General features: G+C 41.8%; 2 protein-coding genes and 1 pseudogene across 8 annotated transcripts; 2 read left to right on the top strand and 1 right to left on the bottom strand.

Annotated features, from left to right (window-relative positions):
- Nucleotides 1-47,598: 47,598 nt before the first annotated feature.
- On the top strand, nt 47,599-48,127 carry LOC129067257 (60S ribosomal protein L32-like). The gene has a single exon (XM_054568985.1). The coding sequence runs from the start codon at nt 47,653-47,655 to the stop codon at nt 48,058-48,060; it is 408 nt and encodes a 135-aa protein (XP_054424960.1). The 5' UTR covers nt 47,599-47,652; the 3' UTR covers nt 48,061-48,127.
- A 31,006-nt stretch (nt 48,128-79,133) lies between these two features.
- Nucleotides 79,134-232,828, top strand: SCAF8 (SR-related CTD associated factor 8). 7 transcript variants are annotated; one of them, XM_054570144.1, is made up of 21 exons: nt 79,134-79,318; nt 79,543-79,696; nt 108,690-108,773; nt 113,045-113,089; nt 118,590-118,751; nt 120,887-121,040; nt 121,919-122,049; nt 124,921-125,097; nt 126,394-126,473; nt 128,141-128,258; nt 130,251-130,382; nt 130,657-130,769; nt 132,405-132,598; nt 136,122-136,222; nt 139,464-139,577; nt 140,511-140,667; nt 142,505-142,638; nt 144,160-144,304; nt 146,061-146,129; nt 148,887-149,105; nt 150,099-152,182. In XM_054570144.1, the coding sequence occupies exons 1-21, from the start codon at nt 79,191-79,193 to the stop codon at nt 151,547-151,549; spliced, it is 4,062 nt and encodes a 1,353-aa protein (XP_054426119.1). In that variant the 5' UTR covers nt 79,134-79,190; the 3' UTR covers nt 151,550-152,182. The 7 variants fall into 7 exon arrangements, with proteins under 7 accessions (XP_054426119.1, XP_054426117.1, XP_054426114.1 ...); XM_054570139.1 differs by adding an exon at nt 232,743-232,828 and having other exon boundaries at nt 79,138-79,696; nt 150,099-151,563; XM_054570141.1 differs by adding an exon at nt 232,748-232,758 and having other exon boundaries at nt 79,138-79,696; nt 150,099-151,563.
- LOC129067892 (TIP41-like protein) lies at nt 99,585-100,502 on the bottom strand (annotated as a pseudogene).
- Nucleotides 232,829-254,368: the final 21,540 nt, after the last annotated feature.

Below are 254,368 nucleotides of genomic sequence, written 5' to 3' on the forward strand. Positions count from 1 at the left end.
AACAAACAAAATGTTTAAGAAGTGATTCCTTTCCAATACTTTTTAGTTGCTTAATTTAAACCTTCTGAAGCCGGAAAATTTCTTGCTAATCCATGTGAAACATACACAGCAATCTGCTTATTTGTCTGGCACATTCTGCCCATTAAAAAAAATAAATAAATAAAATACCAGAAAATTCCAAGAGTGCAAAGAACATAGTTGGCTTGTTTAACAGGCATAAGGGAAATAAGTGTTTGCTTTAGCGTAAAGCCATGAAAAGCATTCTCTCCCTATGGAAAAGCGGATGCCAGGAACAGCCCGACCCTGCAGTGGTCCAGGCTTCGCTTCAGAGGGCGAGACGGCAGAGCTCGAGGACACGCCCGCTCCTGTGACAGAAATAAGCCATGTTTCACCTGAGTGGAATGTCTTCTGTGTCCAAGGATGCATTTGTTATTGAGCAACTTCTCCATCGGTACTTAGATCCAAGAAACTAACTGGAAACTTGAACTTTGAAAAAAAAATGCTCAATGTTTATTCTTGGTTCGTATGGTGCTTCCTTTGAAGAAAAAAAAAAGTTCCTTTTCTTTCAATGATGGCAAATTGGGGGAAGTACAGCCCTGAATGTCTAGAGATTCCTCCAGGAACTAGCTAGGTGAGGGTACAAGTCATTTCACTTCTGCTTCTTGTTGGTATAATGAGAGGACTGAACTGGAAGAACCTTCAAAGTCCCTTCAGGTTCTAAACTGTATAGTGTGTGACCTTTTCAGGAATGTCTTCATCCAACAGAGGGCTCGGCTGCTTCAGAGTCACCCTGAAATGGGAAGAAGAGAGCTGTTGGCTCTAATAACCACCTTCCCTCCTACAGCGCTTCTCTGCTGGAGCTGTGGCTGTGTAGCTACTCTGTAACTCTGACTGATTTAAGCAGAAAATACACGTATTAAAATTTAAAATATTAATAGTCAAGGGGATGTAAAGTACGGCACTAGAAACATTTAATCAATAACATTGTGATAACTGTATGGTGCTAGTGAGTACTATCAATACTGGGAGAATCCCTTTGTGAAGTGTATGATTGTCTGGAACCAACACAAAATAATATTGCATGTAAAAAGAAATTTAAATATGAACAGAACGTCAGAGAACTATATATCACAGAAGTGGTCCTGTGAGAAAACACACAGCCCAGGGCCGCCCGTGACATGACCTGTTTGGCCACCACCGTTGTGCCAGAGAGAGAGCCTTCCAAGGGCTCTGCAGCTGTGCCACCAGCTCCCAGCTCAGTGCTTGCCAGCCTTTTTCATGGCACAGCACTGTAGGAAGTTATAGTTTTACAGTACATTTGGGTAAATAAGGACGCTTCTGGTCAGAGGTGACATACCCAAGAGCCTTGACCACCCCACTCCCTCCCCTTGAAGAATGCCATATTCTTCACATTCCGGTCACATAGTCATGGGCTACCACGTTGCCGTCGCACACTGGCTAAGAAGCTTTACCCCAGGTGGTTGTGTCTTCTTGGTTGAGTCTAGGTCATATTTCCTAACTGCAAAGGAGGCTGGGAAATTAAGTATCAATTTTCACCTTTTACCTTTACATATAGTAAGGAGTAGGTTTCCCTAAATTAAGGAATCCCTCCCCCCGCCAAACAGATACAAGCAAGGGGTGGGGAGTTGGGAAGAGTTGCCCCATATCTACTTCTGAACGTGTATTTATTCCAACGGACCTTGCCCATGCCGATCATGGCACACGACAGAAGGAACTCTACTTGGGCTTAGAGACATGACTTCAAGAGGGCCTGGGACCTCATGATTGTAAGATCTGCCTGCCTGTCTGGAGCTACTCAAAGTAGCAACACTACATCTGGCGAGCCCGTTCTCTGAGGTTGTGATTCCATGCTGCCTACGCTGCCAAGTGCCGTAAACGGACTTGCCCATAGACCCCGAGACAGGAGCCCCTGCCTTAGAGGGTCCTACTCCAGCCCTTCTCCAGCCACACCTCTCCTGTTTAGAAGAGACAACAGGGGACTCTTCTGATCTTCATCTGATGCCCTCACTTAGATCGCATATCACTCACCCTTTCTAGGCTATGCTCTGGGCATTGGGGACCCAGAATTTCCTGCCCAAATGATATTGAGCCCACTTCCAGGGCTGATGCAAGCCTTTTCCTAAAGGAGCAAGCAATGCAATATTGGTGACTATTGTTGAAGAAAGACACATGATCTGGAGGGTGTGCACTCATGTGAGGAGCTCTTGGGGTGAAGGACAGAGCCAGGGCCTCTGTCTGGTCCCAGACCTTGCATCTTCTCTACCTGCTCAAAAGTCAAGACTTCCAGGCCATATTCTGCGCTCTAAATCTGACTGTCTACCTCATGTGGCCTCTCGAAGCTTCCTCTATACTGAACTTGGAGTTCATTAGCCCCATTCATATCTGAAAAACCATGAAGAGATTGAGTCACCCCCTGCCTCAGTTAACTGGGGTAGGGCGCAAGCTTCCGATGGCAGGGAGACCAGCTTGTCTCCTGGCAGGCAAGGGCACACTGCTCGGAGGACTGTCTACAACACTGGAGTACACTTCAAAGAACAATGAGATGAGAAGGACACACGCCTGGACGAAAGGCAAACTGGGATGTCATGAGGGTCAACAGTGTTGCTCTTGCCTGGGATGCTTCAGCTACAGACTTCCCCATGAGCCCCTTCCTCGCTCCACAGTAATGACACCGCACTCTCCTTAGATGGCTCGGCCGTGCTGGCACCAGCCTCTGTTACTCTGCTTCGTAGAGAGACGGTCAGACTCCACAGCCAAACCCTCCACAGCATATCAAACAGAGGCCTTCAGGAACTGCGCAGTTTCATCATTTATTCCAACCTCTGGCGGGGCAGTGCTATATCTCCAGCGATGGGTGATTGGATCAGGGATGGGCACCTGGTTCCAGGCCGGCCCAGCCATTGGCTTCCCAGCACCCAAGCGACTTCTCCCTCAGAAAACATGAACTAGTAGACAGCCCCAGCCAGTGATGGTCTGATTTATCATGGGGCTGGCAGCCAAGCTGGCCTCCGTGCAAGATGAAAAAGCAGAGAAAGTCTCCTGATGGAAAGAATGCATCTGATGCACAGAGAGAATCAGAGGCAACAGGCATGTGTCCCCGGAGAAACACGGGGAGAAGTTTCAGGTTCCAGATGGCTTTTCAGGCTTCAGTCTCATTGAAATAACTGCAGTTTCAATGAAACTTTCTGTTTGGAGTCAATAGGATTTCTATGATCTTACACACATACACACAGAGACAAACACAAACAAAAAGACGTGATTTCACTTGAGCCTTCCTGAATGTATCAATCTAGAAGCCAAGAGAAACTTAACCCCCAAAAAGTTGTTTTTCAAGATTCTAGTCACACACGTCAACATGTCCAGTGTCTGTCATTCAGGTTCCACAACCACGTGGGATGCATTGACCACATCCATCTGAAAACTTCTGGCCCCGTGCCCTCTGTTCACAGGTGGCTGAGTCACCTCCCTGGCAATGTTGACCTCCTTGAAACACCATCGAGGCCTCTGCCCTGAGATCCTGACACAGAGCTCGCTTTCTCGCCCACACAAGACCACCCTGAAAAAAGATGGAGTCCAGTTGTAGCGTGTTGGTTCTTTTGGGCCCAGCAACTTCACACACCAGGCCCCAGGCCCCAGGCCCCATCCCTTAGCCCCCAGCCCATTCTTTAAGAACTGCCTGTAACAACCATTTCTCACACGACACCCTGCCCTGCTCTCAACCTTCGAATTTCTAACTCTCCAAAATATGTCCTTTTTCTGCACTTAAGCTTACCAACAAGTACTATGCTTCTGGATACATCCTTGGCTTCTCAATTTCTGTAACTGGGATTCACTTCAGCTACTCTCTTCTGCGTACCCTTTGCAGACCCCCATCTCAGTAGTGATGCTTTCCAATCCCACCACGATGGAAGTGTGTGTTCCCATGATTTGACCCAGACCAGCAAGTAGGCAGCAACCACCAGACTTCACAATTCCACTGGCGCAAGACCGGAAATCATTCAGCCAACATAGTCAGTTCCTCCCTGCAAAACCATAGAGAATCAAAACCCTGTGAGTCACAGCTGTGCTGAATACATTTCACACTAAACTTAAAATCCCATCAGACACATAGTTTACACAAATTCACCTTTTAAATATAAGCTGTCACAATGGAGTTCACAGAAGCAACAGTCCAGGGAAAATGTCATTATCTGCAGTCGAAGGTCTTCCTCAGAGTGAGCAGTGAGTGGAATTATACACAAAGAGCAATTCTCCAGGGAAAGTCTTTAATTGTTCTCCCTGGTGGAGAAGCTAAACAGAAAAGTCCAATCACTAATGGAGGGCATACCTCTCCTTAGCTATATAAAAAGTGGTTAAAGTTTTATACAGTTAAACAGTCTCTCAGAACCATTTTTTTTCTTTCTCTTTTTCAATTTAGGTCTTCACAATGCTGCCAATCTTTCTAATCTGGGAACTCAAAGTTTACTGTAACACAACGACCCCCTGAGAGCCATGGAGGCTTTGCCAAATCTGTAAAACTAAAGCTCTTTGATGTGATCCAGACGCAGGTACCTCTTCACTGCGCTGGCTTTGTTCACACCACCCACCCTGCCTTGTGCCTTCCTCTCTCCTCTATTCCCATTGAAATCCTACCTCCTCTTCGAGGCCAGCTCGGATTCCACCCCGTGCGGCAGTAATCTTTCTCACAGCTCTGGGTTCCAAAAGTGCTTACTACCCAGGTCACTAATTTGGTTTCTTTTATGTATTATGTTATGTTTTGGATTGCCTACAAAGTCCCTTTCTCACTCTTTTGAACCTCCTTGGAACTCAGCATCCAAAGGTCTTAGATCAGTGACATGTACATAATTAGTGTTCAGTAAACTCACTTTGATTGATTGGATTAGAATATTAATACATGAGTGTTTTACTAAAGTGTAGGGTAGTTTCTAAATGTCACTAACTTTTTGTGTGGTTTTATTATCATGCGTAAGGACAAATGTTTAAACTGATGAACTGCAAATTAATACAAGACTTAAATACTAAAGAAAGATTCAGTTCTATACATTGCATACAAATATAAGGTTTAAATGGGTACAGACTTTTGAGAAAAATTCTGAGAATCAAGATATGAAATACACTGGGTTTGTTCAAATCCTGCTATTAAATTTGGAGTAGTCTCATAAAATGGCTGCCGGCTGGGACATGCGCCAACCTAGGCCTGGCTGAACCGGGGCAGGCGTCAAACCAAAGCAGCCTGAACAAGGGTAGGTGATGAAAAACTGACTGTGGCCCAGAAGAACCCAGGTCTGAACACCAAGTTCAAGGTTAACCTAGAAAATGGAGAACCAGAAGGAAGAAAGAATGCAATGTGTGGAATAGTTCAAGGCAACTGTTTCAAAGTGAAAGCTGCAAACAGCCGGAAAATTCTGCAGAAACTCTTTTATGTGGTGCCTAAGGCATGACTGAGGGATGTCTGTCACTTTCTCACTCTATTGAACCTCCTTGGAACTCCAGTATCTCTCAGCACCTGAATAGAGGTGGATGAACACTCAAGAGACCAGAAGATACGCTTCTGTAGATACACGCATTCCCTGGACCTGATGTTGTATCACTCAGGCATTCCCTGCGCAGCCAGAACACTCCTGTTTTTTCTGGGTCTATCTCTAGAGTGCAGCACAGTGCCTAGAACCTAGCAGGTTCTAAGTAATAATATATTTAAACTCCAAACTTAGCTACCTTGTTCGCAGTTACATGCTCAGTACCTAAAACAGCACTGGACACATAGTAGTCTCAATAAAAATTTACTGAATAAACAGGAATGAATGAATGAAGTGAATGGATACTTGTCAATGTGTCAGACTCTCTCTAGGTGTTAGTGAGCATGAGTGTCCCCTCTCATAGGTTAAAGAAATGAAATATTGTCATATATTTTAGTCATTATCAAGTTTCTACAAGCATTGAATATGGAACGGATGGGGTACATCACTAAAAAGAGGTGAATATGAAATAACCATTGAGTCACCTGAGACCAACTACCCCCACACAATCTAGGTCTAGTTCTGTAAACAATTACATAAAAGACTATTCATGTCAAACATTAACAGTCTAAGGCGTTCCTACTTAATATACCTGGGCAATCAAATTTTAGTCATAGAAAGGCTAGGCTCATTGTCATAGCTCAACCCCTCCCCTGATATCTGTGGGAACCAAACACCTCTCTCAATAAAAAACACATGCCCTAAGAACCGGACTGATAACCACCACCCCCAAGCACCACCAACCTAATCATAAAAACACATGTGCCTCTCTTTACATCTGTACCATTGGTGAAAGTTAACTGCCCAACCCATGACATAGGCAATAGCCTTTCACCTCATCTTCTGAAGGTTTGGTCTTTGGCACACATGTATGTACAGGTGTGCATTTACACACCCATGGGCATGCGTGCATGCACCCATACACATACACACTCTAATGTGGTTTCTGAAGGCAAAAGCTTAATACTTCTCTGATATAACAGCTTAAAGACTACAGAAGTAGGGGATACCAGTTAAATTACTCACTGATTAATTTACCCACTTACTCTTTCTTCATCCGTTAGCTATTTATGGAGTCCTTGCTCCTGCCAAGTATGTTTCTAGTACAGAAGATTCAAAGATGAAAATAAGACATTTTCTTATTTTCCAGGAGATTACAATCAGTTAGGGGAGAGAAACAATAAAAAATTACCATGGATCGGGGTCTCCACAGCAACAGAGACCAGACCTACTGTGCCCACCCTGAGGACAGGGACACTCTACTAAGCGCCTGCTCCGTGCAAGGTACCTTTCAGAGGCTGTCTCCTGGAGTCTTACAACAGTCTTAGGAAATCGGTATTATTATATGTGTTTTCAAGTCTCAAAAAGGAAAGTTGAGGAGTTTAAGTATTTTTTCCAAGCTCCCAAGTAGCAAACCGAGGATTTTAATCCACTTGCATTGACTTGCGGTTTGGTTACCTGGAGTATTCAGGCATGGCGTCACCGAGGAGATGGAACTTTAATTAAATATTAAGAGATTAGAAGTCATTTACCATGTTGAGCTGGTGACCGAGAGAGAGGGAGCCAGGGAAGCAGGACCGGTGTATCCGAGGCTCCTTGGAGGAGGAGGACTGAAGAAACGGCGCGCAGTGTAGGTGACCCCGGGTAAGGTAAAAGATGGCGTTTCATCTAGACCGCTTCCCTATGCTTCTTGGTTTCTTTTGGAAGTTATTATTCCGTTTTCTTCCTTGTAATTGAATTGACTGGGGTGACACTGGTTAACAAAGCTATAGAGGTCTCAAGTGCACAATGTTACAACACATCATCTGTACATTGTATTGCCCGTTCGCCACCCCGCGTCAAGTCTCCGTCCATCACCATTTATCCCCCCTAAACCCACCTTTACCTGCCCCCTCCCCTGGGCAATTACCACACTATTGTCTGTGTCCTTGGTTTTTTCTCTTTTTCTCCCTCAATCCCTCCGCCTCTCCAACATCCCCCACCGACAGCTGTGAGCCTGCTCTCTATGTAGGAGTCTGTCTCTATTTTGCTTATTAGTTCACTCTGTTCATTAGGGTCCACATATTTGAAATCATTACTCCGGACCAAATATGCCATCTCGTCCTCCGTGTCCAGCCTGAGCTTGCAAACGCGTGCCTACTGGCAGCCCAAGGAGCTGTGCCCTCCAGTTGCTGTCAGCAGGGCTGTGTTTACTTTTCATCGTTGCCTCTAACTCACTAACCTCGCTGTGAGGAATTCAGGCTCATCAAAGCGGCATTACCCATATCAACGTCAGTTTTCAAACTTAATTTCTCGGTGTGGAGGAGAGAGAATGTAACTGTGGAATGTTTTCATTTCATGAGCCCAGATTTTCTATAATGGCTTTTCATTTTGGCTGAGGTCAAAGATATCTCCCTGATTTTTCAGCTAAACAGTAAACACTTCCTTTCACTTCCTGGACTTCCTGAATAAGAAGATAAATAATAACGGCTCTTACAAATTTCATTATAGTGGACTATAATGTTAAGCTCCTTGGAAACAGTGTAATACATCCCAAGTGAAATAAGATGTGATGAAGAGAACGATTATTTGCTTGGCACTTCGGTGCCATCTCCAGTCCCGTCCCAGAGGTTGGACATTTCCAGCCGTTTCCAGGGGTACACGCTGGGTGTGGGCGGAGCCTGGTGTAGGCCAAGTCATCCCCGCATCTCTCCTCGGCTCCCTCTTCGCATGGGCTCTAAGCCCCTGAGGCAGCCTCCACCACTGTGTGCCCAGCATCTGCCCCTGTTCCTGGTATCTACTAGGATCCTGATTATGTTTTGTGTTGGTGTTAATGACTCAGTATATTATCCCCAAATGACTCTTCAGCCATCTGTTATGTTTGCCAAAAAGTTATCTGTTACTAACACATTGAAGGAACCCAATAGGTTAATTAATTGAGGGCAGCCTCCTGCAGGAAGAAGGGCAGATTTGATCAAGGGAGGATGAAAGGGAATTGTGCTCGGACAAAATCACAATACACAACTACTTCCGCTCCTCACCTCCCTCTACGGTGCGGCAATTCTTCGCTCTTCCATCAGTGTCTGTGCAGCTCGAGGCAGAGCTGATGCCTACACCCCCGCCCCCCGCCTGGAGGGGCCTGACCTTCCTGAGTGGCCCTCTCCTTTTTAGCTTCCCCATCAGTGCTCTGTGTGGACCCACCGCCTCAATCACAGGACCTGACAGCGTTGACTTGCTAGAAGAAGAGGACAAGGGCCTCATGGGCTAGATTCAGGGACGTTAGGAGACCCACGGTAGGCGAGTGAGGGAGTAGGGGTTCTGTTACCTGCAAGCTAAGGCGGCTGAGTGCTGAGAAGCAGGATGGAAACCAGCCGGCCAAACAGCCGGAAGGCCATACCCTCCCTCTCCTCCAGGCAGATAGAGGAGGAGATGTTATCCTATCAATGAAGCAGCGCAGCCTGTGGCTGAAAGGCAATGTGGTTATGGCTGCTAAGTCAAGGAGTCCCCAACACTGGGAAAAAAAAAACAATGAGAAACTTACTATTCACGATAGAGCTTTGAGTGAACCAAAAATGTTGGGATCTTGTTTTTAGGAGCCAAAAGCAGGTGGCTGCTCAAAACTGGAAGCGGAGGCACAACCTTGCCAAATAGAGGAGAGCTAGCCAGGCTCCTGTGCCCAGTCCCTTCCACAGCCCCACACGGCAACAACAAGGATGGGGGTGGCATCCCTTGGAGGCCAGAAGCATGAAGGACGATGGCAACGTACACAGGAAAAACAGAGCCTGTAGGTCCAGGCACCTATCGAATACCAGTGCTCAGGCCCTGACCCTGGAGCAAAGAGTCATGGGAGAAAAAAAAGCCACTCCACCAGGTCCACAGGCTGGTCTTCCCTCCACCCTGCACACCTTGTCCTCCCAAGGGGAGATGGAAGTAATCCCCTGGCTGCTGCTGCGGCTGCTGTGGCCCCCAATTCACACACATAGACTGTTGTCCATGTTCTTGTAGGGGGAAACTGTGCCCGATTTCAGCTAGTGGGGTTTGGACTAGTGCACAGAAGTGAAATTAAAGTCACTCTGTGGGTGAGGGCCCCCAGTCAATTGATGATGTATTGTTGTGGCTTCCACATTTGAAAGGATCTGGAGTTGATGTAGGACTCACTTGGATTTCCCTACTCCTGCGCGGCAGAAGGATTCTTCTACACGGGGTCTGTGGCATTTAAAAAGGTGCTCATGGAACATCACATATAAACCCACTACCATCACCTGCCTCCCTGCCCCTCCCAGGTGGTCCAGTAGGAACACCATGGAATCTGATGAGAAGGGAAAAGGAAGTCGCAGCTCCCTCATGTACTTCCCAATGCAACGTCCCCATGTGGCTGAGGCGGCCACCTAGTACACCCATTTTAAAAATAAGAAGGCCACTCTTCTGATAGTCCTGTTTGGAGCTGGGTCAACCAGACAGAATGACTAACAAGATGGGAAGGGCCCAACGAACCTCACTTACTATGTGGAAATGGTATAATTGAGAGCACAGCTGCCCTGGCTGCAGTGGCAACTTGGGCTTATGTGACAAGTGGCTATCCCTTGAGGAAAACTTCATCCCCTACTCTGCCACTTGAAGTAAAGCCACTGGCTCAAAGGAACCCTCAGTTTATAGAAGTTCCCCATAATACCTTGTTTCCTAGGCTGATGGTTTGGCTAAACTGAAACCCAGTGGGGTCCACTGGGCTGTTGTGACTCATCCAACCCACTGCCAGGGATGCAGAACTGAAACTAGAATGAGGTTACTCCACTCACTGGACAGAACTCACCCAAGCAGTCCTCACAGCCCGGCACAGCAGCGCTCTTGATGAAACGTGCAGTATTTTTGTTAATGCTTGGCTGTTGCCAATGGTCTAGCTGCCCAGTGTGCCGTTAGAAGACTACAGACTCTCAGAGTAAAGACACTTCTCTTTGGGGCTCTGAACTGTGCAAATGAGTCATAGGTGTCACTCATATAGATTTCCACAATAAGGGCCCCTTTTCTGATGAAGGTAAGCAAGACTGCACTATTCAGCCCTGGCTGGTGTGGCTCCGTGGATTGTGTGCCAGCCTGTGAACCAAAGAGTTGCCAGTTCCATTCCAAGTCAGGACACATGTCTGGGTTGCAGACCAGGTCCCCAGTAAGGGATGCATGAGAGGCAACCTCACACTGATGTTTCTCTCCCTCTTTTTCTCTCTCCCCTCCCCTATCTCTAAAAATAAGTAAATAAAATCTTAAAAAAAAAAAAAAAAAAGACTGCACTATTCAGGTTGCCGCCATCATCTGTCAGCTGGGCCACAATAAAATGATAGTGTAGAGGCTACCACCGTGCCTTGTGACTCCTGCCAGAAGTTAGTTCATTTGTCTTTTGGTGAAAGAAGCCATAATGCAGTGGTATTAACCTCATCTGCTCCTTGCAAATTGATTCTATCAGACCTTTACCTCCTCCCGAGAGTCCATTTGGTATCTGGCTACTGTTCATACTTTTTCAGGGTACAGCGTTGCTGTTCTAGTCCAGTCAGTCAACAATGATGATATCTTATGGCTCTTCAATTGTGTCATGTTTTTCTGCTTTCTGGATCATTTACAGTCAGAAAATGGTACACCTTTGGTTGCAAAGACTCAACAAAAGCCAATAGTCAAGATATTTTATGGCTCCTCCATGCTCCTTCCAAACCCAGGAATCAGGGATTGTTGAACTCTGTATTACCTTTCTCAAAAATCACTTCTAAAAGATTCTGACTTGAACAGATTTCCTTTATACCTCCTGGTCCACACAATGTAGTAAGACAGTTTGGCCTGACTGTGCCTTCACACACAATGAATGCAGCTGTCTCCAGAAAGGGTTCACCCTGGGGAGTGATCAGACTAAAAAGAGTGAACGGCTGCATATACCGATTTTGAAAATCCACTATTCCCCCCTATTTCTGGACACTCCTTTCCTCTCAACAGCAACCCCAGGCCAGCCTACCGGTACACCCTCAGGATGGCAACCAAGCCAAAAGGGGACCTACTGTACCCCAAAAAGTCTGGTTCACCCACCTGATTTCTCTTGTTGAATTGACATGGTCATAGATCAAGAAGACAATGACCATTGGGTTGGTTACACTGTTTACTGAGTTCCCATGCCGACAGGTAGACGATATAATTGGTCTCTGCACATTTATTAAAAACCACTGCCCTTCCCCCTTCCAGCCAGAGCAGAACAGCTGGGCCTGCTGGGGAGGAGGCACAGCCCTGGCTCCCCAGTGTCTGTCCTCCCCCTGCAGGCGGCTTTGAATTATAGTTGTTTTTCATTCATCTGTTTCCCTGGGGACTCAACAGGGCTTGCATCTTCTCAACAATGCTTAGTAAGACACTTAGCATGTCTTAAGCTTCCTATAAAAATATCCCTCAAGAGGCCATCTGGGTCCTTTGGGAATGGGCAGAGAAAATAAATGCCCCTCGCATTCCGGCAGAAGGAGCTAGAGCCTGGGGAGGGTGGCTGACAGGCCCGAGGTGGCGCAGCTGGCACTGGGGAGGGAGCAAGGGGCAGGGCCTGCAGGGCCGCTCTGTCCTGTGAATTGTATGAAATTACAATTTGCCTCGACAACCAGCAAGTTTACAGGAATAGATCTTCCCAGAAAACACTGGAAAGAACATGCATAATAGCATTTGCAAAAAGTACATTAAAAGGCATCCATAACTAAGAAGAGCGTCACCAGCTGCCCAGCGAAGGCTGCTAAAGTCTGCAAATGGCAAGGGTACGCAGAAGTTACCTTGCCTTTTCCCCCCAGAATGAGGCCGAGAACCAGCTGGCCCCCCACAGAGGCCTCCTCCTTCCCTCGACCATCGATGGGCATCGTGGAAAGCAAGTAATGAGTATCTAAATGTTTTTCCCTTAAATCTAAACAGTGCTTCTAATCCTCAGGTTTCATCCACTCTTCTCACTTTTTCGTGTATTTCTTTTCCCAATAAAAAGAATAGTGAGAAAGGGTCCACGTGAGTCTTCCCGACCACATCAGTCTGGTATTAGAATAGATTCCAAATTCCTTTGCTTTGTTCTTATTCCATGTTACTTTTTCCATAGGTAGCAGGGACTATTAAGTCCCTAAATCAGTCATTTGCACATAGTCAGGCATTTTTTTGTCTTAAGATGTATACTACCAACAACTACTCACTTCATTCACTTACTATTTTCATTGGGTATATATACTTTAGCTCTGCGTGGAAAAAAAAAAACAATAATATAGCAAACAAAAGAGACACAGATCTCATTGAGTGGGGCCAGTCCAATACAGATGGTAATAATTCCCTTTTGTAGATGATGAATCCTATTTCTGTGATGTATAATATATCATATAATCTTACAATTTTATATTATATAATATGAAAAAATATGTTAGAATTCATCCGCTTCCACCATCTAATTCTCCAAAAGAGGACCCTGAGGCTTGGGTGATGGTACCTGCCTCATAGCAAAGTAACAGCAGAGATGGCAGGAATCATTTCTTCACTTCTCGGTAAGTCGTTTCTGAGGAAACGAAAATATTGTTCAGTAAACGTGTGTTACTAATGCTGTGCACACAGTAGGCCTTCAATAAATATGTTTACTGAGTACATGATTCATAGTAATTATAAAACATCTCTGGTGATCATAAATAAATGGAGGAGAGGAGACAATCTCCCCTGCAAGATTTCCACTCTCCAGGAAGTGGAGAGGAACACCCTCCTCCTTAAGTATGGGGTGCTCACGGTGACTTTCTTCCCAACAAGATGAGGAGGTAAAGGTAAAGGGGGAAGAATAACTTTACTGTGGAGAAACTGACCACCACTGCCTCAGCCAGGTGATCAAGGCCAACATCAGCAGCGGTAAGTCGCGTTGGTAGCATGGGCCCTCAATACGATGTCATGAGAATGGTAGCTGCTGTCTATGGCCCTTCTTCCAAAAATCTATACCCCCAGTCTAATCATGAGAAAAACATAAAGTAAACCCAAACTGAAGGACATTCTACAAAACTCTTTACTAGTACTCCTCAAAACTCCCCGAACTAGGAAAGTCTGAGAAACTGCCATAGCGAAGAGGAGCCTACGAGATTTGACAGCTAAATGCAGCAGGGTATGGTGGACGCCTGGAACAGAGCAAAAGGCAGTGAGTAAAAATTAATGCGCTCTGAATGAAGAACTCTAGTTAATAAAAATAGTATTGATATTGGTTCATTAATTGTAGCCAGCATACTATATTAATAATGTAAGATGTTAATAATAGGGGAAACCCTCATAGGAGTATATGAGAACTCTATACTGCCTCCTCAATTTTTGTGTAAATCTCAAAGTGTTCCAAAAAATAAGATGACTTTTAAAAGCATTGGGGAAGGGATCAGGATTTCCGTTGCAGCCCATACTGGCGGGTCACACTGTATCTGTTTCATCCATCACATTCATCTAAAATCCCCCTCTCAGGATGGCGTTTCATTAGAGGAAAAAGGAGAAGAGAAGTTACTGTGCTTAAACTTCATCAGAGGCCCCTTCCCACCCAAATGTTCACGTTGCTTGTTCATACAAACCCTCCAAAAGAGGCTATAGACTAAGAAAACTAGAATAAACAGTTCATGAAGCCAGGGGTCTTCTGCTCTGTTCACTGAGGTTTCCCAAGTTTGTAGAAGAGTGTCTCACACACAGTAAGTTCAACAAATATTTGTAAAATAAATGAAAGTCTTAGGGTAAGAAATTACTCTTTTAAAAAACATCTCTTATATGAAACAAGATCTAAAATGTTGCAGCTGACTTTTCAAAAATAAATGTACCAAAACTTAAATATTCAGGTGAATGTGGTCTCTTCAAAGGAGGGCCTTTGGCAGGCGCATGCTTAGTTCCATGCTGTTGTGATTGACAAAAAATTTTAGGATCCTTCACTTGGGATCTTTGGCATTAATAGGATCAAGTCCCAAAAAAGAGGAGAACTTCATGGTCTGGGCCTGCAAAGCTCTAGAAACTCATTGCTATTCATCCCCCTCCAACCCACTTCTTCCAAACCACTTCCTGTGAGACAAGTGTCTCCCTGCCTGAAAGCTCCTCCCACCACCCTGTCCATTGAAAAATTCCAATTCCTCCTTCAAACCCTAGCTTAAAGGTTTATTGTCCCTAACTTAAGGGACACATTCTCTGAAAAGCTCTTCCTTACCTCATACCACCACCATCCCAGGGGTCAATTAATCATTTTTTGGTCCTACCTCTGTCCCCTATCATTACCCTTATCATGATGACCGGTGTTTCTGTGTTTATCTTTGTTTTCCTTGTTAGCCAGGTGAGCTTCTCAAAGGCAGGAGGTGTGCGTCACTCAACTCCATGCCGGCAGCTGCCTACAGGTCTGCTAGCTCAGCGGGTGCCTGTTGAGTGGAGCAGAATGGAACAGAACTGTAATTAAGTCCAAAATCATAGGACATATTCCTTTTGATAACCTCAGTGGTGGCAAATTTTTTTATTGTATTTTTTCCGATTACCATTTAACCTCCTTATACTGCCCTCCCTGCTACAATCCCCACACTGTTGTCCATGCTGAAGAGTCTTTTTTCCTTTTTGCTCAATCTCTCCACCCTCTACTCCCTCCCCAATAGCTGTCATCCTGCTCTCTATCTATGAGTCTATCTCTATGTTGCTTGTTAGTTCAGTTTGCTTTTGTTCATTAAATTCCACATGTAAGTGAAATCATATGGTATTTGTCTTTCTCTGACTGGCTAATCTTAATGCTTTGAGGATGAATATATGATTGGGAAAAGATCAAAGCCATTTAGTAACTATTGAGCAATGCTATTTTATGCAATCCAGAAATGTCTACAACTAATGGGATTAATGTTTTCATATGTCTCATAAGATAAATAGGTTCAAAACTAGTCTTCATATCTTATAACTAAATCTCTACCTACTACAAAATGCTTACATAGGCAGAAAATATAATCTAGTTGTTGCAAGACTTATTCATTCATTTATTCAATAAAGTACTTTTTAAAAAATGTAATAAGCATAACACTGTCTAGATCTGTGGTATTGCAAGAATGAATAAGACCAGGTCTCTGTGCCTACCAAACTCATATTAAAGGAGGAAAGATAGATCTACTTTGTTATCACATAAGCCAGACTGTGATAAATGACAAATACAGGTGTAAGCACTCCACTTTAGGAACATATATTCTGAAGTAGGTCTTATTTAGCAATAATTTAAGATTTGATTTGATTTAATTTGGTTGTGGTAAGAACATAAAACATGACGCCTACCCTCTTAACAAAATTTTAAGTGTAAGACACAGTTTTGTTGACTACACAACATTATATAGCAGATCCCTAGAACTTATTCATCCTGCTTAACTGAAACTGTATGCCTGCCAATTAGTCATTCGCCATTTTCCTCTCCCACCAACCCCTGCCAACCATCATCCCACACTTTAAGTCTATAAATTTGATTCTTTTAGATTCCTTATATAATTGGAATCACGCAGTATTTGTCTTTCCGTGACTGGCTCATTTCAATGTCCTCAAGGTTCGTCCACATTGTCACAGATTGCAGAATTTCTCTCTTTTTTAAGGCTGAATAATATTCCATTATATTTATGCCACATTTTCTCTTTTTTCCCTTTTTCTTAAATTTATTGGGGTGATACTGGTTAACAAAATTATACACGTTTCAGGTGCACAGTTCCACAATACATCATCTGTACACTTACTGTGTATTCACCACCACAAGTCAGCCTCCTTCCATTATCGTTAACCCTCCTCCCCTTCCCCCGACCTACCCGTCCAGCAGTCTCCACACTGTTGTCTGTGTCTATAAGTTTTTCTCTCTCTTTTTTCTTTTTTCTCAATCTCTCTACCCACCCCCAGCCCCCCAACAACCCCCCACAGAGTTGTCAGCCTGCCTCTCTAATGAGCATTTAGATTGTTTCCACTTGGCTATTGTGAACAGTGCTGCAATGAACATGGGAGCCTTCGTTCTGACTAGAAATGTATTAAGAAAGCATTAAGACATGCATTGACTCATTGTCTTCAGCCATCTTCAGCTCTGGATGCCTAGGGAGTGCTGAAAAGGAAGATTTGGGCCAGTCTGTGATAACCTTTCAATGCTAGCCTATGCTATCATTCCTTTAAAAAAAAAAAAAAAAAGTGAAGCCATTGGAAGTTTCTAAGCTCAAGGCAACTACTAGAGCTATGTTTCAGAAAGATGACTCTGTTGCCTGCACTGAGGTCAAACAGAGGGTGCTCAGGGTGAGGGGCGAGACTGGAGAAACGGGAGAACAAGGAAGACCAGCCAGCCAAGGCATCCGTGCAGGCAGAGGTCCGTGTGCTCTTGGCCTCCACACCCTTTTATCCTCTTAGAAATTTTGAGGGGTGCCAAAGGGCTTTTGTTTCTGTGGAGCGTATCAATCTATATTTACTGTATAATAAATTTAAATTGAGAAAATTCTACAACAGAAGAATATGTGAGCACACATTCTGTTAGCCAACAGAGATGTGACACTATCACAGTTTCTGTAGCTTCTGAAAAGCTCCACTTTGTACTCTTTAAAGAATGAGAGTGAAAGAAGAAAATATTCTTTGTTATTACTATAAAATGTTTGATCTCACAGATCCCATAAAATGATTTCAAAATCCCAGGATCTTTAGAACATACTTTGAAAACCACTGACCTAGGAAATAGGCACAGGGCAGAGAGCAGGGAGGAAAAGAGCAGAGGGATATGCTTCAGAGGTAGACTCAGTAGGACTTGGTGACATTGAATGGTGGGGCTGAGTCGGGTGGTTTGGGAGCAAATGAAGGAGAGGAAAAAGCTAGAATAACTCATAGTTTTATCTTGGAATACTGCATGAATGGTGATTCTTTCCCCCAACCCTTCCCACGCTTATGTATGTGATTAATAAAACAATCTGAATATACTCACATAATACTTGCTTGCATACTTTAAAAGTGTCCTTTAATTTTTTTTTATCTTCCTATTGAGATTCTTAAGCAAACCCATGACATACTACTCATGGAGATTCTATGAAGCTCTTTCTCCTATCAACATAGTACCAACTATAGTTAAAGACTCAGTATAAGCTCTTGATGAATGAATGGACATCAACTAAAGTAATTGAGTTTAGTAAATAATTTTCAGAGCCCTCAGATGGAAAACATAAAAGTGCAAACATTCCATGCTTTAACAATGAATCATCTTTTAAATATTTATTGAAATTATTTTCATAAGGAGATGCCTTCAACCCTGCTACCAAGAACAATAGTACTATCCTGGCCTTACTCTAAAAACACACATCACTCAACTGGCCTTTCTTTAAATAGAGCTGTTCTTCTAGTTCGTTTTAATTTAAAATCCAATAAACGAGGTTTCAACATAGAACAACAAGATAAAAGTCAACTTTTTATTTCCTGAACTACTGAACCAGTCTCTGATGATTCTGACTGAACCTGAACTTGTTTTTCCAAAAGACAGCATTCAGTTCCTCTTCCCCACTCTGTTCCACACCCTTCTGGGTTTTAGTCCATTAACCTCAATAAACATGCTCTGTTTACCATTTGACTTTAATCAGCCACTTCATTCCATTATTTCTGTCCTGTAACAAACCCGGATACACTCCCAGAATATAATGCTATAGAGCGGGACACAGTATAGAATTAATGTGTTTTTAAAATTCAGAAACATTTTTGCTCAGGCAGGCAGGGCCATTACAAGACCTCAGCTCACATTCAGTTTGTCCTTCTCTAACCTCCATGGACTGTCCCCGCCAGGTCCGACGGGTCTTGTCATCTCCTGGTCAGCTTGTGCTCATCATGTTTCCGCGCTTTTTCCCATGCTGTTCCCTTCATCTAGTTTGCTTTCCCCTTTTGCTTCCTTTGCTTTAAGGTACAGTTCAATGGGCTCTTCCATAGTAAGCCTTTTCCGGTCCCTCTGGCTCTCCTCCAGTAGTTTCAGAGCCCTTCACTCTGTGACTCATTAGGCTGTGGGCTGCTTTCACTCCTAACGTCATGTACATAATCAGTTCTTCATAACTGTTGCTTGAGTGAGATCGAACACCCAACCAGAACAGTAGGTGATAACCTCCTAACTCAGCACATGGGTGGGAGTTTCCCCAAATTCCTCATTCAGACTTTATCTCTTTCCCTGTCCTCTCTGAAGCATTTAGCGAGTATTTCTAAATATGTTGTTATATCTTAAGAATCATTGAATTTCCAAATCACCACCTCAGCCTAGATAATCAAGAACCTTTTAACTGAAGGAAAAATAGAAGAGATGAAATCCAGAATGATGCATGTGCTAAGCATGGGTCTCCAAATACTTTCTGTGTTGACATTTCGCTCACCCTCTGTCTAAGCACTATGTCCCTTGCTTTATGAATGAACTTCTGAGATCTGTTACTGTCCCCCAGAATACGGTCTGTCTGAACTCTTCTCTAGGCTTGAGTTACTCCCCTAAAATCTGAACTTTCTTTCCACCATTCCTTCACATCTTTCAAAACCAAATTCATATGGTTCTAACCTTCCTTGACCAGAATCAGAAAATATCAACACTAGAATTTCTATTGTCCACACCCTCAATTAACACGTGGGGCACGTAGGCCAGTTAGGTCAGGTGACTTGTCTAAGACCACAAAGCTTCCCTGAAACCCAGGTCTCTTGGATGTGTAACCCTACCCCCTTTCACTATCCCCACTTTAATCTTTACTCACCTTGCTCTTCTCTCAGCCACTATTTATTATCTGGTAAGAAATTTTTCATGAGGGATAGAGACTTGTGATTCCCAGTAGATGGTAAAATCATGGAATAGGATAGTGGGAGTCAGTGTAATGAAATGGGAAGATCCATGGCATTTGGAGCTAAACAAACTGTGTGGCCGTGGGCAAATGATATAACTCTCTAAGCCTAAGTTTCCTCATCAGTAAAACAGGGCTAAGCATGAATTGGGCCCCAGAGACGCCAGGAGGTTGGACCGGCCACCAGAAATGGACACCTACCACAGACTGCTGTTTACATGAGGGCCGATCCCTTCCACTGGATGGCTTAGAAGGGGTAAACCGCGTCGGTGGCCTCTCTTTCCCTTCTAAACAGTTTCTGGACTCTGGGATCCACGGCAGTGTCTATCAAAGTAAAACACTGGCTTGTTCTCAAGAAAGGAAATGTTTATGCTGCCTCTGCATAGAGTCATTAAAAGAGATAACCTTCCAAAGATATAGTCCAAAACATGAAGGAAAAAAACTAGCTCTCTGCCAAAATGACTTCAAAATATTTTTCAAGAATTCAAAACTCTAAAACTTGACCTAATGGTCGAGGGCATCAACCTCCCAGTGCAGCTATTTTGGTCTCCTTACCCTGACCAAGGGCCATGTTTCCTCCTTGACCAGATACGATATCTTGTAACCCTTACCTCTGGGTTGATCACTTTTTTATTATTTCAAAGCAGAACTAAGCACAAAGCCTGCTCACCAAACCCTGGGCCAAAATATGTCATCTATCAACTTTAAAAAAAAACATATTTCCTTTTATTAAAAAACAGAAATATGCTGTATGTTTTAGGTGTTCAAGTTGGATTCAATAATGAAAAGGGGTGAAATGAGAGTCTCTTTAAATACATCTCATACTTTGAACTGTAGCATTGAGCATGTAGGTGTTTGGGCATTTTATAATAAAGTAATTAGGGTTTTTTTTTTATAAGATTTTATTTATTTATTTGTAGAGAGAGGGGAAGGGAGGGAGAAAAAGAAAGAGAGAAACATCAATGTGTGGGTTGCCTCTTGCGCACCTCCAACTGGGGACCTGGCCTGCAACCCAGTCATGTGCCCCGACTGGGAATCGAAACTTTCAGTTCACAGTCGGGCACTCAGTGCACTGATCCACACCAGCCAGGGAGAAAACAATTAGTTTTTAGAGGCACCTTTTTAAACAAAATAAGTGTTGGTTGTTGTTATTTTTACCCCCCAACTAGCCTCTACTTCCCTGAAAGCACCAAAAAACAGTTTAGGAGATGTGGGCAATTTGATCTCAAGTTTACTAGATTAACCAGAAACTTCAACTTTGTCTGAGGTCCACCAGCAAGACTATTCAGCCCTCCTTTTTCTTTTGCTGTATAGACATGGCTGTGTGCAGATTCACTTTCCCTAGTGAATAGTCAATGAATGATTAAGTTTGGAAAGAACTCCATGTCTCAAAGGACAACCAAATCAGTTTCTCATTTCTTTGTGATTACTGTTTTGTGTGTGTGATTACTGCTCATTGTCCCCTACCCAGCTTCCTCAGGGCCTGCAGTGGACACTTTTAGTGCCCTGTCCTGTCCCTTTTCCTGGCGGGTGGCCCCACCACCTGGCTGCACAGGCTGGCTGCTGGTGGCTCACCGTTGGCCTCTCAGAAGAACTATTCTCCCTAAGAACTACCCAGGAGGTTGTGCCTCCCACCCCTCCCCACTGGGTCAGTACAGAGCCATTGGCTGAGTGAAAAGGCACAGTCCATTGCCTCAGGTCCAGAGCTACCCTTGGACTTCATCAAAATCCATGCCTTTCCTTATTTCCCTGCCACTTCCTCACTTCTTACAGGTTCTCTCTCAACAAATCCCTGTAACTTCAGGGCCAAGACAGAGCCTTTGGAGGCACCAGTGAGAAACATTTATATAATTATATATACGTTTATAGTTGATCTCAAATTTAGGTAATTGTATAATTGCATATAAATTTCATACAATTCATAGCTGATGAACACCTAAAATTTTTTTAAAAAAGTATGAATTATTAAAAAGAAACAACTGGCCCACTAATGTCCATATTCAGGTATGATGAAATCCAAAACGTTGCTCAGATTAACAGCAATAGTCAATGCTCTTGAGTAGAGAAACCAAGATAAAATACAGTTACTATGCCTAGCACACATTAGGCGGTAGGGCATTTAACACACATTTAACAAATGGAGAATTTTTTTGAATAAATTTACTTGATTGGAAAAACACCTAATTCAAGAATGGAAGTGACTAATAACTGAATGTTTATACAAATTTTCTTGCAAATTTTATGTACTTTCTTGGGTGTACAGATGGCTGCTACTTATGCTGGGCCTAGAGGTGCCCAGGCAAAGCCACGCTGCCCACCAAGGCCAGCTGCTGCTGGTGCTGGGCCTGGGCCACTGAGCGAGAGGTAATGGCCATGCTGAGGCCAGATGCTGCTTTGTAGAGAAGTTTTAGGAACGTATGAAGCATGAGCCAAGGCAGTCCATTGAAAAGCCACTGGAAATAGCTCACAAGTGGCATGGGGCAGGGTCACAGGGAATCACCAGGGCAGGGTGAACAGCGCGAGTCAAGTTGGTGGAGACTCCAACACGGTGCCCACCTGCCGGCTCGGGGGTAACAACGGCCTCTGCCAGCCCTTTTGTCTGATAGAAAGCTGCCCCACCCCCAGGGACTTGCCCTGATGCCACGTAATTCAGCTCCTCCCTGGATGTCCCTGAAGCCTTTTGAGCTGCTGCCTCAGTGCTGCAGCTCAGGGGCAGTGATTCAGAGTAAGTCCACGTGCAGGCCGTTTAAGAAGAGCTGCCTGGGACTCCGTAAGCCCGCGATCTCACTCAGCCCCCATGCCACTGGTTTTTACAGACAGAAGTTACGGGGTCTTCTCTTTCTGGCACTGGAACCCGAGGCTGGGGGGCCTGGTGTGGGGCTAGGAAGAGCCCATTTCACCTCTCCACCCCTCCTGCCAGTTTTGACATGGCTTCTTCAAATCGCTAGCTGTAGAACTTCTAGATTTCAGCTGGATTTCGGGTGGTTCTGAATGATGGTTGTTCTGTAGTTGAGTTGTAACTTTGCTGTGATTGTGGGACAGCACAAGTCCCACATTTACCTACGCCGTCATCCTGACCTAAAGTCTCTACAGCATATGCCTTTAAAAATTTTCAGTGGTGAGCCCTGGCTGGTATGGATTGAGCGCTGGCCTGTGAACCAAAGGGTCACCGGTTCAATTCCCAGTGTAGGGCACATGCCTGGGTTGCAGGCCAGGTCCCCAGAAGGGGTGTGCGAGATGCAACCACACATTGACATTTCTCTCTCTCTCTCTCTTTCTCCATCTCCTCCCCTCCCTAAAAATGAATCAATAAAATCTAAAATAAATAAATGAATAAATAAAACTTTTCCGTGGTGAAAAGTCCTTGTACTTTGAGGTTGGATCTGGCTTTCAAAAAGAGCCAAAACCTATTTTCAAACAAGCCTAAGGAAACTTGAATAACAGTTAAGAATAACAGTTGTTGGGTAGTTAAGACAATTACAGGTGTGTGGTAACTTACAAAACACTCAGGCACAGGAGAAGTTAAAGCAAAGGTGGTTGCCATGTTCTGCCTTCCCTCATCCAGGCCCAGGTGCCTATCCTTGGGTGGCTCTTTAGTGGGTTCATTTTTTTCAGCTGGACACTAAAATCTGTCGAGCTTTGTTCATAGCCTTGAAGTTTTGATCTCAGGACATAAATTGAATCATATAATAGGACACTAATACTCTCAGCGGCAATCTCTCAATGATATCAGCTTGAAGTTTGACTCCTTTAGGTCTGTGTGCTTATCAATTATATGACCATAAATCTTTATGTGGAAATGACACCTGATAAGAGCATGGACCCTGGAGCCAGGCTATTTGGGTCCAAATTCCTGGCCTAATGTATAATAAAATGGCCAGTTACTTAACCTTCTGAGCTTCAGCTCTGTCATCTATTAAATGAAGGTAATAATTGTTCCCCTCCCATGTTGTTCTATAGATTAAGTGACTTAATATATTTCCAGTGCTTCGAACAGCACCTTCTGCACAGTCAATACTAAGTATTAGCTAGAATAGTTACTTTGTATGGTAGCTGCAACAGGCAAACAATGAGATGCTAGCCTTCAAAAACAAAAACAAAACAACCAACCCTTAATTAATTCAAATGCTATATTCTCCTAGAGGACCTTAAAAGGATCAAAAGCCACAGAGTGTTCACAGGGCTCTGAATACATAAGACACAGAGAGCTGTTGAGAGGCACTTTACAGCATAACTGTAGGTCCCAATATAATTTTAGGAACCACCAAAGATATGGCATTATTGCTGTTGTCACAAAGTGTTGGCTGTTATACTCTAGTTTATTGTATATAAGATACCACAGATTGAAACAAGTGTCTCTGTTTCAGAGACACGAGTGTGAAAAAATGCGTGCCTCATAATCAATGAAATAAGGCAAGAGAAGTTGCTGAGAGGACCTCTAGCCGGCGGGCGAGCATTCCACGCGGGGCCCCAGGCCTGAAAGGGGAAGGCTCCCCAGAGGCAGTTCCAAAGGTGATAACTGAGCTTGGAGTTTAGCACAGTGAGAAGGGGAAAGCCCCCAGGGAAGACGATGTTTTATACGAGGTGAAGAAAATTCAGAAGAACGTGGAAAATTTTGAGCAAGCATAAACGGTTCCTAAGGCAGGTGTTAAAAAAATGACCCAAGTGAATTCTGAAATTCAGAACTGTTTTTCCATCTGTGGAAAGAGCACATTGTTCCCGTCCAAAGTGAAACAACCACTCAAGAGGGGACAACTCCCAAGCTTCTCTTTCCACGCTGCCCTTTGGGTTTCTGTCAGCTCCAGGCTTGGGCTGAGACCATGATTACTGTCACCTGGGCTGGCTGGTCTTAAGGTACCAGAGCCAAGACATCCTGCAATTAGCATTAATGATGCGAATGGGGCTGTGGGCCCCAAAGGCCCAGATCCCATTTGTAACCATTTATTTTTATATTCCAATTCAACAAATATTTGTTGAAGAGCCTGGACTAGGTACAGGATATTGTTTTTTTTTTAAATGGGACCAGGTACAAAGTTTTGCCCTAAGGGGTGAGAAAAAGCCTCAAATTTGGCATCCACCTGGAACTCCATTCTGTGCAGGGGATGAAGGGAATATGACTGAGAAGGAGCTAAAGGAGAAAGGGGTGGGGGGGGGGAGGGAAAGGGAGAAGGAGGTTACTTACTTCTGAAAAAAATCCGGTTTTCTTCCTGTTTTGGACTGCCCTAAAAAGAACTTCACACAGTGTAGGAAAGCTTGCCTTCTGGTAATCCACTGTAATTGCAATCCACCAATCATAAATTTGAAAGCACTGACAAAGTGGTTCTAGATTTCTTTGAACCTCACTCTCCCCACCTCACCAGCTATGATGGTTTAATTTGTAAATGTGTACTGTACTTCCTATATAAGAATGTGACTTTTGGATCCATCTCAGCTGGTATAGAAGCATTTTTGCATAAAGCTGAATGTTTTGAGCAAGCCCCTGAGTAAATCTACTGCTTTTATTTTTTTGCCAATAAAAGGAGTGTCATTCAAGAGTGATTAATTTTTAGTATAAAACCTGGAAAAAAAATCAGCATAACTTACTATTTTTAAAATTGTGGTAGGAAAAAAGTATCTCACTTTTATCCACCAAAAAAATAACTTCTGTTTAGAACAGTTAACAATTATGTTTCAGTACTTTCATAATTATTTAATAATAATATTGCTCATACCCTATTGCAAGTAATTCTAAATTGTTTAATGTCTTCCACGTATGATTTGGATCAAATGTTACTTGAATTAGGTCATTAAACATCTGGGTCCTGAAAAATCGTGTGTGTACACAAGGATTTTGAAAAATAAGGTTGGTGTTTATTGTGGAAGAACTGGCAGTGATCTATCGGGAGACTACATCAAAACATCACCCAGCTAACTCAAATTCTCCTTGTGTTTTCATCTTATATATTTTTAAAAGGTGACTTCAACAGTATGGAAATGAGTATGTGTGGTTATCTAGTCTTTGATAACTAAGCCATCACTGTTGTTGTTAAAGGCTTTGTATTGCATTTTTGTCATTGGCTGACTGAGTTGGTAACATAGCCAAAGCCTGTCAGCTCTAATTTATTGATTATCTTTCAAACTTGACGATCTCATGGCAAAAAATTTGAAGTTTTCCTGGTATTTTTCTGAAAAACCAGAGTTCTGTGCCATTCTGTCTGAGTCCTTAAAGGAGGGCAGTGATAAAGCACATGACATCATATAAACTACATTATTCTGACTTCTAAGTTGTCCTTAAATATAAATTCTGGCTAAGGCTGCCTAGAGGTTTAGCAAAGGTCAGCCCAGTTTTATTCTAAGTGGGTAAAACCAGAATTCCTTGGCCTTACAAATTCTTGTGGTCTCCACAAGCAGCCTCTCCTTTCTAACATCAAGTTCACCTTCAGTATTTACTTGAATGTGTTTGGCTAATACTTCTTTTAATGAGAATTCAGTTCTCTGCCAGAAGTCCCATTTGGATCGTTTACTTTTTCTTTGTTGATCATATCAAGCAAATCATGACAAATAATAATACTATAATAACATAGTTCTTTCCAGGAAATGTCATCTTGCTGATGGCATCTAAGCCTGGATATTATTAAAATTTGAGTGGCTTTTTTTTCATTCTGACTGCAGTGCAACTTAACATCCCATGAAGAGAGACAACGTGGAGAGATTTCCTGGCTCGGGAACCACATTGCAGGTTGGTGGTCGGGTGAAAGCTCTGACAGAACTCTTTCCAAGTGTCTGCTGCGCACTCTCAGATTCCTCGTTCTGCGGCGACACCAGCTGCTCCTTAACGTGCCTCTCTGAAAGCAGGCCATCAAGGCAGTTCGGACTTAAATAGAAAAAATAATAATTTCATTTGTTTTTCATTTTCTGTACATGTGTAATCCAAGTAAGTTGATTACCCCTTAATGACAAATGAATGCAAAAATGCCCAACTTAATGCAAAAGCATTAGGAAAAGTTTAATTCTGAAATAAGAGCTTTTGCCTCCAACTTGCATTTTGTCAATTCTTATCCCATATGTTCTGACTCTCCACCAACCACACAGAAAGGGTTTCTCCTGAATTAACGAAGGAAACAGTGCTGGTTTGGATGAAGTATACAAAATCTTTCTAAAGTAACATTCGCTTCCAACAGAGCTTTGCAGAGCGCTCTTAGTAAATCCCTTGTCCAAAAAAATGGCAAGAAGTACTTCCTGGCAGTTGATGGATAACAAGAGCAAAAGGGTAGAGTCGAGGGGAAAAATGCTTAATCTTAATGTCAGGATGTATTTGGCTTCCATTACAGAATACCCAATCAAAAATAACAAATAATATAAGAATGTCTGTTTCATTTAAGCAGAACCCTGATAAAGGATTGATAGCACAGCTCAACAATGTCAGAGCTCTGAGTTAATAATCTCTATCAGATACACCATTCATTCATCCCTTCATTCAACATGCCTTCAAATATTCCCTGGGCCTCCTTTGTGCCAGCCCGTGTGCTGGGGGAAGGTGTGCATGCTCGCCCTGGGCTCAGTACCATGCAAGGTGCTACGGCGGCTACAAACAGAAGTTTAGGTCTTTGTTGTTACAAAGCTCACTCCCTCCTTATCAGGAAAAGCTTCATATTAATGAAACCAGAGTAATGAAGTCTGACACAACAGTCAGACAGTCATTTCATTGTTGCAGACTATATCCATTTGGGTATTGATTCTGGCAAATTTAAAGCTGAAGAATTTTCTAAAGGGTTATTGAGTGACTCATAGTATTGACTGGAAGGCTGGAGAAGTAAGTTTAGAAAACAAGGACTCCACAAGCAGGGTCACATAAAAGGAACTGCCTGGTCAGGAAGCCACTACCAGACTCCATGTATAAGACAGGGCCACTGCCAGATGGATCCTAAGTTACTCGTTTCACTGAGCTTCTGGCCCCTTCACAGTAAGAGTTTACGTCTCTGAACTTACTACACATCAAGCCCTAAGCAAGTTAACTTCATCTCACTTAGTCCTCATGATAACACCCCGAAGAAAGTGATCATCCCACAGTATACGTGAGGGTACTGAGGCCCACGGGGACTGAGCCCCGGGCACGGGGTCAGAGAGCTGGGAAGTGAGGGATCAGGCCCTCACACCCCGGCAGCCTGGCTCCCCCACCGCCACGGCCTCGCAAAGCCTCCGCGCAGCCTCCGAATTCCTGAGCTGATGGCCTATATCTCAACTGCCAAGAACCAAGAAAGGCGCATATGTGACCTTTTGCCTTCCAAAGTTTATACATGGCCAATTCTACAACATGGAGAGATCTAATGCTGTCAGAAAAAAATGTACAAATATCACTCCAAAGACAACAAAGAAAGACAGGTAAGAAGTAAAATAAGTGCGCGAGCCAAGGGAAAACATCTTAATTATTCTTGGGGTATAATTTCCTATATTCAGCTGTATTCTGAATGCTTGTTTGAGCCTTGGAAAACCCCAAAATTTGTAATAGTTTATGGGAAGACAAATTAAGGTCAATCATTATATTTTTCATTTCCACTCCCTTTCAATTGTGCTCAGACAACTCTAATAAAAGAGAGCTGTCTTATTTCAATCTTCACATCAGTGAAGACAAAAACGTTCTTGCTTCATCCTACTTCTGAATCTAAATGATTTTCAAGAAATCATATACTCAGGCATAAACTCAGAGAGCATTTTATTAAACACAAAAGAAGGAAAATCAAACCAAAACAAAACAAAAGGACTGTGGGTGTTTTTATCTCCCTCTTTAGTGGGAGAAAAGAATGACGATTTGTGGATGCAAAGTTAAGCCAGCCAAGTGTAGGTCATCTTCGCTTTCGAAGAGTTATAGGTATAAATAGTATAAATAGTTGTGGCCAGATCCCTGTCTTTGTCTCTTCCCTTAGCACTTTGCCCTGAATCTACGCACTGTTTTAGTTTATACTCCAATAGTAGCACAGAGAAGACCTTATTGTTAATGTTCACATTGATCAAGCCTAAGGAATAACAACTAGAATTTCTTATTTTGTTCCCAAATACAGAGAAAAAGAAATTGTGTTATTCCAAATTCCTTGGATTTATGTATCCAGTATCCAATCCCCAATACAATATGTACACTGTGGTGCATATAGTATTTATTTTGATAATGGCGTGAGAATACAGGAGAGATCAAGAGAATTTTAAACTGCTTAGAAATGAAACCATATCCCATTGACTATGGACCTCAAGTCATAGGAACAAGAATTTGAAGGAAATGCTAATGACTTTTTTGATGAAAGTATATAACTAGGTATCTAAAGTATATAAATGTGCAATATTTTTCCTATAGAAGGACGTCTGGCTTGGTAAAATCTAGAATGTGAATGTAAAAGGCCACAGGCCACAGGAGTTGGCTCAGCTAAGTCAGGAATAGGAGGAAAAAAACTAGGAACACACCTCAGAGCGGAGTTCTGCCCTCAGATCTCCTTCTTCACATTTTGCACACAGTCTCTCCTTATTTCCCTGAGATGCCATCACCCTCCGTTGAATAAACCGATGATAAAGGAAGCTCAGGTCATAAAAGCAGTGTCACAACAGTCTTTATTGGAGTTTTTAAACCACACAGTTAGCTCTAAAGGTCAGTTCGACTTAAAGCCTAGATCCAATGACTCTTTGAGGGGCTTCCTGCTCTCTCTTCAGAAGAAAGAGAGCCCGGATAAATGGTAAGATTTTGTGCCGAATTCCAAACATAAAGGCTTTTTGCATTTAAACACATATTTTCACCTGTTTTGGTTCTCACCAGGGGAACTCTGGCTCTCAAATTTTCATTTCTTTTATAATTCCACAAATACAAATTTCCCCGGACTTGCTCTTTGACAGCTTTCCAATAGCCAAAATGGGCGATTGACCTTATTATTGTTCTAATAACATGGACACTTAGGGCAAAGGAATCTCACTCACTTCTGACTGTTCATGATACCTGTTTTTCATTTTTAAAGGTAAATACTCTGAAAGGAAGTTTTGGTGACTGGAAGAGGCAATGTTATTTCTATTTAAACTGGCGTTCATTAAGAAAACGTCATAATGAGCTAAACCAGCCACTGACCCAATCCCTGACAGGATTGGATTCTGGAAAGCCCTGGTTGCCTTCCATGAGGTGAAACTCAAAAGATCAAATATACCCTCATAAAAATTCTAGTTTTTCTTAATCATTATAATCCTCCATTAATTTAATCTCTTTGTAGTTTAACAGGGAGCATTTTCTGAGGAACTATGCTTCATATATTGGGTGGGCCAAAAAGTTCATTTGGTTTTTTTCCATACAATGGCTCTAGAAACGCTTAGTTGTCTTTAACCTCATTCAAAACAATTTTGTTAGATTCTCTTGTGAGAGCTGTCATATCCACGTACATTTATTTATTTATTTATTTATTTAAAAGCCCAGTAAACAAGAGTGAGGTTGGTTCTTTTTTCCTTAAGGTTTTATTTATTTATTTTTAGAGAGGGGAAGAGAAGAAGAGAGGGAAACATCACTGAGTGGTTGCATTTCACACACTCCCTGCTGGGCACCTGGCCTGCCACCCAGACATGTGCCCTGACTGGGAATTGAACCAGTGACCCTTTGGTTCATAGGCTGGCACTCAATCCACTGAGCCACACCAGCCAGGGCTCCACATACATTTAAAAAATCTTAACAAAATTGGTGAATTTTTGTGTAGCCATTGTAATACTGAAGATGGAAGAAAATAAGTGACATCTTCAGCGTATTATGCTTTATTACTTCAAGAAAGGTAAAAATGCAACTGAAACACAGAAAAAAGATTTGTGCAGTGTATGGAGAAGGTTCTGTGACTGATCAAACATATTAAAAATGGTTTGAAAAGTTTCTTGGTACTCTTGACATTTTGGCAAAATAATTCTGTGCTGTGGGGTGTCTTATGCATTGGAAGATGTTTAGCAGCACCCCTGGCCTCTCCCCACTAGAAGCCAATAGTGGGAGATAACCAACACACTCAAAATACCCAAATCAATAGTTACTGGTGAAAATAAAAAATGCGTCTCTTAGTTTATGGGAAAAAAAACAACAACAACAACAACACACAAAGTCTTTGTCCAACCCACTACTTAGTCTTCACCTAGCAAAATGAATTTTTTTTTTTTGTCCCAAAGTGACTTAGTTGAGCCCTCATGGCTACCTCTAAATCTCTTCCTGGTCTTGAAACTTATTTCAAACACTTTTTTTACGAGGTAGCATATTGTACCTTCACTTAGGACGAATGAAGAATTAAATGATTTTTACTTTCTCCCCTTTCTGTAATTTTATAATCCCTCTAACTACTTTCTTTTAAAGATATTTGCTAAGGATGTCAAGTCTGTAGACACATTACCTGGTCTAATTGACCTTTGGTTTCTTACTCAGCAAAATGAAGAGATTAGATGGAGATAATCTCTAAATCAATTTTCTACAGTTAAACTGGGTTTCTGACGGGTGCTCGAGCGCATTCGCAATCTGTGCCCCACTTCTGTCTGACTCTGCGCCATCCACACAGCCGAAGTCAAGGTCGCTGGTAACTGGACATAAATCCAAAATGTTTTACTCAGTTGAATTATCTATTCTTTCTTTAAATTCCTTACTTGGGTTCACTAAAAGTTACCAAAACAATAAAGTTAACAGATTTCCTTCTGCCTTTGGTCCTGTCTTTCCTCTCTGTCCTTCTTTCAATGGTCCCATGTTGGTGAGGTTAAAAGTTACAAAAAGCTTCCCTATGGTCTGATCTTACAAAATGACCTCTTTCACATGGGAAAATCATCCTAAAATACATCCATAAGAATTACTTTCACCCAGTATGTTAAACACTGAGTCTTTTGCAAGAAGTGTTGATTTTTGAGAGGTGTGATTAAGTTCAGCCTCAAATTATGCAAAATAAATATTTAGCATGTTTCAAGTGAAAATATTAAGGTTTCTTTTAATGCTGTAATGGAGAGCTTGGACTATGTAAAACAACATTTAGACTGTTAACACTCTACTAGGTAGTGTTTTAAATGTTTCATGACCTTCCTGGGCTCACAGATTTATTTCTATTATTATATTTACATTTCTTTTTCTCCAAGGAGCTATTGTTGGTTAACCATTGATATGCCGTGAAGTTAGTTACCACATGTTTATACTAAACATGAATATTCTCCAAAGAGTAAGTTCCTTATGTTCAGATGTGCCAAAAAAAAAAAAAAAAATCAAGATACATGTTTAGGTGAAGAAAAGAACAAAATTCAGAATATAATTTAAGTAAAAATGAAAGAAAGCCAATATATAAAATTACTTGAATATATAGAGATTATCTTTAGAAGGACTTCCAAGAAGCTGGTAATCATTGCCTCTGAGGAGAAAACTGAGTAGCCACAGAGCAACACAAATATGATGGAACGTCTCAGGACTTGTGAATCAACTGAGCGCTTCTTACTTACATAGCTTGGCCAGGCTCTATAACGCACAGAGAGGATTCCTGCCCTTATGGAGGTACAGTCTACTAGAAAGAGAAAGCTAGCAGACATGATATATTGTATTAGAAAACATTATATATTAAATTGCTTGATTCTAACTGTAAACGCAACTGACACACAGAGGAACAAGAGTCGGAATAAGATAGCTCTGAGAAAACATCTGAGGTGGCTTTGAAATCAGTATTCCAGGCAGAGAGGAGATAACAGCACAAAGTGGGCGGTGGGGGTAGTCAGCCTGACTGTGCCAGAATTCGATCAGCAGAAGTTAATGTTTTCCTTCTTTCCTTCTTCTCTTCCTCCCTTTCTCCCTTCCTTCCTTCCTTCCCTCCCCCTTCTTCTTCTGCTACTGCTTCCTCCTCCTTTTTCTCCTTCACTTCCCCCTCCTCCTTTATTCATCCTCCTCCTCCTTCTCCTTCTTCTTGCAAATGGAGTTCTTACCATTCAGATTATGCTCATGCATCTTTCAAGCAAGGACACTCAACCTTCAATGATTTTGTCAGTACATCCCTGGGAACAGAGTGAGGTCTTTATATTTTTTTTTTATTTTGGTGTTGTATCCAATGGTCATGAGCTCATTCTCACATGCTTACACACTGGATATGGCCAACTGCTCGCTTGCTCTCTCTCTGATAAACTATTGTGAACAAAAAAAGAAATTAATTAAAATGCATGTGTTTTATTTGTGAAACACAAAATAACATAGTTAACACTTGGTTAGAATAGTAGATTTCAGGGTTTTACTTGCTTCTTTCATCACGAGATTTCTCCTATCATCCCATATCAGCCCTAAACTGAAAATTCCCAATAACTGTCTAAGTCTGCGACAGAGACACGCACACAGCTTGCTTCCCATTCTGGAAGTCTTCTCAGTGATTTTTGGCTGGAAAGAACACAGGGAAATCAAAGCATTTCCTTAAACAATGAAAGCCAAGATAAATCTACTTATTCTAAGGAACAATAGAAATGAAATTTCCACTGGGATCAAACTCAACACAGCTGATTAACATTTCTTTCATGCTAAGCTTTGGCTTCTATATCAGAGTAGGGGTTAGTAGAGATGAGTCCATGAGCCATTACACTAAATATGAACATTCGCCAAAGGGTAATTAACTTGTGTTTTACTTCTTCAACTGCCCTTTCTCATTTTTAATCATCAATATTAAGTATCCTATCTTGGACCAAGATTTTTGTTTGCTTTTCACATTTTTCCAGTTTGACAGTAAGAGGCTTATTCTAGAACAAACCAGACCACCCACCAACTGCCAAATGGTTGTATTTTGTTGTATTTTATGTTGTGTGTTTAATCCATCTTCAGTAAGTAGCATTTATATTCTGTTAATGAAAGACTCTCAAGTTTCTTGTAGTTGTTTCTGTTTAACATGTAACCTAAGTAGACAAGAGTGGGGACCTAAGAAAGTTCTAGAAGACATAATATGTCCTTTGGAAGGGATGACTAACCTTATTTGTGCATCCAGTACCAGGCAATTAGAACTTTTTATCTTCTTCAGTACAGCTAAGCATAACCACAGGTTCTAGTTCCCGCCAGAGTTACAGCACATTTACTGTACATGTGATGTCTCCCTCTTGGGTATCTATTCTCTCTCTTCTTCTCCTGGCCATTTATCCCAAAGTGCCCACCTTTAATACCTAACCTCAGATGCCAGCAGTTACCTGTGCTGCATTTTACTCCCTTCATGACTTCAATACTCCCAACTCCAGGTTCACTTCTTTTTATGACCCAGGTCTCAAATTTCTGACTTCAAAGCTTGGCTTTATTGTCTTCCACTGGCTTGTTTCCCCCAAGAGCAACCTCCAAATGCCTCTCGGGTTGTTAGACCTCTGCTTTCCTTTATGCTTTCGAACTGGACACATTTCCTTTATTTTTAGCGTCCAGCACTGTCTTCAGTGAGATTACCCTCAGGCAGCTTTCATTCTTGGGAATCAGGAAATATTCATCTGAGGAATTTCTTTCAAAAGGGACTTCCTATGTTCCACTTTACTCTGGATTCTGTGCTCACTGAGGTCTAGTGCAAGTGTCATATCCATTATTTTATCCCCAGCTGCCAACACAATGTCCCGCATCTTAGATTCTCAATCAATAAATGTTCACTGAGTGAATTTCTAAGACAATAACAAAAGGTACTTCTGCCATTTTTCCATATAAAACAAATAATTTAGCTTTGTTGGCAACATACAGGTTACCTTCTCTAATGTCTGTTTTCCTGCTTTGTGGGCATAGCTACATAAAGCAGTACATGACGCACACACAGTGAACTCCATGGATTCCCTAGACCTCATTAAATGACCTTTCAGTGACAAAACTGTCTTAGGAAAATCATGAAGCTCCTCTCTGACATTATGATGGAAGTCTAAAATCCTCAAATTAATAGCAAGAATATTCAAGAATGCTCAGAAGATTGGCTTAAAGGTAATCAAGAAATTAAAAAGGTAAATACAGTTGTTCTGGAATGTAGTGAGAAAGTATATTATAATCTTTCCCTAAAATCTCTATTTTCTAAAACCAGCTTTCACAAGACTCTAAACCTTGCCACTGAACACTCTAAGACAAAGATGCATCAGTAAGTGTATTGCTATGAAAAGAGTTTATAATAAAATATATGATAATTTGATAAGACTTATCAAAACAGCATGAGTAATGAAGATTCTGTTTCTGTAAAATTGTACATAGAGAGAAATAATTGATACATAAAACCCATAAATTGCAATGAACTTTTACTTTGTATACACCTGCTGACTACCAAGCCCACAGAAATGAAGGGCATTTCCGGGGCTCCACGAGGCTCCCCCTCACTCCTCACGTTTCTCAAACATGTAGTGTCCTGTTGGAGGGATGTCAGGTGATTTTTAACTTTCTCTCTGTACTGTTCTTTTGCTAGAGTGTCTATATTAGTATCACCTGTATAAACAGGAAAACAGTGACATCATTTTCATTGCAGACTTTCTGAGCAACAGAAATACTAATAAGCCAATCTCAAGGAAAGGGACTTGAGGCGTCTGAAGTCCTGATTCCAGCCTTTACCTAGCTTTCAATGTTTAACTCTTTTATTCTTTTTATTTTTATTCTCCTTTACTTTTTGCTCCTTAAAACTGAGTAAAACCTTCTATTCTTTCTAACAGTCTCATCTACTCAAGTGCACATGGCAACATGGTTGTGCTTTCTGACATGGTTGTGCTTTCTGAGCCTACCAGACATTGTGTGGCGCTGTAGAGACTGAACGTTGGAGTCCCTCCAAAATTCGTAGGTTAAGTCCTAGTGCTCAATGAGATGGTGCTTAGAGGGGGGACTTTGGGGTGATTAGGTCATGAGGGCAGAGCCCTTATGAATGGGATCAGTGTCCTTATAACAGAGACCTCAAAAAGCTGCTGTGTCCTCTCCGCCATGTGAAAAGATAACTCTTACCAGACACTGAATCTGCCGGAAACTTGACCTTTGACATCCCAGCAACTGCGAGCAATAAATTTTTGTTGTTTATAAGCCACCCAGTCGGTGGTATTTTATTATAGCACCCTGGACAGACTAAGATACATGGCCATCTAAAAGCAAAGTGGAATGCGCTCAGTGAGGAAAGAGACACTGAGTCAAAGAGAAAAGAGATCAAAATATAAGAGTTATGACTGCGAAAGGCGTAGTGAAGAAGGCAGCTCGAACCTGCAGCTTCCATCAACCTCTTAGTACCTATGGGCATGAGTTCAGCTCACGCAGCCACAAGCCCCGCTCAGCGCAGAGACAGCACCCTCTCCAGGAGGTGCTCCACGGGAGATAAAGGCACCCAGCTTCAGGACCCACTGGGCCTAGGGAGATGGGGACCCGGGTGCTCAGTACTTCCTACCAAGCTCATCAAGCAGAGGCGTCACCCAGGGGAGGTGGGTGGGAGAAGAACCGAAGTTACCTTCTACAGTTCCCTCTCGGGACTGGACGGGACGTTTTCTTTTACAGAAACATGAGGATTCAGAAATATGAGCCCTCCAACACTCTGGGTACATGGCTGACTGAATGAGCTTTAAGGGCCCCATAAATCCAGATTCTGCGATTCCAAAGGAAAGGAAATGGTCTTCCTTTTCTTTTCTGTCTTGCACGATAGCCTTTCTTAAAGCAAGTTGATAAATAAATAAGCAAACAAATAAGTTCGATGAGATAAAAAGAAACTCCAAAGAATTATACGGAATCTTATACCTCTTTAGTCACGAACCGGGTTGACGTCCTCTGAGAATATCTGCATTATGGCAAAGACAAAACAAAGAAAACTGGCTTACTAGTAACTGACCCCTTTTGTGCCTCAACACCTTAATCTCATTGTCACAACGTGAGATGACGAGTCACTGGAGTTTCTATGCCAAGTTCAGTTGGCAGTCGATGAAATGCTGAAGCTGAAATTCCCACCATGCCTGTTTTTGTAACCTGTGAGACACATTCCAACAATTCAGGACCCATTTCCTGAAAGGATATTCTCAACTTTCCAGTGACTCTGCTGACTTAAAATTGGCCTCAGCTTTCAGCTGGAGAGTGTGAGGATTCTGAAAAGGAAGCAATTTTTTTCTTCAAGTAAAAAACTCCAGGGTGGAGTGGGAAGGGGAAAAGTTTACAAGATAACGACTTACTTGCTTCCCTTTCAAAGAATTCTCAAAAAGAGATCATGCCTCTTTATTTACTTATTTTGTATTGTGTATGTTAAATTCTCTTTACTGCTGTAAAAGTTGGACAGTGAAGAAGGCTGGCAGGAAAGAAACAGATCTATTTCAAATGCGCTGTCGGAGGGGAGTTGTATAGATACCGTGGACCACCAGAGAGATGCACAAGTGATTCCTAGAGCAAATTAAACCTGAGATGTTGCTGGAAGCAAAAATAACCAAACTAAAACTGTCCTCCTTCAGGACATCATGAAAAGACAGGGTTCTTTGGAAAATATAATAATACTGGAGAAAATAGAAGGCAACAGAAAAAGAGGAAGACCAAAGACGAGATGGGTTGACTCCACCAAAAGAGCCATAGGCCTGAGTCTACAGGAGCTGAGCAGCGCTATGAAGGACAGAACACTGTGGATGTCAGTTCTTAGGCGTATTACCAGGCATTTGATAGTTTCGATGGTAACGCAAATCATTTTTTTTCTATTTTCTGATTGTTTTTTGCTGTTTATAGGAACATAAGTGATTTTATGTATTGACCTTATATACAGCCACGTAATAACTTCACTTATTACTTCTAACAGTTACAGAGCTTTTAAATCTGCTATGTCAATAATCATGTCACCCGTGGACAGGGAGAATTTTGTTTCTTCCCTTTTGATCATTGTTATGGGCTAAATTATGTCCTTCCAAAATTCATACATTTAAGTCCTAACCCCCAACACCTCAGGATGTAGCCATTTGGAGAAAGGTCTGTTAAAGAGATAATTAAGTTAAAATGAAGGCATTAAGGAGGACACTTAACCCAATATGACTGCTGGAAAGAACAGGAGACCAGGGCACAAACACACAGGCGGGAAGCCATGTGGAGTCACAGGGAGAAGATGGCCGTCTGCAAGCCGAGAAGCAAAACCAAGGCTGCCGATGCCTTGATCCCACAATCCTTCTAACTTCCAGCAGTTTGAGGAAATTAAGACCTGTTGTTTAAGCTGCCCAGTCCGTGTTACTGTGTAAGGCAGCCCCAGGAAACGAATACAATCATCATGCTTCCGAACTCACAGTTATTCAGTCCCACACTATGCCAGGCACCGGGCGAAAGAGTTTCCATACACCACTTCTTTTATTTCTCACAATGTTTATAAATATATGTAGTGTGGCCTCAGTTTTACAAACAATAAAATAGACCCTGCGAGGTTAAGAAATGTGCCTAAGTCACAAAGAACTAAACATCAAATCCAAATCTATGTGACTATCAAAGAAAACAACGTAATAGGAGCTTCCAACCTGCGGTCCAACAAGGAAGAAGGCAGGGAAATGAACACCCTTAACTTGTTCTCTTTTTCTCTATATCAGTTCAGGTTCTCCAAGAAGCCGATACCAAGATGGAATAAAACATGCAATAAATTCATTGGGAAAAAATGCCTGTTGGAAAACAATAGGGAAAGAGCCAAAGGAGGCCGGGAACGTTGTCAGACAACCATCTAATATCTTTTCTACCTTCCCGAGTTGTGAAACGTCATTTCTGTGCCTTCAGTTGCTTGCCCTTCATTGAATTGAAAGAAATTAATTCTTTTTCTCGATATGGAATATATACACCATAATATGCTACAGAGACCTACCTCTGCTCCAGTCCTATCACCCGGAGCTGTATCAAGATTTAACCAATACCCCAGAGCTGAACAAGATGCACATTTTCAAAGGATCTGACAAAGAAAACAATAGGCATATAACTCTTGAACCCCTCAGCTCACCAAGGACATAAAAGGGTAAGAAGGGAACAGATGGAGAGGTTTTAGATGTTGGTGCTGGGTGTGCCCCCCCCCCGCCCTCCCCCCTCACACCACCACCGTTGGAGATGTCTGTTCTTCTCCTCCTTGAGCCTCCGAAGAGGGCCCACTGGAATCTCTCAGGTGGGGGTGACAGTGGATTGTTTGTTCTCTGGGTCTCAGCTGAGATATCCAAGGTGAGAAAGAAGAGATAGCTAGCTGTGGACGGGCAAGCCAAAGGACTGTAAACAAAAATATGAAGGGAGCCACTTTAGAACAGGCCGGAGCTGCCATCCCAGAGGGTCTGTCTTGCACGTCTGGGGCTCGAATCTTTGGAATGTCGAAACAGGGCCAGACGGCCTTTGGGCTGGACCGAAGGCAAAGCTGTGTCCCCCAAAAAAACTGTTTGCAAAGATAACAAGAAAACAGGAATTACGACTACTGGTGTGATGACTACTAGACTGAAAATTGAAATCAGTGTTTAAAATTAGTGTCTCTGTGTTGTTATCTGCACCACTGAAAATGCCTTCCTCCTATTGAATTGTTCCCTTTTTCTTCCTCATAAATGCCCATTGTTTTTGTCTCCTAATCAGACCATTATTTGGGCTTCTGCCTGAATTAGTGATCTCAAATAAATACCTCTTCTTATTGATCTCAAATAAATTCTTGTCACCTCTCACTCTGAAAGGCCTCTTGTTTTCAGGTGAGCGGCAGCAGCGGCACTGCTGGGCCATCCGCAGACGCGACACTTGCAGGAGCGGAGATGAGTTCGTGTTTCCTAAGGACCGTGTAAGAGGAGGTTCTTTTAGGTTCTAACCCAAAGGGCAAACTGCAGAGGCAAAAAGAGCTCAGCAGAGAAAAGTAGAAGATCATTCAAGTTCTAGCTGCTGAGGGGAGAAGCAACCAGCTAGACTGAAAATGTATTCTCTGTGTGTGGGAGGAGAGAGAGAAGGAGGGGCACAGCCCTTGCCCAAAAGGTCGATAGTCAGCCTTAAATTAAACACCTGCAGACCCAGGAAATGCTAGGCCACCTCACGGCAGCACCAGAAAAGAGAGGACTTTCCTGGTCCGGACTTTCCCTTATCCCTGTTCCACAGCAAGAAAAACAAAACAAAACAAAACAAAAAACAAAACTGGGGGTCGGGGAGACAAAAGCATCTTTTATTTTAGGCTCCCCCCACACTTCTTCAGAGCTTAGCTAGGGCACGGAAGTAAATGCCTCAAGTTTAAATCAGTTTGGATATTTTGACTAAATCACGATTCTTTGTAATGCCCCAAAACAACTGGTAAAGTAATCTGGGCAGAGGAGGGATTAATCCCATTCAATAAATTTAACAGGTTTAGAAGATAATTAGAAACTTCAGTGAGAAACTACTAAGCATCCATTACAAAAGCCATCATAAAAAAAGATAATACCAAGTGTTGCAGAGATGCAGAGAAACAGAATCCTCACATTCCTGTTGGGAATAAAAATCGTAGAGCCATATGTAGAACAGTGAAACAGATTCTTAAACAGATAAATATAAACTTAACCCAGCAATTTCATCGCTAGGTACCTACCCAAGAAAGATGAAAACATGTTCACACAAAGACTGTTACATGAATGTTCATAGCAGCATTATACATAATAGCCAAAAACTAGACACAATCTTAATGGTGATCCACGGATGAATGGATAATTAAAATGTTCTATATACATACAATGGAATACAATTCAGCAATAAAAAGCAATAAATTACTGTTACCTGCTGTAGCGTTGATAAACATTATATTGAAAACATTATACTAATTTTAAAAAGTGAGATGTAAAAGACTACATGTCGTGTGCTTCCATTTGTATGAAATGCCCAGAAAGAAGAAATCTATAGGCTTGCAGATGTGTGATTAGCTAGAGCTGAGCAGGGGCTGGGGGCTGACTGCAAACAACCACAGGGAAGCTTGTTGGGGTGATGGAAATATTCTGAAACTAAGGTTTCACAATTCTGAAAACTTTAAATCATTGAATTACAGCTCAATGTAAGTGTATATTTGCTTACAATGAGTGACTTTTATGGTACATAGTTATATCTCAATAAAATGGTAAAAAAACCATATGAGATCACAAGTGTGGATGTATACATAAAGCAAGTTTGGCAATATATTGATAATTATTGAAGCTGGACCACGGGTAATGGGGTTTTATTGTACTTTTCCTTCTACCTGTATGTATGTTTTAAATTTTTCAAATATATATAAACTAAATTAAAATTGCTTTATAAAGACAAACTCTATGACATATTCAGTGTAACTCAATTATCACACTTACATTTAATTTTCAAGACATTCCTTCAAATGTGACAGTATTTAACAGAAAACTGGCCAAGGAGATACAAATGACTGATGTGTTGGCTGGGTTTATATTTGTATGTCGCATCCAACAACTTTAATAGGCCACATGCAACTCAAGAATCATGGTGTCAAGAAATCATAAGGCTCAGAGAGCCTTAGAAAGGTCACCAGATGACCTCTGCTTCTGAAAAGGTCTCACACAATAAAGCCACCTTTTTCTTTTAAAATATTTCGTATTGTACACAAGAGAGACTCAAAATCCTTCTGGTGTTTTAGGTACACACAATGTGGATGTGTTAATGAATATCTTCTTGTAATCTGCTAACAGCCAAGTTAAACAAAGAACACTAAGAAGCCAGACGTAAGATATGCATCCATTATGTCTGGCTTCTAATATAGACAACAGGCTAATGAAGGAAAAATTACTGAGGAATTAAACACATGTATTTTTGGAGAGTTTTTAAGAGGCTTTATTTTTAAGGTATTATGATACCCAGTTGGCTTATGGGAGAGATGTCCCTGCTTGAACCAGTGGTTGATATCTGGAGGGTTTGCCATGGAATAGTTGGCAGGAAGACAGTACCATCTGTTGATATATAACAAAAATGTTTAAGTCTTTCCAAACACTTGCTAAAGAGTCTTGCTAGAATTCAGAAGCCACACGTTCAGTGGAACAATTACCAAATTGTGTTTATACAACACGTCTCCCATGGAAACAGTCTGTTTGTACAGGCTAGGCTGTTAAGTGCACACACACACAACATCTATATTGTTTTATACATAATATACATAATTATGTAATATATTAAATCTACATTAATGTCTGCAGCCTTGTAGATATCTTTGAAATGTCTCTACCTTTACTTTTTTTCACTACTTTAAACTCTGAAACAATTACATGTAGCCACTCCAAATCTGTTCCTCTGACTTCATAGAAGTGTCTAATCTTGATAATTATTATATTCATATGGAGTACTGCCAGGTTGGAAGAGATTGCTGGTGAATTTTGTATAGTATGTTAAAACTCTCTTTCCAAAACAAATTAAACATAAAATAATAGACATTCCCATTGCAATATCAATCCTTGCAAAAGATGATGTGTTTATTTTGCATTTTGAATAAAATCCCTGGCCTATCACTATGCATAAACATCTAAACACCAGAATATCTGGTCCTCTTACTTGAGGTCAATAAGTATAAGGAGGAAAGAAAATGCATTCTCATTGTTCACAATGACCTAGAACTCAATCTTTTAAATCCATATTCTTTTCTCAGCGTTTCAAGGGTCCCAAAAACTCAGTGCTCCTAAAATAATTTTCTGGCTAAAAAATAGATAAAACATGGGTAGTTCCATCCGTGAGCACAAAAAGTTCTCTAGTTCTTTCCTGGAAAATACTAGCTCTTACACAAAAAAAGATATTTTTAAAAGCCTGTCTAGCACATAGTCTTTTTAAAGCTAATAATTCCTGTCCTTCAAATTTATGAGCCCTAAATTTTAAATTAGTTTTGAAAGGAAATGTTATAAAAGAGTCAGAGTACATATACTACCAGAAAGTTCACACATCTTTCATATTAAAGAAACTTACCATATAAAATCCTACCATGATCCTGTCTATAGCTTTTGGAGCCAACTTGTTAACCATTGTCTAATTGCTTGCAATTGTGAACTTTCAGATGCATTGATTCTTCTGTTCAATTAACTACTTAATTCAGCTTAGGAAGAACCCATTTGATTCCACGGAAGAGCTGTCAGAGCGTGTAATTTTTCATGAACTAGAAAGAGAGACCTGGGGTAGGATGTCTTGTGACAACAGCCAAGAAGCAAAAAATAGATGTAGAAGAGTCAGCCCTGGTGAGAAAATCCTCCCTTCTATTTGCAGACACTGCTGCTCAGGAAAAGCTGAGCCGTGATCTGTCCTGAAAATCTCGTTCAGCAGGAGCTCAATGACGTTCACGTCCAAAGTGGGCAGGTAAGACTGTCCTTTGAGGGATAAGAAGAAAATATGCTTATTTCTAGTTTGAATTTCTATTTTTGTAAATGTTGTCCAGTATATGCAATAAATAGCAGTGATTTACAATAAAATACATATTTATAAATAGAGGTGAAAGTAAATAAGTTGTATGCTTTACCATCAGAAGTGAGAATCAAAGCTGCTATACTAAGAAGCCATAGCCAATAAATTGGAATTGTTATGGAAGAAAATCTAATTGCCATCACTACTCTGGAATCTCTCAATACACTGCAGCATCGTTCATTCAAAAAGCAAACAAACCAAAACTTGATTTACTACTTTACTTCCTGGTCAAAAAGAAGAGCTTCCCTCCCCTTATGCTCATGACTAATGACTAATACTGTGCTACAATTCTGTTTTTATCCCAACCTTGAATCATACTTCTCATTTAGTGACAGGCACCTTGGAATACTTCTCTCTTTAGATAATTACATCATTAAAATCACTAGGAAAAAAGATCTGATTGACAGAATTTTATGCATCAGGGTCTCATCCATTTATGCATGGACTGGGGTAGCCATTAGGCCTGGGCACCAAATATTTTGCTCTCTGACTTCTAGGCACAAAGTAGGGCTGTATGTCCTGTTCCCATCCCATGTGGGGCTGGTAGATGATGAGCAATGTCACTTCTATTCTGGAGCATGTGATTGGCAACACGAGAATTTCGGGGGTCCTTGCTTTTCTCCCTCTCTCACGGTGACTGTCCCCATCTGCCTTTGTGAAGGACCACTATGAGCAACACCGCTCTGCCTACTGCTAGGATATGCAGCACAAGTGAGAAATAAACCTTTGTTGTTTTAAGCCGCTCAGATTTGAGGGTTGGTTGTCCCCAGAACATGATCTGGTCTGCCCCAATGATGCAATGACACCTTGAGGAAGACCCAAAAATCCCTCAAAACCCAGCACACCATAACTCAAAGCTTTGGATAATGAGGTAGTGTATATTGCGAGAGATCCAGACTTAATGTAAAATGACAGGAAGTTCTCTATTAATAAACTCCCCAAAGAGACCTACCTATTCCTGTAGACGTGGAAGAGGAATTTCACCCTTTGAAGTGGGAATTTCACCCGCTGGAATCAGAGCCAGGTTGGTCTGCTTAGAGTGTAAACAATAGGAAACTCTTCCATTTGACTCTGACTTGAAATTTTCAACCTTGAGACCTCGCTTCTCCAGGTGAGAGCTGATGAGATTTGTAGAACTAGTTACTCTTCCAATGTTTCCTTAATCTCTAAGTGAAAGGAGAATTAATCTCACATAATCAATCCACCCCCAAAAATGTCTGTCTATCTATATTCCACAGAGGATGTGTCCAAATACAGGGCGGGGCAAAAGTAGGTTTACAGTAGTTGCGAGTACACAAAACACAGCTCATTCGTGTATTATTATTTATTAATTATTGTATTATTTTCCATATGAACAATTATAAACCCGCTTTTGCTCCACCTTGTACATTCTCATGTTGTTTTATTTTTCTCCTTTGTGGCTCTACTTTTTCAGCCCAGTAGAATATGAAAGAAGGGACCTGTGCTAGGCTGTTCCCAAAAGCCTCATATACACACAGAAGGTGTGCTGCCGTGGGCAAGAAATGAACTTAGACCCTCTCTGTTCAAGGCACAGTCACTAACCAGCTCTGTGATGGCACAAGTCCCTTAACCTCCCTCAGCCTGTTTCCTCACCAATAAAATGTTAATTATAGTGGCTTTGCCTCACTCTGAGATTATCAAGTCTCTAAAGAGACATTTGATCTGAAAACGACTGAAGAGTTGAGTCACATTACTAGAAAGATCATCTGCTTGTGGATATTTATTAAGCATCAACACAGATTTATTGTCTTCTCATAACATTCTTAGCCAAACTGTTTCTGACACTGCTGTATGCTTTCCAGTTTTTTATTTCTTCTTTCTAATTTTCCTCAAGTCCGTTCACAGAACCAGAAACTCCAGTTTCTGTCACAAAATAGGAGAGGCGAAGTCAGGGCAAAATGGTAAGCTCTGTCCTCTCTCCCTCTTCCTCTGGGTGCCATTCTTTTCCTTGAATCAAACTCAGGTGCCTGCGGTCACCTGAAGTGTTTTGTTCCTTCCGCTACTGTGCATTATATCTTTACATCTCAGGATGTGAATGTCCATATTGAGCAACTTTCCAGGCAACTGGCCTGACAACATCAGGAGGGCTCGTAAAGGCCTCTCCGACCCCCAGGTGACCTCCTGTCCCCAGCCGCATGGTTAACCAGAAAAAAAAGCATATAGTTTAGGTTTTAGAACTGAAAAAAGGGAGGGCAGTGTTTTGAGAAAAGGGAACTTGAACCACAGCCTGGAAATGGGGCCCTGGGGCAGTGGCCGAAGATGCTGGCCAGGCCAGTGTGAGACAGGAGGTGGAACCAGGAACCAGAGCCGGGGTCAGGGGTCGGGGTCAGGGGTCGGGGTCAGGGGTCAGGTTCAGCACCCATTGCTGGCGGAAACAAAAAGACTAATCCCAGTAACTGAGTAAAGAAAAAGAAAAATCATGTTTCTTGTCTGTTTTTCCCCCCTCTATAAATGTTGAAAAATATATGTGCGGTATCTGCCTGCCAGAGAAAACTTTCGGAATTTCTGTTGCTTGTCTTGAGCTCTAAAGTGTTGAAGGAAATTCAGGGAACGCTATCCATGGCGCATGCCTGTATGTTTGATTTTTTTAAGTGATTTTTGACTGTAGGCTAGTTGAGAATTTCTAGTTTCTAGGACATGTTGTCCTGTTGTCATTTCTTTTTGTTTTGCTTTGCTTTTAACTATACGGAAAAAGTGACGTTTTTAGGGAGAAGAGGCTGGATGGGACGGAGATTCGGGGAAGAGGAATCAAAACAACATTGGAAACTCCCCTAACGTGGAAGCATCTCAAAACACGTAGCTATGGACACAGCAGCCGCTGAGCGAAGGGACAGGCTTTCCCGTGAATCATCAAGACATTATCTCTTTGTGATCGCAACAGCGCTTCCTGTCAAGAGTGGACAGTACATTCAGGGTGGAGTTCATGAGAAAACCTGTCCTAGTCATGAAATACCATTTCCCAACCTTTTCATCCAGCCAAGCAGCATTCTGGAAGAATGTTGTGTCCAGAGTTTGCCCAGAGATGTTTGAGGAAGTTTCAAATCTCGATATTCAAACGATTCTCACCTCTGTTGCAAGAAAGTCACTTGTTAATCTCCTGTACAATAGATCTATTACACAAATACTGTTATGTCAGACACAAAAGGGGGCACAAAGTTAACACAATGCATGTCTGCTGCCCTGAAGGAGTTTTTAGGTCTGTCTCAGCCCCAATCAGTGAATCCATGTCAAGAGGAATCTGCACAGGGGGAAAAGATGGCATTGTGGAATGAAAAGAAGTAAACTATGGCCTTAACATTTTCACTTAAAGACTGTTAATTTATGTAACTCACTCTATTTCTCTGAGCCTCCATTTCCTCATCTGTAAAACAATAATTAAAAAGTGCCTGCTTTTTTCATAGGGTTGTTATGAGGAAAAAATGAAAATCTGAAGGTGCTTTGGGGTTTAAAACTATTTATTACTATTTAGTCTGTTATCCAACAAATGCAATTCACCTTCCAATCTGTGTTTAACATCATGGACACAGCTCTACGCCTGAGGTAAATAAAATCAATGTAAGTGTGTTTCTCAGGTTTGTTTCTTTATTTTTAAGGAGCTTTGAGGAATAGACCTTCTCTCTAGCAAATCCTTCCCAAGCTCTTGAAGGACTGCCGAAGGACTGCCAGATGTCGTTTCAAAGAATTACCCGGACACATCAGCTTGCTTGTTCTTCTTCCTCTCCTACTGCCCCCTTTTCCTCCTGAAAAATGTGGAATTGTGTGTAGAAGGATGGATGTGAAACCCCTTGAGACTATTCAGCTGTGTGGAGCATATGTCCCTGGGGAAGAGAGTCCATGATCAGAAGCAGGGTATGCCGTGGGTGAGAAATAAACTCTTGTTGCTCTGAAGTTCCCAGACTCCAGAGTTTACTTGATTTCACAGGATAGTCTGTCCAGTCTTGTCTCGCAGCAGTTGAGTTTTATAAGTGAAGTGATAGCCAGAAAGAGGAATTAGAGTTCTTCAAGATCTTGCACGTCAAGCAGATCCATGAGATGGCCTAAAGTAGGGCCACATCCACAGATTGCCGGTGTGGAGTAGGAATACAGATAATTTTGATAACAGGAGATAAGCTTTATGGGGTTTTCTATAAATAAACAAGGCCTTCATTAAAGGTCTATGTAAACATTTTTCTGTAAAAATGTTCATTATCACATAAGGGATAGAATTAGAACGGGTAACTAGGGAGAAGGCAGATTAGCAATGGGTGAGTGACCATATTTGTGACTTGATGTATAACATCTTTTTTTGGAAGATTGTCTATTGCCAATGCATTACATATGGACATGGCATACAATGAATGTGAATTTCAGCCCACACTTGCCACACTCAAGACTGCGTGCGCCTACCTCTCAGAAGATGGAATGGAACTCTGCACCACACCTCATAGAGTTCAAGGGCCATTAACAATACCTTTATTTATAATAAGGAATAGTGGAAATATTGACGGAAATGATGGAATGCAGGATTTCCTGTAAAGTGCATGAACAGAGCAATAATGCGCAAGGTGCCTTTATCAACAGCCCTGGTCAATTCCACGTAAATGCCTGACATGACCTTTTGTGCTTGTGAGCTACTTCAGTTACAGTAACATCAGAGAAGATAGCCAAAAGCATTTCCTATAAATTCAAATGTTTTCCTATTAATGTGAATCAATACATGAAAATCAATGCCTACCTCATATTCAGACACACTCAGAATGCTATGTACAGGCACACACATACACACACACAGAAAAAGAATATATATATACCTTTATCTCACTTTCTTAAATGTTACCTTAAGAGAGCACCAGCAAGCATATGTAGTCTAGGGAAGGAAGCACCAAGTTCCATTAAGCAATTATGAAATTCCAGTAACTGAATTAGCCTTCCTAAGTCACAGGAATCTGAATGACTTCAGCAAGATTTGTCCTAAATAATTAACAAGTCAGCCTCTCTCTTCCTCAGCGCTGTCTACGGAGGTGGCAGCCGTCTCTTACTTGGCACCATGGCTGCCCTCAGACCCCTCGTGAAACCCAAGATTGTCAAAAAGAGGACCAAGAAGTTCATTCGGCACCAGTCAGACCGATATGTCAAAATTAAGCGGAACTGGCGGAAACCCAGAGGTATTGACAATAGGGTGCGCAGAAGATTCAAGGGCCAGATCTTGATGCCAAACATTGGTTATGGGAGCAACAAGAAAACAAAGCATATGCTGCCCAGTGGTTTTCGAAAATTCCTGGTCCACAATGTCAAGGAGCTTGAAGTGCTGCTGATGTGCAACAAATCTTACTGTGCTGAGATTGCTCACAACGTCTCCTCGAAGAACCGCAGAGCCATTGTGGAAAGAGCAGCCCAGCTGGCCATCAGAGTCACCAATCCCAATGCCAGGCTGCGCAGTGAAGAAAATGAATAGACAGATTGTGTACACATTGTATTTGTGTTAATAAAACCTTAAAATTCTGCAAAAAAAAAAAAAAAAAGTCAAATACTTTTTCCTTAAGAGTTAAAAACTTTGCAAGTTTAAAGGATCTTTTCATACTTGGCTACTAAAATCCATGGACCTCTCAATTATACGTATTTCAAAACTTTTGGATTTAGATTATTTAATGTTTGAGATGGGGGAAATAATATTATTGTATCCCATATTCTCTAAACCTTTTTTCCTTCATATGACTTTAGTCCCCTGATGGCTATAAAAGAAAGTAATTTCCTAGAACATTTTATTCTACTGCAAAATGTTTCTTCTGTATTTATCTAGCACACGTATCGTGATGTTGCCTCAAAAGCAGCATTGGAATGACTGGCAAGCAAGACGCTGATGAGGGAGACTAGAAGAGAACAAGAAAGTGTAAGCTCTAGGAGCTTGGGTCTTAATGAGGAACACACATCAGGAGAACATGTAAAGCCATTTAAAAATATATGTCTGGGCTGAGTAGTGTTCCATTGTAGATATTGATCACATTTTCTTTGTGTATCATATTTACTTGGCTGTCATGAATCATGCTGCAATGAACACAAGAGTACAACCCGGGTGGGCAAAGGTACTTTTACAGTTGTTTGCATGGAAAATAATATAATAATAAATTATAGTATAAGAATAAACTCTGTGCTTTGTGCACTCACAACTGTAAACCTGCTTTTGTCCCACCTTGTATATCTTTACAAGATGGATCTGGAGAGCATCATGCTAAGCCAAGTAAGTCAGGCAGAAAAAGGACAAGAACTATATGACTTGAGTCATATTTGGGATATAAAACATAAAGCAACAAACAAACAATACAAAAAAAATTCATAGACATAGACAACAGTACAGTGGTTACTAGAGAGAAAGGTGGGCTGGGAGAAGAATAAAATAGTTAAAGAGGTCAACTCTATGGTGATGTGTAAAATCCGAAGTATTAGCTCTGACATCAATTTCAGAGACCAGGAAACGAAAGCAAGGGAAGGGAGTAGTCGTGGACAGAAACGGGCCTTCTCAGTGCTCCAGAAACTATACCACCCACTTGGCGTTATTTCTGCTCCGGACATTTTAAAGGAAAGCGTTAAGGTTTAAGTAATGATTTTAATGTATTGCTTTATTGACAGGCTTGTGTGAGTCATGTGAAGAGCCAAATTAATAAAGATGCTGAAAAGAGAATAAGAGATGACTGTGTGGAAACTGAAAGACACCCAGAAGGAGTTAAATAGCTGCTGACTGTCCACTGAGGCGGAAGAGACACAGAAGAGAGCCAAAGGATTAAAGAAGAGAAGGTTTGATGAAAGTAAAGTGATTGTCGACAGTCTGAGATGAGAATTTGCGGGTGGACTTGAAATCGCAAGACCGTGCGTTTAGCAGAGGCTGCGAAGGCACTGAGTGCTCCCTCCGCAGTTTGGAGAGAATTTTGTTCTTTTTGTTCAGACTCCTCTGTGTGGACTCAGAATATCAGTGACCCGACTATGGATTGAATTGTGTCCTCAGAAGAAATATATTGAACCCCAGTACCTGTGAATGCAACCTTATTTAGAAACAGGGTCATGAGGTTCTCCTGGATGCAGATGAGCCAGTCTCCAGGCTTCTGGCTTATGATTAATGCTAATAATTATTTACAGGGCATACATCTATACATACATAAAATATACATGGATTGAATACTTGAATACCATTAAATTACTGTTGTATGGTTTAAACTCCTCTTCAATTTAGTTTTTCTCCTTTGCAGATGCACTTTTTTAGTTGATTCAGACTGTATTTAAATGAACTTTGGTAAGAGGTAGGAGTGGAAGCAATGATTTGCCAAATGTCGATAGAAAAGAGAGAGAGAGAGGACACTTATGAATTTGCCAAAAATGAAAATGAAATTTTGGAAATATGCTGTTTCTGGTTTAAAAAAATCCAGGATTCTTTTAAATGAGGGCATTGTTCACAGGAATATTAAAATGATCATTCTATTATACTTCAAAAGAAGTTAAGACCTAATGGAACAGTGCATCTTTCATCTCAGCTGTAAAAAAATCCAAACAAGAAGTACACCAAACCTAAATTTCTCATACAACACATTCCTGGCCTGAACGTGCTCCCAAACTCCCACACCTTCAGCTATTTCCTGCCTGCAGGGGTGGGGAGGGCGGGGTGGGGTGGCAGAGATCTACTGGCGGCGGCCACCTCCCAAAAGATTTAACATTTCACAGATAACATGATTTTTGCGCCTAAAAGTTGGGAATTAAAACCAAATTCTCATTTAAAAAAAGCAGGAGGTAAAATAAGAGGAAATGGAATGGGCGACAAGGCCACTTGGAAGTCCTGCGGTACTGATGGCATCCTGGCTCTCCCCTAGAATAAACGCTACGTCCCTTGGCGAGGCTTGAACCAGGACTTGGCATCAAACATTTCTCCTCGGTATCCAGGGGTCCAGGCCCCCATGAGGTCACACGGGACCTGGTGGTGAGAGTGTAGGTTCTCAAAGAAACGTGGATTTTGAAGTTAAATTAATCTGGGTTCACATCCTATTTCATTTATTCACCTAATAATGATCTGGCAAGCACCTTTGATATGCCAAATGCTAAAAATAAAAAATAAGTAGAGCACGTCTTTCCCTTTCAGAGCTTAATTACACACCACGCGCCCTCAGGCAACACCAAACCTCTGCCTGCCCCACCTATAAAATGGGTATTTTTAAGAAACTCCTCTCACAGGTAGATCCTGGCGAAGGTGATAGGTTTCCCTTCAATATTCACCTTCCTCCCCCATGTAGCAGGGTGATTTGGTTTATCTTTTCAGACCCCAAAAACTCCTGTGTCCACCTCCTCCTGCTTGTGCATTTAATAATGGATTCAGATTGTTGTGGATAAGAAAGCCTAGATCTTAGAAGTATGTTGAAATATAAATATTAGGAAAAGGACAATGGCCTCTGCTCCCCTTGATGCCAGACACTTCAGTCTCTCCCTGTGCACCACTGGTGCCTTTCAAGCTGCTACCCCGGTGCTGGAGCTCAGAGGGAGGGAGAGCAGCAGGTGAGTCCGTGTGTGGGCTGTTAAGAGGAACTGTTTGGGGCTCCGGTTGTTTTTCTTTTTTTTTCACTGACTCAATCCTCACTAGTTTTTGCAGCCACAAGTTGTGGGGACTTATCTTCCTGTCACTGAAACCCTGGCCTGGGGCCTGGTGTGGGGCCAGGACTCCTCATTCCCAAGATCTCCCTCCTGAATTTGTATCCACCACACTTAGTGTAGGACCAGCCCATTCTGTCTCTTCACCCTACCTATCAGTCTGGATGGATGTAGTTTCTTTAATTCCATAGTTGTCAGACTTCCATTCAATTTGATTTCCGATGGTTCTAAGTGCTGGTTGTGCTATATTTTAGCTATAATTTTGATGTGGTTGTGGGAGGAGGTGAGCCACGTCTGCCTATGCTGCCATCTTGACCAGAAGTCCTACCAATCAATCAGAACAAGAAGGAAAAAGAATCCAAAAAATTGAGGACAGTACAAGCAACCTCAGGGACAACTTCAAACATTCCAACATTCACATCATAGGGGTGTCAGAAGGAGAAAATAAAAAGCAAGATATTGGAACTCTACTTGAAAAAATAATGAAAGAAAACTTCTCTAATTTGGTGAAGGAAATAGACATGCAAATCCAGGAAGCACAGAGAGTCCCAAACAAGATGGATGCAAAGAGGCCCACACCAAGACACATCAGAATTAAAATGCCAAAGGTTAAAATAAAGAGAGAATCTTAAAAGCAGCAAGAGAAAAAAAGTTAGCTACCTACAGGGGAGTTCCCATAAGACTGTCAGCCGATTTCTCAAAAGAAATTTTGCAAGCTATAAGGGATTGGTAAGAAATATTCAAAGTCATGAAAAGCAGAAACCTACAGCCAAGATTGCTTTACCCAACAAAGGCATCATCAAAGGGCAGCTAAAGAGTTTCCCAGACAAGAAAAAACTAAAGGAGTTCATCATCACCAAACTATTATTATATGAAATGCTAAAGGGACTTATTTAAGAAAAACAAGATCAAAACTATGAAAAATAAAATGACAATAAATTATATATATATCAACAACTGCATCTACAAAATAAACTAAGCAACCAAGAATAACAGAGACAGAATCATGGATTTGGATAACGTTTTGATGGGAGAGGGGTAGAGGTGAAGGGATTAATAAGTACAAATAGATAGTTACAGAATAGCCATGAGGATGTAAAGTTCAGTATAGGAAATGGAGTAGCTGAAGTAGTTACACGCATGGTCCATGGACATGAACAAGGGTGGGGGCACTGCCTGAGGGAGTGGGGGGTGTTGGGCGGAGGGGGGCAAACAGGTAAAAACCAGGACAGCTATAATAGCATAATTTACAAAATGTACTTTAAAAAAGAAATATAAACATTATAGCACAGTGAGATCTTATATTCATTTACTCTCTATTAAACGATTTACTAACTTATTTTTCATTTTTTTCCATTCCTGTTACTATCCCGTCCTTCACTCAAAATTCTCTGTCCTTTTTTTAAAAAATTGTGTTTAAATATACATAACGTAAAAATTGACTATTTTAACCACGTTTAGTGCTTAAATCACAAACACCAAGGACACTCACGCTCTCGGGACAGCAGCGTCCCGTCCACCTGCGGGCCCTCGCCGTCCTCTCCACTGCGGCTCCGCCCGCCGGGCCCAGCCCCCCGCCCCTCCTCCAGCCCCCGGACCGCACCCCCCGGCTTTCTCGGCCTGCAGACCTGACCCCTTGAGGGACCAGGCCCACCATTTTCACACACAAATGCAAATCCAGGGTCAATATTTGATGATTTCTCAAGAGAAGCAGGAACATCTATATGTTTATGTTCATTCTTGATCCTTTACCATTTGGCTCAAATTTCTTTTCAAAGTCATGAAAAGAAATCTTCTCAAACTTCTTTTCAAAGTGGCACTGGCCAGTCTATACCCCCTGCAAGGCAGACCCTAAATAGAAGCCAAAACCTCCAGTATCAGAGCAGAAAGTCGGTCAATATTTTCTTAAATGGTTATATTTACAAATAATCACTTAGACCTGTGAAGGTAACCAAGGGAATAAAACGCTTAACAGGTTAAACACGGATGTTTTTAAGGACAGCGTAAGAAGGACTATAGTTGTTTATTAGTCTAAACTACTTGAGTTTTTTACATTTTTGCTTGTATGACTTTGATCAATTAAATATGAAAAGCAATGAAGAAAAAAAAAATCCCTCCACTAATCGCTCGGACGCTCCCGGCTGGGCCGGTTTCCCGGCTGAGACCAGGAACCGCGTGTCCTGCCGCCGCAAGGCCGTGGGCGCAGCCCCGCCGGCCCGCAGAGGAGCGGGTAGGCCGCCGGGGTCCCTGCGCGCTCGCGGGGGTCCCGCGCTGCACACCCCTGCCCGCACTGGCTTTCCCCAGCTCTTTCTCTGCCCACACCCCACGGACAGTCCCTGCTGGCTGCTCCGGGAGGACGGCCACGGTATCCGAGGACGCGGCCGAGCCGCCCTCCCGAGCCCTGTTCAGTATCCAACGACCGCGCGGCACCGGCCACTGAGCTCACCACCACGGGCCGCGAACCCTCTGCCTCTTCGGGATGACGCAAAACTGGCCTTTTCTGCAGTGCCCACAACCCCCTCCGTTCACTCCGCCGGGATGTCTTTGGCCCGGGGGTGGGGGGACCTTCGTCCAGGTCACACGAGGCCATGAGCACACGTTTCTGTCCTCCTTTCTGTAGACTTCCCGTCCCCAGCCCGGGGGACACGGGTCACCTGTCCTCAGCTTACCCCCAGCCCCGAAAAAAAAAAAAAGATGGCAGGAGACTGATCTGAGAATGAGAGTAACTGCAGGGGTTTTACTTATTGTACTTTGATAAAACCAGTTGACGGCTGTTGAATGTTTTACTTTGTGTCAGACGCTATTGCAAGCTCTGTGCTCTGTGATGTAAGCGCAATTAGCCCCGTTTTAAACCACGGAAACGGAGGCCCAGGAAAGCTGTTACCTGCTCAGGGCAAAAGTTTAGTAAGCGGCAAAGCCTGACTCCCAGCTCTGCCTCCAGAGCCTGTGCTCTAAACGGCTGCAATACAGAGCCTTTCGGGATGAAGCAACACGCGAGTGCAAAAACGATCAATCCGTACCGCAGGCTGGAATCAGCAAAGCGTTCAGCCTGTTACGTCTCGGAGATCCCTCTTCCCAGGGAAAGGAATAGGACATCGTTGATGAGTCAATACTTAGACTCTTACCTCTCTTCCCCCGAAGTATAAATCGTCGAAATGGCATTCTGAGCTTTATAAACTCAATGAAAAAGAATATTTCCAAGGCTTATTCACTAGAGGTCACTCTCCTAACGGTGGCGTCTGGTTTTTCCTTGTTTCCGAGAAAGACGCAGTTAGCCCGCAAACGCTGGTGGCTGCTCGCGGTGCCCAGCAGATGGCGCTAAGATCCCACGGAACAACTACACTTCGCTGACTTCAGCATCTCAAGCGTCAAGGCAGGTTCACTATTTTGGTACGTTTTCAAATATAACACTGTTTGGTTGTTAAGATACTCTACCCAAATCACACATAACTCATCATCTGGGAAAGCAAAACAAAACAAGATATCACCCTTGAAATAACAAAATAACCGACGCGTGGGGTAGGAAGTCAAGGATGGGAGAGTTAATTGGCAAGAAGGACAACTCAGATTGGGTTCCAGGTTGGTTTTTCAATGGCTTTCACCAGAACCATGCTACACCTAAGATCAGGGACACAGATGAATGCATATGTGCCCCACTGTGCCCTTTCCAGTTGTCCAAATCAGGCTGGGCTGCCACAACCAAGTACCATAACTGAGCAGGGTTAAAGAACAGGAATTTATTTCTCACATTTCTGGAAGCTGGCCCGTCCAGGCCAAGGGGCCAGCCAACGTGGCTCCCTGACGAGGACACTTCCTGGCTTGCAGGTGGCCCCCTTCTCACGGTGTTTGCACATGGCAGGGGACAGAGAGCAAACTCTGGTGTCTCTTCTTCAGAGGGCACTGATCCCCTTATGACAGCCCACCCTCATGGCCTCATCTAACCCTAAGCATGTCCCCAAAACCCTAAACACCATGACATTGCGGGGTGAGGTCTTCAACATATGATTTGAAGGGGACACGATTCAGTCCACCAAGGGATCCTCGTGAGTGCATCTAATGACCATGCATGAACTGAGTCAAAGATTATTCCTAATAAACTGAAGTAGAGCCATCACATGATTATGGCTATTGTCTTCAATGAAACAAAGGCCCAAGGTTTTCAGCCCTTAACCTCCTGTGTGTGGTTTCCTACAAATTTGTTCGTTCTCACTTCATGATCTCTACCCAAGGCAGAAGCTGAGGGTTCCCTTTTTGATACTGAGAAGTAGCAAGCAAAACTCTCGACACTTTCACTCTACAATGTCTTTCTGCTTTCCTCCTCTGTGTAAGCTACCGGAATCTGTAAGGAACAATTTCTTTTTCATTATTATGGGGAGAAATTTCAGAGCAAGGAGTAAAGAGTATATAATATAATTACTCCCCAATGAATCATTTTATTCAAGCCTAAACCTTCCTCTTTGTTATCCTTGCCCTCACTTCCTTTAGTAAATTACAACTTGGGGAAGCACCCTGTGGTCTCTTCTAGGGATCTATGGGCTCTTTGCTCAGCCTCAAGTTTCAATTGTACTGAAATGACGGCCACACACCTCACGAGTCTTGAGATCTGGGAGCATTCGAACTTGGTAAATGCTTCCTGTGGCCGTGACCATATATTCTCCTTTTTAATTTTTTGAGAAGGAATCTATGGAAGCTTTGACGTACCTTCCTTATTGCTGGAATCACTTATGTAAGTGTTCCCGCCTCCTCCATTTCCCATTTCCTTAACCCTAGCTGCCTCTTCTTTTTTCTTGGCTTCTCTCATGAGATATGACTCACTTGCAATTTACAAATAAGCCTTTAAATGTATTTGCAGCTACTTGTGACTGCTTACAATGATCAAGTCACAGAGCATCTCATGAGAAAACATTTCCACTTACAAATAATCTTTAAACATAAATACATACACGCAGAGGCAGCAGTGGAGAAAACTCAGTCTTTTCAATAAACCGTGCTAGGTGAGTTATGTAACCATAGGGGAAAAATTAAACTTCCCATACTTCGCATTATTTATGAAAGTTAATTCCGGGTGGATTATAGATCTAACTATAAAAAAAACAATAAAGCTACTAGAAGATAACATAAGAAAAGATTCATGACTTTGGGATAGGGAAATCTTTCTTAAACAGGATACAGAAAACACACTCCAAAGAGGAAGTGATAAAAAATTAAACTTTATTAATTTTCTGCTTTGCAAAAAAAAACAAACAAACCCATCATTAAAGCTGTGAAAAGGCAGACCAAAAAGGAAAATTATCTGTACCTGATATAATTGACTTAAAACTTCTGTACATAATACATAAAGTCTTGCAAACTAGTAAAAACAGACAACCTAATAGGAAAGTAGACAAGAGACTTCAACAGACACTATATAAGAAGATAACTTAATGGTCAGTAAACATTTGAAAAGGGCAGTCACCAGCACAGTGCAAATTATAATGGCAATGAGCTAATACGATATGAAGACATATTTTTGGTGAGGCTAAAAACAAATGATAGATCTACACTGTCAATGACTATGAACCAGTACAACTATGTTTGAAAACATTAGCATCATCTACTGAAGTTGAATGTGTGTGTGTGTGTGTGTGTGTGTTTGTATGTATGTGTGTGTGTTTGTATGTATGTGTATGTGTGTGTGTAGTTTGTTGGTTTCTTTGTTTTTCTATGACCCAATGGTTTAGCTTCCACATCTATATCCAGCAGAAATGCATGCTCACATACCTCAAAAGACATAGACAAGAATGTTCAGAGCATCATTCCTCACAAGATCCAAAATCTGGGGGAGGCAATATCCATCATTAGTAGATCAGGTACATAAATCACAGTATATTTGTTCAGTGGAATTCTATGCACCAATAACAAAGAATGAAAGACTGTGACATATAACAACTTGGTTGGCCCTCCCAAACAATATCTCTGGAGAATAAGCCAGTCGTGAGAGAATATACACCATATGACTTTCTGGGCATAAAGTTCAAACACAGTCATTAGAAGACAGGCTAGTGTAGACCGTGGGCAGAAGGGAGTGTGTAGTGATTGGCAGGAAATGCAGAGAGGGCTTTTGAAGTGCTGCCAATGTGCTGTTTCTTAACCAGGGGGTGGTAATTGAATGTGCTCACTTTGAGATAATCGAGCACATATTAGTTGTGCACTCTTCTCTATACATGTTATATTATGTGTGTTATAGAAGAAAAGCCTCAGAAAAGATTAATGGTTAAATATTAAAATGAGATAAGGTCAAAGCTAGCTCATTGGCATCAGTAAGGAAGGTTCCACTGAATTCTAGATAGTTAGACTGTCTAACAGGCTTGAACATATTCTACCTAAGGACAGGAACTGTCTCAAAGGTAGAGCTATGGGCTTGTAAAGAAGGCTCAGGGGGTCATGGCTATGGCCACACGAGGGTTACCGAGCAGAGGGTACACACGTAGGATGACAGCACTACTCTAGACCCTCCTGCTGGATCAGTAGCCCGATACAGAAATTTGACTGTAAGAACAACCTTCCAAAAAATGTTAACCAAAGGCACTCATGAGGCACAGGCTTACCAAAAATAATTTGAAGTGCTGTGACTTAATGTTTTGCATTAGAATTAAGCAGAATTCTATTTTACAATTTTATTTTCTAGTCCTTTTGGATAATAATAAGAATAATAAATTATTAAGGATTAATTTATATAATATTGAGCACAAGTTATGCTTAATAAATTCAAGTTGTAGATTTATAGCAACCTATACATTTCTAGGTGTCATTTGAAATAGCTTTATTTTCTTCTCAGGAAAAGAGCTAAAGTTTGACTTAAACTCCCACCTTGTTCGTGTGACTTTATCTTTCCTAACTAGATTCAGATCGTGAAATTCTCTTTTTAAATAATCCCATTTTAATTGCCAAATAATATGACAACATCTTGAGTAACCGATTTATAAGCAATCGCTATATTTTCGCCCCAGGTTACCAATGAGAGCAATGTCGAAGAGGGTGCAAGTTTCATGAAATCGCTGTGATTTATCAAGTTGAAAAGCAAGGCTTTCCTATGTCTTGTATGACTGCCCGTTGGATGGATTGCACAGTCTCAGGAGCACCTCGGCGCGTGCACAGAGAAGCTGATGGTACAAACCTGGTGATTAAGGGAACCTGAACAAGTCAGGGGAGCAGCTGTGGTTCAGTTTGTCAAAAGTCAACTGGGAAATGATAGAGTACACAGGGAAGCGCAGTGACCAGTCCGTTGACTGCTCCCCCAGGCTTTCCCCAGCGAGCTTTGGTGTCCTGAGCCAACCAGTCCTCCCCTTGTGCTTCAATAAAATGCTGACTTTGTCCCCAACGGCCTTTGTGGAATCGAATTAACAATGATGAAATGTTTACAGGGCACATCAGAGAAGGTCCAGGTAAAGGCAGCGCCAAGGTTACAGGCGGGACAAATTTCACTGGCAGAGATGTTTAGTTTGGCTCACAGGGCATTGGTTCTACAGTGTCTTAAATTTGATGCTGTCGATCACTTAAAATTTGGAAAATACTGCATAAAAATGCAGATTTCCAGCTTCCATTGATATAACAACAGTGGGCCTGCATGTTGAAAAAGTTGTCCGAAGTTGTCCCAAGTGAACTTGAGAGGCAGCATGCGAATCTCATTCTGCTTGGTGCTCGCGCTTCCTATTGTTGCCTCGATGGGAAACTGAGTGACAGTTTCTCCCAACGGAGTCCCACTGCCGCCCCTGGCCTGCTGTGGGAAACAGCTACAGGTGGACAGATGCGAACCGCAAGAGCTGTGTTCCCAGGAAGGCATAACGTGGGGAGCCCAAAGCTACCAGCGGGCGGAGGGGTGCCTCTGGCTAAGAATCTTGGGAGAGAGCTGTCTACCACCTGCCTCGCCAACACACAATGGAAAGAAGCGTTGCCGTACTTGGGGGAGGAGGGAAGACGCGTGTGCTTCTTGCTGTGAAGAGAGACCGTCGGTAGATGAGCCCACGGAATCAGGACTGCTTCCTTCAGTTTCGTTGTGGGCTGAATTGCGTCCCCCACTCCCACCCCAAGAGTCCTACGTTGCAGTGCCACCCCTAGGTACCTCGTAATGTGCCTGTATTTGGAGACGGAGCCTTTCAAGAGGTGATCTAGGTAAAATAAAGGCCTATGCATGGGTCCCAATCCAATATGACTGGTGTCCTTGTGAGACGAGATTAGCACATAGACTCTCACAGACCGTCAGCAGGTCGGGGGTGGGGGCTCTCAAAGGAAGCCCACTCTGCGCGCACCTCTATCTCTCACCGCCAGAGCTTCTCACCTCCAAGGCTGGGAGAAAGTCCATTTCTGTCCTCTGAGCCACTCAGCCTGTGGTACCACATTATAATAGCCCTCGCAAACGAATGCAAGTTTGTTTTTTCTTCCCTTTATAGCATAAAGCTCCATTCTGCCAACAAAAGCACAGATAAATCTATAAATCCCTCTTGAGACTCCCGCCGCTTCTGCTCCCGCCCAGACGGCTTGCTCTGCCAACTGGACCCACAGCTGTGGTCCTGGGGCTGAATCTCGTCCTCACCTCGCTCCACTCTTTTGAGATCACATTTCTTCTTCTTTCTTGGTTCCCTCTCATTTCATAGTAGGAAACCCTAAAGTGACTTCCTAAGAAATGGTGTCCTGGAAGTAAATTTTCTAAATCCTCGCATGTCAGGAGAAAAGGCCCTCTGTCGGCTCTCTTCCCTGATTAATAGTTTGGGCTAAGATTAGAATTTTAGGTTCAAAAACCATACAGCCAATCTGCATTTGTTTGCTAGGGCTGCGGTGACAAAATACCGTACACGCAGTGGCTTCAATGACAGACATTTATTGTCTCACGGGCCTGGAGACCAGAAGTCCGAGATCAAGGAGTGAGCAGGTTGGCTCCCCCTGAGGTCGGGGAGGGAGAGCCTGGCCCCTGCCTCTCACCCCGCCTCCGGGGTGCGGGCAGGGGGTGGCTGGCAATCTTTGTGTTCCTCGGCTTGTAGAAGCATCACTCCGGCCTTTTGCCTTCCCCCTCACATGGCCTTCTCCCTGTGTGCACGTCTGTGTCCACATTTCCTTTGCATAAGGACACCCGGTGCATTGAATCAAGGGTTCACCCGACTCCAGTGTGGGCTCATCTTCACTAACTGCATCTGCAATGACCCTATTTCAAATACAGTCATGTTCTGAGGAGCTGGGAGCTGGGAGCTGGGGCCGAGACGCGTGGATTGGAGCGGGGGTGCACGTAACCCATGACACTCTCCTTCTAACAAATGGTGCTGGCATGATTGCCAGGCCCCCCAAATTCAGATGCTCAGAAGAATACACAGGAGAAAATCTTTCTGCCTTGGGGTAGACAAAGCGTTCTTAAATATAACAGCAAAAATACGATCTCTAAAATGAAAAAATGGACAAATCGAACTTCTGTGAAATTAAAATCTTTTGTGCTTCTAGAGATACTTTGAAGGAAAAAGAAAAGACAAACCACTAACCGGAAGAAAATATTTAAATCACTTTTCTTCTAAATCACTAGTGTCCACAATATGTAAAAAAGACACCACTTAAAACTACTAAGAAAACAAAAAATTCCAATTATAAATGGACCGATCATTTTATTAGCTATTTTATCAAAGTAACTATATGAGTGACTAATAAACACATGAAGATATTCCACCTCTTTTGTCATTAGGGAAGTGCAAGTAAAACCACAATGAGACATCTCTCCACATAACTACCCTCAAAAAGATACAAAACCAAGCAGCGGTGAGGGTGTGGAAAAACTGGAACACTTGTATATCGCTGGTAAAAGTGTTAAATGGTACAACTTTGGAAAACAGTTTGGAAGATTCTTAAAAACTTTAACATAATCAAATAAAGGAACATGCTCCTGGTGTATTACCAGGTAAAACCTCAAACACACTGAGCTGGGTGAAATAAACTAGATGGGAAAGATTACTTACTGTATAACTCCATTTATATCTAATGTATGAAAAAGTATATTCACAAAGAGAGAAGCTGATTGGGTGCTGCCTGGAGAGGGGGTGGGAGGGGCTGAGAATTCACTGCCAAGGGTTGTGATGGGTTTGGGGAGTGAGGAAACTGTTCTAGAACAGGGTTGTGGCGACAGTTTTACAACTTTGTGAATTTACTAAAAATCATTGACTTTTTCACTTAAGATGGGTGAGTTTCATGGTATGTAAATCATACCATTAAGTTATTTATAAAATCATGTAACTTCCAATTCTTAACATATCACCCCATATTTTCTAGTATGTTCAGTATCATCTGTGAAGCCTATACCAGTCTGACTCATGTTCTTTCTGAATGACCTGGATTGTTTCTTTGTTTGTTTTTTCCTTAAATCTCTGGAAATTTGTTTTCTACATTCACTGTCAATAAATGTATAAACTATTTTGGGGATTTTAAAATACATATAAAATTTTAATACACCTCTTAATGTATCATTTTGCAACCTGCTCCCTCCCAAGCACATTGTTGTTGAGAGTTCTCCATGTTGATACATCGTAATTTTAACTATTATATAACAACCTGTTTTTCTATTATAAACAATGTTGCAAAGAATAATCTTGTTTATAGTTCCTTAAGGAAAGGTAGCATTTTCTCCTGGGAGTATATCTATAAATGAATTGTTGAGTCCATCTGCCAGCATCTTCAGCTTTACTAGGAATTGACAAAATGTTCTTCAAAGTAATTGTTTCCATTTACACCTACACTGGACAACATGTATTTCCTCACAACAGTTCCCATTTCCTCACACCCTCACTGTCTCTTTTAGATTTTTACATTTGAAAAGAAAAATACATTAGCTGACTGTATAGATATGAAAATAATCTCTTTAGCCTCGAGGTTCGGAAACAATGATGTGTTTAAGTGTTGGTTTTTGCATTCATTTTGTGGGGCCTCTAGTGATCCTTTTAAATCTTAAGATGTATATCTTTCAAGTCTGGAAAATTCTCATTTCCTCTTCTCTGTTGTTTCTAATCTCTCTCTCTCCGCCCCCCTGCCCCATCCATGTTGTGTGGCTGTCCAATTGTGAACTGCACAACCTGAGCAGTGATAAATTCACCTGTCATTGGACCCACTGAAATGATCCTCTCTGATCCTTACCGTATTTTTCTTTTTGCTCAACTTCCTAAGAGTTCTCTTTAACTTCCCCCCGCCATATACTCCATCCAATTTTTGTTAGAAACATATTTCTTCTTCTCTGAGTGTGCTTTTCTCCCAGGATATCCTCTGTGTTACAGATCTAGAATTTTAAACAGGCTACTAATTAGAGAAAAACAAAATTATGTTCTCTTATGCTCCCTGAGTCATCTGCTTCCTCTCAGGTCAATATTCCTGCTTGTTATTTTGTTCTTCCTCATTCATTTCTATGATCTTTGTTTATCACATTGAAGATGGGAGGACTGGAAAATTGGATTGGAAGTTCCAGGTCAACTGGAGTTTGTCGACTGGCTGCTTTAGCATGTGTGGACAGGGAGTAACCTGTCCCCAAATGCCAGAATACAAAGCTTCCCTGATTTTACCTAGAAACCTCATCCTAACTCTCTGGATATGGTCTATTTCATTTAACATATTTGGAAGAAGCGGGGGAAAGCCCTCTATACTCCTCACATCGATCTCTCTGTTTGTAGCATCATCCAGGATTTTGGTGTCTGCCAATTTTGTGTGTCTCCCAGATGGTGCGTAAGAGATCAACTCTTCTTCCCTCTGCACATTGAATAGTGCATACTATTCATCTGCAGAGGGATTCATACAGTATCCCTCTGCACATTGTTTCTAGGTTTTAAGTCATCTACTCTGCTTTATTAGTATTATTTTTTTTATCTATTGTCCTTCCACAAACAAGTTAAAATCCTCACCTATTTTTCCTTTCCTTTGCTGTGATGGTTATATACATTTTTTCATTATAAATTTTCAGAAACTCAAAAGGGAAAAGTAAAAAAGCATGCACTCAGTTCACCAACATGAACCAGAATTCTCAAAACTAAATTGAATATTAAAAGGAACTTTGTACCCCAAATTAATGAATCAGCTTACATTATTTACATAAAATTAAGGTGCCATATTGAAATTTACTAAATTATCATCCATCATGCAACAAGCAAAAATGAATAGTATCTAAACTTTTTCTGATTTTTTAAGAAAATGAAAATGAACAGTGAGTAGTGCCTTCAGGAGGGGAACCAAGAAAGACACCAGGAATTGCTCAGAAAATCAAGGATGGGAAGAAGACGGGCAAACTGTCCAACATCTTCCTTAGATTTGGTCCCACTGGTTTCCAATCCTATAATAATGAGGTCCCACCTAGGAAAAATTAGTTGTATATGATTCTGAAATTTCTTTTTTGATATGGAAAATAGGGCAGTTACTAGAGAACTTATTATTTATTACTGTTGATTGTCTAATCTCTGCTTATTCATACTATATTTATTGATGACTTCTTATGGCATGCCCAGCCAAGTACCACTGCTCTAGGTACTAAAAGTAGTATAAAAAATAAAAGCCCTCACAATCTGAACCTGAAATTGTTTACAGTCTCATGGTGAAATAGGGAGATAAACAGACATATGTACCCCAGGAGGGCAGAGGGAGGGAGCTCTTACACTACAGTAAGGCGGGGTAGAAGTGATCATGTTTTAGCCTCGACTCAGAGGAGCAGGAGCGTGTGATGTGTGAGCTGACCAGGACATCCCAGTCAGCACGTGAGAACCATCCCGTGCTCAGAGAGTGTGAGGAGACCTCCAAGCGGTTTGATATTTCTGGAGCATGAGGTGTAAAAAGAGAAGAATTCCAAGTTGACACCACATAGAGCAAATGCAAATGAGTGTGACCTGGGGCGTTACTGTCACAGAAGTATTTATGAAGAAGGTCGTTATGAAATATGCAAAAGTACTTTGAAAATAGAACTGAAACGTTTGGCATTTCTTTCTAAGTCAGACTCATGTTTCAGCTTATTTAACATCTCATTAGATCATCTCTTAGCTTCTAACAAATTACTTTGGCCAGGTTTTCTTTGTCTAGAAATGGACTTTACTCCTTCCCTTAAGCTCAGACAATGTGTTGAAATGAAAACTAACTTTCCCTATACCCTTCAGAGAGTCATGGATGCATTTCTGTAAAACTCTGAATAGTCATTTATTTTATCATTTTGGATCTGATCAATGGAACACAGAGTAGTTAAACAGAAAACTTTACTTTTTCTATTTCAGGTTGGAAAATAGGAGTTATTCACTTCTTTCATATTTACACAAGGGGACATATGGATTCTGAAGGTTAATGAACTCACTGAAAGACACCAGTAGGAAAGTCTCTTGGAATGAAATGAATTACTGGAAGAACTCAAGTGGAAGAAGACATATTAGCATTAAATCAACGTCCTATCCACTAAACATTTTGTTTTTTAAACAAAATTGATCATGAAATTTAAGATGTTTGGCTCTTATTTCATAAGCCTCATTTTACATTTCTAGTTTACTTAAATATTTATGAAGAATTTTTTATTCTTGATTTTGTTCCAACATCATTGCCTAAATATAGACTCTCTGATGAGTAAGCACTTAACCCAAGTTTACTCCTAAACAATTCAATGTCCCTTTTTGACTCTTAACATTGAAGTTGCATATTTCTATTCCTTTCCTAACCAAACAGAAACATCTTTAAACTAGAAAGTGTTTGTTCTTCATAAATACTCTTATGAGGGACCAATGTCCCTAATGCTGTGAATCACATTAAAAAAAAATAAAAAGGTTTGCCTAGGCAAATTTTTTTACCAGCTCATCCATTTATGTAGTGGGAATTTGTAAAGCGTATACTATCAGCATAACATTAGGCATGGAGTAGCAAAGAGAATAAATAAGAATATAGCCCCTATACAGCAGGAGCACCATCTTACTGAGGAGAAATACAAAGGAAACAGGTAACAGTAAGAAAGCTATCGATGATTATATAAGCAAAGAGAGTGCACTGTGTTTGTTTCCTACACTTTCTGAGCAGAAGTATTTCGTGGAGATTAGATCTGGGAAGGAATCAAGGAAGTTGAACTTACAAGAGCTGGGTGTTGATTATTATTAAGATAAAAACAAAAGCAAAGTGAGCTGGTGTGCTCAAGGACTATTTCATTAAGGAAATGAGCAACCAACTGAACCTAACAGGATGGAGAGGATTTATTTTGATTTGAAAAGGGGAAGAGGAGGTTATGTGTGTATGTGTGTGTGTTTTATGAAGTATGCTAAATGTTGTGTTTGGCTGGGGCCAGAGAATTCATTTTAGAAATAGCAAGAATTAACCCTGACTGGAGTGGCTCAATTGGTTGGGTGTTGTCCCACAAAGCAAAAGGTTGCCAGTTCGATTCCTAGTCAGGGCACATGCCTAGGTTGTGGGTTCAGTTCCTGGTTGGGGTGCACATCAGAAGCAACTGGTGTTTCTTTCCCTGTCTTTCTCCCTCCCTTCCCCTCTCTCTAAAAAATAAATATTAAAGAAAAGAAGTAGCAATAATTAAAAGTAATTCAGGATTTTATTCAGGCCAAGAAAATCCTCACTTTGGAGACAATGCAAAGTATTAGAGCTGAGGAATGACACAATCAAACCAGCTTTTTAGCAAATTTTATCCAGCAGAGGCCTTTGGGATAAATGCAGGGGAAAGCCAGGAGACCTAGCCTACTCATTTATTCATTCACTCAGCAGGCATGCACTGAACACCCAAATTACGTAAATGCCCTATGTGAAGCAGGGGGAACACACAGCTGGAAGCACCAACAGCCACAGGGACGAGTCATCAATTAGGGGAGGTATCTATGTTTAATCTGTTTTGGTCACTTACATTTTTTTCTTGTAACCTCCTTTAATTTAGGGTTACCTTACAGCTTTCACTGCTGTATTTATGCTAATTTGCCTAGCTATTTGGAGTTACTGCATTTGCAATTAAATTCTTCTATGGAGTAGTTAGAAAACTACTCTGTAACTGAGATGAAACACAGTTTTATTCCATCCAAAATATACTTAAAAGGCAGAGAGAGAAAAATAATTATTAAAGCCATATCAGTGCATAGCTCGATCTTGAAACACGGAAAACAGTTTAGGCAACTGGTTTAATGTTTACATGTTTGCCACATCAGAGAGGAATCAATCTGTATAGATAATAATGAGCACTGAGGAAGATTAGCAGTTAGAAGTGTGGCTAATCACATCCTGACCGGGGGCTTGGTCTCTGGGGAGGTGCTTGAGGTATTCATATATTTCACTGTGGAACTTTTAGTAACAAGAAGCACAGCAAGATACCAAAAACGATTATTTGTGGTATGAGTTATTGTATCACACATTCCAACTTGAAGAACTAGCAAAGTTATCCATTTTCTTTAAATCAACTTAAATTGCTTTCTGAGAACCCCATCCCATCAAACGATGAAAAATTTAATCCAAACTGTCATGCCTATTTAATGGCAGAAGATACTAAAGCCATGTGTATAACAAAGATCAAAAACGGGTGCCTATCAGCTTGTTGATATAAGCATATTTTATTGGCCTACAAAGTATACATTGTAAATAAATATGCTTTGTAATGACTAAAAAGCTATACCAACCAAGTCCCTTTGATCTTAGCCTGCAGTCCCTACCTTCCCTTGCAGTTTGAGAAGGTTTAAAGTGGTTTTGTGCTTCATGTCCAGAGAAGACAGTCTTCAGGGCTCAAAAATGAGCAGTGAGAATGGAAACAAGTTAAAATACACAAAAACACATATCTCGAGTTTATTAGTTTTAAAGGTTATTCTCAAAATGTGATTGCAAACATTAAAAATAATTTAAAATCTATCTGAATTAATTTAAGATTATATTAAATAAGAAACAAGGGGGAAGGGAGGGGAGAGAAGATTGAACAATTTGTGCTAAAATTGCTTGCCAAAAATGAGAGGGATTAAAAAGGTTTTGTGGCCCTGGTTCATGTGGCTCAGTGGATTGAATGCCGGCCTGAAGGTTCTCAGGTTTAGTCCCGGTCAGGGCACATGCCCCAGGTGCAGACCAGGTTCCCAGTAGGAGATGCTCAAGAGGCAACCACACACTGTGTTCCTCTCCCTCTCTGTCTCCCTCCCTTCCTCTCTCTAAAAATAAATAAAGAAAATCTTTTTAAAAGGTAAAAAGAGATTTTGTCTCATTATTGATGTTGACCATTATAGAAGTATAGATTAAAAACTGCCTTTAAAAAATTAATTACCAACATTAAATGGAGTTCAAAATATGATAGTCATATATTCCAATAATAAATGCTAAGAAAGTTGATTGAGAACTTTTTGCCAAGCACTGTACAAAGTTCCTGACATGCCTCATTTCTCTCTAGTCTCCATAATTGCTTTATGAAGCAGGACTATGATCATCCCATTTTTTCATATGAGAAAACTGCAGCTCAACGAGCATATTGCACATATACAAACTGATATAGCAAATCATTTGTAGGACAGGAATTAAAAGACAGATCTGCCTGATTCCAGAGCATGACCTCATTATTATTCAAATCATATCCTACTCCCTTCCAGAATGTTAGAGAAGCTACAGCAGAGACAACTTAGGTCATATGCAAAATCACAGGCAACAGAACAGAAAATAAAAGGAAGATAGAGTAAATTACTTCTTTTCATAAGTATATTTGGGTAAAATTTCCACATTAAAAAAGTCAGTAGGCCTAAAGCAGATTCTAAGGACATGTTACTTATTGATAAACACATAAAACAAAATGACACGAAATTATTAAAAGGCAAAAGTTATGGAAAAAATATTAGTCAAGTGCAAACATAAATTTTGTTACCCCTGTGTTAATATCAAATGATGTACTCTTAAAACAGGGGCATTAAAAATGAGAATTGTTTCCTAAATTGCTATATTATTAAATTATATTGTTTAATAAATCATATTATGAAATGTAGACTTTAAGAAAAGATAAAGAGTTTATACAAATGAATGTATATTTTGTAGTAAATTATAACTGCCATGAAGTTTTACTAAGTAGCATTGAACCAGTGTACATAGCGTCCATCTACATGCATAGCAAAATGGGTAGAAACACCAGAAAAACTTAGCACATGCAATAGTGGTAGGAAAATTTAACACACCTTCCTCCCTACATGTGATGCGTGAAAAGTAACAAAGGGAGTAAATTTTTTTTAAAAAGACACCTGAAAAAATTATATAGATGAATTTAAAAGAACAAGTGTCCTACAACAGCAAGTTTTATGTACCTTTGAAATCTTTATACAGGGTTATATATTAGGCCATGAGGGGACTCTCATCGTGTGGGCAAAGCTTCCAGTTCCAGAAAAGATGATATGGTAGCTCACACTACTTGCTCAACTCTAAGAGAAAATGTAATATTAAAACAAACAATATAATGAAGACACAACTTGAATGCCTTAAGAAATACAGGGGTGGGCAAACGAAGGTTTTCAGTTGTAAGTCAGTGAAACAGAGTTTATTGTTGTATTATTATTTATTAATTATTATATTATTTATTTGTATTACAACTTTAAGCCTATTTTGCCCACCCTGGTAGATATAAATAGTTGGTAGAATTATTGGGGACGATTAGATAAATTGACAAATGTAACTGACTATTTTAACAGACTCTCTCAGAAATATATTACTAATGCATGTTAAAAATAAGGGAAGATACAGATGCTTTAAGTAATGTGATAAATAAACTCACATAAATAGCTATACAACCAACCAAGCAAGCAAAAAACAAAACTTTTGCAGCATACATGAAATACTCTCCGCAGACTTCTGCCTATGTCTCACTGTGACTAATCACCCCTCCTGGCTGTATAAAGCTCGTAAACAAGCATTGGGATTCACTGGCCTCTATTAGAGAGGCAGCAAGGGAGGACGGTATTGGGATTGAAAATGAGTCAGGCAAACTTGACTGTCTGGCACACTTTGGCTATGTCATTGTTCTGTCCTAACTTGAAGGATGAATTTAAATATTCAAGTCCTAAGTTTTTAAATTCAAAATTTCAAAGACATTGCCTACACCCAATGCATTGAAGAGAAGTTTCATATCTGTCTCTTTCAAGTTCCATTGTAGTTGTCCTAATGTTTATTTACTCTGTGAAAGTTTTTAGCATCTTTATATTTATTTGCATTGTTATATTCTGAAATTCAGTGTGACTGTGCCTGCAAGTGGGCCTTTTAAAAAGATGTATCCTATTTAGCCTCAGTGAGCCCTTTTAATCTGAAGACTTGAAATAATTCTAGAAGTTTTCTTCTATTGTTTCTTTCACAATATTTTCTCCATTTTCTTGAGACTTCAATTGGTGGCATAAGTTAACTCTCTTGGGTTGTCTTTCTCTCATACTTTCTGCTCTATAATTTTGAGTTATCTTTTTTCCCTTCTATAGCTATAGCTTTTCTATTCACAGTTTGTTTGTGGCCTGTAGTGCTGGCCTCACTTGGGAGCTTGTTAGAAATGTAGAACTTCATGCCTCACCTCAAAACTACTGAATTAGAATTTTCATTAATAAGATCCCCTGGTGATTCTTGTCACACTAAAGTTTGAAAGGTATTATGGGATTTCCCCAACTGTATCTCTCAGTTCTATTGAAATATTTTTGTTGTGGCATTTATATTACCAGTTTATAGTAGCCCTTTTTTGTACTGTTCCTTTTTTAAGGTTTTTTTTGGTAAGGTATATAGTATTTTCTTGAGATAAATGTTATTTTAAACCCTCTCCTGTTTCTTAAATCATCTGTTGACTCTGGGATTTGTTTTCTTGTGTATCTTAGTCTAGCTCTTTCATGTTGCTTCCCTCTACCTCAAATATCTGTTGATCTTTGATAGTTCCTTTCTATTTAAGAATAAATGTCCTAGCTGGTGTGGCTCAGTGGACTGAGTGCTGGCCTGTGAACCAAATGTCGCCTGTTGGATTCCCAGTCAGGGCACATGCCTGGGTTGCAGGCCAGGTCCTCAGGGGGGTACATGCAAGAGGCAACTGCACATTTATGTTTCTCTCCCTCTCTCCCTCCCTTCTCTCTCTAAAAATATATACATAAAAAATCTTTAAAAAAATAAAGAAATGATTAATTTTTTTCATGTCATTGGAATGAATTTCTCCTACTCCCTCTTGATACCCTTTTTTCCTAAATGGAGGGTTGTTATATGTTACATGGACATGTTGGTGATGATGTATTTCATCGCCAGCAGCCAAAGAATCAAACCCAGCATTCACCTCAGAACACTGAGACCTTCAAACCAGTAAATTTTCCTAGGAATCAGCCTTTCCTCTCTGTTGTGAGACAGTCTCGGGGGCAGGGCGGGGGGAAGGAAGTTGGGAGCGGACTAACACAGTTCTTCTATTTTTCAGCCCCACTTTGTCCCCCGACTCTCTTTGATTTGTGGGTTCTGGCTGGTCTTCCAGCGATGCTGCTACCCCTTTGGACTACAGTTTGAGTTCTATCTTATCCATCAACACGCAACACCCACTTTGTCTCCCAGAATATGTTTGAAATATCTTACCTACTGATATATCCCCTCATGATCTACCCTAGTGCAGAGTTTCTGTTCCTTTTTCTATTCCCATAGTGCCTTCTCTGGGGAGTCAGAGAAGTGAAGTGAAGCAAATGCTTGTGCTCGGTTTGGTTTGTGATCTTGAGCCAGAGGCCTCTGAAGCATTTTTGTGGTGCCATGTTTAAATCATAAAAGTGTGGTCCTTAACTGTAGGCTTAGAGCTATGACACCCACCATGGAGTTCTACTTAAAGTGGATTTATGAAAGGAATACTATAGCATTTAGAAGGAAAATAACTACACTACAGGATGTTTTTGTGGACGAGAGGATGTAACACGGGTAGTCTTGTATTCAATGGAGTAATCAGAAAAGACTTAAACTGCTCTTTGATGTCAGGTTGGGAAAGGACTTTAAAGCTGAAGAGTAGACTCCTTAATAATAAGATTTTTTAAATAGCTATTGATATTATGACTTTAAGAAGGTGCTGATTAAATCTTCAGATGAGCTATAGAAAACTAATAGATTGGATAGAATCAGGATCAAAAAACAGTAGTAAATTGGAATGATGGGCTTAATCTAAGAGAATAAAGTTTAATATAGAAAGTGTAATGCTTGGTCCAAGAAACCAACCAGGAGTACAGCTTAAGGGCAGCAAATGTGATGTGATATAGGAACTAAAATAGCAAATGGAATTTTAAGTTATCCAAATAGAAATACAATAGAGGCCTTAATAGGTCTGGTCCTCCCTGAGCTGGGCAGTCTTTACTTGTAGCACAGTGTTCAGTTGGGAGAGCAAATACTTAGGAAGAAAATCACACTCAGGTGCAGATCTGAAGACTAGTGAGATGATCGTACAATGAATGATTAAAAGGAGTGGGAGAAATTGTAGTTGCTTATGTCAAGTAGAAAATGTGATCGCTTTTAAAAATGTTTTCTGAAAGATTATACTGGGGGGAGGAGTCAGCGTTACATAGAGCTGCGCTGGGATATGGGCTGGAGACAAGGGAGTGAGACAGAATTTACTCCTTTGTTCTCTTAGATTAAGCACGTTGTTCCAATCTACTGCCTTTTTTTGATCCTGATTCAGTCTAATCTATTAGTTTTCTATTTTTACCTCATCTGAAGATTTAATTAGCACATTCTCTATGTCATGATATCAATAGCTATTTTTTTTAAAGTCTGATTATTAAGGAGTCTACTTTTCAGGTTTGAAGCCCTTTCCTCAACTGACATCAAAGAGCACCTTCAGTCTTTTCTGATTACGCCACAAAAGCAGAAAATGCATGACCACTTGGTAAAAATTCATGTAAGGACTAAGCATTGGTGTATGCTTACCTTCTTTTCAATGCTGAGATTGTATAAAATATGAGTGAGGAGGAAGGAAATATAAGTTTGATGTTTTATTAAGCTAGAAATGAAAAAAAATCAACTTAGCTATTTCTGAGCAATTAATCAGTGCTCTACAAATCATGGCCTTGTTTTCAGCACAACCTGGATATGTCGTATAGCCTTATAATAGTTTTTTGTATCTATTATGTAGCTATATATCTGCATATTTGATATATAACTATATAATGGATATGCTTTATATTTTTAAATTATCTTCTGCCTTATAACTTAATTATTCATTACTTTTTTGATAGAATTTGATGTGTTTCTACTACTATAAATAATGCATTGGTGAGCAAATATAAAGATGATACTTTAAGTTATAGATTATATTCTATTTCAACAGATGTGAATGTATATATAATATCATATACACACATACACATGATGGAATACACAGGTGTCAACATGCATGAATCTTATAAGCATTATATTAGTGAAAAATTAAAAAATACACTACCCTGCTTAAATGAAGTTCAAAACATTGTAAAAACCAAAAGTAAATTGTATAGGAATACATACATATAATCAATATGTAGGGAAAAAGCAAGAGCATAATAAATACTCACTTACAGTGGCTACTTGGTGAGTATAAGGGAAATGCTTACGCTGCAGAGACAGGATTTGGGATGAGCCTAAACAAAAAGCGGGTGGCAGAATAGAGCAACATCAGGCCTGAGGCTGCTATCCTTAGAAAGACCTCCAAGTTTAGACCTTGGCTGGTGTCTGGGAGCTTGGATTTCATCTTGGGAGAGTTCCCACCATTGCCTGATAAGGGTGACTCACTGTGTCTGCAATGTTTGTACAAACATTGTGGTTTGTGCCAAACACCTGCTATCCTTCCGGAAGTCTTGACTTTTTGTGCGCACCAGACAGAGGGAGCCTATGTGCCCAGCCCCAGTAAAAACCCTGGGCACTGTGTCTCCAATGAGCTTCCCTGATAGGCATCATTTCATACGTGTTGCCACAACTCATTGCTGGAAGAATTAAACTCATCCTGTGTGACTCTTGAGAGAGAGGCTCTTGGAAGCTTGCACCTGGTTTCCTTGTGCTTTTTCCCTTTGCTGACTTTGCTTTGTGTCATTTCACAGCAATAAATCATACTGCAAATATGACTATGTTCTGAGTCTGTGCGTCCTCCTAGCTCACATCGAACCTGGAATTGTTCTTATGAATCCTTCTCAGAGAGGGTTACACAGGTATTCATTTTTAAATTCCCATGTCATTCATACATTATAAATATTGTCTATATTTATCAGTTAATCAAAAGGAAAACAAACAGAAAAATGAATACAAGTTACCCAAATAAAAATGAGATGCAATTGTGTAGAAAGCATTCCAGCAAAATGAAATAGCAAGGCAATGTCTAGAATCAAACCACAGAATACTGCATTCAAGGAAGTCAAATTATGAACAGGGGAATCAGAGGAAATGGTGACACTGAAGAAATAATCAGAAGTTGCTATGGTTGTGACCTTCATGAGATGGTCTTCTCCATTACTTCCAACCCCATCCGCTCTCCATGTACGCTCCTCCTCCTAACTGTTCTCTGTGGTGTGCCGAAAGGGCGAAGGCATACCTCCCTCCCCCCCGCCAAATATTGAATTCCCACTTTGTTCTACTGTCGTTACTGAAAAGAGTATGAATTACTTTGGCACCTGTGCTGAAAATGAATAAACAATATATGTGTGGGAATATGTATATCTATTTCCCTGGGTTTTCTGTTGATACATAGGTTTATTTATATCCCAATACCACATTGTCTTGTAGCTGTATCTTTACAACAATTTTTTAGATAAGGTAGTACAAGTCTTTCCAATTTTGTTCAAAATCGGTTTAGGTATTCGAGAGCCTTTTAATCTTCATATAAAGTTTGGAATCAGCCTGTTGTTTTCTACAGGGAAAGAAACACTGCTTATAAAAATATTTCATTGAACCTTTCAATGAAATTGACTATTTTGAGAATTGACATCTTAACAATATTGTTTTCACTCTATCAATGTGGTTATCATTCTTGTTTGGGTTGTAATTCAATACAAAAATATACCATATAATATCTCTAATTTATGAAATTAAAAACAAACAAGCAAACAAAGAACAAGTTCATAGATACAGAGAACAGTTTCCTGGTTGTCAGCGGTGAGGATTGGGGGTTGGGAGAAATGGGTGAAGGGGGTCAAACGATCAAAAGAAAAAAACCAAATAATACAGAGTTGTTTGAACCCAGGAAAAAAATTAACCATTACTATAGGCAACAGTGTTACAAATAGTGCACAAAGAGTAATTCGTTTTAGTATCCATCTGGTTCATTATTTAGGGTTCTTACAAAGTTGTTTACCTTCTTTGAGACTCATTTTCATCATCTTTTTTTTAAATTTATTTTTTAAATACATTTGTCTCTGCCTCCCTCATTATCTTTTAAAGGGATGATAAAAAGCATTTAATTTTGTTGGTCACTTGCTGTATGCTAGAAATATATATATATATATACATATATATATATATATTTACATATGTAACAGGTAGATATTGGCACCATACTTACATTGTTACATTTCTTTAGTTTTCTTTCTTTTTTTGATGAAAGACTATTCGGTTCTTCAAGAATCTGAAAATAGACCAAACACTGGTGAGGACCAAGTGAGGTGGGGATCTGGGTTTAAAGGGAGAAAAAAAATCAGTAAGGTTTGGGAGGGTCAAGAATGCCAGACTTTGGACATTCTGGGGAGGGCCACCTTCTCCCCATCAAGGAGCACTGAGGTCCGGACGGGGGTCCGCAGGGGCTTGTCTGCTTTCTCGTCCCCCACCGCCCCCGCCCCAGGACAGTTTTTTTGCTGAAGGGTCACATCTACTTCCCAGTCGCTCCCTTCCCTCTGACCTGAGTTTAGTTTTCTAAATCCAATCCAATCTAGCTCAATCCCCACAGGTCAGATTTGGAAGGAAAAAAGTTTCTTCGTATCTCAATAATTTTTTTCATGCTCGGTCCCCTAGGACAAAATAAATACTTCACAGTCCCATTTTTACATGGTTTGGGCCAAACAATCTAACAAGTACTTATGTTCTAACACCTTAGTGTCAGTTTGAAAAAAAGAATGCATTAATATCTTGAAGGAAGATTTTCTTTTCCCTCTTAAATGGCATAACAACTTACCAACCGGGTGTGTAGGACTGGGGCGCTGGGCAGTTTCTCAATTCTAAGAAATCCGACTGGGCATGTCCACCCTTGTTTCCCGTCCCACATTGATTTTTCACATAGTTGCTCCCTTTTCCTGCCAACAACTTCAAAACCCGGCTTCACAAAGGCATGAGCTGGTCGAAAGGAACGCAGCACTGTCCAAGTCGGACACCGTGAATTCCGCAAGCGAGCGGGCCCTCTGCTGTGCCACGTGTCCACGCGCTTCCCTGGGTGCTTCCTACGTCCATCCTACGACAGTCCCCGAGCTGCCGCTGTGCTCCGGGGCAAAGTGCTGCCTCCGTGCGCCCGGGGGCCACGGCCCTGATCCCTTGTCCTCTTGAACTCACTTTATATTTCTCTTCTCTCTATGCTGAGCCTCTTGAAACAAGGTGTTTGTAAATCACTTCCCAGCGCACTGAACTCTGAATTTTGCCCCTGTCACGACAGTGGAGCCGTAGTGTTCCCACCAAAGTCACCAAAGGAACCTATTTGCTAAATCTAATAGAAACACCTAGACTTCTAACTACCTAATTTTAAGGCAAGAGTTAATACTTTTGACTGCCATCTCCTTCACATGCTTTCCTCGTAAAAATTTCACTCTTGGCCTTTCTCTGTTGTTACGTTTCCTTTTAAAATCACCATTGTCATGTCTTATTCACCTTCCTCCCCCCTTTTGAATTGAATTTAACCAGTGACACTGGTTAAAAAAATTGTACAGGTTTCAAGTGCACAATCCCACATACATCACCTGCACACTGATTTGTGTGTTCGGTACCCAGAATCAAGTCTCCTTCACCATTTATCCCTATACCCCCTGCCCCGAACCCTCCTCCACCTCCTGAGACCTCTCCCCCTCCCAGTCATCACCTTTGCATGTCCAATAGTCAAAATACAAAGGTAAGAAGGCAGGAAAAATTGGGCATTTTGTAGGGGCCAAAGGAAAATCCTAGAAAAGTCATCGAAACATTGAATCTCCTCTTATAAGGACAGTAGTCATACTGGATTAGATTCCATCCAAATGAATTCATTTTTAACAGACTATCTCCTTAAAGACTTCATCTCTGAATGAGAAGCTTGCAATCCTGACTTTGGATTATAGGAGAAAAACCTGTATTGTAATAGTTAATTCTTTTCTGCTTACACAAATGGGCTATGCTGGGAATAGAAATCCTAACTAATGTGTACATACATATACTATAGCATTGACATTGTTATATTATGGTCTCTAGCTGTCCATAAACTATTTTGTCTTTGCTCTGGGCCACCCGCCTCCCTTTAGCTTCCTCTAATCTTTCTCTACTTTTCTTCTTGCTTTACTTCCTTCTCACCTTAAGGGTGTGCATGGGCTGTCCTCTTTTTTTTTCTTTTCCCCTTTCCCTGATGAAAGTATGCCCTCTGCCCTTTCTGGGTGTGGAAGCTTTGCTAAATCAAGTCACATAACCTGTTAACACCTGATTTTATTTTTTAGCTTGAATTGCATTTGAATCTCCCAGGCTTAAGTAATTCAGTCAACCTTTATTAATGAATGACTGAATAAACAACCCCTCATCTGTCAGGAGCAGAGAATGTTGAGAATCTGGCAGGAGTAGAACTGAGTCGGGGACTTGTGTCAGCCCTAGCCTGCTCCTTCGTGCAGACTGACTTCTTGCAGGGGGTGCAAAGGATGAGGAGTCAGCTAAGGAAAACAACTGAGCAATGGCACCCCACTGAAGGAAGAGGCACATGCAAGCATCCTTCTAGGGAGGAAAATAATGTTGTCAAGGAACCTAGGAGGTCACGTGGCCAGAATGAGCAAGGGGGAAGACAGTGTGGGCTGAGCTGGCCAGGCCCGTGGCGAGAGGTCATGATCATATCTGAAATGCTATGGGGAAGTTTTGAGGGATTTAAGCAAGAGAGTAACCTGCTCTGACTTGTGTCTAAAAACAAAACAAAACAAAAAATCCAAAAACAAAAACCTCAAATCCCTCTGGCTATAGTCTGGAGAATGAATTACAGTCACAAGCCACTTGTTGATGGGATCCATTCTGAGAAGTGTGTTAGGTTATTTTGTTGGCGTGGGAACATCATGGAGTGTACTCACACAAACCTAGGTGGTCTGGCCTATTACACCCCTGGGTCTAGCCTGTTGCTCCCAGGCTGCAACCTGTGGATCATGAGATTGTGTAAAAAAACGTGAGCCTAATCAAGCACGAGAAATGATTCACCGAAGAGGTGCAATAAACATGAGATGTATGAGGCTGCTGCTGGCAGAACCCAGTACACTGTTTTATAAGTAGAAAGAGTACACACTAAAATGATAAAAAGTACAGTGAATACATAAGCCAGAACATAGGCATTTATCAAGTATTATGTACTATACATAATTGTAGATGCTATAGTTTTATATGACTGGCAGGAGGTTTGTTTACACTAGCATCACCACACACACACAAACAAGCAACTCAATTGTACTATAGTGTTAATTAAGTCTGGCTATGATGTCACTAGGCAACAGGAATTTTTCAATCTTATTACTGTTACATGTGGTCCTTCGTTGACCAAATCGTCCTCATATGGGTTGTGTTTGTATAGGCAGAGGAGGAGACCAGTTAGGAAGCTACCCCAATTTTTCCCAAAAGATCACCATGGCTTAATCTGTGAGGGTTGGGGGCAAATGGCAGTGGGGAACTTTGTGAAGGCATTTGAGATTTGCAGGTAGAATTATGAGCTCTTCACGGATGAAGCAATTATTTCTTGTACCTTCTCAGTAGCCAGTCCCCATCTTAAAGCTGTCAGTGAAGTAGACTCAAAGACCTCAACAAGTGAAGGCCTGTCTTTTAGTTCCATAGGGCTCTGGGATTCAGCTCTTAGTATCTTGGTTCCAGCAATCCTCCACGGGAAGGTTCTACCCTCATTTTCCTCTTCCTTTGAGTGAACTAGGGAGAAATGACTGCTGAAAACCACTCGGAGCAAGAGGCCAGTGGTGTTTGCGGCTCAACGATACCTCTCAACTTTTAATTTTCAATAAGTTAAAAGTTCACTTTTAACTTGATACTGGTTATTTTACATTGCACAAAGTGAGGGGGCATTTTGCCAGCAGCATCTCCTGTCCCATCTAGGAATTGTGTATTCACCCTCTTACTTCAAATAGTCTAGGGCAAAATTCCTTTAGGATAATTCATTTTGCCACAAAAATGGGCTCCTTTTCACCTATCCAAATCTTGTGCATATGGGGCCCCGCTTTCTGGCGCACAGACAAATGCACCCATTGTCTGTGCCACTCGAGTCCCCGGGATTTTACGAGCGTGCATTTCCTGCACCGAGCTGCTTGCGGGCTGCAAGCGTGCTTCCCGTCCCTCTGCCCCTACCCGGCTACGAAGCTTTTGTTTCTAACGTTTCTTCCCCACGCAATTAAAATGCTTGGGCACATCATTACCAAATAAATGAATGACTAGGAACTTTTCTTTCGTCTGCCAATCTCTAAGCTACTGTCCTGTCAAGTTCTCAATAGCAACGAAACCCAGACGCTCTTGCAGGGGCAAATCCATATGGAAACAACAAAAACGTGGACAATGTTATTTCCCAAACTTGAGATTTTGTGGGAGCTTTTGTTTTTTGTTTCGAACAACGCTTTGTAGGGTCCTCCAGGGGCCGGCCGAGGCGCTCCACGGGGTTGCAGCGCTCGCTCTCGCACCGGTCGGGCGCGGGAAAGGGGCCAAAAGCGGGCGGTCCCAGGGCCCGAGGAGCCGGGCCTCAGGGCGGCGACGCTCTGGCCCCGTACTTCTCTATGGTTTCTGTGCGGCCGCCCGAGCCACGCGGTCCAGCCGCCAGGGGGCGCGCTGGCCGGCGCCGCGGAACTCGGAGCTACGCGGCCCGACTCGGTTCCGCCATATTGGATGCCGCAGCCGCTGCTGCCAGCGCTTCCTCCTCCGTCTTCGCCGTGCGCTGCTGGTTCCTGCGGCCCGAGCGGCGGGGAGGTGAAACAGGAGCCTGTCGGAGGGAGAGGAGAAAGGGGGTGGAGAGTGTAGGGGACGGGGCTCCAGGGTGGAAGATCGAGACGGAGCGGGGCCGAGAAGGAAGGCGCCACGGCCCAGCCCCTCCCCCGCCGCTGCCGACCCGCCCAGGCAGCGCTTGTGTTCCCCATCCCGGCGCTCCGCCCGCCCTAGCGGCCATGCCCGCGTCTCGCTGCCCCTGAGGGAGCCCTTCCCCGCCAGCGCTTGCCCTTCCACGCCTGACCCGGGGTCGCAGCGGCCCGGTCTCCCGCCGGTGCCCCTTCTCGCGGCTGCGCTGCCGCCTCCGTCTCGCTCTCCCCACCCAGTGCTGTGGCCGCCGCCTCTTCCGCCGCCGGGCTCGGGGCCTCCGCACCGACAACATGGAGGCTGTGAAAATCTTCAACAGCGAGGTTGGTATTGCAGCCTAACCTCCCCTTTTGCTCACTCTCCTCCCCAACCTGGAGCCAGGCCCGCAGGAGGAGGGTGGGCACCGGCCTGCAGGGCTTTTTAGGATGGGGCGATTGGCGGCCTAGCTGGGTCGCCGATGGGGGGAGGGGTGTCTCTCTGCCCCGGCGCCCCTCCCCCGAATCCGGGGCGGGGGAGGGCGGTCCCGGGGCGGAGGGAGGTTCCGGTGTCTCCAGCGCCCTACTGAATGGCTGCGGGGTTGGAGGAAAGGCCCCGTTGGGCCCCTCCCCCAGAGGCCCCTGGCAGGTCTCTCGGGGTCAGTTCCTCTGAGGCCCGGCCCGCCCATCTCTTTCCTGGGCCTGTGGGATTTGAACTGCATGCTGGACATCACTGTCCAGCCCTCCCGCGGTCTTCAATGAGTCAGGTGCCGATCGCGGGTGGTGCGGGAAGAGCACTTGCAGGGGTGCTGATCTCTGGTCACGGTGCACGTAGTGTGCATACTCGAGATACTGTTGGCTAGATAACCTGCCAACTAGGGACTTAGGCTAAGAGGATGGTTGGTTGAGAAGCGAAGTAATTCTGTGATTTTCTATTCTTAGCCGACCCCCCTGCCGCTCCCCCCCCCCCCCCCCCAATCATCACGATATTAAGACAAATGGTGAGAAGAGGTCCGTGCATGTAGAGAGGGAAGATGCCGGGGAAGGATTTCCCACGGGCTCATTCACACGTCAAATCTAACACTGCATTATTAACAGGCCGTGTCCAATTTTCACTATTTAATTGAATTTACTAGTTTGAAGGGAGCCAGGTTTTGATAAAGTTTATTTTAGAAATGTTAAAACCCCGACTTAAATAGACTTTATTGCATACATTAAATAAATGTAACAAGTACGTGCTTACACAACCAGAATTATCCTTTACCTGTATGCCTTAGAAGAAAGTATTTTAATATCATACTAACTAAATTCACATAAATTCTTTGAACCTTCGATGTGGAGGTGCTAATACCCTATTCAGGGATGTGATTCACAAAATCTTACCTCTTAAAGTACCAGGCCTATCTTGGTAATTTCAAGAGGACAATACTTTTAAAAGTTGCTTTACACTTCTGTTTCTTTCCTTTCATATTCATCCCCCCCCCCCCCCCCCCCCCCCCCAAGAATTGGCATTTGGGAAGCTTATTGGCAAGGAGGCTAAAAGTTAGGTAACATTCCTGTGACTGGGACGCTATGTTAGAGCAGTAATACAGTGGTATGAGAACAAGCGTTTTTTTTTTTTTTTTTTGGGGGGGAAAGGACTTTTTTTTTTTTTTTAATTCCTCCTTTATAAATAGCAATAGACTTAAGAACCTTTTTCATTTTATTAACTTACAGCTGATAATTTGGGGCAAATTATAAAATTTGGTTCTACCCTCACAATACTCTATAGTGCTTAAAATGTGGAATAGAAAGTATTTAATGACACCATGTTCTAATTTGTTAATAGTTTCACACCTGTGCAAGAACCACCTCCCCCAGCTCTATGAAGAGTTTTAATGTGCTACAGCATTAATAGTGTTTTTTATTATTAAAAAGTCCTTTCTCTTTTACTGAAATTATTTGATTACCCCACCCCATCACTTTTTGATGGGGTCTCTCATCTGTTGGTCTAGAAGATTCTTAATGTGTATCCTCTACGAGGTGTTAAACGGGATCCCTTATGTGGTAGATTAAAAACAAGCACACTGGTTGGTTACTGCAGAGCACAGTGGAGCAGAAATGTTACAGTTGGTTTTTCATAGTTACCAGGGGCCTAATAGCACTTAACCTCTTACTTCATCTTTACAGGCACAAGTAGTAGTATTGCCATTTTACTGTAGGGAGCATTCATTCCTCCCCCCCATTTCAAATAACTTCAAGATTATTTTAACTCCCTTTTTTCCTAATATGCTCAAATTTTACCACGTTTGAAAGCAGGGTCAGCTAGCCAGCAGGTTGATGAAAGGAAATACATTTGAAGAAGATTCATAAGAAAAATATGCTTAAGTTTTTGGGGAGGAGAGTTTAAACACAAAACAATCTTGTTAGGTTTTTTTCTGAATTTGAATGTAGTTTCTGTGAATGTCTATAGTGCTTGCTGATGTGAAGATTTTGTTGCAAGCAAGCATATACTGGGAAATAGTTCAGTAATAAGTATTTTCCATTAAATTGTGTAGCAAAATGCAAAAATAAAAAAGTCTGAGTTACAGGATTAGGAGAAAAAGATATCTTAGGTTTACTTACAGTGAATTTGGTTTTTAAAAGCATTTATCCTTGGGCCCTTTAGCACTTTCTCTGCTACATTAAAAGATATTTTAGAAGCATTGAATTGTGAAGAAATTCCATTTGTTGTCCAGTCCCAGGGGGGCGTGTATGAGAGGCAACTGATCTGTGTTTCTCTCCCTCTCTTGCTCCCATCTCTGTAAAAAAAAAAAAAAAAAAAAAAAAAAAAATCAATGAGCATGTCACTGGGTGAGGATAAAAAAATTTAAAAAAGAAATGCATTTGCTTTATAAGGCACCGAAGTTTAGTCCTAATCATAATCATTAATGTTTGTCAATGAGATATTTTTATATTTAAAAATACATAAAATATGAACTGTTTAACTTTTATGGCTTGCTAATTCTCAGGATTTTCAAGACTGCCCAGTTGGTTTGAAAACAAGGTCATGCCAGAAATTTTAGTTAAGAATGTGGATTTTTAATCTGTAAATAACGGATGAGTTTCAGTCTGAAAATCCATGACCTTGTGCAGGATGTGCATGAACCACGATTGCCATGCCCCTTCCCCATAATTTCTCAGAGGGGTTCTGTGGCCTCCCCAGTTGTGTGTTCAAAATTGCTGTCAGAAAATACTTCCTACTTCCTATGGTAAATTCTCTAAGTTATCATGAGGTGAATGAGATTGAGGCTCGGGAATTGATATTTAGGTGCCTGCCCACCGTGCCAGCTGTGTGGCAAAACCGTAATGTCCACTTACGTGTCCTTGTGATGAAAAAATTAATCCCTCCACCACTATGCTATGTCAGTTTTGAAATGAAAGAATATCTGTCCAAATGGGAATGTGAGACTTCTTAAGAGTCAGCTGGAGAATTGTTATCATGAGGAGATCCTGCTGCTGCTGCTGCTCTAAGAAGGTGGCCTTTCCGTCTCAGCAGTTCGGAGTTCTTGCCTCAGCGAAAAGGGTCTCGTAGGTCGCTTCCATCTGTGGGCTCCTTTAGGGCCGCGGGTGGGTCCCGGCTTGCAGCGGTTTTACGAGTTGCGTGTTTATGCGCTACCCTGCAGAATGCTGCTGTATGGAGGTCATTCTGGTGGGGTTTTTGAAAAGAGGGAAGAGAGGATGGCAATGCATGACTCTTTGTTTAGAAAATTAAAACTTAATTGGAGGGGACACTTTCATTCCATAGGAACTCCTAATATATTGAAAACAGAAGAACGCGTTATGCAGTGGGTGGCTGTGCTTGGATAAGAAAGGGATTGGTGGGGGTGGGTTTTGCTTACGTGTTGGATAGTGTTAATATTACAGGACTTCAAAAAATAACCCCCAAATCATTGCACTTCAAAAAATTAGTAAGTCTCTAACATGCTCAAATACCAGTCAGTGACCCATTTTTTTTTTTAAGGGTCTTTGTATAGCCAGTCGTATTGCTGTGGTTGTTTCCCCCCCGTGATCCATTTCTCTTGCTCCTCTGAATACGCTGCATGGGAAGGTCTGGGACCAAGTGTGTAGGTACGAGATGGGTCAGGAAAATAAGTGCAGTTTGATTTTTGGATTTACCTTGGTTCATCAGTTCTAAGATGATCCTAGTACCTTTTGTCACTTTTAGGGTACCTGAATTTTTAGTGGTTTTTGTCCTTAGGATCATTTGGTTAGTCAGATAACTTACTCTTTAAACTGTTCCAGGATGCAGACTTTCCAGAGTCCTAACACTGTTCTCTGTCATGCCTTACATATTAAAAGTGAAATCCCATCTTCGTTTTACTCCGTTTCCAATTCTGTATAAAGAATGTTCATTTGCTTAACTACAGGACTCCTTATACTCATTCCACCAATACCTAGGAGTAGACATGGGCTGCTAGAAAACAGGGAAAGAAAGAAAAATGTGGAAAAAAATTTAATTTATGCATTTTCCCTTTGCATATTGTTCAGGAAAGGAAATTTATGTGAAGCAGCTATAAAACATCGCATTTTCTTTTATTTTCAGCTACCAGGGAATCTGTTTCTGCTCTTTCTTATTTTAACTTTCCAGTGGGAGTTTGGGTTAATTGTCAGTCAGGCCACCCTTTCTGTTTCTACCTTGTGAAAATTCCTGGAAGATGTAACATACTAAGTGTCACAAAGGAAGGAAGCCTTCACGGACCCTTCTTTGCCCCGCTAGTTTAGACCAGGGTTTCTCTCCCTCAGCGCTATTGATATTTAGGACTGGATAATTTGCTGTGAGGAAATGGTAGGGTCGTTAAGCAGCAACACTGGCTTCCATCCACTACTGTGACAACCAGAGATGTCTTAAGACGTTACTGAATGTCACTAGGAGAGCAGAATGGACCTTGGTTGAGAATCACTGGTTTAGGTCCCCTGTCAGACCATCTTGGAGCACTCTGTACCTTCCTACTGGTTACTGCAATTTTAAGTAATTAGTATTTGCCTTTCCCATCAGACTGTAAATTCCACGAGGACAGTGACCATGTATTGTCATTGCTTTGTATCCTCAGAACATAGTGCAGTGTGTACATGGTGCTTAATATAATACATAGTGTGCACTAAATACAGATTTCTTGACGGATGGATAGAAGACATACTAGGTAGTTGAGTGACCCTGGACCGATGTAGTTAACACTTCTGGACATTTGATTTCCTCCTCTTAAATAAATGACTGATTTGAGATTATATTTAGATTTCCTATTTGAAGATGCTTAGACCAAGTAGAGATTAACTTTTTGAAGGACTTACTGTGTATAAGCACTTTTTTGAAGATCATTTTATGGCACTGTAGGAGTATAGGAGGTTAGATGGGCAATTTTAAATCAACTCTGATGTGTTTATAATTTTCACTTCTTACTAAGGGGACTACTCCATTGAAAGTTCCAGTTACATTAAATCCATCCTAAGTTTTATGTTGTAATTATGCTTTTTGCATTATTTTTGCATTTCAAACAATATATAGTAAAAGTTGTGTTTTTTTAAACCAGTATTTTAAAAAATTAGAATATAAGGATAATTGAGATTATATGATTTGAGAATGTTATAGTCTTAATCATTCAAGATTAAATATAAAAACTTTTTGACATGACTGAAATTTATGTGATATATATAGCTTGCCATTTCTAGGCTCACGCTGAGTTTGTTATAGTAATTTTGATTGCAGTTTAGGGGACATCTGTATTGCCTGGTATCCGAAATAGTCATATTTTATGATCACATGTTCTGTTTTTTACAAGTATACTTGCTTTGAATTGGTGACTATATTACTACTTGTACATGGAATTTCAGATATCTCTTTCTAGGGCCAGTTTTGCTGGTGTGGGACACCTTCTAGCTCATCATAGTATGAGAGAATGTAGTCAACTTTGATCTTGAACACTGGCTGAGCTCCTAAGCTCTTTAAATGAGCCCATGTATTCTGGTTTTGTTTTCTCAACATCTTTCTCTACTCCTCTCTCTCAGGATTGTGCCTCTACTTCCTGCTTGTACAGACTGCTTTTCCAGCAGCATGGACACAAGAAGCATAGTAAGATGATTATAATCCATGTAAGGCAGGCCGTTTAGAAAGTACTAGGTTTAAACTGGTACTGAAATGATGTGTTGATTATATGGGCAGTATTTGGGAAGCAGAATAAAGCCTATCACTTAGAATATATTAGTAATCTCAAAGAGAGCATAAGGGAAAAGATGAATAGGTTCACCAAGAAATAGGTTAAGTGAAAAAAGTTATTTGCTTAATAGTGAGCATAAATCATATATATTCTGGTTGCATTTATTTGCTTTCTGCTACACCCTGTCTTACTGTATATTTTCTAAAAGAAATATAACATTGCCTATTTAATATGAGTAAATTGCAAACCCCTTAATTTGATGGTTGGAAATGAAATACACCTTATATTTTGAGGAAGTTCTTTAAACTATAAGATGACAAATCATTGACAGATAGGCAGTAGGAATGGAGAAACAAAAATGACTAAATCAAGTTTTTGATTTTTTAATTATAGAAGAGTAGATTTTGGTAGAGATACTATTATAAGAAATAAATGTTGATGAGATGTTTCTGTAGCCTGTGATTTCTTATCTGAGTTAATTCTAAAGTTCAGTGGTAAACATGATACACTTGCTCTTTCCGATTTTGATTTTATGCATTTGTCTTTCTAATTCTGCTTTACAAGAGTTTCTGATAATACCATATTTTAAACTCAGGGAAGGGTATGTAAATATGTTACGGTATCTATTACTATGGGCTAAGAAATACATTATGAACTTTGACATCACTCTTTTTAGTCAGAATGGGGAATACAGGTTATTCATGTTTTTTAAAAGACAGTATGGCCATTAAGTTAATGTATGCCAAATTCGTTTTTTAAGTAATTCTGCAACTTAATGTACTTTAAATAGGTTGACATGAAAGACCTGGGATTTCCTTGTTTTGTTCATTTGTTCAACCAGTCCTTAACGAGAGCTAACCAAATACCAGGTATTCTTCTATCTGCTGAATAAGGGATGAACAGTGATGAATGGAAAGCTTACCTTCTTGGAGGTTGTGTTCTTGTAACCCTGTGTGTGCAGCAGCCTTGCTGCAGAGCTAGTGACTTGGGTTGACCCTTTGCTGGAGATCGCTCTGTCTGCCACATTTCCGTCCTGGCTCACGTTTGCCTGGTCTGTTCTCAACATTTTGCCTTACAAAGTCCACATTGCTCATCTACTATTCAAAATAAAGATTGAGCAACAGACTTATTTAAACAACAGTATGATACTATGTTTTCAACAGAGGTCTATCATGTATTAAAAATGCATTTCATATTTTGGAATCTTAACTCATAAAATACAGATACTAGGATATTTTATCAATGAGCTATAAGTTTCCACATGCAAATGATTAAAAAATACTTTTCTTAAGTGGTGACCAAACCTTTATGAATTTAGAAAAATAAAATAATATTTTTTATTTTTAAAACATTTTTCCTTGATTTAAGTAAACGTGAAAAAATTTGGTCTCTCTCTTCTATTTTCTGAATTTGATTCCTCAGGGCTCATTTGAGTAGCTTTTAAGTGAAGGGTGAAACTGTTGGAATCATGTATGTGTAGAGCATGGGAAATGATATAAAGATCTTTTTGTACTGGGTCACAGTATCTAAAAGTTTGACCAGTACAGTGCACTGTACACTGGAACTAATACAGTGTTATAGGTCAGTTATATCTTTTTAAAAAAAGGTTAACCAAGGCCTGGTAAATGGCTTTCTTTAATTTAGTAATGCTCGATATTATAAAGTTTTTGTTTTTTGGGGTTTTTTTGGCAAAAATAGATGCACCTATTTGAATTTACTGAAATATTTGAAGTAATATGGCTAAAAAGAATGTTGTAAAAGTTAAAATTTTCACAAACCAAAACATCTCACATAGCAAACATCTACTTTCTATAACAGCTGCTTGCTGTGCTAAAAAAAGTACCTGGGTTATGTATTTTTGAAAAGTACTTCTTCTTTATCAAACATTGTTAAAGGTGAGCCACTGTAGCCCTGGCCCATGTGGCTCAGTTGGAGCGTTGTCCCATACACCAAAAGGTCGGAGGTTCAATTCCCTGTCAGGGCACATACCTAGGTTTTGGGTTCGATCCCTGGTTGGGGCGCATATGAGAGGCAACCAATCTGTAATTCTCTATCCCCCTTCCTCTCGCTCTAAAATCAATAAGCGTTTACTTTTTTTAAAGTTAGCCACTGAAATACAGAGCTTTATAATGTGCCCCTTTCTCCCCAAACCATCATCATATTTCACTGGCTCTTTAAAATAACCTTGTGAGAGAAGTAGGATAGGTGTAATTGCTTTTTACAGGTGAGGAAATGGAAGCCTATCATTATGGTTTTACTTAGGAAATGCAGCTTTGTGTGTGTTAGAGCTCAGACTAGAGGAACCTAGGTCTCAAACCCTGGTTGAGATGTTTTTCTTATCATTCTTGTGTAAAAGAGGACCATCTCTCGATTTTCCACAATTCCCTTTTTTTAGCATAATGTCCAAATAGAAGTTAACTTTATTTTTTCCAGTTTTTAAATTTTATTTTACAACTGCAGATTTGCAGAGAAGTTGGCAAAATGATAAAGATTTTTGTGTACACTTCATCCTGATTCCTTTATCTAATTATAACCATATTTTCTTTCTCTCTATCTACATATACATGAACACATGCAAACTTTTTTTGGAACATTTTGAGAGTAAATTGCAATTCCTAATACCATTTATTTCTGAATAACTATTTTCTAAAGAGGACATTCTCTTATATAACCATAGTACAATTATCAAAATCAGGAAATTGACACTTAGAGATTCCAATTCTTGCAGACCGTATTCCGATTTCACTCATTGTACCAGTAACGTCCTTAGCAGAAAGAGTGTATTCTACATTGCACCTTGCACTCACTCGTCTTGTCTCTTTAGGCCTTTAGTCTGAAGCAGTTAGTCTTCATTGTGTCTTTGTGTTTTATGACCTTTGATTATATTTGATGAGAATGGGCTAGTTATTTTTAGAGCTTCCTCAATATGAATTTGCCTGCTGTTGCTTCACGATTGGTTTACGTTATGCGTTTCTGGCAGGAGTACTCCAGAATTGATTGTGTTCTCTGGAAGCACATGATGTCCATTTATTCCATTAATGGGGGTGTTAACCTTTTTTTCTGCAAGGTTTCTCCATTGTAAAGTTACTCTTTTCCCCTTGGTAACAAGTATTTTAGGGGGAGATATTTTGGAATTATGTGGATACCTTGTAACTCATCAAACTTGTGTCCATTTATAGTTTTTGCCTGAATTAGTTCATCTTCTATCATTTACGTATCAGTATTAGTTGGCAGTCTGGAAGAGCCTTTCTCCTGTTTGTTTATATATATGTACATGTCAGCATGAACTTAGGGATTCTTTCTTACCCATTGGGGTTTTTGATGCTTACGTTGTCTCAGTTTTGACCAGTAAGAGCTCATTCAAGCTGGCTCCTGTGTTTGTTTGTTTGTTTGTTTGACATGTGTTCATTTTTTGAGTACCCCCTTTCTTGTATAATAAGACATGCCCACCCCCACCCCGGAGTCAGTCATTTCTCCAAGGAACCCTTGTAGTTTCATCTTCTAGTGGATATTTATGAACAGATTGAGCTGGAAGTTGTATGTATGAACATGTATATATGTATATATACCCATATTTTTATGGTTTTAAAAAAAATCTATACGTAAGAAGCCATTGAATTCATCCTTACATCATCAATTCCATTCTAACACCAAAGGGGCCATTCCAGCCTTTCCCCCTTCCAAATCTGTAATTTCTTCCTCTGACTGAGGAAACTGGTTTCTGTTATTCACAATATATTTACTTATTACTATATTTGATCAGTCTTAAGATACACAGAAGTAGTGTCAGAGTTGCTAAACCTTATGGTTGTAAACACGAACCTTTAACTAGAATTTAATACTTGTTTATAGTTCCTTTTTTGTTTAGACTTAGGGTTTATAGTCAAAAGACGGTGTTCAAACATTGTGTGATTAGTTTCTTTTTGTAAATATAGTTCTATTCACTTAAAATATAATTAGGTTTAATTTTTTTCTGTTTGTATTCCATTTTGTTTTTGTCCTTTTTCATCCATTTCTGTTATTTTTTAGTATGCAAAATATTCTTCAGATCAAATAAGCTAAAAATTCAGAGGTTTAGATATGGAGAATTCTGGTCTTAGATTTGTTTCTAGTAGCACAGACTCAGTTCATAGACGGGAGGAAGTATGTATTCAAAGCTTTTATTCTCGTGAATGGAATCTCAGTTATAGGGATCAGTTGACTTTTTCTGTAGAGGATCAGATAGTAAATGTTTTAGGTTTTGTGGGCCACTTAAGGTCTTTTTTGCATATTCTTGTCATTCACAAAACCATTTTTGGCTTGGAGGCCTACAAAAACAGGGTACAGGCCATACCTTGCTGGCCCCTGCTGCAGACTTTGAAACCTGAGAACTTGATTTATAGCAAGCATGGTGTTTATAAATCAGAATTAAAATTGAGCTGGAAGATATATTCCTTATAGGCCTTATTAGGCTTATTTCAACATTAAAAACAAAACAACTTAAAAGGCTGCATTAGTGAAAATATTCAACAGATATTTTGAGCACTTCACCACCACGTGCAGACATTATTCTAGATTCTAAAAATTTAATAGTGTACAAAACATTTAAAAAAACTTGCAAAAAAAAATCTCATGGAGTTTATATTCCGTTTTTGTGGGTGTGTACTGCAAATACATGTTTTCTTGTTTTTTGTTAATTTGGTGATATTTTATCTACTGAAAGTTTTCATGTTAATTGCAGAGTGAGCATTTGTTCTTAAAAACTTGATAAAAACCCACAGCAGAGAGGGTGAACCGAAATGTCTGGCTTACTGCTTTCCACCTCCTTTTCTGTGACGCGACTTTCATTTGAAAATGACCCAGAGTCAGGAAGCTTTCAGCATGCAGCTTCACTAACCCCCTGAAAAGGAGGACAATTAAGTGAAACCTCGCTAATTGGGACAAAGAACCCAGGCTTAATTTGGTGATAAGTACATGTGTATCATAGGATCTTTAAAAAACATTATTCAAATATGTAACAGTAATTCAACTAATCTTTCTTTAAAGTTTTAATGAATAAAAGAGAAAGAGAAAGATTTTTAATGCTATCCATAGTTGAGGACCACTGTGAAAGTAGTTGCTTTGTAGTTCCGTGAAATAGGGAGAAAATCTGATAATGTTAATACTTATTTATTTAATAAAAGCTCAAGAACTATGTGCAGGTTACCTATTTTTTTTCCTGTCTAAATATCAGCACTGCTGGAAAAAAATCATTAAAATGAGTTTTGCCATGTTATGTTTGTTGTTGAAATGACTTCTCTGAGTAGTTTTTCTTTTAGGTGTTTAATAAACCAGTAAGTGCCTTTTAATTTTTTTGTTAAGCTTTATTGAGATGTAATTGCTTTTGTAAGGATTATTAACATCTTTGGCTTTTCTTTTTTTAATGCACTGTTTTCAGTGCAGTAGCAACTAGTGACTGGAAAGAATACTAGAAAGTATTTGCTGGTTGTTTGAGTTTTATTATTTATGCATATTTGCCACCTATCAGGCATTGTATTCTGCAGAGTGGTTGCCCACATCAATTAGATACCTACCTCCTTTTTATCAGACAGTTCGTATTCACATAGGGTTGGGAGAAGAAGGTAATGTGACGAATATTATGATACAAGGAGCAGTGATGCTGCCATTGTATACTCTGCCGTGTGCACACTCTTCTGTGTGTATCGTGATATATACAGTATGAGGGAGGAGGCATTGTGTGAAGCAAAGAATAAAGATCATTTTCAAGGAAATGTCAGCTTTGGGTAGGGTATAGAATTGGGAGAAGTGACGGAGAATTAGGCAAGGATTTTTCTGATGGAGGGTCTTTGTGTACTATTCCCAAGCCCTCATTTTTAATCAAAAGGGAGTGGAGAGTCTGATGGTTTTACATAAAAGCACAAGTTTTAAGTTTGTGTTTTAGGAAAGTGATTAGTATCTTTGTAGTAGCAGGGCAAGGAAACAGAAGGATGAGGTTGTGGGGAGAAGGAAGTTTAAATTAGTAAAGAGAAGACGAGGGGCTCAACGAGAGTAATAGTGAGGAGGAGAGGAAGGGATGAAGCAAGAGGAACTTAGTGATCTAGAGAGGTGGCTGTGGGGAAGAAGAGGGAGTGCCAGGGCTCTGGCTAAGTGACTGACCAGGTAGATGACACGACCAGGTAGATGAAATGGCATAGCACCAGTCACTAAGATGGGCCAATAGGAGGAGCAACAAAATCTTTGAGGAGAAAGAATGTTGGGTTGGATGGGGGATAATTTTTTCCACATGGAATAAACGATCTTAAGTATGGAAGGAGGGTTGAAATTGCCCATGTCTCATCCACCCAAAGACACTTACTGTATGTAGTTTTGTACTTGAAAATTTGGTATCTGTGGGACATTAAGGTGGAGATACTCAGCTGGATATATTGGTCAGGCTAGAGATGAAGATTTAGGAGAGGGTACACTTGTCTATGGAGACGATGTAGAGAAAGAATAAAAGGAAGCTTAGGGCAAGATCTTGTGGGTTAGTAAATGTTCCTCAGTTGCTTCCCCCCACACTCCCCCCGAAGGCTTTGTCCCCTTTTTTCTATCATTGTATTTGTGAATTCAAGGACATTGGAAAAGCAACTCCATGGAATATGCTTGACTTTAAATTTTGCTCATACAGTCAGATTTTCTTATTTGTGAGTAAAATTCCAGTAGTAAATTGAATGACCTGTATTTATTTTTTAACTTATTTTTATTGTTGACACTATCCCAGATGCTGCCATTTTCTCTCCCTTTAAATTTTCTTTCTCTCTCTTTTTTTATTTCTTAGTGATGTGTGTGAGAGAGAGTCAGACAGACATTGATTTCTTGTTCCACTTACTTGGGCATTCATGGGTTGATTCTTGTATGTGCCCCGACCGGAGATCAAACCCATAACCTTGACACATCGGGATGAAGCTCAGACCAACTGAGCAACCCAGCCAGGGCTGAATTTTGTTTAATGAGATTTTAACAGAATCTCTTAACATTACGTCTACTCATATCATTAACATTGTATTAGCTCCTCATAGTAATGCTTTACCCTAAATCTGTCTATAGTAACCAATTTGCGAACATGGAATTGTGAATTTAAAGATTGTATCATTAGAAATAGAACTCATATTTATTCGAGAAATTCCAGCTAATATGGTTTGTGGGGATTTGTTATGTAGAGGACTTATAAATGAATTATTTTTCCTCTTTGGCCATTTGACAGTTACTTGTTTTTTTGAAATTAAAAGGAGATATATTTTACATGTTTTCATTTTAATGTTTATAAAAGACATAGGAAAGAACTGAAATTAAGTGAAGATTGATTGGATCCCAGGGAAAATTTAAACAAGAGTTATTTTTATATATATGTGTGTGTTTGTTTACATGTACATATTTTGTTTTTCATGAAGAGTTATGTCTGTTCTTTTTGGTTTCACAATATGGTGGCTAAAGACCATTCCAGTCACGTTACGCATTGCAGCTATAGGCATATCTTAAGTTTGTAGTTCCATGATTGGGTTCCTTGTTTACTTCCATGCTTAAACTTGCTTTCCAGAAATTACAAATTTTAGACTTGAAAGACTGGTGATAGTATATCATTTAACAGACTCGTTTTTATGGATGAAGAATCAAGTGTCTGATAAAACTTGTTCAGAATCACAGCCTATCAGAGGCATATGCTCAGTGGCCAAATTAGAAGAAAAATCTGCTCTCTGTGTCTCAGTGCTTTCTCGTTTTCATTTTTTCCATATGGATTTTTTGAATGAGATTTTGGTAGTGTTTGTGTGTGTTGGAGGTGGAGGGGGAGTGAGAATTGGTGATTCTCAGTAGATTATCATCATTTCATGCTAACACTGAGCCAGAATAAGGAACAAACTGCTGTACTGCCGCTCTTGTTCATCAAATAGGTTGCCCTAGGACAACATACACTCTTGGCAAAGAGGTGTTATTGTATGTTATTGTACAGTAACATCCACTTAGCCAGCAGTTTTCTAGCAACTTAGTAAAAAACAGCCTTTGAGTACAAAGCTCATGTATCCTGATCTTTTTTGTAGGAGTGCAGTTACTCCATACGCTTGTGTCCTTAGCGTATTTCTAATATTCACATTGTAATAATGGTGGCTGCTTTGTAGTTACATCCTTTAGCTTTCCATAGATTACTATTTAGAATGCTCCTGGTACAGGTATATTAAAGTATGGCAGGGCTACAAAGTTAATGTGGTTGCTGTCAAAGTGAGATGTTATAGATTATAGTCGGAAAGAAGGAGGATTGTTGTTTTATCATTTAAAAATGGGATTAGACTAGATAAGCTTTAGGATCTCTTAAATGTTAACACTAATAATGAACAAGATTTCCAAACGCCTTAGTTTACTCATTTTAAAGATAGAGATAATGATGTCTTCCTTGACTACCTCTCAGACTTGATTTAAATATTTAAAATAGTGGCTGGTTTTAAAATATTCAAAAAAATTGGTTTGAATATATAAAATTGTAATTTCCTGAAATATTTAGAAAGCTAAAGGATACTACTTCTAATATCCTTAGCTTTCTAAAATGTTTTTTTCTAAAATAGTTTTCTTAGAGAAACTAAAGAACATGAAGGATAGGTAATTTAAAAAAGGCCGCAACTGGGAACTTTTAGTGTTGTTGTGAAAATCTGTCACCCTATAAAAGTATCTCCATGTTATAACATACTATATTACTGGATAAAAGTTATGGAGATTATAAGAAAGTGCTAGATTATGTTCAGCATATTTTCCAATTTGGAAAAAGTAGTTGAACAAAACTTTTGAGCAGCAGAAAGTAACAAAATATAGACTGTGATGTATTTTGGACCAGTAATATTCCTGGTTGACATTTATAAGAATTTCATTGTTTTACTAAATTCAGCAAGGCTTTTAAGAAAATTGTTTTTAAACAGTTATGAGGAGGGTAATTTTGCTCAGAATATAGAGTTTAAAGTATCTAGTTCACATATTTACAATATTTATGTGTGTGTGTGTGTGTGCACGCGCGCATATAGCAAAGCTTGAAGGCAGCCTACCAGCCTTTTAACAGTGGTTATTTCTTGAGAGAAAAGTAGGTGGATAGGATGCAATGAATGAGAGATTTTAGTATTTAGAATTCCTTACACTCAGCATTTATTACCATATTACTTTTGTAATATTTCCTTCATACAAAATACAAACATGTCTTAGCTTTTGGGAGAAGGATGAGTTGGCCTATCTTAATATTATTTTAATTAAATTTCTTTAGAGAAAGTGAGTTTCCATGTTAAGGGTAGGAAAACTGAAACCTGGATGAGAATAATTAGAGTTCATATTTAAATGGAATTTATTTAGCTGTTATGATCAGTAGACATACTAAGCTTCATAATCTGATGTTTTTTGCTTACAGTTTTCTTGGTTATTTGTTTGGTTGATGCTATTAAATGGTATGTCTCCACAGTTACCCACCATTTTACTCAGTGACTCAATTGTGTACGTTTATGTTTAGTTGGTTGCTAGCTGGTGGACTTCATTGCCTTGTTTTTGGAAAATGTGTGTCTTGTTAGCCAGAAGAACTGGGTTTTGTAGCTCATTAACAATTTGAATTTAGTTAAGTCCACCTGAGTTTATATAGCCCTAAAATGAGAATAAACAGCAGTCTTTGGGCTGTTCTGAAGATAAAAATGATGTAGCATTTGTGACAGTACTTAATAATTGACAAAGTGCCATAGAGATGAAAAGTAGTATTTATTACTGTCCTTTATTATGCCACTGTGTGTCTCTTTTTAGTCTTTGTTGCTCTTACTTCTGAAATAATTTTACCCTAAGGTGTAGTAAGCTTTTGTTCGACTTAACTCTCTCGCTGGTATTTGGTCTTCAGTACAGTGGAACCTCGGTTCCTGAACTTAAATTGATTCCAAAAAATTGTTTGAGAAGCATTTTGAAAACCAAATCTCCTTTGTCCCTGGAGAGCCACATGACTGATCATGCAGGTATCAGCATGAAAAGGTTGTCAGGCAGAGAATCGAGACGTGAAGTTTTGTTAAGACAGCCAAGACATTTTTTTTTTTCTGTGAACAAATTGGTTGAGAGCTGAATTGTTTGAGAATCAAGACATTCAAGAACCAAGGTTTGACTCTCTTATTCTATGTTTCTTCACCTGTTGTCTCTTCAGCGATGACTTGTATTTTTGCTTTTCTCTTTTGGGATTCAATCTCGTATCTTCCAGGTATTTTGTGTACATGTGCTCATGAAATAGTGTTCTATTCATCTCAAATCTCACCCTGGCTTTCTTCTACAAACTTCTTACTTTTAGGCTTTCTTTTTATGTCAGTAATAAAATCATGATCCCAAACACCTAAGGCTTTAAAACTTGAAGTTTTCATGGGTACTTCTCTTTTGTCTATATATTTTCAGTCATAAAATCCAGTGCATTATTTTTTTAAATGTTTTACTTTTTTCTTTCCTTTTTATTCTTAATATTAAATGATAAAAATAAATATTAATTCATTAGCCTATGTCCTCATCACTTCCCCCTTGGTTTAAATATGCTTATCATACACATTGCATATATGACACTATGAAACACAAAGATTAAAAGTATATGCAAAGCTATGCCCTATATATTCCCATCAGTGTGTCTTGTTTTGGGTACCCTGATTCTTCAGGAGGAAAGCACAGTATTCTGTTGAGATTGCAATGCTCTAACATTAGGAAATGCCACTTCTCCAATCTTTTTTGAAAATTACTGTTTGTAAAGAGAGATTTACTGATGAGTGTGTTACAGATGTAAGTAGTGTGGAGGCAGAATCACAGCTATAATAGGAATGCTTTCTTTTTCCAGTTAGTCCATTTTCCGTTTTCTTTATTAAACCCTTTCTCTCATTTCCAAAGATGCAAATTGTATTGTATTTGTTTGAAAAGCACCCACAGAAGCATTTTTATTTTGGCACTAAATTATGACATATGTTTGTCCTGGCTGGACAGTTGGTTGGAATGTCGTCCTGTACACCAAAAGGCTGCGGGGTTGATTCCCAGTCAGGGCACGTGCCTAGGTTGTGGGTTCAGGCCCCTGTCAGGGCACCTACAGGGAGACAACCGACCAATGTCTCTATCACATTGATGTTTCTCTCTCTCTCTGCCCTTTTCCCCCTTCTTGCTCTCCAAAATTTATGAAAATGTGTCCTTGGATGAGGATTACAAAAAATTAGGATGTGTTCTTGTTTTCATGAAGCCAAGTCTTAAGGTACCCCTGGGTCCCCCATTGTTTAAGTATGAGAGAGAGAGAGAGAATATGAATGAATGAATGTCAACTAAGCTCGGTGTGTGTACTGGACATAGTATTGTAGGACTTTACTGAACCCTCTGAAGAATGTTGACGTTTGTTTTAGCAAGCAGCCAGCTTGGTAAGTAAAGTTCAGGATATAAGTTCTACTTTGCCTTTTTGTGGTGGTTCCAGTGTCACTTAAGTTTTCAAGGCATTTATTTTGGTGCTTAGGTGTGCTCAGCACATGTGCCATTCAGGAATTAGTCTCTAGGCGTTGGCTTTACACAGGTTGTAGTTCTCACAGCCTTTGCTGGGCTTCCTGGGCTCTGTTTCATGACGGCACCATTCCAGAAATGAGCCTGGGGCTTAAGGTAGTTCACGCACGGAATGAGGGGATCTTCTCCAGCTCTTTCTGGGCTTCCCCCACTGTGTCCAGATCCCAGGGTCTCCTTTTTTGTCCTGTTCCTCTGGCCCGAAAATCTGTTTTTCAAGTTTAGCCTTCAGAGAGAAGTGGCAAAAGAGAAGAGAGAAAAAATGCAGTCTCCTTATCATATTCTTTTGGATAATGAGGGCCCCTTTATCTCGTTCCTCTTTCTGGAGATGGTTGTCCCCTTGGGGTCTTAGGTGCTGTGTGGCAGCAGTGGCTGCGCTCCAGCGCTCACAGGAGCTACAGCTGGGGAGACGGGAGAGCAGGAACCCAGGGGGGCCCCTCCCCCACAGCATGAAGGCGTGCCTTTGGCTAGACAACGGGGGTTTCCTCCAGCGGTTTTGCTGCTTGTCTTGGCCAACTGTTCAATTCTGCCAGCTCTGGGATCAAAGCCCAGAGACAAGAGAGGAACACAAAACACTGTGAAATTCACCTCAGCACCCACGCACAGCCTGCCCCATCACTGGTCATTGTTCACGTTTGATTCTGGCTTCCAGGTGGCTTGCTGTTCTGATTTTCAGAGTCCTCAGGTAGTTGCTTTTTGTAGTCTGGTGTTTTAGTTGTAATGGGGGGGGGGCGGGCGGGTGCTATTGTTGGTTTACTCCATCTTGGCTCAGTGTAACTCATAGAACTTTTTAAAAAGAGTATTTCTTAACCCCCTTTATTCCAAGGATTTGGAAAAGACGTAAATTTGTGCATTGAGGTAAAGGACCATGCAAATAAGTTTTTGTGGCTTAAACTTAGTTTTTTAAACGTGGTTTTTTTTTGGGGGGGGTTGATTACAGTTTTTTCTTTGTTATTAACAGTTTTAAACTATAACTTAGATTCTAAAATAATTTCTTTTTTACAATATTAAAAACTGTAATATTAACCGTAGACACCTGCCGTGCTTAAGAAATAGGATATTCTGCTTAATAATAGAAAATGATAATTGTTTATAAGAAAATAAGCTTATAGCTCATAGGAAAGGATAATGAGTTATAAAGCACCTAAATATTTATATTTGTCATACTCTTGTTAGCACTTACATATACCAAATTCTGGCATCATTTCTTTTTCTCTTTTTTTTTTTTAAATTAGAGGATTTCTTTTGCTTCCCTCAAAGCTTGGTATACAGGTTCGCTCTTACTAGACAGATGTTTTATTACTTCAGATTTATAATTTGAAGGAAATAGACATCATTTCCTTGTATGTACTTGTACTTTTAAAAGGCATTCTGGATTTGAGATTCTGAGGAAGATGCACAATTTTGTGTACTCTTCACCAAAAAATATTGTTTATTACTTTCATTGTGTACTTAACTAGAAGCTCTGCAAACTGTATTTGTTTATTAGAACAGTGTCTGTCTCCACAAGCACCCTGTCTGTTCCCTGACGACAGAGGCCTCTCCGTGTTACTGGCTCCATATAGTGCTTGGCGCGAATGATTTGAAATGAACGATGAATTTTTGGGTTATAGATAATTTGCACTTTCAGTTGTTTGTGCTTTGTTGTATTTACCAGTTTTTCTGTACTAAAATATTTTTTATAACTAGAAAAAACAGTATACTGTTTTTTTCAAAAGACACAGTTATTCCTGTGTTCACTCACTGGTTTTCTTGTAGGCATTATAACATTTCAGATTTTATGTGCCTGGGTGTTTGCAATTACATATGGCTATTTTTTTTGTTCACAGATGCATTTGAATCTTTGTTCTGAAGTTTTCATATTAACACAACACTTCAGTTAGTGTAAACTGGGAGCTGTGCCTTTGTTAAAGCCTGATGTCCGGGGGTCCTTGCAGAGTATCTGTAACATATCCTTTCGGCCTTTGCTCTTTAAAAGGTTGTAATTGCTCAAGAATACTGCTATTTCAGTAGATGTTAACCCACACCTGTATTTTTAGAGTTTTATTTCAAACAGTTTTTACAAAGAAACTTCATTTTAAAATCTTAGGGAAAAGTCACTTTTATTGTCTTAGAGCAGTGGTCCCCAACCTTTTTGGCACCAGGACAGATTTCATGGAAGACAGTTTTTCCACGGATTGGGGATCGGGGGGTGGGGCATGGTTTTGGGATGATTCAAGCGCATTACCTTTGTTGTGCACTTTATTCCCATTATTACATTGTAATATATAATTGAATAATTTTACAGCTCACCATAGTGCAGAATCAGTGGGAGCTCAGAGCTTGTTTTCCTGCCACCAGACGGTCCCATCTGGAGGTGATGGGAGACAGTAACACCTGAAGTGTGTTGCTTCTCTACAGCCCAACTCTGTAATCTGGCTTTGGTCGAAAATGGAAGCAGGCTTTTCAGTGCTTTTGTGGTGATCTCAGGATATTTTGCTTTGGCTTTATTTATTTATTTTTGCCTACAACAGTCTTTTACTTTTTTTCCTTTAAGGCTACTGCACATAGACAAGGCAGTTAATTCTGATAATAAAAATACCTCTGTCCGTATAGCCTAGGTCTCCATCAGATTCCACAGTGAGCATGTGGTACCGCACATTCTGTTGCACAGGTGCATTTCCTTGTGGGTCTGTGAGGTCATGATGAATTCTTCTGTTAGCTCCCCACAGACTGCCTTCTTGATTGTTAGGTACTGTGCTGCTTCATTGAGCTCCGTGAAGAAGGAGGGAGGGGCATGCATTAATAAGCAGCTTTGCTCTCTCGTGATGTATGTTCTCCTAACATGTAGGTCTTGTCAACCTTGGGGTGAAGTCTTGTGTCATTCATCCTGATAAGCACTGCATTGGTTCTCAAAAACCGAACAAAGTGCAACAGCAGAAAAAAGCTGAAAGGCATTACTCTAATTTTCACACTTAGACTTGAAACTCCATGATCATGGAGTTCATACTCAAACAGGAGAACTTTTTCAAAAAACTTAACCTGTTCTCTGGCTATCAATTTTTCTGTATCTATATGATCTGTTGTACAAACTTTAACTTGAGTGAGTCTCTAAGTCATGTTCTGTTATAACCTGTTGTATGGGTCCAATCATACGGTTTAGTAACCTCCGTGGAGTGTTCACCCTCTGTCCTGCTTTCCTGCCACTCGTCCTCACAGGCCACTTTGAGCCTTCTTTAGTAGTTGTTTGCACATCCTAAAGCATCTGTAGCATTGAAATCGATCCCAAAGCTGGAGCAGTTTTGGATTCTTCAAACGTTGTCTCCAAACATCATTTCAGGGAGGGATGGCACATGTAGTTCATCAGCTAACTTCTCGATGTGCGTCTTGGTAGCCATCAGCTTCCAGGACCGGAAGGGGAAACCTTGGTGGCTGCTCTGGAAGCTGTGGATCATCGTGGCTGAGGCGGGGCCCATGTGGGCAATACAGGACGGGATGGAGCAGTGGACACTGGTTCCCCTGCTTTGCTGCGGCCCAGCCTTGACCTTAACCCGGTCACCTCCTCCTGTGCGGCCTGCTTCCTAACAGGCCAAGGACTTCTATTGATCCGTGGCCTGGAGGTTGGGGAGACCCCTGTTTTAGAGTGTGCTTTTCTTAATGTTGAATCTGATACAGTTAATTCTAATGGTATTTTCTGGTTACATTTTATGTAAAAGGCATCTGATTTTGTATGTTACTTTGTTACATACTTATATTGTCTAATATTTTATATTGTAATCTCATACCAAAAATAATGTGGAAGATGGTGCTGTATGGGAAAGGAGAATTTGTATATTATGGAGTGAAAAATTTGGATATAGAGAATAGTACCTAGTTTTTGATTTGTTGAAGTACAGCAAGTATGTAATAAGGTGTATTGGGTCTCAGGTATTAAAGTTGGTGAGTAATATGCTTCTTAAAAAAAAAAAAGAAAGTTGGGCTAACATTGGCTAATAACAGTTTTCTGGTGCATAACATTATAGCTTGATACTCCATGCACTGTTGTTTGCTCACCATCTACTTGACCCCTTTACCCTCCCCCCGGCCCCTTCATCTCTGGTAACCACCATTCTGTTGTCTATATGAGTTTTGGTTGGTTTGTTATTTTTTGTTTGCTATTCCACATAAGAGTGAAATCATGTGGTTTTTGTCCTCTTCTGTCTGACATTTCACATAGCTAAATACTCTCAAGAACCATCTGTGTTATTGCAAATGGCAACACTTTATCTTTTTTAGGGCAGGAGCAGTATTCCATTGTGTAGGTATACTATCCAATCATCTGTTGATGGACATGTAGGTTGTTGCATGTCTTGGCTCTTGTAACTAATGTAATGAACATGGGCTGCGTGTATCTTTATGAATAAGTGTTTTTTATATTTTCCAGGTTAATATAATTTGCTCTTTAAAATTCCTTTATCTGTGAACAAGTCTGATTTCTTATTCCTGTATGCAAAATAATGAATTACTATTTCTTTTTAAATTATTTATGAGAGAAATGTTTTATTTTAAAGTTTAATTTTTACTTTGAATTAGAAAAGTAATTTTCACAAAAATACTTACTAAAGTTTAAAAATCTGTATAGTCAGCCCTGGCAGGGCGGCTCAGTTGTTTGGAACATCGTCCCGTACGCCAAAAGGCTGTGGGTTTGATTCCTGGCCAGGGCCCATACCTGGGTTGTGAGTTTGATACTGGGTCGGACTGTGTACGGGAGGGAACCGGTCGATGTTTCTCTCTCACATTGATGTTACTCTTTCCCTCCCCCTCCTTCCTGTGTCTAAAATCAGTAAGCATATCTATCCTTGTGTGAAGATTAAAATGATGATGATGATAATAAAAATCTCTATAGTCAGGTTAGAAAGTGAAAAATCAGTCGCAGCTTTGTTCTACTCTATCCGTTTTGCGTTGCTGTGAAACACATCACCACAAACTTAGTTTGTGGCTTAAAACACCATACATTTACTTCACCATTTCCATGGGTCAGGGTTCAGACACTGGTTAGCTGGGGCCTCTACTGATGGTCTCACCAGGCAGCAAAGTGTAACGCAGTACAGTACTCCCGTTTGAGACACGGGTTCTTCTTCCAGGCTCATTTAGGTTGTTCGCTGAATACAGTTCCTTGCTGTTGCAGGCCTGAGCTCTTTCTTTAGAGTGCGGGCTGTGGCTCGATGTTGCTCTCCGTTCCTCGCAGCCATCCTCAGGTCATTGTAGCCGTGTGGCTCTTCCCAAATGTGTCCTCACATGGCCGCGAGAGAGAGTTTTCTGGTGTCTCTTTATGAGGACTCTAATCCTTTGGGTTCAAGTCTCCAACTCTTATGACCTCACTGAACCTGAATACCTCCATTAAGGCCCTATTCCCAGAATAGTCACTTTAGGGCTTGGGACTTCTAACTTTGGAGTTTCGTCGGGGAGAGAGACAGTATGGAGGGCTATTGTTGGCAAGTGGAGTTAGAACAATATTGTATTAAAATGTAATTATGTTTTTCAGGGTAACAAATGCATGTAGCATATGCATGTAAATTTTTTTTTAAGTACAAAAGATTTTATTGGGCCCTGACCAGTGTGGCTCAATTCCCTGCAAAGGGAACGGTTGGCTGGTTCAATTCCTGCTTGGGCCTCATAGTCAGTGTTTCTCTCTCTCATTGATGTCCCTCTCTTTCTCTTTCTCCCTTCCCTCTTTAAAAAGACAAAAACAAAAACAGATTTTTATTGGAAGCTCTTTCTTCACACCATTTGCTGGACGCCCTAAAGAGAACAGTGTTTTAGTTTTTAACACTTTAGTTCTTCTATGATGACCTTCAATATTATAGTATTAAGCAGTATTTTTATACAAGTTTCTTAAATGGTCAATTTTGGATGTTATTTATTGACTTTTTGTAAGAATAGATGCAGCGTTAGTTCACTTGTGTTGGTCATGTCCTCTGTAATACCTTGATTTGAGTGGTGGCAATCTGGAATTCTGTAGGACCAATTATTTTTCTCTTTGATTATGTCTTCTTTCGTGTATTATATGGCCTGAGGATTCTTTTCTGTTTCATCAGTTACCAATGTTTAATACATTTCCTTTTTCTAGAAATTTGTGACATCTTGTCTGTTGATTCTGGTTTCCTCCCCATTCTGCTCTTCATTGTGAGTTGTTACTCCTTTTAAAATTTTTCTTTAATGTTCTCCCAATAGGAAGGAGAAAAGACAGATGTCTGTAGTTAGTGTGCTGTCTTGAATTTAAAGTTTCAAGATTGTATTGGTTCCAGGAATTTTTGTGATTTCTGATTTTCTGATTTCTTTGGAGATTTGAGGGATCCTAACTAGTACTTTCAAATCGCCAAAGGACCATTGCTGGAAAAATGGGTGGGGGTGATTACTAATTTAGTTATTTTAGGTTCACACTTAAAGTTAATTCCATTGGTCACAGAACCAGCAACTTTGCAGGCATAAGATTAGTCTGTAAATGAACAAGATTTTACCCACATTTAATGGCTCTTTGGGGTATGTCAGAAAATAAGGCTCTTCCCAGACGATAATAGTATTTATTTAATAGTGCTCAAATTGGCAAAGACACTGATTTTTTTAACTGAAGAGTGTGCATGAAATAATAAACAATGGAGTACCTTTTGTTAAGTTTGGGGTAATGAACCTCACTCAGTGTGTGAAAGGGATGAAGGAGGGCATGAGTGTGCTTCCCAGGAGTGTGAAATTGCAGTAATTATCCCCGCCCCGCCCCCCCCAGTAGTGCACATTTGTAGAATTGAGAAATATTGCCCAAATTCAATGATTGCCTGCTTTTGTAAAAAAGTTTGGTTGGAATGCTCCCTGATCATCTGCGGCTGCTTTCCTGCTGTGGGGGTAGAGCTAAGCAGGGTGGTAGAGATCATGTGGCCTCCGGAGTCTGAAGCATTCGCTGATGACCCTTGCCTAGTCAGTGATCAACAGGTTTAAAATCTAAATCAGAAATGAACTGTTGTTGTTGTTGTTGGAGTAGCCACCAGCATCTAGATATTTCAGTGTAGGTAAAGTATTTCTCAAGCCTTGATTTGATTTGAAGAAGTTGTTTCCAGATCTAAAATTGTGCATTTGGTATCTTGCCTACAAGTGATAGTATAGAAATTTAAAATGTTTCCTAGTTCAAAGAGGACTTGTCAGTATCTTTGAGGGAAGTTGAAACATAAAGAATGGATTAATTAGGCTGCAAATCCAGGCTATTGTTTACTGTTTTTCCTTTAAATTGGTAAGTCTTGAGTAGCCAAAGGAATGGGGCCCTAGTGAAGTTAAAATAGTATTAACTGAGGAAATAATTCGATGGAAAAAACTAGTGGGATCAGCAGCCACTTCAGACTCTGGAAAATATGGTTTTCCTGAAGCAGGGATTCAGACCCCAAGAAATACCGGAAGATGGAGGGACTAAAATGCTCCTATGAGAAAAGTGGGTGCGCAGGGGCGCCAGCCTCGAGGGCACTCAGCCATGGCCTGTGACTCAGGCGTAGAGATGAGAATCATCAGGGGCAGGAAAAGAAAGGTCCCCAGATCAACTACTATTCCTCTCCAGCATTTTACAGTGTAAAACCATGGTGTGTTTTCTGTCCCAGGTCAAATTTTAGGAATAAAGAGAATTACATTCCCAATTTTTGGTGGCAGGTTGATATATTTGATTAGCATGAGGGTTGGAATGAAGCTTGGTACTTCCTAATGGCAATGTCATTGCAGTGTTAATAAATTATTAGTTGGATAATAATGGTTTATTATTGAACACTGGCTAATCAGGCATTGTGTCATCTGATTAAATAGAGTGTCTTCATATACATTGAATCCTTTATAATAGTTTTAAAAGCTTGAATGGCTAGAAGCATATTTCATCACTGTAGTCTTTTTCTAAAATACTGAATGTTGTAATGACATTCATAAAAATTCTCAGCAAATAGTCTTTGATGGAGGCCATAGATGTTTGAGTTGGGTGCTGAGGGCTAGCGTTGTGGGACGGAGAGAATGCTGAAATCTGGAGATGGAAGTGGAACAGAGAACACTGGGTGGTGGCAGGCTGCCTTCGTGCCCTGTGCTGGGTTCACACTAGGTCATCAAGTATGTACATTTATACTCCACCCACTTCAAAGAACTTGAAGGCATCTTAGTAAGGTGAATCGTAGTTAACGTACATTTTATTTTTGTATACAGCCGAACTAGTTAAATATATTAGAGAAGTAGATGCTAATAGATATTTGAGATACACATTCATACTAGTAAACATCAGAAATATCCCTAGAAACCAATGCACAAGAAGGGGAAAACATGTTAAAACATTTTTTCAATAAAAAACAAACATGTGGGAATTAGCTTAGTCGTTCTTCTGTTTCCAAATTCAAGGAAAATATATTTTGTAAATTCTTGCATAAGGGACTTTTTGAATAGAGATAATTATTTCTTTAACAGGTTGGTAAAAGACAATGTTTTGTTTTATCACGCTTTATAAGTTTAGAACTTAATAATAAACTTTTAGTTCAGGCATTTGGTGAAGAATTAGATTAAGTCATCTATGCCTGTATCCTGATGATCAAATTTAATAAATGATATTTTAGAGAATCTAGAGAAATAGTTGGAAGCACATGTATTAAGTGATCCTTTGAAAAGTACTAAATTCGTATTTCTCTGAGTAGTACCTTAAGTTTCTACTGTAGATGCATTTTTGAAAGGGATTCTCAGATGAGAGCTGACATTGCAGACTGTTGAAAATGTTTGACAAGTCTAAGTTTTATTTTCCCTACCTCATCATCCCTGACAGCTCTCCCTTCTGTCATCCCCCTCACCCCCGAAAAAATAAAAAAGGAAAGCAAGCAAAGCTCTGGTCTGCTAGAGGGTGGACTAATGCTTAATGGACACTTCAGGATTTACCACAGAAAATGAAAAGTAATGTATTGTCAACCATAGGTAGACCTTGATACATCTTCATTGCCCTAATAATGTAAGTTACTATAGAAAGGACTTTTAGGTAGCTGAGTGAAGAAATGTTTGATCAATCCTTTAATATTATTCATTCAAATGGGGAATAACTACCAAAGGGAAGGATTTTAACTTTAACAATGGCTAGCAGTGCTGAGCTACTTTAGTGTGTTCTATAAAGGTTTATATGCAAGGTTTCTGTGAAATCAGTATTATTTTTATTTTGTAAATGAGAAAACTAAGCTTCAGGATTTTAGCAACTTGTAATAAGATGACTTAGTTGGAATTCAAACCCAGGACTTACTGTGTAAAGCTTGTGTGATGCTGTGTCTTGTATGTATTTGTTCATTTTAATTTACTAATATCTACTCTCTACTGGAAACAGGATAAAGTTTGGAACAAAGGAAAAAATCTAGACAGAGTCAAGGTTTTCTTTTTAGAGCTTTTTCTCTGGTTGAAGAGGGCAGTAGTGGATCTCAGATGGTCAGCAGTTGGAGGCTGCTGACAAATTCTTTGCTTTCCATGACTTACTATAAGCCCTATAGAACCTGTTGGTGCTGTTTTGTCTCTGGTGAGTAGACTGGCACAGAGGCAGGAATTGAGGCTGTAGAGATATTAAAATTCCCTTTGAGTTTGACAGAAGTAGCTTCTTAAAGGATCCGATGAGATCCTAACCCTGGTTGGGCATCATTATCAACAGGTGGGCATCTTCTTGGACACATTTTAAAGGGAAGGACGCTTGTACTTTGACCAGGATTGAATTCAGCTTGGATAGCTCTTGGTGTAGAGTTAACCCCTTATTAACTTAAACTGCGTTGAGGAGCTTACATCATTTGTCTTTTATTAATACTCAGTTATTAAATAATCACAGAAATAAATTACTACGATGAATGCTTTGAAGGTGAGTAACAGTTGAGTGAAAGCGTACGAGGATTTGGTTGGGGAGGCTAGGGAAGGCTTTCCTCACCAGGTGATGCTTTAACTAAGTGGGTGAGTATGCATTAAGTAGTGAGGAGGCCCTGCTGGGTAGTGTTCCAAATAGAGAACAAACCGTGTTAAAGGTTCTGTGTTAGGGAACGGACAGAGATCCTCCTGCCTGGAGCCGAGGGCTGGGGAGGGTCTCCTGGGGTGGGACGACACTGGACAGGCAGGCAGGGGATGAGGTCAGGCAGTGCCTTGTGTGGATAGGTTGGTGTGTTTCTCCAAAGAATGGGAAGTCATTGACCTTTCTAAGGGGTAGAGAGAGTGGGTGCTGTTAACTACTTAATCAGATTAGTTTTTGTAAAGAGAGACCTGCCACATTCATTTGGGTGTTCTCTATGTGAGAGGTGAAGGTAATTTGGGCTGTGGTTGTGGTCATGGTTGGAGCAAGAGAGGAGACAAATATGAAGAAAACTGGGTAAAACTTAATAGAATTCAATGATGGATAGGTTATAAGAGGAACTGGAGCAAAGACTATATAGAAAACTCCCAAATTTCTAGTTGATTAACCAGCAAATTCAGTTTACATTGCTTTTATCATCTGTACCAGTTGTTTTTGCAGTGTTATAATGGCCAAAGCTTAGCTTCTAGACTTGTACATAATATTTTATAGCATTAGTTAAAATTTGAGCATCACTGAGTACAATGAAAATTTTAAGCAATGTTCATTTAAGCTTAGTTAATTGTTTCCTAATTGCCTACCTTGTCTTTGTTTTCTAAGCAGTATTATCCTTTGCTTATAGGAGAAATCTCAAAACAAAATATTTTTTGATGGGGAGATTATTGTTCAATATTATATCCCTTGATTTCTAAAAAGTTTAATTGAGATATAAATCACATACCATATAACTAACCAATTTAAAGTGTCTAATTCATTGGTTTTTAGTATGGTTGTACAACCCTTACCACATTTAATTTTAGACTATTTTTCGTTACCCCAGTAAGACATGCAGTACTCATTAGTACTCACTCCTTATTTCTCCCCAGTCACTGCGGGTGTGCGCTCCCCCCCGCCCCGCCCCTTTCAACAATCACCAGGTGATTTGATTTTTTTTTCTGGACATTTTGTATAAGTGTAATCCTGTAACAACCGTTTTTTGGTTTTTTTTACTGTGGCTTTTTAAGAAATCTGAGCATAGTATTTTTAAGGTTCATCTCTTTTGTAGCATGTAATAGTACTTCATTTGTTTTTCATGACTATTTCATTTAATGGTTATAACACTTTTTGTTCATTTTGGATCAGTTGATGGACATTTGGGTGTTTTTCACTTTTTTAATGAGTTTTTAATGAATAATGTTTCGGTGATCATTTGTGTACACGTTTTTATGTGAACATGTATTTACAGTTCTCTTGGGTATGCCCATACTTCCTAGTGGAATTGCTGGGCCAGTTACTATGTTGCATTTCTTAAGAAACTGCCACACTTTTCCAAAGCTGCTATACCATTTTACATTCTCACTAGCAATGTATAAGGGTTCCAGTTCCTCCGCATTCTTATTAACAGTATTTTTTGACTATAAGCAAGTGTGACATGATACAATGTTGTTTTGATTTGCATCTCCCTGATAGCCAGTAATGTCGAACTTGACTTTTAAAAGAAAGATAGCACTTTGATTTCACTGAGAGTATAAAACTGGAAATGTGTGGTAATTTCATGTAATTGCTTGGAAACAATTAGTATTGCTGACTTTAAAATTTGGGTTTTTCTCCCCATCAGTTATATTCCCTGAATGACTACAAACCACCGATTTCAAAAGCAAAAATGACCCAAATTACTAAGGCAGCCATCAAAGCTATTAAGGTGAGTAATAAATTTTATTCTTGTTTTTAAAAAGTAAATGTTACACTAATATTTTGGAGTTGGGGTGATTTTTACAGATTACATATGTTTTTCCTCTTTACAGAATTAATAATTGTTCATGGGGGGAGACACAAAAATAAAAATCTATTACTACAGACTCTCTCACCTAGAGATAAACATTTAACATTTTGATAAACATTCTTCCATAAACTTTGAAGCAATCATTTTTCTTTACTTTTCTTAGGTAAGATTTTAAATATAGCCACATTCTGGAGAATGTGTTTATTAACACTGCTATTTGGCACACCGACTTTACAGTATCTTGAAATCTTGAATTTATTTATTAAAATTTTTCTACTAGTAATAGTTTTCTATATAAAAGTTTTTAGTGATTTTTTTTTCTTACTGATTGTATTATAGATTTTTAAATGGGCCATGATAGAAAACAACTGAGCCTCGTGTACATAGGATAATTGAACTGTGGGAAGAGGCTACAGACATTTAGCTGTTACTCTGAAACATTGGTTTTGAACATGTGTTGATTCAGGGATACTAGTGAAAATCTAAGGAAAAGGTCAGACTCTCTTTAGAGAAGTATACAAGTGCACAAAGTTTCTTGGCTTTAAATACCTTTTATGCTCAACCATAGGCATCTCTCCAGGAGGTTCTTGTCCCCAAAGCTAGGACTCTCTGGGCTGTAAAAATTGAGAACGAGTACTTATTTTTAATTATGTGCGTTTTAACCTATGGATGTTTGGTGATGTTTTCCTACTCTGAATAAGGACATCAGCCACAACCTGAAGCACCTGTTATTTTTATAAACTGTTTCTGAATAACAGCATTACCTATTAGATTTAACATGTTCCTATTTGCAGATAATTGCCACTAGAGAATGTTTATATAATCTGATGGTTTTGCAGTGTTCTAATGGTTAAATCTTAGTTTTCAGACTAAGGTCTGTAGTTAATATCTTAAGGCACTGTAGTTAATGTTCCTGTATTTATGTGCACAAAGTTAAAGAAGGGACAACAGTCACCAGTGAACACAATTAGGCCAGAGAATTCTTCAGGGAAGTGATTTTTTCAGAGCATCTGATGGGCTTAGTATAGAATGTTTAGTCTCTTTATCTGTGGTATTCTACATTGTTTTTATGATATAATTCTGAGAATGGGCAAACATGTATATGAATACCATTTTTATTCTGTGGAAATTAGCAATTGGTGTATTTTACATAACTGTTTTGTTGAGCAGAATATTTTTAAATTAGAAAACTCTGTAAGGCATAGGTATTAACATTTCCATTTTATAGATACTGGAAGGTCTAAGAGAAATTAAGTCATTTGCAATAGTTAGAACAATACAGCTAGGTTTCTCTCAATCAAGAGTCTAAATAGTATGATATACTATTTTATTTTATTGTTAACTTTTAAAATTTTTTAATTTTGAAAAAACTCAGATTTGTAAAATATTTCTACACACGTACTTTTTTCACCAAATAATTTGAGTTTCATATTTAATTTATAATAGTGCTTAATCTCTAAATACTTAGCTTTGAATTTCCTAAGAACAAAGACATTTTCTAACTAATCACAGCACACTGATCCCATGCAAGAAATTTCACTTTGATGTACTTTTATCTAATATGCAGTCCGCACTTACATTTACGAGTTGTCTCAGTATTGACTTCAGAAGCTGTCCTTGCAACCCTGCTTTTTCAGGATTCAAAGATCATGTTGCATTTATTTGTCCTGTCACCCAGCCTTTTTGCTTTGTTTTTCTTGTCATCAATGTTTTTGAAGAGTTCAGATTGTTTCGCAGTACTGTATTATTTTTTTATTTAAAACACTTTATTTAATTTTTTTACTTTATCCTCATCCAAAGGCATGCTTATTGATTTCAGAGAGGGGGAAGGAAAGGAGAGAGAGGGAGAGGAACAGTGATGTGAGAAAGAAACATTGACCAGTTGCTTCTCTCATACATGTTCCGGCCAGGGACCAAACCCTCAACCTGGGCACGCACGCTGATTGGGAATCAAACCTGTGACCCTTCGGTTTATAGGACGATCACGCTCCAACCAACTGAGCTGACTGCCACAGCTGCAGTACTATATGAAGGGGGACCCCCAAGTTCCTGGAATTGATTTATAAAAATTTGTGTATTTATTCTAACATATTTAAACGTCAGTCACCTTCACATTCTGTATTCTCCACTTGATGCAGTGCTCCTCTATCAAGACATCATTTCCTCTGCTCAAACCAGTTTTTGAGCTCGCTGATTTTGATGCCTCGTAGTGCTTCTGCTGTTGGTTTTAGTTTGTTTGTTTGTTTCACCTCTTCCACATCAGCAAAATGTTTCCCTTGGAGGGCTTTTGTTCACGCAGGAAAACAAACCAACATAAAAGTCCCTTAGGCGAGATTGGGTGAATAGGGAGGGTGAGGCATGGGTGTCACACCATTTTTGGCCAGACTGCTGAACACTTGGCATGGTGTGGGTAGGTACACCCGTCAGTCACCCATCATGAGATGGGCAGATGTGTTGCAAGAGTCTTCAAACAGAGTTCACTGAAGCAGGGCACAGCCTCTCACAACAATGTCACCTGGCACACCGAGACAGATGGGTTCCTAGGGCAACACTCGCCTAGTAGAGGAAGCCTGTGGTCCAAGGGGCCCGCCCTCCAGAAGGCACTTCTGGTGTTTTTGGGTCCCCCCTTGTATTATTTTAAAACTGCATTTAGTACACATATAAATTGAAATTTGAGGTGCTTTTAAATCATACTTAAGACTGCTTCATATTGTGGTAAGGCGCTGGGCTTTTTTAATCAGCGTTTAGAGGATTATTTTCCTGGATACTTGTTAACATTGAACACTGACAACAAAACCTCATGGATAATATGGAAGAAGGCCTATGTGAATTTATAATTTTTGAATTAAGTTTAGTAAACAGTTTTAACTCTGAATTACATATAGTACATAAAGTCACTAGATCCAAGAAGCACTCTCTGTTTACTTGTTTTCCAGAAGATTTATTACGTAATAAATATCAGTTAGTGAGTAATTATTTAATATTAAGTATATTGATTTTAAATTTTTCGTTGCCTGTAAAGGGCCTAATAACCTTTAAGTAGTAGTTTTAGCTTTTTTACTTAAACTGTTGCATAAACTGTTCTAGTAAGGAGACTTTAGCCAAGCTTGAACTTATTGTAGATTTTGATTTGTTGACTATGAGTAATACTCCTTTATTTTTGATTTTGAGCTTATAAATATTGAATAATATGATGCAGTTTATTTGAATGTTCTTGTTTCTTCAGCCTAAGGGGATATCTCTTAAAAACATAATTTGTGACACCAGAAGTATAAATAGAGGCAAAATTCAAATTAGATCTTTAAAAAGAAATACACCAATTATGCAGTTGCCATTAAGGTATTAAAATTTATGAAGTATAAGAGCTGAGGGAGGGAAGGAGGAAGGGGGCAAGGGAAAGTGGTGGGGGGTAGGCAGAGACAAATGTGTTTGAAAAAATAAAATAAAATTTAAAAAAAAAAGAAACCAAAAAAAATTTATTAAGTGCAAATTCTGGGTATTTTTTGTTTAATCTATAATTTCCATTATTTTTAACTTTCAGATTTATTCATAGTGTTGGTATAAAACTTAAATCTAAGTTTTCTCATAATTGATAGTAACCCATTACTAAATTTTAGTCTCTGCTTACTTCACTTCTGATTCATTTGGCTGATTGATTAGAACCTTACACACTGTATATCTAATTATATATACTTGCAGTTCCATTTTCCACGCCAATGTAAACAACTCTCTTGCTTACATTTATTAATTCTATTTGTTTATAGTTATTTGATTTCTCTAGTACTGCACTAATTTAGCTGAAAAAGTGATACTATAGGAAATCTTTTCCTTCCATGAAAAAAGAATATATATCTGCCAGTGTGTTTATCACAGATACCTTGCTGTCATCGTAACTATTTGTGAAAATATGCTTTCATAAAGACTCTGACAATTCTTGTGTGTCTGTGTTAATGCAACATACTTTGGATATACTGACCATATACCTACAGCACTTCAGGACTCCCTTTATTCATTAGGTGTCACAGCCAGTTGCAAAGGTGAGTGACATGAATGGTTGTCTCAAAATTCATGGTTATTTAATACTCATTTTTTTGATAGGGTGTTGAAATGATATTAAATCCTTTGTTTAGCAGGAAAATCCTAATCTAAGCAACCATATTTTAAAACCATGCTTTATTTTTTTCTTTTAGTTCTATAAACATGTGGTACAGAGTGTTGAGAAATTCATTCAGAAGGTAAGTATATCATTTTCCATATATACACTAAATATAGTTATAGTTAATGCCTTGTGCTTTTCTCTTTTAAATTCGATACCCAAGTTGACATTGTTTGATGGACTGTCCAAAAATGATTTTCTAGTTAATAAATAAAATGAAAGTGCTTTTTGGACAATTCTAAAAACAATAGTTTTCAGGTAGATGTTTTTGTTAATTTGCATTGCCATCGTGAGCATCTGTTTCTTGAAAAAATTTCATCAATGTGACTTTTTTTTTGTTTTAAAGCTTCACCTCCAGATGTTTAGAGAGGAACAGAGAGAAAGACCTCTGTGATAGAGAAACATTGATCAATTGCCTTTCGTACATGCCCCAACTGGGGATTGAACCCACAACCTTTTGGTGTATGGGACGATTCTCCAACCATCTAAGCCACCTGAGCCAGGGAAATATGACTGGTTTTTAATGAAATTTTAAATTCATTGTTTTTTATAGCCTTTAAAGCAGTTCTCATTTGTCTTTTCAAACTGAATGCCCAGAGAGCAGCTCCCCTTTTAGATAAAGTGGGATAAAATTGTTGCCTACCAGTCACTTCTCTGCTGGGACAATTTGTCTCATCCATTAGGAAATTATTTATGCATCTCAACATGTTAGTCTGTAGACCAGAAGTTCCATTTTTCTTGGTGAGTAGAGGGAGATGAAGTTGAGAGCTCTAGCTTGCACACATTTGATGATGCCTTTTGTACCCGGGGTTTGAGGTGACAAGATTATAGTTCTTTGCCTCCTTTGTGATCACTGTGCTTTTGGCGTCACAGTTTGGGGCAAGAGTACATAAGCCTTCTACCTTATAAAATGATACCACAGGAAATCTGTACTGTGACTGAATTTAGGTTTTCAGCTCTGCCCATGTTCATGTGCCTAGTTTGAAGCTGAACCAGTTCGCGCATCAGAGGTATCAGCAAGGTTGCAATGTCTTCCTTGAACAACAGTGGTTGCCTGAACAAAGGGTGTGCGGACCAGAGGGAGATTACTGTCACTAAACTAGCTGGGTGACCTTGAGTAAATTGGTTACCCTTTATGTGATTTGGTGTTTTTCTTTTCAAGTTTCTTCAATACTTAAAATATTTGTACAATAAAACATATTTTGAGATGAACAACTAGTGAATTAAGGCTAAGACAAAGGTAAAATAACAGGTATGCTGTGTGTTTTAGGTAAGCCAAAGTATAAAATAAAAATGTTGATGGTTCGAAAATTTCATTGTTCTAGAGCCTTTATAGGTTTTTTGGAAAAGGTTCAAATGTCTAGAGCACTGCTTCCTAAACTTTTTTTGCACAGAGGAATTACGTGGGAATCTTGTTAAAATGCGGATTTTGATTCACCAGAGTGGGGAGGGGCTGACATTGCATTTCTAACTGTCTCAAGATGATGCCTTTACTTTTAGTTCTGAAACCATAGTTCGAGCATAGGGGTGTAAAGAATAAATATGAATTTATGGATTAATATTTATGGATTAATGTGTTTTGACTGATTTGATTTGGAATAAGGGCACTTTTAATTAGGTATTACAGAATTTTAGGAGACCTTAGGTGAGCACAATTATTTTATTGTGAGATAATTGTAGAATCAGTCTGAAGAAGCAAGTCAATGTCTGAAGGAAATAAAAAAATTAAGTGAAGAAAAGGGGTAGAATTTAATTTTGATTTATAGGACACTGCCGATTTCTGTGAACTTCCACATAGAAATAAGGAACCTGTTGAGAGGAGAAGGATTGTATTGTGTAATTTGGAACTGTTCAAGTAAAATTTTGTTGTAAAAAGTACTACAATAAAAAAACATCATATTTAAAAAGTTTTTAGAGAAATGGTAAAGACAAACTGACATAACAAACATAGTACACAGTAAACAACTTTATGCCTCAGCTGTACAGTGTACAAGTTAAAGTCCTAGGAGGGCCACCATGAACTTGTAACATGCAACTTTCAGAGGTAGTTTCTGGCACATTTTGATCTTCCTCTAGCAGGGGTGTCCACCTTTTGGTGTCTCTGGGCCACACTAGAAGAAGAGTTATTTTGGGCTACACATTAAATACACAAACACTAATGAAAACTGATGAGCAAAAAAAGGTTTTAAGTAAATTCATGATTTTATGTCGGGCCGCCCACTGACACATTCTTTAATCATGCTTTTTCCCAGTTTCACCTGGTTTGCCAGCAGCCTGAAAGGCACTGGAAATGACATCCAGAATAATTTTGGTGTCCTTTGCGTTTAAGGGGTTCAGTTTCAGCAGCAGTTTATTATGCCACGGTGAACGAGGTGCACAATCTGTTCAGCCGTTTCACCACTTGTATAGTTGGTTAAGCCCATACAGCTTCCTTTTCTGTCTTAGAGCCTGCTTTAGAGAGAAGGCCAAAGAGGAGTGGCATTGCTTAGTCACTGTCTGGCGAGCAATTTAAATGTTTGTCCCCTCCCTCCCCACTCCTGGTTTAAATCAGCCATTCAACAACGGGTTAATGTAATGGTAAATGAAGTTGTAAATGTATATTTTTAATTAAACTTTATATTTTGAGATAATTGTAGATTCACATGTAATTTAATCAATACTAGATTATAGTACAGAGTCTTAGTTAAAGGTTACTTTAAAAATATGTTATCCTAATATCACCTTTACTCAAGGAGTTAAAATTTGAACCAGCATTAAAACTTGTTTACCAAGATGTTTTTTATATTCTTAAGGACTCATCAGATAGAATTTGTATAGTTAAAGAGCAAAACGTAGTGTATTACCAAAACTAAAAAGTACTAGGTTGCTTTATGACTACTGTTACTTTTTTTCAAATTCAGTATATCACATGTAGTTCAACCCTGGAATTTTACTAAGCTGTGCATTAAAATTGCAATTGTTTAGCTTTGATTAATCAGAAACCTTTTTTTGGGGGGGGGGGCGCTTGTCATCTCCATTCTCCCATGGTGGTTGCGGTACAGAACGTGGTCATCTTCCATCTCTTCCTTCCTTACTCGTGTGATCAAGGTTCTCAGAGTGTGAAGAGGAGAGGAGTTAATGCTCCCTATTACCCTCTTCTCTCTTGAAAATAACAGAAATAGTTGTGTTTCAAAAGAAAATACCACTTTCTCTTTTCACTTATGTTGTAGTTTTAAGTTACGGAGTTTAATGCTGTTTTCTTCAGAAATAGTATGTAGATTGGTTCAAAGTTGGCAGTGAAGAAGATCTTGTAGGCTCAATTAGGAGTATTATACATGTTTAGTTCTTGTTAGACCGCCCTGCCCGATCTGTACACCTTTGACTCATGTGTAATTGCATTCACGAGGATATCCGGTGCAGTGTTGAAGAGCAGTGCCGAGAGGGGGAGGGGCATCCATGCCTTGCTGTCACTCATGCCTGATCTTAGTGAGAGGGGCATTCATTCTCGACTGTCATCCACACCTGACCATAGTGGGAATACTCCTAGTTTGTCACTGTTAGGCACGATTTTAGTTGGGTTTGTTACAGAGGCTATGCCTTTGGACTGTGAACTTTATGTGAGCTTCTCGGCTTTTTAAAAATCCCCCTTCAATGAAGCAGGATGGCTGGAATGGGTAGGAGTTGGACGTTTATTGTCCCCTCACTCTCCTGCCCAGGACCGTTAGGCTCTGGTTGAACTCCAGCTGGTTAGGCTCTGGTTAAATAGTTTGTCCAGAGAGCAGGCCTTGTTAAGAACAGAATGCTGCTGCTGGCTGTCTCAAAATGATTCCTTTTCTCAAAGAGATCCCCCCTCTGAGAAGCATGAGAAGATTTTCCTCCAGCTTTCGCTGTGGGCGCTCCGGAGGGGAGTCAGGGATGACGGCCCTGCGACCGCCCTCTTACCTGCTGCTGTGCCTGTCGTCCAGTGCGTGGCAGGTGCAGCCACATGCTCTGGTTTTCGCTCTTCTAGCTTTGATTTCTTTGATACAAACTTTTAGTAGCTGAACTTGGTGGCACAAATTCTGGTAACAGAATCACTATACAAAGTATGTTTATATATTTTAAAGTATGTGGTCCAGCTCAGAGGATCTTTGTCAGAAAACTGACTTGTGATGGTATTCGGATAACAACATGACTTAGCTTTTTAAAAAAATATTCAAAGAGTAAAAAATACCTCATGGCATCGGAAAGTCTTAAGAATTCTTGTGTTTTTCAGTACTGATAGAACCTGAAGAGAAAATTGAAAAAACGTTTCAGGTTTTTCTTTACTGAGATGTATTTTTTTTTTTTTTTTTTTTTGCCTGACTAGATACGTCTTTGAATTTATGGTAGTCAAGGGAAAATAGCCTTGGCCAGATATTTGAACTGAAGGACAGATATGCTAAATTTGGGGGGAACTTGAGGGAAAACTATTTCAGACTTTCAAAAATGATACCTTTCAACAGAGCAGTTATTTTTAAACCTTTATGTAGGTGAAACCTAAAACTTTTAATATCCAAATGCACAGCCAGAATCTTGCAATAGACGCTTGTGAGTTGGTGCTAAAGGCCTCTTCATTTTCTTGACTTGTAAAGATCTTAGGGAGAAGGTTCTTAAAAAGGATTTGAAGGAACATGTGAAATATCCTTTTTTCCCCCAGAGTGAAATTACTCATTTTATCAGCTAAATTTCCCATTAGAAATGTGTGCTTGTGTGTTGGAGGTGGATTGACTATCCTGTTCTTATTGGTAGGAAATTACAGTACTTTGGGCAAAATACCTAATCACGCCCAAAAGTTGAACCTTCTCTTTGCAGCCATAATTCTGTTTTAATCAACAGTATGTTTGGGAAGCAGGTTTTATTATGCTTCTGGATATGAAGACGAACTAAAGGCAGTGAACTTGTTAGTATAAAACGATTCTTTATTGTGCTTACCTAACTAGATAGGCTAGAAAAGCTTGTGGCAAGGAAGTAGACTTTTATGTTCGGTTTGGGTTATGTATAAGAAGATTGAGAAACGTTTCTCATTGGAGTTGCTAAAAAAAAAATGCTTTTATAGAAGTGTCTTTCTCACAGGTGTGGTATTTGAGAAAAATTTTGAAACTTCGGGATCAGTGTACTTAGAATGTTATAATTTGCCATTTGGTATTTGTTCTTGCATTAGTACGGAAACATTTCTGTTAAGTGTTTCCAATAAAATCTAATGTACCTTAGCAATGGGTATTCTAGAGCTCTTCTTTCCTGGATTTGCTACTTCCTTCCATGTGGCTTTGCAAAATCATTAAGCAGAATTTTTAATTTTAACAGTACCTTATTCTTTTGTTTTTTATTGTTCAAGAGAGTTGTGCAGACTCCTATTTTGGAACTTAGGTTATTGGCAGTTGAACTGAGTGTGTAAAGTAGCCCAAGTAGATACTTTAAATTACCATTCTAGACAAAGATGGTGTGGAATAGTCAATAACTGAATATTCAGTACCTCAATGTGAACAGTGTTTTGTGTTTGCACAGGGTTTATGATGATTTTCTATCATGAATTTTACTTTCTCATTTCCGTCCCTTCTCTTTCGTTTTTTTTTCATCAGTGTAAACCAGAATACAAGGTACCTGGACTTTATGTTATTGACTCCATTGTACGACAATCTCGACATCAGTTTGGTCAAGAAAAGGATGTGTTTGCACCCAGATTTAGTAATAACATCATTAGCACTTTCCAGAATTTATATCGTTGCCCTGGGGATGACAAGGTATGCTTGCTTGCTTGAGGTTTTTTTTTTTTTTTTTAGAGTAGATAACATTACCCTTTTGATCTTAATGAGACTGTTTAGATTATCTTAATTTATGATTTTATGTTACTCTTTTAGTTATTCCAAATTTGAATATTTAGTTACTGCACTATCTGTTTCTTTTTGTCCTTAGAATCTTCTTAAAGAGACTGGAAAGATGTAGTTGATTTTGCCACTTTTTAATTTATTGAAGCAATTGATATTAAAGAAACTTGGTATCCTGAGTTTTTGGAATCATACAAAAAGTTTATTCACACACAGTCAGTTCAGAATTTTGATTACTTAACCTAATTTACCTGTTTAGTGTCTGAAAACCAGATTTGTGATGCAATTAATAGAAAATAACTGTGTGTCAAAATTTTTTTCTTTAATGATTTTTTTGTATTAGTAGTTTTATTACTGCTGGAAACCAGACTACTAGGTTTACTAGATCTGAATGAGTAAATATTCTCTACTACATAAAATAAAAGGCTCTAGACCCTGAGGAAGAAGGGGTCGTTTATCTTCATATGTGCTCAAAGATATTAGAAGGTTACTTTGGGTGTTGATTTGGAAATTTAGTGTGCTTTTCTGACAGAGATGATTGCAATACAGATTATGTAGGAAAATATAAGAATAGGAGTAATGGTGCTTTTAAAGAAGAACCGCTTAACAAAACTTAAAAACCTTATCACAAATCTTTAACCTTGTGTAAAGTACAAGATTAGGTAGTCCTTATTTTTAATAATTATAGTCTTTAATTAGAAAAAATCTTGTTATAATGGATATATATGGAGATATTATTGTATCTTGTTTGATAAACTCTTGGATATGCTTCTTGAGATGATTTTTTTAAAAATTTGCTTTAGTATTTTGATAATTCTCTGCAGGCAAAAAGAATGCTCCTAATTTTAAGTTACCTCTTATAAGTGAGTCTTAAAATAGGATCTCACGTAAAATAACTCATCTAAAATTTTATGTTTTTTTAAGTAAAACATAGATTTAGAAATTTCACCAGTTTGGACTGTTACTGTGAAAAAATCAGTGTTGAATTTGTAGACTTCATAATAATAATGTTCCTCATTTATAATAGAGTTCTTTTTTAACCATAGTAGGAAAGATCACACTGATACTGTAACCTCAGTCATAAACTTGAGGCATTTGTTTGTATGTAGGTAGATACATAGAATACTTGTCAGAGACTGGCTAATTTTGAATTACAGGATGAGTGTCTTGGGAACTGGAAGATTTTTTTCTAAAAAGCAAAAAACTGTAAGGTACTTTTTAAGTGCTCACGTCATAGAAAGGACAGTCAATTCAGAAGGTATGAAGCATTCTTTGTGTAATTTTCTATGCTTCATTTGAAATATGGAAGTTTGCATGTTAATATAGTTGGGACATAGTTTGAAATTCATCAGTATATTATAAGGAATTCAAAGACAAAAACTAGATGTTTATTCTTAAAATCACTTCTTTTACTATTATTAATACATTTAACAGAAGTCTCTTTTTAATACTTAATCTAAGCCTGTCATTTAAATTATTTTCCTAATGGAGTAAGTAATGTTACAGTAATAGCTAATACTTAGTGCTAATGACAGAACTTTTGTATGCTGAACAGTTGGGAAAAAATATAAATTTGGTTCAATTCTTATTTGAGAAATAACCTCCCCTATTTTAAAACGAAAATTTTAAAGTCACATGTAATAAGGACTTTGCCTTGATTTTACATATTTGTTTAAAAGATAAAGTTAAAGTTGACTGTAACTTGAGCACTCAAGTGCATCCTGGCCTGCCTCAGCCACACGCAGCCCGCAGCCAGCCATTACTGCAACCGCCAGGCTTCCCAGGAGGCCAAAGCCCGGCGGCCATCCCCGCCCTCTGCGAACCGTAGCTGTCCTTTCCCGTGTCTGTCTGTCGAAGTGAACCTGTTCTTACCCTCTCCCAAGTGAGCTGAGGTTACCAAATGCAAAATTAGAGAAACAGTTTTAGGGGTGGAAAGTCTGGTAGAACCTATTTTATCCTTGCCACCCACTGCCCAGATAGTCTCTACAAATTGACTATGCTGAGGTTTGAAAGCAAAAAAATCAAAATGTCATTTTTCTTTTTACCTCTAGAGTAAAATAGTAAGAGTGTTAAATTTATGGCAGAAGAATAATGTATTTAAGAGTGAGATTATTCAGCCTCTATTGGATATGGCAGCGGGGATTCCTCCGCCAGTTGTCACCCCGGTTCTGGCCAGTACTACGGCTGCTATGAGCAACACCCCAGGTATGTTGCTTTGATATAGACTTATTTTCCAGATATTCTACGCATGCTTTTTAGGTGATTATTCATATATAAAATAATAACTAGACAGTGCAGGATAATTTGTCTTACCATTAAGCTGTTGAAAGGAAAAGTAATTTGAAGGGAAAATAAATTCAGAAATTATAGTTGGTGTAATTTGTTTCTAAAAATTAGGTAGCTGAATATTTTTGGTCTTTAGAAACATAAATATAAGAAAGTTAGGGAAATTCGTGTGTCAGTTAGGTTTTTACTGATTTAACTGCCTGTAATCTTTAAACTTGCATGCAGATCAACTTGATATTCACAGTTATACTAGAGAAACTTAGTATTATAAAGAACCTGAAAAAATTATTTAATAGAGCCGAGATTGCTTTAGTAATATCTCAAAATTGTCTCCTGAGTTACTTAATTGACATTTATGATATTTTTTACCATCCAAGAACTACATTTGTTAACATTTTGGTATATATTTAGTTTTTGGTGAACGTGTATGTGTACATGCACATTTCTGAACAAAAATAGTTCTGTACATACTATTTTATAGTTTTCATTGAAGATTATATTTTGTATATTTTCTTATGTAATTGAATTTTCTTATGTAGTAAGATTTTTAATGACTACTAAACATTATAGCCCCCTTTAAAGAAGCTAATTGAAGACAAGCATGGATGATCCTTTTGCCACTTTAACCTACCTAATTCTGTAGTGGGTTTTCAAAATGGATACAATAAAATAATAATATATAATTTTGTATAGAGTTTATTACAAAATATGACAGAGCACATATTTCTACCTTTCAAGTGTTACTTATTTACTTATATATATATTTATTGGGGTGGGTGTGATGTCTTTTTAAAAAGGAACTCCTGTGACACCTGTTACTCCAGCCAATGTGGTCCAAGGCTTACCTGATCCATGGGTGTCCCAGATAGCAAATACCGATACGCTTACGGCTGTAGCTCAGATCTTACAAAGTCCTCAGGGCCAGCAGGTGAGCAGCTTTTTTGTTACTTCGACAATGATTTAGAACTCATTTTCCTAATGGATTATTTTATCATGTACCACCTAAAGAGTATGTGTTTTGTATTTTGTAAAAATAATATCACATTATATATTGTACTGTGTAACTTGTTTTATTCATTTAGTAATGCATCATGAACACTTTTGTCCTTAAAGATTGTTTTAGAAAAGATTAATTTTACACCAGCATATTGATTTAATGCACATAATTTGTGTCAGACATTATTAGGAGCTATTGTTACTCCAGTAATGAGACAGGGAGGTCTTCTATCTTGGAGAAGAGGTCTGTTGAATATCTTACAGGGAGACAGACAGTGAAAAAAGTATAGATTTATATTTTAAATCCTCACCCGAGAATATGTTTATTCATTTTAGAGAGAGGGGAAGGTGGGGAGAGAGAGGGAGAGAGAAAAACATTGATGCAAGAGAAACATTGATCAGTTGTCTCTTGTAAGTGCCCCAACCAGGGATCGAACTTGCAAGCCAGGCATGTGCCCTGGCAGGGGATTGAGCTCACAGCGTTTTGGCGTACGGGATCACGCTCCCAACCAACTGAGCCACCTGGCCAGGACAGGGTAAATCTTTAGAGTCACTAGCTAGGTTTGGGGGACAGGGTCAGAATTGAAGAGGGTAGCCAAGGTAATGTGTCTTTGAGGAAGCAGCATTTGAATTGAGACTTGATATGAGGATAGCTCATCTTTAGCATCTCTTTTTTAACTTATCCTTTAAAAACCAAATTAGTTGTGATCTGTACAATAAAACTTCTTGAGCTCTCTTTTCCCACGTACTAATGTGGTATAAGCTTTTGCTTAAGTATCAACTCAATGAGGCCTTCAAAACAGTTTAAAACTTCAGACTCTATCTTTTATTCCTTTAGGCTCCTTTTCACTATCACCTGCCTTATTTTTTCCTTAGTACTTACTACTTTCTGTTATGTTATATTATTTACTTATTTTTGTTTATTCTTTGTCTCTTCCCACTGGAATGTATGCTCTGCAAGGGCAAGGATTTTTATCTTTTTTGTTCATTGCTGTATCTCCAGTTTCTAGGTTATAGCAGGTGTTTAATAATTTTTTTGGAGGATGAATAATGTATGTTGGGTGTGCACAAGACACTTAAAAGTTGAGGTGTCTGGAGGATGAGGTGGCCTGTGTGTGTGAGTTATTAGAGACAAAGTTGAGATTCAAATGGAGGGCCTGGGTTTCACCAGACATAAATGGTGGGATGGGAAGTAAAAGATAAGCTGATATGCTAAGCAGTGGGGAACTGCCAGAGATTTTTACGTAGAATCCACATAATCTGAACAGTGTTTTCATAGATGGAAGAGTGGAGAAGGTCTGACGACAAGGGAGTGTCTTATCTTTCAGAAACAATGATAATGGAAGGGAAGTGATGAATACGGGGAAAATAGTCGAGTTGGGAACTCCAGACGGACATTTAATCTCAAAAAGGGACCATTCTAGACTTCTAAAAATATAAAAACCAATTCAATTGTAGTCATAGATTGGACCCAATTTCTACATTTTTGGGACAGTTGGGAAACTGATAATACATAAAATTATTGAATTATTTTATTGTATAATGCTGATATTTTGAAAATCATAAAGTGAATGTTCCTATTCCTGTTTTTTAAAAAATACCTATGAGAATAAATACTTTTGGCAGGAGAAAGGATTTTCCAGAAGAAATAGAGAGCCAAGAAGACAGTAATTCATAGAATATAAGTTCAGAGTAGAGGGAAAAATAGGGTTCTAAGGTGGTTTGAACCTGGGTGACTGAAAAAACAGCAGTGCTATTGGGGAAAATGGGGATGTCGAAGGGGCAGTTCAGGTTTGTAAAGGAGAGAGATGGTCCTCCCGCACGTCCCCTGGTCTTTCCCCCCTTTCCTCCTTGCCTTTCTTCCTTATTCTCCCTCCTTCCATCTTGTTTTGTAGCTTCCTCAGTGCAATAACTCAACGATTAACTTTTTAAAAATTATTTTCTTTGCTATTACATGAGTAGTTTGTAGTAAATGTTTATTTGATAGCTAAACGACTCCTTTGTGTTTTAATGTTGCTATTTTAGATAGGCATGAAATTATCTTACTGTCATCTTGAGTGGTGTTTGTACCTTCTCCCCCTGTAAGTTGTGCTTTATACTTAAAGAGTACAGATGTCTTGTTTAGCAGTAACTTTTCTAATTTTATTTTACTCTAAACTGATAAAATTTAGATTTATAGCTTGGTTAAGATCTTTATTAGGAAAGTATTAATTACTTCTAGGATGTACTCTGGGTTTACTTAACTACAAAGTATCTTCAGGATCTTACTATTCCTATTTTTTAAGAGGGTGGGTGAATAGAGGGAACAAGGGGCTACTTTCAACTCTTATTGCACTGTATGCCTTTAATTTCTTTAGTTTTGGGTTCTGCTCCAAGGACAGATTTCTTCACTTTCTTACTTTCAGGAAACGTTATCAGATGGCAGGTCTGAAAGACAGCAGTTGTGGTCAGCGCTTGTCCTGTTACATAGATTAAGAAGTTAATTGAAGGAAGGATGAAATTTTAGTGAATAAGTCAGTCTGCTTGCGATGATGCTGTTCTTTTATCTGATTATCATTGAATGAACACTTTGTTTTGTTTAAAATTTTCTGACTTACCAGAAGCAAGACAGATTTATTAAGGAATGTGCTATCTATGGCACATAAAATCTATTTTTTAAAAAATTAACTGTCATTTTGAGTTATATTTTTTGTTGATATCCAAAGACTAGAATGAATTTTATTGACTGAAAGTTTTAGATAGGCATCCTTGTAGATAAAACCCAGTACCTGTTTGTATTAATTCCCCTTTGTTTCCCTTCCAGTTTCAGCAGTTAATACAGACTTTACAGATACAACAGCAGAAGCCACAGCCGTCCATCCTGCAGGCCCTGGATGCCGGCCTTGTAGTTCAGCTGCAGGCTCTGACCGCACAGCTCACAGCGGCAGCGGCAGCCGCCAGCACCCTCAACCCCTTGGAACAGGGAGTGTCTTTTAACAAGGTAGGAATTAAGATGCCAGATCCATACTATGTGAAGTGTGGGATTTTATGTACTATCTTAGTGGTTCTGATTGCGTTCTATCATAGAACTATTTCCATATCCACTGTGCTATATAAGACATTACCAGTTTTACAAAAGACTGAACTCTCTGAAAGTAATTGAGTAGTTTCGTAATTCTGTTTGAAACATTTAGAATATTTTTATTTTCATAAAAATAAAGATTTACAGGCCATTAAAGTTGTGAATTTACCATTGAGGCAAATTACTATTTTCTGAATTTTTAAATTTATTTTTTGGATGTTACAAATATATTGATTATGGTGTCCTATAATTTTAACCTGCTATATTCAAACTGTTGAGCATGTAAGTTGAAAGAACAACTTTCCTACAAGTTGTCACTATTTTACAATACTTTGATAAATTGAGGCCTGATTATACTGTTTTGAAAGTTGAAAACCTTTCATGTGTAGCTGATTGCGTGATATCTTCAGTATTCTTGTTAATTATGGGAATGTTAAATACCTTGGAAGTATTACCCATATTATTTTTATTTTTGCCACTGTTCTTTTCAATGGAGTAGAAAAATACTGATTTATTGAGGTATTAGACTTTTTTTAGCCAGCAGTTTCCAAAGTGTAATTTAGTCTGACTCTAAATAGTTAAATGACATAAAAATCCTCTAAATTGATCATTTAGAAAATAGTAGAGCAAAGGAAACTGTAGTAGGAAAAGATCATTGATTATAGTCCTAGATTTTTTTTTTAACCAAGCTTTATCACCATTAGCGAGCCACTTTAATTCTAATACTCTTCTTCTTCTTTTTCTTCTTCTTTTTTAAAAGATTTTATTTATTTATTTTTAGGGGAAGGGAGGGAGAGAGCATCAATGTGCTGTTGCCTCTTGTGCACCCCCTACTGGGAACCGGGCCTGTAACCCAGGCATGTGCCCTGACTGGGGATGGATCCAGTGACCTTTTGGTTCACAGGCCGGCACTCAGTCCACTGAGCCACACCGGGCAGGGCTCTAATACTCTCTTTTATAGGGTATTATTAGTATTTATACTGTGTCATGATTTATTCTGTTACATAAGGCAATTATGTCACAGTACTATAAAGAAAAGTAAAGATCCACTCAGAGGGTTTTATAATAGTAAAACAAAGTGATATGAAACATTTTCGTATTCAGTGATACAGATAAATTAGTGGGATGTCATTGACCTTTAAATAAAATAGCGTTTGTAACATTTTTAATCTGTCTTTTCTCCTTTCACCCCTTTCTTCCCCCCAACTCCCTTAGAAGTTGATGGATAGATTTGATTTTGGGGAAGATTCTGAACATAGTGAAGAACCCAAAAAAGAAATTCCAACTTCTCAACTGTAAGAATCATTATGTTTTTCTTAATAACCATAATTTTTTTGATACTTTTATAAACATTGGATGGGATGGTGCATTCTGAACTACTAGGTATACTTGGAATAAGTTAGGCTGTGATTTCAGAACAGCCTAACTTGAACGTTTGCCCTAACATTGCAGAATGATTGTAGGGTTGTGGTCTTGTTCTCATTGCATTGCTCTATTATTTTTGACTCTCAGATCTTTGCAAATAGTTGCGCTGTATCAAAAGTCTTTATCGAAATATTGGTAGGTCTAGTTACGATATTTTCTACGCCTGTATTAGGCTTTAAGTTACATAACTCTTTGTAAGAATATTTGAAGTAATAGGAAAGAAGCTTGCTTCTAGTGCCAATGGCCAGTTCTGGGAAGTGTACCAAAGTCTAGGAGCGTATCAGGCTAACCAGACGTAACAGTTGGGGTTGTAGGGATTTTATTTTTTAAAGAAATTGTATGTTTTTATTTAGATCAGTCATTTTCTTTATCAAACAGTTCTCCAGTGCCCCAGGTTTTGTTGAGGGCTTGTGAGAGTAACACCGGGGACAGCTGTCTTGGGGATGGCGTGGGAGGTGGGGAAATGGAAGGGGGTGCCGAATGGGGATAATATACTGAAGGATTTATTGATATAATATGTAATACAAATACATTCTTTTGGTAAAAAATAAAGGTTTAGATTATGAATTGTGAGGTTAGAAGCATTTGAAATTATGTTATCAGTTTCCTGAACGATATAAAAGTCATCTTTAACAGTCCTGACAACAGGGTATTATCCAGTGTGGTAATGCCTTTTATTATGAGATTTTAAGTAATTGGTTATTGTATGTTATTTCGTTATTGAATCCTGTTTTGATTTGCCTTCTACAAACAAATGCATTTTGCTTTTCTAAAGCAAGGAAACAAATTTGCTCCATTATCTTTTGCGACATCACCCTTCAGCTGTTGAAGAGGGGTAGCATTCTCCCCCTCAGGCCTGTTTGTTTCAGATGACAAACTTTTTTCAGCTGTTTCAAGACTTGTCACAATCCTCATTGCCATTTTGGGGGTGACCTCTCTTTTGTTCGTGTTCCCTTGTGGCACACAGAATTCCGGTTGTATTCCAGGTGTGAGTTTCCCAGAGCATAGTTAAATTATTCCTCTTATCTAAACATTGTTTCTGTTAAAATACCTAATAATGTGAATTCTGTTCTAAAGAAAGCAAATTTTACGAAGTTTGTTTGTTGTCAGTTATAATTGTAGATTTTATATATATTAATAGAATATTTCCCCCACTATTTCATAATTAGAGAAGTTAAAGGGAGATAGTATTTAAATACTCTTTTAATTGTTTTTAGGAGTGTTTTATTGAGCTTTTCTTAAAATATTCTATTGTAAAAAGTACTGATTTATATGTATTTAAGAGTATGAAATAGTAATATCAGATCTTCATCAGAGTATCTCTAACATGTTCCCTATTGAAATATTGTTGAGTATATTTCTGTTTTAACATATTGATGTTTTGAGGTATTCCATTTTCTTAATATTCCAGAAGTAAACATTGTAGTATATTTCATTTATTTGGCATTGGGGGGTTTAGGGGTATTTGAATACTGAGTTATTTTTATATTATCTTTACTCGATTCTAAAATATATTCCCACTTGTTTTCCTGTTTAGTTCTCATGTTTCAGAATCTGTGAACAATTCCATTTTTCATCAGATAGCAGAGCAACTACAGCAGCAAAACCTTGAACATCTCAGGCAGCAACTCTTGGAACAGCAACAGCCTCAAAAGGTTTATAACTCCCTCTTGTGGCCTTTAGTGTTACTGCTGTCTGTAGTCTGTAAATTGGTGTTTCTTCAGTATGGTGGTTTTTTCTTCAGCTGTTACTAGGAAGATCAATCTTTTTAGAATTTTTACAGTTTTTTCTATAATCAAAATGTACTCTAGCAACGTATGAATTGGTTGAGAACGTTGTAGAAATTAATTTTGGCGTACTGGCAGTGGAGGACAGAAGAGAGAGATGGTGTTTCAGTGCTACAACTTAGTTCCTCTCCAGTCAGTTCCCTGTCAGCAAGGTAATGCTGGTTTTGCTGTTGTTGATGGTGATGGTGACAGAGTAGATGGTTCCCTTTACTTAGGCTATTACCATGTGGCAGGAACTTTATTAGGTATGATTATATTTAATGCTAATGAGATAGGTCTTTTCGACACCCACTTTACACCATAGGAAATTGAAGTTCAGTGAAATGAAACATCTCATCTTTCTAATACTCAAAACTTTCTGGTGAAAATGAATTTAATGCAACATCACAAACATTTTAAAATAAGCACAAATGATATACACAGAGGTGAACAGAAAAGCAAGACCTCAAATGATAACCTCTTCTTTAATGAGGCGCATACTTCTGTGTGAACCCAGGCAGGATTCTAGTTTCTGCAACAGGTACAAGGGAAGGACAGTGGAAGTGTGGAAGAGAGGAGAGTTACTTTAGGTCAAAAGGGCAGTGAACCGTAGGCACTGCTAGGGTCTGAACTTGTTCTTTTGATGCACATAGTAAAGAGAAAATGAATATTAACGATAGTTTGCTAGCTTGGAGCATGTACCTGGAATTATGAGAATGCAATTCCATTCCTTATTTTGAAGAAAATTCAGATAGAAGCGTTTGGAGTAGGTGCAGTATTTATGTCAAACAAATACAGATCTGCCTGAGAATTCAGGAACTTGAAGATAGAGAAGAACAATTGGATGTTTAAAGAAAAACACATTTAATTCAAGGAAAAGAGGTTGTCAGTGGTACAATTTTTTAAAAAATAGCAGAGCTGTTACAGAGGCAGAGATAGTAGTGATGGAAGAGTTTATCCAAACAATAGGTTTGTTCATCCATGAAAGTGACACTGTTGAATTGCCTTAGTTCCAGTTTTATTTCACAAGGTTTAGTAGAAGCAGTAAAATCAGTAGAACTCTTCACCTCCTCGTAATTAACACCAGATTATTGAAGTGAAAGGTGAAAGTTAATACAGACTTGAGATTAAGAATCTCAATCTGCTCCTCCAAACCTCAGTGCTTTATACATTATCTGTAAAATTTTAGAAGATACAGTAATAACACCCCTTTGGAAGGAAGCGATGTTCTTAAAAGCTTTGCTGTTCAAAAATGAGAAGGGAATGGTGAGGCAAAACAAGTTTTCTAATGCGTAAAGTGGATAGTGTTTAAAACAAATTTAGAACAGGGAAGTGTATCTACAGAGCAACAAATTGAATAAGTTGTATAATTGGCTCTGTCAATCCAAGTGTCTTACTGTATTTAAGATAGGATGAAATAAGCAGAAAAATTAAAGCATTTTTATTTACTACTAAGGTCAGTATGGCTAAGTTTTTATAGTATCTTAGAGAAAAAAATAGTATTATTAGTGTCACTTTAAACATTATAGCCCTGACCACACATGGAGGTTGCCATTATATATCATTGATGGTATAATCCCCTTATTAATTCTTGATAGCTTATGTTTTCCACAATTAAAAATTTATTTGAAGACCTACTTGCTTTCATCATTCTATTCTAAAATTATAGTCTTCTCCGCCTTTGATGATGTTCCATGCTTTTAAGTAAATTTGGATTTAAACAAAAGTGTAGGTTTAGATTGATTATAAAAAATTAAGCATGGAATTTCTTTATGTTTTGGGCTTCTTTTAAAAAATTGTTATTCTTGTATGTTTACATTTTTCTTTGTGATGATTCTCATTATTTCCCAATGTTTGTGTATTTGTTTACGTTCTCAAAAGGCAACCCCTCAGGACAGCCAGGAAGGAACATTCGGGTCAGAGCACTCTGCCTCCCCCTCACAGGGGAGCAGCCAGCAGCACTTCCTTGAGCCGGAAGCAAATTTGGATGATTCCATAGACATCCAGCAACAGGTAAAAAGTAAATGCTTTCCTGGGTCATATATTTATAAATTAATTAGAGGAAAATATTCTAAAAGTTGGTAATTTTTATTTTAGGTAGAATGTTTTATTATTTTTATAAAGTAATGGTAATGTCCTGGGTTTTGTCCGCCCAGCCTAAGCTCTGCACTCTAATCATTTTACTGTTAGATATTAATGCTACTATGGTGAGTATTTTGTAAGGCAGAATTGTCAACATATACTGAATCTCAACCGTTTTGTTTGTTTGCTGCTCTTTGATTTTTAGGACATGGATATAGATGAAGGGCAAGATGGAGTAGAAGAGGAGATCTTTGAACAAGAAGCAAAGAAAGTGGCTGTTCGCTCGAGATCAAGAACACATTCACGCTCTCGTTCAAGGTTCTACATAATATTTAAAAATAGTTGTGTGTAAACTTTTAAAATGTTGGCTTTATTTCTTTGCATCAAGATTAAAGGAAATGTTTTTTTTATAGTGACATGTTTCAAAAAAGTAATTCAGAATTTGAAAAACAGAAAATACTTTGTTGGCCCTGGCCAGATAACTTAGTTGGTTAGAGCATTGTCCCAATACACCAACATTGCAGGTTCAGGCCGTGGTCGGAGCACATACAGGAATCAACCAATAAATGCATAAATAAGTGGAACAGGAAACCTATGTTTTTCCCCTCCCGTCCTCCCTTTCCTCTCTCTCTAAAAACAACAACAAAAAAACAGAAAAAGTTCTGTTTTGAATTAGATATATCTGTGGTGATTTATTTGAATAATATACATGGATCACAGCCTTGTCATGAGACTTTGATTTTGTATTATACCTGATTGTAGTTAATAATATGTTGATGACATCCAGCTTTTAGGACATTAATGCCTCTGAACCACCATTAAGTAAGGCTGTAGAGGAACCAGTGTTAGAAATTACTGTATTTATTGCATCCCATTTCGTCTCATAATAATGCCAAAAATGATCATAAAGATAAAACTACATAAATTATTTTTTTAAAAACAGTAAAGTAAGCATAATATCAAAATGAAAAAACATCCGTTAAATTTTTTTTTGACGGGATTTTCAGCATGGCTAAGGCGCATTAGTGTACATGCTCATTCAAATTTAAGCTCAAGATACCTTCTTAACCCAGTAAAGTTTTGTGTAGCATTTAGACATTGTTTTTACTGCACATGATCTTAAAACTGAAAGCCATCCGTCCTTAACATTTTTTACGCCCTATGTTCTGTACATGGGTACCCTGAAAATCTGAACAGTAAATGCTAGAAGAGGGAGCCGGATCTTAGACCACTTTTTCAGTCATTTCTTATTTGTTTCAAAAGTTACTTGTATTTACCTCTTGTAAAGGAGAGCCTGTCAGTTCAGTTCTCTGGAAGTCCACCTCATGCCACTGAATTACCTGACTAAAGCAGTTACAGTGCCAGTGCTGCAGACCGCTGTGGCACAGCGGCTTCTTTGTCTTGCAGCGCCGCCTTAATAAGCATTTCCGAGGGAGTTAAGTGGCATTTCGTTGACAGGAGAAAAGAAAGAATGTTTCAGTATCACCTTGTATTGTAAAGGCAAGAACCATGAAGTTTAATGGAGGTGGAAAGCTTGTAAGCAGAATTATATAGTGGCCTAACTCTTTGCTGGAAACATTGTTTCTTACTTTTAAGAATGTAATATCTTTGTCACCTCCTAAAGGATATTTTTATTTTCTTGGGTTTTTCATCTGTTTTTGACTCTTTGAAAGACAAGTTGGAAGACACCAAGAGAAAGTGAATCTTTGCTAAGATCTCAGTCTCCTTTTCTTCTTGGTTGTGGATAATAATCCAGACTCAGGAAGAATTATTGAAAACAAATATGTATGGTGACCTGGGCAGCACACAGATTTGAGAAGAATGCATGTGTGATACTTAACTCTTTTTTTGAGGTAGATACATGTAAGGGAACCATTTTACGCCCCCCCCCCTTTGAAGTAAAAATTTGATAGAAAAATAACGTCGTGATTAGTAATAAAATCTTTTTTTTAGGTCACCAAGAAAACGGAGGTCTAGGTCACGATCTGGTTCTCGAAAGCGTAAGCACAGAAAGCGCTCACGCTCACGCTCAAGGGAAAGAAAGAGGAAGTCATCGCGTTCCTACTCCAGCGAAAGACGAGCTAGAGAACGGGAGAAGGAACGGCAGAAGAAGGGGCTGCCTCCAGTGAGGTCTAAAACATTAAGTGGTGAGTGACAGACATGCTTTTAAAAAACTTCGGTATCAACAAATACTAAGAAAATAGTTATCGGCTGCAGTCTCTCTACATCTTATTTTAAGACACAATTTGAGAAGTGGTTTGGTAAATGAGTAGTTTTATCCTTGGTTTTTATAATGTGATAAGGGAGAAAAGAAAAAGGAGTTTCTACTCAAATATTAAGGTCAGTGAGAGTTGATTTTTTTAAAATACAAATTAAAGTATAAAGTATAAAACTTGACTCATGAATATCAAGTGGACTAAGCATGGTGTCTGGTACACAGACATGGTGACTTCTGTGCATAGCGTTCTAACCGGTGAGCCGCCAAGTCTAGGAGTAATTGCTATAGGAAGCATGTAAATTTTAAAGCTAATTATAAACTTACTGAATCAGTATTGAAGGAGTCATCCCTACTGTATAAACTTTTCTTCCTTTATATGTTAATCTATAATAGAGGATTAAAACAAATTTCTAGAAGTAGGAGTTTATTTTAGGAGAGGGCTAGGGGAGAGTTCACGTAGTAGGAATGTGAGGTATAGGAAAGTAAGTTGTAATTAGTACCAAATTCTGCCTAAAGGATACTTGGTGGGTTATATCACTTCTATGGTAAACCAACAGACTACAGATGGGCAAATTACATAAAATAGAGCAAACTTTCCCTTTGCCAAGAGCTGAACACTGATTGGGTTTTCTGATTTCCAGAGATCTCCAAATTCTTTCTGTCATGGAACTAGACAAATAATTGGTATAACTTACAGTAATGCTGAGGCATCTGGGAAATTCAGGCTTCTAATTAAAGGCAGTAAGTAGCCTTTTGCTTACCAAGTTCTGGCACTCTGAGCAAGCTTTGGCCATGTTGCCAGAATTTGACCTGATTGTGAGAGCCAGTGTGAATTTGATAAAATTGCTCTTCCTAACTCTGAAAGTTTCTATTTATCCGCTAGGGGGAGGGGCCCTAAGGGAGCCAAAGGTGTGACCATAAAATCTCTACTCTGTCTTTCCCCATGATTACCATTAAGACATTCAGAATCTCCAGTTTTAGGATTTGGCTTTTACATGGTGTCTCTTTCCTTTAGTTCCTCACCTAATTTGTCATGTTGCTGCCATCATTTACAGTTATTGACCATGGAATTTATTTTCTATGCCTGTTTTATTTTCATAGATAAAACACAATAAAAAAAATCAGAAAGCACATAAAGTATGGTAAAAAGTTTGTCTCGTCTATTACCTCAAAACTCTCCTTACTAAGAAATAACATTAATTTTATGTGGTCCCCAACATTTTAAACACATGCAGTAGTGTTTCTCTACCATTGGTCCTTAGAACAAAGGAGTTTTTATGAATAATTCAGGGGGATATGAAACGTCAGCAAACAGCAGCAGTCTAGGAATCCAGTGTCCACTCTTCATAGGGTGGGGTGGCCTCATTATTGCTTTATGGGAAGAAAAAAGGTTATCCATGGGAATGGTTTGTATAGAGACAACATTGAAAGAGTGTGGGAAACATGGAACAGATTTCGGGGAGATTAAGGCAGCTCTGATGTGTAGAACAGAGCAAGAAGAGGTGGGAACTATTTAGTGAGAGAGGTCCAGAAATTTGCTCAGCGTTTGTGGTGGGTTTGTTAATGGTCCCCCAAAGATGTCCACATCCAATTCACTGGAGCTTGTAAACATGTTAAATTACATGTTAGATTTTTGCAAAGTCAGACTTTGCAGATCTAACAAGGATCTTGATGTGGGGAGATTAACTTTGATTATTCAGGAGGACTCAATGTAATCCATAGGTTTTTATAAGAAGGAAAGGAGAAGATCAGAGAGCAAAGGTGATGTGAAGATGGAGAGAGAAAGACAGATTGATAGGTGCTACACTGTTGACTTTGAAGGTGGAGGTCATAACCCCAGGAACCAGACAGCTTGTAGAAATTAGCAAAGGCAAAGAAACAAACTCTGCCCAGAGCCTCCAGAAAGAATGCAGCCAATTCACCCTATTTAGGAACTTCACAGGTGTAAGAGTATATGCATTTTGGTGTTTTGAACTACTAAGTTTGTGGTGTTCTGTAACAGTAACAAAAGAAAACTTTTTCCCTGGAGACTGTTAATTGTGTGTGCATAGAGAGTGACTACATGAGGCAAAGAAGAAATAGCAGGGAAAGAACAATTACCAGGGTTCTGTTAGCTGAACGATTCCTAAACTTTGCAGTGTGGGAGATGTTTGAGTTCTGACCAGCCAATCAGAGTAGAGACATGATTGAAAACACATTCAATGGACATCTTACAATAGTCGCATTTTGATATTGGTCTCAATTTGCTCTAGAGTAAAACCTGCTCTAGGCCTGCCCTATTATAAATCAAAGGTAATCAGAAAGCTGGAAACTTAGTCTTTCAAAATGACACTTGACGTAAGTCCGAATGCGGTTTGATGCCTGAATCATGTGGGTGGGTGTTAGGAGCACAGACCGCCCCCCACCCTAGGCCGCATAGTTGAAAGTCTGCACGTAACTTTTAACTGACCCAAAACTTAATCCCACTCACCCCTCAGTATCCATGGAAGATGGGCTCTGTAACCCCCTCGAAGATAGTGAACTTCAAGGATACTTAAGCTCCTTATATAAAATGGCTTAGCACAACGCATACAGTTGGCCCTCCATTTCAAGTTACCAGTGGTGGATTGCAAATGCTGTTTTTCATTTGCGATTGGTCAAATTCTCAAATTTAAAACCAGGGGTACGGAGGGCTGACTTTATGTATTGAAAAAAATTCACGTATAAGTGAACCTGTCCAGTTCAAACCCGTGTTGTTCAATGATCAACTGTACATTAAAACTCTGCAACTATGTTAGCTATAAATATTTTTAAAGTAAGTGTCTTCAGGAAAAGGAGATGTTTATGGAGGTGTAAACAGGAATAGCTAAAAGTGGACAAGATGTGTCACGTGTAACATTTGTTTATTAATGGGATGTGGCTTCTACGTCTTTGATTTTAACAATTAAGGAGTTCTAATTCAGTCTTTTACTGTTTGTATCTTCATACAAATTATTTCCTTAAGGATGAGATACTGTTTGGGGATTTAACTGTCAATTAGGGAGAAATATCCACTTAATCTTTCCAGCACAGAAAAATACTTAAAAGGCACACAGGGTTGCAGTGGGAAGTGGCTTTGAAGCTTTGTTGCCCATTAGGATTACCTACGGCATTTTAAAACTCCCAGCTCGCACTCGGTCATGCTCCGTACCACTCGTCATGTTTTACAGTGGGACCCGGCTGCCACAGGTGATTCAGTCGTGCAGCCAGCTTGACACCAGGTGACATGACAGAGGTCGACTTGGCATAGATGTGAATGGATACCTAAGATTTTAGTTGATTGTTACATATAACAGATAAAAATGTCAGCTAACATGTATTTTAAATATGCCGTCTTAAATTTTAATGTTATTGTTAGTAAAGCTTTTCCCTCAGCACCTTGAAAAAGTAACTGTCTATGTGATTTAGGTCATTTGTCTCTTTTGTCTTAACAGTATGCAGTACCACTCTCTGGGTTGGGCAGGTGGACAAGAAGGCGACACAGCAGGATTTAACCAACCTTTTTGAAGAGTTTGGACAAATTGAATCCATTAATGTAAGTATCAGTTGTTGAACAATAAGGTTAAAAAAAAGAATAGGGTTTTCACTTATACAGAGAGTCATTTTGGGTCCTACTTTTACAATAGGTTAAAAAAGAATAGGATTTTCACTTACGCAAAGAGTCATTTTGGTTCCTAATTAGCCCAATTGTATCTGGCTTTACATATGTACATATCCTTTACAAGGGTTGTTCGACTTTCAGCATTTCCGTGTATATTCTGCTGCTGTTTATTGCCTTACCTAATTAATTTTTAAAATGGAATTCTAACAAAAATTCCTAGGCATTTTATAGCAGTGTAGAACTTGATTCCTAAAAACATTGAATGTTTGAGTTAGCAGGAACTAGTGTGAACTAGTTTAATTCTTTTTTTAAAAAAAGAAAATAAGGAAACTGAGTCCCACAGAACTGTACTCACTTGCACATGAGCGCACACGTAGCTTGGAGACAGCCAGACCAGGGGCCGCAGTCTTCTGCCGGCCTCTGCCGCCTCCACCTCCCTGTCTCCCTCTCAGAGCCAGCCTTAGACAAGGAAGCCTGTGTGGCCAGGGCATCTCCAGGCGTAGGAGCTTGGCTTTCTCACTCCTCAGCCTCGTTCTTTCAGTGGTTTTGCCCCACCTAGTGTCCTCCTGTGAGTATTTTCTTTTCCCTGAAAGGCTCTTGTTTTTCCCTGGGACCAAAACTAAGTAATGAAATGTTTTATGTTTGTTTGAGGACACAAACTTAATTAATCTGTGATTTTATTTATTATTGTTATGCTACATCTATTGCAACTTTTATTGTTATTAACTGGGAAATTAGCTGGTTTTCTTTTCTAGCATTAGAGCCCAACATTCCCTATATGCCCAAACTTGTCTTTTCTGTATTAATAATAGCATTCTTTATTTGAATTGAATTTAATCATTTAGTATTTTACTTTCAACTGTGTTTGATTGGAGCCTCACAAGATGCTTGGTTAGTAATTCAAATCTTTTCATTTATCAGTGAGGAAACTAAGTGATTTGCCTGAATTACACGGATAATTTGGTGATTGGCTGAGTGTTTCAACTAGCTATTTCAGGTTTCTCTTTCTACACTCTGAGAGTGCCATAGGTTTTTTAAATTTTACCTGTCAAAACATAACGATCATTCAGAATCCATGATCATATGACCTCTAAATTATTTTCTGATGTTTCCCTACCCTCGAACCAGTGGTTCCCAGCCCTAGCTGCATATCAGAAATGTGCTGGTATGTGAAAAAAGGGGGTGGCCGGGTCTGCACCTTTTGAAGCTTGCCAAAGCGCTGCAGAGCGTGGCGTCGCTGCTCTGAGCAGGTCTGAATCCAGGCTGTGTTTTGGATTTTCACCTGTTTTGTGACGTTTGTAGTCTTTCTTATATCACAGTCATTTGGGCATTAGTTTCCCTTGTCTCCCTTCTCTTCTAAAAGCATAGAAGACCTTTTAAAAGCACGGTATTGAAATCACCGTGTGATGGAGTTTGGGCTCATCCCGTGGAAGACGCAGGCCCGCCTGGGGCTGGGACAAGCTGTGCGGCCGAGGGTCCTTGGCCCTGCCAGCTGCCAGCCAGCCCCGCTGTGGGTGAGGGTGGCAGTGGGCACCAGGGTCAGCCTGCTGGCCCGGGTCAGAAGAAGGGCACCACGGAACCGCAGAATTGTAAATGAAAGGAAGCGGGCCAGGGGGCCAGTGAGGGAAGAGGCTGCTAGGGAGGGGAGATTGTAAACAAGAGCCACATGGAGAAAACCTGTCATGTCCACGTGATGCCGGGGAGGACCCTGGGCCCTCTGCCCTTCCCATAACGAGTCCAGAAGAAAGTCTACTTTCTAGGAAGCCAACCCTGACTACCATGACTGCTGGGGGTGCTTCACCCTCTGAAATCCACTAGATTCATTGTCTCAACACCTCGTTTGGCACGTCAGGTACCAGCTGGGGCTGACCAGGAGCTCTCGGGGTGCCTGTTGCCTTTCCCAGACTGGAGCCTACAGGCACTCAAGGCCTCACCTTCTTTTCTTTGTATTTCCCACGGTGTCAGCAGTAGGACTTTGCACATCATGGAGATAAAACAAATATTTGTGGATCTATTGTATTGTGCGTGTTAATTAATGTATGAAAAAGATAAGAGCATGGTATTTACAAATAACAGGCACTAAGTTATTTTGTGAACTGAAGTATACCAAATGGCTAGTAATAAAATCGGGGATTTGAAAAGTTGATAATAAGATTTAGAAATCTTTCACTTGGTTTTAGTAAAACCAAGTTAGATTTGAGGACTGTTAGTTTTAGCATTTATTAAGTCATTAGAGAAGTTGAAGAAAATATTTTCAATGGGTTGGTAAGGAGGTGGATCTGCATCGTGGGAGCTGAAGGACATAAGGGGTGAGGTAGACTTCTTTTTTGCAAGGTTTGGTATTAAAGTGACAGGAGCTTGAAGTGTTAACCAGACCGAAGGAAAGGTTTTTATTTCTATGTTGACAAATAGAGCTTATGAGATACTGAGTTGTAATAAAGTGATAGAATACCTTTTGAGTTCTTCAAAAGAAACTGAAATGCTCTCTGTATTTTTGTGGATTTATACATTAAGGATAATTTTATGATCTGATAGTCTATTGAATAGGTAACTGCTTTGTTAAAAAAAAACCTCTTAGATCCTTACACTGAGGCTGTTTTGCTATTCATTCTAAAACCCTATTTCCAGAAGTACTTTGACAAAATTAAGTTTTATAAAATTAAAAATTGAAAATTTAGTTTTATCATTTGTTGTAGATTATAGATTTTGTATTAGGGATAAGATATTTACCCAATACAAAAATTCTTCACACATTACTCAATATAACATTTGGGAAAATTGAAATAACACTGTGAATAAACTGTATGCCTTCAAATATATTGGCCATGCAATATTATTTTCCTTTTATCAGGTAGTATTGTGTGCATGTTTTTATACTTTTTAAAAATAGTTTTTACTGTGTATTAGAGAAACTTTTAATTAACTTGATTAAGATTTCATGTACGTCATGCCTTAGAGTAAGATCCAACTAGTTTTTGAATTTTGTGAGTTTTTTTTAAAACTTAAGTGATTAGTTGTACATGAATTGAACCAATAAACAGATAGCTGGAGGAACAAAAGGGAAAACAATTCTGCATTTGTCAGTAGTTAATGTTCTGTTTCATTAAAACCCTAAAGTGCCAGAATGAATTGTTATCTTTACTCCCCTTCTAAAGTAAACATTTTTTTTAAATAGATGATTCCTCCCAGGGGCTGTGCTTATGTCTGCATGGTTCACCGACAAGACGCATTTCGAGCTCTTCAGAAACTTAGTTCTGGCTCATACAAAATTGGTTCCAAGGTCATTAAGGTAAGATTGGGGGAGGAGAGAGACATGCTTTTGTTGTATTGGATTATTAGAATGTTCCTGTATTTAATTCATCTTTTTTTTCCAATGGTATGGGCAGAATATGACAGAAATTTATTATCTCAGTATTGTTCAGTTACAGAAGTAGATACAGATAAAACAATAACCAAATATAGTCATACAGTTCTTTGAAATCACACATGGACAGGTCACCATTTAATGAGCAGATCTTCATTTATACATATTTGTCTTTACTTCTTCTCAGGGCTTCCTAACCACACCCCTTAATCATAGTATTAATTCCTCCTCCTTGTTTTATATAACCCAGGCTCCTGTGGAGGGTTTATTTTTATTTTCCTCAGTTTTTAAACTGAGTATTATATATTTTTCCACTTTCATTTCTTATGACTAATTTACACTTTACTTCTGTTTGGAGATAATTTATTCCATCAGCTTCTGCAACTGAATTAGAAACGTCAACGTAACTGCTTTCAAGGGAGTTGATATGCCCATGCTTTATCATTTTATGGCAGAGTCTCTATGTAAACTAAAGTGTCTGTGACTGGTCTCTTTTCTGTTTTCTGGAGTATGAAGAGTTTAAATTATAACAACTGTTCTAATTATTGGTAATGCAGCTTGGCATTTGGTGAAAAATAGATTTGGATATTGTTTCTGGAAATGTGTTACAGTAAGAAGTGGAAATAAATCTCATAAACACTGTCAGTATCTAGTCAGTATCAGGTTTTATTTTACAAACAAAAACAACATGAAAAATTTTTTCATGGCTACTGTTCTTTCAGCAGTGATGCTATACCTGTCCACTGATTTTTAAAACTAGTTTCATTTGTATTTTCATTGTCTTCATGTTTTTGAATGTTTTACCTTATTTTTACATTATTTATAAGCTTTGTTTTTTCCTCTCCTCATTCCTGATAGATTGCATGGGCTTTAAACAAAGGTGTAAAAACAGAGTACAAACAGTTCTGGGATGTGGATCTCGGAGTTACATATATCCCATGGGAAAAAGTCAAAGTGGATGACCTGGAGGGGTTTGCAGAAGGGGGCATGATTGACCAGGAAACCGTGAACACTGGTAAGGCCCTCGGGCTAGTTTTATTGGTTAAAAAAGTGCACTTAAAGAATTGTAATTGTTAGGAGTTTTTCATGGTAGTGTGAATTGTGATTATTTTAGTTTCTGGGTTCTTGCCCCCAAAAGAGAAAACTGTGCAACACTGCTGTGTTCAGTGTGTATGTTTGATGGGTTCTATTTGGTAAGTGTCAGAGTGTAGGGAGTATCTTAGAAGACTTACACACGGAGCGTTTTTCATGTGTGCCTTTAACAAAATTTTGCTCTGTAAGAGAGCAGAATTTTCCTACAAAATTTGCTCTGTTTATTGTATTTATGGAGGTTTTTTTAAACTAAATATTTCAGTTCCTTGAGTTTAAATGAGATCTGGAGACTTTAGAAGCTTCTTTGAAAAACTTCCTAGGTTATTTTGATCAGTGTCCATGTTGAGAATGGTAGGAACAGACTCTTAGTTTAGGAGCTGTGGTTGTCATTCATGCAGTTTCAGAATGCTTATAACAAATGATCTTCTGTCTTGCTCTTTTTAAAAGTCTGTCTTTTTTATTTTTAAAAATTTAAGTTAAAAATGATTAGAATTATAACCTGTAAAGAAACTTACAGGAATTAAAAAATATGTTATTTCTTCACATCTTTTTAGCATAATTAGCTAAGTTTTAGAATATTTTTCTTCGCAGGCTGATGAATGTATTAATACAGACATGGTTTTGGTTGTTCTTGTCAGTTTCTCCTTTTATTTCTTACGGATGTTTCTCCAGAATTTATTCATTTAATAAACATTTTAGTTCTGTGTGCCAGGCATAATTTTAGGAACTGGGATTACAGCAGTGAACCAGACAGAAATCCTTCCCCTCATGCAGTGCACGTTGCGGTATAGAGGTGGCAGCCTATAGCCTCTGGGCCACGCCTTGCCAGCAGTCTATTGTGTAAATAAAATTTTATAGAAACACAGCCATGCTCACTTACAACAGAAAACATATGGCCTGCAAAGTCTAAACTCACTTAGTGTAGGAAAAGTTTACCAACCCATGTTCTAGTGGAAATAAATAAATCAAGAACAAAAGAGATAAACTACAGTATTTCTATGTTGCTAGGTTTTAAGAAGTATCAGAGAAGGGGGACAGGCAGTTTGGGTGTGGAGCTAATACAGTTTAAGTGATTGAAGAAGGTCCAGTGGGGACGGCGGTATTTGAAGGGGTAAGGTGTGCGGCTATGTGGGGAAAGAGCATTCCATGTAGAGGGACAGCAAGTGCAATGTCTATTTGAAAAATCAGGAGACCAGTATGGCTTGCGTGAAGTAAGTGAGGGGTGTGTAGTAGGAGACACAATAAGAGAGGGAGAAGGATGAAGAAGTCATGGAAAGTCTCATGAGTCATTATAATGACTTTGATCCTTAATCTGAGGGAGATGGAGAACCATTGGAGGAACCGTTAGAGCTGCTTTGTTCTATTTTTGCATAGCTGTGTATTCAGAAAGATTATTCTGCATTGGGTTAGTACTCGTAGCTCTTCCCTTGTTGCAAAATACAGAGTGTAAGGTTGGTTCCTCTTTTGTCAGATAGCCTTTGAGATACGTATCTATTCTATTCCTTCTAAGTGTTTTCTCTAAACCAAATATTTTAGCGTCTTCCATTTTTGTCTTGTGTCAGGCTTCTTTGGACCCCCTGGTATCACAGTCAGATCTATGTGGGCAAAACCTAGGTTGGCACCTGTAGTTGTGAGCACATCTTCAAGATAGATGTGCCAAGGTAGTTGATGGGATTAGACAAGCATGAAATAAATGTAATAGAAATAAGATTAAAAGTTGCACCTATCTAGAGGAAATCAATTTCAAATATTTTGTTTAGAGTGGGAAACTGTGAAAAGCTCAGAACCTGTTAAAGAGACGGTCCAGACAACTCAGAGCCCACCTCCAGTTGAAAAGGAGACAGTGGTCACAACCCAGGCAGAGGTTTTTCCTCCACCTGTTGCTATGTTACAGGTTAGTGCTGGGTGTTTGTGTTGAATGTTTTGTTTTACATTTCTGTTTTTACTCATGTATTTACTTTATAAAACTGGGAGGAAATTGTGCAAAATGGAATAAAAATGAGTTCAATCAAACTTTTTTTGAAAAAAATATTTTAGAGTTAGTCTAATTTATATTTAAGTATTTATTTATTGAACAGATAATTACTAATTGCCTGCTCTGTGACATTTACTGTTTTAGGCACATGAGATTGGGATACATCAGTGAAAAAAATCCAAACTCAAACCCCTGCCCTTGCGGAGCTTTTGTTTTCAAAAAGGGAGACAGAAAATATAAAATGAAGAAGGTTTTGAGATACTGTAGAAGGAAAAAGGAAGTGTAAGGATGATCAGCCTGAGTAGGTGCTACAGTCTTAAACAGCGTGGTCAAGGTAGATAACTGAGAATGAGGCATTTGAGCAACAACTTCAAGTTCCTGAGGGAATTAACCATTTGGCTCTCCAAGGCAAAGGCCCTAGGCCAGGAGCATGCTTCGTGTGTTCCAGGAGTAGCGACTGAGCAGAGTGAAGCGAGTGTGAGAGGCAGCCTGGTAGAAAGGAGACCTAGAGGGACTTTGGTTTTCAATCGGAGATGCGGAGCCTCTGGAGGATTTGAAGGAAGAAGTGGCTTGATCTGACTTAAAAGTTTTAAAGGGTTCTACTGGCTACTCTTTTGATAATAGACTACTGGGCATGGATCAAAGCAAGGAGACTAGCGAAAAGACAGGTGGAGTAATCCAGACAGGAGGTGGCGATGGCGCAGCCCAGACTGGTAGCAGTGGGGGAATGAGAAGCGGTGAGGTACTAGCTGCATTTTGATGGTGTGACCAGCGGGACCTCATGGCGTGATCAGATTGGCGTTGTGAGAAAGAGCAGAGGCAAGGTTTCTGGTCTGAGAAATGGGAATGATGGAGTTACTATTATCTGAGAGCAGGAAAGTCTGTGAGAAGAACAATTGGGAGTCCAGTTTTGTGCATAGGAAATGTCTTTCAGACAGTGAAATTAAGATGTTGAATAGACCATTGATAGAGTAGGAAGTTTAGAAGAGGTACAGCCATAGTGCAGATAAATATTTGGGAACTATAGTACCTAGGATGAGTACAAGGTGTTTATGCTAGGAGTAGAAAATACATTTATGAGAAATTGGAGTCATTTTAAAGCTGGTGTTGATGTGCTTTTGAGTGGTAGGTTGCATAACAGAGCTAATTATAAACTTAGTGGGAGCTGGCAATTTAAAATGAATCTGGTATACACTATTCAAGTAGGTGCCCATTACTTTATAGATTTCACAGTCTCCATGGATACATGTCTGTTGAATAATAATGCCTTTCTTTTACCCCAAGTAGGCTTATTTACAAGTATACAAAAAGGAAAAAACAAAGCAGCTTAATACAGTGGTATTTGTTACCTTCCTAACCAAGAAATAGAAACAATTTACCTTTAGATGTTCCAAGATGGATAAAAATGATTTATGGACTTTTTATTTTCTACCCACAAAGATTCCAGTAGCACCAGCTGTGCCTACAGTTAGTTTAGTCCCACCAGCATTTCCTGTGTCAATGCCGGTCCCTCCTCCTGGATTCAGTCCAATCCCTCCACCTCCTTTTCTACGAGCAAGTTTTAACCCTTCACAACCACCTCCTGGTAAGGGAACTTTGTCTTATTAATGGCGCTTTATTTAGAATATTATTTAAACTGTTCTTTTTCCAGGTTAAAATGCTATAGAGCCGTGATTTTCAAACTTCAACGTACGCTGGAGTCCCTGGGAGGGTGCGTCAGCGCGAAGATTGCTGGGCTGGCCTCTTTTGCTTCAGCAGGACGGGGCAGGCGGGGGGCGGGGTGGGGGGGGAGTGTGCAAGGCACTGCATTTCCGAGTCTCCAGGTGGTGTGAACGGTCGGAGGGCTGTACTTTAAGGAGCACTGACAGAAGAAATGGAATCCTTTAAAGTCAATGAAGTGCGCTTAAAATACTGTAAATTTTATTTTGAAATTTTTAAAATTAATCCTCGTATGAGGATATGTTTATTGGTTTGGGTTTTTTTATTTTTAGAGAGAGTAAGGGAGGGAGAGGGGGAAAGTGAGAACAAAAGAGAAATACATAAATAGAGTGTGTGTGCGCGCGCGCGCCTGCCTGCCTCTCTTACCTGTCAGGACCAGGGATCAAACCTGCACAGCCGTTTGGTGCACTGGACGACGCTCGAACCACCTGAGCCATCTCCTCTGGCCAGGGCTAGAAATAATATCTTAAAATGCTAATTGAATCAGTAATAATTTTTTAAATCTAATTGTTGATATAAATTTCTTGAATCAGTGTTTCTAGGTAAAAACTACAGTTTATGTAAGTAACACCAATTAAATATAAATAATTGCTCATATAGAATTATTTGCCTATTATAAGAAACAAGGTACTATAATTTGATTTTTGTAATTTAAATGTTTAGTCATCAGAGTTCCTAAAAATATTAACAAGGCCAAAAAGTAAATTCATTGTTTGAGAATGGTTGTAATTTATTTATTTGTCTTGTAATATAAAATTTTAAAATTATAGTTTAACATATAATTTGAAATTGATACAGACTTTAATTAGAATGTTATCTCTGTATATTTCACATATTTGAAAATTACTGTTGTGAAATAGTTTCTGTATTTGTGATTTTAAAAAAATTCAGAAGATACCTTTGAACAGTTATTTCAAACACCATACCACATAGACTTTATAAAGTCATTGTCTAACATTCAGTTGTTGAAAAATCACATATTTTTATTTTCTTATTTTCAGCTGCTCTTTCTAATTGAATTTAATGTTAGCTCTTTATTTTAAAAACTCAAGGGAACAGGTTTACAGTTTGATCATTTGATATTTAAACTCATCAAACGGCCAGTATTAAATTGAAGATTGATTTTAATCCTCAAAACAATATAACAACCAAAGTTAATGAAAATATCTGATCTAGTGGGTAAACATATATATCAAAAAATACAATAGCACCTTTTATAGATGACATTATTGCATGTAATATCAGCAATTTGAAGTGCAGCGTCTAACTCCCCAGGTAGTTGATTCACCATTCTAACACATAAACAGGTTGCCTGGCTTGCACTAATCTTTAATTTTATGGCATTAGAGAGAGTGCCACAAGACTTCAACAACTGGGTAAATAAATAGAATTGCTGATGGTGAGGATCTCTGTGTGTTACTTAGTCTACTCTTCTTTATTAAGGATCAAATAAGGTAGTATATATAACAGTAATTTTTAAAATGAAAGATACATTCACAAGTGGTTGTAGTGATGAAAGAGTTTTTTAAGAAAGTAGAATTTCACTTGTAACTATTGAAATCTTTGATTTAAAAGAAGTAACTTTTCTTGTTATTTTCTTTGGGGTCTTTTTTTCAATATAGGTTTCATGCCACCTCCAGTTCCACCACCTGTTGTACCGCCACCTACTATTCCACCAGTAGTACCAACGCGTGAGTTTTCAGTTTTAGAATTTTCTTAATTCATGGTAGTGTTAATGTGTAATTTCTCATTCTTGTCAATTGTTGTTCATTTTTATGATGAAAGTTTTCATTCATGCATTTCTTTTTTTGTTCTTACTCTAAAATATTAACAGCATCGTGTTCAAATTTGCTCTCGTCTCAAAATGTCTTTTTATGATTGGTTGACTTTAGTCAAAATTCAAAGAAGGGTCTCCACATCATCATATCTGTGTGTGGGGGGGGCGGGGGGGGGGGAGAGAGAGAGAGAGAGAGAGAAAGAAATATCTTGATCTAGAGGAGTACTGCTCAAACCGCTCTTCCTTTTTTAATTCTTCATACCTTTGACTTGCCAAAGAAACAGTTCACTTCTATGCAAGACTCCAAATAATGGATTTGGTTTATTGCTTCGTTGTAGAACTGAATTTTTTCCTCTAACTCCTTGAATTTCCTGTAAATAGGAAATTTTTAACACCAAAGGCTTTCTTTGATTTCACTTCTACTTTTTTGGTGAGAATTCTTAAAGGTGGGGTGCTGTAGACCTGATACTGTATCTTATCAGGAGCTATGCAGTGCCTTCTTTATCTTCTTCAAATGATGTTAAGATGTATCAGAGCATTCAGGTAGTGGAACCTGGTGATTAAAATGTTTCCCTTCAAATTTGCATATGATGGTTTCATCCATTGATCATTATTACTTAAATCTACTTTTCATTAGTTTCAAAATGGTGATTTTTTTGATTTTTATAATTCCTTACATATTTCTTAGCTAGAATTTTTCTACAAAGAAAAACTTGCGCTGGCTGGTATGGCTCAGTGTTTTGAGCCAGTGGCCTGTGAACCGAAAGGTCACCGGTTCGATTCCCAGTCAGGGCGCATCCCTGGGTTGCGGGCCAGGTCCTTAGTTTGGGGTTTGTGAGAGGCAACCAATGGATGTTCTTCTCCCTCTCTTTCTCTCTCCCTTCCCCCCTCTCCAAAAGTAAGTACATAAAATCTACAAAACAAGCAAACAACAACTTTCTCTTACCAACCAATAGTATGTAGTTACTTTGAAATACAGTTGTACAGATAAATGCTAAATTCTTTCCTGTAAATGCCATTTTTCAGAGTAATGAGTTCTTTGGTGTTTCCAGTTGTATCCAATGACTGAAGCTGGGAGAGGATTTCTCTTATTTCTCCTCTTTCTCTCCCTTTTCCTTCACTTCTTTTTCCTTATTTTCTTTAATGTTTATGGATTATGGGTTTTTACTTTCACGCATTTTCTCTGCATTTCAGTTTCATCCTTGACAGTGAGAGACCATTCATGTTGCCTCTGTATCTTTTTGAGATGACTTCATCAGTTTATGAAAGCTTCTTAGTTTTTCTGGCCCAATGTTGGCCCAGAGGACTTTATTGTAAAGAGAGAGTATGTAATAGAGAGCTTCCTTTTTTATAATACCCAATTTACCTTATATTTTTAAATTCTTCTCTCTCCTTTAGTGTTTAGACAGCATTAGGATTCTTCTTTTTTGTTATTGTTGGTTAAGTAGGAAGAATTATTTCTTCTGAAAATTAAAAAGCGTTCAGCATTCCCAGAGACTTCATTCTAGAGCCTGCCTCTCAATTATTTTTTTCTTGATTTACTTATTTTGGAAAAATCTGGGATAAATTTAATGGAGAATGAGAAATACCACTGTGTTCCAGATACTCTCCTATTTGCTCACATAGTCTCATTTAATTCTCGTAATTTTTATACATGGTCCCAGGTGGTTTCATCCCTGCTTTACAGCTTTCTTATGTGCTGTTTGTCCAGATAATCTAGAGTTAAATGCGGGGCCAACAGAGTTCCTAAAAACCCCCAAGTAAATGACTTAACAGTGTTATGATAGAAATTGAGCTAAAAAGTCTAATTATTTAATTGTGATTTTATATTCCTCTGGTTCTGTTTTTTAACATATAAATGATATATACATTTAGGGGCATTTCTACCCGGTCTTTTAATTTCTAGTTCACTTTAGCACCTCTCATCTGATGAGTTCTTAACCTTGTTTGACAAACAGCAGTGAATATGAAGACTGTAATCCCTTGTAATTTCAAGGGATTGGGCAGATTTTTATTCTCATACATATTTGCCAGTCTGCACAAATCATTTCTGTATGTTCATATATACATGTACTAGCACCCTTGGAAAACTGATTTTTTTATTGCTGGGATTTTCCTAAGGTATCGGTCCTTATCTTAGTAAACATCTTTGTGCAAATATTTAAAAAAATTTTGCAATTTTTAAAAAATAAAGTTTTCTAAATATAATTTATCCTCTTCATGGTGATATACAATGTGCTAGGTGATACAGAGATGCCATAAAATGAAACAACCAAGCTGGTAAAAGTTAGTTTTCATTATAAGTGAAATAGTGGGATCAGAAGAGAATTCCTATAGAGCAGGTCCTCGAATAATGTTGTTTCATTCAATGTTTGGTTAAAATGTTTCTGAGATGTTGCGGAAACTTAAGTTGTGTTTATATCAATTAGTATATGGTAAATTGGTTTGGTTTTAAAGTCACAGAACCTGTTCACAGCAGCAGATGAGGACTTGTGGTGTGTCATGTTAATTGAGCAGTCTTACCAAACAATTAGGGGAGAGGATAGGAAGTCATTTAAAACTTTGGCAAGGCCATTGTTAGTCATGGATAATATTTTAACTTAGCACATGAATTATTAGATAATAATTCTAATAATAAAAGTCTGAAAATACTCTCTCTCTCTTTAAACAGCGTTAGTGCAGCCGCCATTATCCATGACTCCAGAAACTGTGAAAGAGGTTGGATTTGGCAGCCTTGTTTTACCAGGTGGCCCTGTTGCCAGCAGTCTTGCTGCTTCCACTCTGCCAGCTGGAAATGTTTTTAATCCTCCTCCTAAACAAGCAGAGCCTGAAGAAAAAGTACCTCATCTTATAGACCACCAGATTTCTTCTGGTGAAAACACCAGATCAGGTAAACTAAAATAAAAATCCCCAGAAATAAATAGGTGAATCATAAGCAGTGCTTCTCGATGGTGGTGTTTAATTCTGAGGTGCTATGCATTGGTAACTAGTTTAAGGCACAAATGTTGAAATGCTGAATTTTTTTTTAAACTATCCTCACCGAAGGATATGCTCACTGATGTTAGAGAGGGGGTGGGGAGGGAGAGAGAGAAGGAGAGAGACATCAGTGTGGGAGAAGCGTTGATCAGTTGCCCCTTGTATGTGCCCTGACTGGGAACCAAACCTACAACTTAGGCATGTGCCCTGACTGGGAATTGAACCCATGACCATTCAGTTTACAGGACAATGCTCCAACCAGCTGAGCCACACCAGCCATGGTGAAATGTCTGTTAAAAATAAATTTGGCATTCTCTTTAGGAAAACACAGATTTTGACACCTTTCCATTAAGACCATTTTTGGTTATTACCAAACTTACTCTCCTTTTTTGCTTATTACAACTGCTTTAATGTACTGTTATCAAAATAAGGTTGCACAAACTATGAATACTTACAAAACAATAAAAATAAACAAGTATTAGATATAAATAACTTAACTTCTATCAGGTGTTATCTAGCCAGGTCTAGAGATAAATACGGTGTTTGAAAGCAACAGGTTTTTTATTTTTTGGTTTTTTTTTTTCTATGACACCACTATTAGTATATTGCGAATTGTGGTTAGGCTTTTGTTAAAGGTGGAGAATCTGCATAAATCCTGGCATTTTTGTTAACTTAAAGATCATTTAAAGATTTTAGGCAACAGTGCCACTTATGTTTTAATATTTAAATTTCACTATACATGGTATTAATTTTAGCTTTAATTTTTACTTAGTATTTAGTATACTTTGAATCTTGGGAAACAAGTAGCTGGTTAATTCTAAACTAACTGTTGGAAATTATAGCATTAGTTTTCTTTTCATACCAGAATAATTCTTTCTGTCTCCCCTACCCCCTCTTTCCATCTTAGTGATTCCAAATGATATTCCAAGTAGCCCTGCGATTTTAGGACAGCCACCAAATGTGACAAGCAATTCTGGAATTCTTGGAGTTCAAAGACCAAATGCATCCAATAATCCTGAAATTCTTGGAGTCCGGCCATCTAACGTTTCTAGCAGTTCTGGGATTATTGGAGCCCAGCCACCAAATATTCTGAATAACTCTGGAATTTTGGGAATACAGCCACCAAGTGCTTCGAGTAGTTCTGGACTTTTGGGAGTGCTACCCCCCAGTATCCCTAACAATTCTGGACTTGTAGGAGTGCAGCCACCAAATATTCCAAATACATCGGGACTTTTGGGAACACAGCCACCAGCTGGGCCTCAAAATTTACCCCCTTTAAATCTCTCTAGTCAAAGGTTGCCTGTAATGCCAATGTTAGACCTTCGTCCGGGACTGATACCGCAGACACCTGGACCAAGATTCCCTTTACTGCAGCCTGGAATTCCACCCCAGCGCGGAGTCCCTCCCCCATCCATACTTGATTCAGCTCTTCATCCACCACCCCGTGGCCCTTTTCCTCCAGGAGATATTTTTAGTCAGCCAGAAAGACCTTTTCTAGTTCCTGGAAGGCAAAGTATAGACAATATTACTAATCCAGAAAAAAGGATACCACTTGGAAATGATAACATTCAACAGGAAGGAGATAGAGATTACCGGTTTCCTCCTATAGAAACCAGGGAAAGCATGAGCAGACCTCCCCCCGTGGATGTGAGGGAGGTGGTTGGACGGCCTGTAGACCCACGAGAAGGTCCTGGAAGGCCTCCATTAGATGGTAGGGATCATTTTGGAAGACCTCCTGTAGATATTAGAGAAAATCTTGTGAGGCCAGGTATGGATCATCTTGGTCGAAGAGACCACTTTGGCTTCAATCCAGAGAAGCCGTGGGGCCCTAGAGATTTTGACGAGAGAGAGCATCGAGTTCTACCTGTCTTCGCTGGTCCAAAAGGCATACATGAAGAAAGGGGTAGATTCCGGTCTGGGAACTATCGATTTGACCCTAGAAGTGGTCCTTGGAACAGAGGATTTGGACAAGAAGTTCACAGAGATTTTGATGACCGCAGAAGACACTGGGAGAGGCAGAGGGATAGGGATGACAGAGATTTTGATTTCTGCAGAGAAATTAATGGAAATCGTCTTGGACGAGACAGAATTCAAAACACCTGGGTCCCCCCTCCTCAAGCTCGGGTTTTTGATTTCTTTGAAGGGGCCACTTCTCAACGAAAAGGTGATAATGTGCCTCAGGTTAATGGTGAAAATGCTGAGAGACATGCTCAACCACCACCGTTACCAGTACAGAATGATCCTGAACTTTATGAAAAACTGACATCTTCAAGTGAAATAAACAAGGAGAAGAGTGACACAGTTGCTGATATAGAAAGTGAACCAGTGGTAGAAAGCACAGAAACTGAGGGGACATAATCATCACTCAGTAGGTAAAAGATACCTTTTGTAAAGTTGTCATCTCTCTGTAATAGATTAATGGCTGACTGGACCATAGTTGTTCACTTTTGTCTGCCAGGATTAAGTTAATCTGATGTTCATGTTCACTTTTCTCTTAAAATAATTGTACAACTGACTTGTATAGACATTGTTCTTAATATGAACATGGTAGGTAAACATTTTTTATTTTTCTGATAAAATATAAATGTTGCCCCCCGATTCTTTTAACTTCAAGGAAATGAGTAACAGCTTGTCGGAGACTTCCTATGGAAGAAAGAAATTTTTAGATACTACCATTAGGTTGGATATGGTAATAGATATATTTCAAAATAGCAAGTCGTGGTATATCTTATCCATATCTGTAGGCTGCTGCAGAATTTTAAGGTAATAGACAAAGCTGTGATATTTTATGCAAAGACTGGCTCTAGATATTTGAGGAGCACAATACAGAGATTTTAAAAAGTGATTTTGTAAAATCGACACTATGGTCTCTGTTTCTCCAAAGTAAGTGTTTGTGATCTGTTCCTCATACTGCAGTGAGTAAAAAGAAAAACGAAAACAACAACGTAAATATTAAAGTACGTTTCAATGTTGGGTGAATTTTGTTTTTAGATGCCAATAAAACTTATTTGTTTGATAACAGTGTTCTAGGAATTGTATTTTTTTAACCTACAAGTTCTTAAAACCCTGAATCATTAGCAGCATGTGCTTAGTTGCAAAAGTTTTCTATTACTCTTAATAACAACAATGAAGAACTGTGTGGTGGAAAAAGCATGTACTTTAATATAAAAATCATGCAGTCTCATTAGTTTGTGTGTAATACCTATGTATATTGTATAAGTCATGTAGGTTTTTTTTGTTTCTCTGTATGTCTATTTTCATTCACATACAGAGAGAAAAATAGAAGTTGATAGTTTAGATAATAAAATATTTTTAAAAACTGAACAGAAAGATTAGAGAAATTTGGCTAATTTACATTGCTCATAGTTATAGCTCTTAGCCTTTATGAAGGGAAAATAAGAAATACTGTAAATAAATACATTGGCAGTTTGGCCTTTTTTTTTTTTTTTTTTTTAAATATAGTTAAGCATGAAGCCAGATTGAGTATGGACCCAAATTTCATGTAAATGCCTAAATTGCTTTGTCTTAACACTGCATTTACTGTTCTGCATAGACAGTGCTAGAACTAAACTACTTGGCTGGTCACTTGCCTGAAGTGAATATCTTAATGGCACAAAATGAATAGTGGTGTTGATGGATTTAAAAGCATTAATTTGTATACAGAGTGTCTATCGTGTATTTTGTAGGCCCTGGGTAACACTCTTCAGATTAATTTCCAAGGTAAACTGAGTAGCAGAAATACTTGGTCTTGGTTTCCTGTTAATTCTTTATTTTTAATTTTCATTTATTTGACATTTGTGTCTTCTTTGGGTCTTACATATAGACACGTATCTGTAAAACCATTGGTGTATTTTCATTTCTAATGATGGCTTTCATGTGGTCCTATGAACAGTCACTTAGTTTCCTGTGCATTTCCAACAATTCATCATTTGCTCTATTTATCTAGAATTCTTAAGTTAGGTTTGGCAACCCCTTCTCCCCTCATAAAATTGTACCAGCTATTTAAAATTGGAGGGTTTTGCTTATCTTATGTAATGATCTAGAGAGCTCTAGAACTTTAAGATTCCTGGGTAGAAATAAAGTCTTCATACAGGGACTGATAGAAATAGTACATTATTTTGTTATTTGGAAAAGTGGAAAGGGGGAGTTTCGTGTCTATATTTAAGGTAGTTCAGCCTAGTTTTGCAATTTGAGTTGGTGTCCGATCTTTTCCTTGGGGTGATGGGAAAACGTGCGACAACAGTATAGTTTTAATGTCTGGGACAGATTTACCTTGTCTTCGAGGGAATCATATTGACTGGGATAGCTCTCAAATTCTTCTAGTTGCATTTACCATTATTAAAATTAAGTGACAGTTACTTGGATTAGATAATACGAAAGAATGTGAGACTTTTCAGTGACTCTTAATCCCAGGCTTTGTAATCACTTTTTGGGCCCTTATGTGCAAACTTGAAAACAAAATATGTGCAAGTATTGCACTGATTTAGAGACTGTGGTGGTACAAGTTTCCACGTCAGTTATCAGGACAGAATATGGAAACCCATCTTGGAAGTGAGTAACACTCCTGACATAGCTGAAAAAAAAATTGTGTGTATTTGTTCTCATGCTGTCCTTGTTTTGTTGTATGATATATGAAAGGCTATGTAATCATTCTCCTACTGAATTTTCAGAATTGATATTTATGTTCACCATGTTTAAAAATTATGGACAGAAGAGTTGTCTTTCCTTGATAAGTTTGACATAGGACCTATCACATTTTTGATGCTTTTGATCGGTGTTGTCATGAGAATGCTAGCACTAGAAATATGCAAGGAGTAACCTAACTACTTCGCTCTAATAAAATGATTTAAAGTGCTACAGGCAGTATTGACATTAGACACTACATCACATGGTGTTTTGATTTGTGATTTATTAGAGAGAAATATGACTTTCTGCAGTATCAGTAGACTACAGTATTAATATACATTAATTAACATATAAGTGGGTTTTATGTCTTTAAACATTTCATTAAACATTGGCTTCTGTTCTTAGCATAAATGTATATACTATACCTTGATTATTTATATTGTAGATAAAAGTGTATTTTACAGCAAAGTATTCTTTATCTGCAGCATGTAGGTGGAATGCTCCTTTATTCTAATTTTATATCAATACAGAGGGTGGACAGATACTAAGGAAGCACAGGAACATGGAATAGTATAAAATTATTTGCTTAAAACTCTGGAAGTTTTATATTTAGTTGATAAAATTAGTTATTTATTACATTCTCACCAGAGTTGTTTCTTTTGTCCCAGTAATTTAGTTGCTTCATTAAATTTATTGGCCATTTTTCACTCATATAAAAGGCTGTAGTTTATGGAGCTATACATTTAGGGTTGGTTTGGGGGTGGGGCGATTGTGTTACATTGAAAAGGAAAAAGTTACCTCTTTAATTGGACAAAGTATTTTTTTTACAAACACATAGTTCATCAGATTTAAGGTGCCATTGGTTGTAAGGAACACCATTCAGAATATTAAACATGCTTCCAGTATGACATGCCAGTGATTATAAAACCCATCTCTAATTTAGAAATGTCAAAATATAAAAAGTGTCTTAGAATCATAGAATTACAGTATTCATTATGGAGTTTTATACCTGTATCTTAGATGGGCACAGCCTTTAATGAAAAAGAAATTTTTAATATTCAATTAAAATTTTATTATACTTTATGTGCCTTCATCATTATCACTTTACTGGGTGCTATATTAATAAGATGTTTTAAGGGCTTTTTAACTCTTTCAAAAAAACTAACGTTTTCTTTGTAAATATTTTACATAATATAGAAAAGGAGATCATTATCTTTATATTATTAAGATAGGCAAAATAAAAACTACATTGTGAATAATCATAATTACTGCAGCGTGGCAAAGAATTATGTTTTCTTTAATTGATGCTGTGGTTTTATATGAAACATCTTTTAAAATATAACTTAAGTTGATTTGTATTTTCCACTCCTGAAGCAAAAAATCAGATTACTGTAGTTTATAATAGGAAATTTAAAAGCCAAGTCCCTTGATGCAACAAAACTTTCTGGAACTAGAATTTAAAATTAATGGCCCAGGTTGTTTTCTTTTGGGGACCGTACTTTACATAGGGGCGTGCATATTGGAAGCAGTTTGAAATACATTATTTCTGTGGTTTTAATGGCAGGAAATATGGAGCTCTTTGAAAATTTGGGGGTTTCGGAGGGTCACCACAAACTCTCTAGTACAGAATTTCCTGGGGTGATAACATATTTACACACACACTCCTACCTTCCTGGGTACATGTGTATGTATATGCGTGTGTGTGTGTGTGTGTGTGTGATATATATATTACACTATATTACACACACTCACACACATTCCCACATGCCACCACTTTAGATATATTAAAATATGTAAATATTTCATATTCTATATACTTCAGATTCTTAAAATATTTTAAAAAGTAAAATACTTGAGTGGTACACAATTCTTTAATGTTTCAATAACAGATACTTATTTGTAGCAACTGGTGTTGGAGGATGAATAAAAATTAGCTCAATTATCACATGTTTTGAACTCAAGCATTAATTCAAAAATGAATTATAGCAAGAAAGTGATGGAAGGAAATATATGAGATGGGTTTTTTTTCAGGAATTATTTTGACTCAAGTGAAACTTTGTTTAGGATACGTCAAAGAAAAATTTGCTTGATAGCATGTAATTAGATGCTTTGATTGTAGAAAGAGCCTGTTCGGGACAAAATTGCAAGCATTGACTTTTTCAGGGACAGAAGTAATGTTACTAGTGGGACTACTGAATTGTGGGTTGCACATCAAAAACCAATGCAAATCAATGTATTTTGGCATGAGCTTTGCACATTTTTTTCCCTCTACTTAAGTCTCTCCTCTGCCAGGGGACTCTTCATTCTGTGTGTACAATTAGAGTCAACTCTGCCTTGTTCCAGTCAAGATACAAAACAAATATTCTAAGTAATTTTTAAGATGTATACATAGTGTATCAAGGGGTAGAATTGTGCTAATGGGCTTAACTTTATATTGCATGAGAAACGTCAGGTAGTATGATGACTGTAACGAAGGAAGCTGTGAAAGTGGCTTATGTATGCACCGAGCTCGATAGACGGTAGAGAGTGAACTTGGAACTTGTTTCTTTGAACCTGAGAATTAGATGTGTGCAGTGAGCACGTTACCCCTGCATAGCAATAGCAGATCCATAGCGCTTGGTTGACCTGTGTTGTCCCACTTCCCCTCACCCCAGGCCGGCATCACCCGGTCCCACCCACCTTGATCAGCTGTCCCAGTTTTGTGTTTTCCCTCCCTTCTCAGAACCTTCTCATTCATCTCATCTCAGCACTCTGGCCTCCTTTTTGACCCATCATTCCAGGCAAGGACTATCAATTGGATTTGTGTTGAAAACGGTTTGCTACCCCTTGGCTTGGTGATGTCGAAGGTTATTTCCAGCACTTAAATACCTTGAATCTATGAAATAAATTTTCTCTTCTGTAAAAGACCGGTTGAAGAAGCAGGAGGAACAAAGGGAAAGACTAACTATTGAAACACTTTTTGAAGAGAGGACAGATTTTACTGCCTTTGGGTTTTCAAAACTGCCTTTAACATTTGCTAGATGTAATGTCTTTGAACAAAAGTACTGCACCTCTTAGCTCATTTCTTAATAATCTACAGGGTTACATTTTTAAAATTATTATTGATATTTATATTGAATGGACATGTGCTATGAGAAGAACTAGAATAATTCTACTACCTGCATAATACAGTCTCATGACAGTCCTGTGAGGTAGTTGTTATTTTAATATCTATTTTACTAAAGAGAAACCTAAGTCACAGATTTAAGTGACTTCCCAAGGTCTCATAACTTGTACGTATTTGAGCAAAGATTGAAATCCAGGTCTATTAAATTCAAAAATTAGCTGTACCACCTAATAAAGTGCCAGACACCTACGTCGCAGAGACTCACCAACTTTTTCCTCTTCTCTTTAAAAAGGCAAGTTGGTGCAGGAAAGCGTAAACTTGAAGAGCCCCACCAGGGGCTTATCCTTACGGGGTAAGGCTGCAGTTTAAACAGTAACAGAAGTTGTGTTTTCACGGTTGCAAGTACACTTGGGGCTGTCTTGTGCTGCAGTTAAACAATCACTGCGGCTTCATTTTTCTTAGATTCTATGTTCAGGATTTGTTTTTTTCTTAGGGTTATACCATGATATAATACTGTTAACTTTGGAGGCATATTTCTATTGCATTGATACTAAATAAGATTTCTTTTTGACATTTCCCAAAAATTAAATAAAATTTCAAAACTTTTTATCCTTTGAAATTATTTAATACATCTAAAGCAGAGCCAATGATTCTTTGCAAATTTACATTTTAGATTGCGGCTTTGGCAGCTCCCTTCCAAAATTTGGCATTTATACACTGTATGTCTAAGCCAAAACTTAGTACCTGTTTTTCTTGGGTATAAAACTCCTTTATTCTTTATTAAGAATAAACTCCTTTATTCTTTATTAAGACTATTCCATCCATCACTTAAATGAGATATGTAAAGTTACACATAATAAAAATTCAGTGTTAGTCTTTATTCAGCACTTGAATTCAGAGGGTTTAGAGACTAGCCTTTGGTGGCAGTGGATAGTTTCAGGTGTTTTAGGTTTTCTTTCTTTTCAAGTCTTCTATTCAACTAACTAACTTAGATTTATGGGAGGTTTAATTCACAGCATGTCATGAGTTGGCTTTTGATTACCCTTTGCAGAGTCTTGGGACAGATGACCCTAAACATTGTGTCCATATTACTGCCTAATCCACACATCAGGGGAACATGCTTATCATGTTTGTGAGTTATATTTCTATTTCTACTAATTTTGCCAAAGGTAGTTACATTTTGCTTATGTTGTGATTATTACATTAAATAAAATGTTCCTGCATTTGAACAATCATTTTTTAATAACATGACTCTTGTTTTTATTACTGAACTTGGGTCAGTTTACACTTAGTAAGAATATTAGTAAAATCAGAAGACTTTTATTAAATAAAATAACCGTTGAAAATATAACAGGATAACTCTTGTTTAAAAATTGATCTTTTCTTTCTATGGTGACGGATATTACTTTGAGCCTTTTAATTGGAGAGGGTAGCACTTCCCATCTCAGAAGGTTCTGGAAAAATCACATTTTATATCACTGTGGTCATACCCAGGTTAAGATGGATTTAGAGATTTCTAAGTAGTAAAACCATTAGGACTTCATTTGGGACTGTGGGTTGTTGTTGTTTTTTTTTTTAATGTATTTAATATTTTAATTACAGCCCTCTCTTTGCATCATATTACTTTCTGAATTGTTACTCCAGTCTATGACCACAAGTTAAAAATTGTCATTACAGGGAGAGAGGGTTTGTGGGTGGAGAGACTCAGTATTTTTTAATCTCGTGTTGCAGACATTCTACATAATTTATCAATATCTTCGGATATAGAGTGTTTGGTAGAATTTCTCTCGTTTAAAAATAAGAAGCAACCTCGCAGTCCCTGGTCACACAGCTTTTGATTTGCATAGGTGTTTGAACCCAGGTTTTGCTGACTTCAAAGCTATGCTATACCTAAAAGGTGCTTTTCGGAAAGATAGATTTTACTGTAAGGTTAGTGTAATTAGTTTCCTAGGGCCGCTATAACAACACACCAAAAGTTGGGTTGCTTAAAACAACAAACATTTTCTCGCAGCTCCAGAGGCGGGAAGTCTGAAGTGAGGGTGTCGACAGGACCGTTCTCAGCAGGAGGACTGTTCTCACCCCTCCAAACCGCTAGCAGTTCTCAGCAGGCCAAGGCCTTCTTGGCTTCTAGATGCGGCACTCCAGTCTCTGCCTCTGTCGTCACATGGCCGTCTTCCATCGTGTGTGTTCCCATCATCCTCTCCTCTCTGTCTGTGTCTAAAATTTCCTCCTGTAAGGACGCCTGTTATATTTGATTAGTGGTTCGCCCTACTTCAGTATGACCTCATCTTAACTAATTACGTCTGCAATGACCATATTTCCAAATAAGGTCACATTCTGAGGTCCTGGGAGTTAGGACTTAACATATTTTTGGAAGACACAATTCAAAACAGCCTGTAACTTTAAGTTCTAGAACTATTTAAGATCTAAGTAGGTAGACCTTTTACATTTGAAAACACACAGTGGGAAGGTAGTATATTTCAGAATGACAAAACACATCTTTACAGAATTCCATTTTTTAATTACTTTGGATATTTTAACAAATTTGAAATCCCTAATACAAGTATTGTAAACTGTTACATAAAATAGCACTGCCTAACTCTTTAGATGAAGTAGTAATGTTCATACTCTTATGTCTTTTAGTAATAACTTGAACTAAAGGAATTTTCAAAGACAGCCCAATACTATTAGTATTATATAGCAAAGAATCTAGTGACTGTTAATTTTCCTTGCATTAAAAAAATTCTGACTTTTTAACAAGTGGACCCTACTTGTTATACTTATTACTGCATACAGCTTACCTGAAAATGTGCGATGTGTGTCTTTCCATTTCACTTACATTGTTTGCCCTTTAAAAATAGTATTAGCATTTTCTGTTTTATATACTCATTACAGTTTCCTCTTAGGTAAGTGATACAATGATATCATTTTGCCATTTCAGTGGTTTATTAGAACTAGGTTATTTACCAAATAAATTGCCAGTTCACAATTTACCTACTTAGCATTATTATAACATTAATACATTTCTCTTTTTTATAGAATTAGCCAGCAAAATCTCTTGTTGATCAAGTAAACAACACTTTGTATCTGACTGAAATTCAAGTTACATGGCTCTATAGGTCTTAAATGGGTGCCGGAACAAGGGCCCCTCTAACTTTTATAGAAATTTGCACGGAGAATTCTGATTTTTATTTGAACAGTACCAAAGCACTTAGCATACCACCTGGCGTTTAGTACTACATAGGTGTCACTGTTGTTAATAATTGTCAGTAGTGGGGTCATAAAGACTTTTGGGACAGTCAAATCACTGTTGTATATTAAGTGCAAATAATTAAGGGGTTATTTGTGAAGATTTGACAATTACAACCCAAACTTGGGGGAAGGAAGAGAACGGAGCTATGTGGTTCTTGGAGCTTAATGGGTCTTCTAAAGCTTTTCTGCCTCCAGGGCTTCAACAGCTTGAGCTGCATTTGTGTTTCTGATCCCCAGTACCAACCTTGAAACCCTGTTGGATTCATTGGGCTACTGGCAAGCATCCTGCAGGCCTAAGTTGCTCACCTGTCTTGGAGAAATGGCTGATCTCTTTTCAGGAAGAACAATTAGAATACTTCCTTTGTTAATTGTTCTTGTCTAGATAGTAATGATATGGTTGTTAAAAAATAGTATTGCCAATTTTCTTACACAATGTAGTAGGAACTCAAGTTTTAAGGTTTTCAAGTTTTAGGAAACTATCAAGTTTCAAGTTAGTAGGTTTTTTCCCTATGGGACTTGAGAAAAACTGCGAAGATTTATACTTTACCCATGAATATATTCATGCTAAAAAAAAATTGATCAGAAAAATAACCCACTTTCTTGAATGTGTCTGAGTCAAGCCACTGTATTGGAAAGCACATTTAGGATATGATTAAAATTTTTTTATTAGACCTTCCTATGTGATGCTGAATTTGTAAAACACACTCAGAGCCATTTTATCCCAAAGTACCTAAGGCTGTCAAATAAAATTTGAGATCTCAGGAAATTATCTGTTTGGGGAGAGAAGTGAAGTTCCTTGACTACGGCTGAGTCTTGAAATCTCTGGTCACTCGTAGCCAGCTGAGGAAGACATAGTAGGGATCTCGGTTCCATTGGAAATCACAGAATGCCCAATAACCATAGTTATCTGAAATTTCAAATGTAAAGCAACTTAAAATAATAGCTAGATACTTTAGTGGATAATGTAAAATTTAATTGTTACCTTGATTTAAAAATCTTAATGTAGAAGAGGGCAACTCAAACTGTTACAGCTCTGATCTTTCTTTGCCACATTGGTTATTTTAAATTTGTTGATCTAAAGCTATAGATGTGGGACTTTTTTTGGAGAAGTCTAAGTGCCTAGTATACTTGCCCCCAAACTCACAATTCAAAGAATTGTTTTAATTTAAGCTGTGTGTTCATAGTTTTCTTTATAACATGACTTATATATTCTGGGCAAGTAAAATCTGTGGTCCACACTCAATGGCAGACTAAGGTTGATTTCTAAACTAATAATGAGTCTTCAAAGGATCGAAAAAGGATTCTCCTCATCCCAAAAGTAATCCCACTTAACTGATAGTAAGAGTGGGAATGTGGGGAATGTTCATGGAAGAACAAGTTCTGTTGGAGTGTTCACCTGGGAAACTGGGAATAAGGCCCTGCCCATCCATCTCTTGAGCCTCTGGCTATGTGATGATTATTCTAGCTCCCCCAAAATTGTAGACAATGGTATGGTCTTGATTCTTTTTTAAACCGCTAAACGTTAGATAAAAATGAATTTAAGAAGATACAGGAGTAGTATAACCCCGTATTAAAAAACAGTCGTGCTATATTGGTTCAGCAGATTGAATGAGGCTGACACTGTGGTTAGTCCTTTCAGGTGTGATTTATCTGAAACTTTCCAAAGGAATGCTTTACTACTTTACCCTCTATTCTTAGCAGTTTAGGTGGCTCTCCATTCCTTTCTGTAGGTCCAAGTGGTTGGTGGTCTGGTGGGAAAAGAAGTGGTTATAGAGCACTCCTTTTTTCTGGGTTTCTTGTCAAACACCTACTCAGGCCTCTTAAACAGAGCACCTGCTTGGCTGGGAGCAGTTGAGCCAGGTTGATTTTTCATGTAACTATTTCTTCAGTTATTCAGTAGTGATCTCACTTCACTTTTGTTTCTCTGTTGACTCTTTTCCTTTTTTATTTAACATTTCAAAATAGTTTCTAATCTGATACTCAATTGGAAATATATATGTGTGTGTGTGCATATATGACTATATTGTATCAGATACCTTCTCGAAGAACCTTCAGCAAATCTTAACACATTTTCTTTTGACCTTTTTACAGTAGCACTTGGATATTTCCTCAGGAATAAGACAACTTAAAACCAATTTTTTTCCCTGTATTTGAGTCTGTACCTGCTTACCAAGCTTGTATTTAGGTATCAGATCTGTAAAGCCTGATATTTTTCTCATCAGGGCCGACGCAGTTTTCATTAGTAAAATGACTCCTTTAAATGCTTTAGTGACCAGAAATGAATACAAAACTATACTCAGTACCAAAAGCACTCTCATAGCATGAGAGTGGGCAAGAGAACCGCCTACAATTTTTAAAGTAGTAGTGTTTCTGATAGGTGGCTAAGACCATACTAGCTTTAAGTCATTTTGAGTCATCTCTTCATCTGCCATTTTATTATAGCCTAATGTACTCTTCACAGTGTTTATCCAGTGCTCTTCATAGCATCAGGACCGTGGTTCACTTGTGGGTTTGCTTCTGCTTCTTTCTCTAGACCAGCTGGGCCCAAAGCTGCCTAAAGTCATTTGGGGCTGAACAAGACTTCAGAGAGAAGACAGATGAGAGGCATGGCTGGGAGTGGTGCCGTGGGGTCAGGCACTGCCTCCTGTTGACCTTTGACTGTCTTGCAGTCAGTGTTCAAATGAGAAGAAACCTATTTTTCCTTTCGTGACTTTTTTTTAAGGTTGGTTTTATGAATTGTCAAACTGATGATTTCAAACTAAAGTACTTTATTTCATTGAGCCAGTGTGCATATGATTGAGTCATAGGAATAGAGATAGTATGGTTTCAATATATATTATGAGTACATATTTGAAATGCCAGATCTGGGATGATGATATAAAACAAAAAACTCAGACTTTCATCTGGCTTTGGAATTTTTAGCCCAGGGAAGAAAAATCTCTTGGGCTCTTCTGCTCAGATGTGCACCTTTGGGCTGACCCTCTTTAATATGACGACTGATCCTAGTGAATGAGAAATCAGTAGTGTTCTCAGTGCTCTTGTGACCTTAATTATTGCCACAATCCCCTGCTTTCTAAGCACAATGGCGTATGGAATAAACCCCTGTAATAGAGCTGCTGAGACCCTAGTGCCTGTGCTCCTGACTCTCCCGTGTCTTCCTGATCTTACAGCTTTCATCTGTAATTAAGAATCTTTGAAGCCCTAGGAGAGGGACCCACACATTGCAAGGCTTGCTTTCCCTGTGACTTGCACGAAAGAAAGAACCCCGAGTCTGGGGAAGGTTAGCATTATAATCCCCGCCAGTGTTGGAATTTGTTTTTTTCTTGTGCTCTAAAACTTGAGCAAGGTTTAAAAATGTGGAAGATGCACCATCGTTGCCCTCCCTTCCCCGAGAGAGACAGGCACTGGGCCCCGCAGCTGCGGCCGGCGCCATCATCCACCCCAGACTCCTGCCTGCTGAGCCCCGGTTTTCCACGTTTCCCCAGGCAGCCACTCCTGGTCACCGTTGTTCGCAGTCGATCGGAAACCGCATCTTCATCCTGATCCTGAAGCATTTTATCACTGACCTTTGGGTACCTTTTTTCCGCACTTGTTCCATTGTCCTCTCCCATTTTGCGTGCACGGTTTGTAGCGCTTTGGGGGTGCTGCACAGGCTCTCCTCCGTGGAACGCTGTGCGGATGCTGCCTTTGCCTTCACTTGCCTGGAGGTGCAGCTACACGTCACCTAATGTAGTCAGCCAAGTGCCTGCTCCCAAATTCTCTTATTTTTCAAAAAACGATAGATAAAATGATTTATTAGTTCCTAATTTTATATTTTGACTTTATTTTCAGCTCTTCATAAAGGGGAGAGGAATCCTAATGAAGATGTTAAATGGAATAATTACTTGTTTTGCCATTTGTTTTAGGTTGACTGTAACCTTACCAATAAACTTGTTTTAAATCATTATTAGAAACATGCTAAGGCATAACTACCTTTGAATCCAATTAATTTTTGGTTTCAGTTGATTAAAATAAATTTTTATTTTTAATGTTAAGGGGACAATTATTTGTATTGAATTAAGGAAACAATGGAAAATAACTCAGAAAAAGAGAATGGAATTGGAACTAGTATACTCGTATTACTTACCAAAGAAAATGAAACAAGAGGCCAATACAAAGATTGTGTAAGAAAAGAGCAAGCATTGTTTAGCATCTAAATATACCAAGATTCCTTTTGAAATGAAAAAGTGAAGCTTTATCAACTTTTATGGTTTTGACGCCCAGGTATGTTAGAATACTGCATTCTTAGGTTTTGGGTGATTGTGGAAATCAATGCGTGGCCCGCTGACTTCTTACTACTCAGTGCCCTCAAAGATTGTATCCATTTGTCTCTATCAAGGAAAATAAAAACAGTCTCAGAAGTGTGTCCACTTTGGAACTTGACTGAACTCAGAACTTTGAAATGCCAGTAAAATCTGATTTGCTTAATGTTGGCTTTGAATTAATTTGATTTAGTTCCTTGCAGCAATAGATGCAGAGTTGTTTTCTTATCTGTAGCCTAAGTTGTGAGCCAGGTATTGAAATCCTTAGATTTGCTAACTGTAATTGAATTAGATATGTCTAGACTGTTCTTTAACTGTACTTAGGTTCTTTGTCTCAATTCTATACATTTTCACATGTTTCCAGATCATGTCCAATTTTCATTTCCTTTGGGAGGAAGAGAGACATAATACAACAACCTTAGAGGTAATCTGGGTTGCTGTACGAACATGTTTTCCTTCAGTAGATTTTTTAACTCGCTGGATGTAGGCCTCGGTATTGCTTTATAGTCGGGTTTTGGGTAAAGTGCACAGGCTTTTTCTAATGTACCCATTAACAGAGATCATATCAGAAGCCTCAAGTGTACAGGTCAAGTTGCAGTTAGAGATGCATTTGAATGATGTCATTGTTCACACTGGTCTGTAGAATATGGAATTTCAGCTTATTTTTTCTTTTTTTGGTCTTTTGATCATTGCATACAGCAGATCTGAATCCAACTTGAGTTTTTTTTCTTTGGAAGAGAATTGGTAAGGTATCCGAAGCACTCACCATTCAGTATTCAGAGCACCGTCGGAGGGTTGTAGACCCTACAGGAGTTGTGTTTAGCAAGTGGGACTGACCATGGTGAGATTATAACCAACATCGAGGTTTCTCTTTTGTGGAAAAAAGTCCTATCCTTGAGCATAGGCGTATTCTGAAGTTAATTTAGCACATTGCAAATTTATCATTTTAGCATATTTTAGATATTTGTGTTGAGGTGCATCTGATCGCTTGAAGAGGAAGCTAATGCAAATTCAGCTCTGTTAGCTGCACGTGAAGGTGTTTCAATAAGTTTATGGATCCAGGAGAAAGGAGAAAAACTTCTGGGGCTAAGTTTCATATTTTTATAAGAGATACTTCTATGAGATGTGTTTCTTTGCAGACCGCTTTCCTGGGTAATGACGTTGACAAACACTAAGCGTCTTACTGTGCACCTAGTCTCTTCACTTGTGTGAGGGCCATCGCCTCAGCTGTGCTGTCAGCAAGAACAGTGTGCGCATTTTTAGGAAATCCTACGATTGTTAAAACATACACCAGGTTTTCGGGCTGTCAAGATTGTATTTAGAGTTTAAGCGAGATAGCTTGTTTCCTGAGCAGTCACCCCTGGCAGGGCGCTGTGACTAAGCTGTCGGGGCCCAGGATTAAAGGACGAGGACGGCATAGGAGAGTTAATATGACAGGTTTTCAAAGATGGTGCCTAATTATGAGATTATTTCACTTTTATGTCTTAAAAATCAAATGTTCGTTTTAATGGGTAGGACTTGGGTCAAATAAAATACAGAAACCTTCCTGTTGAAGATGTTACAAAATTAGGATTAAGTTGTATATTTGGGGGGGTGGGCGAGTGATTCAGCTTTTACCCCTACATTTTTGTTCTGGTAAACAAGAACGTGGTTCTTCTAAGGGTAAGAGTGAGAATCCCTTTTTCAGGATGATTCCATTCCTTAAAATGTTAAGAATGTTTGGTAAAGCTCCTTCACCGTGTTCTTCCAGCGCAGGTTCTTAGTGTACGGTTTTCGGGAGAGCCCATGGTGGGAAAGAGACTGCTCTTCCGGCCTAGGAGAAGAGAAACTATTCCTGCTACCCAGGCAGGTTTCTGTCTGCACTTAGGTGCCTCTCCCACTCTCCGGAGTCTTTACAAAACTATGCCACTCGCCACAAAACATACTTTTTTCCTCCCCTCTCAGCAGAGGGTCCTCCTTTCTGGCACAGCCGGTGGATGGAAAGCACTTTGTTTCAGGTGCCTAGCTTACCTCGCATTATCTGGTCTCCGCTTCTAGACTAGTTGTATTCAACCAGCAAGAGGCTGGCCCCCAACTCCCCCAGAAGATATTTGGCAGTGTCATGCCAAGACAGTTGCGGGTGTCCCATCTTGGCTGGGGTTGGCAGTGCTCCTGGTACCCAGTGAGTGTTGGGGCAGGGGTGCTGCTGAGCATCCTACGAGGCGTGGGGCTGCCCCTGTGACAGAGGGTTCCCTGTCCACATGGCGGAGACGCCTCACTCCGGCCTCAGGAAGAGGAGTTTTTCCTTATCTCTTTCCCATGTTTTTAATCTTCCCCTCTTTGCTGACCCCAGGTTTTCCTATCAAGATGCTTAAGTCTTTCACGCTCACAAAAAATAAAACTTGCCCTCGCCCTTTTGTCCTTTTCTAGTTATTGGTCCCTTTATTCCTTTTAGCGCAGGATCTTTGGGCAGAATGTTTTCCTTTGTCTCAATTTCTCCTTTTCCCCCCTCAGTGCACTGTCGTCTGCTTTTGACGTCACCAATCCACTGAAATTGCTCTTTGTAGAATTTCCAGTGACGCACTGGACTCTGTGATCTGTTTACCTTCCCCGTCTCCTAGGCAATATCCACTATAAACATCTTGTGTTCCAGCCATTTGATACAATCTGCAGCTTGGCCGGAGTCCTCTACTGCTTGTCTTACTGGGATGGGATCCTCTTCTCCACAATGCAGACCCATTTGTCTTCAAGACCCTGCGTTGCAAGGGCCCCGTCTGGCGCCTCTCTCTCCCCCGGGGGCGGCCATCCTCTCCTGCCGCCTTTATTCTAGTGCCCTGTGGTTACAGTGCAGTTACTTGCTGACAACGTTTGCTCTTTGGGGGTCCAGACCACCTCTTATTTATGCTCCCAGTGAAGTGCCTGGCTCGTAATGCATATTTAGGAAGCTTTGTTGAAAGAATATGTGAACATTAAAAAAGAAACTAGAACTGTCGAAAATTCACTGAGCTCTGAAAAAACTCCTTGGCCACACAAAGCCTTAGACCAGCAACTTCGTCATCTCTCTTGGAAGTTTGCTAGAAACTCCAGCTCGAAGTTTCTAACACAAAACAGTCAGGATCTGCATGTGAAAAAGACACACAGGTGATTTGGAGAAATGATAACATTTGAGAAATAGGTCTCTAGCTCATTTCTCTTTTCCCCAGCAAATGTAGGTTTTCACATTTTCAAATGGAGTATAGACACATAATATTTTTGATGTTTGTAAAGATTAGAATAAGTGCTTTTATAAATAGGCTTAAAGGCAAGAAGGAAAAAGTAAAATGCAAATTTCAGGGCAAGGGTCAATTTAGTAACTTCTTACGTATCCTTTAAAATTACGTTTCTTGTCATACAACAGCAGCGCCATGTGACTTGGTTCTGATGAGGAAGAGGGATTGTTTTTTAACTAGGGGTGCTGCTTGGCATGTTTAAGATTTGATTTGATATTGCCTCTGCTGATGTTTGTAACGAGAACCTTGAGTGCATTTTCCATATGAATATTCTTATTTTGTGTATAGATTGAAATTTCATTAAGACTTGGGACGGGGACTCTGGGTTTAGATTGAGAGGATAAATTCCTAGACTTATTTGCTCTTTTCTGATGTGGTGGGTGCATGTCCCAAGGTTTATGGAGGCTTCACTTCACCAGGAGATAACTGGCTCTGTGCCCATAAGGACTAAATGTAATTTAATAAAGTGTAAACTGCCAAGCCTTTATTCCTTAAAAGTTACTATAAAGTTATGATTCAGCTGTGTTTTTAAGATGAACGTATAAAGGTGAATGCTATTACATGGCACAACTTTTTTGTAATAATTATAGGGTTTTAATTGTAGCATTGAAGTTTCTATAACATAATTTCCAAAAATATGGAAATCTAATTTTTGATTAATGAGTCTAATAAAATAAAGACAGCTCAAAGTTAAATGTTTTGATCAAACATTTAAGTTCCAGGTTTCTTGTCAGATTCTTTTAAGCAGTTTATAAAACTTTATTTTAAAGGCTTAACTTTAAACTTGATTTTAAAACTCAAAATAGAACTGCCTAGGGGGTTGGGTAAGAATTGGGGAGAGCATGTTAACCACATAGGTTTATCACTGGAATGGACACACTCATTCCTAGTAAATTCAGCGAATACTTATTGAAAGGTACATATAGATCCTTCATATATATTCATATATATATACACATTCATATATATATTTTTAATGTACTTTGAAAGATAAAAATTGGTGGTAGGTGACTGAGAAAGATAGTAAGGAGATGGAAGAACACAGTCCCTGCTTTGAGGAGTTTACCTTTCAAGTGGAAGAGAGCCAGCAAACTGAATGTCAGTAAAACGTGTGTGAATTGCTCTAACAGGAGAATATACTGGAAGCTGCTGGAACACAGAGGAGGGACACGAGTTGCTAGATTTCACTTAGAAGTTGCGTTTTTATTTCAGCAAATTAACTCCCTAAGAGTCAATATCTTTGCCTATGCAATGAAGATATAAATGTATCTACCTGGTAGGGTTGTTTTGAGGGTTCAGTGAAAATGCACATACAGTGCTTAGTAGAAAACCTAAAGCAGACTTGCTTAATAAATGTTAGGCTGCCGCTCCTGAGTGTAACTACAGAGAACTACAGTGCAACTGCTGTGTGACTGGAGAACCCCCCTCTGGCTGTGTGGCTCCTGCCTCCTCCCGCCTTTTTTCTTTGTGCATCCGTGACAGCCCTGACACGCGAGCGGACGTAAGCTTCTCTAAAACCTGGGAGGCCAGATTGAGATTTCTGTGAGTGCTTATTTTCCCGTACTGTCTCCCCTCCTTCCTCAATGCGACTAACTCTCTAAGTTTCCAGAACACAGGTGGTCTGATCTTTTTACAATATGTTGCCTCTCATCCTTCAAGATCTGCTCTATTGTATAAGGAATCCCTTTGTCATGTGTGACTATTTAAATTTGTAAAAAACTAAAAATGTAGTTTCTTAATCATATCATCCTCAATAGGCACAGCTGGCTGGTGGATGCCAAATTGGTCAACATACGTATAGAACATTTCAGAAGTTCTGTTTTGTAGCAATATTCTAGAACAGTGACTGCTGATAACAACATGTAGACCCCAGAAGGTGGGCTGTTTACCTTAGCAGTTCATGATTCAAAATCCTCTCTCTGCCACTTATATTTAATGTTTCTTAAAAAACCTGTCACCTTTGGTTTTTTTCCATTAAAGAGGTATAGCGCGTGAACAATTTTGATCCTTATTTTCACAAATATAAACTCTGGATTTGCCATTTAATTCTCATTTTAAGACTTTTATTAAACTATCTTGGGTTTTCTTTTCAAGTAAACTTTAGCAGTTTCAAAACAACATTTTTAGGCAGCCATCTTTAAAATGTTATTTCTGATTAATGATAACAGTGTCTGATTAGAGTAAACATATTCAACGGAGTACTTTAAATTTTTTCTTCTTCAGTCATATCTTTTACATGCCCATTGTTTTTTCCTGAGTAACTCAGCATGCATTTTCTAAATACAGACAGTCTTCATTTAGGGCATTGCATACTTCAGCTGTCATTTACACCTACATTGTAACTTGTGGCACACGCAAACATCCTAAAAAATGGTTTTGAACAAAAAACAGCAAAAAGAAGACCAGGGTTCTCTAGTGACTAGCAGTGGCGAGTTTACAGTGAGCGGAAGTGTTTGGGCTACAAACATTCCAGATCCGTTCTCCCAGAGCCTACGGCTAATCTATCCCAGAGGGGTCCTTGTGAATGCCTGTCAGAGACCTTTTTAAAAACTCTACAGCCCTAGAATTGTTCCTTATTTTCTGATTTGTTCTACTAAAAACAATTTGGATTTACAGATGTATAAGTAAATGCTAAGTTTTCATAATACGTACTATTACCATGTTGCCCTGTTTGATTCTTGGTATACTTTATGATACGAAGCTGTATTCTCTACATTATGTAGAAACATCTGTTGCAGTAACTATTCTGAAAGATTGGCTGTCAGATCAGAGTTGAAGAGTAAGTGAATAACCCCTTAATGTTTTTATTGTTTTTCATTTATATATATTTTAAATCCTCACCCAAGGACATGCTTGTTGATTTTAGAGAGAGGGTGAGGAACACTGGTGTGAGGACCATCGATTGGTGGGCTGCTGTACGCCTCCCGACAGGGGACTGAGCCCAAAACCTCTCGGATTACGGGACGGACTCTTCAACCTACTGAACCACGTGGGCCAGCGCACCCCTTACTGTTTTTGAGAACAACTTGAATTTACTGTTTGAAAGCACCCTAGATAGATTCTTGGCTGTATTTTAACACAACACAAAGCTTAGAATATGGCTTTTTCATGGTTAAAGACCTAGGGAGCAGTTTAAAAAATATGTATACATATTTATTTCATGTAAGTTTATATATAGCTTACATAGTATTCATAGTTTATACATCTCCTAGACATACAGTGAACCAGTTTGAATTCAAAGGTTTTAGCAGGCAAGCCAAGTGACAACCTTAGGTGGTTGTGTTTTATATTGTTTTTTTTTTTAAACAGGGCTAATTATTGTATCTAACTCAGGTATTTGCTTTGAGGTCTTAAAAGGCAATGCATGGTACTAATACATGCTACAATGTGGGTGAACCTGGAAAATACTATAAGTAAAAGAAGCCAGACACAAAAGACCACATAATGTGTGATTTGTGTATGAGAAATGTCCAGAATAGGCAAATAAGCAGAGGCAGAAAGGAGGCCGGTGGCTGCCAGGGGCTGAGGAGAAACGGGAAAGGAGCGTTACTGCCAACCGTACACATTCTCTTTCCCCTGTGATGAGAATATTCTGGAATTAATAAGTGGGGAGGTTGCACAACTTTGTGAACATGTTTAAAACTACTAAATTGTGCACTGGAAAAGGGTGGATTTTATGGTCTGTGAATTACACCTCAGTAAAAAAAACAAAAATCTGCCATTCATATAAAGCACGTAACAGGTACCCGATATGTAATAAGCTCTCCAATAAGATCATAGACTACCATTACTAGGAATGATTTGTGAATTTTAGGAAAATAATGCAGAAAATCTAGAAAATGTACCATTTAGCATTTTATTTCACTATCTGAAGTTCTCACAAGTTGTTTAACTACTAAATAACATAGTTTAGTTATTTTTCTCAGCACTGTTCATGATGTGAAAAAAATATTTGCTAACACTAGTTTCCAAATTCAGATGTTAGCTCTAGCAATTTTTTTTTTTTTTTTTTTGCAGAAAGGAATCCAGGTTTTAAATTGATACTACTATATCATTTCAACAATTTCTTAACATAAAAATAAATGTCATTAGAATGGTAAATTTTATGATCACATATTTTACCACTATTTAAAAGATAATAATTCCAAATCTAATGGGAGTTGTTCATTCTTAGTCTTTACTTGCCATGTTTATATCTTTTTACCAATTCAGAAAAAGATAGTCATGCAGATCTTTCGTGATGGCAGATTATATGTATTTTCAGTTTGGAGTGTTTACATTCAGAATTATTAACAGCTAACATTTCCTGTTATATATACCAGGTATTGCCTAGGGCATACCTTATATTCACCTCAAAATGTCAGCAAGATAAAGGAAAGATTCAGTGCTTTGGTCTTGAGTGGGGGAAGAGGAGAGAAGCCTCAGGCTTCTCAGTTCAGCTGTGATATCAGTGCCAGTTATCGAATAGAAAATTCTCTAGCTTTCGGAGTCTGTGATAAAATGTACTATAGAGCTTCATGCAATGCTGGTAGCAGGAAAAAAATGGATAGCTTTTAGGGCTTTACATGAGAGAGACTTGAGAATAAAGACAGTTTACTAGGTGTAACCCCAGTGCCTAGGAATCCGTTGGTCTTGATGTATAATGGTTACTCAGATATTTTTTAAATAAATTCCAGGCATTCATTGGGATGCAGTTTGATAATAAATGTATAAATTGTGTTAACCATTATCAAGCTGATTCAATATGACTAGCATTTTGTTTGGAGTGGGGTCTCAGTTGGGATGGAGATACCGAAATTCTCTAAATGTTTTTGTTTTCAGGGAACTTGGAAGGTTATTGGGGGAGGGGAGGGTGCGGAATACTAAAGAACCATGCAGTAAAACAGTTGACTAGGGTCAGGTGCCTCAGTATTGGTGAAGATGCGAAATGCTGCAAGGAGTTGGAAAGACAACACCGTGGTCCCCGGAAGTGACGGTGGAAATGATACTTAGGGCAGAGGCTTGAAGCACTCACTGCCTAAGGTGGAGGCAGAATAATGGGTATTCCAGGCAGAGCGTTGACCCAGCTGATCAAAGGTGTAAGTCTGTGAACCAACCCTTCTGAAGCTGATGAGATGAAAGACCCCTCGGGCTGAGTCTGGCAAGGTCACAGGAAGGCGACACTTGGCGTGATTGCTTAGGTTGAGGCCAGGTTCCACAGAACTGAGAATTCTGGGTTTCATCAGGTAGGCAGCGGGGAGCCACTCGGTATAGGTTCTCAAACTGAAAATGATTTAATGCCCTGCTGTTTAAGGAGCAGTTAACTGGGTAGTTTTATGTAGGAATGAAGATGAGGGTGCAGAGACTAATGGGTTTGCTGCGTAGTACCCTTATGGGGGTAGCGTACACGTTCATGGGACACGAAAACCTGGTTCCTTTTTCTCGCTTTTCCCTCTCCTGTCTCTTTATTGCTTCCGTTCTAATAGGTGCTGGACAGTTACGGTAGCTGTTACTCTTTGGGTTAGTGGTTTTAGAGTCGTCTCTTTTATTTTGATAAGTGATTTTTGTAAACAGAGCGTTCCTTATCAAATTTTTGTTAGAGTTTAACGATGCAGTGGCAGAAAATTCACACATTTTGACAGGGCCCACCACCTAGCAGAATCACAATATGGAAGGGACCACCTATGAGGATATCTCACTTTTTAACACAGTGTTTCGCAAAGTGTGGACCGTGTGTAACCTGAATTAGAATTTCCTGAAAGTTTGTTTAAAATGTCGACAAAGCCCCTCCCCTAACCTAGTGGAGCTAAAAACTTTGGGAGTAGGTGGGAAATTTGCATTTTTAACCAGCAAATCCAGGTCCTTGACTCGTGCATACTAAATTTTGAGAACCACTGATGAAAGACATTTTTTTGTGAAATTATTCTGGCAAGTAGTCTTAGATTTAATTTCCTGTTTATTAGGTTCTTTCCTAGAGGAACATTTTCAAGTAGACCGTCTTACATGTGACATCTTTTTCTCAGGTGGAAGCCAGAAGAACATTAATTTGGTGCTTTTGACCCAGTTTTGCACTTTTGTTGTAGGGCAATCAATTTCTTGTGTGGTAAAACATACAGTTCCCCTTTGAAGGGTTGAATGCTATCAGCATAAGCAACCCATCTGGTGTTGTGTTTTATCTATCAAATCCCATTAGGTCAAATTCCTTTTCTTTAATAAGGTGCTTGGAGTTGAATGATTCCTTCTCTGTCGGACTGCTTACTTCAAATCCCTTGAAATTATTAGGCTCCTCCTTAAAGTGAGATAAAACGACTATTGAACCTGTATTTTTAAATTCTAATAACTATCCAGCCTTTAAAAAAAAAAGTTGAAACAGGAGTTCCAGAATACTATCTTGGGAGGGTGAAAGGAATTTTCGAAGTAGAATCTATCATATTTTGCCATGTGTAATGCACTCCCACGTATAAGGCGCAACCGCATTTCTGTGCCCATTAAACACGGGATTATTATACCCATAGTATAGAATCATTATGCCCATGTATAATGCATATCCTTATCTTTCCTTCAAACATTTGGGCAAAAAAGGTGCACATTTTACATGGCAAAATATGGTGCTTCTTCCTGAGTAAAAGCTCCCTTTCAGTTGCCCCTGGCTCACCCTTAGCTCCATTGATCTTTGGTTAATGTTACCATTTTATTACTTACTTGACTGAGAATTAACAGATAATTGGGTTTCTTTATATTTATTGTAAGTGGATTTAGGAGTGGAACTCAGAAACACTTCCTCCCTACGGCTGCCACAGAGAGCGCGCTCCTTTTCATTCTCGTTCCCCAGTGACGAGGCAACTAAAACGTGTTGTTCTGATGGGTCTAGGCTGATAATCATGCTTAAATAGGATTATCATAAAATAAATTTGTCAAAATTTGTTTTACCAAAAAAAAAAAAAAAAAAGTTAGGTACTCTGTCCTGTTTGTTTTTTTGTTGTTGTTGTGAAAAATCTGTCACACTGATCCCATAATGCCTGTTTTCTTTCTACGTTCCACCGAACAGTTGCCATTTTTTGTCATTCAAAATAGTGTTTATCTCGTGATTGTTTTTCTCTTTTATTTTTAAAATAATATATGTTCATCTAAAAAAATGTATTAAATACCAAAGGAATAAACTAAAATATTGAAAATTAGCCAGCCAGCCAGTTCTCGCAGAGGCAACCACTTACCCAGCGCCACGGGGGCTTCAGGACACTTCCATGCTGCATATACGCCTGTCGATTTTTTCAGTCTTGCATAATTTTCCACGGTTCAGTTAGCCCGTTTTCCTCTTTTATATCCCATCTTGGCAGAGTTTAAATGATATTTTTGCCTTTCAGGGTACATTATTTTAGAGTACTGTAAGGGCTTCAGTATTTATGTAGAATTTCTTGACTTAATGTTTATAATTTTAAAAGTCATACATTTTCCCAGGGAATTAGAGTTAACTTGTATGAAATTCCCGCTGAACTGAGTGAAGCATGATCCTGTCGGCCGAGGGGAGAGAGTGAGGCAGGCAGGCGAGACCACCCTGAACTCGCACTGGGCCCTCACTTAGTCTTCCCTGTGGAGAGCTGGGCGTCCATTCAGCCTGCGACCCCAGCGCGTATTTTACTGACACGGTTTGCTGAATAGGAGTATTTTAACATCTGTTAATGTGGACAGGCCTTGAGACAGAAGCCTAATACTTCCCATCCCATCCCCCCAGATCAGAGTCCTTCAAGTCACTACAGATATTGTTATATGGGGTGAGGGGAGGGAGTTGTACAAAATCTTAGATAGCTTTTTACTGAAAACTCTGTGTTTTAAGGGTAAATTATTTAAAATGTGTCCTTACAATTATTTGTATAGCAGTCCTATTTTCGTTAGCTGCCAATGCCTCAAGAGCAAGGATAGTTAATGCTTTATACAAAACGCTTTTATTCCTGATCATGCCTTACATGTGGTACAATAAATACTGGTCAATAAATTAATAGAAATAATAAAGAGGAAATATATTACAGAAGTATTTAATTCCAGTTATCAATGTTAAATAGAAATATTTTTATTTTTGTTAATCTATTACTTAAGTAATAAATAGTATTTCTTGAAAAGCAAATCTACATTTAATCTGTATATATACAGGGTCTGGCAGAAGTAACCCCTGCTTGAGTGTGGTTGGTAGGGTAATAATATAGGTGCAATAATTTGTAGTTTTAATTTTAACATTTCACTTAACGTCTCATATGGTGTGCTTGAGTGTGATATTGTTATTTTACAGAATTACATGCTTATGATTTTGTAATAAAAGTTTTTGTAATAAAAAAGGGGCGTTATATGTGCTGAACCCTGTATTTTGTGAAAAAACCAACAGACTCGCCAATGTGCAACTAGTTTTTATTATGTATGATTAAAAAGAAAGACTATTATCAGCAAGATTAGAAAGTTGTTACTTCCCCACATGGGAATGAAATTTTGTTTTGAGCATTCATCAGTAAAAAGTATCATTTTGAATTCTTTCCTACTTTGTTTTATGAAGTGGAAAGTTGTGAAAATTAAGTTTCCAGAAAATTATTTCGGCCTACGAGAGTTAAAATTATACCTGTTGGTTTCAGAAAAATTCAGACTTGGAACTCATGTGCAATATGTGCATGCCTGTTAGGTAATGAAGCATATGACGGCTTTGAGGTCAAGTATTATTTTGGCAGTTTTTCCACGTGTAGGTAAAATTTGCAAGTTTTATAAACTTAATAAACCTATCTACAACTAATTTTATTTCTGATAACCTTTGAGATAAAAGGAAAATAAAAACAAATTGTTTGTATTACTTTGAAAACAAGAAAGCAAAATGTAAGAAAGTGGACCGCTTATATTTGACAACTGAAAGTTTCAAAACATTTGAGAATTTTAAATACGTAATTCTTGTTCTGTAATTGGTGCCTTTAGTAACTTTTAGGGTGTATTAGAGGTATTTCCAAAAAGGTTATTTTTTTTATAACAGCTTTCATGCCATGACATGTACTCTGTTCCTGCTGTCACCAGCTGGCTTAAAAGTACTGTTCTTTCCATATTGTGATACTATATATCTGGCCTATTTTTTAAAAGATTTTGTTTATTTGTTTTTAGAGAGAGGGGAAGGGCAGGAGAAAGGGAGGGAGAGAAACATTGATGAACGAGAGAATAAGTTGCCTCTTGTATGTACCCCAACCAGGGAGCCAGGCATGTTCCCTGACCCTAAATAGAACGGGCTGTGGATGCCCAACCAAGTGAGCCGCACTGGTCAGGGCTATCTGGTCTATTTTAATTGGAATGTTTTAATACCGGTAGAGTAGGGATTTTTTTTCATTACATTCTTAAAAAGATTCCAAAAGAATACATGTTCTCTGAATATTCACTTAGAGGGAAAGATTGCATTTTGGGAATTCTGCGTTTATAGCAGCAGGGGGCACTGTGTACCTGTAAAGGAAACCTAGCGCTGCTGTCTTGGTGATGAGCTGGTTACCCTAGAGCTAGCGTTCTTCATTGGTATTTCTAGGGACTTGACCAGGTTCCTCCCCACTGCCACGGTCACTCGCCTGGCATCATCTAAGAGATAGTCACTTGTTTTTACCTGTGACTGGAGTACCTCCTGACGATGCTCAGTGGAGTCGCGGTGCACCTTCCCATATTATATTTAGGTATATGAGTTAACCAAAAATTATACTATCACAAAAAACAAAACAAAACATGGAGTGTCAGGTTTGAAGGAACTTTTAACATTCATTAGATTCAGCATCTAGTAATTTAACATCAATTTGCTAAATTGAAGTAGTCTCAAAGGAATCCTTTCAGAACAGTCATCTGCTCATTAATAGTATGGAATTTACTTATTAAAACTGCTTATAGCTTTACACCATTGTGGTGTTCATATTACATAGTGTTTCATTCTTGAAGTATATCAACAAAATATTTCATAGGGGAATATTGTTTTAGGAGGTTGTCTCCACAGATGTGTCTGCTGAGATCAGCAGCAGAATATTCCAGAACTCAACAAATGCTCATTTCTTACAAAACTGTAATGGTACCCTTACCAGATAGTCAAAGCAAACCTCTAAATCTCAAGCTAGCGTTGTACAATGACCCCAGTTACTTTTGAGGGGGAAGTAAAAGGGGCAACCAGACGGGAATCAGGGGACAATTTTATACACCAGTGTGACTGGGCGTCCATTTGTAGGGGAGAACACTGTGCTGGATGCTGTTACCGGTCCCTCAGGGCTCACGCCCTGGTCTTCAGTGGTCAGCGCACACAGCAGGGCTTAGCAGCCTGGGTCCTGGAGGGAGGTTGTCTGCATTTGAATCCTGGCTCTGCCCCTGGCTGGTCCGTAGGTTGTCTTGTTGTTACTCTCTCTGCACCTCAGTTTCCTCGTCCTTAACATGGGATTGATAAGCACCTGCAGTATGCATAAAGTACTTAGAATAGTGCCTAGATACAGTAAATCTAAATATGTACTCAAGCTGCTGTTATTACGTACTCTCATTTTTTCTTAATAGAACCCATGCTGGGTATGGTAGCTGAATTCTTAGACTTCATTGCATTTTGGACTGCTCTCTGCAGATTAAAATAGAGTTTATTCTGTGTTTCCTCTAAATAATCCTCAGTAATGATCTCTGTGTCAAGGAACAAGATGTATATATAATTTTTAATGATTTATGCTTTTTCTGTTTTTTTCTTTTTCTCTTTAAAGTTGTTCTCACATTAATTCAGTGAGTTTCCTTCTTTTGATCTAATATTTTGCTCTGGAATTTTTCCTGTGGTGTATATAATCACATTTCAGTTGCTGTTTTTAATGACTCACGGTGACACTGTATTTTGCATTTGAATGTTCTACTTTAAATGCAAATCAAAAGAAAAATTTTTAGCAGAATTTCTAACATTCAAATTTATTACAGTGTTTCATATTGAAAATCTATTATGTCATTTATAAGGTATTTGTATTCAGTCCAATTGAAATATTTAAAACAGTTATCTGGCCATTTATATAAAAGGTCTCTCTATTAACTTTCAAATTCTGTATAATAAAAGTTTATTACCTACATACCAATTCTGCGTGAGGGAAACCAATACCTGGCAAATAAAGACACATTTTTAAAGGTATGAATTTGGTCTTGAAAGGTGACACCAGTTAATACTTTAAATTTTTATTTATATACTTTTAAGCCCCATACCCCTCAGCAATTTCCATATAGTCGTGGCTTCTTGGTAGGTGGAATAAACCAATAATGATGAGACATTTTGGTTCCGGTTTGCCACATTCTATTACAGGTATATGAACTGGGGCCGGGTTGGAGGTGATTATTATCCAAATGTGTTTAGTAAACATCTGGCATTTCTCAGGGGAGGGGAGGGAGGGATTCCCTAGAATAGGTGGAGACCGTAAACTAGAATGTCTTCTCCATTGACTTAGGAGCCCTGTGTTTCTTAGGCAAAGGGTTTTAAATAAAATGTTGACTGAGATATTCCCTGGAAAAGTAAACCTTATTAACATCCAGACACCTGCACTCAGACTTTTAAACTAGCCATGCACGTAGATACCTTTCCCCCACCCACCAAATAAAATAACCACGCTGGAGTAGAACATCACGGAGTACTTGTCCCGGCTGTTTCTGACCTGCAGCGGTATCCAGCATGTTTCTCCCAGTTGTTGTAGCAGCTCTTATGGGTGATGGATTCAGAATGTTGAATTAATATATTTTATCCAGATGGTTTAATAACTAAGAGACCGGGAACTTTTACTGGAACATATTACCATCTATTTCATAAGTCTAAGTTACAGGCTCGTTTCTTTTAAAATAAAAATAACCATTATTTTTCAATGTTTTCCATGCATTTTACAAGTTTAATAAATAAGACTTGGAGTTTCTTGAAACATAAGTTTCCATTCTGGAAAACTAAAACAATTTTCCAGAATGACATTGTGTCAAGATATGTTTCTTCAATAATCTTTAATGAAGGCTCAGAAAATGGCCAAGATCACTTTCCAGTACTCTTTTTCCATTATACTCTTGCGTGTGTGTAAAATTTTAGCTCAAGAAATTTAAGTTGGGGCATTAGGATAATGTATGGGTGAAGACCATAACCTTGGGGCCAAACTTCTCTGTGGCATTGGCCAAATTACTCAGTGGCTCTGTTTCTTCATCTGTTTAAGAGGGTTTATGATTGTACCTAACAGGGCGACATGTGTAGAATAGGACTGGTACATGGCAAGCGCTTCTTCATGGTGGCTACTATTGTTTTCATCATTACTTGGATTCTAGAGAAAAGGCCCTGGTTGATGTGGCTCAGTGGATTGAGTGCGGTCCTGCAAACCAAAAGGTCGCCAGGTTGATTCCCAGTCAGGGCACCTGCCTGGTTGCAGGCCAGGTCCCCAGTGGGGGATGTGTGAGAGGCAACCACACATGGATGTTTCTCTCCCTCTCTTTCTCCCTCCCTTTCCCTCTATCTAAAAATAAATAAATAAAATCTTTAAAAAAGAGAGAGAAAGCATTTAAGACTGTACACATTAGCAGTGCCAGGCTCTACTTGTTAGTATTCATTCTTAAGAGAAAGTGTCTTAGAAAATACATGAAAATGGAGTAGAGCATCTTTAGGTGTAAAGTCTCCCTCTCTTTTTAGCAATACTTGACTTTCAGAAAAGCATGCACTTTACAAGGTATGTGTATGATAATGTGCTGGTTATGGGATAAGGCCAACAAAAGCTGTAGCCCCTGCCATCCTCTTTATTCAAAAATAGCATTATTGTGCATAAACATGTAAGAAAATACAGCAAGAAAAAGGGCAGCCGTTCAAGAAGTAACCCAGCAGCAAGGGCCAGATGGGCAGAGCATTAAGAATATTCTTCGAGAGTGTCACCACGCATCGTTCAGGCAGAGGTGGACAAATCTCTGTGGAGGAGCGGGGGAGGGACGCCAACATGACCTCAAAGGACTGGCTCCAGTGAGGTAGTGCCTTGGAAGTAACTGGGCTGAACCAGCTCCCCGCCAGGCGCAGATCATCTGCAGTCTGACACTGGATGCAGTACGGCAGGCGGGTGACAGACAAGCCCTGACAAGCTCCGTGGGACCCCGCATTCCTCTCGTGGAGTAGATGGTCTTGCAGGGAGAAGTGGAAGGGACGGCAGGCTGTGAGGCTGAATCTGGAGGTACAAATTCTGTTGGTGGTGTGTGAACAAATTGGCCTCAGGACTTGGCAGCTTCCATAAAGTTGCAGATCAAAGAAAATTAGAGCCAGAAGGCACGGGAGGAATGATCTAGTCCATGACCGAGAATTTGGTGTGTCAAATTGGGAAGAGGAGGGAGGAATTTGCAAAGCCCCTTTAAAGGGCTTTGTTTCACGATGCCAGTCAGACTTCAGATCCTCTAGGTTGAGAGAGGCGTGTGGATTGTGGCCACCTGCAAAGGGCCGGGGAGGGGCCTTTGCTGGCTGCAGTCCTGGGCGCTGACAGCCTGACTCTCCGCCAGGGCCGCCTCATCTGCAAAGCAGGAGAGCACGCACCAGCTCTTGAGATGTGCGTCATATGACATCACGGTAATGGTGCCTTGGAAGTTTGGGAGAAACTGAAGAACAGTACAGAACTCTTGTAAATGAATGGTGGTGTTTGTTGCACTGCTAGAAACCACATTCTTAGTCTCTGGGAATTGAAGATAAAACAGGATCCCCTCAGGCTCCCTTTAAGTGAATTAAGTGAAGAGAAAAGAGTCAGTAGAAAGAGTTGCTAAGTGCCAGTTTTGCAAATAAAAATACAGGTCACCCAACTGAGTCTGAATTTCAGATACACAATGAAAGATTTTTTTCACAGAGGTACACCTGAAATTCAAACTTAACTAGGCACCCTGTTTTTGCATCTTGCATCCCTAATTAATGAGAAGCCTAGAATCTCAGGAGAGCCAAGACGCTGGATCATGTCTTGATGTCCTGGAATGTGTAGGGGTTTCACCAGTGGCGTTGGTCTCCTTGGAGTTCTCTAGAGACCTAGAAATGGTCTCTCAGTCTCTCCTTTCTCCTTCCTCCTTCCTCCTCATCCCCTGATTAGAGGGGGTGTCAGAACCAGCACTTGGAGGACATTATTGAGCATTCTATGGTTGTCATCGTAAAATACTAGTAATGATTACTCTGTGTTGAGGACCTGATACACTAGGCCCTTTACATTAATTCTTTACTCTGAGATAGTAGGCACTATTACTGCACTCCACAGATTTAATTTAGCCTAGTTACACAAATAATGTGGGCAAAAGAAGGGTTCTATCCCAGGGGCATCTGATGATGAAGTCTGTGTTCTTACCATCCATTCTGGTTTGGATCAAGGTTTGCTGCCAGCTCCATGGCAGAAAGTTGCCGAGAGCTTACCTTCTTATCCTTTGCTGACTCCGATGTGACTCTCTCACTTCAGAACCATATACTGTGTTCACATTCTGTGCTCTGTCACTTTTCAGATTTAGAGATTGTTCAGTTTGTTTGCCCAAGATAATATTTTTATCTTGCTCATTAAAATAGCACAATGCAATCCCTTCAGAAATATTTAGTCTCCTCCATTTGCAGAGCTCAGCGTGAGAATAAGGAATTCATGTCGGGCATTACGTGTATCGGGGCGTGGGGCTAGAATGTCATGCTGGTCTGTGATTAGCATTTATCTGTTCGCTAGGCACAGCTTTTAAAACGAGTTATGGCAAGTTAAAGAATGGAAACGTATCGTTTGAGAATATTTTATTAAACGAATTCTGTTTAAGGTTATTTTGTGATGGCTCTCACACAGCCATCTTCTCTGCCTGGTCCACTGCCGTGGTCTCGGCTGCAAAGACTTCAGGAAGATGCCCGCGGGTTGACTCTGAGATGTAGAATATTTGTATTCAAGATCATCTACTTACGTTTGACAAACAAAAGGGATGTCATGTTCTACTCATTTATATGATCAGTACCTACCCAGTGAGTTTTTGGTCTGGAAAATGTTGTTTTCCTAGTGATTAAAGATAAAGTAGGGAGATTTTAGTGATAGGAATGTAAAACTCCTGTGCTCTGTGACCTGCTCTCGCCGTGGGGGCCCACTTCATCCCAGGCAGTTGTGTGTCTGCAGCTCTGTTCAAGGCCTCATCTTTGTTGTCTTTCTCTCTCTCTTTTTTTTGTCATCTTTCTCATGTTTTAAGTTGTATTTGACAGCTGCATGTGACACTTAGGTAATTGTTATCAGAATTGTATTTGGGTTTTAGTAGCCAATTTAAATATATTTTAAAAAACCACATTTAAAAATATTTAAGCTGGAGGCATATGCATTCAACACCTTTTAAATAAGGGAGAAAGTGGGTCAATAGTGACCATAGTGTCCAGTTTTGTGAAGAATCTTTTGAAGCATTTTGGGCTAAGAGACCTGGGAAATACCCAAGTGTAATTCAGTACAGTACTTGAGTATAAACTCAGAGTATAACCACGAATAGCTATAAACTTGAATTCTAAGAAGTTAAAGTTATGCGCAGTATTTGATAATCATTTTTGCAGAACCTATTTATATGTAAATTGATAAGTAGAATTATGTGAAATAATAATAAATCATTCATGACAGAAATGATCAGGGGAGAGATTTTGCAAATTAATGATAGTAGGGCAAGTGCAGGGATTGCGCCACATGCATTGTCAGTACTTTAGTCGTAGTGCGTATCACGGCCAGAGAGATTTGCTCTTAATTACTTTGCTAGATAATTCCTATCCGTTGATTATTGTAGATGCTTTTATCATTTTGGGAAACTTTTGGAGCTAACTTTTCTCATTTGGGTCATTGATATCCATGAACCAATTTTTAGACGTTACTGGAGTGCAACTTTTGATCTCTGGTGTTCAGCAAAACGCCTTACTGTGCCTACCTCCCAGTAAATATTTGTTGAATTGAAATTAATGGCCTGGTTGGGGTGTTTATATTTATTACATCTAACAGAGAAATAAGAGGGTCTTTTCTCCATTTTACGTTATACATTTCATTATATATTCCCCTTATTGTTAAAGAATGTGGGAATTAAAAATTTGAGGTTCTAAAATATTTCAGTGAACAACCAAGACAGATAACATTTTTAGAAATACTAATAAAATCAGTTGTAAGTAAAGAGTTTTTTTTCCTCAAAAAGCATATGAAACATACCTCTTTGTACAGACAACTATAAAAATAAGAAAACAAGGTAAGAGACACTGGTAACATAAACATAAATGAAGATATGTATTTACTTTTTATTCATAAAGAAATATTTATGTATATTTTTACCAGTGCTGTTTACATCACTTGTCCATTTGGTGTACTGGTTTTCTAAAACAGGTCTGAGAAAATTCTCTAGGTAGTTTTATACCGTATAATGATGACTATTTTCTCCAGAAGCCAGAACTCCCTGTCATAAGGTTTTCCTCTTAAAAGCAAGGGCCGCAGAGTAGCATTGACTCCACGCTCCGCTCTCTTCGGGCGTTACTGTCGGGCAGCACGGCAGCAGCGCCTCTTTCCTGGGGCGGCTCCGTTGCGTCCTAGGCCCCATGACAGGACAGTAACCTGTGTTCATCCAGCGAAATGCGAGATAAAAATCATCTCGGCAGAGCAGTTTACTGAATTCCAGTTGCTCCACTGTATTTTTCCAATAAGAGAAATTCCACTTTTATAACTGAAATCAATTAGGAAAAAATAAATTAAAATTTGACGTATAATGGGTTTTGCTAGAACTCGTTCCCCTACCGTAAGAGTTCGACCTGTAGAGCAGAATGCCCGAAAGGACAGACCCACTGAGGGTGAACAAAAACCGTGTTGGCAAATGCGTTTCTACTCAAGGTTTTTATTCAGTAACTAATAATGTTGAGTCTTAATTCTCCTGACTTTTTATCTTCCTATTCATTTAATTTCAATGACGGGACTCCATGGGGGTATTTTTGGCCAAAAGATTCTGGCCTGGGAACCTTGTCTGCTTACTGAGAAAAGTGTAAAGTTGTGGGGGATAAATCTTGTAGTTTAGTTCTCTAACAAATATTGTACACTTCCTGTCAATGCAAATTGTTTTGTCTGTAAGCGTTCCTGTGCAGTGCCCTTAGGGCCTGCCTGTCTCGCTGCCTGAAGTTAGAGCCTGTGGCGTCTAACCTGAAATGGCACAGGGCACCGCAGGGCCGGTGCCACGCCTGCCTTGCCCTCGGAGTCGCTCCCGGTTTGTCTGAGGTGCATGACCTGTCATTGGAATTCATTTTGGTTAAGTGGAGATTCTTTACCACTTCATGTAAAATCAGTGTATGCCCCAGTTTGCCCCAGAGCCCCAGGTTATGCCTGTTGCCCCAGGGCAGTTACAGTCTTGCTTGTTTTCACTCTTGAAGGCGGACTTCCGTGCGCAGTGAATTACGTGGTCATCAAACTTGTAACTCGTGACATCACGTAATTACAGTACAGTCGTCACAAGTCATACAGCAGCACAGAAAGTGTGAGTGAATTAGAAAGGAGAGTGGGAGCCGGGGAAGTGGGGTGGTTAGCCTACCGTGGAAGGCAGGGGGAGCGCCTCCCTGGTGTGTGGAGGAGGCTGTCGCCCTTGAGGCAGACATTGACCGCAGCAGGCGTTTGCCGAGTGCCTGCAGTGTGCCTGGTGCCATGGGCAGCGGTGGGGGTACAGCGGTGACCAAGAGAGACCTGCCTCTCACAAGCTGCCAGGAATGGACAGATTCGTCTCTCTGTCCACCTTACATAACCAGGCCACTGTAAAACGTCTCTTCCGCTTTATAAACCAAAGACATAAGCTGCGTGTTTGTAGTCAGCAGGCTGTTACATTCTCTCCGGCCTCATCCCTTACTGTGCGCCCCTGTGGGGCTGTACGTTCCGTGGGTGTCGCGCTGCAGGGCCTGCGACTCCCTGGATGGGGTCTGCAGTGAGGCAGACCTGCTTGCTAGCATAGCAGGTCCCTAGGAGAGCCGGGCAGAGTGTCCACTGTGGTCAGCACCTAAGAGCAAAACAGTTGGTGCTTCTCTTCCAAAACCATTCATGTTGTCGGATACTTATGAGTCCTGCCTTATTTAAAGTTACCTACCTAGGACCTTTCGCTGTTCCTAAATACAGCCTAGCATTAACCACGAAGTGAACATCAGAGGCTCTGGAGTAGCCAAAGCAATTGCAACAGGCCTGTTTTGAGGAGCACGTGGGCCAGGGCAGTTGGTCCAGGTGGATGTGGTCATGCAAGCAGGTCCCAGGTTAGGGGCCGTCAGGCCATTGGGGAGTTGGCGGGCGCTCTGTATGTATGTGTAGGCAGATTGAAGGACGGGGTCTGTGGGTCTAAGCTTGAAAGCAGTTGGGTTTCTCACAAAGCCCATGTATTCATCAGAGAATGAACTCAGGTTTGTGTCTCAGACCCACTCGAAGAGTCTTGGTCATCTGGTTTTCTAGTCCCCGGTGATAACAGAGATGATGCTGACAAGGTTTCCTGGTAGAGAGAGAAGTTCCACCATCTGGTCTGGCACCCAGTCTAGCCTCTAGTATGGAGCCGACAGCAGCAAGCAGCAACAGCTGGTAGCTTTACATGGTGAGATAAGACAGAGCTTAATAAAGAGCAAGAATAATGAGCTACAGGCCTTGCATTTTACTGTGTCCAGATGTGCCACTGCGGATGGGATGGGATTTATGGTGTATGTGTCATTGTACTTCTGAAAAATTACATGATGTGGAATATCCCATTTCTCAACACTATAGATAACAGATTTAATGTTTATTGTAGACAACAAGTCATCTGTTTTCTTTCCAAGTCAATACTTACGTGTAAACACAACCAGAAATTCACATTTAACTGTGAAGCCTGATTTTCTTTTTCTGGTAGATTTTCGGGGAACCTTTTCTTTTTCCACTTTTAGGCATACGAGGCATGCGACGGTGGCCTTGACTTTTGTGTGTGTGTAGAACGTTGAGTACCATTCTTTTTCCTCTCAACACCAAATGGCTTTCCCACTGTGCCCTGCTTAATTGTCTTTTTCATTTGAAAAACACTGTAATGTTTTTCCAGTCTAATTAAGAAAGTTTATTTTTGTTGAATAAAAACAACAACAAAGCTACTTGGTTAGTAGCAAGTCTGTTTTACTTGAAACTAAGTGCTAAGATTGTTTCATGTAAAACAAGCATTATTATGTCATGTTAAAACCATGGGCCTTTGAGGTTGACCGGCTTCGAATCCTGTGTCTTCCATGGGTTAATACTGAGATGAGAGGGAGGGCCCTCGTCATCTGAGCCTGACGCCCCTTGTGTGGAGCAGGCGTGCTCCTGACGGCGCATCCCCCAGGTCTCCCTGTGTGGGTGTGCTGGAGGTCGTACAGGTCAAGTCTAGCACAGTGTCTCGGCTGTGCTGGAGTACACCATGTCTGTTACTCTTTTCTTTAGATGTTTTCTTCAAAGTGTCCTATACAGCGTAGACTTAAAAATGTCTTTCGAGAACCCCGGCTGGTGTGGCTCAGTGGATTGAGTGCAGGCCTGTGAATCAACAGGTTGCCGGTTTGGTTCCCAGTCAGGGCACCTGCCTGGGTTGCGGGCCAGGTCTCCCGTCGGGGGTGTGCGAGAGGCAGCCACACATGGATGTTTCTGACTCTCTTTCTCCCTCCCTTCCACTCTCTCTAAAAGTAAATAAATAAAATCTTTAAAATAAATCTCTTTAAATAACAGTTTAGGAGCCTCCCTCCCCAAGTGCCTGCTCACAGGGCGCGCCTACAGGAATCCCCGACGCTGGGGCCCTGCCAGAAGCGGGCCCTGCCTGAGGGAGGACCGGGGAGAATCGCCGTGGGTGTGAGGGGTCTGGCCACAGGGAGAAGCCGTGGAATCTTCGGGAGAGGTCGACGATGACAGGAAAAATGAACGTTTGGCAGTACCTGTTTGAGGAAAGAGCTTGATTTCTACTTTGGAAGATGATAAACATTGTAGCAAACTTTAATTTTCCCTAAAACATTACTTCTGACCTCAAGTAAACCTGTCTGGAAGCGATCACGTTTCCCCCCTTAAGTCTGCATAGCTCTAGACTGCAATTATTTGGGTGTCTGTTTCGTTTTTCATGTATGTCAGCCTTCTCGTGGGGGTGTATATGTTATATTCCTGTCTGAGATCTCTATTCCTGTCTTCAAGAATCTAAATGGCAGTTGGGCGTGGGTTGCATTTTGACTTGCTTCCCTGTGTCCAAGCGCCTGTGACCACCTAGCTGGCTGTTAGTGATTGTCACTACTGTCCAGGGTGGCTCGACCGCACGCCTCAGTGGTAAAACACTTGGCAGCGAGCAGTGTTTAAAAGGCATGTTTTTGGAAAGCTCTGAACATTCCTTGTATTCCCCCAGGAAATTCTATTTTAAATTACCTCTCTTCAGTATATATTCTTAGCTGCAGATATTTGTCACATATCATCATAAGCGCTCAATTAGGTTGAACATTTATGGACATTGGCTGTATTTACGAAGTGTAAGGGAGCGCTGAGTAAATGTGCTCCTCCCTTTACCCGGAAACACGCTCAGCTGCAGAGGGAACTCTGGGAAGACCGTGCACGCCTGTGTTGGGGGTGGGAGATTCTCTCTCTCTCTCCTTCTTTTAAAATGGTGTTGCACTCCCGTGTAGAATGCAAAAACAGGGCCCAGCGGAGCAGGGAGCAAAGCATGCAGCTGGAGGCAATGAGAGTGTAAGGTTAAAGGGCAGGTTAGGGTCACGGCCAGCTGTTAGCTGGCGCTGGGTAGACGCTGCCAGAAGACGCTGAGTGACGCCTAGAGACCCTCGCAGCCGACGAGGGTGGTGGAGTGGCGTGGAGCCCGCAGAGCGGGTGTGTGGGTAGGAGGTCACTGGGAGAAGGTGAGCACGCACTGCAGCAGAGCTTTGATAGTGCGGGGCTGAAGACAGAGCGGGCACAGGCGGCGACGGTTTAATGCTGGTTGGCAGATGGGTACGTGGCAGCAGCATCTCTGTTCTTTCAGACGAAGGGGGCCCCTGGGGAAGCGGGGGTGGCGGCGACGTGCCTGAGAATCCTCACTACTGAGCCTGCTCTCCAAATAATAGTACTTTAGCCATGAGCCCTCTAGTTCGGGCAAACAGGTAGTGTGTAACGTTAATGAAAAGTTTCCTGACGGACCGAGGTGGGGAAGTGGCCTTCTTTGTAACTGATGTCAGACCTGGGTTCTGGCTGTCACAGCAGCTGGGATAGAGCATGAGCACCCGGGGGCTGGGGCTCAGTTCCTGGCGCAGGCCCCTGCCTCCCGCTGCCTGGCCCCAGGCCCGCTTCTCGTACAGAGGGCCGCTGTAACGCCCGCCTGGCAAAATGTGAGGGGACAGGCGGCCTTGTCCTGGAGACCGTGCTGGCGTCTGCTCTGTGATGACCCATCAGTGACATCACCTAGGATGAGACCGTTGCCCCCAGGGTTTTGAAACCTAGCCAGCATGCCAGCATTGAACTTCGGCTTGGCGTCACCGGTGTGACAAGGACGGAGCAGCTTTGGCAGCAGAATGAAGAGTATAACCCTCCATCATGGCAACCTTAAGTAACTGTAGAACATTCTAAGTGTTAAGGACTTAGGAAGAAACCTAGATATTGAGTGCCCACAATGTATTTCAGGCATTTCAGTGGATATTAGTTTTACTGTAATGGTAAAAATACGCATCCCAACCCAGAGTTCAGAAAAAAGTGGAGTTGACCTAATGCCCGCTGGTCCTGGCTTCACTGGGTAGCCGTTCAGCATTCCCGAGAGCTGCGAACGTCTGACTGTTGAGGGTCTTGGTTACCTGCACCGTCTCCCCGCCTAACCTCCCCGAATGCTGCTGCGCTGTCTATGGGGGTGTGTGGGGGGCCTGCCTGGATTGACAGGTAGAAAAGATACATCGCTTCCTATTTTTTCTTTCAAAGAGGTAATGCACACACTATGCTCCTCATTTCCTCTGTATTTCACTGTTTCTCCCTCTGCTAATTTTAGTAATAGTTGTTTGTGTATACACATATCGCTTTAACTCTGCTTTGTTCTCTCTTTTCCATTCAAAGAAAGTCAAGAGCGTCCTGCCCAGCCTTCTAGGCATTCCCTGAAATAATTACTGGGTGTTCGGATGTGACACTACTACGCTGGTTTTATAGTTGATGTGAGGTTGAGTAAGACATTAATTCCATATCCATAAAGCCTATAATTTTATAGAGCCGATGATTTATAAACCAAAAGCTATAGGACGAGGCAGCAAGTGACAGAGTATGAGACTTTCAGTTTTCAAATGAAAAAAGAAAGTATAGCTTTTCAGATTTCTTATTATTATTTGAAAAAGTACAGAAAAGGGGGAAAACAGCTTTAACTATTAAAAAATGAACGTGTATTGGTCATCAGTTTGGCTTTAGGCTTTGTCTATTTATTTGTTCACCCAACAGATGATTGAGTGGCCAGGCACGGTGTTGGGTGCTAGAGCAATTCCATGCTCTCATCCATGTAGAAGCTCCAAGGGTAATAGTAACAGAAGGCAGGAAAGCATGGAATCCCAGTCTGTGCCCTGTGTTGCATGTGACTCCATGGGACGCGGGTCTGACGGCTAAGAGGGAATCATCTGAAAGGCTTCAGAAGGAAGGTTAGTCCCGTGATTTTTGAAGACGGTAGGGGTGTGATTTTACAGAAGGATGGCTGGGTTGGGGGTGGGGCGGGTGGAGAATTGCAAGCCTAAGAAAGCCAAATGGACCTCTTTGGGACAGTGAACCTTTGTAAAGTCCGATTCCAAGTTTGCCAAGGGCAAAACACAAGGGGAATTGCACAATGTTGAGAAAAAGGAATGATGTAAATATAATGTGGTGGTGGTTTTAAGTGTTTTGATGGTGGTTTGAAATGTTTTCATCCATTAGGTTCGGAAAGATTAAAGAGTCTCCGTTAAGCTTTTTTAGAAAGTCAAACAAAACATTTTTTAAAGGCATCTTGCTTATTAATCCTAGATGTGTAAGATTTATAAAAGGCGAAAACTATGATGATGCTTCATATAACTGAATCCCAGAAAATCTTGGCGCTCATTCTAAGATCTTGAAATAAAATGTTCTCTGGAACATTCATTGGAAGACAGCTTGCTATCATCAAATTGTTAGCCTGCAGTAGAAACTGAAAACTGCTAACAGATGCACCCTACAGATTTTTAAATTTATGGAATTACTTTAGCTAGCTGCCAAACCATTGATCTATATACTGGTCACCTTTAAAACTATGGAATATGCGTGTAAATGTACATAACTGAGCAAAAGTGGTCCTGTTTGTACTGTAAACTGTAGTCATCTGATTTCCAAACAGACTTGCCTTGACTAGAATTAAGCTATTTAAATTAAATCAGGAGTTTGTTGTTGTTTTTTTTTTTTAATTTAGATTAGGATCAGTTTTTTAAAAAAAGTTTAGGTTATAGTCCTTGGCTGTGCCATTAACCACCCCGCAACCTTGGACAGGCTTCTTTCCATGCCTGTGAGAGGCCCGGGTTTCTTTCACCCCATGTTTTCAGTTTGTGAACTTGAGATTTGTACAGTGCTCATCTAATCAATATAAGTTGTTAGAATATGTGTAGGAAAGCTCCCCAGGTATTCCCACGAGTAATTGATGAGTACACCGAGGCCTGTGGGCCCAGGTCCTCACTGTACTTTTATACATCAATCACGCTTGTTCCTGTAGAAGTTGGTTAGGTTAGGAGGTAAACCGAAGGCCTCCGGGAGCTCGGTTCCACTCCGGACACACCGGCCCGTCCCCTCAAGATGGGAGCACGAGGGCAGTGTCGGCACAGGCTCCCCGGGCCGTGGCGGTGGCGGGGCGGGGACCTAGGTGTCTGTAGGCCCGCGCACCTCGTCCCAAGGCGGCCGGCTGGGCGCTTCTTTAAACAAGAAGCGAACGCATCTCTCCTATTTTTTTTAGTAAAACTCCCATCATGAATCCTATTTCACAAAACTTCCCTCTTGTAATTTTTTTAAACATTGGCTAAATGTTGTTAGAGAAGAAATAGTGTCTGTCCCATTGTATAGATAAAATAGGGTCTCAAGTATGGAGAGTCTATTTCTATTCTTGTTTCTATTTTAAGAAACCATACAATGAATGCCTACTGTACAAAAAGGTATAAGGTAGAGAGGTAAGTATCACCAATAACCCTTAATCTAGGTGGGTTTTTTTTAAATTTTGAGAAATACAGAATTTTGTTTTCCATATAGAATCAAACACTGCAAAGAGAAAACTCTTTTACTTGAAACTAGAATAATGTTACGCCATATATATATATATATATATATATATATATATATATATATATATAGGGTCCTGCAGAAGTAAGGCTTGCTTGAGTCATTCATAGGGGACGTGAATGCCACGCACAAGATGGACAGCAATTTGAACACTTCACCTAACATGTCGTAGGGTGTGCTTGAGTGTGACATCATTATGTTACAGCATTACATGCTTATGATTTTGTAATAAAAGACTTTGTAATAAAGAGGGGTGTTATTTGTGCCGGACCCTGTATATGGATCAAAATGAAAAATGTATATAGAAAAAGGAATGACTGATTTGTACAAACACCAGGAAAGAAGTAGGTAAATTATTTTATTTAAAAAGAGAGAGAAAGAGCCCTGACCAGTGTGGCTCAGTGGGTTGGAGCGTCGTCCCCTAAACCGAAAGGTTGCGGGTTCAGTCCCCTGTGTTTCTCTCTCCCTCCCTTCTTCTCTCTCTGAGATCAATAAGCATGGCCTTGGGTGGATAAACAATAATAAATCAAAGGAGAGAGAAAGCCCTTTCCAGAGAGGAGGCGGCAGTGGAGGGAGAAGGAAGCCAGTGGGCCTGGCGCACGCGCAGCTGTGCTTTTCCTGGGTTTGCCACGTTTTCACTGGCTTGTTTTGGGCCACAAGCCAGTTACTTCATTTCTCTGAGTTTTTCTGCAAAAACGGAGAAGGCGATGCCTGTTTGTCAGGTGCATGTGGCAATTCATGGCAGAGACACTGTCTGAAGGAACTGGGCAGCTGTTTTCGTGGGCACGTGTGATACTGGCCTTGTCGCATTTGGCCGAGCAACTGTTTGTACTGTCACTTTTTTTGGAAGATAGATCTCAAGGGGTTCAGAGATAAATTCAGTGGCTAGAGTTTCAGAAAGGGAAGCTGACACAAGGGTAAAGTGACACATAGGTCCTTGTGTAAAGCCCTGCTCTGAGAGAGGCCTCAACTGAAGGACCTTTCTGAAAGAGGAGGATGCTTAGCCCAGGAGGACTCTGGAAGCAGAGGACAGCACCCTCACAAAAGGCTAAAGGTCGTTCCTGAAGACGACAGAAGTGTCTTTTTAAGAAAAAGAGGAAAGGAATGGCCTGCTGCATGGGGCCTGCAGCATTCTAGTGGTAGGTGAAGCAAAAACTCGCCCCTGGAGGGAACGAGAGCCAGAGAAGGGTGAGAAGCCTGGGAGAGGGCCTTTGGTGTCCTCAAAGGTGCCTGGCCTTGAAAAATTACGTCCCGGGGAACTAGGAGGACTTACGCACGGACCTCCAAGCCCAGGGACTATGGTGAGCAGGGCGGGGTTCCCGTGCTTGGAACGAGGTGAGGATTTTGATTTTCAATCAAAGAAAAAGGCAGTTTCCTCGAACTAGAGGCCCGCGAACTGGTCATCATCCCCAGCCTGGTGCTGAAAAGAATTCCTTAGAATTCATGAAAGCGGGCCTCTCTGCACCCACAGAGGTGGCACAGGTTCGCGAGGGCCGATTCCGGCCAGAAGTGAGGGACGCAGCTTTTAAAGAGGGTTGTTGCCTTGGTGAATGGAACATGGAGATGCTGTATATCAGGATTTCCGTAAGGTATGCGAGAAAGCAGCTAAAATTTCCTTGATGAGAAGGATGGAGAAAGAGGGCCCGGATGGCTGTGCAGCTGGGATAGTACCAGCTCACGAACCCGTGTCAGCCCGGGGCTGCGAGGGTGGCCTGGGGACCTCGCACATCATGTGGAGCTGGGTGACACACTCCCGAGTGCGTAGCAGAGGTCAGAGGCCACAGCCTACATCAGAGGGAGGAAAAAGGAGCACCAAGGCAAGGCAAGGGACAAGGACGTCCGAGAGCCAGGAGTGGCAGGACTGCCGTGCGGGGGGCACGGACGGGTTGCAGAGGCGGCATCGTTGCCACGGCAGCTCTCTGTTCGTTCTCAGCGAGCTCTTGCTGATTGTCAGGGGCTCATTGACAGGGGCTGAAACGGGAGGACGAGATTTCTGACCTCAGACTTGCCCTCTTCAACTCCCCTCTCACTGATGTGACTGAGGAAACGGATGTCATGCACGCTGAGTAAGCCCTTAGGGGACCCAAAGAAGGAAGAGAGAACTAAAAACGTTGGCTGAGTTGTGTACCGGGGTCCAGAAAACTTAGTTGTTGGGGGTGTGGGGCAAGGACGTGCTACTCAGCGGTAACCCAGGAGGCAGAGGCTTGGTGCCATCCAGAGGCATGTGGCTGTCAGACCCAAGGAAAGCTCGGACCCCGCCCAGAACAGTGTGGGTCAAGCGGAGACAGGTGGCGTCCTCAACAAGGTTATCCTGCCCCCGCAAATCAGGGCACATCCGACATTTCAACTCAGCTTCACTTTCTGTACATGGAGGAACCCATTTTGAACGTGCCCATGTGAGAATGACCTAGATTTTGGGGGGCACTGTATATGTCAGATGAGGATCACTATACTCACGTTGAATGGCCACTGGCTTGAACACGGTGAAGTGCAGTTGAAGGACTGGACTTCGCCTTTGTGACAGCGGAGGGCGTGGACTCAGGCTCCCTAGCGCTTGGGGCTGTCCAAAAAGAAATGGAAGCTTTGCCGGAGAGGCCCAGCCAAGAGAGGCTCCCGGGACAAAGGCCGCTTTCAGGGAAGTTGGACAGCTCAGGGAGCCAAGTGTCAGCCTGCTTGGACTTGAGACTCGGCGGTTCTCATTTTCTCTCCTGCACTCCTGTGTGGCCATGGTTACCCAAAAGGCACCACGTGCACATTCCAAGTCGCTGCTGTACAAGATGTGCCCTTTGAGATTGTCTCCTTGTTAGGAGTAGGACTCAGAACTGGAAAGTTTGGGCTGTCTTTTGTGAAAAGGGCATCAGTTTCAACGTGCCTCGTTCCACAGGACCCGTTACTACCCTTCAGGGAGGACTGGATGGAAATGAGAGGTCGGTGCGCTGAGACAGCGGGCTGCATTTGCGTAGCTACGCTTCTGGGCGCCAAAGGGCAGAGCGGTTCTTACGGGTTAGAGTGAGCAGTGGGTTTTTTCCTTAGTTCTTTTAAAAAAAAAAGTGTTTTCAGATAAGCACTGTGTTAAGAATAGACATTTTAATATATTTTAAATTTTAAAAAATTCAGTTATTTAGTGTTATAAATATAAAAGGAAGTCCTTCCTTAGAACTTCGGGTGCATGCCAAAGGCGTGGTGTCATCAACTAGAACAGGCAGTGATGGCCAGGCTCCTGGTTCTGGTCAGTGTTGCCGTGACCACAGCTGAAAATCAGGTCCTTGTCCTTGTCCCTTTGAACAGGGAAGGGATTCAGGATCCATGGGAACTTCATTTGTAACGTGTTCCCACGTGGAGACAACATCCCACACGCTGCCTTGACCGGGGGTGTTGGTCCCATCAGCATCCACACGTTCCTTCTGGTCACACGTTCCTCCTGCTGCTGGGAAATGAGGGCGTTGCTTTCCTGGTCACGGGTGTACCTTCTTAACACAGTTCACTGTTGATTTCCCCAAAATACACAGTAGATGGCCAGGCATTCCTAAATGGAAGTGCCGTCTTCATTTCTCTGTCTCTCTCTCTCACACTCACACACACTTTTCCACACTCCTCGTACACTCATGCGTTTTCTCCCCATCATAACTTAGAGGAAGCTTTGAAGAGCAGCTGGTCTACAGCCCAAGCCCCTGTGAGCCTTCCCCACTCGTTGCGTTTGGAGCACACTTCCGCCACTTGTTCATGTCACCCTGTCACACTCTTCCACCAGCTTATGTCTCCTCTAAGAGGCAATCCCGTAGTCGCCGCTCTGTCTCCGGCTCCTAGAACAGTCCCAGGCACAGGGTACACTCACAACAATTACGTGATGGAGAAGAGAACTTGTAACGGGCTATTCTTACAGTCAGGAATAAGTAATAAAGGATAGACGCCCTGACAAACACCTGCAGGTCTAGAGTGCCCATCTTGCTGTGGAAACAGGCACAGCCCCTTGAGTCAGCTCAGTGTCTTGGAAGCACCCGCCAGCTGACCCCCTAGAACGGTGCTAGATAAAATACAGGACACCCAGCCAAATTGAATTTCAGACACCCACCCAATAATTTTTAGTGTAAGTATGCCCCATGCAATATTTCAGACATATACTAAAAATTATTTCTTGATTATTTTCATTTGTTAAATTTGCCAACCTTAACCTCCTCCTTTCCTGGTAGATGCTGACTTGCCATGTGTGAGGATGTTGCAGTGTTTTCAGCGTTTTCTCTAAGAAATCAGCTCTCTTTCAGCCCTGCCCCCGTGTAGAGCCCCCCCCCCCGCCCTATCGGGTCAGGGTCTGAGCCAAAGCGCCCCCGCTGAGATGCATGTGATGCGCCATGTTCATGCGTGACCCCCCGCCCCCCACTCCTCTTTCTCCCACTCGAGAAACCACATTCACCAGAAATGGCAGTGGCTGTTAACAGGTGCAACCTGAGTCCTTTCTGATTTATTGTTTAAAACAAATAATTTGCAGATCTGAACTTTATCGTTGTCACTAAACATAAGAAATTACTTGAGACACCTCTGTCAACTGACTGCAAATTGACCTTGAGGTTGAGGATGGGTGGGCTAGAGTTCAGTACTAAGAAATGAGGATTGTGAATTTTATTTTACCTCAGAGAGGTGTTGCTTTCTTTGCGAGAGAAAAAACAACAACAACCTTGGACCCAAGAAGTCCTTTCTAAAGAGGCAGTGCTGGCTGAGTAAAAGCAGTGGAAAAACACCCCAACACTGGAGGTCATTAATGGTGTGCTGACAGCTTTATTTTTATGCGTCACAAAACAAGACAAAATCAAAATCCATCCTAACTCCACTGCCAGGGCTGTTTAAATCATTATATGAAAAGCTTTTTGAAAATACAAAGGACTGTGTAAGCGAGAAATGATTATATCTTTCTTCGTTCGTATTCACCACCACAGTTGCTCTTAACTGTAAAAATTGCTCAGGCAGTTTAAGAAGCATCAGAGATGTAGCAGAGGCCTGAGGCATCGCCGGAGTAAACCCAGACTAAAGCATGTGCCATAGTATTCGCCGAGATAAGTTTTACACTATTACTTTGAAATGTAATTGAGAATCGATATAAATTTTAAAAAGACAAACCCTAGCATGTTACCACATCTAAATTGTAACTTGAGTTTCTTTTTTCTTTTTTTATTAAGAAATAAATGAGTAGATGTAATACTTATTTGGGCCCTTTAGCTGCAAAATAGCTATTGTCAACACCTCTGAGACCCTAAAGGTTATGAGCTGAGTAGAACGCAAACAGAAGAACCGCATCTTCTGCCACCTGGGACCGCCGAGTTTTATCTGTTGAAACTGCTAGCTGTGGGTCGCCCCTGTCCCTGTGTCATGGCTCCGCACCCTCGTGGCTCGTGGACTGTTGGCGGAAGCCCAGCCGCTGCTACGTAAACCCTGGACACTTTCTCCAGAGCGACGCTCCAGTAAGCGTCCCAGGAGATGTGCCAGACAGTGCGCTATAGAGAGTGAAAAGTGTGCGGTGTGTTGTAATTCCAGGGAGCAGGCAAGCCAGCAATGCTGACCACCTTTTTGGCAGTGAGATCCTCTCGAGAGAATTTGCTCACGCGCGCTTCGCTGGCAGCTTGAACCCAGCAGGGCCGCCGGGTCATCGGGTCATTGAGGCAGGAGCAGCGCTGCGTGGGGCTGGGGCCGGCTGGGGCCCCGCAGGCTCTCCCTGTCTCCCGCCCGCACCAGGCCCTCAGCAGCCACTCTGAGCTGGGGGCCCTCGTGGGGGGTGAAATGCGGGAAACGCCACGGAAGCCAGGGTAGGCTGTGGGTTCACATGTGGGCGCAACCTCGCAGTTGGAGCGGAGGCGGTGACCGGCCTCGAGAAGCTGGCGTGCTCACCTGTGAGCCGAGGGCAATGATGCTGCTGGAAGCTCGGGAGGAAGGTTGGGGCCCAGCACGTGCCTCGCACCTGACATCTGGCTCAGGTGAAACGGAACCTCCCTGCTGCCATGATAGGTTTACAATCCCACTCGGTCCCCACGCGGGGATTCAAAGGCCAGCTAAGTCCAAGCATCATTTCAGGAAAAGGATAAGTAGTTAAGGACAAAATTCTTCTACTAGACAGGAGTGTTTTCTTTGAAATTGTGAGTGGACACAGGCTCCTGGATGTGTTGAGTGGCAGGTGGTTGGAAAAGTAAGTAACAGTTTATTTTGAAGGTATAAAAAGACAGCTGAAGCGCAAACTTTTATAAGCTGGCTGTGTCTCAGCGGGGAGCTCATTTTCTTGTTGTGTAGTAATACTTTCTTACGAACCGTTCACAGTCAGGGCCGTGCTCCAGTTGTCCTGGGACCTGGTGGAGTTGTGTTTCTTAGCTCTTCTGTGTCCCAGCCAAGCCACCTCTGCTGGGAACGCCCAGTGCCGGCCCCGCTGATAGGCCTTCGTTGTTGTCAGTGCTGGGCTGCAGGAGTTCGCGCACTTCATCGGTTCACTCATCAGCTTTATACGGATGATAAATATACTTACCACAACTTAGAGGGGGGTTTTGGCCTATTTATTAGTGTATAGATGATTGGGAGAAGGTAGGGAGAGACTTAAAAGAGAAAAAAAAAAGTTACTTAGAATCAACTGTGCTCCTGATGTTTTTCCAGCACCTAACACTGAATGGAAGAGGTTATTCCCTCTGGAATTATTGCTTGTAAAGTGGATCAGACTTTTCTCCAATACACATTATAATTGCAGGGAGGAATTTGTTCCCAGGGAAGCATTTCCATTTCCCAAAATGTGATGCTTGATGTTGGTGAGGATCTGGCCCTTAAAAGGCCGTAAGACAGACACCTTGAAGGGCAATGAAATGCCCATCAAGAAAGAGGCCCCTGAGGTCACAAGAAAAGAGTTTCGCCCCAGGGAATTTTGTGTGGGTCCAGGGGAAGGCTGCGTTTCTGGTGGCCCCTCATTTGACCTGATTCATTAAGAGTGTGTAAAATCCCTTTAGAGCAAGCCTTTCCCCCGCAAAAGTCGCATATGTTAGATCAGGGGCTTTCAAAATGGATCTTCGAGACTGGGGTGGGAGCGAGCAGGGTCCTGTGCGTGACTGTGCACACGGGCCTCTCCCCCAGCCACCCAGCGATCAGGCGCCCTGCACACTGGACTCCCGCGGCTTCCAAATAGGAAACGAGTTACACACTAACGCTCCCATCCCTTGGTGTTCTGGCTCCAGCGTGTATGCTTTCAGCTCTTTCCGGCCGCCTCAAGCATGTCATGATCTGGCCTTTGGCTAAGGCACAGGGGGAAGTAGCCTTGACTGGAAGGCCCATGGGTGGCAGTGTGTCACTTGGCGGGTGAGTCGGCCCCGTTGACCGCTCTCCTTCATGTCTCCACTCGGCCTTTTTCTACTCATCGTCGCGTACCTCTTTTTAGAGGACATTCCATACTGTCATGGCATTTGTAATTTGGGGGTTTGCTCACTTCTGAGACGTGTCCCTCACAAATGCCTGAGGTCTGTGGAAGGGCATGGGACTCCGGGCAGTGGGGTGGAACGCGGGTGTCATGGCCCAGGAGTTCTGGGACGTCCTGTGTCAGCTCGGGAGCGGGAGCGCGCGAGGACGTTGGGGCGGGGCACAGATGGGGTGCACGTCAGTGCTCAGAAACGGCGAGTCAAGAGATTTTCTTACCCCAAAGCCCGGCCAGGGGCTCTGAGGGATGTGATTATAGAAAACAACCTATTACAAAAAAACAAAATCACACCCCATTCTGTCATGTACTTTCAGATCCACCCAAGACGCATGTTCCCGAGGCGGTGCTGTGTTTGTAGACGTATCTATTAGTGGTTCATTAACTTGGGTCATGTTTGGAGTTCTCTGTGACCTTGCTGAAATAAAGCACCATGCCTTCCTGAAAGCTCTGATTCTGTAAAGAGGAAAAAAAAAAAAAAAGACGTGCACTTTAAGTAGAGCGTATGTCCCAGGCATCTGAGGTGGTGTTGGTGCGCTGAGTGACCTCAGTGAAGGCAAGGCGGGTGGCTGTCCGGTGGGCCTCAGCTGGCTGCGTCCCTCCTGAGCCCCCTCTGCTCTGGGGTTTAAGTGTGAACGTGACCCTGGTCATTGCATCTGCCTCGGCTGCACTGGGCCCACTCTTCCTGTCCTAGCCGTTCCCTGGGCCCATGAGGGACTTTGTGAGATGAAGACAAAGGCGCGTAACTCAGGTAACTTGTCAAAACAGGCTGAACGCCCTTGCCAGGCACATCCTGCCAAACTCACGTGAGGAGTCACGGTCTCCCTCTTTTTTCTTCTTTTAATTTCACTCACTCCCCCTCCCGGCTGTTCTTTGAAGCAGCCCATTCGCAGTGTTAACTGCGTACCCCAGGGGAGGAGATGCAGCACGTGCACACGGAGTAAGGCTCTGACGGGGGCCCGCCTGCGCCCCCGGGAGGCCGGGCTTGGGCCTGCGGCTTGCTGGCCGCCTCCCCTCCGACCCCGGGGCCCTGCTCCGTCGGGGGCCCGCCCTCCTGTGGGGCGGGTCTTCCTGTCCCGAGGGCTCCGGTGGTCACCGCTCCAGGGCTCACGTTTTCTGGCACCCGAGACAAGTGAGTGGCTTGTCCTGTCCTTGACCAAGTCACTCCTCTGCTACTAATCCAGTTTGCCCATTTGTTTCTGCAGCTATTAAAAAAAATAGCACGCGCCCCACTGAGTGACCGTGACATCTCTCCAGTTCAGTTATGGAGGCAGCTGAGGACACCAGATTGAATTTGCATTAAGCAAACAGGATCTGTGAAAATTGGAATTAAAAAAATGGGGGATTGTTCAGTTTTCAAAAGAATTTCTTTAAGCACCAACTTCTTTAATACTCTACAAATAAGACATAATTAATGTCCTGGGTTTCTAGAGTAGAATACTTCATGCATGAAGGTGGCATGCTTATAAAAATATTGAAAGTCTTTCAGCGTTGATGTTTAAAATTATTAAAAACGTGTTACCTGATGGGTTCGGTTTTACTACCGAATGAATGTTACATGGTGCCGTGCCTCCTCTTGGAAACTCAGAGGCAAACCTGTGAACTGTCAGGCTCGGCGCGGGGCTGTCCAGAGCAGGCGCTCCTGCAAAATTCCTCAGCCTTGGCGGCCGCCCCACCTCCAGGCCTCCACTGCCAGCGGCGTCCGGTCCCAGGACTGTTTCTCATGCAAATGGTCTAAAATGATTATGGGTGTAGCAGGTACATTTTTATACTTCCAGGATGGCTGCTCAGGGTTCGTTCACTTTCATTCCTTCACTGAACGTCCATGGAGAAACCTCGCACCAGGGAGTGGGGATCTTATACGAGACAGACCTTGGCTTTGCTCTCTTGCAGCCTGGGGTCTGGGCTTCCCATCCCGTTAATGAGGAGGTCTGCCTGCTTCCCTCCTTTCTCTTCTGCTCTCGTCTTCTTTCCCACCGCCCATCCCACAGTTCAGGGTGTCATAGTACAGACTTGCCAGGCCCTGTGTGAGCGGTGAACAGCAATTTTTTCCCCCCTTCTATCTCAAACAAGGGCGTAAGCTTTCACATATAAAACTATACAGAGGTACTGATTCTTAGGTGCTTGCAGGGATTCCCTCCTGTGACTAGGAATGGCCAAGGTTGGGTGGGGGGATGTCGGAGGTGGAGGCGGTGGGAGGAGGCGGCAGTGAGGCTGCTGGGGCCGGGGGCCCGGGGGGAGAAGGGAGGGGCCCTGGCTCCGGGGTGGCCGGAGCGGTGTGGGGTGTGCGGTCGGCACCGCTGTCACCCGGCCCAGAGGGAGGACGAGGGCTGTGCACCACCTTCACTCGCAGCTCACGGGCCAGGGAAGCGGGGAGAGATGATGGGACGGGGCTGTCGTGGAGACTGGATGGAGGCAGGCTGGTGACTGGGCCTCCGCCTCTGAAAAGGCGGCCGTCAAGCAGAGTCTTTCCCGTGGCTGACTAAGCATCCTCCTCTCAGAGCAGAGAGGAGAGGGAGCAGCGTGCCAGGCGGAGGGGATGGCAAACTTCAGCCCTTTTCCCGCAGCCCGGGCATCGACGCATGTCCCTGCCTCCTCTGTGATGGACATGACCCCTCGCTCAGCCCCCAAGGCTGGCCGGGTGGTAGGGGGGTGTTAATTGCCATTTCACAGTTGAGGAAGCTCACAGTAAACTTACCAAGGATTGCACACTTAATAAAGAGCGAAGTCGGAGATGCAGGCCTCAGGGAGTCTGACTGCGGTTGCACAGCTTTAATGGCCGTGCTGGACTGCTGGCTGGAGGGGTGCCGCCGGCCCCTGGGCCCCTGAGACCCTCGGCCGCCCTCCACCCGCCCGCAGGACAACGGGCCTCAGCATCTGTGAAAACGGCTCCACCCATGATGGGCCAGGAGTCTGTTATATTTGGATCATCCAAAAGTCTTTGCTCTATTTGGGTCATTCATGCCAAGTGGCATAATTTTTTCAGGATTTAATATCTGAAATATTTGAATTAAGCGAATTAGGACATTACAGGACACACAGTGTATTGTAGGACAAGATACCAGGTCATGCAGAGTTCCGTCCTTGCTGTGCCCATGGGCAAGTGTGAAAACTCTGAGCTTTCGTTTTCTAATGTTTAAAATGAAAATTTTATGATTTTTTGAAAATCCTGTAATTCTTGAGGTCTGTTTTAGCACTAATAAGATTTGTCTTTCCATTCTTTCGGAATTAAGCAGCTTCTTTGGAGAATCTATAGGATTGCATATACAATCCAGGTGTGGTTAGGAAACAGCACAATCTCAGTTCTACAGAGGAACCCTCAGTATCCCCCATCACAGAAATTAACTTCCCTAATAGGAAATATTTGATTATCCTTACACCTGGTACTTGGAAAGATCTGACTTGTAGTGCTCTAATCTAACAGGACGTTGCTCGACACATCTTAAGTAGGTTTTTAACTATGGAACAATAAATCGTTTAGCAAATGATGTTGGAACATGTGTGCACACACGAGGCCAGGACGCGCTGTGCCAGCCATCCTGCTCCCATACGGGCTGACCGCGCGGACCAGCTGGGCCAGGCAGATTGGGCTCTGGCACCCGCGAGTCACTCTGGCACTTTGCTTTCGAAGTGGCAGGACTGGCTGGCCGAGGCGCGCGTCTGAGCGTGCTCGGAGGCCCTCGTGTTCTTGGCACAGCCCGTCACCTCCGTACCTGGACTGCTGGGGATTACCCCGTAGCCGTCAGGGCTGGAACGCGCTGCCCGGGCAGGTTTTCCGTCCGCTGGCTTTACGATCACACGTGCCCTCCTCCCGTGGCGAATCCCAGCAGGCCGGTTTTGCTGATCACTGGCAGCGCTGATGACAGGGTTACTGGGGGAAGAAATGAAGGAGGTTGATTAATTAAAAAGGGACCTGAGCTTTTGTAATTCTGTCTCTCCAGGGTGTTCTTCCTGCCATTTCTTTCTCACCTGTAATTTAGAAGTGATTCTTCAGGCCGTAGGCAGTTTCTAGCCTGCTAACAGGTCGTTTGGAAATCAGAGCACATCTACTTAAGGAGGAAAAATGCGAAACAAATCACAGAAGCTTTTACGCTGTTAATTTATTTCTTCATGCCGTTGGCCCGACTGGTTCTTCCTCTGAGGAGGCTCTCTCTGCCTGGTCCTCACCCCCGCTTCTTCTGCGACCCATATAACTTGATGTAGAAGCTGGGCCGCTACTTCTGGACCTGGGTGTGTATAAGAAAGGCCATGGCTGCTTTGAAAGCAGTTGGGCCTCCCTTCAGTCCCGGTCACTGCCGGCTCTCAGCAGCAGGGTCACCATTTGGGGTGGCCCTTGCATGTCTGGTAGCTCAGGGATCTGGGGGGAAGCCGTCTGTGACAGGGAAGGCGGAGAATTTGGGGGCTCAGGCACGCTTAGCTTGAAATCCAGTGTTGGCACCTCCTGGCTGCGGCATCTTCTTGGCGAGCTTATTCAACCTCCATGAACCTCCGTTTTCTCATTTGCAATGTGGGATCCATAACTCTGTCCTTCCTGGGGCTCTTTGCGTGGAGCACATGAGATATGCATGTCAGTTTCCTGGAGCCCCGGGCCCCCAGGGAGCTACAGCTGTACAAGGAGTGCCTACCTCCATGTTGCCTTAGTTGTACCCATTTTTAAGAAGAATAACTATAATGGCGTTTCCAAGTTAAGGACACTTGCAGCAAATACATCCTCTGGCAATTTGAGCTGCAGAAAACTAATTCTAGAACTTTCAGTTACCTCCAGGTATTATTTCCAACTCCAGGCACTGCTACGTCTCTGTTTGTTACTAGTTTTTCGAAAATCTTATTCTTTGCGCCATGTTCTCGTTGAAAAGCAGGGTTGTTGGCCTCCTACTTTTCCTTTCTTACGAAACTGTAGCCAGTGTTATGGGGGATTGTAGAGCACACTGGCACGGATAACAGAGAGTGATCCCCGAGTGAGCAAGAATGTACCGCTTCACAAAAGCTTGAGCTATTTAAGGAGTTTGGAATAAGCCATGTTGTCTGGAGTGTCGGCGGCCCAGTGGCAGAGCCCTCTGGAGCAGTGGGTTTCTTTTGTGGCTCTTGAGGTGCGCCTCCCTAGCATGCGTGACACTTCCTCTCAGTGACCCAGCACGCACACCAGGGCGAGGCGCGGGGAGGTGAGTTCCAGCTCTGCCACTTGCCATGGGACGCTGGATAAAGGCGCTTCTCCAAGCCTCAGTTGCTTTGAGGAGACAGTTCTAATTGTCTTGCAGGGTGTTCCATATAAGGCACTGAACATATAAGGGGTAGTAGTAATAGTAACAAAACTATGCAGAAGAGATGAATTCACCCATATCAGTGTTACTAGCCACAGCTTGTCGAGAAGCAAGAGTGTTGGCCCGGGAATCAGCAGACCTGGTTCCCGTCCCGCTCAGTGCCTCGCTGGCTCACCTACCCGTATGACATGGGGCAAGGCACCGAAGCCCTCACATCTCGGCTGGCTCGTGTGTAGGCTGGGTCCCCTGTTGTAAGGACCAGAGATTCATAAATGTAAACTGGCTTTGAAAACTAAAACACTCTGCAGATCGCAGCTGTGTGACCATGATGTCCGTGTTCTATACTGAGAGCTTGATGCTTGCGTTGAATACCCACCCTCCTCAGTGACGGGCATCCATCAGGATATGTACTAGCACATCCCAGAAAACCGCCCCCCCCCCCAATTTGAGCAAATTTGTGTCTTTTTCCTTTAGTTCCCGATTGCAATCTCTGTGCCTTTTACCAACCACACAAATGCTGATTTGCTCAGGACCACAACCCTGTTACTACAAAGGGTGTCCAGCCCGCGGCCCCGGGCGGCTATGGATGCAGCCTGACTCAAAATCATACATTTACCTAAAATAGTGCTTAGTTTGGTCACTAAGTTTTATTACTTAGTTATGTACATTTTCTATATTAGTGATTACCAGCTTGGGACCTGCTGCATAATTAGCGTTATTACGTGAGGACTTCTTTGCTTATCTGCGGTGGCGGATATCATGAACATTATGCATGGGCCTTCTTTTTTGCTCATCATCTTTTGTTACTATTTGTGTATTTACCATGTAGCCCAAGACAACTCTTCTTGCAGTGTGGCCCAGAGATGCCAAAAAGTTTGACACCCCTGTGTTACAACCTGGCAAATCTTACCCAGATTTCAGAAAATGGCTCTACAACTTTAGTGTTAAAGCCAGTGAGCCAAATGGCTGAGCTTCTGTATCGTTTTCTTCTATGAGTAACTTTCATTCAAGTCAGTGTTTGAAGGGTGAACTCATTGGATAAACTCATCAGCACAATGGTTAGATTAACTTAAACTAATAGATGTTATCTTGGTGCCAGTTTTGTTTTGTGTGGACTGGTAACACATTTCACAAACTTTTGTCTCTCTCTTATACCAAACCCACAGTAGGAGGATAAAAAAAATTAGTCATTTTTCTTGTCACGTATCAGAGTCAGGATGCCTTCCAAAATATGTGATACAATAATACTATATAATATGATATGATGTAACAAAACATAAATAATAAATGGTTATTTTGGGAATTTACAAATTTCACTAGCCACAGAGGCATGAAGATAACATCAAAATTGCTAAGTACAGTTTTTCAATTACTGAAGCTTATTATTATGTTGCTAATGAGAACTAATTGTCCCAAATTTTTAAATATTTAACTTTATTTTTGGTTGTACCTTTGGCGGCTGTGAAAGTCACAGTAAACTTTCCAGCTCCAATCTATGATCAGTGTGAAAAGATACAGAGAGGCAGTTGGCATAATGGTGAAAGGGTCAGTTTTAGGGTCAGAATTCCTGTTGTCTAGGCCCTACCTGCTCTCACCAGGTGTCTGTCTTGGTAAAGTTACTTGACATGATTAAACAAGTCCAACTAATTGAACTTTATGGCTACGTAGCATGCGCTTACGTACTGCTTCCAAGCTATTATACTTATTCATGTGTTTTCAGGTTTTATATAATTATTTCATAACTTAAGAAAACAACTACCAAAAAATGGCGTACTTAGATCTTAAAACAGTAAAAGGTATAGAAATGTGTATTTTCATAATTTCATGTCCATAGAACTTCCTCCCATCATCATTTAAGAAGATTTTAATTGACCTCAGGTGCTAGTAGGTATTTTGAGACTTCTTTGAAGTTCAGCTGGTTCTAGACGCCAAGCCGAACCCAGACCCCGATGGCCCGAGCGTAGGTTTTGTAAGCTGAACCATTGCCACTGACTGAGGTGGTCCTATCTGGTCGCGCTCTGTGAGGACCTGTGAAGGCAGGATGGCATGAGCCCTTTAGTGTGGTTGGAGTGGCCTCCCGTTTAGCCTCATCCGCTGAAGTCCTCTTGGCCTCAATAGGAAGAAGCCAAGGCCCAGCGAGGTTGGGTGATGTTGGTAGTTTTTGCGGAGCTGCATCTGGAGTCCGGGCTCCTGCCGGCCAGGACGGGGTCTCTCCTGAGCTATTCCAGCAGGAGGGAAGAGATGAGCCCTGTGTATCCTGGTTTTCCCTGCCTCACTGGAGAAGACGTGGCATTTTAGAGCACAGGAATTCGTCAAACATTGAAACATGTGCTGTTGTATTGACACCATCTCTTCTTTAGGAATTATCTTGAGAAAAAAAAAAAAAAAACTAGGAAAAGTTGTTCCATTGACCAGTGATGACCAGTTATTGTTCCTTTTGTCAACAGGCAAGATGAATGAAGTTCTGGCAGCTTCCTGTGTCCCAGGCCTTGTAGAAATAAGTGAGACGTGCTTCAAAGTTCTAATGTGCACCAGCCACATCGGATCTTGTTTCAGGAAGCATTAAAAGGAACCCACCGTTACCTATTGAGAAGGCTCTGTGCTCTCAGGCATTGTTTCTGCTTGAATCCAGAGGTTGCAAGCATGCCTCCCTATTTTACCTGTTGGAGCAGGTTTAATTTTATAAATTTGAAACACAAACTCTATGAGTTTCTAGTTCATAATTGTTCTTTTTGAGGATCCACTCAGATGAACAGTATTGCGTCTGTATGAGATATGCACTTCCACTGGACCAGAATTGATTGGAACATAAGTGGCACCAGACTCCATCTCTATCTGCACCCGGTACCAGTGATGGAAAGGACAGTTTGCAAGGAGACCCCTCAAAGGAAATAAGGCATATTGTGTTGGAACTACAGAGTACTAGCACTGTAGCTTTAGTAAACCAAGGCTTTTTTTTTCTTGAACACAACATGCATAGACTATAGTTCTTGACTGGTGGCTTTATTCCATTATTATTAGTCATCTCCTTGGATACCCTCAAATACTGAAAGTCTTAAGCTTTCACTGAAAATAACCGCAGCTTTGAGAAAATCCAGGGTTTGCTATAGTCTTCTGGGTGTTGCACTCCAGCATTTGGGTCCTGGTGTTACAGACAGCGGGCGCCCCGGTGGCAGATGGGAAGCCCAGTGGGAGAGGAAGAAAGTGACAATGAACGGGCATATTACATTGTATTGTAAACATACTTTATAAGTACATTCTTATTAGCTTCCTATTCAGGCAGAGATTATAAAGGTTTGCTCTAAGTATTCAGACCAGGATTTGTGTTTTGGAAATGACCGGTGTTCACAATACCTGCAGGGGAAAAACATACAAAAACTCAAGTATGAGCACTCTTTATACCTAAAAGAATATTTTTATCATTTTATTTGTTTTGGCTCTGTCACAAATTAAAAGTGCTTGGAATGCTGTAGTCTGTGGTCTCTTGAAATTTAATCAATGAGAACCTAACACTTTCACAGTATGCTGTCACTTTGGACATTCATAATAAAAATTGAAACTGATTTGGATTGTTAGTCATTTTCTTTGTGCTTTACCTTTGCCTAGCAACCGAGAAATTTGCATCGCCGTGTGTTTGGACACAGAGAGGCGTCCATAGTTCAGGCCTTTCACAGTCTCGTGCGTTGAATCACTGATACTTTCTGTGTTTGAACAAACACTTTATTTGTTGAAAGGCTGAGATATTTTTGAATGTTGTGATCTTTTTTGTTATGCATTCTGCAAGACGGATTCACAGTAACTCCTGAAGATGGTTCCTTAGCTATTTTCAGTTTCTGATTATACTATATTTTCTGTTAAATTGAGTATAATATAATTCATTTTGATTATAATGTTCTCTATTAAATAAGGAGAAAGTTGGAGGTGGTCATGGGTCATGTAGCCATAGCTGTCAGCTTTTCAATGGCATCTTTTTTTGTTTGACTCTTTGCCCAGTGTAACAATGTGTTTTTATGTATTGCACCATATTGTAGTAAGACATTTTAAAAACTGCAAAGAAATCCAAACATGGACACCCATGTAAGAAACAGACTTTGCTTGACACTTTTACCCCGTTTGATATAGAAATAAGGAAAGATTCATTTCTTTCTATTCTTTAGTAACTAAGTTGGCAATGGGCAGATTTTCAAACTTACCACTCAACTGGCTCCCCCCTCCTACGGCACCTGCTCCCACCGCACCTGCCCCGCCCCCAAAAAGGAGCAGCATAGATCTGAGCATTAACGTGGACATTCTGGTACAAAAATGAGTAAATGGTTAAATTAGGAAAAAAATAAACAGGAGGTCCTGGGGTTCTTTTCTGTCGATGGGGGAGGAGGAGAAAGAGCAGAATAGTGAGCAAACTTAAAAATAGGATGTTCCCTTCAGAACTGAGTTCCTGAGCAGCCTCAGCGCTCGCTGGAGGGCCTCTCCTAATGATCAGGTGCACAGCTGGGCCCATCTGGTAGAAGAGTCATCTTTTTAAAAATCCCAAGGCACCTCAGGCAGGGCAGAGGTTGCTGCTTTTGTTCCCTGGGTGAATTCCCTTTTCCGAAGCCTCCCCTGCCCCCTGCCCCAGCATCTGGACCAGCTCTCTTTGTGCAGCAGCATGAATATTTAACAGCCCATGCTCCATCGCTGCGGGACAGGAAAGCCTTCGAAAGTCATTGGTCTCTAGGGACTTCCAACACGTTGAGCTGGTTTTAGAAACAGTATTAGGTGACTTTGACAAACTGAAGCTATTGGGCATTTACACAATTAGAATCCTTGATGTGGGTGGTTTGGTTTTGTAAGTAAACGCTGGCCTCTCACTTTGAATTCTAATACTGAGATCTCTTTCAAATGAGATGGGTGATCTTAAGCAATTTTTTTTTTTTTTTTTTTTTTTTGTGGTTAGTAAATTCTTCAGAGAGGAAGAAAAAAACCAACAAATGCAAACATCTGTTTCAGAATGGCCTCCACATAGGAACTGCACAGAGATGACTACTTTTATCCAAGGCAAGTCATCTTTTAAATGATTGAGGAATACAAGCAGTTAAGAAAGGGGTCCAGTTTGATGCTTTAGAAGAAAGCCTCTTACTACTCATTACTAGCAACCACTCCAAGTGCACTATTTCCAAATCCCTTTGTTGAAACTGCGGACTGTCCCACACTACTTACTGTGCAGGTGAGAGATCCCCCCATTTTTAGGACTGCTTACCGGGGAGGGGCCTGGGGCAGTGAGCAGACTGGGCCGTCGCCAGTGTTCCATAGATACCAACTGCCCTTTCCGTATCTGTAGGACGTGCTATGTTTACTTCTCTTTTTCTTCCGAGGCTCACATCTCTTTCAAACAGTTCTTAAAATAGCATAGAGAAAAGACTGTACCTGTGGCCTACATGGAAATAAAATAAAGCTCATTTTCGCACATTCTTGTGTTACTGCAAAAATAAATTTTTTTAATCCCCAAATATACAAACAGGTCAAGAGGCTATTAATAGAGACATTTGAAGAAAGATTATAAACTAGAAAAATGTAGATGTACATTTTATTATCTAAACTTTTTTATAGACAAGCTTAAGCCCTGTACCCCAAAAGATACCATTCATATGATTACTACAAATTTTAAAATCCACCAGAGAAATAAATATGGCTTTCAGTGAGCTAAGATATCAGCTTGTGCGGTTGGGAAAGAACCTGAATACACCGTCTGTAATTTTTGCCTGGGTTGTCATGGGTCAGGAGAAGATGATTATGGAGTAGCAGCAATTGCTATTCAAAAGATTTTTTTATAAATTTTATGAAAACTTGAGACAAACCCTTATTCTATATCCTCTTAAAGCACTCTCATGAAGAGTCACATTGATATTTAAAAGTTCCCAAATTTAATGTCAAGCAGGCTAAGTAAGGAGACACAGCAAACACATGTCCCTCCTTGATGCATCCTTCCCACTTCCAGTACTGACAGGAAAGGGAGAAAAGTTGAGAAAGAGGAAGGATTTTTGGCCAGAAGTGTCCTCATTATGAAGAATTTTATTTTGCCTGTGTAGCAAGCACACACCCGTGCACACACTTCATGGGGCTGGAGGTCACAGCAGAGTGACTGGAATCCATGCAGGTTAGAGAGAAGCAAGGCTTCCAAAGGCGAGGCCTGGTGGGGAGCCACCACAAAGGAGAAGCCGCCCAGGTTCTGCAGTTAGAGTTGCGGAGGCACCTCCTCCCAGAAAGGGGTCGCCAGCCGTGGAGGTCCGGGCCTCACCTGTGCACGGTGGGCCTGGCCGCAGCCAAAGCCTGCTTCCTTCACAAGGGTTTGACTCCAGCCCCCAGGCCTGGCTTTTGATGAGCATGTTGTACATTTGTCTCCAAATAACGGTATTTTTCATCCAACACATTTAGTTACTCGCGTGCTGAGATCAGAGGTGCAACAGTGAATTAAAATTGTGCTTATGCACATCACTAGGATCTGCATATTGAAAAGGCCTTCGGGTGTGTATTGTACAGTAAATGGAAGGTGAACAACAGAAGACTCACATAGGTAGTTATAAACCAGTTGTTTCTTTAAAATTAGTGACTAGTTTTTTATTACCTCAATTTCCCACTACAGAAAAAAATAAAACCATTCTTACATAGTTTTATCTTTTTGCTATTTTCTAGCCCATGACCAGTTTATCATTTATTTGGTTTTGAGAGTCTAGGGATTATATTTACTTATATTAGTGAGCCATTCCTTTTCAAAAGTGTTCTGTTTCCAAGGACTTAATCGGTTCGCAGTCGCCTAGCAGCAAAGTTCCCTGGAGCAATATTTCACAAATACCTTCTCCAGCTGGACGTTCCTTGCAGCAGATCCTAAACAGGACTCCTCTTTTGCTAAGCCTCTAAACTTGAGCAGGAGAGCAAGTGCCACCATGAATGCTGCCATTAAATTCAACGTGAGATGTGACAGGTTTCAGCTGTACATAGATGGAAAGAAAAACTCAAACTTCTGTCAAGCACAGTGACTTTAGCTTTATAGCCTTTGGAAAATTATAAATAGAACACAAGATGCTACTTCTACTATTAAACTACTAGAATTCAAAGTTTCTTGAGAGAGCTAATTTTTTAAAAAAAATATAATGAACACGAATGGACTACAACTTGAGAGTAGATGGAATACATGGAAAGCTATTCTTAGCTCGCTTTTTCTGAAGCGAGGTGTTTAACCCAATGGAGCCCTGGTTCCTTGTCTCTAGAGAGGAGACAGTCACGCCAGCAGTTTGCTCCTCTGTGCAGTGAAACTGGTGTTTACGTTCCATGATTAATAACAGTACAGGGAATGGAATGCGTTTGGCACAGGAAGTGGCGGCCGCCATTATTTATCTCTAGGGGGAAATAAAGCCCAATCCATTCCAAAGCAAGGACACACAGCTGGGATGATGGGGATGTCAGCTTTGCGAAAGTGAAAACTAGCCGGGTGACAGCCAGGCTCCCCGCCCTCGACAATGGAATTGTTCCTCTCTCGCTAGCTGGCGGAATGCACGATATGCCCGTATATTCGGAGATAAGGCTGTTGTGTTCATCTGGTTTCCCAGGATGGAGTGGGACGGCTGGGCTTTGTGAACAGGATCTGCTTGGCAGATCAACCTGAGAAACACTGGAAAGTGGGCCTTTTGAAAAGGCCAGCTTGACTCCGTGAGTCTGGTGGGCACATTTGCTGAGGGCACCTCGTCACAGCCCCAAGCACGTCCCCAGGGACAGCAGGAAGAGAAATAAGGGAGTGCGGCTGGCATGAGCTCCTAGGTACTCAGCCCATTAGACACCAACACCTGATTATATTTTTAATCGAACAAGTCTCTCTGCTCCTCTACTCTTTTAGAATGTGTTTATTGTTTTTGCATTTGTCTCAAACAAACAAAAATTAACTCCATTAAGAAAAGAAAACCGCAGACACAATGCCCATTGAGAGGAAGTGATTCAGAACAGAAAGTCTGCCTTGTTTTGTCCCCAGTAGCCCTGGGGGAGTGGTCTTTTGTGGAGGGGCCGTGAGGGGAGGTTAGTGCTGTGATACCCTCACGATAGAATCACAGAAGGGTCGCATGTCAGAGCTGAAAGGAACCTGAACAATCACCGGAACCCCAGGAGTTCTTAGCTGTGCAAGGGGCTGAAATTATAGGCCATGTCTTAGCATACTGAAATGTTTCTTTGATGAGGGCCTTGACTTTTCATCACGTTTGCAAAGAGCTTAGTAGCCCTGCAGCGCTTAAGGACCAGTCTTAATGAACAAGGAGCCGGCAACAAAGGCGCTGTTGTTCAGTGCCCCAGGGGCAGTTAGGAGCGCAGTGGGAGTGAGCTCAGGCGGCCACCCTGTCCCCGCCACCACTGCGGCAGCTCCGTAGCAAACCTAAGCATCGGGGGCTCCGGGCTGTTTAAGCCACAGGTTCAAGGAGTTCACCCCCGAGTCAGACCTTGCTGATACGACACAGAATGATGTCTCCCAAAGGCACTAAAGAGAAGGGAGAACTGTTCTAGCTGTTGGGAATTCTCGTCCCTTTAACCTGCAGTGAAGAAGCTGCCTGGCTCCGAGGCCCAGCCCGTTCCGGCAGGCCGAAAGGAACCCAGGCCCCTCGCTGAGAAAAACAGGTGCCTTGGTCTATTCTGGCTGCTGCATCAGAAAACCACAGACTGGAAGGCCCGTAAACAGCAAAAATGTGTCTCATGGTTCTGGCCGCCACGAGACCCGAGATCGAGGCCCTGGTCCGGTTAGTGTGGGGTCAGGGCCACCCCCTCCCTGCGTCCACACGTGCTGGCGAGGGGCAGCTCTGCGGGGTCTTTTTTATGAGGGCACTGATCTCATTCGGGGGGGCAGTGCCCTCTCAACCTCATCACCTCCCAAAAGCCTCCAAATACCATCACAGTGGGGATTAGGTTTTTAACTTAGGAATTTGGGGGATGAGGGTGGGGCGGCGCTGCGGGGTAGGTGGGGTTGTGGGGGCGATACAACAAAGGCCTAAAGGAAGAAGGATGTTTTGCATTTTCGTTTTCTTTAGTTTTCACCCTGGCTATTTGGCCAAACAGGTTTGGCAGGATTAAGGAATTGGACAGATATCTGTGGGACCCGCTTCAAGCTGACACCGCAATTAGAGGGAAAATGTAGCCACCCAGGGCTGCCTTGTGGTCTGGGCTGTGGGTGGAAGGTGCCTGTGGGCTCCACTGAAGGCACCTTAACAAGAAAGGCTTTGGACGGAGCCTGCTCTCTCCCAGGAGAGGGTATGGCCTCGTGGTTAGCGGTTCAGGCTGTGGCGTCGACTTGACCTGGACTTAAAATCCCAGCTCCACCGGGTGCTGGTGCCCAACCTTATCTCCCTCTAAGCCTTAGCGTCCTGTCTGTAACACGGGGACAAGTGTGCCTCCTTTGTGGGATTGTTTTCAGGATGAAAGGAAAAAATGATTGTAAGCAGATTCTGTGTCTTAACAGTTTCACCTGTGTATTGTGTCAACATCTTCTGCATCGTGACATCTCGCGGTCACTTTAATATCTATTATGCAAAGTTACTGTTATTAACCATACTAGGAAGGAATCGGGCCTGATCATTATTAGAAATCAAAGTCTGCATACAATGAAGAGATCTTGAATGGATTTTTTAGCCTTCCACATCAGCTGCTGTGTCATATGAGTGATCTCAAGCCTTTCTCTCTCTTTCTTTGTTGTTTAATTATGTTTCTATCTTTCTTTGTTTTTCACTTGGAGAACATTTTCAAGCTTTTACTACTTGCGTAGTAAGGAAAGAGTACATTTCTTGTGATAACTGATTCTAGCAGGCATAGACATTTATAGACTAGTTCATATTTTTCTGAAACAGTTACTAATGAAATTTCTATGTTAACTTCTCCGGCCAACCCCTCCATGCGGTAAAACCTAGAAATGTCTTTGATGTGCCTTTGCTTTTTCACACGCCTACCGACCTGGCCTGTTGTCATGGTTTTCTTGTGACACACGTGTGAGGAGTTTGGCACTGATGGGGATAGTCAGTGTTTGGACAGGAGTATTTCCTCGTTCAGGTAGTTTCTTAGCTGCTCTAGTCATGTCGGGCACAGGAGGCTGCCCTGGGCAGGAAAGGAAGATCCTGTCCTGTGTAGGGACGTGGCAGGAGGGAGAGGGGAGATGCGGACCACCCCAGGGGGCAGGATTTCCCTACGGAGGCAGGGGATTTGGTGTTGCTGTTGCCGGAGCTGAGTAGGAGCCCCCCGGGGGTGTGCTGCTGGGGACCGAGGCCAGGTGGGCCCCAGAGAGGACGGGGCTGCTGCCGGCATGGCCTGCGCCTTTGTGCAATGGCGGAAGGGGCCGCTTCACCCCCCGGGGACACGGCGGCTGCGAGAGGAGCGCAGCTGGGGTCTGGCCCCGGCCCACCGCCTCGCCGGTGCTCCTGTGTAGGGTGCAGCCTGCAGCCTGTGCTCGGCAGCCCCAGGAGCTCAGCCCTCCTGCCCTGGGAAGAGCCAGGACAATACCAAGCAGCTGGGAGCCTGTTGCTTAGGCCCAGGCTTTGGAGGGGTGGGGAGCTGGAGGAGCTGGTGCCGGGAGGTGGGGGGTGGTGGGTGAAGGCCCGTCCTTCCCAGAACTTGGAGAACATCTCCTTCAAGCTTTTCCAGGGCCCTGCGGCCGTTCTCAGCCCCTCCAATCCCTCTCCCCTTCCCACGGGCCGTTCGCTCAGTTCTTCCCCCAGACAGGCCCTGCTCACCTTCTAAGTCCTCTCACTCCCTAGCCGGCCCCTAGTAACGCGGCCACGGGGCGGGCTCTCTGTGGGTGGGACTGGAAGGTCATCCAGGGCCTGGCCCAGGGGACACCCCATCGCAGGCCCCCCGGCCCAGCCCGCCTCGGGCCCTCGGCTGTGTGAGGGGTACGTGAAGACAAGGAACAATCAATCCCTCTTGGGGCACCGCATCCGAACTTGCTCTGCGTGCGCCATGTTCATTTCCAAGGGCTGCCTCTGTCCTTGCACGGCCACCTCCTCCCCTTCCCTCTAAAGGACGCTTGTCATTAGACTTAGGGCCCCCCTCCTAGGATTAATCTCTATAGAAATCCTTAACTTACTTAAGTCTACAGAGACCCTTTTCCAAATAAGGTCACATTCACAGGTTTCGGAGTTTAGGACGTGGGTCCACCCGCACACACCGTGTTCCCAAGCCTGAATTCTGTCCTAATGTGTTACTCTGTGTTTTCCTCACGGTCTGCCCGTGGCTTCTTGCCAGCCCTGTGCAGAATATTCAGTGTCCTGGAATATTGCTTGAACAATGGGGGCGGGGGACACTGTTGACGGTGGAACAGAACCCCCAGTAAGGGTCCGAGCTCAGGCCCAGGAGGCTGCCTCACGAAAGACCGGAAGGTCCTGCAGCCTGTGCGTCCCTCCGACCTGCGTCCTGTCTCCTGACTCAAATGCCCATTATTTCTTGCCTGAGTGATTATGAACGTCCCTGACAGGCCCTGCCTTCGTGCCTGTCTCCTTCCACGTGCTTCCCACACCACGTTCCAAAATGTAAATCTGACTGTGTGAACACACACGTCACGCACACCTGTTCCCATCCCTCGAGAATGAAGCCCGGGTCCCTCTCGGGAGCGGCACAGGCCGGCCGTGGTCTGGCCCCGCCCGCCTCTCTGCCTTCCTCTCCACGCCCTCCCCTGCCCCCCGGAACTCAGGCCACAGCGGTGTTCTCTGGCCCCCCAAAGACGCCATGCCCCGGGGGCCGCTGCGAGCGTTTAGGGGCTTATAGTATTTTTATGTTGAAGGCTCCCAGCTCATAATCAATCAAATATTGTAAAATGCACAGACCTGCCACGTTACTTTTTTTTTTTTTTTTTGGTGTAAAAATACTGTAGAGGCAGTTGTGTTTCAGCTTTTGAAATAATTTGCCTAAGAGTGCCTCCTTTGAGGGTGCATGTGGCTTCTTGGTAATCTTCCATGCGCATGAGGAGCCTCAGAAAGTCAGGGCATCGAAACCTGCACATTTTTAAAAAATACGGGGAGATATTGGTGACTCCTCAATCCTAACAGTAAAAATGACAATGTGTCTTGTTTTACTTGAATTTTATTAAACAGGAATTTCAGCCTTGCCACTTTCCTTTCATATTTTGGAGACAGTATATTTTGTTCAGGACATGTGCTTTTCTCTAATGTCGCCCACCCAACCCCTTCAGATCCCAACTCAGATGTAACTGCCCCCTGGGAGCGCTCCTGACCCCTCCGCCTAGGCCAGCTCCTCCGGTCACAGCATCTCGAGGCGCCGAGTCGCTTTCCTGCAGAGCACGTAGGGGACTCTGCTTTTAGGACTTTGTGTGTGACTGACTCCCCACTGTTGCTCCTCAGACCTGACAGGTTGTCAGCTCCACAGGCCGCGGCTGCCGGTCCCTCTGCCCCGCTCCCAGCACCTCCCAAGAACCATGGGGACCCAGACAGTTGCTAGCTTTAGTTAATAAGATGATACAGGTTTAAAGTGCACACTTTTATAACACATTATCCGTGTACTGTATTGCATGTTCACGAGCCAACGTCACGTCTCCTTTTACCATGTTTGACCACCTTTTCTTATATTTAGACACAATCCAGCATTATTCATTATTGACTCTAGTGACTTAATCTTAGTAACACGTGACGTGAGAGTCCAAGTCAGAGAAATGGGCGACCTAGAGATTGATTCTGTCCCAGTTGCCTGGACACGGACGCCTCCTCCGTGAGCGGCACATGTCCCGGTCACGGCGCCCCCTATTTTACGGAGCCCGCTGTGTTCCACGTCCGTGGTCTCCTGTGCCCCTTGAACAGTCCCGTCAGGCAGGTAATGGAAGTAACCATCCTTTGCGTAGTTGCCTGTGGCACACGCCAGACACTGTCTGCACAGCCTGCCACCTGGGACCGAGACCAGTGAGAGTTCAGCCCTCTGCGGCTGCTGTCGACCCTTGGCGTTAGCAGGCCCGCGAGCAGCCCCCTCCTTCCCGTGGAGGAGAGGACCCCCTCCAGCCCCCGGTGGCTTCTGCTGCTCTCCTTTCCTGTCATTCCCTGACCCCTCTGCGCTGACCAGTCTGGCCAGTCCACTCAGACACAGCGTCATGAGAATACAACATTGGGACGCAATAAGCAGATGAGAACTGGGGGCCAGTTTTTTTCCTTCTGTGATCCCAATTTTTTCTGTGCCAAAATATACACTCATTTTTTTTTTTAAATTTGCTTTTTAAAACTTTTCAATGGAAAGAGGACCTCGATCTGAAACTGTAACTCTCATATTTGATTTCCACTGGCTTCAAACAGGTGTCTGTCCTGAGTAAGCTCGGCGGAGTCAGAAAACTAATCAGGAAGAAAGCTAGCAACAGTAATCGGCCGTGCCTGTCTTCTTATCAGAGGCTGGGGACCGTTACGGGTACCTGCTTCGTAGGATGCGCGCTGTCATCGTTGAACATTAATGTCCTGACGAAGCAGAACTTGAGGTTTCCTGGAGGGCGCTTTTGAACTGCAGCGCGCGGTGCACTGCTGCCCCTCCTCCTGAGACCTCCCTCCCCACGGGCTCTGACGCAGTCTCGCTGCTACGGCTCCGGGTGGCTGCGCCCTCGCAGAATCAAAGGCCAGCGTCGGGGGCTTTAAGTCGTGTGTTCCTCATTTTGAAAGCTTCCCGCTTATCACCTTCCCTTTTAAGTTTTCCATCTAGGGCATATCAAGATGAACAAAGGTGTCACAGTGAGGCCATTGGGAAAGGCGCTGTGGGGCTTTTGTTTCCACTTTTGGGCCCTTCCCAGGCCTTCGTAGGTCCCTGGAGGAAGGTGGGAACCTACACACTGTCCCTGTCACAGCTCATCCTTCCCAGGAAGGGAAGTCCAGCCTGTCCCTGGGTTTGCTCTTCGCTCTACCCTGCCTCCCTGACACAGTTGGACGCCTGTCATTTTTAAAGGCTGGGGAACCAGGCTGGGCAGGAGGGTCGGTGGCCTGCTGTGCAGCGAGGGACAGCCGGGAAGTTGATCCCCCACAAGGGGCAACATCTAGGACCTTCCAGAAGGTTCTGCACATCCTCCATGCCCACTCATTCCCCGACGAAAGACCTGCCTGTCAGGACACTCTGGTCAACAGAGTGAGCCTGAAAGAGGTTTCACGAAGCCACACCTGGAGGAAGGGGCGTTCTCCCAGTGTTCTCATAGGGCAGCACGTCTCAACTTTTCCCAACCATGCACCCGTCACGGCAAAGGAGGAAAAGTGAATCCCCACCTGGGGGCCGGGGGCACAGTGCTGATCGGCCATGAGCACTGAAATGTGTAATCGCCCAACTCCCGTTGGAGCATAAAAATGTGTGCCAACTGTACTCTATGCCAACATATAGGTTTGTTTTAATGCTCAGGTCATGCTTTATGGATCAAACTGCTTAACTCAGTGATTGCACCTCCTCCCAGTCTTCAAATAAAACTGAGCCCCTAGGAGGATGCTCAGAGTTTGTCCTGAGGGTCTGCGTGCCCGGATGTCCCCAGTTGGCACTTGCTGAGCCGTGGCCCTGAGCGCGTGCCAGGCTGCCTGCAAGGCTGTTTCCACGCCGTCCCGTGGGCCTCCCCCGCCCCAGCTCCTTGTCTTGTCAGCCCTTCCCCGCCTCACAGCAACCGAACTCTCCTCCGTGGCCCTTCTGTCTCAGGTGTTTTTCCCAGCACCCATTGTTCGGTCTCTTAGACACTGAGATCGTTATCTGCCTGCCTCCTTTTCCTTCTCATTTCCCCAAAACTATTCAAATCTTCCAGGCTTTCCTGCTGGTCTTCCAGCTCTGTGAGCTGTTGGAATGTGAGGGCAGAGGTGGGCATGCAGAACAGAAAAGGAAGCAAACAAAAACAAATAGGGGACTCAGAGCTGCCGAAGACGTTCCCAGCAATATCCCACTGGGGGCTGCATGTACAAAGGGCTGGGGTGGAGGGCGCGGGGACAACATCACAGACTCCAGACCGGAAGTGTCCTAACGGGCCTCCAGCGTCGAGCCAGGACGGCACCTCCGTGTGCCAGTGGGTCGGTCGGCTGACTGGAAATCAGGCAGGCGATTTAGCGGACGCTCTACTGATCGACGGTGCTTGTCCAGGTGTCTTATGCGCACCACCTGAAAGAAGGCCACGGTTGTTACTGTTTTCATTTAGCCGGTGATGTGTCAAATAAGGGTGAACAACCTTATAAAAATAGTTTTTTCTTAGCTAATAGAGAAGATACTTTCTTGGGTAATGGGGGACCCAAGAAGCATCCTGGTGATATTTTTAAAGGTGGTGTCTTGCCCCTCGTCTAAGGTCTTGTAACTATAGATCACAGGAGCGCTTAGTGCGCACCGGCGCGGCCTGGGGACTAGGCCCGGCCGCCTGGCTGCTCAGTTCCCTTCACACCCTCTGAGGGGAACTCTCTTACCTCCCATTCTGCAGATGGGCTGAGGGAATGAAACAATTCCCCAGGGTCACACATCTGCAAAGCGGCACAGTACATCTCCCAGCCCGACCCCTGACTGCTCCCGCAGAAGCCCCTTCGAGACCTCGGTGTGAGACACCGTGACCACAGCCACACCCCCCACCTCCCTCTCTGGAGAAAGCCGCCTCCCCTCCAGATGCGGAACAGCATCCAACACGGACGACTCACACCACCACTCTGGAACCACCTTTATCTTTCTGGGCGTGAGCCTATTTCCAGCTTTTGTTATTTTATACGTAGGGAATGCATTTAGTGAGGCACTGGTTCTTTTTCTGCTGGTTGTCATCTTGTCTTTTAGGAGTTAGAATTATTTCTAATTAGAAGATATATTTACACCCATAATTTAGCCAGTGTGTCTTCTGGATTCCTTTTTTTTCCCTCTTCTTTTTCTTTTTTTAGCTCCTGAACTGATTCACACAAATGCAGTTTTCCACGTCTTTATAAAGGCTTCCTCAAGAGGGCGCTCCTGGCAAGCCTTAGACTTATTCCGTTTTCTCAGGCCTGAAACTTGGCTTTCAAACACATTTTCAGAGAATGGATGGCAGGCCCGTGTGAGTAGAGAGGAAACAAAATAGAAGTTCAGGAATTTGAATTCTTAGGATGGAGACCACGAAGACTCAGGGATTTAGATTCTGTAGAAACTGCTATAAAGAGGACTTAAAGAAAAACTTGTCTAATTTTTGTAGTGTATAGAGTCATAGTACTGGAAGCCTCTTAAGAAGACAGAAAATTGTCTCTCCCTGTTGATAAGGACTTTGGGGGTGGGAGTTGGGGGCCAGGATTTCAGCTTCCTCAGTAACTGATTATACAGTTTTACGTATTGATACATTGTCCTGAGGTGGGGGTGTCAAGGTTTTTAAAAACTTTCTTTGTAAAATCATATTAGCTCTTCTGAAAAAAAAAAGCCAAGAGACACAGTGAAAAAGGCAGAAGGGAAATGAGAATAGAATTATGAAAAATATTTAATTAGTCCAGAAAAAGGTAAGAGAGGATCAGAGGAATTTAAAAACAACAACGACAAAACACCTAGATGGGACAAATAGAAAACAAATTAGAGTAGCAGGCTTACATCTAACGACATCAATAATTAACATTAACTGTAAATAGACTACTTCAATTTACAGGTGGAGATTGTTAGACTAGAGAAAAATAAAACCTCAAATGGTAGGCTGCCTTTAAGTATAAATACCAGTAGGTCGAAGGTAAAAAAAAAAATGGAGTAAATATGTTGTACAAATAGAATGCTTTGGAAAGTGGGAGTAGCCATATTAACGCGAAATAAAATAGACTTCAGGACGATAAATATTACCAGAGATAAAAGGGGAAGTCCTCCAGGAACACATTCATGGCAAGCATAAATCTGTATGTGCTTAGTAATAGAACTTGAAAGACATGAAAGAAATACTGACAGAATTTAAGGGAGTAAAAGGCAAATCTACAATCATTGTTGGAGAGTATAACATCCGTCTGTCGGTAATTGATAAAACTAGACAAAAAGGCATTTCCATTCACCTAGATTGGCCGTCCGCCAGGGACCGAGCTGGCGTCAGCCAACAAGTGCTCGGCTCACGACAGGCTTCTATTGAAGCTTCTTGGCTAATGAAGAAGCGGCTGCCTCAGCGTCCTCTGTTCCCTGAAGGACGTCTTGAGATTGATCAGAGCTGCTGGGAGGGAGCCCGAGGTCTTCACGTTGGCGAGGGAGCTGCAGAGGCTGGCTCCCTTCTTCACTTGCACACTTGAGATCGACCCTGCAGTCTAGACAGGATGAGTTTCTAGTGAGCAGAGGAAATTAATTCTGCCCCAGGAAGGCGAGGCCCCTTGCTCCAGGGAGCGTTTGGCCCCTTCAAGGGCCCTTGTGCTCCAAGTTTGATTATGTGGATGAGCCCCTGAGCTTGAGATGAGAGTTTTATCTGTACAACGAAGAGGCACTTACAGTCAAAGACCCTTCATTACCTCACGGCCGCCCACTTCAGGACCAGCCGTGTTGTGCTGAGAGCCGCTCACCAGGACGGTCGCGGCACAGGCGGCAGCCTCGCTCTCTGGGCTCCGCGCACCCTGTCGCTTACCAACTCTCCGCCTACCCATCTCCTGGAAGGGAATTTTTCAGGTGCCTGTGTTTTTTTCCAGACTGCAGAAACAGTGGATTTGAAAATTGTGGCTACTTTACCAGGATAATAGAGAGTAGTCATTTTGGTTAAAGCACCTTAATGCTTTTGTGTCAGTTGGGTGTGGTTGTGGAGACTCGACCCTCTAGACTGGTCTGAGAGCAACTCCTATTTCTAAGTGAATAACATGAAAGAAGGACTTTTCACTAAGCTTACTCTTAGTTCGATGTAAGCCTTATTCCCTTATTTTCCAAACTAAGAGGAGCTAGAAAGTAGACCTACTACTTATACAACTCTATGTAATAGGTGGCATGGGGCATACAAGCCTATGTTGAACTAAGAAACCAAATTAAAGACATGCACATGATTAGTGGTTGGGAGGAAATAACCAAGATGAAATTATGTATTATATTTTCTTGGGCAAGGGAAAGAAGTTCTAAAATGTATTGAATAAATAAGGAAATGGTTTCCAATGAGCTGTTTTAATCTATAGACCAGTGACATATAAAATCCCACCCAGAACAGGAGAAGGTCAGAAAAACATCAGGGATTAATCCACGGAAAAGAGATAAGACCAGCTGCTCAGGCTTCTCTGTGATTCACTCTGCCCTGAGACACTCAGGTCATAATCAGTCTTTTTATTTTTAGAATCAAGATTGTGATAATAACAGTTTTGTTTCATTTGTACAGTACCTTTTGCATCTATTGTTCTTCCCATCTGGTTTCCTCTGATAGGTTAGTAACTCTCCCTGATACCAAAGAAAGTCCCCGTGTGTCTCTGAAGTCCTCGCTGCTCCCAGTGGTGGGTCCCAGATGGAATACGGCATTTTTCTATTTTTTTAGAATGTGAAAGAAGGACTTTTCACTCCAGGCTCCTGAAAGGGCCTACCATTTCCCCTTAACTTTGATTACTGCTTAGATAATCAGTGGGGTAGGGGGAAGGTTATGGTATCACTTCAGAAATAATCCAATGACTCCTCTAAATTAGCTACTTCTAATGAATCAATTATATCTTTCAAAGGAGAGAAAGACTTTTGGAGCTCATTTGCTTATATACAAGGGTGGGGGAAAGTGGGTTTACAGTTGTAATACAAGTAAGTAACATAATAATTAATAAATAACAATACAAGAATAAACTTTCACACACTCAAAACGGTAAACCTACTTTTGCCCGTCCCTCTATAATAGATGTAAGAAAGGAGACAAAGGTGGGAAACTTTTTTCCTACTTTCTCCTTCAAATTGTTTAACAAGGCACTAATCATGGCATTTTCATGGGAAAAAAAAGAGCATAGAACTTGAGCCAAGGAGGTCACCGGTTATTAACTTTGTCAGCTTGACATCCGAGTGTCTTCTGACACTGTCTCCTCATCTGTAGACTGGGGACTTGGGTTCTTTCCGGGCACCTCCTGCAGTTGTGGGAAGAGGACACACTTGCACAGGTGCGGGGATGACACGGGGAAGGCTCCCTAGACGGCGGCATCGTTGGCAGGCGGTCCTGTGTGCCCGTCTCAGTACCATCTGGAAACCTTCTTTCCTCTTAGGTAGGCCTTCTCATTGCCTGTTTCTCTTTTCCCTAGTTTCAGGCAGTTATTCCTGCTATGGCATCTTCCTGTAGTAGGAAACACATAACACAAAACATGACTGGCCAGCTGTTATGTTTTTTATTATTTACCATGTGCCCAAACTTTAAATTGGAAATCCTTTTGTCTTTAAAACCATCTGTAAGCATTCCATGATACCTGTTTTAAGGGATGAGTCCTCGAGCTTCTTTGGCAGTTTTCTCATCTGAATGTTCTGCAGCTTCTTATTTGATCCTGAGAACCGAGGATTTGCGTTCTTGTTTGGGAACCGGATTTGACGGAGAAACTGGAAGGCATTTCTGTCTCCCACTCCCTTTCCTGGGGGAGCTGGTACCTCTGCCCTCGCTCCCCTCCGAGCAGCTTAGCCTGACTCCCGCTTTCAGCAACAAACTAATTCTCTCTGGATCCAAAGCTCCTTTTTTTTTAAGCTCCCAATGAACATCCCTTTTAAAGGAATTTTAGGAACTGACTTGTTGTAAGACATTAAGCTGGAGAGAGTAGTATTATTCTGCATTGGTCTTATACCCCTGTGTGTGAGGGTGGGTGGCCTTCTTCTTTTGAGGATATGTCTCATTGATGTAATTCTAAAACAATTTTAAATCCACAGATTAAGAACATGTGTTTCTTCATGTCATATGTTAAGAGAGACTTCAACTCATTCTGAAATCTATATTGAAGAATGTCTTAAAGCAAAATCGCAACTTCCCGGCTGTGTTAACTACAAATTATACTGAGTCTAAGTACGGTGACCCAGAGTCGAGTCCGGCCAGAGGCCCATCCAACCCAGAATTCCTCCCCGACAAAGGCCTCAGGCTTTTTGTTGTTGTGCAGGGAGGGTGGGTGGAGGGGAGTGTGTGTGATAAGGTGGAAAGATATGATTTCCCTCTCTCCTCTCAGTCTCAGAATGTCCGGAATGTTCCTCAAAGGTGGATCTGTCAGCATGACCTTCGCTAACTCCTTCTTGAATCCCTTTATATTTTATCTGCTACCTCTTGGGACAGGAGTTTCATACTTTTATTATCTACAGTAGTGCAGAACTTCCTCTTTTTGTCCTGAAATTACCCCTTGCAAGCTTCAAGGAGCGCCTTCCGTCTGCCTTTAGGATTTGGAAGCACCGATTCCATCAGCATTTTCTCCAGTCCCTTCCACTTGATCGCGGGCTTTGACAGTATCTGCTCAGCCTTTGTTAAGACCGAGAGAGCTAATCTGGGTTCAGAAACTGGCAAGTTTTCCAAGGAGCCTTCCTCCCTGAGCCAGACAGTTTTTGAGCCATGGTGCAACGGTATCATGGGGGAAGTGTGGGAACATGTCATGGTGACCGTTGACAAAGGGTTAAGCGTCACGGACAGCATTGGTAAAAGTAAAAAACAGACCGGATCCAAAACACATAACGTATACTCCAAAATAAGCCAGGCTCGCCCCTCGTAATGGATCACTGCAGACATGCCAAATTCTACAACCAGGCAATTGTATACATATGGTAAAACTTAGCATACCATTCAGCGTTTGCTGCAATGTGATTTTAATTACGTACAGATTGGGTCCTGGAAGAAAGCGCTGGAATTAAATAGAATAAAGTTAAACACAAGCCCTTTTATAAACGGCCCTGGCTGAGGTGAGGGTGTATGCAGATGACCGCCGTGGCTGAGAGAGGGGTGGGTGGTTTGGAGGGGGTTTGGGGGTGGGGCGTGACTCATCTTCAACCGCCGGCCCAGTTGTTTATCTGGAAGGGAGAGTTTACAGAAATGGTGGTGATGCTCCTTTTGAAGTTGAAGCTTGTGCTGAGGCTTGCACCTTGCGTCTTACGTCCTTCCTGGCCCTGGGCGGGCTTGTCCCTGAATGTCCAGCTTGCTCCCTGGGCAAACATCGCTTTCAGCCTGGAAGGCTCTAGGGTTGATACGGCAGACTGGCAGTTCTGACATTTTTTTTTCCCCTTAACCAGACTTTATTAGGCTGCGGTCCTCTTTTTTCTGGTTAATTTTACAGAATGGCTTCCAAAGTGGTGCTGTTCACCCCACTCCAGAAAGGAAACAGGGAGCGGACTCTGCTACCCGCGGGCTGCGGCGACGCAGGCTCCGGATGTGCTTTTCTCAAACGTCAACAGCGTAGCTTTGGTTTTCTTCAGAACTCACCCGAGCGGCTGTGCTTACTGAATATCTCTTGAGCAAGCCACTCTGAATTCCAGCTTTCTCTTTTGTGAAATGAAGCTCTGCTCCCCAGAGCCGACCTCACTGAGGTTTGCCTGAAGGCGTCAGGACGCAAAGCCGGGCCAAGTGGCAGGCCCCACACACCGGGTGGGCTGCTGTGGCCTCCCAGGGGACAGGCGAGGGCGTCACTGTAATAAGGGGCTGCCGTGACACCCGAGTGTCTGGGGCCTGCCCTGTGATTGCTTCAGACCCCTCCAAGGACTGGGCCGGCCGTAATTGCGCCTTGGCCGGGAGAGGGGAGCACCGGCAGTCGAACCCAAGGCACAGGCTGCCGGCTGCCTCAGGCATGGGCCGCTCTCCCCAGTGCCCACAGGAAGGGAGGCAGGGCGACTGGAGACCCCCAGGGCCGCGGGGGGTTGGGGTGAGCTGCAGGATCCAGTTGGTGGGGAAGAAACCATACTCCGACCCCTGCCGCCTTTGGCTGCCTGGGGGAGCAGCAGCGATTTCCCTCTGCCCTTCGGCCCCGCGGCTGACCTGTGGGTGGCCACAGGGGTGGGGAACGTCTGTCCGTGTCACCCTGTCCCTTTGTGCTGATGAACGTTCACGTACAGATGCTAATCTGCAGAGACACACTCTTTGGACTTTGGCTCAGTGCTTTTTCTTGGGGAAATCACCCATTTTAACCTAGAGGGAGTTATGGGCTAATTAATTAAGTAACTAAGCCACTCTGCTCTGGGGGCCCACTTTTCCCTTGCTAACCTTTACCACTCTGCATTTACTTTCTAACCCAGTTGCATGCCGTGACTCCTTAAAATCCAGGGCCACCCTCCCTGTAGCAGAAAGCAAGGGCATTTAAACAAATGATGGTAGTGCAATGTAAGAATCTGATACAACAAAGCATAAACCAAGACTAGGCAGCCCTAAAAAGAGGGGCATTTAATTATGCCTGGGAGTATCGGGGAGGGCCTTGCGGAAGTGGGGGTATTGGGTACAGTCTTGAAGGATGGATAGGGACTCACTGGGCAGAGCTGCAGGGAGGACGTTCCTAAGGCTGGAGGTAAAGGTATGCAGGTATCAAGAACCCGGCACATTTTTAAATGGCAAAAGATTCAACATGGCTGCCATACAGGAAAAATGGGTGAGTGGGAATTCCCGGGGTATGAGATTGATGCCCCAGCTCGGGGCCAAACTGCAGTCACCGCAGTCAGTAATATGCATTTATTGACATGTCCGCATCTCCTGCCAAGGTGTTTGCACACTGAGATCTGGGAATGGGTTATACTTTCTTCATTCTTCCTGGGTCTGCCCCGTTTTTAAGAGGTCCAAATGCATGTTCACTGAACAGAGGCATGAATGGAGGCTGGCTGGTAGTTGAAGTCATTTTAGCCCAGACTGATGAGCTAATTGGACGATATATACACTGGCCATATGCCACAGTGATTTATTTGGACTTCATCTCTCTCTGATAATAGAGCCATTAAAGGTTCTGAAAAACAGGAGTGAGCTAAACTTACCTGTGTTTGAGGAAGTAATTCTGGCTATAATGTGATAGATTGACTGGTTTGGGAGAGACTGGCAGCTGGAAGGCCAGTTAGGAAACTACCGTGATGGTCCAGAGGAGGTATTAGAAGGTCTGAGAGGATAGAGACTTGAGAGGTAGTTATAAGGTAGAGTGAGAATCCTGCCCAATTTTTGGTGACCAATGAAACAGTAGATGGGGTGGGAGGGGGGCGGGGAGATCAAAGATCACTACTGACTCAAGTGAAACTAAGTCTGACTCACACGTAGGTTTATACTCAAAAATTAAGAGGGAAAGAGATCCTAAGACTAGGGCGCTGAACGTAATTAACTTATTGATGCTGGTTTAGAATCTTAGCAAATATAAGAATTAACTAATGAATAAGATTTACATGGACATATGATAAAAAGGAACTGATTGACTTAAGTATGTAGCATATATAATATACAGGTTGCTTTTATAATGTACAGAATATGCAAATACACAAGTAAGAGTATATTCTGACATCTCCCTGTGATGTTACAGCGTCACAGGTGGCCCCTTGGCCTGTACACTGTACAACTCTAGGGGGCAGAACTAACAATAGAAATGTTACCCAATGAAACTATTTTATGTCCCTTTTAGCCATTCAGCTCAATGTAGTAATAGATTCTCGCTTCTAAAACCAGTGAAGGTGGTTAGGACGAGAATTTGATAGACTTGCAAAGTTTAATCACGTGACAGGAGTCCTTCAATGGCCAGGTCATTAGTGTTAGATGCTTGCTGGGTAGGGCCTGTCTTTTGATGTTGAAAATAAGAGCTTTCCTCCTTTCAAAGGACTTGAGAGATTATGCTCCTGTGCTCCCTTCTGATGGCAATGGGAGAGCCCAGCTTTTTGACGGTGCTTACGGTTTAAGGCTTCTGATGTGTAAAGTGTCCCCTGCCGTGGTGCTTGGTGTTTCTGTGTCTTGTTCCAAGTGAGTAATGCAGAATGACACGTGGATTTAGCCATGAGAGGGGGTAAAATCATAGAAGCAGATGAAGAAATACGGTCCCATATATGCTTTCACAACGATCCTATGTTGCTGTAAGTTTATGTGGATTTCACCTACATGCTTCAGGAGAAATAGCTTCAGAATGCGCCAGCCCAGAATGTAGGCTTGGCTTGCTCCCGGCTGCGGCCCGCTGTGCCTGGGGTCTCAGAATCCATCGCAGCGTCTCTCCCTAGCCCGGGACTCGGAGGAGGGTGCAGTCGCTCTGCAGGACAGAATGGGGAAGAGCCCCTGCTTGCGTTCAGGCTGCCAGGGCCTAACGGAGAGGAGAGGAGAGGAGCCTCCGCCGGTTCCCGAGCCGGACAGCGGCACCGCAGACAACCTGCAGCCACTGGGCCCTGGGGCCCCAGCCGCCACACGGTGGGCTGCGGTCGGGCCTGGGCAGAGGGCAGGTCGGGCACCAAGCTCGGGGCTTCTCCACGCTTCCTCAGCGAGTGGCAGCCTGTCCACTGCCTCCCCCAGGGCCGTGCATTTATTTTAAAGAATGTCAGAAGGGAAATATATCGCTTACCATCTTCCTCCCTCTTTGGGCGTGTTTGTTGTGATTGGAAATCATTCTGGCCCACGTGGCTGTGGCTTTCCTTTCCCTCTTTGTGCACCTCTGTTAAACAACCCCCTGTGCAAATAAACAGAAAAGGGCGAGTATTTTCTTCAGCTACAGAAAAAGGAGCGAAGCTCGACTCTGGAGAGCTGCAGTCGTGTAACCGCGGCTCGCGCCCGCTGCAGCCTGTTTTTCCCCTGCCCGAGGGCCGAGGCCAGGAGGTACAGTAGAGGCCTTTGCCAGTGCCTGCTGGAGCCCAGCCCCAGGTCGCCTGTGTTTAATGGTGCCGCTGGCCCTGGTTTGTTTAGTGGGATTCGCTTGGGCTTTATCTTGACCATTCCTGTTCAGGGAGGAAATTTTGAGCTCCTCTGAACTTAATTAAAAGCTAAGAGCAAGAAATAAAGCTGAAGAATGCGTGCATTTTGGGTAATCATACATTTTAAAGTTTAGTTCCAAAGCTAGTAAAACCTCCACCTGTTGGCACAATAGACTTATTTGCCATGGAAACCATTTGAGCACATTCTTAGACAGAGGGGCCAGAGACTCCGTGACCACTCAGTGGCTGACACAGCACACCCTGTCCCAGCGCCGCAGAGTGCGTTTGCATGGCCAGTGAAGGGAACGTGGGCTTTGGTTTTCATTCTTTTGTCCCATTAGACCTGGAAATAACAATTGGTCATTGTACCGTAAAGAAATGATTTTTTAATGAGAATTTCTTTAGTTTAAAAGGGGAGAAAACCAAAACACCCTCCACAGATACGGAAAGCCACACAAATCAAGTGCACAGCTTAATGAATTAGTATAAGGAGAATGCCATCCAAGCCAAGAGGCGGAACTCTGTCACCGCCCCTCTATGTGCTCCTTCCAATCCCAGAGCCCTCTCTCTTCCCCTACAAGTACCCACTCTTCTGCACTTCTATGGTGCTCTCGTGTTTAATTTTTAATAGTTTTATCACCCAATTGGATGTCTCTAGAAACTTTAGTCTTGCTCATTTAAAAATGTTTAATATATCTTTTAATGCTCTTAAAAACTGTAGCTACTCTTTCCACCCTTTTATAATTTATCTTTTGAACAATCTTTAAGTATTTAAATTAAATTCTGCAGCCACACACTCATTTTAGTTACTTTGTCTTGCCAGCTATAATTTTGAGACTTCCAAAAACAAAATGGTAATACTTGATTTTAATTGGAACATGGTAAAACCTAAAAATACACATAACTTAAAAGGCTAAGAAGTTAAGAGAATCTTCTTTTGGCTCTAGAATGACAATAAAAAAGATAGTTATTTTGCTGATGTTCAGGGGTAGCTTTTCATTCTGTGATACCATAGATTTTGTGATGTATGTGTTCATAATATATTAATCATCATATTACATATTACCATCTATATTCTGGAGAAAGAATAGAAAGCAGCTAATGGCTCTTTTAGAAAAAGCAACAATCAAAGTTAATGCAGGTTCAGGAGTTAAAACGCAAGGGTCCTGCTATTGTAGGGGTCTGATTTCCATTCTGGTTCCGCCACCGTGTGATGCTGAACAGGTCTTTAGCTTCTCTTCCTGCTTCTTCACATGTACAATAAATAACACCTGTTTATAAATCAAATTAATTTGAGTCCTTACTCAGAAACCTGAGAAAATATCTCCACGTGGCAGGCTGGTGGGTTGCCACAGCTGTAACCTGTAAATGTGGAGTCTACAGCATGTCTGAAGGAAGTGTCTTTAAAAGAACAGAAAATTTAATCACGGTTTTACCCTGCTCACGAGATCACAGTAACCTGCCATACCAAAGGAGGCCCTGCTCGCAAGATGAGGGTCATCGGAAGGGCCCGAGACTGGCTTCCTGTGTCCTGTCTTCCAGGCCCCGCGGGCCCCCCTTCACTCCCGGCAGTGAGATGGTAGGAGTTCGCTCCGGACCTCGCCGGTGCTCCTAGGCCAACCAGCACCTCCCACGCTTCTAGCGATCAGGCTTAGATTTGGGTTCCATCTGCTTGAGGTTTAACCCCCTCTTCTCGAGCCTGGCTTCACTGTGCAGACACAGGGCTGGTGCCGTCATACCGCTTGTGGCTTGAGAGGTGCCCACTGTCTTTCCCAGGGTGCAGGAGAAGGGACCCCCGTTCTTTCCCTCTCTGGTCCCTGAAATTGCACACCGGTCCTTCTGAAGCTCTTCTGAGATAGGAGCATTAGATGCAGGCATCTCATCCTAGAGACCTCTTGCTGATGGGAAACCGAAATTGTTTCACTCTGGAGCTAGGTGCTCATTAATTGGCAGACACTCGCTCCTCTTTGCTCTCATCATTCTGTGTCAGCTTCCAATAGGGCACTTGTCACTTTGTTGTGTAATCGAGAGCTTTCACACTCTTTTGCACCATGACCTACAAAAGAAAATTCATTTTACACTGCATACCAGCACACACAGACGTATGTGATCGACACAGGTGTATTGACGTATCTGTGTGAGTTTCCTTGCCTTTGCTGCCTGCAGCTGATGTCCTGCATTCTGTGCTATTCTGTTCTACTTTATTGGTTCACTCCTTCATTTTTTTAATGCTGATCAAGACTTTCTAAATTAATCTCTTGACCTTCTAAGGAGTCACAAGCTTCTGGCTGAACAACACAATACAAATTAGTGTGCCTGGCTCCCCCTCCCTCACTTCACTAGCCTGTAGCCTCACTGTGAGCAGGAAGCAAAGCGTGTCCATTTCTCCTTTGTACACTAGGGACCCACCTTGCTGCCTGTGTGCAGCGGATGCTCAGAAAAACATTAGCCGAACTGGAGAACTCAGCCAAGTCTCCGCGCCCATGGCCACGTCGCGAGCAGTGGCGAGGGCCGCGTGAGATCCTGTACTGAAAGCAGAGAGCACAGGGCCTGGCCCCAGCAGATGTTTGGGGAACATACGTTTCCTCCAGATCTGGCTCTCCCTTTAATTGACCATCTGCCTGCGCTGCAGTTTTTATAAAGTGTAATGAGAGGTTTGAACTTCGTTAGCCTAAGGCCTCAGCCCCGGCCAGTGCTGTCAGACTTCCCGCAGTGCTGTGGGGCCTGGGACAAACTGCCATCCGGGGACAGGCTGAAACAGGGAGGTCGCGAGGGGACAGTCCTTTTTGTCATACCTTGGTGGGACTCTTTTCTCCATGCTGAGTTGAGACTTGAGCTGATTATTAGAATTTCTTTGCAAAAGTGAAAATTACTTCCACATTTAAAAAGAGTACAGGATCAGCTGAAAATCCACACGAGAGTGACAGTGTTTTGGGAATCAAAAGTCTTCGTAAGAGCTATTATTTCAGAAAGAGCCCTGGCTGGTACACCCCTGATTCCACCAGTTACTGGCCTCTAGATCACGCGCGCTCCTTCGGGACGGCATTTCTTATCTACGAAAAGAAGGATCCCATCCCTCTCCGAAATCCTGTGATCACAAACAGGAACTTCGGAGTCCTTCGTTTTAGAGTCCCTGGAACACGTTAACCAACGAGGAGATCACTTACTCAGCTGCAGAGTCTGAGTCAGACACACACCTCAAACCTGTTCTCTCCACAGCCACTTCTTGCGATTGTGGCATAGACGCTTGTGCTGACCTGAGAGCCAAAGCGAACAGTCAGTTTTCTGTGTAAATTAAGCCTTGACAGTGAAGCTGTTGCATGAATCAGCGTAATAGTTTGTTCTGATTTGTATTTCCTCTTGTCCGTGAAATGTGAGCCTTTCATGGAATGGGGCGTGAGTTTGTAATTCCCATGTGAGGAGTGTAACAAGCCCGCTTGTTTTTCCTTCTAGGACAGAATGACGCCAAAGATAATGGAGCTTCCAAGTCTAGCAGCACCAGAAGCCTTGCCTCCTCAGCTGCCTGGATTAAACGGAAGGTCAGTAGTGCATTCTCTTTGGTAACTGCAGGGCTTTGCGAGTTCTTAAAGAGCAGGCTGTCCCGAAGTTAGCAGGGTAGTTAGGCATGTCTCACCCTTTAACTGCCTTGGCATTACCTTTAAGATGTTCTTAGATGTCCAGGAGAAGTCGCATACTTGGTGTGGGGAGGTTATCGGTGCAGTCTTCTGCCACCGGCTCCATAATATGGAAACTTTTCATTTGCTCCTTCAGGGCACTGCCCCCTGCAGAGATTCTGATGGGAAAGAAAATCAAATAATACGGTTCAGCTTCAAAGGCTAAGCTCCCACCAAAAAATATTAAAGAGGACTCCTTTACCTCCCTTACCTTTGTTGTTTTCAACATGAGCATATATTCACTGGCCATACAAGGCAGAGGCTGTCACATTCTGATGTGCCTATAAAGAAAAAGAAATGAGTGTGATAAATGGTCTTTTTCTAACTCATTTTCCTCAGTTGCTCATCTCTCGCCCATTGCATTAACCTCCCGATGTGTCTTACACTCGGCCCTGCCTTAGTTCTACCACCTTCCACGTAACAGAAGAGGCATGTGAAAAAAGAAAAGTTAAGCCCTGGCCAGGTTGCTTAATTGCTGGACTCTTGTCCTGTACGTCAAAAGATTGTGGGTTTGGTCCCCGCTCAGGGCACGTGCCCAGGATGCGGGTTCCATCCTTGGTCAGGGTCTGTTTGGGAGGCACCGACTGATGTTTCTCTCTCGCATTGATGTTTTTCTTTCTCTCTCTCTCCCACTCTCCCTTCCTCTCTCTAAAATCAATAAACATATCCTTGAGGGGAAAAGGAGAAGCATGTCCCACCATGCCACTCCCCTGGGAATGCCCCCCACGCCCCTAAGGGCTCCCCACACCCAGCCTCCCAGCCCAGCTTTCGGGGGCTCTGTGGTCCTTCGCAGCCCCCTCCTCAGCCTCCCCTCTGGACACCCTCTCCTCCACCTCGGACCCACCATCTGTGGGGTCCCTCTATTTCTTTGCTCTTGCTGGTCTTTGTCTCGCATGGTTTCCAGCCCTTCTGCTCCTCTCTACCCTCCCACTCATGTTTCAGCCTGTCTGGGCGGCTTCTCTGGGAGCCACTGCCCCGGGCAGCAGGCCTCCATGCACCCTGCCCCCCGGCCATGTGCCCGTGGTCCCTGTACTCACCGCATCATGTCCATGCTACACTTTGCTCTCCTCTCCCTCCTGCTGGCCTGGACTCTTCTAGGTCAGGGTCTTCGGAGTCTTCCTCACTCTCAAGGCAGTATAGCCCAGTGGTCAGGGGCACAGACCCTGGAGCCTCCTCTCTGGGTTCAGATCCCGGTTCTGTGCCTCACAGACTGTGCCACCTTGGACCCTGTCTTCCCTAACTTTCCTCCTCTGTAAAATGGAGGTAATAAAAGTGCCTCCGTCACAGGGTTTGTGCGTGTTGCGTTAACATGTCTGAAACGCTGCTGGCCGTACCCGGCACGTGGTACAAGCCCCCTAAGTGGCATCTACCTTTTGTGCTCATCTTTCCAAAGACTAAGTTCAAGGAGACTGTGCACTTTTCCCTTGAGGATCAGAGATGTGCACATTGCAACAATGATTTGTAAGGAGTGGATATTTTCTGGAAATTTTAGAACATTTGCTGAAGGAAGCTGAGTGTACAAATAATACTTCATGGAATCTTATGGGTTTCTGCAGTCATTCTCGATTAAACAGGATTGCCAGGCTAGGGAGGGTTTTGATCCCAGATGCTTCTAAACTCGCAGGCCTTTCAGAGACTCCCAAGGCTCTGGCTGTGTCCTAGGCTCCTGTATAGCCTGTCCTAGACCATTTGGGCTGCTTTAACAAAAATACCATGAACTGAGTGGCTTATAAATGACAAAGATATTTATCACAGTTCTAGAGGCAGACAAGTCCAAGGTCATGGCACCAGCAGATTCGGCATCTGGTGAAGCCACTTCCTCATAAGTGGCACCTTCTTGCTGTGACCTCCAGTGGTAGAAGGGGCAAGGGAGCTCTCTAGGGTCTCTTTTATAAGGGCACTAATCTCATTCTTGAGGGCCACACCCTCACAACCCAGTCACCTCCCAAAGGCTTCACCTCCTAATACCATCGCCTTGGGGGTTAGGATTTCAACATATGGATTTGGGGGAGACATGACCATTCAGACTATGGCACCTCCCATTCCTGCACCTCCACAGTATCCGTGCCGTGTGGAGACACGGAAAGGGACCCCACAGCGCCCCCCAGAGTGTGAAGGAAGCCCTGGGGCAGGCACACCTGACCCTGAGCACCCTCTGTCGCAGGCGATGGCGGAGCCTCTGCTCCTCTTCGGAATTCTCAGCGGAAGTCCGTCGATTCCCTTGGACTCAGCGGCGTCTTGTAGCGAAGAGCGAGGACCTCACATTGGCCGTCTTGTGACGTGGCTGCCCTGTGCTCTGCCCTAGGACTCTGCACCAGCGCGCGGAGTCCCTAGAAACGCCCAGCGCCCAGGCCTCGTGCCCCGCGGCCTCTGCACGTGCGCACTCAGCAGCAGGCACTGTCGCGGTCGGCTTCTTGGTCTGGGCTCAGCAGGGCTTTGTACTCGGGGCACGTCTGGAAATCTGGGCCATTCAAATGCGTAATGTATGCACCTGTCCCCTGGAGGAGCGAGGCGAGGACCTAGTTCACATCTGGGGCTTGGATGAGCTCGCTGAGGATGACAGCGCGTTATAACTGTCCTTGATCCTGCTCCTTCCTGTAGCCAAACGGCCTCCTCGGGGGAGTCTGCAGCGCCTGCGCCCGGGCCCTCCTACTCTCCTTCTTAACCTGCCTCTGCCCCCGGCCTCTGCCCCCTCCACTCTGTGAAGTGCGGTCTCACTGTCCAGCAAAGACCTCCTTTATTTATTTACTTACTTTTTTGATATTAAATCTGTTTAAGATCTTTAATAACACTGCTGTTTCTGAATCCTTCCACAAAAAGGCATTATAGTTCTTCAGTTTATTGCAAACATATCTTTTAAAAGAACGTCAGCCCTAATGTTGAAGCCATAATACAAATGTTTGTTTATTGGCACTATGCTATAAAGCTGAGTGAATAACATCTGCTTTAAATAAATGAAAGCCATGTTTTGCTCAGGAATACTATTGTACACATACCACATAGGATGTTTTACAGCAGATTTAGCATCCTTTTTTTCCTCCCAAGCTTAAGATGACAAATGCTGAGCCTTGAGTTTCATATTGTTTAGCTAGTTGTTCCTTGTTGCCCTGGTGAGTCTAGTGGCAAGTCATGTTGAAAGACCATCTTGTCACCACGACCTCTTTGCTCACAGGTGACTCCACTTGGTCGAACACTCATATCCTTCAGGTGCAAGGCCTACAGAAGGCCTCGCACAAACCCACCGGTTCTCCAGTGTTCCGTTTGACAAATTCTGCCACCTCTTCCGTTATGTTTTTGATTTTAGGTGCTGTGTTATTTGCTTGTTTCTTAATCTGTCTCTTTGCTCTATTTACACTTTTTTCAACTTCCTTTTTTTAAAAAAAGAGATTTTATATATTTATTTTTAGACAGAGGGGAAGAGAGGGGAAAAGAGAGGGAGAGAAACATTGATGTGTGGTTGCCTCTTGCACGTCCCCTACTGGGGACCCGGCCCACAACCCAGGCCTGTGCCCTGACTGGAAATCAAATGGTGACCCTTTGGTTTGCAGGCTGGCGCTCCATCCACAGACCCACACCAGACAGGGCTCAACCGTCTTCCTGTCGACCTGCACATAGCCACTGTGACTAACAGCCTGTCACTCCCTCATTACAGTCTGGGTGACTGCTGAGCATTTTCCTACCTTAGCTCCAGAACTGTTGCCCCAGACATGCTTCCACCGGTGGCGTCTGCCTGCGTACGCCGTTAGATCCAGCCCTCAAAGAGTCATCACTGTCATATTCTCGGGGAGGGGGGTCCCAGGCCCACGAATGACCTCCTTTAAAACAGCTGCATGTCTTTCCTCAGGCCTTAGCCTCCCTCTCCTTTCTCCAAGGCTGTAACTGCTGGCCCAGTGCTGCCTCCGCACCCCTGCAGGAAGCTCCCTCCAGCTCACCTGACCGAGCCCTGCCTCAGTCCCTCGGCCCCTACACCCAGCGGCTCACTGAACTTCTGTTGTTTCTCCGAAGTGCTCTGGACACGCACTGCCATCTCATTTCAGGGCCCAGCATCTAGAGTGTTTCTCCCAAAACTTGTTTGATCACGCACATGAACAAAATATGTTTGCATGTGTTCCTCAGTTTTTAAAAGTCTTTAAAAAAATTGAAATATAATTAACTTTTCCAGTTTTTGATTGTTTCTATATTATACACTCTATTAGTCTGCTGGTGTTGCCACAGACTGGGTGGCTTAAAGAACAGAAATTTTATTTTCTCATGATTCTAGAGGCCAGAAGGGCAAGATTCAAGGTGCCATTGGGGCTGGTTTCTGGTGGAGCTCTCTTCCTGGCTTGTGAATGGCCACCTTCTCATTGTGTCCTCGCCTGGCATCTTCTCTGGGCAGAGAGAGAGAGGGAGAGGGAGGGCGGGAGGTGTGTGTGTGGAGATATGTTTTTATAAGACAGAGAAAGATATATGTCTCTTCTTTTCATAAAGATACCAGGTCTATCAAAATAAGGCCCCACACTCATCGCCCCATTTAACCTTTATTGTCTCCTGAAAGCTTCATCTGCAAATACAGTCACGTGAAGGCTTAGAACTTTGTATATAAATTGGGAGTGGCACAGTTCAGTGCATAACAGGTTCATTTCTTAATCAACTCATATGTTCATTTAAAAATACATAAACTCTATGCTCAAGCATGCCTGGGCACATGCAGCACTGTCCTTGAAACTGGGGACCTGGACAAGGACGACAGTGTTCTGGGGGCCCCATTGTGGCCAGGCTTCCATGTCACCTTCAGCAGGCACAGCCTCTGCATTCGTCTTTATGCACCACTGGCTGCGTCTCCTTCCTCCGAAACCCCAGGTGCCCTGGGCTGCCCGGCACAGGCCAGGTCAGCCCAGCCCCCAGCTTGAACTGCAGGGCGCTCCGTGTCCCAGCATGACCTCTGCTTCAGGAATCTGTCCTTCGCTCGGGGCCCCCTTCCTCTTCCTCTGCAGGTCCTGGGCCTCCGCAGCACCTTCGCTGTTCCCGCCAACATGCTCACCTCTCCCTCCTTGGGGGCCCGTCCCCTGTTTCAGTAGACAGTCGCCTGCTGCTCAGCAGTGTTGCGTAGACTGTGATGGGTGCCGTCTTCTCTCCTCAGCTGAACTATGATCTCCAAGAGCTCACAGCCCAGGTTTCCTCTTCTTTTTCTGTCCATCTCTGAGCACAGACTCTGCACCCGTCCTCTGTCGCTGCACTGCCTTTCGGTCCTCCGTCCAGGACGGCACAATTGGCTGGGCCACCTGACCCTGCTCCGCGGCCGTGGTGGGGTGAAGGCAACAGTGGAGGCCTGCGAAGCTCTGCGGGCCTGACTTGCTGACCACATGCCTGCATGTGGGCTGAGTGTGTTCGGGGCAGGCAGCCTGCGCGGCTAAGTTCCTCAACCTACAGCAGCTCAGCTTCTTGCAAATGGTATTTCCCAGAAGTTGGCAATATATTCTCCCAGAGGCTTAATAGAAGGAAAGTTGGCTGCTTATTGAAAAATATGCTTTCGACTGCCAACTCAGATTACCTTAAATGAATGTTGATGAATACGACATTTGTTAGCAAAGCATCCGTCTCTTTAGTGCCCGGTGGGGCTCAGGACATGCACATGAATCATTCAGATGACCGTTTCCAGGACTGCGCGCCTGGGCATTAAACTGCCGCAGATCAGCACACCTATTCACAGATGGCAGAGTCTGGACGCCAAGGGTGGCAGGGGATGAGGAACACTCGGGACCAGAAAGACTTGGAGACGCCGAAACGGCAGCAAGCCTAGCGCCCTTTCCAAGTCTGGAATCCCCTTGTACACTCGCCAGCAGACGCTTACCTGGGAATCTGAAAACAGGGGAGTGAAATGAAGATGCCAGCGCTCTCTCTCCCTGGGCTTGAACTCGAAGGCCCCGTGGCCAGAACGCAGCGAGGCAGTTCTCGGGTGCATCTGTGGGGACCAAGCCCTCATGGGGACCCTTAGCTGATGTACACTCTCCTTTGCGAACTAAATGGGTGCAGACCAAAAATTAATTTCTTAGTCTGCTTTAGGAGGGGATTGTCCAAGAAACTGAATCGTTTAGTATTTGAAATACATGGTTTTCTTGTTGACACAATAAAGTTGGCAGACCCGGTGAATGCCGTAATTGTGTTCCGAGTCCAAGTCATTGATAGCATATATTTCAAGTATAATACGTCCCCATGGCCTGAACCAAGATTGTCTTGCCAACCTCTCTGGGTTACACGGTGGCCAGGGATACTGCCTGATACTGTGGGTCACGTGACCCACACCTAATTTGCATAGACTCTGCAGGTTCTGGTTGGGTGATGTTTTCCGATTAAAGTGTAATGGCAGCTACCCTATGAGGGTTAGTTATGTATTTTTCTCTTCAATTTCTTCATTCTTTTTCACAATAACTAGGGGCTGAGGTGGAGAGAGGGACAGACTTGGGAAAAGGCCAGTGCTGTCCCCAGAAATCGCTGCCAGCTGAATGTGTCTTTGAGATCTTTGATCCTTTTATTTTCACATGAGACCCACAGAGGAAGGGAGGAAGGGAGGGAGGGAGGGAGGAAGGAAGGAGAGAGAGTAAATCTGCCTGTCCTCAGCCCCACCCAGTTTCCTATGCGGCCTCCAGGAGCAGAGTTGAGCTCGGGACACAGCTCCCCCTTCCAGCCCCCACCTTCCACTGTGGCTGTTGGCAGGGGCCCCTGGGACCATTACCGATGGCACCGGGGCAGGGATGCAAGTGCTGGCCTTTACGTCTCCCTGGACAGCCGCTGCTGAGGCCCGTGTGGGGAATATCCGTGCTGGGTGCCAAGTTAAGCATTTTCGTAGCCTGAGTCACACAGACAGAGCTTTACTTTGTGGACACAGAGCAGGCGAACAGAGGACAAAAATGCCACTCCTGAAAGGCAAGGAAATGGTCATTGCTAAGCGCCCTCCGTACACAGAGGGTAATCCTTCACTCTGCTGTCCTGTGGTTCTGTTCTGGGGGAGGGTAATGCCAACTTCTAATGAGCTGGCGAATATTCTCCCTCCAGACTGTTTTCTTTAAACCCTGCTTTGAAGCATAATGGTACAAACCAGTAGGGAGTTTGGAAAGTCTGTGTTCATCCTTGGAGTTTAATTAAAATACACCGAGCCGTGCCAAAACTTGTGGTTTAGAGTAATGGAAAATTTGGGAACATGGACTGGTTCTAGGAAGAAGGGTCAGATTTCCTCTCAAGCAATGGATGTCTTGCCGTCCATTTCCTCTCAGTCTTGTAGTTGATCATTTTTTAAACATTTGAGTTATTATTTTCCTAATAAAGGATTAATCGACTTTATAGTTATAAGTATTTGGTGTTTGTTTATACACAGGCATTATCCAAATTTTCACACTATTTCATATCCCTTCGTGTTGGATTGATTTGTAAACACATAGTATCATGCACCTACTCTGTGCAAAGCAAATGTGGGTGCTAGGGATGCAACTGTGAGCAAAACGTTGCTCCTAATCCTTCTGTCATGGAGCTTCTAAATCTTTGTGGTGCCCCCTGGTCTTTCTGTCATGTTAAGAGCATCGTATTTAGCTTGTCTTGAGAGGTGAACTCGACTTTCATAAAGTGTTAAATAGTTGATAAAAACAAATGACTTCGACTACAACACTCGTCACCAGCAAGCATATGTAATTGAAGATGTATTTCAAATAGTGATGACACAGCGGCATTTGTCAAGGCATTATGCACACACGTTACTCCCACATGTTGGAGTTCACGTCAACCACTCCACAGCCAGCTGTGCTGCCAGAAGGCGGGGCTTGGGCTGAGCCCAGCGTTTCTTTCTCAGCATACACTTTGTGCCTCCAAATCACCTGTTTATGTTTGTAAAAATCCGGATTCTATAACCTCACTCCAGATCAGTAGAGCGAGAATCTCAGGAGCTATGGTCAACACTATGCCTTGCTAACCTGGCACTGCCCCAAGTCATTTCGGTGAAAAATAAAAATTAAGAACATTATTTTCAGAGGGTTCTTATTAACATCAACGCAAATGCAACCAATTGATCGGTCAAACTGAACAAACCCAATCCAGTGTTTGGGGGCGGGCGTCTTATACCAGGCAGGTGTATGATAAGTTTTACTTGGAATCACGTTGCCCCACCCCCCAGAAGCAGGAAATAATGATGCGATGTCGCTTATGTTCAGCTGTAGGTGCCGAGCACTGTAATCAAGTCACGTGACTTCTCACGTTCCTCATCTGCACAGTGAGGCCGTGAACTGAAGGGTCTTAAAGCACCTTTTTGTTTAACACGGAGACACTCTGCGGGTCCCTGCAGTGGTGGCCGTGCCTGTGCCCTTCCCTGGCCAGGCCGCCCTCCCACCTACGCACGGACACTGGCCAGGAGGAAACTCAAGGCAAAGAGAGAAGAAACAGGGTTAGAACAATGAACGGGTCCTGAGTAAATTATACTTTCAGACTCCAATTCTAATTGTTTCCTCTCGTCTTCTTCCTTGTATTGAGCAGTGTTCTTCTTTCTTCTGGTACATAGTGATTGCGTTCATCATTTTAGGTCATTCATCCATTTATTTATTAACTCATTTATTGAACATGTATGAGTGTCCAGTATATTTCAGGGCAGAACTGGAGACTCGGGAATGTGCCAACACCTTGACCTCATACAGTTTTCCCTCTGCTAAAATCAGCACATTTTATCCAAAAGTGTCTATTACTGACACCCTTTTCAACTCCTGAAAAGATGATGTAGAAAACATTTTTAAAACAATGAAGAGCAAAAAAAGAAGACTGGTATTTTTTGTACCATATCTAGTTGCTTACAGTTCAAACCTAGCCCTTGCCAGGTTGGAGCATCATCCCATGCACCAAAAGGTTGCAAGTTTGATTCCCAGTCAGGGCGCATAACCTAGGTTGTGGGTTTGATCCCCGATTGGGGTGTATAAGGGAGGCAACCATTCGATGTTTCTCTCTCACATTGATGTTTCTCTCTATTTCTAAAATCAATTTTTAAAATATTTCAAGTCAAGTTTTTGAAAGACAAATCCTACAGAGTCGTATCTCAGTCTTGTTCACATGAGCAAAAAAAAATCACCCCTCAAAAGACCCCATCATAACTGTACCTTAGCCTTTCCCACTACCCTTAGCAGTATTCTCTGGGAACAAGGTCAAACAGCTGGAATTTTCTGTTTTTTGTTTTTGAACTTCTAGCAACAGAGATGCTTGTGCTCATTTTATAACACCTACTTTATCCCAGGTAATAAATATACACTGATTTATTTCCTGTTTTTGTAAGTCACTTTTGGAGGATACTAGGTGAGGAGCCTTCCTTTCAAAAGATATTTCAAACTAATTTTCCCCCTAATTATACTGGAATATTTTCAATGACAAGAGTCACGAGAGGGTTATTGTATTTCAAAAACTCTCCTTGCTTCATTGTCGATAGATGGAGCTAACTAAGAGGTCATCTGGATTCATGAGTTTCCACCTGCATTTTGGGTTTCAGGAAAAAAATGGTATGGGGATGTGTCTTCATGACCAATTTTCTGCTCAGGAGAGCGCTACATCATGAGGTTGCTTTGCTCAACTATTGTCCATTTCGCGTGATTCCAACGTGTTTTTAATTAAGGTTTACAGACAAGTCACCATGAACATTGCGCAAGCTAACTTTTTCCCCGGAGGAGACGTCCACAGAATCTGCCTTGTCTGGTATGAAGAGGCCACAGGAGACTGTGGGACGGCTCCCGGCCCTGTCCTCACACCTGCGGTCCCCTTCCTCCTCCTGATGTGTCTAAAAGACAAGCAGCCCCCATCACAGAAAGCCTCGTAGGTGGCGACCCCCAAGTTTAAACAACGAAGACATTGTTCCCGCGTCAGCGTCTGGGTGCGGGGACACCCGAGGAACCCCACGGCGCGCTGAACCAGACACGTGACTGAGCGAGGAGGGAGCGTCTCCGGTCCAGCGAGCAGCGAGAAGCATTTTTCCCAGAAGGTCGGCAGAATGCGAACTAATAATTACTTCATAAGACAAACTGTTGTGTCTGTGAGGAAGAAACACCCGCGCGGGAACAAACCGTAGCTTTCAGTCTCCCTGGGCGTGGGGACCCCGAGCGGGCCGCACAAGAGCCTACTCATGGCGCAACTCGCGCTCATTATTACTCATGTTTCCTGTCTCTGGTTTCAGACCTTTCAGTAAATTTCCTGTGAAATGGAAATCCTGACTGCCCCTTTCTGCTGCATTCTTACTACGTGGTACGTGGCTGATTTCTCATAATCGAGGAAGCTTTTCCCGAAGAAGCTGAAACGAGGCTGCTGGAGAAAGGATAAAAATGTGTGTGGGAGATGTGCTGGTATTTGAGGTAGAGCTGCGTTTGAGTCTTAGGAGTGCTACACACCTCCATGGAGAAATTTGGGAACTCCCACCCGCTGCGCTGTGCAGGGCGGTTTTTCAAAGCTGATATAGGCCAGTTTATTTTTATATCAGAAAAACCCCTTTCTTGAAAACCCCTGAGAATCCTTAAAATTCCTTATCTATCATAAATTACCTGCAACACCAATGATGATTTGGGAAGATTTGCTATTTAAACTGTAATGATGTTAACATATAAAATGAATGTGTGCCTGTCACAGGGCAACACACTATATATACACCACACAAGGATGTTACTCTTCACCACAGCCCCACGACAAGGACCGTCCCCCCGGACACGTGAGGAAGCCGAGGCCTGAGGAAAAGGAAGTCGTTTGCCCGAGTCGACAGCCGGAAAGTCACGGGAGCAGGACTCCTGTCGGCTCCATTAGCCCCCGAAGCTCCGGACCCTGCTGCGCGTGTGTGGCCTCGTCTGCCTCCCTGGCAGCGCACAGAGGTTTGGTGGCAACCGACGGTGCAGGTGAGGACAGCGTTCAGTACCGCAGCCCACGTGTTGGTTTGGACAAGCTCCTCGTGGTGCTACATCCAAGTGCATCTCTTCCGCGAGGATGTGAGCAGAGAAGCTAAATACAGGCCTTCTGCTTGTCCTCTTATTATCGGGAATATTCTCTACTCCTAATGTCTAATTTCCTTGTCACTGTCCTTCCTCAGCCACTGAATTCAACAGCCACGTTTGTCTTTTTCACTTAAATAACGTCTTTATATTTTTGGAGTCATCAGAACCCAAGGCTGCGCGATGGAGGTTGTATTGCAGAATTAAACTTTGAAATGCAACATGAGTTTGTTTCCCTTTGATTGAGGTTATGACTTACGGTGATATTTTACAAAGTATTCCCATGTCCTTTCTCATGGTGACTCAAACAAACCTTCAGATAGAGACGTGCACATGCCATATGGGCATCAAGCAGGGGCCCTATCTATTCAAAAGCCACCACGCTGGTGGAGAAGGGGTGACTGTGAACCCCCAGGCTGGGCTTGTTTGCCTCCCCCTTGGTGATTGGATAGGATCACGCCCGCGCGCCTCCCCCCCTCCCCTCCGCTCCGCTCCACGCTCCCAACTCTCAAAATGGTCTGGAGCGTGATTGGCTTTGTACTCATGGGAGTCTAGACTGGAACTTCCTGTAAGACAACAACCACGTCTGTATTTCCAGGGCTGTGCTGTGCCTGGCACCTTTGTTACTCGATGAGTGAGGAATAGGTGACTATGTGACAGTTGAGCACAGAGAAGGTGCAGTGGCTTCTAGCTCTTAATGTCACGCTATTTTTGTGAAAATGCCACAGAAGAATGTTTCAGCTCACAAGTTGGGAACCCACGGGCCAGACTTCCAAACAAAGCCTCAATCAAAGGGCTGGAAACTTAGAAGGCTTCCAAGAAAGATTTCTCTGTACAAATAAATAGAAAAATGTTGCTTGAATAGGAATCTTTCAAGTGTTCTCCCCATGACCAAATTCTTGGGACTTTGAGCTAGCCCTGAATCTGTAGCCCTTGCTCTAAAATTGGAACCCTGCACAAGAGCCATGCTGGGGTGTGTGCCAGACTGGGCGAACTGCTGCCTAGATGTAAATACAAGGCCCGAACTTCAATACCGAAGTGTATCGGGGCAGCTTGTCACACTCCAGTGACTCGAGGCTCCGTTACACACTCACGTGCAGTCTCCCAGAGCTGAGAGGGACCCCTTTCCCTGGCCGAGGCAGGCGGGGCAGGACTGGGAACCAGGCGTTTAGCCCATTGCTGTGTGGGGTTCTGCCCTCTGATTCTGGGGCCTTATCGCTGGAGATGGGGAGAAAATAATTGCAGGAGAGTTTTAAGGTCCCAAAGCAATGTCCCTCAGGTTCAGTCCCCAGAGAGTCGGGGCCGCTTTCAGAAGCTCCCATCCAGTGAAACAGCAAAGCAAAAAGAAAAGAGAAAAACAACCCAGGGCCAACCCGAGAGCCAGAGGGCAGCTCCAGGTCCTGTGGACCCCCAGGGCCCCAGCGCAGTGGCAGCGGGACTTCCAAAGTTCCTGTCTGTTCCCCAAAGCAAGGCACAGCGCTAGGCTGGAGGGGGCCCAGCGGACAGGAAGAAGCCTCAGGCTGAGATAAGGACACTGCCCCCGGCATGCCTGGCGAGGTAGCATTGCTGTAGAGACCAGGGCTGGCGCTCGGGTCCAGGCAAGGTGGACAGAATGGGGACTGAGGCAACCTGCCTGCTCGGTGCCCCTCGTGCCGGGCCGGTGTGCCCTGCCTCTGAGGGGCACCTCACCGGCCCCCCACCCGGCCTCCTCCTGGGACTTATTCCATGTCCAGAGAAAAGAAGACAAGAAAAGGAACAGGGAATATGGGAGGATCCTGAATTAACAAAGCAAGTGTCCAAAAGAGGCTGGAGTTTTAAACTGGAAGGAACTGGATGTCTTTGGTGGAGAGATTCTGTATTCCATGCCTGTTAGGGGTTGAACTGTGTCTTCTCAAAAGACACACTGAAGCCCCAACTCCTGCACTGGTGCATATGGCCTCATTTGGAAATCGGGTCTTTGCAGATGCAGTGGGTTCAGATGAAGTCATTAGGCAGGGCCTTGATCCAGTATGACTGAAGCCCTTATCAGAAGAGACACAGAGACCTGCAGGAGAATGCCGTGTGACCACAAGGCACAGTTTGGAGGGATGCACCTACAAGCCGAGGACACCGAGGACGCCAAGGGCTGCGGGAAGCCCCTGGGACCTGAGAAAATGGCATGACGCATTCTGTTGTAGTGCCTTAGCAGAGACCAGACCCCCGCTCACACTGTGACCACAGACTTCCAGGCCCCGGAACTATGAGACAGTGCACTTCCGTCGCTGAAAACCACCTAGTTCGTGGCCACCTGTTAAGGCAGCCCTAGGAAAGGAGTCCAGCCTACTGACTGGAAATGCAGGCTGCCGAACTAAGCTGGCCTCAACGCTGAGAAAGGGCGTTCCCGTGCCTGTCCTCGTGTTTGTAGTGCGCTCAGGTTTAAGCCCATGTTTTTCTGTGGATATGGGCGGCTCTCTGTCCTCTGTGTATGGCTCTGTCTCTCCTCAGGGTTGGATCTTCGCCGGTGACATTGTCTTATGCACATTAGTTCAGCAAGTGCCAGGGCGCTTGTGCTTCTTCCGGTTCTTGCATGAAGCTGGCATAGGCAGCTTGAATAGATTGTTTACAACCATTTGTACGTGGCAGAAAAAAACCCCTTCGGGCCGAGGTCTCATCAGGAAGGGGTTTACTGGAATTAGCACAACTACAATCTTTTCTCATGTACCTGTGTCCTGTCAGGACCGAAATGTTGGTGTAGTGGAGGCTCCTGGGAGCCTCCTCCATCAAACTGCGCTTACTGCTTATAAGAGTGTCTGAGATTCCATTACGTAGCATCGTTCCTTTGGTTCTCGAAGGCGTCGTCCAGTTTCCAATTAAAGCACAATTATCCCCCAAGCAGGTTCGCAGCTTAAGCTCTTAGCAACAGCCAACCGCTGTTCACTGTGTGAGCTCTGTCCTGGGACCTGCAGGAGACACTGAGGACGGATCCCTGGAGGCCAGGGCAGCTTCCCGGGGTGGCCTAGAGCTGGGCCGCCCTCATCAACAGCCCGCATTTAATGAACATCCAGGTAGGAACAGTGACAGTGAACTTGGAAATCTTGAAAAGTATTTTCACAACAGAAAGGCGTTCGGTAATAAAGCAGAGTCCCATCTTCCCGTGCCCTCTGGGTCGGCTGGTCACTAGCTCTCGGTCTTGGGCAGGCTGCTTGTCCTCTTGCAGCCTCAGGTTGCTCCTCATTGGTGCAATGGGGTAATAATGTTACCTCCCTCATTAGGTGGTTACAAGATACAAATGAAATAAATTGTCGAAGGCACCAAGCCCAGTGTTGGGCAGAGAGTAAACCCTGAATGTCAGTGTGTCATCAGTCTGTGAATGTCCTCTCCCCAGGTGAGTACAGAGGCGAGTTTCTTCACGCAGTGCTGGCTTTGTGTTCAAGTGAGCACAGCTCGCAGCCGGTCGCAGGGCAGTAAAGACCCTTCTCTGTGGGGCAGAGCCCACCCTGTACCGCCTGTCGTGTGTTCTTCCCGTTTGAAAACATGCCGGAGCACCAGGATAGAAGAACCCTGCGACTGTTTTTAAACTTACTCGACACTTAGGTTGTGCTCACTGTGCACGTTATCAATTTTCACTCCCTTAACCCCTGTCCGGTTCCATGAAGCAGGCTGCATTGTCTCTGTTTTACACACGAGGAAGCGGAGGCACTGGGGGCAAAGGCAGACAGCCAGTGCGAGAATCGCAGCCGGGGTGTGACCAGACCTTCAGACCCCAGAGCCGGGGCGTTAACCCTCACGCTGTGCTGGGCGCCCACGTCTCTCTCCCTCACACACACGCAGGCCTCCCCTTCCGTCAGGTTTACATCGGCCTCCCTGGGAAGTGCGTGATGGTCAGCGCTCTCTAGACATTGCCTTGTGTAACCCACCTGGGGTGATGGAGCGGGGTGGCCAGGAGGAGGGGACTGGATGGTTAGTAAAGAAGAGCTGCTGCTCAGAGGGGGACCTCCCGGGGAGGCTGAGCGGGGGACAGCCGCCCGCTGGGACGATCCCTGCCAACCGCCCTTCTCTCCACCCACAGGTGGAGGCGCGACCCACGCGGGCGCGAGGGAGCCGTATCGATGGCCAGCTCCCAGGCGAAATAGCAAGGGAGGAAAAGGGGTTTTTAGGATCCAGTGGTGTTAAGTGGGTCACAGGGTGGCCTAAGGTGAGAGAGGAGGGAAGAGATTCCTGCCCCTGCAGGCGCGGCACTCAGTTACCACCCCACGGGCAGGGCCTCGCACAACGCGTGCGCACGGCGAGAGACGGACGCGGCTGCACAGAGCACGCAGGCGGCCTGGTCACTTGTTGAGCCGGACTGCCTGCCGTGTTCCAAGTCCTGGGACTCCAAGTCCATGCACAGTGACACCGCGCCCTGCCCACGGTCAGGCTGCGGAGGGGCGACCGTGAGAGAACACGAGGTGGTCATGGGCCTGAGCCGGCCTGGCCCCGCCTAGACGGACCCGCAGGCGTCCGCAGGCAGGCGCAGGCCGCCTGCAGGTCCGGGGCCCTGGGGGTTACCACGAGGTTGTCGCCCCTGTTTGGGCAGAATGGACGGGAATGGTGGTGGAGAGAAGGAGGTCTGGAAACTCCCCAGGAAGTAGCAAGGAGAAGACTGGGGACCGAACGGTGTGGGGGTGAAGGTCAGGCGAGGTCACAGGCAGCTCTAAGCAGCTCGGGGAATAGGGACGCTACTGACCGAGTTGGGGGAGGGGACGGGTGGGGGGGAGAGGACAGTCTGAGGAGGCATCACTCTGGCGAGGTGAACGTGGAGAAAGGTCAGGGTTGCCTCTCCAGGGGCATGGCAGTCAGGGGAGTGAGAATCACCCTCGTTCTCTCTTGGATTTATTTTTTGCCTTCCGCCCACTGGTATTTTTCTATTGATGAAGTTGTGTTGGATTGGAAATAAAATAGATGCAAAATGTGACTTTCTGCGGTGGTAGCAGGTGGGGGCAAGACGGCGGGGCGGTGGGGCCGTGAGCCTGTGGGCCTCTCGGGCGCCTCTCAGACTCACCTGTTGTTCATTCACTTTTAGTTATTTATTTATTTATTTATATTTTTTAGCAGGAGCTGGTAGGAGGTTGGGTTAACAGCAGGTCTCTGCCACCACCGGTCAATCAGCCGCCCCTCTGTTCACCCAGCCCGGGGGGGACTGAAAATACCTCTAGTACTTTCTCAGGACGCTGGTTTCTCCTGACCTCACCGCAGTGATGGGAAGGGGGGTCCCCCCACCCCCTGCCGCCTCTCCCTAGGGAGGCTGGGAAGGCCCTCAGGGCTCAGGGCTGTGCGAGCAGGTAGCCACCCACCGCAGCTCCGCTGATGAACAGTAATGATTCGGGGTGGGCGCAGCACTTCTTTCAGTTGCAGGGCCAGGTAGGACTCCATGCAAATTAATCATTTCCCCTTGTTACAAAAAATTGTACTTTAACCAAAAATTTTTCTAAAACATGTGATAAATTGGGTCAACCTATTTAAAAGGAGCCCCGATTGCTTCATAAACTCTTCTACAGCATCGTGGGCTGTATACGTGCCCATGATGAAGACAGAGGCTTCTGTTTCTTCTCCTGATCACAGGGCGGCTGCTGTAAAACAAGCTGTTTTTATTGGGAATTCCACAAGGGAAAGCGTGTTTGCTGACACTCTCATTCCAGGGACGGGGAAAGTCAAATATGCAAACGTGGTCCCCCAGCCCCTTCCTGGGAGAGCGGGTGGGGGCGGGGCTGGGGGAAGCTGATGATTCCAGAGGCTTAAAGAGTAGCTAACAACTCAGTGTGCCCGTTCTTCCTTTCCCTTTAAAAAAGATGGTAAAATATACATCTTTTTAAAACTTGACCCAACGGCAGGGGAAAGTTGGGGGCAGCCAGATTTCATGAATCACGTGCTTCAGGAGTCACTGTAGATGCTGACAGCAGTTTTGTAGGAATCTAGAAGAAAGAAAGTTAACATCAAAATGATTTGAAAATTTTTTATGGAAATCTATCCTTTGCCGTGTAATGATACATAGCTAACATCTTACAGAAAGGTTTTACTTACATATAGTCCTGTAGAAAGCTTACCTACTTTAATAAAAGTCTGATGTTTAGATTTTAAAGCTTCTGGCTTAATTTTGTGTAAAAGCCAAACAGTAACTACAAGTTCCAAGTATTGTTGCTCTAACTTGAGACAGTAAAGATTCATTAATTCATGTACCTGTTAATTCAGATAAGTGTTTATATTATGTGTTAGACACAAAATTTAAAAAGCAGATTTTTTTCCCCTTCTGCATGACACCATTTCTACATTCTGTGATCACTGAAGTCTGTACATTCCTTTTTAAAAAACATGTACTATTTTTTACCCTGGCTGGGTAGCTTCGCTGGTTAGGGTGCGGCCCTGATACGCCAAGGCTGTGGCTTCAATTCACGGTCAGGACACAAAAAGTCAACCAATGAATGCATAAATAAGTCGCACCACAAACTGAAGTTTCTCACTCTTTCTCTCTAAAAATCAATAAATTTAAGAAAATTTTTTAAAGAAAAGGAGGTCCTGACCGGGTAGCTCTGGTGGTTAAAGCGTCATCCCAATATGCCGAGGTTGCGGGTTTGATCTTTGGTCACGGCACCAAACATAAATAAATAAAAAATAATACAATGTAATAGTACCATATACAGCCATTAAAAGAATCTGGTAAGTCTATATGTATTGACATTCAAATACATTTATTTTTATGTATGTACATATAAATGTATGAGGTACACAGCACGTGTGATGAATATTACTATAATTGTTATAGGATACCCTAAGACTTAGTTTTTCTTTCTTTTGAGGTATACTGGGCTAAGGAGAAATTGGCAAGCACAGAAATCCGAGCTCAAGGTCAGGTTTTAGCTCATTTAACACTCCCGCTTTGAAACAGAAGCCCCAAAGTTGTATCTCACTGAATTACAGTTGTTTGAGGAAGGCCTCGCGGTTCCTGCGCAGCTGTGTGCTCACCTACGCCCAGTTTACCTAAAGGAACATCCCAGCTCGCTGCTTGCGGGCAGAAGGCTGCCGGCGCTGACCTCCTGGCAGCAGTACAGGCCCCACATAATCCAATTTCAGGAATCACTTCCCCTCTGAAGTCCTGTCTCCGCACCAGCTGGCTCCGCGCCGGCAGCCCTCCGCTGCGAACGTGGCCTGAGTAATCTTTGCCAGCAGGCAGACGTGTATCTGTTTTCCTCTCTCTTTCTACCCACTTAGAGCTGCGACATCCAAACCCTAAAGCTCGATACTTTCAATAATACTAGGCAGCGGCTCTTACAGAACAGAAAGTTCCGGAGACTCTGCTGTTGAGGGCAGAGTGGAAATGACTGAACATAATGAATAGGGCTGGGAGGAAGTAAAAGGAATTCAGGAAGAGCCCAACCAGAGAGGCTGTGGCAAGGTCCAAGAACAAGTTTAACGGGATGAGGGAATTGAAGAAGTGGAACCTAGGGCCATAAAGGGAAATTTGAGAGAAAAAGAGTGCTCATATTTTGCATTTCTGCAAAAGTTTATGGGTGTAGCAAACACATTTCCTATGCTGAGGGCGCCAGTGAAAATAATGCCGGCCCCACAAGCGCTGGCGAGCGAGAACGCACCACACGTCTTTAGGGCACGTAGTGTAATAAAAGGGGCTTCATGTTCCTTCATAAAACATTAACCTCTGCATTTTCAGATATGTTAACCAGACCAACTTTATAAATGATGGAAAGATGAGAGGGACTTAAAATACCATGAGCTGTATCAACATAGAACAATCAATGCCATGGGCAGTTTTTTGACGCTGTATCTTTTGAGGGTGAAGTCCAAGGTGAAGGCCTTTCACTGTGTTTTGGGGGGGGTGCCTGCATATGGGTCACACAGGACCTGGCATCCTGGGCTGCTCCGCTCCACACGCGCTCTCAAAGTTAAGCGCCGCACGCTTCCAGGGAGCTCCGAGGGCCCCTGCCCCCTCCTCGGAGACGCCTGGAGATGCTTCCCCTGACCAAGAGAGTCTCTGTGGGATTAAGCAAGGTTCTCAGGTCTGGAATCTTGAGCAGCCTTCTAAACAAACATGGGCCTTTTATCATCCAGTTGTGATCCTGCCAGGCGACCTTCTTTCACATATCAGTCTCCTTTTAAAGACAGATAAGGTAGACGCCAGGAACCGATCAATGGGAATGAAAACTTCAAATGAATCCAAGGGAAGGAAAGATCCACCGCGCGTGGCCACAGGTGTGCACCCGCTCCCCAGCTACCAGTCAACTAATACACGTGTGCAGGTGGTTTGAAGGTGGATTCAACGGAGGAGGGAACCAGATGTTTGGGTTAAATGCAGCCTTTTGGGATCATAATCAGGCCTACCGCCTTCTCTCTTTCAGGACTTTGGAAAACGCAGTGAAGTGAGCCATGCCAGCCCCTGAGCAGCCCACTGAGAAACCGGTTTGTGTTTGGCCGAGGGATCTCCAGGAGCGAGAGGCGCGGCCTTCCCCGGGAAGGCTGTTGCCTGGAGGAATGGCTGGACTTAAGTCACGTGGTCTTCGCTTGGTCACGAGACTCCGGGGCGCTGGGAGGGAGCCTTCCTGAGCCAGTGAACAGCCAGGCATGCAGTGATACAACGGCATTTAGTGGAAGTAACCATCGCCGGACTCCTGTTCGTGCCCACGCGGGGGCTCTAACATTGTCCTTGGGCCGTGGGGATAGGTATTCCATGCAGCCGTTCTGGACCGGCACTGTCGTGTGTGTGTGTGTGTGTGTGTGTGTGTGTGTGTGATTTCTGTAGTTGGTGGAGCCCAGGCCAAAGCAGAATTTACAGAGCAGGACACCTCTCTTGTCTCTGGTGCTGGAAAAGAGAGAAGAGGGCAGAGAGCCACAACTTAAAAAAGAATTTTCCAGAAGCGGGAAGGGGATTTTAAGGAACTTCTTTTACAGGTGGATCTTGGGGTGGGCGGGGGTGAGAGGGAGGATGACTTGTTTGTCAAAGCCGTCAGCGCAATGTCGCGCTACCAGAAATTCCAGTGAGATACTACATAGTCCTGGGAAGATTCTGAAAACAAAAGTTCAACTCCACAAACATTGCTGGGCACCTCCTATGCGCCAAGGAAATGTCCTGAGTTTCTGGGGGTAGAAAGGTGAATTGGGCATGATCCTTTCCCTCAAGGAGTTTGATGTGGGTAATTCTCATAGGAAGATTCTGCAAGGAAATATGACAAAATGGCTATTTTTACCTCATATTATTTTTAACTTTTTTTAAAAAAGAAGAGGACACTGTAGCTGAACAGTTTTGATGGCTATGCCCTAACCGGAAATTCCAGTTCACTTCTGGGAGCAGATTTGCTTTCGATGTGCCTCTGCTTTTTCTCACAGAGAAGCCAACCCTCTCTATTGCGAGGGCGACCTGGTATAGCCTCCTGATCATCCCCATCTCCCTGGCTCTCTGTCTCTGTTCCCTTTGCTGACCCAACCCCACATTTCAAGGACTCTGCCCCTTGTCATTTGAGAGTCTTGACCGTGGGCATTTCGGCCGTGCGCAGGGTTTGTACATTCTTCCTTCATGCCGATCATTTCTCCGTCTGTCTCTGCAAGTCCAACCTCTGCCCTGAGCACTAGATTCCCATTTTCTCCCCATACTCTCCCCAAAAGTACCCTCCAGTCCATCTTCCATCCCCCCTGGCCAGACTGGTGCTTAAAACGGTCCAGAGGGTTCTCACTGTTCTCAGGATAAAATCCAGGGTCCTCACCCTGCCTGCAAGAGCATACGTGGCCGGCTCTCACTTGCTTCTTTTGCCTCATCGCCTGTCACTTCGTTCCCACTCCTTTTCCTTCGGAATGGGGCCTGGTTCTTTCCTACCTCAGAGCCTCAAATTCACCCTTTTATCTGGAATGATCCAACTCAGTCTTCAGAGCCCAATTCAAATGCTGCTTCCTCTAGGGGGCCCTCTCTAGCCCTTAGAGCCATGGTAACTGTCATTGTTTTACTCTCTGCATCTTTAGTAGACATAAAAAAGAATTACAGTCAGCCCTGGCTGGTGTGGCTCAGTGGATTGAGCGCTGGCCTGCAAACTGAAAGGTCACCGGATCGATTCCCAGTCAGGGCACATGACTGGGTTGCTGGCCAGGTTCCTAGCTGGCGGCAGAGGAGAGGCAACTGATCGATGTTTCTCTTGCAGGGGGATGCGTCTCTCCCTTTCTTCCCCACTTCCCCTCTCTCTAAAAATAAATAAATAAAATCTTTAAAAATATATCATACACTGCCTTACCTTACAGTGGGGGTATGTTCTGAGAAATGCATCATTAAGCGATTTCATCGTTGTACAAACATCACAGAGTGCAAAAACACAATCCTAAAGAGCCTTGCCTGCTACACACCTGGGCCGTAAGGTACAGCCTGTTGCTCCCAGACTACAAGCCTAAACAGTATGTTACTGTACTGAATGCTGTACATAACAAC

The sequence above is a fragment of the Pteronotus mesoamericanus genome, unplaced genomic scaffold (genome assembly GCF_021234165.1).
Source record: "Pteronotus mesoamericanus isolate MK-2021 breed Mesoamerican mustached bat unplaced genomic scaffold, CSHL_Meso_final contig_20, whole genome shotgun sequence".
Taxonomy (NCBI): domain Eukaryota; kingdom Metazoa; phylum Chordata; class Mammalia; order Chiroptera; family Mormoopidae; genus Pteronotus; species Pteronotus mesoamericanus.

What these genes read in the sequence shown, in the direction of transcription:
- SCAF8 (XM_054570144.1), top strand. Translation starts at nt 79,191, where the DNA reads ATGCCGCAGCCGCTGCTGCCAGCGCTTCCTCCTCCGTCTTCGCCGTGC. An exon ending in CCATAGACATCCAGCAACAG is followed by an intron (nt 130,383 to 130,656) that starts GTAAAAAGTAAA and finishes TTTGATTTTTAG; the next exon opens with GACATGGATATAGATGAAGG. An exon ending in TTGGTTCCAAGGTCATTAAG is followed by an intron (nt 139,578 to 140,510) that starts GTAAGATTGGGG and finishes CATTCCTGATAG; the next exon opens with ATTGCATGGGCTTTAAACAA.
- LOC129067257 (XM_054568985.1), top strand. Translation starts at nt 47,653, where the DNA reads ATGGCTGCCCTCAGACCCCTCGTGAAACCCAAGATTGTCAAAAAGAGG.